A 288,358-nucleotide genomic window follows, 5' to 3' on the forward strand; every position below is an offset into this window, starting at 1 on the left:
AAGGGAAATACAAATAGCAGAACATGTTGAATCATTTTCTCTTAGTAAATTTCTTTTAATTTCTATTGCCTCCAAATGCTGTTTGATACACTATTTCTTTTTTTAAGTCATAATTATTTAATGAGCCACTAAAACATTTTCATCATTGATTTTATTTCAGAATAAAGTTAGTTTGTATTTTATTCATCAAAACTGTCTAAATAATAAACAAACTAGTGAAAATTTCCCAGATTATATTCAACTAAATTCAAATGGAAATTGCATCTAATACTTGACCTACTATGTGATTTAAAACTTAATTTTTAAAAAACTGCATAAAATATAGATATATAATTAGAGGGAAGGACTTCATTAAATTAAGCAAAATAACAAGAACAACAAAAACTTAATAAGAAGAGTGGCATCACAATTGAATCAAAATAGGAAAGAGAAATAGAAATTATAGTTGAAGAGCTTAGAGTTCACTATTAAGTTCTCTTTTACTATTGGACAGCCAATAATTTTTTATTTTCAATAGAATGGCTTTAACTCACAAAATAAGTTTTGATTTATAAATACAAGTATTTTACATAGAAAATATAGAATTTAAGTAGAGAAAACTTCATAGTAATCTCAAAGAATTATCATTTCCGAACTGTGATTTGTTTCCAAGTCAATTTCCCATCCACATCATAAGTCATTGTTTCTCCAAATGACATTCTTTCCCCTTTAACCAATAACCTTTCCAGTATTAATTTGATTGACCTTCTCACTTTATGTTTTTCTTTCTTCCCTTTTTTTCTAACTTGAATTATGTAAAATATTTATTTTTAGTCTCTGGGTCATCCTGAATATGACTGTAGACCATGTGGGAAATAGCTTTCCCCTTTGTGTAATGGGACAAGCATAACCAGTTAGCAGTTAACATATTACATATCTATTATGGTGCAGGAACATAAAAGTAGGAGGTGGTTAAGGAAATTAATTCTGAAATCAGAATTCTTTAGTCCAAATCTCATCTCTAACACTTACTGGTTTTGTAGTCTTGGGAAAGTGGAATGAAATTTTCAGCTTTTATTTTCTTATCTGGTAAAAGAGAACAATACAAATACTTGGACTAAATTAAATTTACTGGTGATAGAATTAAAGCCTTTATGGAATTAAGCATCCGAAAGTAAACCTAAGATAGAACAATACATTATTGTGGCAGAGAGCTATTAATTACATTTTAAAACAAACTAGTAGAGTTTTTCACAATTTAATATATATGTATTACAAGTCTAAGAAATAAAACCTATATTTGGTCCATTTTATACACACACACACACACACACACACACACACACATACATGTACACAAATACACATTCAGTTTCTTAATATATTGATAAGTCAGAAAAAATTATTAAAATAATATAGTGCAAATGAACAGATGGTGGAGCTACATTTTGTATTATGCTTATTAAGCATGAGCATTTGTGTTCTCTTCTTCAAGAATATATTTGTGGCAGAAATTAAGATAGAAATATTTTGCCTTAAACCTCATGGACAATGCAAATATGTAGATGCAAATTGATTTTTTATATCTTTCTTATCTCTAGCATTTCTAAAATAATTTATCTCATTTGTATACAAAAAAGTGATTATTTTCTTTGTTAACAAAAATTACACAGGTAATTTTTATCAGGATAACAAAAATAAAGATAAAAAAAACTGAGAAAAGTGTTACCAAAATTCCTAGGACCCTGAGATAATTATTTCTAACAATTTGGTGTATCTCCTATTTGTGTATGATTGTATGTTTCATAAAAATTAGATCTAAATACACATATTGAGCCAGGCGTGGAGGCTCACTCCTGTAATCCCAGCACTTTGGGAGGCCAAAGTGAGTGAATTGCTTCAGTCCGGGAGTTCAAGACCAGCCTGGGCAACACTGGTGAAACCTCATCTCTAACAAAATACAAAAAAAAAAAATTAGCTGGGCATGGTGGCACACAGTAGTCCAAGTTACTCAGGAGGCTGAGGTGGGAAGATTGTTTGAGTGAGCTAAGCTCCAGCCTGCACTCCACTGCACTCCAGCCTGAGTGACAGTGTGAGACCCCATCTCAAAAGAAAAATAATAAATAAATAAATAAACCTACACAGTATAGTCTTCACTGGTGATTCCTCTGCCTAGCACAGTGTTTGACATATAGTAGAACCTCAATATTAATGATTAAATGAATAAATAAATGATTTCTAATAACAAATAGAGGAAGGTCCATTTAGAAATATTTGATCGTGTTTATAAAAAAAAATTAGCATTTTGGCTGGGCACGGTGACTCAAACCTGTAATCCCAGCACTTTGGGAGGCTGAGGTGGGCAAATCACGAGATCAGGAGTTCGAGACCAGCCTGACTATCATGGTAAAACTGTGTTTCTACTAAAAATACAAAAATTAGTTGGGTGTCGTGGCACATGCCTGTAATCCCAGCTACTCAAGAGGTTGAGGCAGGAGAATCGCTTGAACCATGGAGGCGGAGGTTGCAGTGAGCCGAGATCATGCCATTGCACTTCAGCCTGGGTGACAGAACGAAACTCCATCTCAAAAAAAAAAAAAAAAATAGCATTTTTATTGGAATTATTTTTATATTTAGATCAATTCAGTGGTGAAATGAATATATTAATATATATTCATATGTAAATTAATGCTATATATAAATATATTAAATATATAATATATTATATATTAGTTTATATATTACTATGTTATACAAACATATTAAACTACATTAAGCTTTTCTTTCAACAGACAGAAATATTTTTTCATTTATGTATGTCTTTTATATCTCACAGAAGAGATATTCGGTTTTCCTCAAATATATTTCAGATATTTTGATTTTTTTGATTGAAGTTATGAAGGAATATAATGGTTACCATTAATAGTAATAGTGGTTATCTTGCTTTGTTTTTAATGTTGAGACATTTTAATATTTAATGTTGTGTTGTTACAGTGTTTCACTGTTACAGTGTGATGCTGGCAGTTGGTTTCAAAATGTTAGAAATGCAAAATGCTTGTTCCTCGGTGCCATAAAGAAATAGCACTCAAACATAAATTTAATTGTCTCAGCAAGGCAATTTTTACCTTTCTGCAGAAAGGCTGCCCCTCGCAGTTGAAACAATGGCAAGAGCACACCTCGACAGGGGAGGGGCAGGAGTTCTTATTCCTGATGCAGGTAGCCCCTACTGCTGTGTCATTCCCCTATTGGCTAGGGTTGGACTGCACAGTCTAAGTTAATTCTGATTGGCTATTTTAAAGAGGGCAGGGGTATGAGCCAGAGTGGCAGGGTGAGTGGTTTGGTGGGAAGGATGGTTAGGAACAGGTAACTAAAGGTAACTTAGGTCAGAGCAGGTGACCAGGGGTGACTCAGGTTTTGCAAAGCAGGTGATTGGGATGAGTCAGGAAGGAGCAGGTGACCAGGGGAACAGATGTGACTGATTAGGACTGGTGGGAAAGTTGTTGAAACTAGAAGTGAGGAGCCAAAGAGAACCAGGGAGCTAAACTTTAAAATGGAGAATCAAAGAATAAGAGAACTGAACATACTAACATACTGATTCTTTGAAGAGAAACTTGGGGTTCACGATATTTAACAAAAAGATTTAACAAAGAATATGCTGGGCTCAGTGGCTCACACCTGTAATCCCAGCACTGTAGGAGCTGGAGGCCAGCAGAGGCAGACCACTTGAGCCCAGGAGTTTGAGGTAACATAGTAAGACTACTTACAAGAATTCTTATGGGAAGGTGAAAAGTGGTATTCATTAAGCACGGAATTTATAGGCATGCAATATTCCTGAGACTATTGGAAACCTTTATTGATAATCTGCAAGTAGTTATTCTACAGAAAAAGAGAAATCCATGCTAATTGATTATGGAATGATGGAGATAAATATGACCAAAGCTATGATAAAACAAATTTCTCATCTCAACTTTGTATGATCAAAATATCAGAAATGAAAAAAGTACATAAAGAGAAAACTTGGTAACAAATTAACTATACCTCAATAATTCAAGGACGTGTAAAGAATAGAGAGACTCCCAGCCTGGGCAACATGGTGAAACCTTGTCTCTACAAAAAATAGAAAAATTAGCCAGGCATGGTGGTGCATGCCTCTGGTCTCAGCTACTTGGGAGACTGAAGTGGCAGGATCACTTAAGCCTGGGAGGTCCAGGCTGTAGTGAGCCTTGATTGTGTTACTGCACTCTAGCCAGGGCAAGTTTCAGAGAATAGAGGAGAAAAGGGAAAGCTTCCTAATTTTTTCACTAACACTGTTTTAAATTTGATATCAAAACTTGTAAAAGAGAATCCAGGAAATTAAAATTGTAGACCCACTCAGTTATGAATATAGATGTAAAATCCTAAAGAAATAATTTTTGAATTATTTCAGTTATATATTAAACAACGATAATAACAGTAATAATATTTCATGAGGAAATATGTTTTCAAAAATTATAAAAAAACTACCAATGCAATGTGTTGGAACACCGATTAAATTAAAAAAGAATATTATCCAGACAGATGTAGACACATTTAATGAAATTCAGAAATCAGTCATTAAAAAAATAAGCCAGCAACCTAAGAACATAAAGTAAAATCCTAAACCTGATTAAGGGTCTTTATCAATAATGGAACAATAAGCAGTACGTATGATATTGCAACATTTCCATTAAAGTTAGGAAGACAAATCTTGTTGACTGTTCAATATTATACTGTACTGGAGAGATACAGCAATATAATAATTATAAAAATGGGAAGAATAAAAATTAGAAAAAGAGTAAACTATTGAAATATGATAGTTTACATGAATAAACCTAAGATTTTAATCATGAAACTTTTAAAATTTAGATAAATTTCAATGCTGTGATTGGATATAATACCCATATATAAAAATCATTTGGTTTCTTATGTATTAGCAGTAGTAAATTAGAAAAAAAGAAAGTAATCTAAGATATATTTATAAATACAATGAAAGCTTTTTGAGCTTTGGAAGAATAATTTTAAAACAACTTGTAGACATAAATGAAGAGAAATGCAAAGACAGAAACAAGAATGACAAAGAACCTCCTGTGTTAAGCATGCTTCCAAATCCAAGTTGCAAGATACATGAAGACAAGTAGTACAAGAAAGAGAATTCACAAAAGTAACAAAGAAAAGTTAGATTTACCCCAGTCTAAATGCAACCTTGGAAAAAAAAAAGATTTTAGAATATTTAAGATTAATTTTTTTAACTCATTTACTCATTCAATAATAGTTACCATTATTGTGCCTATGCCTGTCAGGTGCTGTTCTGATTGCATATAGTATAGTGAGGAGAGCTGCAGGGATAGCATGACTACAAATGTGATCAGTGCTGAATTTGTGGGGATCTCAAAGGAAACAATTTTATAGTAATCCTGGTTAATATGGGAATTGGTGAGTCAGGCCTTGGGTTTAATTTCTTCTGCCAAATGAAAGGATACATATAACTCTACGGAAAAAAATCTGAGTTCCTTGTACTTGGGGATCCTTCTCCGTAGACAGCTTATTAATACTCCCATTCTGTTTGTTCCAGAAAAAAAATTAATATAAAGTAACAGATATTGAAAGTTTTCCCTTAAGAATCTCTAACATTTGGAAAAGTTAAAATAAATGTACTTGTATTAGTCCCTATACTGATATCAACCTATTTTATTAACCAGGCTCATGTCCATCCCTTTTAATATACAATTGTGGTCTAGGTCAGGATCATTCATTGGTCATATAAAGGAAAAGCAAATGTGGATATTTAGAATGCAAACCTTAGCATTTCCTCTTCTGGTAAGCTCAGTGAGTGAGACCATTAGGGCTGAGCCAAAATGCAGGAACTTGTTTCTAAACAGCTTGACCTAAAATAAAGATAATAGAGGGGCTATTTTCTTTGGTTTCCTTTCACAATTGCTTTGGGTTTTTTGTTTGTTTGGATAAAAACACCAAGGATCATTCCACCATTTGGTCAAAATGTATTTCTTGCAGAATCTCTTCCGTCCCAGATGTAGGAAACAGTCCTGTTTATGTTAATGCAATAAATCTAAGAAATAAAGGAGCTGTTGTCACCTCTTTGTCCAGTTTATAGTAAGGATCAGTGTGAAGCTTACATTCCAGAGGTGTATTCATTCAATTCTACAAGCACTAATTTCATCTGGACTTCTTGATATTTCAACTAAGTGAAGTCACTCCTGGCTCTTTGTGAGTGGTCAGAAATATGGCTTTTTTTCTATTAGCCTCAAAAGGATTTATTTATATTTCATCTTAGTTCTAAATTGCTTTCTCATCTAGTATTTTCTTCTGATTTTTATAGCAGCTTGAGAGATACACAAGTATATTAATTCTTATTTTATTCGTGAAGAAATAAAATCTCCAAGAGAAGATGTGGATTTTCAGTAGAACTGAGACTTCTGAATCTTTGCTTAGTGTGCTTTTATTAAGTTCATTTACTTGAACATTTATTCATCAACACATAATTATTGAGTGCCCAACTTAGGCCAAACTATTGCAAGAACTCTACTGCCTATCAAGTTTGATTGTCACTGTTCTTTGTAAGTGTTAGGAAGATTTCTAGTGACAAGAACTTCTGACATTAATTGTGAAGAGAACATCTCTATTTTTTCAGTCTTAAAAACTAGTCTATATTATTATTACAACTTGTTCAGACATAACTTTGATAATGCTTTCAGCCCAAGTTTATGAGAATTTAAATATCAATATTTCTGATATTGACAGCAATTAAGTCAATATTTGATAGCAAACATTTCAAACTTTTTCCTTTAATGAGGGATGAATTTGGCTAGAAAGGTTTTAAAGTCAGACCCTTGATTATAACCTATGAGCAGCTTTAAAATTTATTAAACCACCAAATATTAGAAGCCCATCATTTACACTCTGATTTGCTCTAATATGCTGTTTGTATTCTCTTTCTCCAAATACTTAATATGATCAGTCCCTTTCCTATGACACATCTAAAAATTCACTTTTTTCTACAAATATATACCACAATATTTATTATATAACATATAGCAGATATTCATTGATTTTTTTTGTTGGTGGTGGTGGTAGTTTTTAGTGTCCTGTGAATGCAAGGAAATAACACCGAAATGTGGTAGCAGGGAGGTAGTAGTGAATTCAGCAGCTCAACTTCCCTACTGCTCTTTGTAGCCAAGAACATCTCAGATCATTGTTCGTATCCCAATATGGCAGTTTCAATGTTCAGACACAAGGTGGATTTTTTTCTTCACAGATTTATCCAGTTCTACATTATTGATTGAAATGACTTTCCCTTCACTTTTGAATTACTATGGCATATTTATATCAAAGATCAATTAATCATATATGTGTGGGTCTATGTCTGGACCCTATTCTGTTCTACTGATCCATTCTTCTATCCTTATGCCAGTTCTAGATTATCTTGATTACTGTAGCTTTATAATTTGGCTTGAAGTCAGATAATGTAAATCCTTTACCTTTACTCTTCTTTTTCAATTTTTTTTGCTATTGTAGCTCTTTTGCATTTCCATATTAACTTGTCATTTTCTACAAAAAAAGGTTCATTGTGATTTTATGTAGATTGTATTCAACCCATAGATCAATTTGTGGACAATTGACATCTTAGCAATTTTGAGCCTTCTAATCCATTAACGTGGTATATCTCCATTTAGGTTCACTTAAATTTATTTCAGCGTGTATTGTATCTTTATTGTAAAATTCTTGCCTATCTTTTGTTAATTTTTTAACTTAAGGATATGTTATAAATAATTATATATATGTTTATTGCAAATAATTTTTTAATTTAATTTTTCCAATTGTTGCTAGTATATAGAAATACAATCAGCTAATTTTTATATTAATTTGTATTTTGCCACTTTGCTAAGTTAACTTATTGGTTTTGGGACTTTTATAGATTCCTTTCCATTTTGTAACTAAAAAAAAATGTCTGTAAATAAAATTTAGTTTAACTCTTTCATTCCTTTTTTTATTTCTTTTTATGCCTTTGTGTTTCCTTAGACATTGTTTGGTACCTTCAATACGACTTTTTTTGTTTTTTTAAATTATTATTATTTTACCTTTTAAGTTCCAGGGTACATGTGCAGGATGTGCAGGTTTGTTACATAGGTAAACATGTGCCATGGTGGCTTGCTGCACCTATCAACCCATCACCCAGGTATTAAGCTCAGCATGCATTAGCTTATGCTAATGTTCTCACCCCTAATGTTCTCACCCCTAATGTTCTTCCCTAATGTTCTCACCCCACTCTGCCCTCCCCCAACAGGCCCCAGTGTGTGGTGTTTCTCTCCCTGTGTCCATGTGTTCTCATTGTTCAGCTACCACTTATAAGTGTGAACCTGCAGTGTTGGTTTTCTGTTCCTGCATTAGTTTACTGAGGATAATGGCTTCCAGCTTTATCCATGTCCCTGCAAAGGACATAATCTTGTTCCTTTTTATGACTGCATAGCATTTCACGCTGTATATGTAGCACATTTTCTTTATCCAGTCTATCAATGATGGGCATTTATGCTGATTCCATGTCTTTGCTATTGTGAATAGTACTGCAATGAACATACGTGTGCATGTATCTTTATAATAGAATGATTTATTTTCCTTTAGGTATATACCCAGTAATGGGATTGCTGGGTCAAATGATATTTCTGGTTCTGAATCTTTGAGGTGTCACCACACTGTCTTCCACAATGATTGAACTAATTTACATTTTCACCAACCCTGTAAAAGCATTCCTATTTCTCCACTACCTCATCAGTATCTGTTGTTTTTTTGACTTTTTAATAATCACCATTCTGACAGGTGTGAAATGGTATCTCATTGTGGTTTTGATTTGCATTTCTCTAATAATCAGTGATGTTGAGCTTTTTTTCATATGTTTGTTGGCTGTATGTATGTTTTTTTTTTTGAGAAGTGTCTGTTCCTGTCCTTTGCCCACTTAGTAATGGGGTTGTTTTTTTCTTGTAAATTTGCTTAAGTTCCTTGTAGATTCTGGATATTAGAGCTCTGTCAAGTGGATAGACTGCAAAATTTTTCTCCTATTCTGTAGGTTGTCTGTTCACTCTGATGATAGTTTCTTTTGCTGTCAGAAGCTCTGAGGTTTAATTAGATCCCATTTGTCAATTTTTGCTTTTATTGCAATTGCTTTAGGCAAACTCATCATACAACCTTTGCCCATGTCTGTGTCCTGAATAGTATTGCCTAGTGGAGTATTAAAGTCTCCCACTATTATTGTGTGGGGGTCTGAGTCTCTTTGTAGGTCTTTAAGAACTTGTTTTATGAATTTGGGTGCTCCTGTATTGTGTGCATATATATTTAGAATAATTAGCTCTTATTGTTGAATTGAATCCTCTACCATTATGTAATGCCCTTCTTTGTCTTTTTTGATCTTTGTTGGTTTAAAGTCTATTTTGTCAGAAACTAGGATTGCAACCCTGCTTCTTTCTGTTTTCCATTTGCTTGGTAAATTTTCCTCCATCCCTTTATTTTGAGTCTATGTGTGTCTTTGCATGTGTGATGTGTGTCTTGAATACAGCACACTGATAGGTCTTGTCTTTTTATCGAGCTTGCCATTCTGTGTCTTTTAATTGGGGCATTTAGCCCATTTACATTTAAGGTTAATATTGTTATGTGTGAATTTGATCCTGTTATTATGATGCTGGCTGGTTAATTTTGCAGAATTGTTAATGTAGTTGCTTCATAGTGTTGTTGGTCTGTGTACTTCAGTGTGTTTTTGTAATGGCTGGTAATGGTTTTTCTTTTTCATGTTTAGTGCTTCCTTCAAGAGCTCTTGCAAGGCAGGCCTGATGGTGACAAAATCCCTCAGCATTTGCTTGTCTGAAAAGGATTTTATTTCTCCTTTGCTTATGAAGCTTAGTTTAGCCAGATATGAAATTCTGCATTAGAAATTCTTTTCTTTAAGAATGTTGTATATTGGCCCCCAATTTCTTCTGGCTTGTAGGGTTTCCACTGAGACGCTTGCTGTTAGTCTGATGAGCTTCCCTTTGTTTCTCTCTGGCTGCCCTTAACATTTTTTCTTTCGTTTTGACCTTGGAGAATCTGATGATTATGTGTCTTGGGGTTGATCTTCTTGTAGATTACCTTAGTGGGGTTCTCTGTATTTCTTCAATTTGAATGTTGGCCTGTCTTTCTAGGTTGGGGAAGTTCTCCTGGGTGATATCCTGAAGTGTGTTTTCCAACTTGGTTCCATTCTCCCCATCTTTTTCAGGTACTGCTATCCATTGTAGGTTTGGTCTTTTTACATAGTCCCATAGTTCTCGGAGGTTTTGTTCATTCATTTTCATTGTTTTTTCTCTAATCTTTTCTACCTGCCTTATTTCAGCAAAATAGTCTTCAAGCTCTGATATTCTCTCTTCCACTTGGTTAATTTGGCTACTGATACTTGTGCTTACATCATGAAGTTCTTGTGCTGTGTTTTTCAGCTCCATCAGATCATTTATTTTCCTCTCTAAACTGGTTATTCTAGTTAACAACTCCTGTAATTTTTTAAAAATCGTACTTCTTAGCTTCTTTGCGTTGGGTTAGAACATAATCCTTTACCTCAGTGAAGTTTATTACCCACTTTCTGAAGCCTACTTCTGTCAGTTCATCCATCTCAACTTCAGTCCCATTCTGTACCCTTGCTGGAGAAGTGTTATGATCATTTGGAGGAGAAGAGGCATTCTGGATGTCGGAATTTTCAGTGTAGTGTTTTTGCATTGATTTTTCCTCATCTTCAAGGGTTTTTCTACCTTTGATCTTTGAGGCTGTATTCCTTTGGATGGAGCTTTTGTGGGGTCTTTTTTGTTGGTGGTGTTGTTCTTGTTGCCTTCTGTTTGTCTGTTTTTCTTCTATCAGTCAGGCCCCTTTTCTGGAAGACTCCTGCAGTTTGCTGGGGGTCCACTCCACACCCTGTTTGCCTGGAAATTGCCAGTGGAGGCCACAGAACAGCAAAGATTGTTGCCTGCTCCTTCCTGTGGAAGCTTCATCTCAGAGGGGCACCAACCTGATGCCAGCTGGAACTCTCCTGTATGAGGTGTCTGGTGACCCCTCTTGGGAAGTCTCACCCAGTCCAGAGGCACAGAATCAGGGACTCTCTTAAGGAAGCAGTCTGAGTGTCCCTTAGTGGAGCTAGTGCACTGTGCTGGGGAAATCTCTCTCATCTGGACCAGCCAGACTCTTCAGAGCCAGCAGGTAGGAAAGATTAAGTCCACTGAAAATGAGACTGCGGCCGCCCCCTCTCGTGTCTTCTTTTCTACCTTCTTTTTGGTTAATCTATTATTTTTACTATTTCATTTTAATCTCTCTGTTTACTTTTTAGCTATTTCTTTCTTTTTGCATTTTAATTTAGCAGTTGGTTTAGAAATTATATGTATCTTTCACTATTATAGTCTGCTTAAAGTTCATTCTGTATGTATTCATAAATTTTGATCATTCCCCTCATCTTTTATTCTATTGTCAAACATTTAACATCAACATGGATAATACATTCTATAATACACTGTTAATATTTTTTCTTTAAACATTTAATTTTAAAAAATAAACTATAAGACAAAAAAAGATAATCATTAATAGTTACCTGAGTATTTGCCATTCCTGATGCTCTTCATTCATCCCAGTATATCCAAATATTTTTCTCCTGTTATTTGACTTCAGGTTGAAAACTTTATCCTTGTTGCCCAGGCTGGAGTGCAATGGCAAGATCTTGTCTCACTGAACCTCCGCCTCCCAGGTTCAAGCAATTCTCCTGCCTCAGCCTCCCGAGTAGCTGGGATTACAGGCATGCGCCATCATGCCCAGCTAATTTTGTAATTTCAATAGAGACAGGGTTTCTCCATGTTGGTCAGGCCAGTCTCAAACTCCTGACCTCAGGTGATCCACCTGCCTCGGCCTCCCAAAGTGCTGGGATTACAAGAGTGAGCCACTGTGCCCGGCCTTCCCCCTCATTTTTCAATGTAATTTTTGCTGGGTATAAACATGGTTGATTTCAAGTCACGTTTATTGATTTTTTTTTTTTTTTTTTTTTTACAATTCAATCATAGAATGGGATTGTAGATGGGACAAGTATCAGAATTTGATTTGGCTAGATTTAATTGTGGTTTAACAACAAACAAGACCTGGGCCCTGACGAGTTCACAGTCTATGATATTTATGGAGACAAACTAAATATATAAAAGTTTAAAAAGTAGTAATTGAAGTGTAATAAATAGATATTCCTGAGGGGAGGAAGGATACAAGAGCTAAAAAGAAATTATTTAGGCAGTTAGTGACGGTAAGAGAGTCCTTGGCAAGGTTTCCTGTCTTAACAAAAAGCAGCCCCCAAATCATTTCTAACAAAGAGCAGCCTGTAAAATCAAGCTGGAGACATAGAAAGGCAAGCTAGAAGCTTGCACAGGTGAATGCTGTCAGCTGCGCCAATAGAGAAAAGCTACCTAGGGGCCGGGTATGTTCTACATGGAAGCTCCATCTTTCTTATTATTTGTCAACCACATGTACAGTAAAGAAACAGGTGGCCGGGTGCAGTGGCTCACGCCTGTAATCACAGCACTTTGGGAGGCCAAGGCAGGCTGATCAAGAGGGCAGGAGATCGAGACCATACTTGGTAACATGGTGAAACCCTGTCTCTATTAAAAAATACAAAAAATTAGCCAGGCGTGGTGGCATGCGCCTGTAGTCCGAGCTACTTGGGAGACTGAGGCAGGAGAATCGCTTGAACCCAGGAGGCAGAGGTTGCAGTGAGTCGAGATCGTGCCACTGTACTCTAGCTTGGGCAACATAGTAAGACTGTCGCAAAAAAAAAAAGAAGCAGGCAACATGGTACCGGCTATGTAGAGGCCCCATCTGCATAATAAAACATTGGGATGGGGCCAGGCACAGTGGCTTACACCTGTAATGCCAGCACTTTGGGAGGCCGAGGCAGGCAGATCATTTGAGGTCAGGAGTTCAAGACCAGCCTGACCAACATGGCGAAACCCCGTCTCTACTAAAAATACAAAAAATTAGCCGGTTGTAGTGGTGCACGCCTGTAATCCCAGCTACTGGGGAGGCTGAGGGAGGAGAATTGCTTGAACCTGGGAGGTGGAGGTTGCAGTGAGCCGAGATCATGCCACTGTACTCCATCCTGGGTAACAGAGCTAGACTCTGTCTCAAAAAAAAAAAAAAAAAAACCGCATTAGAGTGGGGTGTCCAGTTTCTTGGACACCCCTATGTAAATGGCATGCCTGGTCAAGCCAATCCTCTGTCTGAACCCTATGTAAATCAGACACTGCTCTCTCTGCAAGAGAGCTATTCTCTTTTCCTTTTGCCTATTAAACTCCACTCTTAAACTCAAAAATAAAATAAAATCCCAGGGAACAATTTAATCTGAAAACAACACTCATTATTGAGAAATAGTGCATTTTCACCTAGTTAGTATTCTATTTAAGTGAATTTTAAGGTCTGAGGATAATCACTATTACATTTACTAATAAAGTTGCAATCTTGTGCAGTGTAATTAAGAATACAGAGTCAGGAAGTTGCGTGTTGCCACTCATCCTGGTTTTGGGATGTGTCACAGATATTTCTGGAGTTTAAGTCCAAGTTGAGTATTACTGTCAGAACCTTTGACAAAGAACAAATGTGATCTGGAATTCTCAAACATATCACTTTTTACACTCACTTTTTTTCTACTATAGTTAGCTCTGTCTAATAATTTTGTATTATTTATCTTCTAATGTCTTTACTTCTGTTTTCTTCTTTCATTACTGGGTTAGAATAAGCTTTAGAAATAAATCAGGGTACTGCCAGACATGGTGGTTCAGGCCTGTAATCCCAGCACTTTGGGAGGCTGAGGTGGGCGGATCACTTGAGGTCAGGAGTTCAAGACCAGCCCAGCCAACATGGTGAAACCCCGTCTCTACTAAAGATACAAAAATTAGATGGGTGTGTTGGTGGGTGCCTGTAATCCCAGCTACTCGGTAAGCTGCTGCAGGAAAATTGCTTGAACCCAGAAGGCAGAGGCTGCAGTGAGCCAAGATCGCGCCACTGCACTCCAGCCTGAGCAACAGAGGGATACTCTGCCTCAAAAAAAAAAAAAAAAAAAAAAAGAAAGAAAGAAAAGAAAAGAGAAGAGAAAGAAAAAGAAAGAAATCAGGGCAAAAACTTAATAATAGGATTATTATACTGGATAAAATATCAAATTGGATGACTTCTAAGATTCTTTGATGGGAGAACCACTTCAAAATCAAGAAGTTTAGAAAAATAATAAACTGATAAATATGGCAGCATATATTCATTTGGGAAAGGAACAACATATTTGATAAAATACTTTGTAGGACAGATAAAAAGATATAGAGAGATAGATATAAAATTAAAACTGTTAACAATTCCCAACAACTCTTTTCTTTTTGGCACATTTATTTACCATTCCATAGAAGAGATGATAAAGAATCCAAAAATGTTATTTCAGCTGTCACTATGGCTGTCTAAGTTACTGTTCATTATGAGACAGGTATTATGAGATAAAATCATATCATTTCTTCTGTTATAAGATAGGAAAACCATATTGCTTACCTACTCAAGCTACATTTAATTCTTAATTGATGACTAAAATGTTAGGAGGATAGCCCTAGAATAAGCTTATTAGAGGAGATAAGCTTTTATCCTGGGAAGATTACAGTTATAAAATATAGTGTCAGAAACTATAATTTAAGGAATTTTTTTTTCAAGGAGCTAAAAATAGCTATGTGGAATATACACAGGTGACTATTTTCTTCTTCACTTTGACTTTAGATCCTTTTCTAATTAGTTTTTCCTCTCTCTGTAGCCTTTCTTCTCTCTGAAGTCTTTCTTCCTCCTTTTCTCATAAAAACTGAAAGAATGTTTTAGTAAATATATATCATTTATATAAACATATATTTTATTATTGAAAAGCATGTTCCCAGTAAGCAAAAATCAAGCCTTTGTAGGTATTATAAGCAAAAGTTGACACATTGTCCACTTAATTTAATATTGACATTATGAAATGTTATCTTTATGTTGGTGTAGATTGGAAGTCCTGCCTAATATGGAATCTTGCAATGGTAATAGGCCATACAAAAAGAAGAGAGCTTAATGTGCAGGAATATATGGAAAAATTGAGGGATGTTAGCATTAGAAATACAATACCCAAAAGGATAGAGCATCATAAATTTGTAGTGTAATTATAAGCTGACAGAGAGGAATGGTTTCTCTTGATTTGTTTGAACTTTTTATGTAATATGCAATTTTTGTGTTATATTTGTGAAAGCTATTTTTTTCCAGCTTGTTAGATGATGGCAATAGTTCTTAATAAATAACACAAGCAATGAGATAAATAACTGTGTGTGTGTTTGTGTGTGTCTGTGTGTGTGTAGTTATTAAGTATCCATTTATTACACTTGAATGACTACTTTTAAAACTTTTTATATATTTATAGTTTGTCTCCATAAATATCATAGACCGTGAGCTCCTTGGTCAGGGCCTGTGTCTTATTTGTTGGTGGATAAAACACAGTTCAACCTAACCAAACCAAATTTTGATACTTGTCTCATCTACAACCCCGTTCTATGTTTGAATTGTAAAAAAATCAATAAGCATGACTTTAAGTCAACCATTTCCACTTGTTCAGTTTTCCTAGGTGGGGTTTTGAGATTGAAGGTGTGTAAATATTTCCTTATCCAGTAGAAGATAAGCAGTCTGAGGCTGAGGAAATGGAGCTTCCTCAAAGAAGCCTTCATTGGAGGAGAGGTAGCAGTGGGTATTAGAAATGAATTTTTTTTTTTTTTTTTTTTTGAGATGGAGTCTCGCTCTGTTGCCCAGGCTGGAGTGCAGTGGCGTGATCTCAGCTCACTGCAAGCTCCGCCTCCCGGGTTCACGCCATTCTCCTGACTCAGCTCCCGGGTAGCTGAGACTACAGGCACCCACCACCACGCCTGGCTAATTTTTTGTATTTTTAGTGGAGAGGGGTTTCACCGTGTTAGCCAGGACGGTCTGGATCTCCTGACCTCGTGATCCACCCGCCTCGGCCTCCCAAAGTGCTGGGATTACAGGCGTGAGCCACCGCGCCCGGCTGAAAAATGTATTTCTTATTGATTGCTGGTGAGTCATGACAGTGGGGAAGCATTAAGAATGAAGAAGCATCTATGATAACCTCAAGAATTCTGTTTTTGCACAGGGACATACTCAGGCCGAGAACAAAAACCTTTCTTCTTTCTTTCTTTCCTCCCTTCCCTTCCCTTCCCTTCCCTCCCCTTCCCTCCCCTCCCCTCCCCTCCCCTCCCCTCCCCTCCCCTCCCCTCCCCTCCCCTCCCCTCCCCTTCCCTTCCCTTCCGTTCCCTTCTTCCCTTCCCTTCCCTTCTTTCTCTTTCTTTTCTTCTTTCTTTTTAATTGAGACAGGGTCTTGCCTTGTTGCCCAGACTAGAATGCAGTGGGGCTATCATAGCTCACTGCTTCCTCCAATTCCTGGGCTCAAGGAATCCTCCTGCCTCGGCATCTAGTGTAGCTGAGACTACAGGCGTATGTTACCACACCTGGCTAATTTTTTTTTTTTTTTTTTTTTTTTTTTGAGACGGAGTCTCGCTCTGTCGCCCAGGCTGGAGTGCAGTGTGTAAAGACCATATCTCGCCAACTTACTCAGACTGGTCTTGAACTCCTGGCCTCAAGGGATTCTCTACCCTCAGCCTCCCAAACCTATATCATCCTAAGAGTAGATAAACCTAATATTCATATTTTTGAAGTTATACTATGTTCTAATTTTCTGATTAATTCCCCTAGTTTCTTCCCTTTCACTCTCAGATATATAGTTTTGGTTGATGCTATTTGAAATTTGTTTTGATAAAAAGAAAAAGTTGATTTTTATAATCATGTATCCCCTTTTGCTTATGATAAATTCTCTTTCATGTAAACACTGATGTCTTCAAAGTTGTATTTCAAACACTGAACACCACTCCTTCATCATGTATTCATATCATTTATTATTGATAGGTCTTTTTGGGAATTTTTTTTTGCCCAGGTCTCTGAAGCTGCACCAGTTTCCACTTTTTTACATGTACATTCTCTTCAACTAATAGAAAAGCCAAATCAGTTTAAGAAAAAAGTCAACATAATAGCTTCAAAGATTTAGAAATTGCTATAGCTAATTTAATCTGTTGTTTGGATGACTAACTTCTCATGACAGCCAGATCAGCCATGCATATACAAATCATAGAAATTAGAACTGGCATAGATAATGACCGCTCTCTAGTCAATACACTCATCCTGCAGATAAGAAAACTGAAGTGAAGGAGGTAAAGTAGCTCACTCAAGATCCCACTGCTAATTTGTGTCTTTTCCATGGATTGCCAATGGAAAAGTTAAACTAACATGCTTCATTTCATTTATTCTCACTGAAATTACGTCTTTTACTCTCAATAAGCTTTGAAGGAAGGGAACCAAAAATGTCCAGAGGAGAGGAATCATCACAGCACTTTTCTGTCCTGTTTATTTGTTTGAATATTGAATTATGAGATTTCCAGTGCTTCTGACCCTTTCTATTTTCCTGTAAATAGTGATGGTCCAAAATTGCCTTTAAGCACTGAGCACCACTCCCTTTTACCCATCCGCATCTAATTATTTCTTTTTTCCTTTCCTCTCTTGTCAAGTTAATAGTGTCTGTCGATGTTTTTAGAGGGCAAATCATGTGTGAAGCAAGACCATTTTTAAAGTTCCTGGCACAATAGATGATCAGTCCAAATATTTGTACAATACATGCTGTGCTTCATGGATGGCTGCTGATAATTATATTGAGGGCAAGACGCAAGGTTTCCCTCCAAGGCACAGATTCAGATTCAAAAATATTTGATAGAGACAATCAAATTGGAAAGGATGATGGAATTTGTTGCAATTAAGCTGAGAAGAGCAGTTGAAATGAGATCCAGATAACACTGTTATTGTCCTTTACTATTTGTGAGGACACTGAGATGTATTTTGCACAAATGACTCAAATGCATTTTATAGGAAAAAGACTCCTACAGACTATAGAGGTTTAAGAAATTTCATTTTTTCTTCATAGTCAAATGTTAAACACTTGTAAAGTTAAAGATTGTGCTCTATGTGATTTATGGCTAGAGATGAAGGGAAAAGAGAGAAGAACAGGCACCAGCCAGCCAACATCTGCCCTCCAAAGAGTTTGATTTTATTTTCTTAAAGCATTTGGGAAAATGTTTGGCAGTTACTTTTTCCTGAATCACTATGATGAAAGCATTGCATTGACAAGTGTGTCTTAAATGAATAACATCTCATTGTTTGTGAGAGCGTTACCTATCTGTTTTACAGTAATTCAATATTTTGCCTTCAGTAATAAATGATAGCTTATTTTTGGTGTATCTCATTCCTTCATAAGTTTTATTTAACCATGTCCCATCACCTTAATGAGATGGGCAGTGGGTGCTCAAAGGAAACAGGTATCTAAAGAGTTAAGAGTTTATCATCATCTAACTTTCACACTCTGTATGTCAGATCGATGCTATGTTTCATGAGTAGAGGCTGAAGTACTCTGTGGGTACTCTGCTTCAGTGAAAAACTTTATAAAAATAATATTTGAATAGATTTAAGAAAAAATTTCATGTACTTTATAAATCTTTACAAATAAGAAAATAAGTTTCAAAAAGGCCCCATGACCTGCTGGTTTTTTCCTAACATTTGTGTTGATCACTGGGTTTATCAAGGATACCTTCGTTTCTATTATATTCTGAATTTAAGGGTCCATGTAAGGTTAAAAACTTTTAAAACATCTTCCTACTTTACTACCTGTAACTGACATTTATTAAACACCAATTATGCACTAAACACTATGCCATGTATCATCAGTCATTATAAACCTGTAAGAGATATACTTTATTATTCTAATTTGGAAGATTACAAAATTAGGCTCAGGTCAAATAACTTGCTCAAAATCACGTAGCTAGTGAGTTGTGGACCCAGAATTTGAACCACAGCAGCTTGATTCCCGATGTTATACTACACTTAAAGAGCACATGTATGCAGGTGTTAGATACAATAAATCATAGTACAAGTGCATAATACATATATATTTTTTCTTTCATCTGGCAGAGTTTAAATTTTAGTTAGGGGTTGGATAATGCTATCAATTTATAGTCATAAAAATATAACCAGAAATATAAAAAGGTGCTCAGCATAGTGCCTGGGCCATAATAAATGCTCCAAATATTTGTTAAATGACTGAATGAAAGGCATCAGGTAATCAGCATTAAGTAGTACAGATAATAACTATCATTCAAGCTTACAGAAGGAAGAAAAAAGCATTCCTTTTTTGAAAACATAAATTGCATTTTTAAAATGTCATAATGGGAAAAACTTGACATTGACATTGCTCAGTCTAATAAAATGGACAAAAAACGAACATTTTGAGACTCTCATCTATTCAATATTTTATCTTTGACAGTGACAAAGGTGATGTTTTAACAGTAAGTGCTGCTAATAATAAGTAGTGTACTTAAACATCTATTTACCTTATAAATTTTAAGACATCTGTAAGTGAAGACCACGTACCTTGGTTTAAATGTCTCTTCCAAAACTCTTGTTGAAATGTAATTGCTATCATTACAGTGTTAAGAGATGGGACCTTTAAAAGGTGATTAGGTCACGAGGGTAAAGCCCTCATGAATGGACTAATGCCATTATCTTGGGAGTAGGCGCCTGGTAAAAAATGAATTCAGCCCAATTTTCTTTCTTGAGTGTGTGTTCTCTGTGTGAGACCTTCCACAGTGTTTTGATCTCACCAGGAGTGGCCCCTTGATCTTGGACTTCTCAGCCTCCAGAACCATGAGCCAATACATCTCATTTTTAAATAAATTACTCAATATGTGATGTTCTGTTATAGCAGCAGAAAATTGAATAAGAGATCATGTTTCATAAGCTCTGTTATCTAGCATACACCAAAATCTTTGGCACATATTAAGTATGAATTTGCAATTAAATTATAAATTTCTCATTCATGAATTCTAATCACTTTCTGAGATTAGTTTCACAAGTATCTCTAAGGGATAAAAATTCCTTATGTTGAGTACACTCCATTGAAGCAGAGCTCATTTTTATTTGTATTTCATCATTCAAATATACTCAGATGTCTCATTCTACAGCAGGCTCACTCCAGGCTTCCTAACACAATCTTATAGACTCCTCAGTCTTTAGTTTTCATGTCTGACTTCTTGTTTCTTTTACTTTTCTTTCACTATTTTAAGAAGGTTTTGAATCTAGGTAATATAGAATTATCTATGTTCTGTTCTGTATCATATCTTGAGAACAATGTTAGAAGAAAAATATAATTAGGAAAACAGCTTGATTAGCCTTTTAAGAGGTAAAATATCCAGCATCTTTATGGAAAAATAATGTAGTCAAATAATTATTTTGAAAGATGTAGAGCATATGTATTGTGTATGTATGTTTGCATGATGACACTTAAATATCAGAAACTAAAAAAATAACTTTTTATGAAGAAAGAATACATTGTTTAAATATGTAATTTTAAAACTGTTCTATATACATATTCCATATCACTTATTCTACAACACTGCTAATTTTCCTATGTTGCTATTCAAAATGCTTCATGTTCGTTTATAACATAAAGTACAAACATCTTAACCTGGCATTGAAAGTAAGATCTATTTTAAACTTATCTTCATGATCTTACCTTTGCCATTTCCATTAGAGAAACTTCACATCATACTCGTTGACTTATTATCCCTCAAATAAGTTTTTTTTTAACTCCTTCCAAGTATTTACTCTTTCTATGCTCTGCTTATTTCAGCTCATAGTGCTCTTTATTTACCTTCTTGGAACACTTGTAATTATTAATTATACCTCTTTTTTATTCATTAATCAAATATTTTCCTGCTAAAGAATGGCTTTGTAATTCAAGGATAGTTGCCTTGAAAGACAAAAGACTACAGTTGCAACGTTATTTTAGTTTGCCAATAAGGAGCTGTGTGACCCTGGTAAGTCAATTAAGCTTTTGTTCTAAGATTTATTAAGTCTAGGTAAACATTTTAGCATACCTTTTTAAAAACACTCTTAATCTAGGAGTTGGTGTTATATAAAATGAAATTTTCAAATTTGTCACTCTTCAAATAAATAGAAATCATTATATTAGTGATTATCATTCTGTACCCATTAGACTGGCAAAAACAGAAAATGTCTGTATCCTACACTGCTTGTTGAGACATGGTGAAAAATCACTTGTTCACTACTGGAAGAAATGTGAAGTGTTTATGCCTTTATGGATATATGTATGTATAGATATCATTCAACCAACAAATTTTATCACTAGAAATACCTCATAGAAATAAAAAGCATCAGTATTTAAATATATATATACGTGAGTATTAATTGCTGCATGTTTAATATAAAAATTGTTCTTCATATGAGTAAAGTAGCAAATAAAACTGGATGGAGGAAAAGAGTGTGCCTATCAACAGGTCAAACTGATTTATCATGCACATGAACCATTATGAATAAATGGATTGGAGTTATGTGAAATGACTTGTGAGAACTTCCGTGAAGTTTTAGTTGAGTGAAAAGGGAGCAGAAGAACATTGAAAATGCAGAATTTATAGGCTGCAATTATAAACAGCATTTTCTACCCACAACTGCTCCTATGGATTTAGTAGAGCTCTAGAAGTTCTCCTGCCACTGGGCAAAATCTAGGGCAAACTCACAATTTCTGCCCACTGTTAGAAAATAAAATGTCTTTCAGTCATTTGAGCTTACAAAAGATCCAGTTTAGTAACTAATGTGTCCAGTCGATGTGCTAATTAAAGACTTCATTCAAAGTTAAAGCTTTTAGTCTCCCTAGCTCTGGTCTGGTGCTGAAGAAAAGGCTATCTGCCTGGCTATGTTTCTGCCCTTTTGGCCATGACTGATTAGGTTTGGTTTCTAACTCCTTGAGCATCAAAGACTGGTAGTAGACGAAGAGAGAAGGAGAGCTTTGTAAAGGATTAGGAAAGATCTTGTGTGACTAAGTTGTCCTGACTTGGTATTTTCCAGGCTTGGCAAATGTTTAAAGCTGACTCTATTTCTGATGAATGGTTTGTGGGCTCTTTAGAGAACTTCCTATTACTGAATACGTCTCCTTGCAGTTCACTTGACTTGAGCTGATACAACTCTTTGTCTGCTATTTTCCAATTTCTTTCTAGTCCCCTGGGCATCTGGGTGTACACTTCAGCGTCCCTCTGCTGAAGCCCCTTCACCACTCCCAAAAGTCTTCTTGGCAGGATCTACAACAGCGCCATACCAACCCTCTCTTCTATAGTTCGTGTCTTGCTCATGGGAAGGATACACCCCTGGCCCTCTGTTGACAGACCACGGTATATTTCCAATCATAGCTCTCTACTCTGCTGACCCAATCTCCTTCAGCAGTTCTCTCACCTTTTGTCCCTGTCAGCACTGGGCTCACATATCAAGCTCTGCCACTGGTTTCTCTGAAATCCCACTCACTAGCCTTGAGGCAAGAGATAAGCCCTTTCATCCAGTCTCCCATGGGAGCAGCGGTTGACATTCTCAGCTAATTGGTAGCTCTCTCCAGTGAAATCTTCAGTTTTCAACTTTGGGCTCTTCAGTCTCCACCCTTTTGTACTCTGCTTGGAAGATGGTCTGAAATTTGCTTTTCAATCCTCTACTTTGTATATTCTGTCTATATGAGCAAGTCATCATGCCTCACGCAAAACTGAGGCAGAGTTACTTTTCACTGCTTTTTTTTTTTTTTTTTTTGAAATGGAGTCTTGCTCTGTCACCCAGGTTGGAGTGCAGTGGCACGATGTCGGCTCACTGCAAGCTCTGCCTCCCGGGTTCACGCCATTCTTCTGCTTCAGCCTCCTGAGTAGCTGGGACCACAGGCGCTTGCCACCACACCCAGCTAATTTTTTGTATTTTTAGTAGAGATGGGGTTTCACCATGTTAGCCAGGATGGTCTCGATCTCCTGACTTCGTGATCAACCCGCCTCGGCCTCCCAAAGTGCTGGGATTACAGGCATGAGTCACCGCGCCTGGCCACCTTTTACTGTTTTTGATATAATCTCACTTTATATGTACATTAGTTGTCTATCGCTGCATAATAACAATTTTATCACAAATTTAGCAGCTTAAAACATCATAGTTTTGTTATTTCACAGTTTCTGTGAGTCAGAAGTTAGGCCATGGCTTAACTGGAACCTCTCTTCAGGGTCTCACAAGACTGTGTAATCAGGGTGTTAGCTGTGGCTTGTCTGGGGAAGGATCCCCTTCCCAATTCACATGACTGCTGGCAGCACTCAGTTCTTGTAGATTGTTGGACTGAGAGTGTGTGTTTCTCGCAGGCTGTCAGCTGCAGACTGTCCCCCATTTCCGGGCCATGTGGGCTTTCCTAACATGACCACTGGCATCCTCAAAGCAGTAAGAGGGAGAAAGCCATTCCTCAAGACAGGCGCTATAATCTTATGTGACATAATCACATACATGTAATCATGTATACTCAATCACCTTTCCTATACTTGATTTATTAGAAATAAGTTGATCCCCTTCCCGCTCAAGGTGAGGGAATTATACAAGGGTGAGAATATCAAAAGGTGAGAATTATGGGGGCCACATTAAAGTCTGTCTGCCACAATGTGATAAACAATTTTAAAAATCAGATATATGTGTGTGTTTGTCTATGAGTGTAGGTATGTGTCTATAAAATATTCTATCGCTACAGAGAAAGACACTAGGCTTTGATACAGGTTATCATGAAGGGAGATAATGGAATGTTTTAGTATGATAAGGAAGAGGAAAATGGAACAGGGAATCCAAAAGACAAAAAAAAATTGCTCATTTAAAAATAAGGATGCGTATTATCACAGTTACTCATTTATATAAAATACATATATATGAACTATATATAGATGTACATGAATTATATGTAAAGAAATTAAATGAAAACTATGTTACAAATAAAAAATTAAAAAAGAAAGATTTATTTTATTGCTTTTCTTATAAGATGCTTTTTCCGAATTTGGTTAATAGAACTGAAGTGTTGTGTTGGTTTTTTTTTTGAAAACAATGTAAAAACAACAATAGTGCCAAAAGCAAATGCTTTAGCAAATGAACAGCATTTTTATTTTGTATTTATTTTCAACTTTTATTTTAAGTTCCAGGGTACATGTGCAGAATGTGCTAGTATGTTACATAGGTAAACGTGTGCTGTGGTGGTTTACTGCACATATGAACCCATCACCTAGGTGTTAAGCCCAGCATCCATTAGCTATTCTCCCTGATGCTCTTTCTCCTCTTGCTCCCCCGACAGGCCCTAGTGTGTGTTGTTCCCCTCAATGCGTCCATATGTTCTCATCTTTCACCTCCCACTTATAAGTGAGTTCATGTGGTCTTTGGTTTTCTGTTCCTCCGTTACTGTGCTGAGGATAACAGCTTTTAGTTCCATCTATGTCCCTGCAAAAGATATAATCTTGTTCCTTTTATGGATGCATAGTACTCCATGGTGTATATGTGCCACATTTTCTTCATCCAGTCTATCATTGATGGGCATTTGAGTTGGTACCATGTCTTATCTATTATGAATAGTGCCGCAATGAACATATGTGTACGTGTATCTTTATAATAGAATGATTTATATTCGTTTGGGTATATACCCAGTAATGGGATTACTGGGTAAAATGGCATTTCTGCTTCTAGATCTTTGAGGAATTGCCACATTGTCTTACTCAATGGTTGAACCAATTTGCATTCCTATCAACAGTGTAAAAGTGTTCCTTTTTCTCCACAACCTTGCCAACATCTGTTGTTTCTTGACTTTTTAATAATGGCCATTCTGACTGGTATGAGATGGTATCTCATTGTGGTTTTGATTTGCATTTCTCTAATGATCAGTGATGTTGAGCTTTTTTTCATATGTTTGTTGGCCGCATGTATGTCTTTTTTGAAAGTGCCTGTTCCTGTCCTTTGCCCACTTTTAGTGGGGTTGTTTTTTTCTTGTAAATTTAAGTTTCTTATAGATTCTGGATATTAGTCCTTTGTCAGATGGATAGATTGCAAAATTTTTCTCCTATTCTGTAGGTTGTCTGTTCACTCTGATGATAGTTTCTTTTGCTGTGCAGAAGCTCTTTAGTTTAGATCCCATTTGTCAATTTTTGCTTTTGTTGCAATTGCTTTTGCCATTTTCGTCATGAAATCTTTATCCATACCTATGTCCTGAATGGTATTGGCTAGATTTTCTTCTAGGGTATTTATAGTTTCAGGTTTTATGTTTAAGTCTTAAATCCATCTTGATTTAATTTTTCTATTTTTTTTGAGACAGAATCTTGCTCTGTTGCCCAGGCTGGAGTGCAGTGGTGCATCTTGGCTCACTGCAACCTCTGCCTCCTGGGTTCAAGCAGTTCTCCTGCCTCAGCCTCTCAATTGGGAGGAATTACAGGCACTCACCACCACACCTGGCTAATTTTTGTAGTTTTAATAGAGACAGGGTTTCACCATGTTGGCCAGGCTGGTCTTGAACCCCTAAGCTCAGGTGATCCGCCTGCCTTGGCCTCCCAAAATGTTGAGTTAATTTTTGTATAAGGTGTAAGGAAGGAATCTAGTTTTAATTTTCTGCATATGGCTAGCCTGTTCTCCCAGCACCATTTATTAAATAGGGAATCCTTTCCCTATCCCTTGTTTTTATCAAATTTGTCAAAGACCAGATGGTTGTAGAGGTGCAGTCTTATTTCCAAGTTCTCTGTTCTATTCCATTGGCCTATGGAACAGCATTTTTAGTTATGTAATTTACAACTTTAGAATGTTAAACTGTTTCCATGCACAGATGTAACAATCAAAGTGTCTTCAAATGTACACATATACCACACACGTCACACCATGCCCCCCAACCCCTCAACTACATATCAGAGTCCAGTTTTGCTATAAGTTTAGTTTGCAGGATAAGAGAATGGAATTTGGTGAAGTGATTGTCAAATGTTTAAAAACTGTCTAAAAGATTCTGTTTTAGAGCGTCCAAGGAGAAAACAACAAATGAAAATAGTTATCAGATTCAAAATAATTCCAATTGAATAGTAAACCTCAATATTTGGAAGCTGGTAACTACAGAAAGAAAATGATAATAGTATTATTATTTAGTTACCTAGACACAATAGTAATCTAGCTTCTTTAAGAAAATGAAATATAGATTCAGTTTTCCAAAGAACTAAGTATCATATAAATTTTGATAGGTAGAAATTGAATGAAAAAGGGAAAAAGATTTAAGCCTTTTAAGTATATTGAATTGATAGACCTAGCACAAAATTTAGTGTTTGTCACTTTCTCATGGGGGTCTACCTAGTTTATGGCCTTTCTTCCTACTTTCCTTTTCTTCTCTCTCTTGCTGTGGTATGAGTTGCTTTGATTCCTGTCTTTATTTCCTCCTCTTAATCTAGATCCCTTTTAATCTAGATTCAACATTTTTTTCTCTCTGACAGTTGATGACTTTTCAGCTCTCCTCTTCTATGAAAACATGTTTCCATTGTCACACTTAAATTGCTCTCAAAATTATTTGCTTATAAGCTATCATCTCCAGCAAAGTGGGAGCCCTCGTTTGTCTCTTTTTCACCCAATATGTGTACTGCGCTTGGCATTTTGGCAGTATGTATTGACGAATGAATGAGTCTTTCACTTATTTTTATAATGTGTTTGCCTCTGTAGCTTTACTCACCTATACTCTATCCTCCCTTTACTACTTTTCGTTCTGCAAGGCCCAAACATTTTATAGTTGGAAGGAAACTGAGAAATGAAGCAGTCAGTGTTTCTAAGGGTATAGTCTATGAAATCTAGGTTTTAGAGTACCCACTCATTAAAACTGTATATTCCAGAGTGCAAACCCACATCTACTGAAACAATCATTTGGGCAGGTTTAAAGAACTGATCTTGTTTACAAACTCCTGCATTATTATGCAAACTAATTGAGTAATTTATAAATGAAATAAAAAAGAGTCAACTTGAATCCTTAGGACTTGGGAAGCCATTTAGGGACCAATGTGATAATATCCAAAATTGTGACAAAGGTCAATGCATTCCTTAATTTCTTCCTTTCTGAATGTATGTAACTTAAAGGGCACACATGAGTACCAATACTTGGATTTTTTTTGGCATGAAATAAACTTATCCTAGAGAATGTGTTCTATTACTTAGATTAATACCATGAAATTGACTTATGTTCAAGCTCTAGTTATGAAGATCCCTGTGGATTGGCATGGGAAGGTGGCCTGTTTGCATTTGGATGTAGTCTAAATGGAAACATTTACGGCCACTCAGTAATCATTACTGAACTTGGGTAATAAGAATAAATCTGTTCTATGTGCTTAGATTGTATAGTCGGGTGTAGTTTTCATAGTCGTTTATCTCATAGGACTTTGTAATGCTTTTCATTGATTTTGTATTTGTGTGCCCATTATTGAAAGCAGTGGTAGGACTGGTGCACTATTAGATTATTTATATAGATAAGAAGTCATACGTTTCTCTTAAGGTGTTGCCTTTTTAGTTGAATTTGAAAGGACTCCAGTGATTTTTCCCTTTCTAGGAAAGAGCCTAACTGTAAACAGAAAGAGGTCCACATAAGAACTATGATATCTATGTTTAGTTGTCATATATTTTCTCTCTCCTTTCCCTGTTTTTAATTCCCCTTGCTACTTTCCTGTTTCTCTCTGTCCTTCTCTTCTTTTCTTTCTCCATCTCCCTGCCGAATTCTCTGACACATATATACACAATTAAGGAGTGAATAAAACAAATTAATATCACTCTCAAATTGTTAACAAAACTCAGATGCGTTTCCAATTTAAGACCCAATTACAGTTCCATTTTTAGTTTTTCCATACACAGCTGCATACCATGTTATTCACAATTTTCCCTTTGCCAAAGATAGTTAAACATTAATTTAAAACAATCTGACAACAATGTACATTTTCTTCAAATATTGTCTTCAAAATCACAAATAGTCTTTTATATATTCTTCATAAGAATTCTGAAGTGTTACTCTTAAAGATGTTACTACTTATGTGTATAAATAGAAGTGAAAAAACCAAAATGCATTCCTCCCCATCATTTAGAGGTGCTATGCCAACTCTTTAAACTCATGTGGACTTGTCTTCTGGGACATGTGCTTTACTTCTACACTGAAAAGATTCACCCCTGATGCTGACTGATGCCCCTCTATGCTGGCCTGGCTACTGTCGCCTTTCAATCACCTGACAAAAATTACTTAGAGAAATTGAAAAAACTTTGAGTAGCATTCTCTAGTCAATCACTTTCTCATAAAACTGAGACCCACGTAGGTTGGAGTGACTTGCCTTTGGTTACAAATGAGGCCATGATGAGGATAGGTATAGAGCCCGTTGCTCATGATGTTCATTTTTCTTCAGGCAGTAATTTCTTGCAGAATTTTGTTCTCCTTCTTGTGCTTTTGGTTGCTCCAGCACAAGCCTTTAAAATGTGGTACTTTTGCTATGAGCTGTGCAAGTTCAAACCAAAAAGAGATAGGCCGGGCGTGGTGGCTCATGCCTGTAATCCCAGCACTTTGGGAGGCCGAGGCGGGCGGATCACGAGTTCAGGAGATCGAGACCATCCTGGCTAACATGGTGAAACCCCGTCTCTACTAAAAATACAAAAAATTAGTCGGGCGTGGTGGCGGGCGTCTGTAGTCCCAGCTACTCGGGAGGCTGAGGCAGGAGAATGGCATGAACCCGGGAGGCAGAGCTTGCAGTGAGCCGAGATCGCACCACTGCACTCCCAGCCTGGGTGACAGAGTGAGACTCCTCTCAAAAAAAAAAAAAAGAGATAATATATTTTAAGTGGGACTCTGATGTACATTAAATGCTATTATAAGTTGATCTGGAAGGTGATTTTTAGGCTAATTCTTAAAGAGCAGTTTGGACCACACATCCTTTTTAAAACCCGTGGCTGAATTTGGAGGCTGACATACTGAAATAAATTTCCATAAACCCACTGGAAAAAAAAAATTTCTTCACATTTACTTCTAGTTTACTCTGTGTCAATCTTTGGATTGCTTCCTCATTGATGAGAACAAGATTTTAAGTTTTATGAGGTAAGTATTATTGTTCCCATGATGCAAGTGAGGAAACTCCCAGGAAGAGTTTATGAACTCTTTGTGAACATGATGAAGTATATGAAAATAAGTTACTGAAGCTTTCTATAAGGCTTCTAAACCCATGATATAGGGAAAATAATATCAACCTCACAGCAGTTGAGGTGATCCAGTGAAACAGTGCCTGTGAAGTTCTCAGCATGGTGCTGGACCACTCTTAGCACCCAATGTGAGGTCACTATCATAGAGTTCCTAAAGGTTTTAATTTAAAGTACAGGTAGGAAATGGTGTTCCTCAGAGAATTTTAAGCATAGCTTAACGAGAGCTATCAGGTGTCCTTTGAGTGAATTCCTAAAGGAGCTTTATAAATGAAACTGTTGGGTAGGCCTTCATTTTAGGAATGGGCCATTAGTCATCTAATGTGCTATCTGATAGACTTCAATTAGACCAGGACTGAGAATTGAGGTTCGATGTGAAACAAATTTTCACGCTGATAGAGAGTTGGGACTTTCAGGCTGCTAGCACACGGGCATCCTCCACTTCTGGTAAATGTGTTTGGGAGCACAAATCGCTTGACTCTGCTTCGATATTCACCAGGCCAGGAGTAACCTTTACATTTAAGAGCAATTAACATTTGCTGATTTCATAAGATAAAGAATCCAATAAAACAAAAACTATGAAAGTACTATTAATCCTTTGAGAAGAAATGATGTAACTTTAAAGGAGGGCTATGTTGTCTTTATGACAGATTTTGGATAGTGCCAGGTTAGCAAGTGCAAAGTTATTAAAATTGCTACAGATAGGGATACATACTTCCAACCACCAACTATTACATGATTCACTTCTTAGGATACTTTTAATAATACTATAAACAATATTATTGTGCCCATAACAATGGGGTAAGATGGGTAATAATGTTGGAAGCTTTTGAATAGTTTTTATAGAAATAGCTGTAATATTTTGAAACAAAAGCAGAACCACTTTGAATTTCCTATCCTTTTTCACTGTCTTTGCTGAAAATAGATATTAGAGACAGAAAGAAGTAAAAGGGTGAAGACAGAAAAACACTTTTACAGAGAAATAAAAAAAAAAGCACTAAAATTGCAAAATAATACCCAACTTGGCAGAGTCTAAAACAAATGTGTTTTAAATTTGGCCCTGGAAGATTTCTGTGGTATAATCCACAAAGGAAGACTGAGTAAAGGGCCATCTCCATTTAAATCCTTTCCAATGGCAACTGGAATTTGTACTATGCTGGCTTTAGTTAGATCTGAGGGAAGAATTAGGCCCATTTGTTTTTTAAAGAGATTTTAAGGCAGAAGACTAAGCAGGTGTACAAAAGATTTTGGATTGATAAAAATGTAATAATCTTTTTTGAAGCTAATAATAGTATCTATCTAGTTTGCGAGTATTTATTTTGAATTTGCAAGTTAAATGAGTTTTCTAGGGATGGAGTGAACAGGGTTAATGAGTGGCAGCTCTGCCTGGGCTGGTCTAGGATAAAGTAGGTCTTAAGGAGCATCAGAGTGATGCTCAGTGATCTTTTGGAGTAGACTCTTGACAGACTAGCCATGATATTTTTGAAAGCATATTTACTAAAGAATATGATACATGCACACAGTTAAGAATACACAAACCTGAGCCTGAGACCTCAATAATATTAATTGTTCATTTCTGGAGATGACACAGACAATCGATTACATGAAATAAACAAACTGCATTTTGCTGTGTGGATTTATATGAGGAAACTTAAATGGCAAATAATGGATGATTCTAACAACTTCAGTACCTATTGAGAGCAAGAAATTGAGGCATTCTCATCTAATTATAAATTATTCTAAAGTGCAGTGTTGCTGAATGAATAGAAAGTGACTTTGAAATCAAGATCACTTTGGTTCTGAGAACCAAGGCATGATAAAGGTAAGGCTTAACGTCTTCATACAGTTTATGTACAACTGAGCTCCTGAGACCATGTGCGTGTGTTCAAGAGACCCATTGTGCTGAGTTATTATTATTTTTTGTCTCAGTGATGTGTTCTCATTACAGAAATTGTATACAATTCTTAGAGACTATCCCCTGACATGATGTTTTCCCTATGAGCAATGAACTAAATCCCCATGTATGTGTTGACAGGAAAATTCAAAACAAATTCCTTGAAGGAAGATCATGTCTTCTTCATCTTCGTGCATCTTGGGCCCAGGGATACAAACTACAGAGTTTCTAAACAAGTGGTTTAGGTCTGAGACCTGCCTGAAAACAAACCTCTATTCAGCAATGATAGCACAGCAAAACACACTGCTTTTATACTTTGATTGTGTGTTCCTTTAATATTAATCCAGAAGGTGCTGGGAGAGATTAACCAGGAGCCAGAGCTCCACCAGGCTTCCTTCCTTTGGTGCCTCCGAAGTACACGCAACATTCAACTTAGCCACTTAATAAAAGCTTGCTAATTGGAATGGACATAAAATGCACTATATATATTATACATACATTTTATTCATACATATAATATGTATATTTTATACATACACACACACACACATATACAGGAACCTATCATTTGTAAATATTACAACCCAGCTATTAGTGCTCGCTTTAATTCCTGCATCATACACTGTTAGGAGTCAGTATCCTACCTCACTTTATATATTTCTCTCCTTATGTATATTTCTTTCTTTCTAAGCATAGTGGCTATGAAATCTTCTAGGGCATAAATGACCTCATATACAAATATAAAATTTTTGTTAATAATAGATATTTCTAGACACAAATAGACATCAGTACACTTCAGAATAGATCTACACTGTTTTTGCAATTGTGGATGATATGGCTTAATCTTTATATAGGAATATGGATGTACCATATATGTATTTCTATTATTTAAAGGGCAGCATAGAGGCTGAGCCACTGTGTATACTTACCAAGTGCTTTACTGACCCCATCAGCCTGATATGGTTTGGATTTGTGTCCCCACCCAAATTTCATGTCAAATTACAGTCCCCAATGTTGGAGAAGGGGTCTGGTGGGAGGTGATGGGATCATGGGGACAGATTTCTTCCTTGCTGTTCTCATCATGATCAGTGAGTTCTCATGAGATCTGGCTGTTTAAGTGTGTGGCACCTCCCCCTTCTCTCTCTTTCTCCTGCTCCGGCCATGTAAGACTTGCTTGCTTCCCCTTCACCTTCTGCCATGATTGAAAGTTTCCTGAGGCCTCCCCAGCCATGCTTCTTGTACAGCCAATGGAACTGTGAGCCAATTAAACCTCCTTTCTTTATAAATTACCCAGTTTTAAGTATTTCTTTATAGCAGTGTGAGAATGGACTAATACAGCCCCTAAAAGTGCTATGGCCTTAACCTTAACCAGCACTTACTCAAAGGATGGGCCACTAAGAGATTCTTACATGACAGTGGCCTGGCTTTTTATTTGAAGAAGGAATTGGTATTTACATTAAGAATTGGGAAGGAAGGAAGGAAGGGAAGAACAGGTAGAAAGACAGGGCGATACAATTTCACTTTTTTTTCAGTGAAGTAAACACCAGCTCAAAAATATTTCCACCATAAATCTGTGATTATTGAATATTAATTTCTGGTCTTGGCTTTGCAACATCCAAAGGCATTTTCAATTACTATTCAAAATTCATACAGTTTTTCAGACCAAAATAGTTTTGGTTGAATCTAAATGTCAAATTTATTATATATTTTACTATACATTTTTTCCCCCTAGGACGTGAGAAAGGAGCTGGTAGAGACAGGAAAAAACATCACATAATCAAATAACAAAAAGGTGTTGCATTGCCAAAAAATGTTTGGGAATTTCTTTTCTGGGCCATCCCACTTCCTTATTTTTGTTTCTAGACTGAAATGGTACACAGCATATTCCACTTCCTTTTTCTCTTAAAACCTGTTATAGTTTTGTTTAGTTTGAGGTCAGTGTAACCATGCCCCTCACTTAGAGGCTATGTAACCTCAGTGTAGGAGGCTGAAATATTCTCCCTTCTGGTTGGCTGAGGGACACATTAACAAAAGCAGATACTTTATTATTACTCTAGAATCAGAAGGAAAAACAATGTGAATTTTCTCGTTTCCCAAATAGCAGCTCTGTGAAAGGAACACATCTATGTAGCTTATTGGTATTAATTCCATAAAGGCAACCTAAAAATATAAACTGGGAGCAATTATTGTAAAGCATCTAGTCATGTGAGTTTTATTGAATAATTTATTACTATTAAAACACAAAAAATTTAAATTCTTTTAACGGTTAAAAAAAATGGATATATGGTTTACTGATGGTAAACCCTGAAGGACTGGTCTTTGCCTTGGGAATCTTGACAAAAGCTTCTGAAGCCATTTAAAAACCTGATGGATTAGGATGATCATTTTCCAGCCATTTGTTTTTTGGTGTTAATTGCTTTTAATCCTTAGAGACTTATCCATTAATCTGTTTCCTGGGGAAGAAGTTGAACCTTTGTGTCAAGTCTCTAAATCACCATTGAGAAATGCTAACATTAAAAATATTATCTCAGTGGCTGGCAAGATGGCCAAAAAGGAACAGCTCCGGTCTGCAGCTCCCAGCGAGATGAACATAGAAGGTGGGTGATGTCTGCATTTCCAACTGAGGTACCCGGCTCATCTCACTGGGACTGGTTAGACAGCCGGTGAAGCCTACGGAGGGCAAGCTGAAACAGACTGGGGTGTCACCTCACCCGGGAAGTGCAAGGGGTCGGGGAACTCCCTCCCCTAGCCAAGGGAACCCTGGAGGGACTGTGCCGTGAGGAATGGTGCATCCCAGCCCAGATACTACACTTTTCCCATGATCTTTGCAACTTGCAGACTAGGAGATTCCCTTTGGTGCCTATGCCACCAGGGCCCTGGGTTTCAAGCACAAAACTGGGTGGCCATTGGGGCAGACACTGAACTAGCTTCAGGAGCTTTATTTTTCATACCCCAGTGGCACCTGGAATGCCGGCAAGACAGACGGTTCACTCCTCTGGAAAGGGGGTGAAACCAGGAACCCAGCAAGTTAAGATCCACTGGCTTGAAATTCTCATTGCCAGCACAGCAGTCTGAAGTCGACGTGAGAGCTCCAGCTTGGTGGAGGGAGGGGTGTCAGACATTACCAAGGCTTGAGTAGGCGGTTTTCCCCTCACAGCCTAAACACAGCTGCTGCGAAGTTTGAACTGGGCAGGGCCCATTACAGCTCAGCAAAGCCGCTGTAGCCAGACTGCCTCTCTAGTTCCTCCTTTCTGGGAAGGGCATCCCTGAAAGAAAAGCAGCAACCCCAGTCAGGGGCTTATAGATAAAACTCCCATCCCCCCGGGACAGAGCACCTGGGGGAAGGGGCAGCTATGGACGCAGCTTCAGCAGACTTAAACATTCCTGCCTACAGGCTCTGAAGAGAGCAGCAGATCTCCCAGCACAGTGCTGGAGCTCTGTTAAGGGACAGACTGCCTCCTCAAGTGGGTCCCTGACCCCCATGCCTCCTGACTGAGAGATACTTCCCAGTAGGGGTTGACAGACACCTCATACAAAAGAGCTCCAGCTAGCATCTGGTGGGTGCCCCTCTAAGATGAAGCTTCCAGAGGAAGGAACAGTCAGCAATCTTTGCTGTTCTGCAGCGTCCACTGGTGATACCCGGGCAAACAGGGTCTGGAGTGGATCTCCAGTAAACTCTAGCAGACCTGCAACAGAGGGGCCTGACTGTTAGAAGGAAAACTAACAAACAGAAAGGAGTAGCATCAACATCAACAAAAAGGTTGTCCACACAGAAACCCCATCTGAAGGTTAACAACATCAAAGACCAAAGGTAGATAAATCCACAAAGATGAGGAAAAACCAGCACAAAAAGGCTGAAAATTTCAAAAACCAAGAAGCCTCTTCTCCTCCAAAGGATCACAACTTCTCAACAGCAAGGGAACAAAACTGGATGGAGAATGAGTTTGATGAATTGACAGAAGTAGGCTTCAGAAGGTGGGTAATAACAAACTCCGCCAAGCTAAAGGAGCATGTTCTAATCCAATGCAACGGAAGCTAAGAACCTTGGGAAAGGGTCAGAGGAATTGCTAACTAGAATAACCAGTTTAGAGAAGAACATAAATGGCCTGATGGAGCTGAAAATCACAGCACGAGAACTTCATGAAGCATACACAAGTATCAATATCTGAATTGATCAGGTGGAAGAAAGAATATCAGAGATTGAAGATCAACTTAATGAAATAAAGTGTGAAGACAAGATGAGAAAAAAAAAAAGAATGAAAAGGAATGAACAAAGCCTCCAAGAAATATGGGACTATGTGAAAAGACGAAACCTACATTTGATTGGTGTACCTCAAAGTGACAGGGAGAATGGAACCAAGTTGGAAAACACTCTTCAGGATATTATCCAGGAGAACTTCCCCAACCTAGCAAGGCAGGCCAGCATTCAAATTCAGGAAATACAGAGAACATACAAAGATACTCCTCGAGAAGAGCAATCCCAAGAGACATATCAGATTCACCAAGGTTGAAATGAAGGAAAAAATGTTAAGAGCAGCCAGAGAGAAAGGTCGAGTTACCCACAAAGGGAAGCTCATCAGACTAACAGCAGATCTCTCTGCAGAAACCCCACAAGCCAGAAGAGAGTGAAGGCCAATCTTCAACATTTTTAAGAAAAGAATTTTCAACCCAGAATTTTATATCCAGCCAAACTAAGCTTCATAAGTGAAGGAGAAATAAAAGCCTTTAAAAGACAAGCAAATGCTGAGAGATTTTCGTCACCACCAGGCCTGCCTTAAAATAGCTCCTGAAGGAAACACTAAATATGTAAAGGAAAAACCAGTACCAGCCACTGCAAAAACATACCAAATTGTAGAGACTATTGATGCTATGAAGATACTGCATCTACTAATGGGCAAAATAACCAGCTAATATCATAATGACAGGATCAAATTCACACATAACAATATTAATTAACCTTAAATCATATTAACCATTAAATCATTCTCAGCAAACTAACACAGGAACAGAAAACCAACACCAACAGAAAACCAAACACCACATGTTCTTACTCATAAGTGGGAGTTGAACAATGAGAACACATGGACACAGGAAGGGGAACATCACACACTGGGGCCTGTCAGGGGATGGGGGGCTAGGGGAGGGATAGCATTAGGAGAAATACCTAATGTAGATGACGGGTTGATGGGTGCAGCAAACCTCCACGGCATGTGTTTACCTATGTAACAAACATGCACTTTCTGCACATGTATCCCAGAACTTAAAATATAATAAAAATAATTATTTCATCTTATCTCTGCTTATAGTTGTGCTTATAGTTGAGCACTCTCAAGGGGATCCATTTAATTTTAAGGAGTTTAATTTGAACTATGGCTACTGTGAGTCTGTAATTGTGTACTCTTAAAACTGTCAGCCTTAAAGTGAGGATGAAGAGCTGGTTAATCATTTGTGCTTATCTAGTACCTTCCAGGCAATAACACCGATCTCCAACATTTGCACCTAGAGTAAGAGCCTAAGGTGCAAATCATGAAGTGGTTACTAATTATTCTCTCCTTGTTAGTAATAATGAAAAAATGACACAAAAAAAGATGTTCACTGTCTTGCCCAAGGTACAAAGTCAGGAATTGGAGGAGTAAATATTTTGAACCTAGGGAATTTTGCTCCAGAACTTGCCCCCTTGATCCTGTGATAGACAGTCCCCTAAGACTAGGTGTTAGAGTCGCCATAATCTAAACCACCATGTTGGAAGATAACCCCAAACAAATATTTCTTTAACAATACTTTTAAGTCATACATTCTAGTGCAAATATTTTAAATTTGATAATAAAAATGTAAAGAAGAAAATCATAGCACAGATATACACTGATCACTGGTATAGTTATATTATTCTGTTAGCTGCTCTGAGAGATACAACTATGCGTCAAATATGGTTCCTGCCATCTAGGAAATTATAATTTAGTAGCAGAGGAAAGTATATATACAATGTAATGTAATATGTGACAGAGTTATGTGAGTGTGTAAACATAATGCACTTCAGAAGCTCCAGAGAGATATCACTGTTGATCTACAGTAGATGACATCTAAACTAAAACTTAAAATGTTGATTGACAAGATATTATATAAGGTTTTGACTTTCATGTGAAATACTTTTAGGCTGCAAGAATGTTTTAAAGATTTTTGTGTTGGCAAGTTACCTGTTCAAGTGAATTTAAAAATGCAAGAAAAATCACTTTGAAAATTGTAAAAGTTGGTAGACATAAAGACATTTTCAGTGATGATGAGAAAGTGATAAAGTTGTTTTAAAAAGCAGTTTGTAGAGTTCTCAAAGAACCTAAAACAGAACTATAATACCACCCAGCAATCCCATTACTGGCTATATACCCAAAGGAATATAAATCATTTTATCAGAAAAACACGTGAACTTGTATGTTCATCACAGCACTATTCATAATAGCAAAGACATAAAATCAATCTAGATATCCATCAATGTTGGACTGGATAAAGAAAATGTCATACATGCACACTAGAGTACTATGCAACCATTTAAAAAAGACCAAAATCATGTCCTTTGCAGCAACATGGATAGAGACAGAGGCCAATATCTTAAGTAAATTAATACAGGAACAGAAAACCAAATACTGAATGTTCTCACTTACAAGTGGGAACTAAACATTGAGTACACATGGACAGAAAGGTGGGAACAATAGACCCCAGGGCCTACTTGAGGAGGGAGGGAGGAGGGAAGGTGAGGATTGAAAAATTACCTATTGGATACTATGCTCACAACCTGGGTGATAAAATCAATTGTACATGAAACCCCAGAAACACACAATTTACTCATGTAACAAACCTGCACATATACCCTTGAACCTAAAATAAAAAGTTGAAACAGAAAGATAAACAGTAGTAGCCAGTCTCAGCCAATTACAGGCCACCAACTCTTCAAACCAGGTTCAAATAAGGCAAACACCCAAATATGGCAAATACGGTAACAGCTGTAACAAATCTAGCTGTTTCAGTACATCACAGGTCACTTTTCTTTTTCTGTTCATAAATGTTCTACAACACGTGATAACCCTGGAGTCACCCTGAACTATTCTGGTTCTGGGGACTGCCCAATCAGAGAATCATTCACTATTCAATTAACTTCTGTTAAATTAAAAAAAATTAATGGAAGCCGGCATGCAAAATGAATTGAAGGAAGACAGAACATTAGAGACACAGGTGAGCAGAAACAAGGTAATGCCAGGCCTGAATTAGAATGCTGGAATAGAAATGAATACCATTAGGTGAACAAGCAAGACTGAGAAAGAAGAGCAATTAAAGTGAAACTGCAGCATGATTGTATATTATTCTTTAGCCGTATTCAACTGCTCTGGTAGGTGATGAATAAGATTTAGTTTGAATTGGGGTTTTGCAAAAGGGTACAATACAAAGCTAGAAGGGTAAGAGAATTAAGAGTGTATGCAAATGAGTAATCTCAGGGATGAAGTCTGAAATCCGTGTTGGGTTAGGGGAAAAGTGAGGAGGGCACAAGGGGGCAGTTGGTGGAGTCAGTAGTTTGGAATGCAAGTGGAACTAAATAACTGTTGTAACGGGAGATCTAAAATAGTTCAACTGGAATTTTAAGAAGTGGTGGCATGGTCAGAGTAAGTTGTTTGGAACCAGTGTTTTGGATATAGTATGTGCCAAAGTCTAATGTATATACCATTCACTCATCTGGGTCAGAAACAGACCTGGTATGCTCAGATGTTTGGTTTCCAAAATGATAATAGTAATGGTAGTGGGGAGGAAGAAAAGCGGCCAGGTGCTCAGGTTTTAAGGAAATAAGGGAAAATGGCCTGGATATAAATAGTGTTAAAAAGAAACCGAGACACACACACAAATATAACAGTTTATGTGAGCAAACATTGATTCATAAATTGGGCAGTTCCAAACCAGAAGTGGTTCTGGAGCTCCACTGAGGAAATGCAAGAGGGAGACTTTTATAGAACAAACACAGAAGTAAAAAAAAAAAAAAGAAAAAAACAGAACGAAGATTGATTACAGTGATTACAGTTACACAGTTGCCTTATTTGGTCTACCCTATTGGAAAGTCCCTAGTTATACACTTACAAGCTTTTTGGCTGTTTCTGATTGGTTGAGCTTAAGTTCATTTTTCCTTTAATGTAGGCATTTGTAAGAAATATTAATAGCTCAAGTTAAGTATGCCTATGCTTGCAAATCATCCAAGGTTTGAATTACCTATGAGGCCTTACTGGCTTTGTCTGTGCAGAAATTCTTCAGGCCTGATCTCCATTTTAATTTATTTTAGCAGTATGAAACAGTATCTAAGTAAGTGGATAGTGACTGGTTAGTCTTATGAGTCTTAAAAGAACAGGAACATCTTGAAGGAAGAATGGGGAGACATCATTTTCTAGAGAAACAATAAGGTATTTATTCTCAGTAAGGTAGAAATATTTTAAATGGCCAAAATGAACAAGGTATCTACTGGGGTCAGAGGGCGAATTTTTCCATTGAAGGATAAACATGCGATGTTAATGGGGAAAATTTGAATGAAAAACTTTAATAATAGAGAACATTCACTGAATACTTATGATTTCTGTGTGCTACCTTGCAACAATATTGCAATTTATGTATTTATTACCTCATTAGCAGTGGAGGAAAATACAGCTTAGAGAGGTTGAGAATACTCCCAAGGTCGTCACGAAACTTGTAGTGGGAAGGGCTAGGTTTGAACCTAGGTTTGTCTGATTACAGAGACTGTGCCTCTTTCACTTCGTTGTTATCATTTATTCATTCAACTTATTTATGTGGAATAAAAATATATTAGGAGCTTAACACTAAAAGACTGTCCCATTTTCATATGTTCTAAAAAGTCAATATATTAATTTTCATTGGACACTTAATATCTACAAGTCATTGTAGGAAATGAAAACTATAAAAGAAATCTCTCTTCTCTAGTTGTTTATTATCTATTTATGAGTATACATACAACTATACGCATAAACTGTATACATAAAGATAACGATATGAAAGTCAGCAATTCAGTACTAAATGGATGTTACAAGCAATATGCACAGCATAAAAGTGTGCAGAGGAGAAACTACCATGGGTAGTTGGGATATTGGGAAGGCTTCATGAAAACTGCAGAAGTCCAGCTGGACTATGAAGGATGGAGAGTATACAAAATGATAGGAGTGAGGAAGATATTTATTTGAGGGAGAATTGAAAATAGGTAGCAATGACGGAAATACTTAAAATCATTCTCCTTTGTGCAAATCTCCCAGCCCAAAACCCCTGAACCTCCCCCTACCCAAAATAAAACCAAATAAATGTCGTCACCTATGCCTAATTTCGATATGGCTGTGTAGGAATTTTATATGGGAGAGAAGTAGGGCATTGGACTGGAACAGTAAGTTGGAACCATATCATGAAGGGTCTGAAATGCAAGAATAAATATTCGGACTCCTAGAGAACTTTGAAGACTAAACTGAATGGAAATTTGCAGTAATATCCCCTAGGGAACTCATAATACATTTCCAATTATAGGAGTGCAGAAATTAGAAGTTTAGTATCAACTCTGGCTCTCCTTCCCTGCTAGGGCTAAATGTTAATATTATCCAAGGATGTTTCCAAGTGAATCTCTGCCAGCTCTCTCTTTCCGAGTCACATCTCAGATTCTCTTCACTTGAATCAAGCTACTCCAAGCTTCTGCACACATCTGGTCCAACACTACTTTGGGATATGTTTTGCTAAGGTTGCTGCTCTGCCTGGAAGGCCCTCATTCCTCAGCTGCATGACCCGAGGTTTCCTTCCTCTAAGATCTTGCTAGCGGCTCCTAGATGCCTTCCAAACCAACTTCTCTTCTATGAGATCAGCTCTCAGCTTTGTATTCCCTGGCACTTATGGAGTATGTTATGGAGGTATGTTATTTTGGCCTTGCTTATGCTGTCTATTTGTTGTCTGTGTGTTACTCGTCTTCCTTGGACAGTCAAAGACCTTGTCTCCAGTTTTTTTCATATTCTTCAGTGTAATTAGTGTAATGCTTTGAAGATAAGAAAAGAATATAAAGAAATGCCCTTAAACTTAGCTTTGTTTCACAGCATTAGGCTATATTATATTTGGTTGGGGATAACAGTAATAGCTAACAATACTGTATCGAATTGAACTATCATTTATAATTTTTTGGATCTGATTACAAAATAAGATTTTAAAAAATTTCTGCATCTAAAATGTCATTGTGGTTTGGCAAAAATCTTTTTGTTGTTGTTATTATGAATCTTATCTTAACAATCCTATCTTGGAAAATCTAATGGAAACTTCACTGAGTCTTATCAGGGACATTTATAACTCCTTACAATTTATTTTCTATCTTTAGTTTAAGACAAACAAAAAAGTTATGCATTTTTTTTTAATCTGTAGCCTCTTTAGAAAGAAGAAAATTGCAAAGCCTAGGTGTTTTAGTAATCAGTTTTCCTGATATCCCATTTAATTAATGTTTGCCTTCTGTAAAATTTTGAAGGCTAATATCCCTAGAAGTCCCCTTCAAAGTGCAACTTGTACCCTAATAAAACTCCAATCATCCTACAAATGAAAATTTAAAGTGGTACTAGAGTTGATCTCCATGCTCTCAGTCTCTCCTCTTTCCAGGATAGTCCTTCTTTTCCTTCCTTTTATCACATTTATTAATAAGTTCATGAAAGGGTTTCAAAAAATTTTTTTAAGTATAACGAAGGAGAGATCTCCACTTAGTGTTAGCTTGATTAGGTAAGTGGCTAGAAACATGTTAATACTTGTTTATCTGTATCTAAGGACATTTGCACTTTTAAACCTGAGAGAGTATTTTTATTATAAGTATGTTTACAATTATTTTTTATTTTACTTTTATTAAACTATAAAATTCTAGAGTCAGAAAGGGGCCTCCTACATAATCTCATCATTTTAAAGAATAAAGAGAAACTAATAGACTCATCTAGAGAGATTCAGCCAGTTAGCTTCAGAGCTAAAAGTGGCATTTTCTTTATTAAAACACACAGAGACACACAAGCACACACACATACATGCTGACTAAACTTCTACCACAACCCAGGCCAGTATGAGCCCTAGGGTTACAATATTTTTATGATATGCCTGGCTCTGCAAACTTACAAGGACTGGGGGAAGATTTTATATATATAAGATTATATATATATGTGTATATATATACACACACACACACAAACACACATATATAAACAATTATACAGTATAAATTTTTATAATAAATCCATGTGCAAAGTGGTATGGGAATTGAGAATGGATTTAAGGGAAGTCTTTAGAGAAACATTTATCTCTAAAGGCTTAGTTCAACCGAGAATCTTCTAAACTGAGAGTAAGAAGACATCAGAAATTGAGGGCATCAAAAACAGAAGAAATAACGTGAATGAGAGCTATGGAAGTAGTAAAAGCTGCATAGCTCATTCAATGAATGATCACAAGTTTCATCTACTAACAGGTTGGAGAGGGACATGAAGGAGAAGAAAGTGGCATAAAACAATGAGGAAAAGTTAAGTTAGAGCTGGCTTTTGGGTGACTTTGTCCACTATGCAGCCGCTTTCAAATTTTGTACTTTAGAGACATTGAAATTTTTTAAAAAACAATGATCATTGTATCAAAAAGGTGAATTGTGAGCATATGGAGCATGGATTAGAGGAAATATGTTATAGAAATAATTCATGTGAGAAATGAGCAGAATCTCAACTACGACAGTGTCAGAAGAACTAGAGGACAAGTGATTGGTTCAAACCTTTCAGATGCATAAGGTCAATAAGTGTCAGTGACTGAATAGATTTAGAAGGTGAGAGAAAACTTGAAATTAGCTTCACATTGGATCAACATGTACCATGAAAAAGATATGAAACATGCAGGAACTCATTTCAATATTTTGTACATTAAGCCACATTGATAATGGTTACTTCACTAATTTTTTAAAAACTTAGCTAAAGGTTGTCTTCTTTGATATAGGTTTTGTCTAATACAAGTTTTCTTAAGGATAATATTTACACTCCTTTTATATTTTAGTAGTAAAAATTAAATTGAAATTTCAATGTTTAACAATAAATACAAACAAAAAGGAATTTTCAATGTATTATGTAATTAGTTTTTGAAAGATCAAATTTCAAAAGAGACTAAGAATTATAAATCTATGGGTTTATGATTGTTTGAACTTCAGAGAGACACTTTGAGAAACTTGATGTCTTCTTTATTCATATATTTGCATACATACATAAAAATGAGTTATATATATTCATACATGTGTATATAATTTATTTATATGTATGTTATTTAGGACTTATAAGACTTGGAATGTGTCAAGAATTCTTCAAAATGGTTTCCAAATATTGGCTTATTTGTTCTGTATAATAATAATAAGATAGTATTATTATTACCCTCAGTTTATAATTATGGAAATTGAGGCGCAGTTTCAGAAGCTTAACCAAAGTGACATAGCTAGTAGGTGTCAGAGTCTGACTTTGAATCCTAATGGCCTGGCTCTAGAGTCCTTGATAAGTTTTTTTTTTTTAATGTAAGAAACTATCATTTGCCATTGCTCTTATATATGAATGTTCAGGTACAGAGCTAATCAACCTTTAATAGTTTGGTTGTTTAAAAACTCTATGTATAAAAGGAAAACTAACATAAAGGTTAGACAAAACTTTGAACAAGAATGTGTTGGATGAACACATTCAGTAAATTGGTAAGAGAAACATAGTTTGATAATTGAATTTGTAATACAGTTATGGGTCTTTGATGACTCAATACTTCATAGACTCTGACAAAAGAATATTTATCTACATGTGCAATTTTTTAATTTCATTTCTATAAAAAAGAATGAGAGCAGGCACAGAACTTATAGGTATTATTTGGCATTTGGAAATTAAAATTTGCCACATACATAAAAATACTTAGGTTTGATAAAGACAAGTTAGTAACATTTTGATATTAAAAATAATTTATTTAGAAATAAAATCTGCAATTGTTAAAGTATCTTTTTCCCCCCAGGAAATAATCCACTTAGACTTTGAGGAGTTAATGGCAGGAGGAAGGTAAAGGGAGTACATCTTTAGTGGGTTGTGTTAGGAAATAAAAAGGGCCGTAATAATCACTATACTCTTTCCTTTCAGCTATTATGGACTCTTGAAAGTAGCCATCTACACTTGGGGTTCTTACATAGTCTTATTTTATTCAGGTTGCTTTTCCTGACTGTTCTAACAGTCCTGCTGGTTGAAAGCCTCTTTCTCATTAGACTCTAATGGGAGCATCTCAGGAAATACATGAAACTTATACTAAAAGGGCATTAAACAGATGAATGAACACAGTGCTGATGTCTTTAACCTAGGTCATTTGGAATCAGATTCTGGGCTGTTCGCATTATACTATGGCTCATTCATGGATGACTCAAAGAACTGTCATGATTCTCGTTTCTGCTACCCCATACTGATTAAGTTTCAGAGGTTCATCTGAGAAAAATGACTCAGGGCATGAGAGGACAAAGGTATTCATTCCAGGCATAGATCTAGCTGGGGAAGGTATTTTAGTGAACTTGGAAAAATGCTTGAATGCATTGCAATATATTCCGTTACAGGGGGATGAAGACTGTATCTGGTCAAGTTGGTCAGGTATTTACATAAAATTTTCCCTCCTCTAAAATTTTATCCCCTCCCCTGCAAATAACACAAACACATTCACTGACTGTGTTCTATTTATTGCATTGCAAAGATCTGGGATAATACGTATACATTCTTCTCAATTTTTATGAAGAAAGAAATCTTGAGCTGCTTCTTAGTATGGGGTAAGAGTCCCGCCACCTATATTCTAACCTTCAATTCAACACTAATTAGCCCGATAATCTTTTATTTTTTTGAGACAAAGTCTTGTTCTGTCACCCAGGCTGGAGTGCAATGGCATGATCTCGGCTTACTGCAACCTGTGACTCCCAGGTTCAAGCGATTCTCCTGCCCCAGCTTCCTGAGTAGCTGAGATTACAGGTGCACGCCACCACACCTGGCTAATTTTTGTATTTTTAGTAGAGTTGGGGTTTTACCATGTTGGTCAGGTTGGTCTTGAACTCCTGACCTCGTGATCCGCCCACCTCGGCCTCCCAAAGTGCTGGAATTACAGGCGTGAGCCAACGCGCCCAGCCATTAGACAGATAATCTTGATGAAAATTCCCTACTCTCCTGGTTCTTATCTACAAAAAGATATAATACTACGTCTCCTGCTTCCCAAGGTGATTATAATCATTAAAGGATATAGTCAACACATATTCCAAGAACATCTTGGTTTTTCTGAATTGCTGTGTCCTCTTGATTCTGCTAACTGATGGAGAAAAAACTGAAAGTGAGAAATGGAAAGAAAAAATGAAATTTGTGTTTGTGGGCTATGTGGTGCCTGTTTTTTACATTTAAAAGATAATGTATTAGTGATGTATTTAGCTTTTCACACCGATTTTTTTTCTCATAATGAATTGGGCCAGCTAATTCAAATTGTGAAACTTATCCATCATAATAGATCAAGTTTGTTCCTAGAATATTGAACTGGGGTTATCTTTCATTGACTCTGCAGGAAGCATTATGACATAGTTTCTAGAGATATAAAACAAGTGAAGGATAACAATGACAACAGTAACAGATGCTAGAATAATACCATTTTTGAAAGGGCTTTCGCAACCTTTACCTTGCTGAATCCACACAACTATCCTGGGAGGTAGGGGTCATTATTATTTCCATTCCATAAACAGGGAAACGGGCCAAGACAGATAAACTTCCTCAGCATCACACAGCAAGGAAGGGACAGCTGTGACTTTGACCTAGGTCATTTGGAATCATATACTGGGCTCTTCTCACTATACTACATTTCATTCTGCCCAAAACAATTCTTTTTAGTTAAAACAAAAGAGATGTCATCAATTTTTTTTTTCCTGTTGGTTCCCAGGCCCAGAACTGAAGCTGTTAACAATGAGATAGGCATCTCAGGGAGGATAAAACTTGTAGGCAATAACAGAATGGATAACATTTCCAGAGCACTTATTTCATGCCAGATATTGGTATAAGGACTTTGCACATTTTAATTATTTTAATGCGTATACAAAACTTGAACCCCAATATATTATATTCCTCTTGCCATCCCATAGGCACGCAAATCAAATAACTCACTTATTCCTCTGCAATGAGTTAGTTGAACATCTGAATTCGAACCTAGGGAGACTGGCTTCAGAGCCCCTAGCATAATCACTTGCACTTAGCCTCTCCCACAAGCCTGCATCAGATACATTCTGGGGGCATCCTGGCCTTAACAGTACAGGGAAAAGGCCAGACCAGCAGACAGAGTAGGCACAAGGAGACTAGGGAGAAAGAAGTTGTCCATTGACCAATGTTGAAAGGTGAGAGGGGAAAAGAGAGGTTTAGCAAGGCAGAATAGGTGAATCTTTTCATGATAAACTGTTGGCATCAGGTAGGAAGCTTTGCTGCTTGGCTAGACACAGGACATGATTCTGCTTCCTAAAAACTCTGGGCAGAACCAGGTAGTACACAATCCCAGAGATACAAAGGAATCAAGTGGTGGGTCTCACTTGACTAGACCATGGTGGAGTAAGCTGGGGACCTGATTGTTGAAAGGGAAATGAAAGGTCGTATCTTACAAGCAAACAAACAAAAACAAAACAGTGCAAGAGCCTATGTACTGGCCCTAGGGCACCAGATCATAATAGGATCCTAGATCAGCATGCAGCACGGGTTTGTACCTCAGAACCCCTGAGTGAGACAGAGGCTGCCACAATCAAGGAGATTGGTCTCTAAGAATAGTGTGTGTGCTCTATCTCAATACAATAAATCCAGATAAAAAGATAAAGATAGCTACTCTTTGAACTTTTGGCTCCCAATTTGCAATAGTACCCTTCCCATTTAATTTGTAAAGAATAAAATGAGTCATCACCAGTATTATTTAAAGAAAGGGCTTCTTAAATTAGTAGGGATTAATTTACTAGGAATAAAGTTCAATTTATTCAAAGGCAAGGATCAGCAAGGACGTGGTGGGAGAAATAGCTACAGCTATTAGATTAAGTGTCTAAGACTCTTTCTGATGTTACCTCCCCTAGGACATTTTGCTGAATCCCCCATGGCAGATTTTATGAACTCTGACTGCAATAACTTTGCATTCTAGGCACACTTACTGCTTTGCGCCATAATTAGTTTTTGCTCTTCTTATCCATTTTAGGACTTTGGTTGACAATTGAGTTATTCACACTTAGTTCGTGTCACATAATCATCAGTGGTCTACAAAGACCCCACACACATTTTTATTTATTTATTTATTTATTTATCTCTCTAATTCATTTTTTCAACAGTCTGTACTCCCACGTCCCTCCACATCATAGGCTGTCATTTTAACGTGTTTCCATGTATCCTTTAATTTGTTTGCTAATTGGGCATCATTGTTTTGTGTGAATGTATTTTAATTTACATGTATGGTATTGTTATAGATTATTTTGTTTCTTCCTTTTAAGCTTGCTCAGCGCTATGTGTTTTAAAGGTATATCTGTGTTATTTTGTTACATCTAGTTCTTTGCTTCTAACTGTGGCAAAGCATCCCACAGTGTACTTCCACAGTGAGACCTATATTGCCTGCAACTTCTTGCTGACTTCAAAAGGGCTGAGCTGAAGATCTTGGTGTATGGACCCCAGAGAGCTTAGTGAGAATTCCTCTTACATAAATACCAGAAGACAGATTGCTCATTCATTGCAATTTGATTCCATATTTCCTATCTGCTCTCCAGAACGATGTGCTTTTCAATTCATGTGTTTGTCTAGACTATACATTTCTTGAAGGCGGCAAAATGGTCTTATTTCTTATAATATTATGTCCGCATTGTGAAGAAAGTGGTTACTGCATATTTATTGAATACACAAATGGGACCAGATAGTCTAGTTTTTTAAATTTCCAAAGGCAACTAGCACAGTGGTTTATAAATGAAATCCATATTGCACAGTTTGCCTACAAGGAGAGTCCTCTTTCAGTTTACCAGTGAGGGAAAAGGAAAAACACACATACACACACACACACACACACACACACAAACACACACTATTTAAAAGCTGCCAGAGCTTAGGGACTCTGTCCTGTCTTTGAACTGCTGTTTCCACACAGGAGTGGAAGTGCTTTCTATTATTCTAGTAAAAAGGACATGCTCTGTGGGGCTTCCCATAATTGTTCCAAGAGCCAACAAACTGGATTTCCAATACCACTTCTTCCAGAAATCAACAATGTTTCCTCTCTCACTCTACCTTCCGGTAAAAAAAAAAAAAAAAAAAAAAAAAAAAAAGTTCCTGTTTGTGATGAACAGAGGTCAGATTTCTCTGTGGGAATGATCGTAAAGAATTAACATCCTTCTCCAGACAATGTCACAGTGTCACGGAGCACGTTTTACCTTCCCCGTAGGGCCCCCGTGTGGAATGGGAACAGCCTGGGATATCCATCAGGGGATGACAGACTTATGGCACCATCACAGGTCAATGCCAGACCAATTAGAAGATGAACATTGGGGTCTATTTAAAATAAAATAATACAGGTTCCTTATATGAAATCAAGGCTGCAGGTGTTAGTAAGTAGCATGATTGCTTAAAACAGTACTTAAGTATTACAAAGCATCAGTCTATGATCTAAAACAATCTAGTTAATAAATATTTGTATTTTTTCAATTATCCATGCCTAGGAAAACTAGACAAGAATCAAAATAATAAAATAAATCATTCAGTGTGATGTCTATTTTTTAAATTTCCTACCATGTTTTCATCTTATATAATATTGAAAATTTAACTTTTTATTTAGTGTACAAAATATTTTACCTGAAGCAGAAAGAGAAAATGTTTAATAATAAAGTGGCACTATAAAATGTAGCATCAATAACTGACCATTTTCATTTCATACTGTGAGCTTGAGAGCACCTGGGAAATGAAAAACCTTTATTCCAGAAGTGGCCTCCATCAAAAGGCAAAGTGGTCTTAGACTTTGTGCCTCTGAACAGGCCTTCTGCATCTGTAAAGAAAGGAGGATATACTGGACAATATAAACTCCATTCTTTTGGATTTGATAAAGTCCTGGAAATTTCACTAACTCTTACTTGTTTCCTATCAGAGGGATTGGGTCAAACCAAACATCTGACCAAGAATTTTGCATTAGTTCCAAAATTACAGCGATTTCCAGGAAAGCTCAGTGAAGGATAAGGAGTTTTAGTTTTCTCAACCTCAGCAGGTTATATTTTCCAAGGGAAGTATTATAACACATAGCAAAAATAAAAATAAATGTGGAGAATCCTCTGCAATGATGGGCACAATTAAATTACAAACAAAGGACAGCTTTCCCAAAATGTATGGTCATATTCTTTACAAGTGTTCCTTAATGAGAACTGGCTGACCACCTGATCAAAATGATCTTTAACAAGAAATACCTCAAAGATGTCAACTGACACATCATTAATCTCTGAAGTTACAATTAGTCATCACATATTATTTGGTAGTGGTAATAGAGGGAAGTGCATCAATATTAATAACAATCGCTAATGCTTACTGAGTGGTTGCTGCAGTGTACGCAAAATTCTAGGTAGTTTGTATATATATTGATTCATTTAATCCTCACAAAAACTGAAATGGCTGGTAATATATTTATTTTATAGATGAAGAATATGAGGCATAGTAAAGATAAGGAATATGTTCGGAGTTTACAACTAATAGGGAATGGAGCTGGAAATCAACTCAGTCCTCTAGCTTCAGAGTCCATGCTCTTCTTCATAACGGCATAATAAATACATCTCAAAAAGGGCTTTAAATTTTGAAGAATTCCCCTTCCTTCTTTCTCCCGTATCTTCCTATCCCCCAACTCTACCCTTTCTTTCAGCAAGTGTAATTTAAACATGAGCAAGTGCCAGATAATTCTACATATTGAGAATTCTAAGGTAAATCAAATAAGATCCCTAATCATCAAAGTGTTCACTACTCAGTAGGATAAGTAGATTCAACTGCAAGTTAAGATGATACATTATAATAATAACTACAATGGAAAAGCCTAGTTGGCCCAAGAAGCCTGGGAAAGAGATTCCAGAGACAATACTTAACCCGGCTTTGAAGAATAATTACCAGGTGTAGATTGAAGGGATAAGTCATTGTCAATAGGAGAGGCAGTGTGTGTAGAGTCCTAGAAGTTCACATTTAAAGGCACTTCTCTGGAGTAGCAAATACTTTAATGTGACTTCAGTGCACAGACCTGAACACAGAATATATAAATGACAGCTATGCACTCTGTAGTGGTGTGGTTTCTCCTTGGTCACATAACAATCATCACCTTGCAATATTTTTAAATTGTGTGTTCCTTTACAATTTAGATGATAAATATGCTGTGAAGAAATCAATTCTGCTCAATATTCAAATCCATTGTTTGCCAACACTCACATTCACCTTTGTGGTTCTCATGATAACTCGTGAATATTACCATTACAGTCATTTTACAGCGCAGCACCTGGAGGCTCAAAGAGATAAGATGGCTTGGTGAAATTGACATTAACACCAAATAGTGGCATCAATGTTTTAACTCCTTATTCAGTTCTGTTGCCCAACACCAAAATCTATGGCTGGATCATTGCTTTTAACCATATGTTACCAAAACACTGAGGTAGGCAGAGCAGAAAAACAACAGGAGTGTGTCTCTAATGCATCAATAAGTCACTGTACCAGATTTATATGATTTGCAGATTTCTTGATATTTAACAAGAATAAATTTGTTTAAAAATAAATAAATAAAATACAAAGTATCCAGTCAATTAAAAGTGAGATATCACTTCATTTGATGTCTTGCTTTAATTTTCTGCAGTAATGGCACTTTTTATTCTGACAGTTCTCTGCCAAAATATTTTTATTAGCTAGCTATATATTTTTAAACATCTTTCTTTATTTTTATTTTTATTTTTGAGACAGGGTCTCACTTTGTTGTCCAGGCTGGAGTGCGGTGGTAGAATCATTGCTCACTGCAGTCTTGACCTCCTGGGCTCCAGTTATCTTTCCAGCTCAGCATCCAAGTAGCTGAGACCACAGGAGCATGTCAACATGCTTGGCTAAGTTTTCTTTTTTTTTTTTGGTAGGGACAAGACAGGGTCTCACTATGTTGGACAGACTGGTCTCAAACTCTTGGGCTCAAGTGATTCTCCTGCCTCGGCTTCCTAAAATTCTGGGATTACAGGTGTGAGCTGCTGCACCTGGCCAAACAATCTTTCTTTAGAAAAAATAAAAGACAATGCAAGGGAAATGTCAGTTGGGAGATGTTTTAGTCAGCTTGGGCTGCCATAACAAAATACCGCAGACTGAGTAGTTTAAACAATAGAGATTTATTTCCCAGTTCTGGGGTCTGGAAAGTCCAAGGTTCATACAGTAGGGTAGGTTTCATTCTGAGGCTTTTTCTCTTAGCTTTTAGGCAACTGCCATCTTGTAGGGTGCTCACATAACCTCTTCTTTGTACATAGATGGGAAGAGAGTGAGAGAGGTTCACTCTCTCTTTATAAGGGCACTAATCCCATTATGAGGGGCCCATCCTTATAACCCCATTAAAATCTAATTACCTCCCAAGAGCTGCAGTCTTCAAATACCTCCACATCAGGGGTTAAGGCTTCAACAAGAATTTTGAGAGAACATTTTTCAGTCCATAATAAGAGACAATTTTTCTTGAGTCTTTTGCATTTTTGCATGTTTTTATAAGCAGTGGCACTGACAGCTTATTTTCTAGACTATCCTTTCAAAGGTGTTGCTAAAGCAAACAGCTTTAGAAGACAGATAATGTCTGCCTTTGGAGAAAAGGGCAGTTTTGTTTTTTGTGCAGTTTAATAAAGATAATGTCTCTCTTTGAGACAAGATTAAGCAGATTTGCTTGCAGTCCATTATAAAGGACTGAGGTTTCCTAAACTTGAGATTTCTCTTCTGTAATACAATCCACTACATGTGCATGTGTTACAGCCTTTGCTTTGTCACTCTCTGGGAATTAGGAGTAAAGAAATTAGTGAAATAAAATGCTGATATCTTGACTACAGCTACTGCTGTGAGCAATAAACTGTCTTTTCTCTCACTCAGGTCTCATTTCTTTTGCCAGCACATCTACATCTATGGCAACCTAATTTGTAGCTTGCAAGTAGGGTAAAATCTCAGACTTTCACAGTTCTTGACAATATCTAAACCACAAAACAAACAAAAAATACAAAATAAACCAGAAAACTATGTGTGATCAGGCAATAAAACTTTACATATGAATTTATAAATAACCCCTAGGCTAAAATGAAGTATGGTATTGGTACTGCATTACATATTTTAATGTTCCTATTGTTATTATATCCAAGGCTTTCATGTAACATTACAGTCATAATATCTCAAAATAGTCCAGAGTCATATCAATTTATTCAAGCAGGCCTCATTGTAAGGAGGACAACTTCTCATCCATGGAAATAGCTTGAGTATCAAGAAAATGCTTCACAGATTTTTAACCCAAACTAATTCAATGAAGCAGTAGGTATTAATTGATTGAACAATTCCTTTATTGAATAAAGTCCATTTATCAGATACATCTAGACTGCTGACAGCTGTGGTGCGCTCCTCTGGCAACTGTGGACTACTGAAACATAAAGGACAGGGAAAGTCCCTGTGGGGAGGAACCTAACATCTCATCTGGAAGAGAGTAAGCAGTAAGCAAATAAATATGATTTCAGATACTATAAAGTGCTTTAAGGATAAAAAATATCACAAGGGGCTAGAGAGTAATAGGGGCTGATGGAGAACTTAACATGTAGAGGAAGGCCTCTTTGAGAAAGTGATGTGTGAGCAGAGACCTGAGTGTCCCAGTTGAGTAATATTTGAGAGAAAGAGTCTTCCAGACAGACAAAACCCAGCCAGTCAGGGACAGGAATGAGCAAAATCTGCTCTTGAAAATGCAAAAACCTGATGTGAGAGAATCAAGTGAGCAAGTGGTAGGAGATAAAATTGGAGGAGAAGGCAAAGGCCCGTTCATCTGGGACTTCGTCAGCCACAGTAAGGCCTGTACATTACCCTAAGTGTCGTGGAAGCCATTCACATGTGCACGGGGGATGCTTGACCAGTGAATAGACTGTAGCACGGTGAACGTGGTAAGTATTTTAGAAGGCTATCGTACCAGTTCAGACATTACAAGAGATGATGGTGATGATGATTACAAGAGGTGATGGGGAGGTACTTAGAAATAGCCATCTTAGGGGTATATTTTGATGGTAGTTACTGCAATATTTGCTGATAGATTGGATGTGTAGTGTGAGGAAAAGGCTTTATTCAGGGATGATTTTCCAAGTTTTTGCCTGAGCACTGAAGTGGTGTCTTGGACTAAGCTAGGGAAGACGGGGAGGAGTTAGTTTTGTGGGGGAAATTATGAGTTCTTTTTTTGCCATATAAAGTTGGATTTCCTATAATAGATTGAAATGGGGATGTGAGTGAGCAGGTTCTGGAGTACAGAGGAAGTTTCCAGATAGTGCTCTGGTTACCTACTGCCACATAACACTCCCCGCTCCAATAAAGCTTAGTGGCTTAAAATGACAGCAACATTTATTTTTCTTGCAAACCTGTAATTTGAGTAGGGCTTAATGGGGACGTGTTTCTGCTTCATTTGGCATCAGCTGGGGCAACTTGAAGGCTGGAAGCTGGAATGATCTGCAACCTGTCTTACTCACTTGTCTGGTGGTTGGGGATGGCCATCAGCCATCTGCTGGGGCTGGGCCAGCACTCCCACACATGGCCTGTCCATGTGGCTGCCTGGTTTCCTCATACATGGTTGTGTTCCAAGGGTGCACATCCCAAGAGAGACAGAACCAGGATGAAGCTGTATTACCTTTCCCAATCTAGCCTCAGGAGTCCCACAACGTCACTTTTGCTTCTTTCTACTTATTAGAAGTAAGTCAATTACTAAGGCTGGCCCCTATTCAAAGGGAGGGGAATCAGACTCCACCTTTGGTAAGAGGTGTGTCAAAACATTTATGGACTTGTTTTAAAACTATTACAGCTTAAAAAAATAGATTTGGAAATCACTGGCATATTGCTGACATTTATACCCATTAGAAGAGATGAAATTTCTTAGGGAGAGAGTAAAGCCAGAAGAGACAGAAGGCCAAGGACTATACCCTGGAAGATCACTGACATGTAGTTTCTCAGAGTTAGAGGAACCAGAAAAGAAGGCTCAGAAGGGGAAGCTATTGAAAAAGGGAGAAAACCAGAACAATGTGGTGTCCTGAAAGCCAAGAGATGAAAGGTGCTTCACAAAGGAGAGACAGCGGTGTCTGATACTGTGGATGACTCAGACAGATTAAGCAAGGTGCAGACAATGAACTGGTGACTGGGTGTTGTGAGGTGGAGGTTGCTGGGACTTTGACAAGACAAGAGCAGTTTGGTTGTGTAATGACAACACAAACCTGGTTGGGGGATTTCAAGATATAACTGGGAGGTGAGAAAGCAAAGACCACTTTTCAATCTTCTTCCATATGTTCTGTGATGCGCAAGGCCCCATGGAGTCATAATATAGAAGGGAAAGGGAGAGAACTTAGGAACTGTGTAAGTGTATGGTAAGTCATTTAGACAGAGTGATTATTTATGACTGTAGTTGAAAATAATCCCTAAGGACATATTAGCTGCACTTTTTCCCTTACTAAGTTTTAAATGGCTGAACGATCTCATTTGAACACATAGATATGACTGTTCATTGATTCTTAAGACTTTTAAGGTAGTTCTTATGTCCTGAATCTAACAGCAGGAACCTTTCAGCAAATGATTGAAAACAAAGTGAGATATTAACGACACAGCAAATTCCCCAAGAAGAGCAGAGACAAGAACCATTTGCATACAAGCACATTTTCAGTTATTAAATTGTGTTAAATCTCTTTGTCATTTTAATCAGAGAAAAAACAAAGAGTTCAAAATGGGTCTTATGGACATATTTAAGTGTGATTTTTAAACCTATTCTTTAAAACCACATTTTTATGTCAATCACATTTTCTAGGTAAGAATATTAATAATAGCTAGTGCTTAGATAGTGATTACTTTCTACTGATCCCTTACCTAACTTTACTATTTCCAATTACTCCTTAAAATACTTAATATTTAATCCCACCATAATGCTATGAGATAGGTTTTTCTTATAAACTAGGAAACTGAGGCTCAGAGGGATCAAATGTCTTGCTTAGCATTAGCAATGGGAAGCTGGTGGAGCCAGACTTCCTACTGAACAAGTTGGCTCAGTGTCTGGGCTCCTAATCACAGGGCATACTGCTCCTCAAAAACGTGCTCTCTTACCAGAAGTGGAAACCAACCTGCAGCTGCTTTACAGCAAGTGTTTCTTTCTGTTTTTTCATTTTTTTATTTTAGTGGACAAATAAAATTTTATTGATGTATTTAAAAGGTGTTTTTAAACTCTCAGCCTTGTGGGTGATTTTTTTTTTTTTTTTTTTTAGTGTAGAAAAAAATGTACTGCAGTGCTGTAATTAAAAGAGGGCAATGCCAATTGCCCCTGAACTTTCAGAGCAGAGAGTTCTGTCTTGAAAGAAGCTTTGTTTAATAGACAAAGACTATGAAGAAAAAGTAGTGGCAAAGTTTCATCAGGTGTTAAGTTCTGAGCCAATAGCCATCTGCTAGTTCTCAGAAATGTTTAGGATGCCACCTTTCTTCAAGTTAAAATGAGAGGAAAGCCATTAATATGCGATATTAATCATTGCAACCCAGGCCAAAATTCTGTGGGATTAGGATGAGAATCCTGAGTCCACAGTGTAGCCAGTATCATTGCCCACCAATCCAGTGACAGCCAGCTGGAAATAATATTGAATTCAATTCAATAAAAATATATTGCCAGGAGCAGTAGCTCATGCCTGTAATCCCAGCACTTTGGGAGGCCGAGGCGGGTGGATCACCTGAGGTCAGGAGTTTGAGACCAGCCTGGCCAACATGGTGAAATCCCATTTCTACTAAAAATATAAAAATTAGCCAGGTGTGGTGGTGTGCGCCTGTAATCCCAGCTACTCAGGAGGCTGAGGTAGGAGAATCACTTGAACCCAGGAGGTGGAGGTTGCAGTGAGCTGAGATCGCACCACTGCATTCCAGCCTGGGCAACAGAGCAAGACTCCATGTCGAATATATATATATATATACACACACACACACACACACACACACACACACACACACATATTTATATATATATTTAGCAGCTACTATGTACTGGCATTATTTGTGGTCTTAGGGAACCCAGGAAGCTGACAGTCTCTTTTATATATATATATACACACGCACACATACACACACACACACATATATATATATATTTAGCAGCTACTATGTACTGGCATTATTTGTGGTCTTAGGGAACCCAGGAAGCTGACATTTTCTTTTAGGTGGAAGAGAAATAAGAAAACGGGTAATTAAAGTATATGGTCAGTACAGTAATTATTGTTCAGGAGAGAGATGGGGATAATTTTAAGAGTAGCCAATAGTTCAATTAGGCTTTGAATGATAAATATTCGTGTTTTATAGCAACTAGGTGTGATAGAGGCATAACAGACATTCTAAGCAAAAGGAATACGTGAAAAAGTTTTAAAAGACAAGATACAAGAGACACATGCACATTACCATTTTTGTAAAAGTACATGTTTATCATAATACAGTCAAATAATATACAATTAAGGAACTAAAGAAATCCAAAATCTCTATGTGTAGAGACAATCACTTCCATGTTTCCATTAGGAGATGGCCATGAGAATGACACTTGTAGCCTCCCTTCTCACTTGCTCACTCTTTCCTATGAAATGGGAATCATGAGCAGACAGAGCCTTAGATAGAGTTTATTTTATTAGGCAAGATGCATTCTGCTCTCTTCCTGCTTCCATGCTGTCATATGGAAGTTTATGTATGCTTATTAGCATGCATTCTAGAGGCAAATCAGGAGACCTATTACATGCTGTCCCCACTCCTGGAGCCCAGTAAGCACAAAGAGTAAAATTTCCCCTTGGAGATGTGTGGGTAGCAGTCAGATGGCCAAATTAGACTATCTCTTGGATAGGTTGTCTTGAAGTGGGATTTTGCGGGAAGTATTGTGAACTACCTTTGGCTCTAGGACCAATTCAGTATCTGCTTCAGAGCTAATGGCATAAAAGCTTATGGACACTTTGATTTCTACCTGCTTTCTTTATATACATTCTTTTGTTTATTTGGTTTTGTTTGTTTGAGGCAGGGTTTTGCCCTGTTGCCCAGGCTGGAGCGCAGTGATGTGATCACAGCACACTGTAGCCTCGACCTCCTAGGCTGAAGCAGTCCTCCTACTTCAGCCTCTCAAGTACTGGGGACTATAGGTGCATACCACCATGCCCAGCTAATTTTTTTATTTTTATTTTTTGCAGAGAAAAGGTCCTCCCTGTGTTGCCCAGGCTGGTGTCAAACCCCTGGCCACAAGTGATCCTCCTGCCTTAGCCTCCCAGTGCACTGGGATTACAAGCATGAGCCATGGCATCCGGCCTGAAGAACCATTTTTGAATCCTGTGTTTTATATTCAATCCTCAATTCAAAAACAACTGTTGGCCTAGCGCAGTGGCTCACACCTGTAATTGCAACACTTTGGGAGGCCTAGGCAAGTGGATCACTCGAGGTCAGGAGTTCGAAACCAGCCTGGCCAATATGGCAAAACCCTGTCTCTACTAAAAATACAAAAATTACCTGGGCATGGTGGCACGCACCTGTAATCCCAGCACTGGGTGGCTGAGGCAGGAAACCCGGGAGGCAGAGGCTGTGGTGAGTTGAGATCGTGCCACTGCACTCCAGCCTGGGTGACAGAGTGAGACAGACCTTGTCTAAAAAAAAAAAAAAAAAAAAAAGCAACTCTTCTTAGTTATACTTCTAAAATATCTCTCATCTATCCACTTATCTCTGCCCATCTTCATCACCTGCACCATGGTTCCAGACATCTTCCTATCTGCCTGTGCACCGTGGTTCCAGACATCTTCCTATCTGCCTGGACACTTATAAAGTCCTTCTCATTGGTTTCCTGATTCTACTTGTATCACTCTTTAATGCTACTATCACATAGCAGATGGATTAATAATTTAAAAACAAAAAACACGCCAAGAACAGAGGCTCATGCCTGTAATTCCAACACTTTGGGAGGCTTGCTTGAGCCCAAGGAATTTTGTACAAACTCCATTTGTACAAAAAATACAAAAATATTAGCCAGGCATGGTGGCACATGCCTGTAGTCCCAGCTACTTGGGCAGCTGAGGTGGAAAAATTGCTTGAGCCTGGGAGGTCCAGGCTGCACTGAGCTGTGATGGCACTACTGCACTCTGGCCTGGGTGACAGAGTGAGACTCTGTCTCAAAAATAAATAAATAAATAAACAGATTATGTTGTTCTCCTGTTTAACATCTTACAAAACCTTTTCATTGTATTTACAATAAAATCCAAGAAACAAAAGCCATACCTTACAAGGCTCTTCTTGGTTCTGTATCCTCACTTTGTACAATTGCCTTATATTCTTTCTCTACTTCTCTACTTTACACTAGTCTTTTTCCATTTTTGTTCTGGAAACAAGTCAAGATTCTTCTAATTCAAGGCCTCTGCACATGTTGTCCACTCTGCCTAGATAGCCTTCCTCTTCTGTTTGTATGGTTCTCCTTATATCTTAATATGATATAAGGATATCTTAATAATAATATGAACTCTCAGAGAGGCTTTGCTCAAACCAACCTAGGTAAAGTAGCCTTCTTTCCCAAATACAATTATTACCTGTCACATCACCTTTCTACATTTCTCTTCTAGAACTTATTACCAGGAATTATTTTGTAAGTTTATTTGTTCATTGTCTTTTCCATTATAGCATATTTATTGTTCATCACTTTATTCCTGATATCTATAACACTGCTTGGCATATAGTGTATGTAAAATAAGTATTTGTTGAAAGATTGAATAATTGAAGTTGTGTTTAGAGTCATGGATGTTTGAAATATGGATCTCAGAAATGGAAAACAAGTAGGTGATGAGAAGGCCCAAAATGTGGTCATAAATGTGAAGAACTGAAGGTTAAGTTACCGTGGTATAAAAAGGCTGGATGTTTATCCATAAGGACCATCGCCCCAACTGATGATGGGCCCTGGGTTGGGGAAAGTGTCCAATCTGCATGCTTCTGCTTTTGCTTTCCTTTCTTCAAGTTTCTGGAAAAGCCTTCCCTGGAATGAGATTCCTATTGGTACAACAGACTCGAGGTACAGTTTGACTTCCCTAAATTCTGTCATAATTTCCACTTAATAACTTCATGGATTTTGAGTTCTCATAAACCCAGTGGTGTACTGACATAGCATTTGCCAACTTTCACTTTGTAAATATTCTTATCATGGCAGATTTCAAGCTACCCACATGACATCAGCAGAGACACAAAATTCCTCAAAATTTAACTGGCTCTTGTGAATTTGTATGAGCTTATTCCCACATACCACTGTGAAGAAGTCCCATAAAAACTTCCTTCTGACTCCCATCAGATACTCCCTTTTTCCCCCAGCTTCCTTTTAAAAATGTTGCTATATTTCCTGGAAGCCATTCATCCTGTTGAATAAACCAAATAGAATAATAGGATTTAGGATTTCCTCAAGCATATTCATACTCCTTTGATAGCAGAAGTAAATTTTCCATGAAGCTACTGAAACTTGAGTATCAGGACCCCTTACTTGCATGAGTTCTTTCTAACACTCAGGAAGAACCCTAGAAATTTCATATTAGTAATTTTTAAAAAAAATGTTTTCCTTAAATAATATGTGGGTTTCACAAATATTCGAAACTTTAAGGCTCTACAAAGTCTGAGTCTGCCCCATAGAGAACATGTAATTGGTTACCACATCATAGAGAAAGATGAACATAGCATATATTCTGCAAGTGACTACCACAGTTACCCTGATTTTTACTTCCTAAGTCTCTGAATGAATTGAACCTGACTGCTGTCCCCTCCCGTACCACTGCCAGTGCTTCTATAGACATTGCTGCTCTGTGATATTTTTTCTGTCTCCCTATAACCTTGGCTAATCAGGTGGCATATGAACAACCTACAGTACTTAGCATCAGCCAATTTCAAGCCCAGCCTCTTTCAGCAAACCTAGATCACCCATGGACATCAGATTATCTCTATAGTTTTCCTTTGTGGATGGTCCCAGCCCTATCCACAGGCAATTTAGAGTGATGCAGACTCAAAGTTGGTTGGTATTTTCTAGATAGTGAGGACTATACTCTCCTGACACTAATCTTCAGGACCAGAGTCACCTTTCACCTTTGAAACTGATGCAAAAGGCAAATACAAGGTTTTACAAAGTAAAATAATACCTGTGAAGATATGATGTCAATAATATTTCTTAAAGTATGAGAATTTAAAGATGGAAAACTGGTAGGCATTTTTAGCCAGATAATTCTTCTTCCTGTAATACTTTCAGGCAATACTGCATAAGTACATGGAAATATGAACAGTACGAATGTAGACCCAGAAAGCACTGGGTGGGCCAGTCTGGAAAGAGAGGGCGTATTCACCTATGGAAGCATGCAGTTGCATTTCTGACATAATCAGCTGCCTGAATTCCATGCCCAAACTTAGCTAATACATTTTTGTCTGTTAGTAATTAAGAGTTCATTAAAAGTGTTTCCTGGTTCTTTCTTTGGCATTACCTATAAATCAAATTACAGAAAAGTACATTTGATCTTGAAATCATTTTGGGATTATTTCCTTTTTTGTATATTTTGTTGTTACACAGTATTTACAGACTTAGAAAAGGAAACATGAGAAATACAACCAACTGTGACAAACAAACAAGAAAAGCAAAACAAAAAGTAGAAGCAGAACCATGAATTCCAAAGAATACTACATATAAAGCATGAAAAGACAGGTTGCATTGGTTTAAAATTCCAACATAAGGAAAGATAGAATTACTAAGTAGATTTAAAAAACGTGAAGGTGTGATTTTATACTATACAAAGGAATTCTTAGCTTTGTTTAAGGTTAAATGATTTCATTTAGTTAGTATCCCAGTACTTTAAGTGTGACTTAGTTTATCAAATTCAAATTTCATGCAGCTATTCAGGAACAATTGAGTTCAATAAAGTAAAGCAAATCTATAGTATGTTAATAGGTTTCTCCATCATCCATTCTTGAAAGCTCATTTTCTCTCCCAACAGTTCCGCAGGTTTCATCCCCCTCTATGAAATTCTATTTTTTTTTTTTTCTTTTTGCTCAAACTGCAGTTTGTTCTATGCCCCTGATAGCACTCATTTTACTCTCATATATTCAGGTCAGTTGTCCTCATCTTTCTTGCCCATTAGGTTACTTTTAAGACAGATGCTGTGTCTTATGCCTCTCTGGAACCCATGGTGCCCCCAAACAGAGTTTTAGATATGACAGATAACGTAAGAGTAAAGATGCTTATGAGGTCCTAGATTTTAGAAGATCCCCACTGAGAATGTTAAATATTAGATGTTTTAAGAAATAAAAAGACAGTGGTTTTTAGGCTTAAGATGAGCTTTAAGCCACATGTCTGGGTTTGAATCCCAGCTTTGCCACTCGCATACTGTGTGACTGTGGGCAAATTGCTTAAGTTTTCAGGACATCATTTTGCTCATCTCTAAAATGGGGTAATAATAGTTATTATCTCATAAGCTGATTACGTATACAAAATGGAACAGACACAAAAAGAACTTAAGGCCAGGCACAATGGCTCACACCTATAATCTTAGCACTTTGGAAGGCTGAAATGGGAGGATTGCTTGAACTTAAGAGTTTGAGACCAGCCTGGCAACAGTGCGAGACCCCATCTCAAAAAATTTAAAAAAAAAAATAGTGTTAAAAAAAAGTGCTTAGAATAGTACCTGGCACATAAACACTTGGTATATGTTTGCAATTATTAATCATAAATACATATCGATAAATTATTTTACATGAATGCATACCACAGGACTGTGTTCCCATTATGTAAAATGAGAATAATGACTTATAAATAAGACCTATAGGTTGATTCTGATGTTGTGATGATGATATTGGTTATTTTAATTTTTTTCTGTACTCTTAAAAAAATTTCCAAGTTATTTACCTACATATATTAGTTTATAAATGGGAAATCTGATATTGTTTCTTAAATAACTGAAGATTCATATAAGCAAAAGTTTGAAATAGAAGATAATATAATAAACTTAGACTAAAAATATTAATTTGACTTAAAATTATATTGGGGGATTATAAAAATCAAACTCTCACTTCAAGCATGGACTGCATCAATGAAGAATATAAAGGGAAACGTCTATAGGAAACCTCTGGGAACTTTCTGATGAGCGGATGTTACACACTGTTATTCTATGGGAATGTTTGATATCTTCAGATGCTGAGATGGTATTTGGGTTTCAAATTTTTTGTTAAGGATCAACACTTGAAAAAGGAAGGAGGAAGAAGCAGAACTGGGCAAGGAAGATGAACAGTGTTGCAGGCCCACCAAGGTTTTAGTAACCTGGTGAGGATCTCTGGGGTAGGAATTTTCTGTCTGAATGTCTCAGGCCAGGTGCTGCCTTGCTTAATCACCAAATGTGGGCTACTTTGAATGTTTTACATATATTATTACATTTAATTCTATGACATTTCAAGGTAATAATGTTATTAGTTTTATATTTATTTTATCCTTAAATTTTCCAGAGAGGACACTGAGGCATAAAGAAGTTAAATGTCTCAAGATCACATAGCTAGCAATGTAATCCCAGGCAGGCTGACTCTAGATCCTAATGAAAGAAGCTCTACATTACTGTGCTTTAGAGAAAGGAAAGTAGTGACTGCCTTATATGACTTAGGTCACCAGACCTAGCTGAATTTCACTTCAAGATAATAAAATAAATCATAGATTAAATTTTATCAACATTCTTGGTAACGATTCAGTTTGTGAAAATTTATGATGAAATAGGTATGATAAATGAACAGATACTGTAAAACAAAGTTCCCAAAAGAAAAGGAGGGAGAGTTGTATGCAAAAAACCATAAATTAGAAACATTAAAAATGAAAAGAATGCTCATGAATTCAAAATGAGTTCACATGAATAAATCTCAACAAAAAATAATCTTTTACCAATATGTTTATGCATTTACGGATAATTACAGTAGAATTTTGTTGTAAATGGCATTGCTTTCTGTTGTTAAAGAGATTAAAAACAGAGTTAAGATCTGACTCTAGAATTAGGCCGAATACATATTTGCTTCCATGACATAGTTTGAAGAGGACATTTAAGAAAGTTACATTTATCAAAGTCTTGTCACAGAGACAAGTATTACCATTCTTACTGATATTATTATTTTGGGATATTTTCAGTGGGACAGTCAATCAGTAACTATCTTGGGAGTATCTGTGATGTGTGGGATGCCAAGAAGGCCAAAAGTCTTACCTGAGTATAAAATTCTGTGTTCTTAATTCAAGTTTGCATCCTCTACACTGAGGAGAAGCTAAATATAAGTGAAAGATTATAGGACTGTGTTACTTGGGATTGCTAACGTATCTAGTGGACATTGTTTTTGTGATTATCAAGTTACTCTCCACCATCAATCAGTAGATATAGGGATACAACTCAGGGTCATTGGTGGTTGAACAGGGCTAAACTCACTCAGGGATATGGGTACTTATGTCTTCTTAGGAATACTACTGGAGGAATATGAAGAAGAAAAGAGTAGCTGTGAAGAATCTATAATCTTCAAAAAGCTCCAGCAGTATCTTCTATTTTTGCACTGATTTTCTTTCACAGTGTGCAAAGTGAAAACAAACAAATGATACCTAGGTGATGAGATGAGGTATTGAAAGACTTGAAGCCTAAAGAAAATACCCAAAGATATCTCTACAAGTGTGGTAAAATTTTAAATATTTGAAAAGGTGGGAAGAACAAATCCCTCACTGTCATTCAGAGTATGCTGAGACTAATGCAGCAACCTTAAAGCTCAAGCCACTGCTGATGCATTGACTTTGCATGAATCAAGACCCTAGAGAAAATGGAATAAGCTGGATGTTGACATGAACTCCACTATAGGTAACATTTTCTCTGAAAACAGAAAGGTAGTCTATATTCTATTTTCCCCATGATTACAAAACACAATAATGAAGAAAAATAAGAAAAACCAGCAGAATACAATTTAGCACACCAATATTTAAGATTGCTTACAGTTTATTCATTTCAAAAGTATAACATTTAACTTCAATAATTGATATCTCCAGGATACAGTAATCTGGAGTTGAGGGGAAAAATAGCAACTAGTTGATAAAGTCCATGAAACAATTAACACTTGATTTATCTGTGTTCTATTAAAAAAATACTGAAGTTATTAATAGTAGTGATAATGGTAAAAATGAAACCCTGAATTGCAGAACATTTTTTAAATAGAGTTTTCTTTTAGTTAGTTGTTTTGTTTATTCTCAATATAGCTGCTATAATTGTGTGAATAATAGATTGTTTGTTTTACAAGTGAAGAAATTAGGGAAACCTAACAAAAGTAACAAAGGTCAAGTTACCCTTAGCCAACGTTCCTTCACCAAGAACATCAAATAGAAGCAGGACATGCTACTTTATAGAATGTCTTCTAGTAAAGAGTAACAGTAGCAACACGTCCTAGTTCTCTTCTATAGTCTTTGCATATTTTTCTTCTTTTGTTCTCCCTCTGTGTATGCCAATTTTTTCTCTTTTCCCACTGGTAATTTTCACATAAAGAAAATAATTATTGCTTCATGGAATCCCATGACACTGCAAAATGAGGAGAGCAGTGGCCCAGAAGGAATGGCAGTAGTTGCATATATACCACAGTGTTGACATCTAAGTATTTAATTAAATCAGACTTTTCCACAGGGATCAGAGAATATTTAAGACTGAATCCCGGTTGAAGGACTCTTGGGCAATCACCACAGCAAGGAAACCAAGAGTTAGATTTTTTTTTTTTTAAACAAAGATATTGGGCAAGTAATGTTAAAAAAAAAAAAGATAGTATTAAATAGCAATTAGTTTTAGATATTTTAATTCTGATGATAATAAAAAAGAAATAATTTTAGCATCTGAAATAGCAAAAGCTGGAGCTTCCTTCCACAGGAATGCAAAACTATTCTTGGGGATACAAATCTTGTGGCCGAGACGGTGACAGTTAACATCTGTATGAGGATGCTGGCCACCTAGAGGCAAAGCCTGGGAGAGTGATGGGTCGGAGGAACAGAGGAAGGGGCCTTCTTTATCCTCTACTTTTAGTCTTCCTTCTTCTCTATGCTTTAAAAATATTCTTAGCAGTCAAGTTGGGATGCCTATCATTAACCAAATGAAAACGACAGATTCATTTGACTATCACTTTTCCTATTGATACATCTCCTCCCCTGAGGCATTTGTCTAAACAATTTTGCCCAGAAGAATAAACCTTGAAGAGTTAGATTTCCGTTATCATGAATAAAATGGTAGTAACCCACCTTTGGGTTTTTAATTCAAATCCCTTCACATCTTATAGGCATGATTATATGCATATATATGAATACATTATACGTGTATGCGTATATCTACATTTTATAGATATAAGCCTCACTTGAATTAGCACATTTGTGCAGTAACTTAAGTCAATGGTTAAGCCAATTAAATTCTTTTTTATTTGACAATTTAAATGTTAGAGTTTTTCTGAGTTTTCTTTATTTCTTATTTCTTTTTTTTTCTTTCTGTGAGATGAGTAAGTTTGATGGATTTAAATACTCTTTTTATGCTCTGAATAAGTTTGATGGATTTAAATACTCTTTTTATGCTCCTTGTATCCTAGGAGTAGAAAAAAGTTCCTTAAGTCTCTAGTAGCTAACATCCAAAAGTGAAAAACTGACAGACTTGCTATACTAAAATTAAGGCTATCTATCCAAAAACAACAAAAATATCAATAGACAAACAAGATAATTGGAATTATTAAATAGCAATAAGGGATCATTATCTATTCTACAAAACATGAATGGAAGAGAAGAAAGCCAATAGGAAAAATACATGCAAGGCAGTGGTCTCCAACCTTTTTAGCACCAGGAACTGGTTTTGTGGAAGACAATATTTTTCCATGGATGAGGATGAGGGGATGGTTTTGATATGAAACTATTCCACCTCAGATCATCAGGCATTAGTTAGATTTTCATAAGGAGCACACAACCTAGATCCTCACATATGCAGGTTCACCTCCTGTTGTGCAACCTGGTTCCTAACAGGCCATGGACCACTACTGGTTTATGGCTCCGGGTTTGGGAATGACTGGTGCAAGGGAAAAGCCTAAATGACCTACAAATATATGGAGAAACTCAAACTCACTGGTAATGAGAAAACAAAATTAAAGTATCAGATACCACCGTTTAGACATGAAAATACCAAAATTATAAAGGTTCATAAAACAAAATATTGGTGCAGATATAGGGAGATGAATACTTTTTTGAGTTTTGTTGATGAGAGTGTAAATTAATAGAACCAATCTAAAAGGCAACATAGGTAAGTTAAGCAGATAGATAAGTATCTATATGTTTTAAGATTCAGCAATGCAACCCCTGAATAGACTTTTTAAATAATTTCTCACTCAGGTCCATAAGTAGATGTGCAGGAGGGAGTTCATCATGGTATTTTTTTGTATTAGGAAACGGAGGTCCTCCTTGGAGTCCTTCACTAGCTAAGGGTGTTGATACATGAAATGGATGCATTTTATGGATTTACATACAGAATTAGAGGCACTGAACCGGGTGTATAAATGACCACATGGGTAGGCTGAATGCACAGTGTTGAGTGAAAAGATAAAATAAGATTTTAGTACAATTTGTGCAAAACCACATGAGCATAAAAAGCAATGCTACATACTCACGTGTTTAAATCAAGTACATGAGACAAGATGACTGACAGGTTAAGAATGAGTGGTAAGTGGAAGTAAGGGTTGAGAAGAAAAGGAATAAATTAAATGGAGAGGGGCCTTGCCTAGACTGATTTGCCATGAAATGAGAATGACAACTGAAGGCCTTCAAAAAAAGAAATAAAAATGTTAGTAAATGAGAAATTGTATTGTCAACATTTATGAAAACATCTTACTGCATTTAAAATGAAATTCCAGTAACTTCCCTAGGCCTACAGGGCCCCAGCATGACCAAGGGACTATCTATCTGTCATTATACTTTGGCCCTATTGGCCCTACCTCAGTGCCTGGGACACATCATAATTTTTTATACTTCGGAAACTTTGTTCATTCAGTTTCCTCTTGATGGGAGGCCACTTTCTCCTTCTTTGGGCTTGCTGAATTGTCACTTCTTAGGGGAACAATCCCTGTTCATCCATTCAAAGAGATCCCGTTCCTTTATTTTATTTTTTTTTGAGACAGAATATCACTCTGTTGCCCAGGCTGGAGTGGAGTGGCGCAACTTCGGCTCACTGCAACCTCTGCCTCCTGGGTTCAAGTAATTATCATGCCTCAGCCTCCCAAGTAGCTGGGATTACAGGGGTACGCCATGACACCTGGCTAACTTTTGTATTTTCAGTATTGATGGGGTTTCACCATGTCGCCTAGACTGATCTCGAACCCCTGACCTCAGGTGACCCACCTGCCTTAGCCTCCTAAAGTGCTGGGATTACAGGCGTGATGTAATCCGGGCCCTTTTCCCTTCGTCTTTATCATAGCTCCCTCTTTGAATCTTTGTTCACACAACAAACTGTAGTTCTTTTATTTGCCTCTTCACATACCATTTGTCCTCTACCAGCTGGTAAACTCCAGTAGGGAAGAAAATATAAATTAATACAAATATGACATGACAATTATTCATTTGTGAATAAAGAGAAATGAAAATTTAAAAACAAATTATGACTTTCCTTCTAAGGTTTTAAAATCCCTATTCCCATCAGCTGATGCTCATAATACTAACCCCCTCCATTATGTGAGAGCTATTTTCCTTGGAGAAACTGAGTCACAAGAGGATTGGTTAAGGTCACTCCATGAGTCAATAACTTTGCTCGGAATGAAAACCCAGAAGGCTGACTCACTGCATTCTAGGTGGTGACCGCTTAGCCACAGTCCTCAGCTGCTGTGCCCAGTCAGTCTGAGGTCAGCAACTGATTTAAAGAAATCATAACTGTCTTTAATCAAAACAGATGCAATTCTATAGATATTGACATGTGTTCTGTGGTATTTCTATTTTTCTTAGAAGGAGACTATAAATAAAACAATCAAAGTATACTAAAACAGTAGGCAAGAGAAAGGATTTTTAAAAATTTTATTTACATTGCATACATTGTATAAAAATCCAAAAACCCTTGAAATAACCATTCATACACCACATTTTACCAAAAACAAAATTCTGTGTTCCTCATTACTAACAACTCAAGGGGCAACAATACTTTCCAACTGTGTTATAAATGTTGTTTGTTATAAATGAAATGAGATTTTTACTTGCTGAAATGAATGGTACTTTCGTATACCAAGGCCAATTGTATTGATTCAGCCAGTCAGTTATTCATTCAACATACATTTATATAGTGTGTGTTATGCACTTTGCAGGGTGACAGACAGAATCCTTACTCTCATGGAGCTTACATTTATTATTCTATGTGACCATGAATAGATTAAACTCTGCTTGTCCAAGAGATGAGCAAAAAAGAGTACACCTATTTTTTTCTTATACTTTTTGCTGAAAAATGATACTATTGTTAAAGCTTTTTCTTATATTATATATGTTTTTCTAAAATTATTGTAGTTTAAAAGCATACTTTACCTGTAGATATTCATTAGTGCTAAATTTTTTTTTTTAAAGTGAAAGTTATTTGAAAGCATGTGAATTGCTTGCTATACACACTGAAAATAAGCTGCAGTGGTGTGTTATGAAATATGTGGTTTATTGTTCATCAGAAAGAAAAAGTCATGATCCATTCTTTCATAACAATGTGAATATTACAGACTTTTGAAAATCAGACTATGTGTATGGCTATGACAAAGCTAAACAGGGCTGAAATATTCAAGTATATGCACTGTGGCCATAGTATACTGTTAAACCTCATAGTAGATATTCAGAATCCAATGTAGTCAAGATCAAGTACAAGTGACTGAGAGTATAATTAAAACGTACACATAGCATCCAAGTAGAAACCTGATAATTAGAGAATTGTAGTCTTTCTAAGGGCAGGAATATATGTATCTTTTTTTTTATGATAAATTACAATTCAGGATTTGAAACTCATTTATAAAAGGCATGATACTTTTCTGAAAAATAGGTTTGTAAGATTAGAAAAAGATAAACATCTAAAAATAGAAGACTTTATACTGAAAAGGAGAATGCCTCCACTTAGTTTTTCATGCAAATAAAATTGCTGTGACTAACGGATACTGGATAACAATATGCTATGTGAAAACCCATATACGTGGACAGAACTGAGGCCACAAGTCCTGATTCACAATTATCAGCTTTTAACCACCACTTTATTTTGCATTCCCCTTATTCTCGTTTTTGAGGAATGAATAATGAATAAAAACTTACAAATGAAGTCGTCAAATTGCAGAAACAATTCTGTAAGAGGCAACACTCTATGGTGAAAAGAGATTGGTAGTTATAAAAACTGTCGAAATCCCAAGGACATATATTTTTCCTCTTCGGATTTCAGTTATCCTAGAATAAGGTGGAAATAATGTTTATCCTTTAGAGGAGCTCAATTATGACAATGATGATTGAGGAAGGTGATGATAGTGATGACAGTGATAGTAATGATTTATGATGATGGTTGTGGTTGTGATGATTAATTTTATGTGTCAACTGAGCTGGGCTAAGGGATGCCCAGATAGTTGGTAAATGTTATTTCTGGGTGTGTCTGTGAGGGTGTTTCCAGAAGAGATTATCATTGGAATCAGTAGACTGAGTAAAGAAGATCACCTTCACCAATGTGCATGGGTGTTAGTTAATCCTTTGAGGGCCTGAATAGAACAAAAAGACAGAAGAATGGTGAATTTGTTCTCTGCTTGAGCTGGGACATCCATTATTTCCTGTCTTGGACATCAGCATTCTTGGTTCTTGGTGCTTCAGGAGTGGGACTTAACATCACTGGCTCACCTCACCAGTTCTCAGGCCTTCAGACATGGTCTGAAATCTACACCATTAGCTCCCCTGGCACGCAGGTGCTCAAATTTGAACTGGAACTACCGCAAGTGCTCAAATTTGGACTGGAACTACACCACTGGCTTCCCTGGGTCTCTAGAATGCAGAGGACAGATAATGGTACTTCTCAACCCTCATAATTACATGAACCAAAACCTCATAAGTCTCTTTCTAGATATCTTTATGTGTCCTACTGCTTTTATTTCTGTAGAGAACCCTAACTAGGACAGTGGTGATGTCTAATGTTTAATTGTGCTTGTCATGTAGCACACTCAGTGTTAGGTGCTGTCCATGCCCTGTGCAATCTAGTGTAGTGATAATGAAACCACCTTTGCAAAGATTATGACAGTGAGAGAAATCTAACATGGATGATTGTTGCGGGAAGTCAGGGACCCTGAATGGAGGGACCGGCTGAAGCCACAGCAGAAGAACATAAATTGCGAAGATTTCATGGACATTTATCACTTCCCCAATCAATACTCTTATAATTTCCTATGCTTGTCTTTCCTTTAATCTCTTAATCCTGTCATCCTCATAAACTGAAGATGTATGTCGCCTCAGGATCCTGTGATGATTGCGTTATCTGCACAAATTGTTTGTAGAACGTGTGTATTTGAACGATATGAAATCTGGGCACCTAGAAAAGGAATAGGATAACAGCGATTTTCAGGGAACAAGGGAGATAACCATAAAGTCTGACTGCCTGCAGGGGTGGGTGGAACGGAGTCATATTTCTCTTCTTGCAAAAGCAAATAAGAGAAATATCTCTGAATTCTTTTTCTCAGCAAGGAAAAGCCCTGGGAAAAGAATGCACTCCCAGGTGGAAGCCTCTAAAATGGCTTCTCTGGGAGTGTCTGTCTTATGCAGTTCTAGATAAGGGATGAAATATGCCATGGTCTCCTGCAGTGCCCCCCGGCTTGTTAGGATTGGGAAATTCCAGCCTGGTGAAATTCTAGTCAGACCGGTTCTCTGCTCTTGAACCTGTTTCCTGTTAAGATGTTTATCAGTGACAATACGTGCACAGTGGGACAGGGAACCTCATCAGTAATTCTAATTTTGCCCTGGCCTTGTGACGTTTCCCTGTCCATTTGCCTTGTGATATTTTATTGCCCTTGAAGCATGTGATCTCTGTGACCCACACCCTATTCATACACCCCTTCCCTTTTGAAATCTGTAATAAAAACTTGCTGGTTTTGCAGGTCAGGGGGCATCACAGAACCTGCCAACATGTGATGTCTACCCCAGACACCCAGCTTTAAAATTTCTCTCTTTTGTACTCTTTCCCTTTATTTCTCAGACCAGCTGACACTTAGGGAAAATAGAAAAGAACCTACATTGAAATATTGGGGGCTAGTACACCCAGTAGGTGATTTTATCTTGTTTCCATGGATAGCCTCACAGCCTGGCTGTCTTTGCTCATTCCTGGGCATAGGCCAAGCTAACCATGAGAGGAATTTAGTTTATAGTTTAACTTGGAAGCAAGGATGATAATATTCTCTCCCTAAAATGAATTCCCTCCTTTTTCCTTAGCTGAAACCACCTTTGTAAGACTAATAAAAGACCACAAGATTAGGAATAAGGTGGGTGGGGGGCACCAAATGCTGCTAACATATAGGTGTAGTTTCTATAATCCCTTAGTGCTCAGGAGTCATGTGGCCAGAAGTCACAAAATTTGTGAATTCCCCATTGCTCCTGTAGATAACATCACAATTGCAGAACTTAGAATTGTGTTTTTGAGATGTTTTTCAGATTTTTGTGTTCTGACAACTGACTCATCCCATCCAGACTCATGACTTACTACTCAACCCATCTGGTCCTGTGGCCCCCATCCTCCAACACAGCAGTGGACTCAGCCCACAAGGACCATTTGCCACACTGCTATGATTGCATCCCCAACCAATCAGCAGCACCCATTTTCTAGACCCCTGCCCATCAAACTATACTTGAAAAACCCCAACCTCTGAGTCTTTGGGGAGGTTGATTTGAGTAATAATTCATCTATTAGCATGGGTAGCCTAGCATTAATTAAACTCTTTCTTTACTGTAGTACTAAGGTCTCAGTAAATTGGTTTTGTCTGTGCAGCAGGCAGAATGAACCCATCAGGCAATTACACTAAGAACAGGAGCTTTGATGGAAGTCAGAGAGCAGGGTTTCAGTAGCGGCCCACCTCTAAACCTCAGTTTCTTTATCTATACAATGAATATGGGCCTGCCCCTAAATGTCAGTTTCTTTATAAAGTGGGTGTGGTGGCTCACACCTGTAATCCCAGCAGTTTTAGAGGTTAAGGCAGGAGGATTGCTTGAGTCCGGAAATTTGAGATGAGCCTGGGCAACATGGCAAAATCCTGTCTCTACAAAAAAACTAAAAAATAAACATTAACCTGGGCATGGTGGTGTGTGCCTGTGGTCCAAGCTACTCTAAGCTACTGAGTACCCAAGGTAGGAGGATCCCTTGAGCCCAGAAGGTTGAGGCTACAGTGAGCTGTGTTCATGCCATGCATTCCAGCCTGAGTGACAGTGAGATCCTGTCTAAAAAAAAAAAAAAAAAAAAAAGAGTTTAATCAGTATATCATATTCTTAAATTTTTTGGTAAAGATCAAGTTAAAAAAAAATGTATGTAACCTGCACACCAAAAAGCCTGGTATACGCGTTGGGTCCCTTTCTTCCTTCTTGATATAACACTTGAATACATGCAGCCACTTCTGATTTGATGAAGAAATCAATCTTGGATTTCATTATGTGTGGTGAGAATCACTCACCCCTCTAAAAAAAAAAAAAAAAAAAGATAAAACAAACAAACAAAACCCAGAGATGTTATGGGCTTAATTGCATTCCTTCCAAATTCATATGTTGAAGCACTGATCAACAATGCTTGAAAATGTTAAAATGTGACTATACTTGTAAATAGGACCTTTCAAGAGGCAATTATATTCAAATGAGGCACTTAGGATGGGCCATAATTCAATACTGATATCCTTATCAGTAAATTGAATTAAATCAGAGGAAATTGACAGCCTGGGCAAGACAATGAGATGCTGTTTTTACAAAATTTTTTTAAAAAATTAGCCAGGCATGGTGGCACTTGCCTACAGTCCCAGCTACTTGGGAGGCTGAGGTGGGAGGATCTCTTGAGCCCAGGAACTCAAGGCAGCAGTGAACTATGATCATGCCAACGCATTCCAGTCTGGGAGATAAAGTGAGACTTTGTCTCAAATTAAATAAATAAATATAAAAATAAAAGGAAACTGAGACACACATTGAGAGGCACCAGGGGCATGCACAACCACAGAGCAAAGACCATATGAAGCCATCTGCAAGCCAAAAAGAAAGGCCTCAGAAGAAACCAACTCTGCCAATATCTTAGTCTTGGACATCAGGCCTCCAGGACTGTGAGAAATACATTTTCCTTCTTTAAGTCATCCAGTCTGTGGTATTTTTTTTTATGGCAGCACTAACAAACTAATACAAGGAGTTTCCCTAACTTCAAGGGGCCAGATTGTCCAAGCACAGCCTGTGATTGACTAATCTGTTTCACCAATGCTGTGTTGGGGGCACAGGGTTCTAGAAGTTTACCATATAAATTTCACATACAATCTCAGAGGCCTGCTTTTCTTTTGCCCAGAAGACTGTATTTTTGTGAAGTGAATATCTGAATATCTGTGTGATCCATTTTTTGCATATGCCAGTGGTTTAGAAATGTACAATGAGTGAAGCCAAGCATAGAATGTGTTACCAAGGAAAAGTGGATACATGTTATTGATGAACAAATGGATGGAAATGGAAGGAAGTACCCATACTTTCATTCAGCACAAGGTGTCTCCTATCTATGATTCTTTATAAGGTCTTGATATGGTTTGGTTGTGTCCCCACCCCAATCTTGAATTGTAGTTCCCATAATCCCCACGTATCATGGGAGGGACCTGGTGGGAGGTAATTTAGTCATGGAGTGGTTTCCCCCATGCTATTCTCATGATGGTAAGTTCTCACAAGATCTAATGGTTTTATAAGTGGCTTCTCCCTTTGCTTGGCTCTCATTCTTCTCTCTTCTGCTGTCTTGTGAAGAAAAACATGTTTGCTTCCCCTTCTGCCGTGATTGTAAGTTTCCTGAGGCTTCCCAAGTCCTGCAGAAATGTGAGTCAAATAAACCTCTTTCCTTTATAAATTACCAAGTCTCAGTTATGTCCTTATAGCAGCGTGAGAATGGACTAATACAGTAAATTGGTACTGAGAGTGGGGTGCTGCTATAAAGCTTCTACCCAAAAATGTAGAAGTGACTTTGGAACTGGGTAACAAGCAGAGGTTGGAAAAGTTCGGAGGGCTCAGAAGAAGACAGGAAAATGTTGCCAAGCTTGGAACTTCCTAGAGACTTGTAGGGCTCAGAAGACAGGAAGATATGGGAAATTTTGGAACTTCCTAGACACTTGTTGAATGGCTTGGGCCAAAATGCTGATAGTGATATGGACAAAGGTGGTATTATATGGAGATGAGGAACTTGTTGGAAACTGAAGTAAAAGTCACTCTTGCTATGCAAAGAGACTGGTAGCATTTTGCCCCTGCCCAAGAGATCTATGGAACTTTGAACTTGAGAGAGATGACTTGGGCTATCTGGTAGAGGAAATTTCTAAGTGGCAAAGCATTCAAGAGGAAGCAGAACATAAAAGTTTGGAAAATTTGTAGCCTGATGATGTGATAGAGAAGAAAAACCCATTTTCTGGGGAGAAACTCAAGCCTACTGCAGAAATTTGCCTAAGTAACGAGAAGTCAATTGTTAATTACCGAAACAATGGAGAAAATGTCTTCAGGACGTGTCAGAGACTTGCACGGCAGACCCTCCCATCACAGGCCTGAAGGCCTAGGAGGGAAAAATGGTTCATTGGCTGGGCCCAGAGCTCCCCTGCTCTTGGCAGCCTCAGTATGTGGTGCCCTGTATCTCAGCTGCTTCAGCTCCAGCCATGGCTAAAATGGGCCAAATGTACAGCTCAGGCCATTGCTTCATAGGGTGCAAGCCCCAAGCCTCTGTGGCTTACATGTGGTGTTGGGCCTGTGGGTACACAGAAGTCAAGAATGGAAGTTTGGGAATCTCTGCCTAGATTTCAGAGAATATATGAAAACATCTGATATTCAGGCAGAAGATTGATGCAGGGATGGAACCCTCATGGAGGACCTCTGCTAGGGCAGTGCTGAAGGAAAATTTGGGGTGCTAGCCCCCACATAGAGTCCCCACTGGGGTACTGCCTGGTGGAGCTGTGAGAAGAGGGCCACCATTCTCCAGACTACAGAATGGTAGATCCACTGACAGCTTGTGCCATACACCTGGAAAAGCCACAGAAACTCAATGCTAGCCCATGAAAGCAGCTGGGAGTGGGGCTGTATCCTGCAAATTTGTAGGTGTGGAGCTGCCCAAGGCTGTGGGAGCCCACCTCTTGCATCAGTATGACCTGGGTGTGGGAAATGAAGTCAAAGGAGATCATTTTGGAACTTTAAGGTTTAATGCCTGCCCTGTCGGACTTTGGACTTGCACAGTCCTATAACCCCTTTGTTTTGGACAATTTATTCCATTTGGAATGGGTGTATTTACTCAATGCTTGTACCCCCATTGTATCTAGGAAGTAACTAGCTTTTGATTTTACAGGCTCATAGTTGGAAGGGATTTGCCTTGTCTCACATGAGACTTTGGATTTGGACTTTTTAGTTAATGCTAGAATGAGTTAAGATTTTGGGGGACTGTTGGAAGGGCTTGTGTTTTGAAATGTGAGGACATGAGATTTGGGAGAGGCTAGGGTGGAAGGATATGATTTGGCTGTGTCTCCAACCAAATCTCATCTGAAATTGTAGTTCCCATGATCTCCACATGTCATGGGAGGGACTCAATGGGAGGTAATTGAATCATGAGGGTGGTTTTTCCAATGCTATTCTTATGATAGTAAGTTTTCATGAGATCTGATGGTTTTATAAGGTGGTTCCCCCTTAGCTTGGCTCTCATTCTTCTCTCTCCTGCCACCTTGTGAAGAAGGACATGTTTGTTTCCCCTTCCACCATGATTGCAAATTTCCTGAGGCCTCCCCAGCCCTGCAGAACTGTGAGTGAATTAAACCTCTTTCTTTTATAAATTACCCAGTCTTTAGTATGTCCTTGTAGCAGCATGAGAATGAACTAATACAGGTCTTATATTAATGCTTTATTTGTTGAAAACGTTCATACTTTATTACCTTCCAAGAAGAAATGTATTTTGACTTCTACATTTGTATGAAAGCCCCTAGGCATCTAGGCTTTCACAAGATGCAATACAAAAAACCAAGCAAGCTACTTTAAAACAATGGCTAGTGACAAAACACATAGGGAGAACAGAACAACTTAGTCTGTGAAATTAGGATTGTTTAGAATGTATAAAGGTCACCAGTGGAACAAGTCTCCAGAGTAGTAGCAGGAAAGAAAAACACACATACACAAAGTAAGTTATCAAAGAAGACACCAAAGATATTATACAAATTCTCAATTGTTATTGTTTTTGCCTAATATTGAGCAGATCTATTAATAGGCACCCAAGCTATAACCATAATTTAGTTATATTTCTAACACTTCATCTTCTTGATGTCTCTTTGCACATGCCATTTCCTCTGCCAGGAATGCCCTCCTTGTCATTGCTCCCTAGGCAACCTCTCATTTCTTCGAGATCCAGATCTCTGTCACGTTCTCTGTGGCACATTTCCTGACTCTTTCAGACAGCTCTGTCATTCCCTGAGCCACACCTTCTATCCCTCTTGTTAGCAAATCACTGTGTACACCTTTACCATGATCCTTAGCACACACTGTGCCATGACTCCATGTGTTAATATGACCATTTTCCCCAGCAGATCAGGAAACACTTGAGAGTGCGGACTCTATTTTTATTTCCTCGCTGCCTCACTCTGCACCTGTAGAATGAATACAGACATTCAATGTAAGTTTGAAAACAGTCATTTTCAAATATATATGGAAGTATATATTTCAAATATAACATATATGTATATAAATCTGTATATATAATATATAATATAATATATAATAATATATACACACATATAGCCTTAGTATATTCTGAGAGTTGAAAAAATTCAAATTTTGAAGAATGATAGCAAGCAAAATGGGAGCTATCATGGAGGCCTCCTTTCCCCCAGAAGTAGCATTGCCAACTGACCATCTTTCTCATGGTCTTTCTAATTATTTACCTGCAAATAGATGTGCATACATCTTTCTTCTTTCTTAGGTAACTGGTATTTTACTAAACCTACTGAAGCTACAACATTCTTTTTTCACTTAACAATATTCATGTAGCTATTTTCACTTCAGTAGCTCACTTTTATCAGTAACAGGCGTGTTTAAATAACCACTTACCCATTAATGGCCATTTAAGTTCTTAGCTCTTTTTATTTGTTTGCATGCTTGGTTTTGCTAGCACAGCTAATGAAACAGTAATCATCTTTGTACCTATAGCTTTGAGCACATGTGCTGGCATCCATTAAAAGTAGATCACCAGAAATGAAATTTTTCCAACAAAGGAGATGTACATTTAAAATACAAGTAGATACTTACAATTTTTTTTCCAAAGAGGTTTCATTAATTTAGACTGTACTTGAGGGTATGAGAATGCTCTTTTCAATGAATTCTAAGCATTACTTAACATCAGCAATCTTTGAATTTGGGCAAAACAGCCCAAAATAGGAAATATTATGTCATTAAGCCTTTTATTTTCCTAATAATTAGTGAGAGTGAATCTAATTTCTAATGTCTATTTAGCATTTATATTTCTTTTGGAATTGTATTTTTAATATTTTTGTCCTTTTTTTTTTCTTTTTTTTTAGACAGAGTTTTGCTCTTGTTGCCCAGGCTGGAGTGCAATGGCATGATCTCAGCTCACTGCAACCTCCGATCCCAGGTTCAAGCGATTCTCCTGCCTCAGCCTCCCTAGTAGCTGGGATTACAGGCATGCGCCACCATGCCTGGCTAATTTTGTATTTTTAGTAGAGATTGGGTTACTCCATGTTGGTCAGGCTGGTCTTGAACTCCCCACCTCAGGTGATCTGCCTGCCTCGGCCTCCCAAAGTGCTGGTATTACAGGCATGAGCCACTGCGCCAGGCCATTTTTGTCCATTAAAAATCTGATCACTTAACAATTTTTAGTATATTTTTAGGGGCTCCTTACATAGTTTGATATTAACGTTTTTTGTTAGATGAGTTATAGATGTTTTCTCCCAAGCATCACTTGAGTTTTTACATTTGAATAATGTCTTATAAAAGTTTTAAAAAATGTATTTTTTAACATAAGATCAGATGTATTAGTTCATTTCTTCTACTTTCTGGAATTTTAAAATATAGCTTAGAAAGTCTTACAATATCTCAAGTTATAAAAATATTATCCTATATTTTATTTATGTTTCATAGCTTAACTTTTTTACATTTAACTTTTTTTGTTTTTTGTTTTTCAGTGTTTATTTCTATATTATTTGATATGGAGGGGGTCTAATTTAACAGTTCTCTAAATGAATAAACCATTGTCACAAACCATCAATTACATTGCCCTTATCTTTCCCTTACTGATTTGAGATACACCAGTTTTCATACATTAAGAACATACATATATAGGTGAATTTCCATACCCTATTCTATTACATTCATCTATTTCTTTATGTCTGCCCCAAATCAACAATGTTTTAATTACTTTAACTTTATAGAATCTTGAAGTCTTCTTCTGTTCTTTTTAAAAATGCTTTTAGTATTAAAGATTTATCTTTCCATGTGAACTTTAGAATTAGTTTGTCAAGTTTTATTTTAAAAAATCAAAGTAAGATTTTATTTAAAATTCCATGAATTATGGAGTGAGTTGAGGAGTATCAATTTATTTATGAAACTGAAATTTCCCATTTAGAAACATGGCATAATGTCTCTATTTGATTTGGGGTAAATCATTTAATTTATCTGCACATTAGTTTCCTCATCTATGAAATGGGAATAGTAACAGTATTGACTCAAAGGATTGCTATAGAATGAGGATGAAATTAGATAATATAAGGAAAGGCTGAGGTACATTACCTGATATTTAGTAAGTGCTAGTAAATAATAATTTTTATTATTACTGTAATTATTAATCAATTAGACTACTCTGTTTTCTATTACTATTTTATAATTTTCTTAATATATATGGATAGGTCTTATATATTATCTATTAGATTTAAATTCAGGTATTTTATATTTTCTAATTGATATTGTGACTGTATGCATTCATTTTAAAAGGTGATATCATAACTGGGAGTGTTTACTAACTCTTACTACTTTTACTGGTTTTCCAGTGAATTTCTTAGATTTTAAAATGAAAAATCATTGTATCTACAAATGCTTTCCAAAACGTATGCTTCAGATTTTACTTGTCTCATTGAATTAGCAATGGTCATGGACTCAAATCTCTCTCAAGGCCAATTAACATCAATGAGCGAATTAGGAGCTGAGCCAAAAGGAAGAAAGTGGTGAGAACTTGTTGTAAACTGGGGAATGCATTCCCTGTCTAAAGATATAACAATATGTTGAAGAGGCCAAGCAGAACAGATCCACAGGCTATGTTTGGTCCAAGGAATGCCATTTTTTTGTCTCCTGATTTACAAAGTCATCACACTAGAGTAGTTATTCTCAAAGTGTAAACTGGATAATTCCTGGGAGTTCTCAACAGACTTTTAAGGTCAAAACTATTCTCCTAATAATATTAAAACATTATTTGCTTTTTTACTTGGTCAATATTTACACCAAAAAACAATTGGTTTTTTAGTATAAATCAAGGCAATGGCTCTAAACTCCTAGCACCCATTGCATTTTTTATTGCCACACGCACACAGAGTGAAGAAAATGGCCAGTTTCATTTAAATATATTCTTGATGAAGCAATAAAAATTACAGATTTTATTAAATCTCAACCCTTGAGTACACCCCTTTTAATATCCTATGTGAAGAATTAGGAGTATGCATAAAGCACCTCTGCTGCTTAACTGAGAATAATGATTGTCTTGAGGAAAAGCACTTATGCAGTTGTTTGATTTACAAGCTGAACTAGCTCCTTTTTTTTTTAAATGAAACACCATTTTTCCTTGAAAAGGGGCAGCAGAGAAACTATGGTGATTGGGACTTGTGTGTTTGCAGAAACTTTTTCAAAAGTGAACAAATTGAGCCTTTACATTAAGGAAAACATCTGATAGCACTTGCTACCAATGATAAAATTCAAGCTTTTAAACAAAAATTAGAATTTTGGAAACCTTCTAACCAACACAAGGAGCTTCCTGATACTAAAAGATTTTTTCTATGTGATCAGTGGTGATATTAATGAATTTTTTTGACATTGTATCATGAAATAAGTCAGCGTTTAGATCTGCGTTACTCAGTGACTCAATATTTTCCATAAGACTAGTGAACAATGTTACAAAACCATGCATAGGCAAAGGATTCATTCAAAGTGAAATATAGACCAATAGATTATAACAGAATGTCAAAAGTTCACTGACAAGGTTTCAGATCCCACATTGCAACTAATCTTTAAGAACCTATAGGTTGTTGAATTTTAGTGTAGTATCAAAGAATATTTACAATCATCCAAAAAGACTTCCCCATTCCAACTACATATCTGTGTGAAGCTAGATTTTCTTCATTTACTTCATCTAAAACATTGCAATGCAATAGATAACAATGCAGAAACCAATATGAGGGTCCATTATCGTACTTGAAGCCAGACTTCACAAAATGTTTCACAATAAAAAATGTAAATGAAACTTTTTTCACTATTTTTTGAAAAACACAGTTATTTGTGATAAAATTGCTGTTTATATTAACTGAAAATCATGTCTGTAAAATCACCCATGTGATTTTATTGTTTTTAATGTATTAATGAATATTTTAAAAATCTGTTTTAATTTCTAATATAGTAAATAACAGTAAAAATAAACCATATAAACAAAAGCTCTTGGGCATTCTCAATAATTTTGAATGTAAAGAGTTCTGAAACCAAAACATTTGATAACTGTTACACTAGACTTAGTTTACAGAGGTATTTATATTTTTAAAAGATAATTGCTTTTAAAATCTTTTTTGTTGCTATTCTAGGGATGCATTGTATTTGACTGAAAAACTGTTATGAAAATTCATGTCCCATTTATATTAAAGGAAAATTAAAACAAAAGATCAGCCAGACATGACGGCAGGAACCTATAGTCAGAGCTACTTGGAAGTCTGAGGTGGGAGGATCACTTGAGACACGGAGGTAGAGGCTGCAGTGAACCACGATCATACCACTGCACTCCAGCCTGGGCAACAGAGTGGACAAAGTGAGACCTTGTTTAAAAAAAAACAACAACAAAAAATCATATTTTTGTTACTTTCTAGCTTTCAAAATATGTTAATACAAAAATAAGAAACTCTAGGCTGACCTTTATTTTTAAAAACATAAAACATATTTATAATGTAAAATCTGTGAAAACTTTAACATCAAGAAAATGATTTTGTATTACTACATGAACACACAACTTTTACTATTATTTCATTAAAGAGAAGGAAAGAACCAGATGAATCAGGCATGGGTTGTATGGCAATAGATAGGAAAGTCTTCCTATGTAGGCCACACACCAAGAACAAATGTCACTCCTTATATAGTGTAATTTGTAGAGCAGAGAGCAGTCTTCCAATCCTAAATACTCTCCTTTTTACTTGGGTATGTGTGTGCGTGCATGTATGTTTGATGGAGGGAATCCAGAAAGTGATATGTAAGTGAATTTTGCATCACAGAATAGATAACATGAGATATTAATTGAACACTACACATTGATATCAATGAATACCTTAATTAGTTACCTGCTAAGAAAGGAAGATAATAATGTTGTACTTTTCCTTAGTTCAGCTAAAGACAGGGTTCTTTGTCCCATGGCCATGAAAATTCAGGCTCACAGACATTTGAATGGTGAGTAAGACTGGGTTTTATTGGGTGAAAAGGAAAAAAAGGGGGAAACAGGACTCTGGCAAGGCCAGAGTTCCCTGCTAGAGCACTTCCCACTCACAGCTTGAATCCCAGGTTCCACACAGGAAGAGGAGGGGCCAGGCTCCTCCCTGCTCCACAGTGGTGCGCAGGCCCACCGACGCTGGGAGTTTTTCTGGGGACCCCGTCTGACCTGGTTGTCTCAATAAGAGAGTTACTGCAAAGAGAAAGTTGTAGAGGAGAAAAGTAAATACATGGGAGCTGACTGCAACACTAAAAGAGTGCAATTGTTACTCTTTGGCCATTTGTCTAGGGCCTCTCCTTTTTCCTTTGCTTATGTTGGTCTTTTAAACTGCATCCACTGACTCAGGATATCAGGAGGTGCCTACTAAGGCTGGGAGTCAAGTGTGTTTTCTGGCCCCATTAGCCCCTGCCCTACTACTGGACACAGCCGCTTTCAAGATATGGGCTTTCATAGGTGCCCTGGCCAAGAAACTGCCACTCGTAGTACCGCAACTTACTAAGGAAAAATATGCTCTTCCCTTTTGCTTGAATCTGTAAATCCTGTCACCAGCACAATGCATTTTTAATAGTAATAAGAGTCAAAGCAAAGGGAAAGTTCAGTGGGTAAAAGGTCTCTGACAAGTCTCCTGCTTCTGATGTAACCCTAGCTTCCTGTGAAGAAATATTATTCTCTCAAATAAAAAACATCAAAAGCACAGATTTTCAGAAACAGGTATTTTTCTACACTTTGGCAATTTAACGTGGTCTAAAGACTATTAAGAAGAATTTTACTAACTATATCCTGGATTACAGAGAACTCAGACCTGAGAAGAAAAATACCATTACTGAATATTTTAAAAGTCATAGTACTTCAGCTTATTCACCCTGAAATAATTTTGACTGGTTTATTTAATATAACCAAATAACTCATTGTAAATTGGGCTATAAATGTATTGATACAAAATTAAATTTTCACCAAAGTTTTCCTTCAGTGAAATGTAATAGAATGTAATATTGATAAAACTTTATAAATATATGTTGGTAATAATACTTTTGGAATTATATGCCACCGTTTTGTTAATGAATTGAAATAATTTTATCTTTTGGGTGGCAGTTATAATATGCTCAAGAGACATTTAAATTCATTCAAGTGTTTAAAATTATTTGATATCTTCCCTTAGGTATCACCAAGCTTAATATTAAGAACTAAAGTGAAATGAAATTGTATTACATCTAAATTTATAGACAATTTCTTTTCTCAGCATAATTGAGCAGAAAAAGTAAAATTTGAGATTAGGAACTTTCCTGCATACTTTACAAAATTTAGAAAAATGACTGACATTTTGCAAATTTCAAGGTTTACTAAATTGACCAGAATTTTTACTGGAATGTTAAGCTAGCCTATCATTAGAAAGTATACCTATTATGTGCTTTTTTAAAAAGTAGTCAGAAAGAAAACATTTAGAATAAATATTTTAGGCACTGTCATAATATGTAAAAATGTAATCTGGAAGATGCTCTACAAAGTAAAATTTTATAGTGACTCATTATTACTGTTCTACAGTAACATTTTCTAAATAAAGGACTATTTTGAAGTGAGAATCTACTTCACAAGAGAGAAAATCAAAAGCTTCTGGACTTAGGAAAGCACATTTAGTCAATATGATAATCTTCTGTTGTGCAGCTCTTGGAGGTCACTCAGCAGATCTGTCATGACAACCCAAGGAGCATTCCAGAATTTGGCTGTCAACCAGCCATCAGCAGTTTAGAATATTCCTGACAGGGAGCACTGACTGTAAAATCATCTCCACATTTTCATCAATGATATCCCTAACTGTTAAAGTTTGAGGTGCATTATAAAAAGCACTGGGAAGTCCCAGACAGACTAAGATGCATCATTCACTCTACCTAGAGGATGCAAGTTGTCGTGAAAAAGTTCACCATGTGTCCAAGGATTTCAGTTCAAGTCTCGGCGTGGCTGTCAACTAACTACATGGCTCTGGAAGAGTCTTACCTCTCTGGTTTCTTCACATGCCTCATCCAGGAGTAAGAGATTGGGCCAATGGACCCAGGACATTTCTTCTGGTGACCTTACTACATTCCAGCTGTAGTTACTTTGAGAATTTTTTTTTTTTTTTAACTAGCATGAATATATATCACTGTTTTTAAAAGAAAAAAAATTAACCTTTAATAATGGCTAGAAAGGCAGAAATTCTGAAAAAAAATTGTGATATTTGAGAGACAAAATATATACCTCACATAGAAACATAGAATTAAAAACAAAATTGCTAATTCATTTTCTTTTTCATCGTCCCTCTCCAGTAATCCTTCTTTAGTTTTTACCAGGAATGTACGGTATGACCAAAATTAACAAAAGCAACTCTCTGCGCGTGGTTAATTCCTAGCCAGTGATCAAGGGTGAAATGCAATGACCGTGTATTAAAGGGTCAGAGCAGTGTGTCAGGGGATGGTCCACAAAGCCCTGGGACCCTGTGACCTGAAGTTTGTTCCTTTGTAAAGTTCAAAAAGGGACTCAGTGAAGTGCTAAATAACAAACTTATCCACAGGTGTCTGAGAATGGATTTACTCCACAGGAAATTAAATCAGAGCTGTTGAAGGCTTGAGTTCAGCTTTTTTTTTGTTTGTTTTTTTAATCCAGTTTCTTATAACATAACCTAAGGCCTATTTTCATCACATCACTCACGTCTTTATTTGTGCTTATGGAATGCTGATAATCTTAAGCATTTTTTTAAAGGTTAAAAAAGGTTTAAGAGCATTTTTAAAAGGTTAAGAAAAGATACGTATCATAAAGAAAGTTTTGTATTTGTTTTTTAAATAAAACCTTAGCGTGAAAAACAAAACAAAAAAGCAACACAAAAACAACAGCAGGAGCAAACTGAAGATTCCCTACCTGAGACAGAGAAGAACTAAAATATATAGCAGCACATTTCAAGATACTATATGGTAGAAGATCTCCCTTAGATTAATGTGGCGTTTAGTTCTTTGTTGTATGGACAGGAATGCAGCACATTTTTATTACAAAAATAAGGAGCTGTTCGGGTTGTACTTTTTAGTCTCAAAATTGGAAAGGTAAAACCAATAAAGATGATAGAGCATAAAATAAAACTCTATGCTAAATAGAGTTTACATTCTAATTTACAAGTTTACTTGGAAACATTTATTCTTGATAAAGGAGACACCTGGCTCTAATTTTCCAACGCATTGGGCAAGAACTACCAAAAGAAAAGAGAAAAGAAAGGAGAAAAGATTGTGAAAGAATATTCCAGTATCAATAAATTCAAGCAGAATTTAAAGTTTTGTTATAGAGGTGAAAAGCAAAAAAATAACATATAGTTCTAGGTTCAATTATGCCCTATCAAAAAAATTCATTCGTTTTCTCTTGATTTTGAGTGAGAAATGCTCTCTCTGAAAGTATTTGTCACTGTTGAAGACCTTTTCCTTGCTTTCCATTTTGTTACCTGGTCTTATTTTTTTTTTTTTCCAATTGCCCAACCTTTCCTTCCACAATTTCTTTTCCTGGCTTTCCTCCCGCTTCTACCTCAATTTTTTTCTGTGGGCATTTAAAGTCAGGGCCAGTCTCCAAAGTCCACACAGGCACTTTAAATACGAGTCTCTGCAGGGGCAAGTATGGGTGGGCAGTGAGCAAGGAGAAGCTGAAAAAGCAGCCAGGCTGCAGACCAAGGAGAAGATGAGCTAGACTCACATAGTCAAACACAAATGGAAACCCCCAGAGAGAGTGGTAGAATGACATGTCACCCTGGTTCTAGACAGCTCCCCTATTTCTTCTATTCCAGTCCCTCTCGAAGCAGCCTCTACTTCCTTTCAGTCCAAAAGATTCCTGAAGTCTCTCCAATACCCTTTTTTTTCTTTCTGCAGTTCTCTCTTTGCTATCTTTGTGTACATTTTTGAAGCATAGTTTTTCCCAGGTGCACTCCTGACTCATGGTGCTAGAAAAGTAGTTTACTTATCCTAGAGGAAACTGACATTTAAAGGAATCCTCTGTTAATGATGTGTGGCCACACATTATTGCCACTATAGGCAAGTCCCTTAACCTTCCTAAACATTAATGTCCTCAGTTGCAAAATGGGGATAATAATACTCACATGCCTCGTTGGGTTGTTGTGAGATTTAGAAACAAACCCTATTAACAATTGCATGGATGTTAGCTATTATTACTAGTAGTAGATTAAAAAATTCTCAGTTTTTTAAAAATTGAGATTTTTCTACTTGAACTCTGCTTTTATTGGAAAGCATCCCTGTATTTTTGAAAAGGCAGAAGCCCCACAACTTAGTTTATTTTAACCAATCATTCTCTATCACCTGGCAGTGTTCAGTGATCACTGAAAAATGCCATCCAAGAAGATCTATGAAACTAATATCTTGAATCTAAAATTTAAAAACAACAACTATTTTTACCAAAAGATATTGACACAGCTCAATGATTATAACATTTCAGTCAGACTAAAGCAAGGTCAGAAAGAAACCTACAAGGTAAACAAAGCAAAAAAACTAAAACAGTTGACTCTTTAGGCCTATCGCCTATTGTAGCAAATTTTAAAAGCAAGCCAATTATTAGACAAGAATATAATCAAAAGTAAAAAATAGAAGATGAATGATATGTCTTCTATTGACAGTATCATTAACAAAACATACATAGCCATTAAGGTAACCTATTAGTAAGAAAGATTCCCTTTACTGATGGTGTTGAGCTTACGTTATTCATCTTTGCTACTGGCTGCCAGTAAAGATTTACATTAACTTCCAGATGCAAAATGTGCCAGGCTATGGCATGCATGCTCGTGCGTGAGCACACACACACACACACTCTTGGGCTCCAAGGTTTACAAATCCAGTGGTGTGGGCCTTTAGATTCACTCACATAGCCATTTCCCCCCAAGGCCATCCATGATTCCAAGATGGCTAAGTTGGGTTGGGAATACATACACCTAAATTGGCCAGAACCGACATTATCCTTTACTTATATCTCTCCTTGGTTGGAGCTTCCCTAGTATCACTATAAATATGTATAGAATGCAAATGTTTCTGCATTTAAGGCACTGCCTGATCAATGGTAGATAAAGCAGAAATAGTATACATTTGTTTTAGTCATTTTGAACCTCAAAGAGAAGGCATGATGCCTTCTAAATTCTTTTATCCTAGAAGGCTCTTCTACTACTATTTATAGTTATATATTCAAATAGTTATGTAGGAACAGTCAGGTAGAATCTAAGGCCCAATCAATATGTTGTATGAGGGGTTGTACAACTCCAAATATTTAGAGAGTCTGAGCCCTAGGTTTCTACTGTCAAAATATTATTACACCCCATTGACATGCCAAGGACAGGGAAGTGGGAACAGTTTACCCTAGGTACAGGCAATAAGTGTGCATATTATCTATGGTCGTGTTCTTTATTATTCCCCAACACCAGCAATTCTGTACAATATCAGTGTTAAAATACCCTCCCCTGGAAAAATCTTTTGTTAATTTAAGTTAAAAGTCAGCAAGTTTTTCTGTAAAGGGATAGATAGTAGCCATGGGCAGCAGGCTGGATTAGCTTGTGGGCTGTAGTTGGTGGAACTCTGGCTTAAATTCTAAGTTGTTGTGGTTAGTGATGAGTTTTAATAATGTATATAAACTTACAATTAGCATATTTTACTTATCTTTTAATAAATACTATATTCTACATGCACATTAATTCAGAGAACTCTCAACTGTTCAGTGGCCCTGAAACATGCAGACTTTGCTACATGGTTTAATTTCTAGAGTAAATTCTTAACAGTAAGAAATGGTTTGAGCTTGCTTCTGCCTAGTTCCTGTCTCAAACCCCTGTGGTACTATGTATTTTTAGATTTAGGCAGTAGCCTACACCTGTAATCCCAGTACTTTGGGAGGCTGAGGCAGGAGGATCGCTTGAGACCAGCCTGGGCAACATAGGGAGAACACCATCTCTCCAAAAAATAGAAAAATTAGCAGGGCGTGGTGGGCATGCCTGTGGTCCCAGCTACTCAGGAGGCTGAGGTGGGAGGATTGCCTGAGCCCTGGAGGTTGAGCCTGCAATAAGCTGTGATTATGCCACTGCACTCCAGCCTGGGCAACAGAAAAAACCCTGTCTCAAAAAAATTAAAAAATAAACAAATATAAACATTAATAACTATGATGTAACAAGGAAGAAACAGAAAGTGGATTGTTTCATTTTATTATACTATTCTGGGTTAGCAAACTATGGTCCATGGGCTATAACTGGCATGCTAAGAGTGATGTTTACATTTTTTGATATTTGAAAAAAATTCAAAAAATATTTTATAACATGTGAAATTATATGAAATTCAAATGTTAGCATCTAAAATAAAGTTTTATTAGAACATAGTCATACTCATTTGTTCATGCATTACTGCAACAGCAAAATCTAGTATTTACAAGAGATCATATGGCCTATAAAGCCAAAATATTTATTACAGGTTGAGTATCCCTAATTTGAAAATTCAAAATCTGAAGTACTCCAAAATTCAAAACTTTTTAAGTGCTGACATGATGCTCAAAGGAAATGCTCATTGGATCATTTTGAATTTCAGATTTTTAGATTAGGAATGCTGAACCAGTATAGATTGCAAATATTCCAAAAATCCAAAAAAATTCAAAATCCAAAACACTTCTGGTTCAAAACATTTAAGATAACGGATACACTTGTCTGGTCCTTTATGAAAAACATTTACCAACCCTAGTTGTATGTGACATCCTGGAGTTTTCATATTTGTTTAAAGGTTAAAACAGCAGAACAGGATGTGAATAGTGAGGTATAATATTTTTGTTTCATAAGTATAAATTTTAGCTCATACATGAACATTTTTTCTAATTTTGAATTGTATATCTACACTTGAAAGTTAGCCTTCTCTTTTGTTTGAAAACAACAAAAGGAAACTAATGATTAATACTGCTGCACATCATATTATTGTACTAAGGCTGCCGTAACAAGACTGAGTGGCCTAAACAGCAGAAACTTATTTTCTCACCATTCTGGAGGCTAGAATCTGCTAGGAACTGAATGTGTTTCCCCAAAATTCATATGTTGAAATGTAACCCCTAATGTATTTGGAGGTGCCCCTTTGGGAGGTGTTTAGGGTTATCTTAGGTCAGGAGAGTAGGGCCCTCATGATGGGATTAGTGCATTTATAAGATGAGGAGGAGACACGTGATGTCTCCCCCTGTGCAAACACCAAGGATGGTCATATGAGGGCATAACTGGGAAGAGGGAGCCCTCACCAAGAAACTGACTGTGCTAATCCCAGCACTTTGGGAGGCTGAGGCAGATGGATCATGAGGTCAAGAGATCGAGATCATCGTGGCCAACATGGTGAAACCCTGTCTGTACTAAAAATACAAAAATTAGCCGGGCATGGTGCCGCGTGCTTGTAGTCCTAGCTACTCCGAATGTTGAGGCAGGAGAATTGCTGGAACCCAGGAGGCGGAGGTTGCAGTGAGCTGAGATCACGCCATTGCACTCCAGCCTGGCGACAGAGTGAGAAAAAAAAAAAAAAAGAAAGAAATGTTTGTTGTTTAAGCCACCCAGTCTTTGGTATTCTGTTATAGCACCCAAACTAAGATGAAGTCCAAGATCAAGATGTCAGCAGCCTTGGCATCTTCGGAGGCCTCTCTTTGCTTGCAGATGCCCTCTTGCTGTGTCTTCACATGTTTTTTTCTCTGTGTTCACATCCCTGACGTCTCTTTGTTTGTCCAAGGACACCAGTCAGATTGGATTGGAGCCCACACTAATGGCCTCATTTTACTTAGTCACATCTTAAAGGCCCTGTGTCCAAATACAGTCACATTCTGGGGTGCTGGGGGTTAGAGCTTCAACATATAAATTTTGGGGGGCACATAGTTCTGTTCATAACATACATGATGAAAAAACATATATTCCTAGTTTTTTAAGCCTGAAGGGAAATTAGATTCTAATTGTTCATTTTAGAGCCGAGGGAACAAAAGATCCAGAATTTTTCATGCAAGTTAGTGTGAAAACCTGGGACCCCAAACCTGAGCTTGATGCTTTTTCTTCTACGGTATATTTGTTTTCTGGAGGATTTTTTCCAGGTTTTTTCCTTCAAGGAAAAATCAAGCATCATATGTTTTCCATGAAACACAGCAATTTAAGCACTATTTCAAGAGGATAAAACTATTTGTGAAAGGAAAATAATTTTAATTACTAAAAATCAAAGGAATTACACAAACAATTATTTTTCCTAAACGAGGTATATTTTAAAACTGAGGAAAATTTTTTTCTGCACATTTCCCAATTTTCAAAAGTCACTTAGTGATTGTTCACACATGAAAAACACACATTGTTATCTGGGGTCTGAGGCCAGCAAGTTTGTTTATAAAGACCTCAGATGATTTCAGAATGCTTGCTGTTTATCACATACATAGGCTCATGAAATAGGCAGGGGAGGGTGAGAGGAGGTATTATCTTATAAAATCTACCAGAAAACCATCTTGAAAGCATAACTAAGATTTTTCAGATAAGAAAGAAGCACATAGCGACTTTTTAAAGGATTAAGGTGACCCAGACTTTGCAGGAGCCTTTTAGTCTGTGCAGATGTCCAGAAGCTACCCTAGAGTTTTGAATCCATTAGCAGAGATGGGCAAGGTGTACTTTAAAAACTAAAGATAACTGGCTCATTTCCCTGTAGTGTGTCTGGACAATCTGGCAACATTTTAGACTGTTGGCCTACATTTTAGCTACTGGGATTCCGGCCTCAATTTAATTCTGTTCTTTTCTGTAATCTCTGTATGGATGGCATAAAATTAGGAGGCTTGAGAATAATTATGGAATGCTTTAATGCATACTAATTAAATTTGCAATAATAGCTAAAATTTTTATTTTTTTCTCATGGAAATAATATCTTATTGCTGTGTTTTGTCTTCCTTTGTTTTTACTGGACTAATTTAACACTATCTTATTTTCTTGAAGAATTTGGTTAGTCATCTGAAGAAACATCAAGGAGTTTCTTGGCGAAAGAAATTTTAGAGATAATCTAACCAAAGCACCAGTTCTTAAAGTAGAAGAATATGAGATGTAAAAAATTGGGGCAATATTCTAATGCCACATAAATAGTCTCAGAGCAAGAACCTGAATCCATGTGTCATAATTCTTCATCTTATTCTTCCTGATATGCCATGCAAAATATAAAAATTTAGGTAAAACTTCATTGATCCTTAAAGAAAATATAATATCAAGTTTTTTCAGTGGAAGAGGAAAGGTTTTCTTATCTTACCTCTCTAATAGAAGTTTTTGTTTTCTTCCTTCTGCCAACTTTGATCCTTACTAGATATAGTATTCATTTTAGTCAAAGTATAAAGAGAAAATAATTAGGACTTGTTACCATTAGGTCTTGCGAGGTCAATGGTCACTCAGATGGAATTTTGGCAAAGGAGGAAGCTTTAAAGTGGTCATTATATTCTAGAAATTGGTCCTCCAGTTTTCGAGATCATTACACTTTTTTTGTCATTATACTTTAAGATAATGAATCAATTCTTATGAAATGACATACAATAAACTTACTAGAAGTGGGTTTATAAAGAATGTCCAGTGACTAACTTATAATGAAAAAATAAAACTATCAACAGGACAGAATATTTATGTTTACTGAACAGCAAATAGAGTGCCAAATTATAATTGTGGGGTTGCTCAGCATGATTTAATCAGCATCAGGCAAGTTCGACAATTTAAATTGTTTGTGTTGGCAGTCTGTTAGTAATCTGATTTTTAACTCAATAAGCTGATTCACAGATTTTTAGTTAATTTGACATGTTGAAAAGCTAAGGTACAGAGAAACTTTTAAAGAATATATTTTGTGTCTTTATATGAGCTTATGATATTAACAAATATCTTTATATCTGTAAAAAACTATGCATTTAACTAAGTACACTTTATTACATTTATGTTAGTTATCACAGTTGCTTATGATTATTTACATATGTAAGAAAGCACCTGACATTGTTTGGCTGTGTGTCCCCACCCAAATCTCATCTTGAATTGTATTCCTATAATTTCCATGTGTTGTGGGAGGGACCTGGTAGGAGATAATTTGAATCATGGGGGCAGTTTCCCCCATACTGTTCTCATGGTAGTGAATAAGCCTCACGGGATCTGATGATTTTATCAGGGGTTTCCACTTTTGCATCTTCCTCATTTTCTCTGGCCCTGCCTTTCACCTCCCATCATCATTCTGAGGCCTCCCCAGCCATGTGGAACTGTAAGTCCAATTAAACCTCTTTTTCTTCCGAGTCTCAGGTATATCTTCAGCAGCATGAAAACAGACTAATACAGCACCTATTCTAAAAAACATTTGGATATTTTTCAATTTTTCATGGTAATGTTTCAGATCCCTACCTTTATAGTAAAAGGGTCCTTTGGATATGTTTTACTCACTGTTATAATGTTGCTTTAAAATCACCTACAAATAAAAGTCTGTAACTCTGATTTAAATGCTAAGTGATCAGATGCCCTCAGACATAATCCTTACCCTTCAGTAGACTACGAAGATAGACACATATATTTACCTGAAATGTCCGCTCCTCTTAATTATTCTCTATCAAAATTTCCGTCTCTCATTTTTTTCTAAACTCAACTGAAAACTTCTCACCTCCTTAAAAAAAAAAAACCCATGATAAATTCTATCTTATTCTGATTATGCTGTTTATTATTTCAAAATTGACATACTCACTTTGAGCTCTATTAATATGCATTTGTTGATTTTTAATGTGCTTTTTGTCCATCTTATTTAATGATTGTGGTAGCCGGCCTCTGAAATAGATCACAAGCATGCTTCCCTTCTGATATTCATGGCCTTAGTATTATCCTTCCATAGTAGATAGGGCTAAATTGGATAATGAATTAGACACTGTGAAAATGACAGAGACTTCTGAGGCTAGATCATAAAAGACATTGGAACTTCTTCCTTGCCTCTTGAATCACATGTTCAGGAGGAGACCACTTCCCATGTTAGGAGGACATTGGAGAAGCTGTAGGGAGAGGTTCATGTAATGAGGAACTAAGGCTTCTTGTCAACATTTACGTGAGAAAGCCATCTTGGAAGAGGATCTTCCAGCCCCAGTCAAGCTTTCAGATAACTGTAGCCCCGGAGGACACCTTGACTGCAACTCATGCAAGGAAGGTCTTGAACTAGAAATGCCTAATTCAGCTGCTCTCATTTTCCTGAAAAACTGTAAGATAATAATGTATAGTTTTAAAGTTATGTTGGATACAGTGAGTTCTAGATTTCTCTTCAAATAATCAGTGTGTCAGTATGTTCAGTTCTTTGTCCTCCATTTTAAAGTTTAACTTCCTCATAGTTTCAGTAAACAACCTTTTCCACCAATTTTAATCAGTAGTTCACATCATTCCTCTGGTCACCTGCTCCATTCTGACTCATCCTTGTCACCTGCTTTGACCTGAGTCATCCCTGGTCACCTGCTCCGACCTAAGACACCTTTAGTCACCTGTTCGGTAACCATTTTTCCCATCAAACTGCTCACCCTGCCATTCTGGCTCATACCATTGCTCTCTTTAAAACAGCCAGTGAAAATTAGCTTAGACTGTGTGGTCCAACCCTAGCCAATAGGGGAATGACACAGCAGTAGGGGCTACCTGTATCAGGAATAAGAACCCCTTCCCCTCCCTTGTTCAGTTGTGCTCTCACTATTGCTCCATCTGTGAATCACACCCTTCTATAGAAGTAAAATTGCCTTGCTGAAAAAATTCTTTGCCTGAGGACTAGTTCTTCTTTTTGGCACTGAGGAACAAGCATTTGTTTCTAACAGTTATTAAGTTTTGCAATATTGTGTTATGCACAGTAAGTAAGAATCAAATGTTATTCTAATATTTAAGCTATTTGCTGTCATAAAATTTGTCATTTATTTCCTTGTTTGCATAATCCTTCAGGCATAGAAGTAGCAGAAGAGATGTATGAAGTTAAAGACAAATGTACATAAATAGTAATCTTGCTACTGTGATTTGGTGTCATAGTGTTTCTCTCTGTGAACTCACTGAGGTGCAGGGGCCACAGTTTTTATATTTAGCAATCCAAACTAGATGAGCATGTGCCACGATTAACCTTTTTTCCTAGGTCAGATTCTCAATGACGAAATAACTCCAATAGCTGGTAAAATGTCCACATTTTTTCCCCAAGTCCCCATATTAGATAGTATTCTGATGCTGTTTTAGGAAACTATTTATAGTTATTTTCACACATACACATACTCTGAATCTGTCTCTCCATCTCTCTATCTCTCTGGTTTTCTCCCTCTCTCTACATATATTTCCCTCTTCCCTTTCTTCATTTTTTAAATGGCTAGCTGAGGATTAGGTGATGGAAAATTCTTTGACTATTTTTATTATTGATTAGTAATAGTTTTAAGAGCTTAATACATGCTTGCCTTTTCCCCTCTACTAAGTAGGAATAGTCCCCAAGTAGGAATAAGCTCTTCTTTGGAAAGCAAATATAAAAGGATTGCTTCAGTTTTTTATCTTTGACTTCTTAGTATAACTAATCATTTAAAAATATATCTGAATATGAGGTAATCAATGAGAAGTTGAATAGAAATAAAAAATATGCTGATGGGACAAGCAACTAAGAGGGTTTTAATTTACACCAATTGATGATTTATGATGAAAGTTGATAACCATTTCACAAACATTTTGAAATTATTCATAGAAAAAATTTTTATTATTTAGAAGATATATGAGTCAGAATTCTCCAAAGAAACTGAATGAGTAAAAAACACAGATAGATGATAGATAGATAGATTTATTTAAGGAAATTGGCTCATGGTTTTTGGGAGGATAGCATGTTTGAAATCTATAGGGCAGGCCTGCAGGCTGGAAACTGTTGGTAAGAAGTTGATGTTGCATGCTTTAGGTAGAATTTCTTCTTTTTCAGGGAAACCTTAGTGTTTATTTTTCAGACTTTTCAACAGATGGGACAGGCCCACCTACTTTATAGAGAATAGTCTTCTTTACTTAGCTTGTAACTGCCCAGTGCGTTCACCTTGCCCGCTGCCTAGACAGAGCCAAATTTATCAAGACAGGGAAATTGCAATAGAGAAAGAGTAATTCATGCAGAGCAGGCTGTGCAGGAGACTGGAGTTTTATTATTACTCAAATCAGTCTCCCCAAGCATTCCATGAATTTGTAAAGATAATTTGGTGGATGGGAGTGAGTCTGGGATATTTTGGTGGATGGGAGTGAGTCTGGGATGGGAAAATTTGGTGGATGGGAGTTTGTCTGGGAGTGCTGATTGGTCAGGTCAGAGGTGAAATCATAGGGAGTCAAAGCTGTTGTCTTGTGCTGAGTGAGTTTCTGGGTGGGAGCCACAAGATCAGATGAGCCAATGTATTGATTTGGGTGGTGTCAGCTGATCCATCAAGTGCAGGGTCTGCATCGTACCTCAAGCACTGATCTTAGGGGCAGTTTAGAGAGGGTCAGAATCTTGTAGCTTCAAGCTGCATGACTCCTAAACCATAATTTCTAATCTTGTGGCTAATTTATTAGTCCTACAAAAGCAGTCTAGTCCCCAGGCAAGAAGGAAATTTGTTTTGGGAAGAGGCTGTTACTGTTTTTGTTTTAAACTATAAACTAAGTTCCTAACAAAGTTAGTTCATCCTATACCCAGGAATGAACGAGGACAGTTTGGAGGTTAGAAGCAAGATGCAGTGGGTTAGTTCAGATCTTTTTTCACTGTCTCAGTTACAATTTTGCAATCATGGTTTCAAGCTGACTGCAGATGCTAACCATATCAAGAAAATACCTTCACAGCAACACCTATAGTAGTGTTTGAATAACTGGCTACTCTAGCCTAGCCAAGATGACACATAAAACCAGCCATCAAACAAAATATAAATTTAAAATTAGCCATATAGATTTCTTCCTATTAATCGTAGGAATTATAAATTCCCAAAATGAGATTAGCATAATAAATGCTTCTATAAGTTCCCCAAATGCAATTAACATAATAAATGCTTCTTCAAAGAAGTCAACCACACATTAATATTTTTGTTGTTCAATAACTGAAAAAATTTTTTTTTAATTAGTGAACTGGTTTAAGTCTTAGCACCATATCTGAAAAGACTTCTTGTGTCTCAGAAAATTTCCAACTTTTGACACTAAACTCCTTCCCTTTCTGGAAATAAAATGAGCAAGTGTCTCTTGCACATAATCTGAATGAGAAGAAAGTTAAAAGTTGCATAGTCCCTAAAGCACCCATGATTTTTTTCTTTTTATCTGCTGTGAATTATTCACTGGTAGAAAGCTTTGGTTTAATTTTAATCACAAACAGCTGTTTCAGGCAGATGCTCAGGGTTCAAAGACATTATGTACACAATTATAAAAATGTTCATTTTTAGAAAAGAGTGAAATAATATAGGTATAAGATACCTAGGGTTTCATATTACATCCTTTTGTTTTATTTAAGAATCTATCTACCTAAAATAATTCTTCCCAGCAGCTAAGAAAACAACTCTGTTATTTCTGAAGGCCTGGAAAAGCCAGTGTCAGGTACCCCGGAGAGGCTGACTTTGTCTTCTCTCCAGATATGCAAATTGTTTATCTCAGAGCAGGGATATTTACACAACCTCCAAACAAATGCTGCTTATCTTTACCATTAGCTCTCTTAACAAGAATCACCCATAGGGGCTGACGCAATTACATCTTTCAAAGTAAATTCTTGGCTACTCGCCCTTCCAATAGGCTGCCAAAAGATACTAGAAGGAATTTCTACCTTCTGCTAACATTTCTGAATGACTTAAATCCAGTTGAGAATTCCAAGCACTTGCCCTCCTGGGATGTGAATGTTTGTCCTCGTGAGATGTGAATGTTTGTCCTGCCTAGCGGATGTGTTGTCACTTAGCTTCTATCATTTATTATGGCCTGATGGATTTGGTTATTTCTGAAAAGGTGACTCAACACTTAAGTAACACAAGTAGAAAAGCAATATTTTTGCAATAGAGTCTGTGCTTAAATTTAAATAAGTTCAGATATGCATTATACAGTTTTGGTAAGCCAATAAACATTGGAACTTCTTTAATAACCTATTTTAGAAAAAAATTAGTTCAACATTCTGGATGGGAAATAAAGCTACTTATATTCTTCCAAAATGTTATATTAATGACCATTGATAAATGACCCATGGCAAGGTCCTAGGCTGGGTGCTGCCACTGATGAGGTCTTAAAGAAGATATTTACTTCTCTGGGCCTCAATTTCTTCCTCTGCAAAATGGAGGTGAGGCTAAATCAGCAGCTTCCAGACTTGTGATATTAATGGATTAGTAAAACTAAAAGCAATTGACATAGAAGGGATAACCTTTGTAAATTGTGCCAAATAAGAGCATTTAAAAATGCAAACTTCTACCACTATTATCCTCATCATTTTATTAAGGAAAGATTTTGAATACTCAAAAGTAAAACAGTGTAATCTCAGAATAATACCAGTCTTTTAAATGAAATAAATTTAGATTTAAAAAACAACTACGTTGTCCTCATTTATCTTATTTATCTACAGGCTTGTAAAAAATTAATAAAAACTGAGTACTTATCCTCCAGCAGTGTTTCGAAATCACAGGTTAAAATGATCTCCACGATTTACTTTCTTTCTCACTCATAGCCCAAAATGCTAAATTGGATATTATAATCTTAGAATCTCACTGGTTACTTCTTTGTTTATTTTTTGTTTTCATTTATTTTCAATCCATTTTCCACCACAGACACTCTTACTTACCTAAATTTCTATGTTAAGGGCATATTTATATTTCTACAGGTAAATCTACAGGTTTATAATAAGTCACTTATTTTCTTTATGTAATTGTATAAGTGCTAGATGATAATAGTTATCTACTGTATGAGACCTTTATCATGTCATTATTGAGTGTGTAAAATTTAAGAAACATACTTCAAGAAGGACAGATGAGATTCTCTTCTGTAAATGTTGTGTCAGACATTGGAGAATTCCATAATTTGTTTTTCCATATAGAGCTTTATTTTAAAAATCTATCTGATTTCTGGAGAAATTATGTGCTCTTTCTAAAACCATGTTACAGGCAAATAAAATCTAGTTTTAACGCTTTTTTGAAATTAAGTTTCAGAGAAAAAATTTTTCACACTTCTTTGCCATCTTAAAAGAACAATGTGCAAACTTTAACTTTTTTTTTTTTTTTTTTGATAACTAAGATCATGGCTATAAATGCCAAATACTGTGACTCTGGGCTTCACTGAGGTGAGCAGTGCGGTTTGTTCCTCTATTGAATGCCCTTACACGACTATACTATGCTACTATAATGAACATTCTATGTACTAGAAACTGTATTATTTTGCAAGCATTATCTAATGAGATCTTTCCAATAAACATATTAGGACATGGACATCTTTGAGGTTCATGATTCTGCCTATCACAGTTACTCAGTTTTTTTTAATAAGGAGACTAGGTGAAATAATTTGCATAAACAAGAAGGTAGAAGAGTCAGACCTGAACACAGACTTTCCATTCTTAGAGCCCATCTTACTGACTACTAATTTTTCCCACAATTTTTATGGCTCTGTCTCTTCCCTCAATATTTCTGTCTCATTCATTTCCTATTATTTTAACAATACCATGTCTACGTACATACAAGTAATTTATAGCTTATGATGCATAGCTAGCCCCACACCAGAAAATCAAGACTATTAGAATTAATGTTCAAATAAGGAAAAGGCTTTGAATCCTGGTAGGTTTCTCTGCATATGTAGTTTATGATTTGAATACTGATTTCATGTCATTGTATGTGTCTTCTTACAGACCTTCTTGCTTATTTTCAGATTCTCTTTCATTTGAGAACACCACACCCTTGATATGAAGCACTAAGTGATGTGGTACTGCATATGATATAAATTTAGTGCCTATGTTATCTGTTTTATTGTCTTATGTATCTTCTGTTTATCTACCCATAGTCTATAGCTATATTGCACTATATTATTTCTCCCATAAAGTGAAAGAGGATCAACTCCTTGTAAGGTCCTTCCATTTCTTTCCTTATTCCTGCATGACATCAACGTTTAACTTGTGGTATTCCCATACAAAAAGCAATGATAATCATGATAACTCAAAGCCATACTATATTTTAAAATTCAACCTTAGTTAATAATGACAGACATCATGTTTTTTTGAAAAGAGATTCTGAGATGAAAATTTACCTGCAGATGGTTTACTGGTGAGTGCTCTTTGTAACAGCACTTTGAAGAGTGAGAGAAGCAGTTTAAGCACAGAGAGTAGTTAAATTGAATGCAGTTGTCATGAGGCTTCAGCCAATCCCACAGAAAGCTCTCAAAGTGAGATTGCATTTCAGAGATGCTCCAAATTGAGGCAGGAGGACCGAGTCTTTGCACTCCTGCCTTAGGTAGTTATTGGAGGCACGTGTCTTGAGTAGGACTCAGCTGAGAGCCATCAGCAGGCTACACTACCAACAGATGTGGGAACGACTGCCTTGACCCTTAAGCAGTTTAAGCAGTTTAAGCACAGAGAGTAGTTAAATTGAATGCAGTTGTCATGAGGCTTCAGCCAATCCCACAGAAAACTCTCAAAGTGAGATTGCATTTCAGAGATGCTCCAAATTGAGGCAGGAGGATTGAGTCTTTGCACTCCTGCCTTAGGTAGTTATAAGGCACGTGTCTTGAGTAGGAATCAGCTGAGAGCCATCAGCAGGCTACACTACCAACAGATGTGGGAACGACTGCCTTGACCCTTAAAGGGGACATGGCTCCCAGGGCATAGGTTTTGATAGACAAGAGCAATACTTTTAAAGGAAAGAGGGAAGCAAGACGGATACCCAATATATGATGCAGTTTCTACAGAAGTTCCCAGACAATTCGAATTGAGGTAAGGGAATTTGTGCCTTTATTGTTCAGTCAGTATCTAACAATCACTGGAAGTGAGTAACATCACTTTGGGTGAGTCAGCTCCCTTGGGTAGTTCACAATGCCTAGAAAAAGACTCAGTTGTGAGTCATCAGTAGGCAATGATCTTACTAGCTAAGGTAAGATCATTTTTGTCTGGAATAAGAACTCATGCTTACTGACCCAATGATACCTTTCAAGGTAAATTCTTGGCTATCTGCCCTTTCAGTAGACTACCCAAAAATATTAGAAAGAGCTTCTAACTTCTGTAACCACATTATCCATTATAAATAAATATTGATTTATAGTCTAGAAATACTTAAACCTATTATCTTCTTCAGACTCAGTCATTTATTTATCTTGCAGTCAGCAAATATTCTTAAAATAACTAATGAGTACTCATTAAGCATTGGGCTGGGTGATGGGGAAATAGCAGTATATGTTACACCAAGACACAAAGACAAGATGAGGTCCTTCCTTCATGGAAATTACATTTTATAAGGAAAGCAGGCAATGAACTGCTATTAATTCACTTAGCTAATATTTTTATTAAGCCTCTATTATTTTAAAGATGCTTCTCTAAATTCTAGATACATCACAATGAATAAGACAGTGTGTCTGTACTCTCAGAGATGCAGTGTATTAGTGGGAGAGATGGAAATTATAAGTGACCAGGTAAAAGAATATAACACTTCCAAATAGTGATAAGTGCTATGGAGAAAACAACAGTCAGTTGTAATGTAAAAATGCTATATAATGCTAATGTAATGTAAAAATGCAATGGAGTAAATAACAAACAGTAATGTGATGGGAAATCAAAGGGATAGAGGATAGTTCAAGAAAGGAATGGCTAAGCAGGTGACATTTGAGATGAGACTTGAATGATGAGACCAAGCCTGCCATGTAAAGGCCAGAGGGAAATGTGCTCAAGCATAGGTGACAAGTGAATGTCCTGAGGGAAACAGGAAAACAGCTGACAGATGTACGGTTGGGCAGAGTGAGGAGAGGGGGTAGATGGTGAGGTTAGTAGGCAGCCCTTGTAGGCCATGGGAAAAGTTTGACTCTTTTTCTAAGCATTGGGAAACTACTGGAGGATTTTAAGTAGGTACATACTAAACCTGACAAGTTTTGGGAAAAGGTTATTATGGATACAGTGAAAAAATCAGATATGCGAGGATGCATGTGAATGCAGGTGCTCCTGTCAGAGGGATACTGCAGTAGCCTAGTTAGCAATGTTGGTGATGGGATGGCATAATAACATTAGAGATGGAAATCAATGAACATTTATGGAATAATTTTGGAGACAGAGGTGACTGGCTGATAGGCTGAGCACAGGGGGGAAGAGAGGAATCAAGGATGATTTTATTCACTTGAGCCTACAACAGACAAATAAAAAAATGAGATAATAATAGAAGTGGTAAGTACTCTGAGGATGATGTGGTAGGGGGTGATGGGAGAGATATTACTCCACCTGGAGATAGTGTGGTCACAGAAGGATTTTTGTGAAGGTTGCATTTGAGCAGAGATCTGCAGCATGAGAAAGAGCTGGTCATTGAAAAATCTGAGGCTGGAGTGAACAGTTGAAAGGGAAAAGTCCTGACACCAGGACAAGGAATTGGAATCAACAGTAGCCCATTATGACTGCAGCACAGTGAGAGAGGGGAAATATGATGGGATACGGTTGCAAAGAAAGCAAGAACCATAAAATAACTACTTAGGACTTTGTTCCTAAAACTGTATTTAAATCAGTAAATTCATTGATTAGATAAAAACCTCTGAGTGGAAACTGGAAGACGACCAGCATGGCTGGGGACACAGTGAAGTTCTCAGAACTCCCAGTATTTGGCAGAGCTGATTTGTTTTAACACTTCTTATTTCCTAGGGCCACTTGTGCTTAAAGATTCCATATGACCGAGTAAATAAAAAATTCATTTGTGGCTTTTAGTTGTAAACTTAGAATTAATTTTTGACAGGTTTACTAACAATAAAAATATAGAACACATGTAATGTTCAAAATGCTTTCTATTTTCAACATTTTTTGTAAGACAATGCAAAAGTTATTATCCTCATTTTATCAATGAGCTAAGATGAGTCATGATGTAGTTTAGTGGACTTGGCCAAAATGAATTCCTAATTAATGGAGGAGTTAGGATTAGAATCCAGGTCCTTTGTTTCTTAGTCCAGATTCCCTGCTGACACACCCTTTTTTCTCTGTAAATGATGAATCATCACAAAGAATAATGTTTAGCAGAACACAATTTTGGACTCTTACTTGGTGTGAGCAAGACTACAGAGAGAAGTTGCCGAAAACAGCTTTCTGCACAGCAGGGAATGCTTGAAGACAAAATGGGGAGGAAGAAGCAAACAGGAAAACTCACCAGAAAGTTAAAGGAGAATATTGTTTAAGCCTTTTTTTTCTACTTTTATTTCTAGTTTCCCTTTCCTGGAAAATGCCCATTTTTCTAAGATTGAGAAAAAAAATTAAAATACTGGTCTCTCACATACCTACTTTACAACTAGGAAGTTGGTTCTTATACTATTTCTTTCTTTTTATAGTACTTCTTTCCATTTTAACCATACAGGGTGACTATAGATGTGTGTGTGTGTGTGTGTGTGTGTGTGTGTGTGTGTGTGTACCACTTAGATTTTAAGCATCTGGAGGGCAGAAACGTATCATTTAGGCATTTGGTTCATGTTACAGTACATTGTGTGAATACTTGACAAGAGTTTTACCTGGCTAGGTGATTGAGCTTTTTTCTTTTAAGTAAGCAATTATAAAAGGACAGTTATTACTTATCATTGTTTCATTACCTAATAAGTGCCTGTCCAAAGAATACAGGCATCCTATCTGAAGGTGGGTCTCAATGTGTTCAAGTGGGTGCATGTTTAAGTGGGCTGGAGAACTTACATTGATCATAGGCTATGGCTGACTTGACAAAAAGGAGTATAGACCAAAGGCATGTGCCCAAAATAAAACTTCTTGTGAAAATATTCTTTAAAAAAGCATTAGCTGGAAATTTGGTTGAATAATTCTGCAATAAGGGCATTAGATCTTTTTGTATTAACTGGCCCTTCAGTAGTAAAGGTGTAAGACCCTTACTTTAGATTAATCCAGTGTCTTGAAAATGCATTATTGGGTTCATATAGAAAAACAACTTGACTTTTCTCAATAGTCTGTTTAAGTATATATAGATTCTTCTGTAGTATGAACTTTTGGGGCATGTGTGGATAATTGTGAGATTCTCTTATGTTTTTAGTTTTTCCATCTGAAACAGAAAACCACAATCCTTCTTCACCTTGTCAGTCAGTTAACTGCTACAATTAGATGAGCGAACCTAAAATCAATAATGGAAAAAAAGAGATTACTCAGAAGATTTATTATCATAGGTAGAAAAGTTAGATGTGACTTTACATTAATATTTTTACTTTAACAGTTTAAAATATTAATGATAACAGCATTATTAAGTAGTATAGGGCTATTTATTTTAACTATAGTTTAAAATATTAATGATAATAATATTATTAAGTAGTATGGGGCTACTTATTTTTAACTATCTCTTTGATGTGGTTGAAACAAACTCTAAGATGAAAGCTAATTTCTTTGTTCTCCTCCCAAAAGTTTCCCATTTGATCACAGCTACTTACCTGACACTCACTTATGGTTCCTATTGAGAGTCCTGAAAAGATATGTTTGAAAATGTCTTCTTTGAGCAGTCCAAAGTTTCACATGCTGTATACCTCTGTGCTCTCTCTCTCTCTCTCTTTCTCTCTGTTTAATGAGTGTTAAAAATTACAATTAATGTTTTGGTTGTTTCAAGACCATGAAAAATATTCATCTATTAAGCTGAACATTTTTCAGATACAGGTTCTTATCAAAGAGAAATAACATTTTTTTTAAAGCTGAAAAATTGAATATAGATATGTTGAGTAACAAGAAAGAAGCAAACACTTCTTTGCTTACATCTCTCTGTTACATCATGTGAGCATTATACATGCACTTGTACTACTTTACCCTTCCCTTCTTTGAAGATTAAAATAGTTTGCATAAATCATTTTTGGCAAATAACTATCTTAAAATATACTTTATATAAAGTATGAGCTTCAACACACTGTGGTGACACTCCAGGAAACACTTTGGAACCTCTCTAAGAAGATTTTCAGAAGTTGAGAGGGATTTGTTTCAGGCATGACATAAAATATAAAAATTGAATTTCTTGCACAAACTTAAAACCAAAACATCATATAACCTCTCTGTGTTTTGGACCCATCAGGTCTGTCTATTTGGATAAAAACTATTGGATGCACATTTTTTGGTGAGCTGTCAACAGTGAAGCATGAAAACAGATGTGTTTCTGCTATTTTAATTATTAGGGAAATAAAAGCAGCTGTGCTGGGCTGGTGTGCGAAGGAAGCTCTCAGTGAGGCCTTCACACTCAAGAAGCTGGAAAACCTGGCAGTGTGGACCACTGGGGACAAATTCTGGGCATTGTTGAGGATTTCATTCCTTTCTGGAGTTGTTGGTTGTTTTTCTGATATCAAAGCTCTATGTGAGAATATATGCTAAAGCTAGATAAAGTCATTATGGCCTTAATTTGCATATGGCAATACGAAAGACGATTTCAGAACTGCACTTTTTCAGAATCTGAGACTCTGTCACTTTAACAAGTGAATGTTGCTTATTATATTTGTGTTGGGGGATGGTCAGTGAGAGGTACAAACTGATGAAAGTGCTTTGATATAGTTCTGCTAAGACTATCTAGACAAAGAGGACCAAATATGTGTTTTCTAGACACAATACACACAATGGGAAAAAAATCCAGCGTATTTGGTGAAAGAAAAATAAATCAAAGTATAAAAACAGTCTTCTTTTATGCAATTGCAGACCTGACAATAACCAGATACTAAGTTTTTTTTTGCATCAAATAGGTCTTTTTTTGTGCAGAGGGGCTATTTTGGGTCCAGTTTGGAAAATCTGTCACAGAAGTTTACTTGTCTCAAGCTTTTGCTTCCTTCTGTAGGTGTCTGGTGTTTGTGTTTGTGTGTGGAAAGAGGATTGGGGAGGAGGATTTTGTGTGCACATCTGCACGTGTGTGCGTAATGCTACTTATATATGTGTGTATTAGTCCATTTTCATGCTGCTAATAACAACATACCTGACACTGGGTAATTTATAAAAGAAAGAGGTTTAATTGACTCACACTTCTGCATGGCTGGGGAGATCTCAGGAAACTTACAATCACGGTGGAAGGGGAAGCAAACACATCCTTCTTCACATGGCCGCAGCAAGAAGTGCCAAGCAAAAGGGGAAAAGCCCCTTATAAAACCATCAGATCTCATGAGAACTCACTCACTATCATGAGAACAGCATGAGGGTAACTGCCCCCATGATTCAATTACCTCCCATCACGTCCCTCCCAAGACACTTGGTGATTATGGAAACTACAATTCAAGATGAGAGTTGGGTGGGGACACAGCCAAACCATATCATTGTGGCTATGTGCTTTTCCTGCCTTTACATAGAACAGAAGTTGTCTCTTGGCAAAGAGAACAGAGACAAAATGAGAGAACAATGAAACTAGATTTCTCCATATTGATCTGAAGTTTGAACTGATGTTATACTAATGATCAGGATAAAAGATTAAAGCAAAGAGACTGATAAAAGGGAACAGTGACATATTTCACTCTATGCAAAATTATGTAAGTACTGCATTTATTTATAGTATCTTGAGAAATTTTCCCAAGGGGAGAAATGTAAATGGACTACAGATAATCAGAAAAAGTACTAAATTTGAGAGTGTAGGTTTTGCTTTAAAATATAGATACTATGGTTTCTTTAGGTAACTATGATAATAGCTCACCCCTGTAGCCTTAATTAGTCAGAATCTGCAAGTGAGATATAGCTACAGGTGTTTCTAATGAGAAATGAAATTCTGTGGTCTCTTCGTATTCGTTCTTACAAACTGCTTGTGTGCAATAATCTACTAAATACTTTTGATTTGCTCTTCCTCTCCTCATAGTTTTTTTTTTTTTTTTTGAGACAGGGTCTCACACTTTTGTCCAGGCTGGAGTGCAGTGGTGTGAACTTGGTTCACTGCAGTCTCTAACTCCTGGGCGCAAGGGATCCTCCTGCCTCAGTCTCTTGAGTAGCTACAGTAGTTCACCGCTGCACCTAGATAATTATAATTTTTTTTTTTTTTTTTTTTTTTTTGTAAAGACAGGGTCTCCATATGTTTCCCAGGCTGGTCTCAAACTTGTGGCCTCAAGCAATCGATTCTCCCACCTCAACCTCCCAAAGTGCTGGGATTATATGTGTGAGCCCCCGCACTGGGCCATAAACTTTAAAAGGCTGTTTATGAAGCAATTTTAAGAGGAGAGTAAGGAAGAAGACCAAATTTAGGTATGGATTTCAAAAAGCCTTGGCATGATCTCTAAAACTTTTGCCCACACAAGCAATTGTAGAGAGCTACTCAGAGTCTTTCTTTCCCAGGTGAATATTTCTGATGCTACAAATTTACCTCAAATATTAATTTTTATTTTCATAACATTCCCATTCTCTCCTCTTTCAATCTCTCCCTCTCTCTTTTCCCTATTATATCTGTCTTTAAATTTATGTTACTACTAGCTTATACTCGACCAAGCTTAGAACAACCCAGTGTGAGAAAATGGTTTAAACATCACAGTTATGGAATGGTTATTAGGAATGCTGGTTCAAACATGCTGCTTATCTGATCAACTCTCAATGAAGGGCTTTTTAAAATTTTAACACAAATTTTGTAGCATTCTATTGATTCATATTTTGATTCTCAAAAATAACTATTTCCAGGTTGTCCCTACTGAGTATTTTGGACTCGTATATTGAATGGAAACTCAGGGAACACCACTCTGTAAGAGCAGGAGGTAAAGGCAGATGCGAGGGAGGGAGGGAAAGTAGCAGCCTCAGGTTCTCCATTCTCCAGGGAGAACCTCCAGAGATACAAATGCCCACCAAACCCACAGCAAGCCCTTCTGGGAGTAACTTCTAAGATTTTGTCTCTCTTACTCTCTCATATTCCTACCTTCTTGTAGGACATTCACTCCGCTTTTCTTTGAAACCTATAATACTGGGATCAACCTAAACTTTGTATAGGTGTTCAAACCTATTGTAAAATTCACTGTTTAACCTATTGCAATCTGGGCTCTTTCCCTTCCCCTCAGAGTAATCCTCTTACACCACCACTCCATTCTCCTCCTGCTTCTCTGACTTCCCTTAGTTTCATGAGGGGCTTCTTTTTTTAATGTCTTCTAAACTTTTGATGATCTTGTTTTTTTGTTTGTTTGTTTGTTTGTTTTTTGTTTGTTTGTTTTCTTTCACATACTTTATCTGAAAGATGTCATTTTATTTCAGGGTATTATCTATGGCCTATTAAAGACTTCTACAATGGATTTCTCCCGTATAGACTTCTCCTGGGAAAAAAACATATTTATCTCCTTTGAATATCTATGCCTGAAATTCAGTCTTTCATCTCAACCTCCTCAATCAGTCTCCCTTCCCTGCTCCTTCTCCTCTGACCTTCTCTACAACCCTTTCTCTTACATCATTCACTGCTGAACTACTACCAAATCATGCAGATGTTATTTTAAAAATGTTTCTTGATCCTGATATCACCTGAAGAAAATCAAAAGTTCTCCTCCTAGAATATGGCTTCCTGAGGGTAATGAGTGTTTTAAATTAAAAGACCTTAGAGATCAACAGGCGTTGGAAGAGACTTTTCCCCCATCTGCATAAAGATAGGATCCATCAAGGAGAACATTTCTTCTTGTTCCCCTCCCCACATTATCTTATTATCCATTATAGGAAAGAAGACCAAAAAAATATAACTACATCTGAACAGACCCTTTTTCAAGATAATGACTGTCTTCAAGGAACATTTAAATTCCAAAGAGAACTATTTTCACAAGTTAATTTCTGATCTCCCTCCAATCTTTTTCCCTAGTAATTATTTATTGTTCCTTAATAGAATTTCTCTTCTTCCCCCCTTCCATAACCTGTTTTACCAGGCAGGGTCCAAGCTCCATTCTTTCTATAACCTCAAGATGGTATATATGCTCATGTACCATATTTGGAAAGTTGGGTCTTCATTCTAAAGGCTCCCCTGTGTATGTGTTAAATAAATTGTATCCCTTTTCTCCTACTAATCTGCCTTTTGCAAGCTGAATTTTTTCCAGAGAACCTTCTGAAGGCCAGTGGGAAAGCTGGACCCAACATACTTTTCTCATGGCTTCTTGCTTGAATTACTATAGTAACCTTGTAGCTCGTCTCCCTGTCTCAAAATGTTTGTTCCTGAAGCCCATGCCTCACACCACTATCAAAGGGGACCATCAAAAATCCATTTTGCTACCATCCGATTCAAACCATAAAATTGCCCTACTTGACCAAGTATATACATTTCCTACTAACTAGACACCTCTACATTTCAGTCTTCCTCCCCATCCGAGTTTGTTGCCAATGCTTCTTTTCACACTTTGTTTCTCTTACTTTCATGACCTTGTTCCTGCTGTTTTCTCTGACCGAGTCATCCTTCCCTCATATCTTCATCTAACTTTTGCTCACTCATTAATATATCAACTCCTTCACAATGCCTTCCTGACTACTCTTCAGGACTGTCACCCTCCTGAAGGGGTAAGATTTCCTCCCATGGTTTGGGGCCTCGTGATGGAAACACCTGCTTCTGCACCTTAAACTGAAGCGATGATACAGAGTAGCACTGAATCGGTGTTAATAAGCAGGCAATAAGGCTATAGCCCCCAAGCCTCTATCTTTTTCTGAAAAATTGGAAAACAGCCAAGTGGCAAAGGTTAAATTAAGGGAAGTGCATCTTCATTCAAGGCAAGTATTTTAAACAGCCTGTAGGTAGCATCCATTATGTGATGAAAGTTGAGGGTGGTGAGTGGGAGGGTGGGGACTGGGGTGGGCAGTGAGGTGTGCAGAAGAGAGAAAATAGTAAATAAAAAGAAGGCGTGATTTCATGTTTTAAAATTATGTCCAAAACTTTGGCTATGGTTATTCCCAAATAGAACTGAGTAAGAACAAAAATATGGAAACCTATTAAGCTTTTGAAGACTTTATATTGTCAAAGAATCCACATGTTATGCTTACAAAGACTTCTAATTATTCAAATCCTAAATCAGATAATTCTGTAAGCCAGATTGCAAAGCTGGGCAGCCATCAAACATACATACTACTTTCAACATGTCCAGAGAGAATGAAAGATAGACTTGAAAGGTACCCAGAGGCCAAAGCCATGAGGTCATGGAAAACAGGGTATTGGAGAGCTCCTCACAGAGAACAGGGTGCTGGAGAGCTTCTCACCGAGGTAAGAATCAGTGACAGTCAGACAGGCTCTATAAGAAACTTACTTTAAGGGAAGGAATCTTTGCAGTTCATATCCAACAGCCCTTGATAATCCCTGTGGACAGATGACTGACATTTCTCATTTTTTCCTATTTAAAACAGATATTATTACAGTTCTCCTAGTCTTAATCCACCATTGTAAACTTAGTGTGTGTGTATTGGTAGAGGGGCAGGGTGGTGAGGAACATATTTGTCTTTCATTTCATAGGTTGCCAGGTGCTGAATGGGACTTAGAGAGGCTTTAATATATTCCTTATATGACACTTAGGTAAGCAAAAAATGGATTGTGGGAAAGATGATTTTCTTCTTATCCATGGTAATGAAATCTTACCTTTTACAAGGCCATCCAAAATAAAGAGTACATTTGTAGCTTTTTTTCAGCTGGTTGGTTGTGTTGATATGACTTGGTTCTGGCTTCTAGAACAAAAATAGTATGTGCTTCTAGGTTTTTCTCTTAAAAGGATATCATTCCCTTGCTCCCTTTTCCTTTCCCAGTTGTGGGAAGGTAAGGGCTGGGCATCAATTGCAAGATGGAAGCCACATATTGTGAAGGTTGGAGCACTGATGTAGATGGAGGATTTATTCTTGAGGCTTGTGGAACTACGATGCAAGCCAAATGACTTGTTTGGGGATTTGGGGACCTTCTCTATCCCATCATCAAACCAGTATCATAATTAATGTAAATTAAATAAAGATAAAAAGTATCCAAATAGGCCAACATAATTAATTCAACTTTATTATTAAACCATGTGTTCATTTGAAGAGTTTTGTGATTTTTACTTTTTCAAAAGCAATTCCAAACTTTCTCCAAAATCTGCAATAGCAAAGTCACACATGTATACACAGTTATTTTTCCTTTCACCCATCATCAATTTACTTGAGGGGTATAGTGAGATATAGACTGGAAGTAGGACACCATTGGTGGACAGATGAAAATGAGATAATCAGATTCCACCCTCTTTGGATATGTATTTTTGGCTCCTTTGAATTCAAATGGCAAATACTTATATTGTTGCATGTTTTTGTTAAATATTAACTTATAGTGGCCCAAATCACCAAGAATTCAATTGCAAATGAACACAAAAATGATGAAAAGTGAACTTAATTCGAGAAATTTAGGGAAGGGATAGGAGTAAAGCACATTTATGAGAGAGCTGAAACATTGAAGGCCAGGGATTTCCTTGACTCTGGAAATAGAGAAAATTCTAAAGGCCAGTCCATTTGAGCCTGGTCAATATATTGCGAGGGAACTAGATATTTCTCTTCTCTCTATCTGTGTCCTCTCCTTCCTTGGCTGGAGAGATTATCCTGGATTATCTGTGTGAGCTGTAAATGCCATCAAATTTTCCTTGTAAGACAGAGGCATGGCCGGGCATGTTGGCTCATGCCTGTAATCCTAGCACTTTGGGAGGCTGAGGCAGGTAGATCACTTGAGGTTAGGAGTTCAAGGCCAGCCTGACCAACATGGTGAAACCTTATCTTTGCTAAAAATACAAAAATTAGCTGGGCATGGTGGTGCTTCACTGTAATCCCAGCTACTCTGGAGGCTGAGGCAAGAGAATCTTTTGAACCCAGGAGGCAGAGGTTGTGGTGAGCCGAGATCATGCCACTGCACTCTAGCCTGGGCAAGAGTGAGATTCTATCTAAAAAAAAAAAAGAGAGAGAGAGAGAGAGAAAGAGAGGCAGAGGGAGATTTGACACATGGGGAAGAGTATGTAAAGACAGCAGCAGAGATTGCAGGGATGCAGGCACAAGCCATGGAATGCCAATGAATACTAGCAGCCACCAGAAGCTAGAAGATGCAAGGAACAGAAGGTCGCCTTGCCAACATCTGATTTTGGTCGTCTGGCTTCCAGGGTTTTGACAGAATACTTTTCTGTTGTTTTTAGACACCAAGGCTGCAGTGAATTTTTTTTTTTTCACAGCAGCTTAAGGATATTAATACAGTGGGCAAGTTATAACTAGATAGCATACTTTGAATTGTCTTCTTTTAAATAATTGTACACCTCAAGGTTACTCACTAATTCATTCCATTTTCTCTGTAAGTAGAGTACTTTTCTGTAATTGACTGTGGGTGCACATGTGTGTATGTGTAGTCATGCTGACTTTGCCCTTTCAGTATTTAAGTACAGAGAGTGATTCTATGGCAATCTTTTCTGCATGCCTCATTCTTTCTTGCTCTTTATGACTTCAGGTTTTCGAGCCTGTTTTTGTCAAAAAAAAAAAAAAGTTATAAGTAAGTTCATTACTTCAGGTAGTTTCATCTGTTACCCCTGCTCTTTGCTGATACATGCAAATACAATTACTGCTTTGCCTGGCCTGGCAGTAGGATAGACATCTGATGGATGAAATGCTTTATAAGGTATTTTACTTTTCTAAGCATTGCATAGGCTTTTCTTAGGGTCGTATCCATGATGGATAGACTATATGTTTTCAAAGAGTAAACAGCTAAGATTTAGAAGTCAGCAAATTGGTCAATAGACAAGGTCAGTCAAAGTCTTTGCTGTATTAAGCCTATGCTCTACTGGGGAAGACGTACAAGAGAGGTATGGATAATATTTGACAAATGTTAAATTACTGTGTTTGTATCCCTCTCCCCCATAAACCATGTTTCATCACAGTGATTTTATTGGGGTTGCGCATGGAAAGGAGGTGTTGACAAATGCTTCTTCAGGAAGAAGGAGGACATAGACATAGTGAAAGTCTATGTCACAAAGCAGGCAGACAGAACACTCCCTTCTTTCACTGGCTTATGGGCAGAAAAAGAGAAAGAAAACATAAGATATCACAAGAAGGAAAACAGTCAGACATGGGGTTTTGATGAAGGATGTACACTTTAAGGAAAATCAAGGCAACAAGGGTTTTGGCCCAGCCGCCCATTAGGTCTCTGGGAGGAGCCCATGAACAGAGTGGCCACACAAAATGAAATGGCCCACATCAGGTAAGTAGGTGGATTGGCATACACACACTGAGTCAGAGTTCTGTTTTTCCTCCTGAAACTCCCTTAGGTACTGTGTAATGTGAATGCTGAGTTGACAGCCCAGTGCCTGGCCAAGCCAAGCACACTCAACCACAAGCTCATCAGATATAGATGTCAGCAGCAGACACTAACAGAAAGCCCAAGGGTGAGACTGAGCCAACCACAGCTCACTGGATCCCAGCCAAGTACACAAACAAGGCAGCACAGGATGGTGGTTAAAGACATGGGTTATGGAGCAGTCTGCCTGAATACAATTCTTGTCTCTGTAGTAACTTTGCATAAATCATATTGCCGCTCTCTGCCTCAGTTTCTCCACCTGTAAATCTTAATAAAGGTACAAATGCTCTTAGACTTATAATGGGATTATGGCCCAATAAACCCATTGTAAGTTGAAAATATTATAAGCTAAAAGTGCATTTAATAGGCTGCACATGGTGGCTCACACCTGTAATCCCAGCACTTTGGGAGGCCGAGGTTCGTGATCACCTGAGGTCAGGAGTTCGAGACTAGCTTGGCCAGCATAGTGAAACCCCATCTCTACTGAAAATACAAAAATTAGCTGGGCATGGTGGTGCATGCCTGTAATCCCAGCTACTCAGGAGGCTGAGGCGGGAGAATCACTTGAACCCTGAAGGCAGAGGTTGCAGTGAGCCAAGATGGCACCACTGTACTCCAGCCTGGGCAACAGAGAGACTCCGTCTCAAAAAAAAAAAAAAGTGCATTTAATATATCTAACCCACTGAACATTATAGCTTAGCCCAGGCTACCTTAATTAAATGTGCTCAGAACACTGACATTAGCCTATGGTTGGGCAAACTCATCTTACACAAAGCCTATTTTATAATGTGTTGAATATCCCATGTAATTTATTGAATACTATAGTGAAAGTGAAGAACAGAATGGTTTTATGGGTACTCAAAGTAGGATTTCTACTGAATGTGTATTGCATTCACACCATCATAAAGTCAAGAAGCTTTAAGATAAATTATTGTAGGATAGGAACTGTCTGTGTTTACCTGACAGAGTTGTTGTGATGATTAAATTAAGCAATGCATGTAATCAACTTAGAACAATTCTGGGATTATAATAATCATTCATTAAACATGCTTGAGTTACCCAAGAACCAGCATGAGGCCAGGAAATTCCCTTTCCATATTGCTATGATGACACATAAATACTTCCCCCTTTTCCAACTTGAGGAAAGCAAGGAGTTCAGAAGATACATGTAAAAGATGAAATAATTATTTCAAACAAATCTAGAAACGATTTAAACCCTTGGATTGAATTAAGTTTTAAAGTGAAATATACTACATAGAATTTCTTTTTCACTTTTCCTTTCTACTAGCTGGTGTGGTTGGGGACAGGCTCATGAGTAAGACCACGTTAGTTAATAGACTAAGAAAAAAATACTTCATTTTCTTTGCCTTTAATAAATTGTAGTGTAGGTTGAAGCCTGGTTCTGGGCCCAAGTAAATGAATGACCATTTTCTGATAGTAATGATTTGTGACAAAACTTCAAGTGAATAAAATCATGTATAATAACGGGTCGAAGCAGGAACTTTAGAGCCAGGGAAGAACTCCCTGAGAAGGTAACATTGGAGCTTAGACTTGAATTTGAGAAGGAGCCACACTGACTTATATTTGGAGGAAGAGCTTTTCAGATAGATGGAGTAGCAATGCAAAGGTCTGTTGGCCACAGTGAATTGCTGTGTTTTCGGAACAGAGGGAGAGCCGATGTGCCCAGAATGGTGGAGATGGAGACCTAGGCCATGGCAGTATTTCCAGGCTGTGGTAGGGAGTCTAGGTTTTATTCTAAAAGTAATGAGAAACCATAGAATATTTTTAATCAAAGAGTAAGATGACAGATGTACATTTTTACAAGTCACTTATATGCATGGAATATGGATTCTAAAGGGAAATTAGTGGAAGAGATGTAGACTGTCCACTGTAGGTAATCCAGACAAGTGAACATGATTTGAACTAGGGTGATGACAGTGCATATGGGAGAAAGTGGATGGATACAGGATATATTTGAGTAGTAGAGACAACAGTTTGTGCTGATGCATTAGTTGTGAAGTTGAGGAATTAACAACTTCTTGAATTCTGGCCTTGGCATTGGTGGACAAAAATAAATACCCCTTACTGAGGTGAGAAAGAACGGTTTTTGGGGTTTGTGGCCACAAGACAGAACAGGCATCAAATATTCTGTTTTGAATGTATTTAATTTAAGGTGCTTAGTACATAGCCAAGTATAAACACCAAATAAGTAAAAAGTATGAATAAATCTAGAGCTCTCAGTAAAATTCATGGCTTTAACATCTAAATTTAGGTGTCACCATCCGTATAGAGAGATTTGGCATCATGGGACCATAAGCAATCATCTATTTGGAGAATGTAGATAAAGAAGAGGAGAGTGCTCAGATCTATTTAGGATAAAGCAAAACCAAACACAACACATAAAGAACAAAAATGTTTCTTTATCTGTCTTTTGTGTATCTGCCAATACAGTGGAAAAGTGCACGGAGGATACAAGCTAAACTTGGAACATTGATTCTGACATGGTTGTGGGATTGGAGGAAGTTGAAGGAAAATGTTACCTTTCTGCTGTATGCATTCTGTATTGTTTGAAGACACATGGCTTCAAACATGGAAAGTATCATAACTAATACATGTGCCTTATAGATAATTTAGAAGATAATACCAAGCCAAAAAATAAAAGAAACTTTTTTCATAACCCCACCCTCAGAAGCCACTACTGCTAACATTTTAACATATAGCCCTCTGGACTTTGTCTTGTACAAATGTATTTAGATACAGAACCTTAAGTATTTTATTTTTAGTATTTCACAAAAAAAAGTTCTCCAGAGTTTGTGTTGTCAGTTTTCATTCTATCCCAAGTTGATTTTTCTGAACTCCTAAGTTTTGATACCATTTATACCTCTGATCCAGAGTTTCATTCTGCTTATCCTACTTTTATATCCTTTGACTACCTGTGTGCCCTCTCAGAAGCCCAGATTTAGTGTATCACACTTGAAATGTATGTTTCCCCAATCTGCACATTCTGAATTTTCCAAACCAGAATTTTCAGGCAGGTTCTTATCCTTGACCCATTCCATTCTCTTACTTTCCATATCTAAAGAGTTAACATGTTCTATATCTTTTATATGCTGTACATCCTTTAAATCCAAATTTAGATATCCTTATTACCACTGCTTACATTCAAGCTTTTAATTTTTTTATTGTTGTGACAGCTATTTAATTCTTTTGTTGCTGTGTTATAATCTGATTTTTCTGAGAAAGTAAACCTGAGTATGTCACTGTCTCATCTAAAGCTTCTCAATGACAACCTGCTGCCTTCAGGATAAAAGCTGAACTCCATAGTTTCACACAAGCCATTTCCTGATGGGGTTCCTCTGCCTTGGCTACATTGTATCTTATCACCTTCCTTCTTCCATCTTTATCTCTAGTCACAGGGAGGCACCTGCAGTTTCCAGAATATACTCCAGCCTCCAGTTTACCTACAGTTTCTGACAGACTCCCTGGAACCAAATAGTCATTCAATACATGCTTATTGAATACAAAAATATAAGTTAAGAAGGCCTCTAAAGCTTACAATGTGGACATGAGAAGTAGTCGACTGTGTGGAGACGAAAAGTCCAAGTGAAAACATGAGCTGCAAATATTAAAAGGATTCAGAATCAGGAAGGATTATTTGAAACTGTAGGGATGTAGTATCCAGGGATTCATATTCGAATCCAGTGCTGTCCAATAGAAATATGATGTGAGTCACATAGCTAATTTTAAACTTCCTAGTAGCCACATTTTAAAAAATGAAAATAAACAGGTAAAAATAGCTTTATTAATATAATTAATATAGCCAATATATTGAAAATATTTTCATTTCAACATGTAATTATTATTTAAAAATTAATATTAAAATCATTGAGATATGTTACTTTTTGAATACTAATCAAAATCTAGTACAGGTGTATATACATCATGTCATAACTTTTCTTTTTGAAGTTTTATTTATTTATTTATTTATTTTGAGACAGAGTCTCGTTCTGTTGCCCAGGCTGGAGTGCAGTGGTGTGATCTCGGTTCACTGCAACCTCCGTCTCCTGGATTTAAGCAATTCTCCTGCCTCAGCCTCTTGAGTAGCTGGGATTACAAGCACACGCCACCACGCCTGGCTAATTTTTGTATTTTTAGTAGAGATGGGGTTTTACCATGTTGGTCAGGCTGGTCTCAAACTCCTGACCTTGTGATCCGCCTGCCTCAGCCTCTCAAAGTGCTGAGATTACAGGTGTAAGCCACCATGCCCGGCCTAAAGTTTTGTTTTTTTAATCAACTTGATTAATAAAATAATTTTTCATTAAGTTGAAACAGCAACATTTTTTGTTGTTGTTCTTTTTATTTTTTCTTTTTGTTTTTTTGAGACAAGGTCTCACTGTGTCACCCAGGCTGGAGTGCAGTGGAGTGATCAAGGCTCACTGAAGCCTTGACCTCCCTAGGCTCAGTAATCCTCCCACCTCAGCCTCACAAGTGGCTGGTACTACAGGCGTGTGCCACTACACCTAGCTAATTTTTATATTTTTTGTAGAGATAGGGTTTCACCATGTTGCTGAGGCTGGCCTTGATCTGAGCTCAAACAATCCTCCCACCTCAGCCTCCCAAAGTGCTGAGATTACAGGCATGAGTCAGCATGCCCATCCTGGTATATAGTTCTATAAATTTAACATATGTATAGAATCATGTAATCATCCATAAAAGAAGGATACAGAACAGCTGTATCACTCCAAAAAATTCTTTTTTAAAAATTGACATGTAATAATTGTACATATTTCTGGGATACATAGTGATGTTTTAATACATGCACTATATAGTAATCAGGTCAGGATAATTTGTATATCCATCTAAAACTTTCCTCATTTCTTTGTGTTGGGAGCATTCAATATCCTCCTTCTAGCGATTTGAAATTACATAATATATTATTGTTAACTATAGTCATCCTACAACTTACAGCATATAGTAATATACTCAACATATACAATATAATTAAGCCACATTCTCAATATAGATCAGTCACATATATTGCTCATATGTACAATAGATAGTATACACATCATAATGCAGATTAGAGCTCCATAATCGCATGTGGCTAGTGACTACTGTATTCCTATAAAATCTTCTGATCTTCTACAGAGAAGAAGTTGGGGTGGGTGCAGGGGGATCTGTTGAATACCGTGTTGCTGTCATTGCGGTAAGAGCAAGCATCCAGAAGTTCAAGTTTGAGGGCTTTAGGAACATTAGTTCACTGTCTGTGGATGGAATTTGAGATGAGTCAGAAAAGTTGAAAGCAGTGACAAGAGTAAAAGAGTTAGGAAGAAATTTCATGAGGAAGAGTGACAATAATAACCATGATGCAGAAACAGGAAGTCCCAAACTAAAAGTTCTATGAGTGTGGTACAAGAAAATAGACCTACCTCAGGTAGGTTATCAAAAAGTTTATGTGGCTGGTCATGGTGGTTCATGCCTGTAATCCAAGCACGTTGAGAGGATGAAGCAGGAGTATTGCTTGAAGCCAGCAGTTCAAGACCAGCCTGGGCAGCATAGCGAGATCCTTGTCTCTGCAATAAATTTTTTAAAAGACTTTCCAGGCATATGGTGCATGCCTGTAGCCTCAGCTACTTGGGAGGCTGATGTGGGAGTATTACTTGACCCTGGAGGTTCAAAGCTGTGGTGAGCCATAATTGTGCCACTGCAGTCCGACCTGGGTGACAGGGCAAGACCCTGTCTCAAAAGAAAAGAAAATATTTTTTAAAAGTTTATGTATTTAGATTTCGCAAAAACTGAGTATATTTGCTATTTTTTTTTCTGGTTTACTTTTCATAGCCCCATAAAAACAATTGACCATTTCAGAGGTTCTTATAGTTTATTACGTACTTAACAGCACTTTTCATGTGTTGTTACTAAAAATCCAAACCAATGGTTTTCATTTTTGTCACCTTGAATATCAGTGAATTGAAATCTCTAAAATAGTACAGGGTGGCCGTGATCTGTAAACCAACTTGATGACAGTACCTCACCCTTTCCTTCAATAAATATGCTGTGAGGCCAGATAGAGAAACCTAGTACCTTTATTAGATAAGGACACTAATTATAGTGAGGTAGGGCGCATTCATTCACATCCTCTGGTACTTCTGAAGAAGCAAGAGTAATGATGTGTCAGAACCGATAAAAGGTGCTCAGAAACATGTTGCCTGCTTTTTGTCCACAGGGAATACACATCTGTGACTAAAGACATATTAGACTTTCTATGAAAAACTCAACACGCAATCTTTATAAGGAAAATTTTCACTATTAGGCTATCTATTTGTTAATAAGTAATACACCAGAGTTTATGTATTTTTTCTGATGTAATGTTCCAACTCTTGGAAAGGTAGTTTATGAAATTTTTAAAAAAGAAGAAGTGTAAAATATTACACTAAAAGCAGAAAATCCTTTTACATATTAAATTAATTGGCTATTTGAACAATGTCCTAGTTTTCACCATATCTGCAAGCATCTCGTGATATAATATACAACAAATATCAGCAAATGTTATTCTTCTATAGAGTCTTTTCTTATGTTATTACTCCTGATTATATTACCCAAAAGGAGAAAACATTTATGGTATTATTTAGCTTTTTCGTTTTTTAACATTCAATAAGCATTTAATTAGTTTCTCCTATGTCCATTTCAATAAAGAAGCTAGATTTTCTTTACTGATTTTGATTTGATTTTTTTCTACCAAACTTAGACATCTTTTAAAATTTGGCACTAAAATAAGAAGAATAAGAACAATACTTAATTTGTATTACAAATAGCAAAGATGGATGCATGTAGACCAAAGAAACTTGGCTACAAAGCTAGGCCTTTGGAGCTAGTAATATGAAGTCTCTCTAATGACGTATAGGTCTTCGTGACCCGTATTTGGATCAAACTTAGCCCTTTACAGGTGGGGGAAGGTGGGGCAAAAAGTGGGTAACAAATCGGGTTCTATTAGCAGATTGGGGAGTGAAGGGGCTTCTAAGTGAAGTAAGTCTACCAGCTATTGCACAAATAATGAGTTTTGAATATTGCAGGGAAAACTGTGGTTATTTGTTGCAGGAAAATAAAGTACCTGCCATTTCTGCATTTGTTTCAGGTTAAATAAATGTTTAAATATATTTTTAAGAAAGGCATGTGTTCATGGAAACCAGTAATTTTAATTCTACTTGAAAAATCATGACATAATTTTCACTTTTTTCTTCTCAAACCCATGCTTCCCAGTTGATCTTAAATTGGGACCCCTTCCTCACGAGTTTTAAACAGGTCTAATTCATGACAGTTCATATCCATATCTGAAATTTATGGCAGTGAATCTCTATGCCAGTGGTCACTATCACATGGCTCCATTCAGTTCCCAGAAGGACAATAGTGAGTCAAACTTCTCTAACCCCCATCAGGCTTCAGGGAGAGAGAATTTTCTCATCAAAGAGATCCTTGAGAACCCTGTTTTAAAGTCAGCTCCTGTCACTTTGAACCTACAATTTTACTACAATGCATCTGCTAATTATCTTATACAATCATACACATTTATTTTATTTAGAGAACTGTTTCCTCTGCTTCTTCTAAGTTAATTTTCTAAAACTATTTTCTATAGAACCAGAAATAATTTGGCCAGAGGGAATTGTCAAAGCCAGTCTGTAACAATAGAGGAATGAGGTTTAGATAATTTATATTGGCCCAGGATTTACTTTTACTTATAGAAAACTTTTTAAAATTGCTTTTAAAGGCTTCTGTATTGGGCCTTTTTGTTTGTTTCTCTGTTTTGCTTTTACTTTTTAATTTTTTATTTATGTATGTATTTTTTGAGATGGAGTCTCCCTCTGTCACCCAAGCTAGAGTGCAGTGGCATGATCTCAGCTCACTGCAACCTCCAGGGTTCAAGTGATGCCTCAGTCTCCCTTGTAGCTGGGATTACAGATGTGTGTCACCATGCTCAGCTAATGTATGTATTTTTAGTAGAGATGGAATTTTGTCATGTTCCCCAGGCGGGTCTCAGACTCCTGAGGCTCAAGCAATCCACCCACCTTGGACTCCAAAAGTGCTGGGATTACACATGTGAGCCACTGTGCCCAGCCTGCTTTTGCTTTATTAAAGACAAAAATATAAAGTTACTTTCTGAGTCTAGGTGTATTTAAGACAATTAGTTACTTCACTTGGTTAGTCACTCTGTAGCCACTAAAAGTACAAATCCAATATGTAATAAGACTTTAATGAGAGGAAATAATTAATGAAAAATTAAAATTAATTTATAACATTTAGACCAACTATAGTTGAGGCATGTCTTAATAAAGCTTCTTTTAAAAAGGGAGGGAGACTGGTCATAATGGCTCATGCCTGTAATCCCAACACTATGATAATCCCAGCACTGTCGGAGGCCAAGGCAGGAGGATCACTTAGCCCAAGAGTCTGAGACTAGCCTGGGCAACAGAGTGAGACTCTGTCTCTACAAAACAATAAAAAGATTAGCTGTGCATGGTGGCATGCACCTGCAGTTCCAGCTACATGGGAGGCTGAGGCACGAGGATCAGTTGAGCCTGGGAGGTCAAGGCTGCAGTGAGCTGTGTTTGAGCTACTGAAGTCCAGCCTGGGCAATATAATGAGATCCTGCCTCAAAAAATTAAAATAAAATAAAAAGTAAATAAAAAGGGAGAAGGAGTTATTATCAAGGCCAAAAGTAAAAATTATAGTGAGATTGATGTTCAAAGTTAATAACACCTGTAATTTTAACATGTTCTCATGTAGGCTTTACCGTCAAGTAGTTAAAAAAAAAAAAAAAAAGACTTAATCTCCGTTTATAGGATAGTCAGTGGCCTGTGGCAATCTGTAAGGTTGAGAGAGAGAAAAAAGCAGGATTAACATCTCACTCTCCCATGGGACTGAACCATGGGACCTTCAAATCCCAAGACAGAGGGAGACTCATACAAGGTCACTTGGGATTAGGCATGCAAACTAATGGCCTTACTAATTGTTCCAAGGGGTCCTGTGATTCGGCGTGAAGCCAGCACACTTCAGCCAACAAAGCCTTTCAATTAGGTACAGTCGCAATGCCAAGTTCCTCAGCAAAAGCATGTGAAAAGGCTCCTTTTGACTTTTGATCAAATCCATTTAAAATCTTTGCCATGGGACCCTGAAAATCACCCTTATAAAATATGCCTGGAATGTCTCATACCTGGGAACTAATATTATATGTTATTCTTACTGTAGTGCTTACGACCAATGAATTGGTTCATAATGCTCTCAAGTAAATGGATTTCAAAACAAAACACTGCTGTAGATCAGGCTGGAGACAGGAAATCCACCCACATTTGCCAGCAGTGTTAGACTATCTGCTTTTGAAGGCAGGGTCCTTGTCTTATACCTCTGTGCAGGTGCAGAGCCCAACATATGGTAGACATTTCATGAATTGTTTTTCTGATTGTATTGATTAAACAGTGGATTCCTTGAGCTTGTAAAATATGCCTCAAACAAATAGGTGGTTTACGGTTTGGAAGACTCTTTTCTACTCTATTTTCTTGGCTACCCATGGTGAGACTTGAAATATTTGTGCTTTTAGGATAGCAGAAGAGCTTTTTTTCCTACCCTGGGAAATCCAGCCCAGTGGCAGTGTGCCGGCTTCGTGGTGGTTGTCTAATCCCTCCTGCTTTGGAACGCTCATTTGTGCGAGATGTGAAGTCTCCTGCCTTGGATCTGATCATAGAACTGTGGAGAAGGGCTTTCACTTCAGTACACTTTATTTTCTTTTCAAGTGTAAGAAAAACAAGGTTGGACCTACACGTAGTCCTGGATACTTTGTTTTCAGCTCTTATTTGTCTTTTCTATTGAATTTTTGGTGACAATAGTGATTCACAACCAAAAGAAGGATTCAGATTTATTCTCTTCAAAAGGGATCCTCCCATAATTTCAACTCTGCTGAGGTAGGTACAATAAGGGAAGTTAAAGAACCCCAAAGCAAAAGAGTTAGGACAGACTGCAGCAATTTCTGTGGCCTGTGCACACAATCATCTGCCTGTTCTGCCAAGCTCCCCTATGTGGAATCAAACAAGTCTTCAGAGAAAGGAATTCAATTTGTTGTTTTTCTGGTGAGGAATGTAGGAATTTAGGAGACATTGAACACTTACATCTTAACCATGAAAGTTCGGAGAATGTAACCTGGAAAAATATACTTTTATAAATTTAAACAATATTTGCAAATTCAAATGCCTATAAAGACCAACAAAGTAAGAAATAAATTTGTGAAGTGGGGCAGGTATTAGATGAAAGACGTGTTAGGGCTGTGGCAGAGTGGTACATTTATGCCTGCTCCAAAGTTATTCAAATTATTGAACATACACACACACCTTGGGCCAAACATTTCAGTGGCTATATATAGTTTTATGGCCATTACTTTAACCCATACATCCTATCTGGCATTTTGTTTAGGTTGTCCATGTTAGGAAAGTTTTTCCACGTGGGACGTAAGCCTAGATCCGCTTACTGTCATGTGACATTTAAAGAGAGGTATGATTTCAAAAGAACTAAAGATTGAGCTATGTGGAAGCAGGACCTTCTTAGCCCTTCCTAATTCACCAAAAGCTCAATCTGCTGCTACAATGACCCAGAGAGGAATGTGTCTGGACCCTCATCAGTACTACTCTCCTTGAGCTCCCCCTGGAGGTCAGAGTCCTCCATTAACAGGCCCCCTGCTGTTACCCATTATCTTCTGAAAGGTGAGATAAATACGCTGGAATAGGAGTGGTACTGGTGGTGTTGATGCTAAGAAAAGAACAATCAAAAGAGAACTAAGAACAATATTTATATATATTTATTCCTCACGTCTTGTTCAATAAATATTGAGGGCACATTACATGCATAAAATTATGATAGGTGTTCTGGAAAATACAGAAATCACCAATACAATACCTCGCTCTTCGGGGAAACTAAAAGCCCGCATAAAGCAACCATTCTTTCTTCCTTCTTAACCATTCTTTCTGACCTCTTACAATTATCTTTCACTAATTTTTCTACTATGTACTTCTTAAGTAATGATGTTCTTAAGAATTCTTTTAGAACTTTCTTTCCTCATTTTACAGACCTTTATTTAGGTACGCCTGTTCTTTCTTGTGGTTTCAGTTACCACCTATTTTCTGAAGATTTTCACCTTTATATCTCTATATCTCTAGACTGCACCCTTCCTGAGTGACAGACTTAAGCTCACAATTTTCTGCCGGAATTCTCCCTTAGAATATTTCAAAGTCAATTTGAATCCAACATATCCCAATGAAAATTCAAGGCCATAAGTATTTGGTGCCATATGTGTAATACTAGCAATAAGTGCTATGAATCTAGATCACTTTGAGCTGAGATGCCTGGGAAAGTCTTATGTAAGAGGTAGACATGGGCAAGACTTCAACAAGGGATTGTTATTGGGCAACACTGAACAAAATCAGGAGCACACCTACCATTGTTTCTTTTCTTTGTTTCTTTCTTTTTCTTTCTTTCTTTTTTTTTTTTTTGGAGACAAAATCTCACTCTGTCACCCAGGCTGGAGTGTAGTGGTGTAGTCATAGCTCACTGTAGCCTTAACTTGCTGGGCTCAAAAGGTTATCCTGCCTTAGCCTCCTCAGTATCTGGGACTACAGGCCAGTGCAGCCACACCTCGATAATTTTTAAATTTTCTGTAGAGATGAGGTCTCACTTATTGCCTAGGCTGGTCTCGATCTCCTGGTCTCAAGAAATCCTCCTGCCTTGGCCTCCCTAAGTGCTGGGATTACAGGCATGAGCCGCAGTGCACAGCCTTACCCCAGTACTTTGGAGGTTCAAGCTCAGTTTTGACCTCTATTACAATCCACATATATATATATATTTTTAAGTGGAAACTTCCCTCTTGGCAATCTTTTTCATTCTGTCTGTTTTATTTTTCCTCTTCTAATTGAGGAGATCAGAGATTGAAGACCAGATAAGCAGAAGTCCCAGCCATATTCAGCTCACCTCAAAAGTATACATATTTTCCAAACATTTGTAGATTTCTTGATGCCTAGAAACCAAAAAGGACAATCCTGAATTCCAGTTGAGAGGCAGCTTTTGAATGCCAGGCATTTTCTTTATTCACTCTCCCTCCACTTAAGAGTGTGGCTCTGGCTCTGCCTTTGTTTCAGCCAGTAGCTGAATGCAGCCTCTCAGGCTCACAGCACTGCCCTGTAATCCTCTGAAAGGACTGCTGTTCTTTCTGTTCCCTCCCTAGCAGTGTGGCACTTCCAGCTTAAGCAACTCTCAGCCCAACTGAACTCTTTTATAAACCCACCAGGCAAGCTCTTTTGATACTTATTTGAAAATAAAATAGATGTTTTCTTCTTTATATCTTATGCAATGTTGTTTAGAAGGAACACGGAGAGGATTTTCTGTTCCCTCAGTAATCACAGTAGTTGCTTTTCTTTCTAGAATTGTAGATAATTAAGAACATGATTTTTTTTTTTTTTTTTTTTAGTGTACAACTAGGTACACCATGAAAATCTTAGCTGTGTTGTACTTTTTCATGAGAAAAAAAGTATCCTTTTTAGTGTGATAGCCTCAGGGGTGAAATAAGTTATACTATGACAGCTTACAAAAAAGGCAATATAGTTGTGAAAATTCACTAGAAAACAAGAGGCTCTATTGAAGAGTTCTAATGTCTTGTGGTTTTTCCTTCCACGATGACAGTTATTAAAATTTTTTAGCTTTATTTATTTTTTTGTAGCCTCTTTATAGAAAACCGTCCATTTCATTTATCAACCAGAGTCATGAAAGAGATCTTTTATAATTGCATCTACTGAAGTTAATTAGGCATATTATATATCATGGCTTGTTTACCATAATACTGGCTTTGTTCTTAATTGAAGTGTTATTTGGTGAGTCTGTTTAATGAAGGGTTATGTGTTTTCTTTTGTAATTCTAAAAATCACAGAAAATTTAGCCCAGATGAATAAATGAAGTTAAGAAGCATTTGAAGAAAGAAAGGAAGTCTCCCAATTTTTGCTAGTTTATTAAGCTAGTGCTTGCATTAGAAAGTAGTGAAAAATCTGTTTTGTTTTTAAAGACAAAACTAGGCAACGTCGCACTTGGCTTAGGTTTTGATGGGATAGTCATTTGGCTTTTAAAAATGCATCCTACAGATACAAGAGCATGCACAGACTAGGAACCGGCATGACTTGTTTCAAAGTTAAGGACACAAATATGGTTATAATATAGTCATCTCCACTCTACCTCCACCAATCAAGCATTTACTCCCCTGTACCTCTTTTTAGAAAACAAAACAAAACAAAATAAAATGATATCTTTCTTTAAGACCCAACTTCTCTTTCCCTGCTAGGCAAAAAAAAAAGAAGAAAAACAAACAAACAAAAAAAAAAAAAGAAGAAGAAGAAGAAGAAAAATCCAAGAACCCTAAGAAGGGTGACACTTGTCCTGATTCCAACACTAAACAGAAAGGAAACTATCTGCCCAATTAGACTCCTTCTGCCATTGCTGTTCCCTGGCACACAGTGTTGATGTTAAGGCCTGAGCCTGCAGATTGATGAACAGTGGGTGTGTACCATCACTGAGGTATTCTTGCTGTTATATATACATGCCAGGCCATAGGGGTGTCCTGTATTATGTGCCAAGGTGATAGCTCTTTTTAGTTCATACCACCATGTTCAGGTACTGTTGCTGAAAGCACATAAAATGGGAAGAAAGAGTATTTCAGAGGTGTAAAATGGCATGTGTTACACTTTGAGACAGAAGAGGTATGGTCATGTCTAGATAGAGAAATACACTGGAAAACATCACTTTCTAACAGCGGATAACTTTGGACTATAGGATCATAGATGACTTTGTTTCAACTTTCTTACTCTTCTGCAAGAAAACCACATTACCTTATTACTTAAAAATGTTTTAGTACCCAAAGGAGTAAAAAATCAGTGACAGAGGAAAAAACAAAACCTAGAAGTGATATTATTTTTATTTTTATTCTTCTTCTTCTTATTATTTTTGAGATAGGTTCTCACTGTCACCCAGGCTGGAGTGCAGTGGCCCAATCATAGCACTGCAGCCTTGAACTCCTGTCTTCAAACGATCCTCCCACCTCAGCCTCCTGAGTAGCTGGGACTACAGGAACACACCACCATCAATAGCTAATTTTTAATTTTAATTTTTTTTTGGAGAGATGGAGTCTCCCTTTGTTGTCCAAGCTGGTCTTGAACTCCTGAGCTCAAGTGGTCCTCCCACCTCAGCTTTCCAAAGTTTTGGGATTATAGGCGTGAACCACTGTGTCCAGCTAGTAATATTTTAAAAAGTGTTATGGAGCAGTACTGAAGCTGTATAAGAAGAAGAAAATGAAAAAAATGAATTCATCAGATTTAAGGAAAACATTGATGTAGGAATCCAGGTCTCAAATAAAGCCTGGATCTGGGTACTGGCAGATTCTGTGGAGAAGGTTATAGAGAAATAAGAAAGAATGTAGGGCTGAATTCAGCATGGAAGGTTTTCTCACCTGTTTTTTCTATCTCAAAGGTGCCACCCACAGAGATGCCTGAGAATTTTCCTTAGTCCTTCACTCCCTTCTATTTCAGGATTTTGCTTTATGTCTTTGTTTTCCTGCATCTTTAATGTGATATATCAAAGTATAAATAGTTTTATGCTCATCCTGGTTGGTGTCCTCTGAACTTCTTGGATCTGTTGTTTTGTGACTTTGATGGGAGACAACTGTCTTGCCCTGCTCAGGTGCAACAGCAGATAAAAACATGCAGATTATCAACTAAAGTAACTAGAATGAGTCATTAACCATGCCCCTTGTCCCTCTTCCTATCTCCTTTTGGCTTTATTACTATTAAGGCATAGTAAAACCAACAGACCAGGAGATAACTGCCATTGAAAAGGTAGTTTATTATACTGTCAGATCCCAAGAGAAGGAGTACAGGTCATGCCACAGAGGCCGCATAGGGAAGCGCCAGGGTTGGTCCCAAAGCAGAGGAAGAAGGGAAAACTGGTGCCCATGAGCCTTCACCATAGTTTCTGTGGGGAAAATGGGCAAGGCAAGGCAATCACGCTTAGAATGGAAGAGCTTGAAAATTCTAGCAAGTTCTGGGGTATGGGGGTTGTCCCTAGTTGTCTGGCATCTAGCCCTGGGGTGAATTTCAGCAGTTGTATAGTGGCTTGGAGTGTGAGATAAGGGAGGTGGTTGAGAGTATAGACTGAATTGGTTCATTTGTATTTGAATAGTGTGCCACTGTGGAGGAGAAACCCCTTTGACAAGAGGGGGGACAAAGGAGGCAGGAGGCTAAGGCAAGATGACTCAGGCATATTATCAGGTTGTCCAGAATTTGATGTATCTGGCATATGCATGTAGGATAGATAAAGCATCAAGCTTACAGAAGCAGGCGACATGGTTAATATATCCTTCTCCCTCTCATCCTTTCTCTCTCCCTCTGGCTTTCATACCCCTGTGAAGAGGCTTATGACAAAGGTCCAGTGTACTTTGCTAATGCATGGTGGGTGGAGAGCGGTGGGAGAGTCGAAAATGGGATGGGGCAACAGGATGAATCTCCACTCTTGGGTGCCTCACAGCATCCCCAGTTACCTAAAGAACTTCACGTTACTGAAGAAGTCTTTTGTGTGTAAAATCATAGCTAAGAAAGGAGTATCATTAAACTAGTGATAGCTGTGTTATCAAAAATTACCCTAATAATGATGAATAATTTTAAAATTATTAAAATGCCTTTATGCGTAATTTTTACCTCAAATTTGAATACTTATTAAGCTATGTAGGTGTATATATATATATGTGTGTATATATATGGTTTAGAAAATACATATTTAGAAAATATAAAGTATATATTTTACAATCTTGATTTGTATATTAAAAATATAAACCCTATATTGTATGTTTTATATTACAAATATATTTATATATGAGATATTACAAATGTTATAAGAATTTAAGTGACAATGCATTTATTACACATGGCATTGACCATTCTTACCAACCTCAAAATTTCTAAATCACGAGTCTCCTTCAAAACCTATTTAAAGTTCCACATCCTTGGGGAACTTGGGAGTAAGCCTTGCTCCCTAACAGGCTAATCCTGCTCATGGTATTGCAGTACTGATTACACTTGCTAATCTACCCCAGGTTATGGCCAGTCCTGGCCACTGGACTGCCACAGTGTTCTCCAAATAAAGGTTTTTTTCTGAATATTTCTGATAAGAATACTCCTAAACCTGAGTTTTTATCTTGAGTGTCATTATCTCTCTCCTCTCCAACTCCCCATGTCCTCACATTCTGTATGCTCAATTACTAGAATTCTATCTTGACCCATGTTTTGAGTTTTTGCAATGTTATCCTGCCTTGCTGCTTAGACCTGCTGAAGGGTTTCTGCCAGTACAGAAGCCCAGTCTTTGTACATTATAGATTTCCTAGATGGTGATGACAAGCCTGTCTCTACTGCCAAGTATCTTCTTCTACTGTTATTGATGTGTCCTGCCACCCCAAACCTGCAATTTACTAACAGATGAGTCTATTTCTAAATCCTGGACATTATATTAAATTAAACCTTACCTTGAGTAACTAGCCATGCCTAGATGATGAGTTATAAAATAATATACTAAGCATTCCAGCTAGTTTTGCTCTCTTCTCACACACTTCATATCAAACACATTGACTTGTTTTGCAGCCAACTGGATTCGGGGAATCACTTCTCCTGTTACACTTGGAGGAGCCGTACTTCCTCTTGTCTACAATTCATCCTTCCACTTGAGCTTTGAATTATCCCTGCCCCCTGCTTCTGAGACCTCTCACATGTGATTATTTGATAAATGTCTACCTCCCACAGTAGGCTGTAATTTGTAGGAGATCAGTGATCTTATTCTATTTTTGATTCCTATTGCACCCCTAATGCCTGGCAGACTGCCTGGCACATAGTAAGTGCTCAATAAATATCTGTTGAATAAACAAATGAAAATGCTAAGGCCCTTAAAGTATGGGACTGTATAATGTAAACTCCATCTTAAAATCTACTGTTATGTTACTCAGACTCTCAAAATATATGTAAATGATGAATGAAGACACTCTTGAAGAAATATATAATTTAATGCTATGTTAGAATTCATAGGCTTCAGAAAATTAATCTTCAATTTCAGAGAAAAGTATTCTGCATAGAAGTTTAGACCTAAATAAAAGAGGACATATCCCTAGATAAAAGTTCAGACTAGCTCTCAATGATATGGTGCATTCCTAGGCTCATTTTGATGGTCAATATCCACATTCCTTTTTTGAAATCTGTTTAAATGATTTTCTCCTTTTCATATTGGCAAGAAAACAGAGTTGGTTTGATCAAAAGACTCAATGCAGTTTCTAACCATTGCACAAGCCAACAAAAGGCTCACTCTGTGTTCATTTTTGGGTTAGTCCACGTCTCCATCATTTATTATGGAATGTAACTGGTATTTCCTGCTTTCACAAAGAAACTCAAACCCTAGTTGAAATGTCAAGAACTCAAAAGGATGGGGCTGTGTTCTCTCCATTCGTAAAACAAGGAATCCTCCCTCCACAAAAATCCCAAATAAGACCTGAGGGCCTAACAACAGCAGTCCCAATTCTGTTTGCTCTGTAGCAGTGCTGTCCAGTAGAAACTTAATCCCAGTTTCTTAAATATAAGCCACATGTGTAATTTAAAATTTTCTAGTATCCACATTTAAAAAAAGGTAAGAGAAATGTTGCAAATAATTTTAGTAATGTATTATTAAAATGTAATGCTGTTTATTTAAGTTCAAAAATATTTCAGCATTCTAAACATACAAAAAAAAAAAAAAAACCAGAATGTTGGAGATCATGTTTAAGTACAGAAGTTTCTTGAACTTTCATTGATGCAGTGGCTCTTCGCTTTGTTGACAATGAAAAGTTCTGTAGTTTGTTTAAAAACAAATGGTTTAAAAACTACCACACTTAACTGAAAAAAAAGCAAAAACAAAAAGTAAATACTTCTCAAGCCAGCTGACCACCTTTTGTTCACAGCTAGGAATGGTAGCAGAATGCTATGTCATTAGATACAGAAACAAGACAACCTGAAGCTAAGTGGATGCCCAGTGCATAGTCAACAGGCCCAGCCTCATAGTGCACAGCCTGAGCTACGGCCACTCCCAGAGGCGTCTTCTACCACAGCCTCAACATCAAGCAAAGAGCATCAAGAGTTTGTCTTGGTTGTTTTGTTCGTTTTAAAAACTATGGATATATGCAATTGATAACTCAGGATTTCTAGCCAATAACCATGTAGTTAACACTACCTTACAAATTAAAAAAAAAAATGCCAGAAGCACCTTTAAATGCCTTATCACACTAACAGCAAAGCACACAGAGTGAGAAGAGCATGAAGTTGCCTTTTCATTTTAAAAATATTTGGAAATATGTACAACTTTAATATAGTTTCAGGGTGCTCTAGACCCACTTGGCCACTTCATGTAAAGAGTTTCTAGTTTGAGAAACAACAATATGATTGTAATCAAACTTTGTAATTAAAACTAATGAGGGCAACAGACACTTCTCAAATAAGAGATGTGTCAATTACAGCTCTCCCCTACTTTAAGGCAGGGGTCCCCAACCCCTGGGCCATAGATAGATACCAGTCAGTGGCCAGTTAGGAACCAGGCCACACAGCAGGAAGTGAGTGGCAAGTGAGCAAAGCTTCACCTGTATTTACAACCACTCCCCATGGCTCACATTACCATCTGAGCTCCGCCTCCTGTCGATCAGCAGCAGCTCTCATAGGAGAGCAAACCCTGTTGTGAACTGTGCATACCAGGGATCTAGTTTACCTGCTTCTTATGAGAATCTTTCTAATGCCTGATGATCTGTCACTGCCTGCCATCACCCCCAGAAAGACTGTCTAGTTGAAGGAAAACAAGCTCTGGGCTCCCACTGATCTACATTATGGTGAGTCATATAATTATTTCATTATATATTACAATGTAATAATAATAGAAATAAAGTGCACAATAAATGTAATATGCGTGAATCATCCCAAAGACCATCCCCCGACCCATCCATGGAAAAACTGTCCCACAAAACTGGTCCCTGGTTCCAAAAAGATTGGGGACTGCTGCTCTAAGGTATTCACAAGGAGACAGTTTTTAAAATTTTTTACTCCTCTTCCTCCTCCTTATTTTCCTTCCTCCTCATTTTCTTTGTTGTCCTCTTCCACCTTTTTCCAGGCAACTTTAGTGGAACCCTTTGGGCCATCAAACTTTCCTTTAGACTTACAGTCAGCAACATCCTTCTCATACTTCTTCAGCTGTGCCACCTTAGTGATGTAATGCTGCTTTTCACTGTCATTTAAGTTATTCCACATCTCACCCAGCTTTTTGACACGTCTCCAATAGCGATGTCAGGGTTTATGGATTTGATCTTGTGGCAGAATTCTGAATAGAACAGGAAGAATCCAGATGGTGGCCTTTTGGGGGCATTAGGGTTCTTCTTCTTGCCTCCCTTAGCTGGTTCTTAATTCTTCATCTCCCAATCATAGTGTACTTTATCTGCCTTCGCCATTTCGTCAAATTTAGATTTCTCTTTCCCAGACATCGTCTTCCACCTCTCAGAGCAATTCTTGGAAAATTCTGTAAAATTAATAGGGAACTCTAGATTTTTCTTTTTATGTTCTTCTCTGCCCATCTGCACAAAGAAGGCATAGGCAGACATCTTGCCTTTTGGTTTCTTCGGGTCAACTTTATCCATCCTGACTGTATTGTTCCAGTATATTTTATTTAGCTTAAAATATCAAAAAAGTCATTTCAACATGTAATTAATATGAAAATTATTGAGATATTTTACATTTTTTTCCTATACTAAGACTTTGCAATCTGATGTGTACTTTACACTTCAATTCAAACTAGCCAAAATTTGAGAGCTTCATCGCAAGGTGTGGCTAATTGTTACACATTGGGCAGCACAGTTCTAGAATATGCTTCTGCGCTATTGTTTCCCATACAATTTAAAGAGATGTCCACATTTATTTCTACTGCAACCATTGGTACCATAATGAGGAAAGGCCAGCTGTTGAAATCTCCGTAAAGTTTTAATAGATTCAGTAAGTAAGATCTAACCAAGTGCTTCAGTTCTCTCCAAGCCTCTGCTCACTGCAGCTGCAGTTGCTAGATTAAGCTCAGCTTTGATACAGTGTGACTGGGTTCATGCTGCTGCTCTTATTGCTGCCATCATTATACAACCTTGTCCAGGCTCACTGTGGCCAGACACAGGAAGAACTCTTTTTCCTTTCATGTCAAGTACAGCCAAGTGTGCTCAAGCCAAAACTGACTTGACATCTCAGTCCCACAGCTTTTGTCAGATTCACTCACATGTATTCTTTCTGTTTTTCTTACTCTGGGTAACTCTAACGATCAGGAAGCATCCTTCTAGGCCAAGTACCTATAAACGCTAATAATAAGTAACAAGTAGCTATAAATGCTAGAATAATATATATATGAATTTTTAAATTTATTTTTTTAAGACAGGGTCTCACTGTTGCCCAGGCTAGAATGCAGTGGTGTAGTTATAGCCCACTGCAGCCTCAAATTCCTGTACTCCAACAATCCTCCCTCCCACCTCAGTCTCCTGAGTAGCAGGGACCACAGGTGCACAGCACCATGTCTGGCTAATTTTTTAATTTTTTGTAGAGATGGGGTCTCTCTATGTTGCCCAGGCTGTTTTTGAACTCCTGGACTCAAGCAATCCTTCTGCCTTGGCCTCTCAAAGTGTTGGGAATACAGGTGTGAGCCACTCCACCACAGCCACCTGAATACTTTTTTTTTTTTTTTTTTGAGATGAAGTCTTGCTCCTGTCACCCAGGCTGGAGTGCAATGGCACAATCTTGGCTCACTGCAACCTCCGTCTCCCAGGTTTAAGTGATTCTCCTGCCTCAGCCTCCCTAGTAGTTGGAATTACAAGCACATGACACCACCCCTGGCTAATTTTTGTGTTTTTAGTAGAGACAGGGTTTTACCATGTTGGCCAGGCTGGTCTCGAACTCCTGACCTCAGGCGATCCGCCCGCCTTGGCCTCCCAAAGTGCTGGGATTACAGGCATGCACCACCGCACCCGGCCCCGAATAATATTTTTTAAATAAGGTTTTAACAGACAGGACAAATAAATTTGTGGAGAATTAATAAACCAAGCTTTAGTGTCATGAGAATAACATAAGTTTTCTTAAATTTTCATATGTAGTAAACCACAAAGATTATACTGTGGATTCTGATAATTTCCAGCTCATCTTTACTAGAGAGTGATTGATAGTAGATCTAACCTAAGATGATTTTGTTGATTTTTCAAATTGTGTTGCTTGGACCTAATGCATCTGGAGAGCCTGCTGCTGGGGGCACTGGGGAAGAGGAGAGAGGCAGGTGTAGATAAAGGGTAGCAGGCAGCAGGGCATCGGCTTCTCATTCTCCTCTTCCCAAACCTCCATCATTGTCTTCCATTGTTTTTCTTTCAATGCTTCTGGGCAAGATCCAGTATGGATAAATGGTTTCTGTGCCCAATTTTTAAAAGCCCACCTACCTAAGGGAATTGTCTGTTTTGATTCAGTCTGCATATTTTTTTTGTGCTCCCCATATTACATTTTTATCCTGCCATCTGTGCTGAGATGTCCACTTTTTCCTTAGAGGCTTTACTACTAAGTATTGTCTTTGCTTGTGCGACTGTTCAAAGAAAAATCTTTCAGTACCACATCTTTTAAGCTCATTTTTATTGTTTTTTTTTTTTTTTTTTTGCTTTCTGTTTATTTAAGTAATACTCTTACTGTGGGGGAAGAAACTAAATAGAAAAAAGGACATAAAAGTCATCCATAATCACATCACACAGAGATAAAAATGTTAACATTTTGATAATTTCCTCCTGAATTTTAGTTCATGTATATTTTAAAGTAAATTTGAATAATCTTTTATGTGGTTTTCATTATTGTGATTTCATGTCTATTTCATTAAAGCATAATCATTATTAACTTTAAAATTCTTTTTTTTTAATTTTTTAAATTATACTTTAAGTTCTGGGGTACATGTGCAGAACATGAAGGTTTGTTACATAGGTATACATGTGCCATAGTGGTTTGCTGCACCCATCAACCTGTCATCTACATAGGTATTTCTCCTAATGGTATCCCTCCCCTACACCCCTGCCTCCCGCCAACCCCTGACAGGCCCCACTGTGTGATGTTCTCCTCCTTGTGTCTATGTGTTCTCATTGTTCTACTCCCACTTATGAATGAGAACCTGTGGTGTTTGGTTTTCTGTTCTTGTGTTAGTTTGCTGATAATGATGGTTTCCAGCTTCATCCATGCCCCTGCAAAGGGCATGAACTCATCCTTTTTTATGGCTGCATAGTATTCCATGGTGTATATGTGCCACTTTTTGTTTATCCAGTCTATCATTGATTGGCATTTGGGTTGGTTCCAAGTCTTTGCTATTGTGAACAGTGCCACAATAAGCATATGTGTGCATGTGTCTTTATAGTAGAATGATTTATCACCATTTGGGTATATACCCAGTAATGGGAGTGCTGGGTCAAGTGGTATTTCTTGTTCTAGATCCTTGAGGAATTGCCACACTGTCTTCCACAATGGTTGAACTAATTTACACTCCCACCAACAGTGTAAAAGCATTCCTATTTCTCCACATCCTTGCCAGCATCTGTTGTTTCCTGACTTTTTAATGTTCACCATTCTAACTGGTGTGAGATGGTATCTCACTGTAGTTTTGATTTGCATTTCTCTAATGACCAGCGATGATGAGCCTTTTTTCATATGTTTGTTGCCTGCATAAATGTCTTCTTTTGAGAAGTGTCTGTTCACATTCTTTGCCCACTTTTTGATGGGGTCGTTTTTTTCTTGTAAATTTGTTTAAATTCTTTGTAGATTCTGGATATTAGCCCTTTGTCAGATGGAAAGATTGCAAAAATTTTCTCCCATTCTGTAGGTTGCCTGTTCACTCTGATGATAGTTTCTTTTGCTGTGCGGAAGGTCTTTAGTTTAATTAGATCCCATTTGTCAATTTTGGCTTCTGTTGCCATTGCTTTTGATGTTTTAGTAATGAAGTCTTTGCCCGTGCCTATGTCCTGAATGGTATTGCCTAATTTTTCTTCTAGGGTTTTTATGGGTTTTGGTCTACATTTAAGTCTTTAATCCATCTTGAGTTAATTTTTTGTATAAGATGTAAGGAAAGGATCCAGTTTCAGCTTTCTGCATATGGCTAGCCAGTTTTCCCAATACCATTTATTAAGTACAGAATCCTTTCCCTATTGCTTGTTTTGGTCAGGTTTGTCAAAAATCAGATGGTGGTAGATGTGTGACATTGTTTCTGAGGCCTCTATTCTGTTCCATTGATCTATATATCGCTGTTTGGTACCAATACCATGCTGCTTTGGTTACTGTAGCATTGTAGTATAGTTTGAAGTCAAGTAGTGTGATGCCTGTAGCTTTGTTTTTTGCTTAGGATTGTCTTGACTATGCAGGCTCTTTTTTGGTTCCATATAAAATGTAAAGTAGTTTTTTCCAATTCTGTGAAGAATGTCAGTGGTAGCTTGATGCGGATAGCATTGAATCTATAAATTACTTTGGGCAGTATGTCCATTTCCATGATACCGATTCTTCCTATCCATCAACATGGAATGTTTTCCCATTTGTTTTTGTCCTCTCTTCTTTCTGTGAGCAGTGGTTTGTAGTTCTCCTTGGATAGGTCCTTCATATCCCTTGTAAGTTGTATTCCTAGGTATTTTATTTTCTTTGTACCAATTGCAAATGGGAGTTCACTCGTGATTTGGCTCTCTGTTTGTCTGTTTTTGGTGTATAGGAATGCTTGTGATTGTTTGCACATTGATTTTGTATCCTGAGACTTTGCTGCAAGTTGCTTATCTGCTTGAGAAGATTATGGGCTGAGACCCTGGGGTTTTCTAAATATACAATCATGTCATCTGCAAACAGAGACAATTTGACTTCCTCTTTTCCTAATTGAATACTCTTTATTTCTTTCTCTTGCCTGATTGCCCTGGCCAGAACTTCCAACACTATGTTGAATAGGAGTGGCGAGAGAGGGCATCCTTGTGCCGGTTTTCAAAGGGAATCCAGTTTTTGCCCATTCAGTATGATATTGGCTGTGGGTTTGTCATAAATAGCTCTTATTATTTTGAGATACATTCCATCACTGCCTAGTTTGTTGAGAGTTTTTAGCATGAAGGGCTGTTGAATTTTGTCAAAGGCCTTTTCTGCATCTGTTGAGATAACCATGTGGTTTTTGTCATTGGTTCTGCTTATCTGATGGATTACATTTATTGATTTGCATATGTTGAACCAGCCTTGCATCCCAGAGATGAAGCTGACTTGATTGTGGTGGATAAGCTTTTTGCTGTGTTGCTGGATTATCTTTGCCAGTATTTTATTGAGGATTTTCACATCGATTTCATCAGGGATATTGGCCTGAAATTTTCCTTTTTTGTTGTGTCTTTGCCAGGTTTTGGTATCAGGATGATGCTGGCCTCATAAAATGAGTTAGGGAGGAGTCCTTCTTTTTCTGTGGTTTGGAATAGTTTTAGAAAGAATGGTACCAGCTCCTCTTTGTATCTCCAGTAGAATTCGGCTGTGACTCTCTCTGGTCCTGGACTATTTTTGGTTGGTAGCTATTAATTGCTGCCTCTATTTCAGAACTTGTTTTTGGCCTTCTCAGGGATTCTTCTTCTTCCTGGTTTAGTTTTGGGAGGGTGTATGTGTCCAGTAATTTATCCATTTTTTTCTAGATTTTCTAGCTTGTTTGCATAGAGGTGTTTATAGTATTCTCTGATGATAGTTTGTATTTCTGTGGGATTGGTGGTGATATCCCCTTTATCATTTTTTATTGCATCTATTTGATTATTCTCTCTTGTTTTCTTTATTGGTCTGGCTAGTGGTCTATCTATTTTGTTCATCTTTTCAAAAAACTAGCTCCTGGATTCATTGATTTTTTGAAGGGTCTTTCATGTCTCTATCTCCTTCAGTTCTGTTCTGATCTTACTTATTTCTTGTCTTCTGCCAGCTTTTGATTTTGTTTGCACTTTCTTCTCTAGTTCTTTTTATTGTGATGTTAGGGTGTCAATTTTAGATCTTTCCTGCCTTCTCTTGTGGGCATTTAGTGCTATAAATTTCCCTCTATACACTGCTTTAAATGTGTCCCAGAGATTCTGGCACATTGTGTCTTTATTCTCATTGGTTTCAAAGAACATCTTTATTTCTGCCTTCATTTCATTATTTATCCAGTAGTGATTCAGGAGCAGGTTGTTTACTTTCCATGTAGTTGTGCAGTTTTGAGTGAGTTTTTTAATCCTGAGATCTAATTTGATTGCACTGTGGTCTGAAAGACTGTTTGTTATGATTTCCGTTCTTTTGCATTTTCTGAGGAGTGTTTTATTTTCAATCATGTTGTCAATTTTAGAATAAATATTATGTGGTGCTGAGAGGAATGTATATTCTGTTGATTTGGAGTGGAGAATTCTGTAGATTTCTATTAGGTCAGCTTGGTCCAGAGCTGAGTTCAAGTCCTGGATATCCTTATTAATTTTCTGTCTCATTGATCTGTCTAATACTGATAGTAGGGTGCTAAAGTCTCCTATTATTATTATGTGGGAGTCTAAGTCTCTTTGTAGGTCTCTAAGAACTTGCTTTAGAAATCTGGGTGCTCCTGTATTGGCTGCATATATACTTAGGATAGCTCTTCTTGTTGCATTGATCCCTTTACCATTATGTAATGACCTTCTTTGTCTCTTTTTAGCTTTGTTGGTTTAAAGTCTGTTTTATCAGAGACTAGGATTGCAATCCCTCCTTTTTTTGCTTTCCATTTGCATGGTAAATATTTCTCCATCCCTTTATTTTGAGCCTATGTGTGTCTTTCCATGTCAGATGGGTCTCCTGAATACAGCACACCAATGGGTCTTGACTCTTTGTCCAATTTGCCAGTCTGTGTCTTTTAATTGGGGCATTTAGCCCATTTACATTTAAGGTTCATATTGTTGTATGTGAATTTGATTCTGCCATTAAGATGCTAGCTGGTTATTTTGCCCATTAGTTGTTGCAGTTTCTTCACAGTGTTGATGGTCTTTACAAGTTGGTATGTTTTTGCAGTGGCTGGTACCGGTTGTTCCTTTCCATGTTTAGTGCTTCCTTCAGGAGCTCATGTAGAGCAGGCCTGGTGGTGACAAAATCTCTTAGCATTTCCTTTACTCTAAAGGATTTTATTTCTCCTTCACTTTTGAAGCTTAGTTTGGCTGAATATAAAATTCTGGTTTGAAAATTCTTTTTTTTTTTTTTTTTTCTTGAGATGGAGTCTCACTCTGTGGCCCAGGCTGGAGTACAGTGGCATGATCTCAGCTAACTGCAACCTCCGCCTCCTGGGTTCAAGCGATTCTTCTGCCTCAGCCTCCTGAGTAGCTGGGATTACAGGTGTGCGCCACCATGCCCGGCTAATTTTTGTATTTTTAGTAGAGACAGGGTTTCACCATGTTGGTTAGGCTGGTCTCGAACTCTTGACCTCATGATCTGCCCACCTCAGCCTCCCAAAGTGCTGGGATTACAGGCATGAGCTTCCGTGACTGGTCCAAAAATTTTTTTCTTTAAGAATGTTGAATATTGGCCCCCTCTCTCTTCTGGCTTGTAGGGTTTCTGCTGAGAGATCTGCTATTAGTCTGATGGGCTTCCCTTTGTGGGTAACTCGACCTTTCTCTCTGGCTGCCCTTAAAGTTTTTTTCTTCATTTCAACCTTGGTAAATCTGATGATTATGTGTCTTGGGGTTGCTCTTCTCGAGGAGTATCTTTGTGGTGGTCTCTGTATTTTCTGAATTTGAATGTTGGCTTGCCTTGCTAGGTTGGGGAAGTTCTCCTGGATATTATCCTGAAGAGTATTTTCCAACTTGGCTCCATTCTCTCCATCACTTTCAGGTACACTAATCAAACGTAGATTTTGTCTTTTCACATAGTCTCATATTTCTCAGAGTCATTGTTTCTTTTCACTCTTTTTTCTATAACCTTGTCTTCTCACTGTATTTCTTTGAGTTGATCTTCAGTCTCTGATATCCTTTCTTCTGCTTAATCAATTCAGCTGTTGATACTTGTGTATGCTTCACGAAGTTCTCATGCTGTGTTTTTCAGCTCCATCAGGTCATTTATGTTCTTCTCTAAACTGGTTACTCTAGTGAGCAATTCGTCTAACCTTTTTTCAAGGTTCTTTTTATTTCATTTTCTGGGATCTCTCTCTCTCTCTCTACATATATGTGTGTGTGTGTGTGTGTGTGTGTGTGTGTGTGTGTGATCTTGAAAGTTTTAAGGAACAGTGATCAGTGATTTAGTAGAGAGGAAGGTTTGTCTGACGTTATTCTCATGGTTAGACTGGAGACATGACTTATTACTGGTGATGTTATCCTTCATACCTGGGCAAGATAGTGTTGGATAGTTTTCTTCACTATAAAATTTCTTCCCCTTCCTCTCCCCCCTTTTTTTAATCTTTCTTCATATTCGATTCTTTGGAAGCAAATCATTAAGAACAGTCCATATTTAAAGATTTAGGGTAGGAATCATTAAGTTTCACCTCCTGGAAGGGTGATGTCTTTCACATTTAATTGTATTTTGAGATTTCCTTCATTTGCACTTGACGTGTGAATTTTTATCTGCCTTTTAAAAATTTTGTTAATCTGTATCTTTTTTTGTATGCTACTTTTACAGTTGAATTCTATTTTACAAGCCAATGTATACCTCTTTGTCGTTTATCAGAGGAATTTCTCGAGATTTTATCTTTACTGATTGATTTCTAAGGGATGCTACAGGCTCTGGCATAGCTTACCAACCCTAACAGTGTCAGGGAGTTGCTCTGTGTAATGGTGGAGTACTCAGCTGTCTTCTCCATGGTGGTTGAGTTCTCTGGATGGGATCAGCTTTCTTCACATGTCACTGAAGTGAAAGGGGACAATTGAAACCTATTTTGACAGGGTGAGTCATTTCTAAGCAAGCAATGTGACCTAAAAAGAAATCTCTTATTTTGTAATACCATAATCTTTCTGGTTCAAATTTTAATAGCTACCATTTGTGCGTTTGGCATTATCCTGGATGCTTTATGTGTAACATTTTATTTCATCTTCCCAACATTCCTAAGGGTAAGCCTTGTTAAGATGACAAACTCCTCCTAGGAAATGGCAGAAGTTTGAAAACAAGCCCATCTTACTTCTATACCTGTGCTCTTTTCTACTGCACCAATCCCCTAGTAGACAGAAAAATCCCTGACAGCACATTTCTTCTGCTTCCTACCCTTTCCTGGAACTTTCCAAAATGTTACTATTTATCTGATTCAGGCTCAGAGTCAAATAGGCAATTTTACTGTCCTGCTTGCATTAAATAGTGCAAAAATCAGTAAGTGGTGGTCTAATGCAGACACACAACAAAGAAAACAGTAAAAGTCATGATGTGAAATTGTAAGGAGAGAAGAAAGCCTACCTTAAATAAATTCAATTCAACAAACACTAAATTAGCACCCTGCTATATGGAGATCCTTGGGAAGATAAAAGAGTGAATTAGACACAGTATTTGTACATTAGGAACTCTCAGATTTTGATTGAAGGAAACCAAAATAGTTCTCTCCAAAATAGTGAGGACTGTTGAATTACAAACACTGAAAACACAGGGGAACACTCTGTCTCAGGCTCTGCTTGCCTGATAGCAGGCCATCAATCCTTCCTTGAGACAGAACTTGCTTATCAGCCCAGAGGAGTCACCAGAGAAGTTTTCAGGAGGCACCAGAAAAAATTGCAGACACATTTTACTATCTTCCTACATTTTCCTACCTTTTGGAAGACTGAAACTGCTCTCTCCTTTGTCTTTCTACTATATTGGATTGATGGTTCTTTGTTGAAATACTATTTAAGCAAGTCCCCTAAGTCACTGCCTTGAGAGAGAAATACTTTTGAACTGAGGCCTCTCCTGCATGATGGGTACAGCATGCATTAATAAACTTCCGTTTGTCTCTTTTGTTAATTCAGTGTTTGTTTTCAGGAAACTCTCTCAACGAAGAACCTAAAAAAGAAAGAAAAGAAATTATGTTTTCTCCCCTACATAATAAATAAGCATGAGTTGCTTTTTATGAGAATGGGAGTATCCAGAACATGAGACTGTATCACAATAAGGATCACAGTCAGAGGGCTTGTCTCCATTGACATTTAAGCACCATGCTCTGAGCCCTGAGTCAGTGACTCAGTAGGAAAGAATGACCTCAAGTGGCATGTTGTGTTGTGTTTTAGCCAAGAAATTGCAAATTTTACAGGACTTAACAAGTTTAATAGACCATTCAACTTCTCCCTAGTATACAAGGGAGAGAGTATAAAAAGTATACAAGACTTTATTTCAAAATTTTTATATTTACTTAGATTTGTATAAAGTAGACACTTCCCAGACTTTTCAGAGTTACTAAACATTAGCTCAGCATGGCAAAATATTTCTAATATTATTGTCTTAATATTACCCACATAAATTGATTATAAATTTTTTTCTCCCACTGTGAGTAGTATCATTTTTTAAAAACCTAATGCATTTCAAGGAAACAGAACATATTTATGATAGATAGTTCAGTTGGTATTTGCAATGCCCAAGTTGACTTGGAAAAATTGAAACTTACCATACTATTATTCCAAAATTTGATCTTAAGTGCCCAAAGTATGTTTAAATCTTAGCTTATAAAGTGCATTTTAAACTAAAATGTTACAGATTTTTTAAGCTGAAGACTATATGTACAATCTTCTATCTGATTTGAAAGATTTTATTTCAGATTTCATTGGGGTTATCTTCAAATCCGGTATTTGTTGAAATGGTGTTTGTTCAAAAGTTGGACATTCTGTTACACATTACCTAATTTGGTGGCATTAGTAAGTGGTACCAAGTTTCCTGTGTGCAGTCTGTGTCCCTCCGCAAAACTTGTAAAGGGAATCCTAAGCAGACATTGGCAGTTTAAGATTTTTAAAATCTTAGTGTACTAAAGTTTAAAAATACATAAGTTCTATTAAAGAAGGTAAGTAGAAAAGTACTTTATTTGCTTCAGGGACATGATATGAAGCCTTGCCTTATGTTTTAACTACATTTCAAATTGCAAGAAGTCAAAAAATATAAAACTTTATGAGACTATAGTTATTTCTTGTGCAACACTTGCTAGTAAAAATTCTTCTCTGCCTTCATTTATCTTTATTTTTAGTTTAAAAGCTAAAGCCAAGCCAGGAAGAGGAAGACAAGATGAGAAACCCCAAATCAAGGTAAACATTGCTTTAGCAAAGGATAGAATTGTGAAATAAACCGGAAGGAACATTATCATGGCTGTCATCTAGGTATCTCCCCGCATCTCCCCCATCACAAAAAAAAACTTGCTTTCTCTTGATATTCTTTCTGTAAAATAGATACTGTTAGAGAAAATATTTCTGCATTCTTGTCTTGTAGAAAAATGTGTCATATGAAATATATTTCTTTTTCTTATTTCCAGCTGATAGAAATATGAAAGATATTTAAGCCTTGCCCAGACGTTGAACAGATTTCTTAATACTATAAAGGCTAAAACAAGAACACTTTAAAAAGGGCTTAAATTTTATAATCACCTGCACATTTTGGGCTACATCTGAGTTTCAAACTCGTATGAAGGTTTCAGAAGATTCTCTATTTCTTCTTATTTTCAGGTATATATACCTAAGTAGAAGGTATTTCAAGAGCTTTTTAAAAAAGATGGGCAGGGCGCGGTGGCTCATGCCTGTAATCCTAACACTTTGGGAGGCGGAGGTGGGTGGATCACGAGGTCAGGAGATTGAGACCATCCTGGCTAACATGGTGAAACCCTGTCTCTACTAAAAAAAATACAAAAAATTAGCTGGGTGTGGTGGTGGGTGCCTGTAGTCCCAGCTATGTGGGAGGCTGAGGCAGGAGAATGGTGTGAACCCGGGAGGCAGAGCTTGCAGTGAGTAGAGATGCGCCACTGCACTCCAGCCTGGGCGAAAGAGTGAGACTCCACCTCAAAAAAAAAAAAAAAAAAAAAAAAAAGATGGCATTTTGGCATCTTTGCTTCCAGCAGTAGTTGGTCAAAGAGCTTCTTTAAAAATTCTATTAACTTTGCATTTCATGAAAGTGGCTAAAAAGAAGAGTCAAAAGGACAGCATTTAAAATATTTTTATTCTAGTCAATTCTGGAAAAAAAATGTTGATGGCCTGAAAGGCAAAGATAATTACCACATGATACTAAATATAAAGCACTAAATTTCTTCAATTAAACTGAAATATTTGATTATTTTAATGAGGGAATCAAGTCAATGCATTAGTTAACAAAAATAATTGATCTATTATAGGGACAAAAAAGCAGGAATTGAATAAACAATAGTTGTCATTGGAATACTTATAGTAGTAATAAACAAAGTTTTAATGTGCAAATTATTAGGATTATAAAATATTCCACTATTTTGTATTAACTGAAGATGATAAAATATGGGAAAATCACTTTTAATTTAGTAAAACTGCTACTCAAAGTTAATTTTTTTTTAAAAGGGTGCTTGCTAAGATAGTTTTCTTTTCTCTTCAAGTTAACAGTATATAATAGACACAGTTTTGAAGTAACTCACACTAAATACTTACTTTACTACTGCCTCCTTCATTGCCTCTCAAGTAAACCTGGTCTAGCCCATTCATGGAAAAAAATAATAAATCAACATATCATAACTTGGTAAATATATGAAGCTGAATTCAAATCACCCATCTAATGAACCTGACAGTTAAATTCTAGGAAAATGTCTATCATGTTCCTATGAATTTACAATGAATGACACTGCCCAATTGTTGTTTATAACCTAACTCATCACACGTCTCCACATGCAGACACTTGGCAGTTTTGGTGTGATCAAATAAGCAACAAATTAGGCGTGTGTCAAAAAAGAAAGGAAAAGAAGAAGAAAAAAGAATTTTCTATATCAACATAAGTCCCATAGCAGCTTAACAAATTATAAAATACAAGAATTACAAAAGGCATAGTGGTGAACATAAACCAAAATACTGTAAAAGTTTGAAGAGTGGCTGAAATTAGATTACTTTGGTTGGTTTCTGCCTTGTGTTCCCTGCCTTTTTTCTTCTCCATCTTCCTGCCTGCCACTCTGTTCCCTAGTGGCCACATACAGGCTGACCCAGAAGATCACGGTAGGCTAGGAAGTAGACCAGGAAGCTCAGCCCACCACGGAGTGGCACTTAAAATGAAGTCATGTTATGAAGAAGACATGATGTTTTGTATGCCTGAATTAAGCCCTATTAACTAGTGTGGGATTTTTAACATTCCCTTTTGTTCTAATTTTCCTGGATACCTGACTTATTTAAAATACCAAGTCTGACTCAAACCATCTTTCTTTCCCTAGCACTGCATCTCAATTGCTGTGCCCTATCCACTGCCTGGTGCTCTGTTGTGATTGGACAGATTGCCCAGAAATCAGGATGAAGCATCTCACTATCACCCGAGAAATAATAAGTCAAAGGACCTTTCACTGTTTTCCCTTATTTATTCATTCACCCATTTGTTCATTCATTCATCCATGTATTAATACATTTATATATTTATTCAGTATCTCCAATCGAAATTTTTAAAGTAGAATCACCAATAATTAGTAACTGATTGGACATAGGTGGAAATAAATGGAGAAGCCTTTACCAATTCTAGTTTTGATAAAATCCAGACTTTACCAAACAGGGAGTCAGATTACATCCCTCAATTTTGCACCCCTCTCCTTCCTGACTCCATGATACACCCTAGTAAAGGAATCTCTCTGTCTATAGCCTGTTATTTTCTCTCCTCTCCATGCACTTCTTTTACAGCCTGTCTTTTATGCTGCTTAGGGAGGCTGCTTCCATTCTCAATTTGACTTAACACTTCAGAGTGATAATTTCATGTTAGAAGTTAAACCTATGTAAATTGCACAACCTTCTTTTTACTATTTAGTATAAATGGCAATTAAATTCCAAATTCCAAAAGCTTTCCTTAAAAAGAATAGTAACTGGATAAGCTAAATATCTTTAGGTATTTATAAAGCATAGTAAAATATTTAATCAGCAAATGGGATTTGATGTATATTTCTTATTTTCAGAAAATCTTTCTTTCTGTGGCTATTCTGTGATTTTATCATGTTACCCTTAAAACAGAAAGGAAAAGCTTAATTTGGAGAATAACTGTATTAGTCCGTTCTCATGCTGCAAATAAAGACATACCCAAGACTGGGTAATATATAAAGGAAAGAGGTTTAATGGACTCACAGTCCAGCATGGCTGGGGAAGCCTCACAATCATGGCGGAAGACAAAGGAACAACAAAGGGATGTCTTACATGGCAGCAGGCAAAAAGGTATGTGCAGGGGATTTCTCCATTATGAAACCATCAGATCTCATAAGACTTATTTGCTATCATGAGAACAGCATGGGAAAAACCCACCCCCATGATTCAACTACCTCACACTGGGTCCCTCCCACGACATGTGGGGATTATGACAATTCAAGGTGAGATTTGGGTGAGGACACAGCCAAACCATATATTTCTGCCCCTGGCCCCTCCCAAATCTCATATCCTCATATTTCAAAACCAATTATTCCTTCCAACAGGCCATAAAGCTTTAACTCCTTGCAACATTAACCCAAAAGTCCAAGACCAAAGTCTCATCTGAGACAAGGCAAGTCCCTTCTGCCTATGAACCTGTAAAATCAAAAGCAAGTTAGTTACTTTCTAGATACAATGGGGGTATAAACATTGGGTAAATACACCCATTCCAAGTAGGAAAAATTGGCCAAAACAGAGGGGCTACAGGCCCTATGCAAGTCCGAAATCCAGCAGGACAGTCAAATCTTAAAGCTCCAAAATGATCTCCTTTGACTCCATGTCTCACATCCAGGTCACACTGATGCAAGAGGTGGGTTTCCATGGTCTTGAGCAGCTCCAGACCTGTGGCTTTGCAGGGTACAGCCCTCCTCCTGACTGCTTTCATGGGCTGGTATTTAGTGTCTGAGGCTTTTCCAGGTGCACAATGCAAGCTGTCAGTAGATCTACCATTCTGGGGTCTAGAGAATGGTGGCCCTTTTCTCACAGCTCCACTAGGCAGTGCTCCAGTGGGGACTCTGTGTAGGGGATAGCACCCCACATTTCCCTTCCACACTGCCCTAGTAGAGGTTCTCCATGAGGGCTCTGCCCCTGCAGCACACCTCTGCCTGGACATCAAGGCGTTTCTATACATCCTCTGAAATCTAAGTGGAGGTTCCCAAACTTCAATTCTTGACTTCTGTGCACCCGCAGCCTCAACACCACATGGAAGCTGCCAAGGCTTGGGACTTACACCCTCTGAAGCCACAGCCTGAGCTGTATCTTGGCCCCTTTTATCAATGGCTGAGGCAGCCAGGACACAGGGCACCACATTCCTAGGCTGCACACAGCAGGGGCCACTGGGCCTGGCCCATGAAACCATTTTTTCCTCCTAGGTCTCTGGGCCTGAGATAGGAGGGGCTTCCTTGAAGGTCTGTGACATGCCCTGGAGACATTTTCCCCATTGTCTTGGATTAACATTGGGCTTCTCGTTACTTATGTAAATTTCTGCAGCGGGCTTGAATTTCTCCCCAGAAAATGGGTTTTTCTTTTCTATTGCATCATCAGGCTGCAAATTTTTCAGATTTTTATGCTGTGCTACCTCTTGAACACTGCCACTTAGACACTTCTTCCATCAGATACTCTAAACCATCTTTCTCAAGCTCAAATTTCCACAAATCTCTAGGGCAGGGGCAAAATGCCACCAGTCTCTTTGCTAAAGCATAACAAGAGTAACCTTTGCTGCAGTTATCAACAAGTTCCTCATCTCCACCTCAAACCACGTCAACCTAGACTTCATTGTCCATATCCCAAATAACATTTTGGTTAAAACCATTCAACCAGTCTCTAGGATGTCCCAAAGTTTCCCGCATTCTCCTGTCTTCTTCTGAGCCCTCCAAACTGTTCCATCCTCTGCCTGTTACCCAGTTCCAAAGTCGCTTCCACATTTTCAGGTATTTTTACAGCAGCACCCTACTCTACTGGTACCAATTTACTGTATTAGTCTGTTCTCATGCTGCTAATAAAGACATACCTAGGCTGAGTAATTTATAAAGGAAAGAGGTTTAGTGGACTCACATTTCCACATGGCTGGGGAGGCCTCACAATCATGGCAGAAGATAAGGAGGAGCAAAGTGACATCTTACATGGCAGCAGGCGAGAGGACATGTGCAGGAGAACTACCCTTTATAAAACCATCAGATCTCATGAGACTTATTCACTATCATGAGAACAGCATGGGAAAAACTCACCCCCATGACTCAATTTCCTCCCACTGGGTCCCTCCCATGACACGTGTGGATGATTACAATTCAAAGTGATATTTGGCTGGGGACACAGAGCCAAACCATATCAATAATGAAAAAAATGTAATGAAGCAATTATGCTTTTCAAAAATGTGAGCTACTTTTTAAAAGTTATCCTCAGTACACATTTTTTACTTCTATGAAGTATTTAAAGCAAATACTTTGTATGTAAAACAGCTTTCCATGGAAGGTATGTGATTGATTGCCAGATAAGTGATAAAGACTAGCTTTGACATGGTCTTTTTCTTTTTTCAAACACGAGAGAACCCCATGTTTGAACACACTAGTTCAAAGTCCACCTTGTCAGCTAACAATTGGTGGTTAGAGGAGACTTAATCCCAATGTAACTCCCAGAGGTAGGCTGACAAAAAAACACTGGTGATTCTGCACTTCCTTCACATAAAAATCTATTCTAAAGAGGTTATTATAAAAGTATTTTTTCATCCCCTGTATCTTTGAAGAAGTTAGGAATGATAACTATTACCTTTTTTATTATGAATTTACAAATAAATACTAAGTGGAAAGTGTTCATTTTCCTGGCTTAATTATGTCCAGACAAGGCATAATGTTTTTACACTGGTCTGCATGAAGCCTAGGTCTTTTTTCTAAGATGTTGGAAAATCAAGTGAAAAACCACTTTAATAGTCCCTGTTCTAATTTTCTCGTAATCTTCTTTCTTTCTGAAAACATTGAAAGCTAATAAGACATAAAGAGTTGACCTTAGTTTCAGAAAAAGTAAATTCGCATGCAATTTATTAGGCATCTACAATCCGTTTTAATGATACCAACATTGGCCAATGCCACCTCTTAACAATAAAATTATCCAAAATTTTTGTGTTCTCTATGTCAAAAAGATAAACACCTGTTTAGGGCAAACATACAGTTTCCCTACAAACATATAACTATGGAAACAAACAAAGTCATTGGAAGGAAAAATGATAGTGCTCAGTATACTGGAGCATGACAGACTGGTTATCTTGGCTCCACTGTTGGATGTCTAGGATGGCTAATTTTATTCAGAACCTGATGCCCTCTTTTGAGAAAAGAACATCTCAGATAGACCCTTGCAGCCAGTGTCTTTCACTGTAAGTCTCAGGATAATCATCACCTCAATTTCAATTTCATTGATCTCTGGCCTCCAGCACTTTCTTTCTGCTGTCAGTTTCCTCGGCATTCCACCAGTGGAACCAGAATTCAGATTTGTTTTATTTAGATCAAAGATCAGCAAACTTTTTTTGTGAGAGTCCAGATAATAGAGCCAGGAGCAGTGGCTCACGCCTGTAATCCCAGCAATTTGGGAGGCCAAAGTGGGCACAGTAGGTAAGGAGATTGAGACCATCCTGGCTAAAATGGTGAAACTCCGTCTCTACTAAAAATACAAAAAATTAGCCGGGCGTGGTGGCAGGTGCCTGTAGTCCCAGCTACTCGGAGGCTGAGGCAGGAGAATGGTGTGAACCCAGGAGTCAGAGCTTGCAGTGAGCAGAGATCATGCCACTGCACTCCAGCCTGGGCAACAAAGCAAGACCCTGTCTCAAAAAAAAAAAAAAAAAAAAAAAAGTCCAGATAATGAATTTTTTAAGCTTTGCGGGCAAAGAGGCAAAATCATGGAAATTACATAGATGTTACATAATCAGAGAGAAAACACATTTCCACGTATTTTTAATTGATGAAATTTAAATATAATAACAATTATAATTGAGTACTACAGCATTCAAGTTATTTTGAGTACTACAAAATAATATGTATTTTTTTTTTACTTTTTTACTTTGTACCCAAATGAGTTTAAATAATTTTAATACACGTCTAATAATGAGAAGAATGGAGTTCTCCCTTTTGGGGGTTGCAGGTAACATTTGCTTAACTGAAATTCCTAGTATTTTCTCTTATCAAAATCAGTTACAAATATCATCTGTTAATGCTATCCATAATGAAATTTTATGTATTTCATCTTCCAAAACATCTTTTAGCACAGATGGCACTGCCAAATACTGTTATCAATCCACCAGCATATGATTTTAATCATAATTAAAACTTGAAATACATTAACACACTTCTATTAGAGTCTTTTGATATTTGGCTTTTAGCTTGTCACTACATTTTGGATGAATAAGTTGTAATTGAAGGTTAGGTGAAAGCTTCTCAATGTCTTAGTGAAATATATTTTGAAATACGAAATTTCCTTTTCATTTGCATCAAGGTCTAAAGAGTTCTGCTGAAACTGCAGTTTGAGTTCAAAGAACATACTCACTAAATATTCGTATGAGGATGAAAATCTTGACTGTTGCTTTAACTTTTGCCAACATGTGGTTCAAAATTGTCATTTGAGAAAATATTACTTGCCAAAATGACTTTATTGCAGTATCGTTCACATATAAACTCTAAATTCCCTTGTAATTTTAGATTGAATTAAGTAATCAAGTCTGCAGTAACAGCAAATTTCCAAAGCTGTTTAGTATTGAATAATACTGATTCAGGGCAATTATTCTTGTTCAAGACAATGTCAAAAGCTTAGTAAATTTGTCCAAATAAGCCATTTTCTGCTCTACACGTTTTTTTCCATCATTAGTTATAACACATCTTAGCAGATACCACTTCAGATTTTACTGAATTGTTGCTTTCTCAATTTTTTTGGAAAATATTCTCTCCTGTAATTATCCCACATGAACAGTTCATACATACTAATTCTTCAGTCATCGCAAACTTGGCATTAATTCCTCAAGTGAAAAACAACTCAGCAGTATTGTTAACCCCTGTTAACTTACCAAGAGCCAAAACTAACCACTAAACACAATTTCCTTTGTTTTTTAATTGAGTATTGACATTGCTTCCAATGTCCTCAACTCTTTGAACTGTTATTCTCATTAAAAGGCTAATAATCTTCAGTAGAATTTTCTCTAGGCAGATATTAACTATAGCTGCAATCAAATGTGATTTAATTAATTCACAATTTGTAAATGAATTTCCTTGACTAACAAATGAGCAATGTGGACATAAACTTTGGTCACAGTCTGATTTTCATTTTTTATTTTTGTGAAGAAATTCTGCTGTGACAAAATAGTCCATGTTAAATTTTTTTTATTATTGTCTTTTTTGTGAGTTGGAAGAATACTGTAGTGCATGCATGGTTTTTGGTGACGCTGATGTATATTGCATTTTAGCACAGCTGTAGTGTCATTGCATAATAAATACAACCCTTCACAATTGAATTCAATAATAAAATAACCTACATTCCCTTGTGCCTCAAAGGTACAATTTTCAAACCTCCATTTTCTCTTCTTTTCTTCTTTTGACATAATAAATACCCATTGATAATTTATAAAAATTATGTTGTGGTGGAGCAATATGCATGACATATTGAAATACTGTTGAGTTACATTTGAAATACTGTTGAGTTACAATTGCATCACTGTGATCTGTAGTACATATGATTTCAGTTGCCATTACTTAACTTTGCCAGTACAGCACAAAAGCAATGGTATCTAGTACATGAACAAATAAGTGTGGCTGTGTTCCAATATTATTTTATCTGTAGATAATGAAATTTGAATTTCATATCATTTTCAAGTGTCACCAGATATTATCTTTTTGAGTTACTTTCAACCACTTAAAAGTGTTAAAAAACTGGCCAGGCGCGTTGGCTCATGTCTGTAATCCCAGCACTTTGGGAGGCTGAGGCAGGTGGATCACAAGATCAAGAGTTCAAGACTGGCCTGGCCAATATGGTGAAACCCTGTCTCTACTAAAAATACAAAAAATAGCTGGGCATGGTGGCGGGTGCCTGTAGTTCCAGCTGCTTGGGAGGCTAAGGCAGGAGAATCACTTGAACCCAGGAGGTGGAGGTTGCAGTGAACTGAGATTGTGCCACTGCACTCCAGCCTGGGTAACAGAGAAGACTGTCTCAAAAAAAAAAAAAAAAAAAAAAAAGTTAAAAACCATTCTTAGCTCATGGATGTACAGAAAGAGGCAAAGGGCCAGGTTTAATCCATGTTTCAGAGTTTGCAATCCTATTTAGACCAAAAATTTCACATGGCTGCCATTTCTATTTTCATTCATTAGAAGAAGGAGGAGGAGAAAGAAGAGGAGAAGGGAAAAGAGGAGGAGGAAAAGGAGGATAGTTTTTAAATGTCTGAGCTACTTAATCTTCCTCCTGTCCATGTTGTGGAGAGAAGGAGAGATAGAGGAGGAGAGGAAGGAGTAGGGGGAAGATTAGATATTTATGTACATCTCAGTAAATCCTGCTCTTTGTGGTCATAGTTCACTTTCTATCTCTAGAATCACACTTGAGCCCCTTGTGACTCTAATTTTATACTGAAAATATGAAATAACTCACTTCTATAGTCCCAAAGTCAGATTTAGAATAAGTAATGTTTTAGGATTATTAGTCATACAAATACTTACTGATTTGTTCTGCACACCTCAATTTAAACCATAAAATGAAGCAGCGAAATGTTTGTAAATTTTCAAATGTCTGGCCTACTCATTCTTATCCATGTTCACATTGTGGGTATACATTTTTGTGCATGTGTTATATATAAACTGGAGCTCTCTCCATCTCTACCTCTGCTCTCAAACATATACCTTAGGAAGGAGAAATTGTAAGGAATTTGATTGGAAATACTACTTTGCAGGAAGGGAAACTAAGGCTAAGCAATTTATACTTACTATGATGTCTTTTATAATGACACCACACTCAGTGGGGCATAAGAAAGATTAAAAAAAAAAAAGCCTCTTAGAAGAATAATGGTGGAGTCTATTGTCCTAAAAAGGACAGGACAAAATAAAGCTAAATAACCATAGACTTTCATTTCACATGTGCATATATATATATCTGTCGTGAGACATATATATATGCATTTGCTTTGAATATGAGATTTCGTTTTATAATCTTAGTGACCACTTTGATGAAGATTAACTACCAGATGATCTAGTGTGAAAAAAAGCAAATTTTCCTTTGGAGTATGTACTGAACCTGAACTGAAACTCATATTTACTTATAATCATGTAATTAGAATGCATCCCATCTTCCTGAACAAATGAGATCCTTATAAACATTTGAACTAAGTCAGAAGTGCCATTTGAGTTGGTAGGCATGGAACAGACCAAAAAGGGAAACGTCTACCTGCTGAGGAAAGTAATAAGATTTCCTGAAAAGGAGATAAAGGACTGAAATAAGAAACATGAAGAACGACTTCTTTAGGAAAATGTGATTTTTCAAATGAAAGAGGGAAGTTGTGAAGGAGGAAATTTTGCAAGGACTTAAGTGTGGAAATATAAAGAAGTAACTACATTAACTACACTGCAAACAGTTCCAATCTCCTTCTTTCTTGCTGTATTACCACCTAGAAATTTGCCCATCTCCTTATGACCTTTTCATATCAAAACATTTAATATGGAGGCTGATAATTGAAGGTGGTGTAGGTTAGGAGGATAGACTGAGAAATGGACAGAAGAGATGATAGGGTATCCTTTCAGTGGACTATGGGGTGATTTTAGACCTTTTGGGGGATAATCCAATTTAAGAGTATACTAAGCTATTTTGCTACTCAATAGGGCTAGGAAACTGATCACTTATAGGAAACTACAGGTAATTCAGATGAATCTTTTCCATAACTATGCAAATAAAATCGATACTTTAGAAATACAATCAATTTAAAGGTTTATATTATATTTCATAGTCTCAAAAGTGTGATTCACAGTCCACATGTGACCCAGAGATCCATTCCAGAGGCCTAAAAGGTCAGAACTATTTACATAATGATACTATGATATATCTGCCTTTTTCACTTCTACTCTTTTACAAGTTTACAGTGGAGTTGTCCAGCTACAGACATATGATATCACCACAGATAATTGCCAAGGCAAATATGAGATTCCAGATGTTTTCTATTAAGCCAGACATTAAGGAGACTTGCAAAAATGTAAAACAATGCCACCCTTCTCACTACATTTGTGTCAGTTTTAGAAAATATGGCCAATTTTCATAAATATATTACTTAAATTATAATATAAAGTACTATCTGCCACCTCAAGATTATATTGTCATTATATTTCTTCTAGTAGTTCAGTGTTTCAATTTTCTATTATTAATTTTCAGTACATTTGGAACTTACTCTGCCATGTGGCATGAGGTAGGGATCTAACTTTTTTTTCCAAGCCGTCAGCCAGCTCATTTACTAAATAATCTTTTCTTTCTCAGTCATTTAAAATGGCACCTCTATCATATATTAGAGTCCTTTGTATACTTATATGTTTCTGGATCTTCTAGTGTATTACACATTAATTTGCCTCTATCCTTATACCAGTAATAAACTTTAAAAATTATTAAGATTGTATAATCTATTTTAATGGATAGTACGGCAAGGAAACCCTCACTATTCTTTCTCCCATTTCTTTCCCAAAAAACATTCCTCTTAAAGAAAGCAAATATGTTCAAAAATTGCAAGTAAATATATGAATTATGTGTAAGCTGTTAGCAAAGCATTGAATAGTCTTTAGATGGAGTTGAAACTCAGTCTACTAAAACCCCAAAACCCATAATGAGCAACTACTATGTGCCATATAGGTGCTTTTTCAAGCTATAAAAAGTACTTTTTATTAACATATATGTTGGTTTTGGTATAAGTAATTTTTCTTAGCATCTCATATTTTAGTCTTGCATGGAATATAAGATATCCAAAAAGTATTAATGCATCATTTCAAGATTTATCTATATTTAGTTTTTCCCAAATCACAAGCCACTATTTTTATAATTATTATTAGTTTGAAAAGAACAAGAGTTCTAATGTATTTTTCATTTTCAGCAAGATTGCTACCTGGTGTGCTAATTATAACAACTATTGTTGTTCAAAAACAAAGCACCACAATTTTCTCTGTTCCATTTTGGGCGATTAGGTTGTCAGGAATATGTAGAAACTTGTCTTGGAAGTTTCCTCACCTATTCCTTTGTAACAGCAGTGAAGAATGGCTTGATAAGAGACAACACAAATTGGCAATGTCATAAAAGATTTCATTCTCTAAAATCATATGTTAATTTTTTGCATAAAAGATGATACATATTAACAAATAACAATTAACTACCTTAAGTGTAAACAAATGCAGAAAAGCAGCAACAGTAATAGCTGTACCATTTTAGGAACATTTGAGTGGCTACTCTATAGTTCCCTGTCATTCAAATTATTCATCCATTTATTTGTACTAAATATTTTCTTAATGTCTCTTTTAAAAGATTTTAATGGTTTTTTTAGTTTAATTTATGTAATATGAAGCTACATATATAATATCTATATGTTTATTTATACAAATGTTTCTTTACTCAGTTCTTCAGGCTTTCTATATAAAATGTCTTAGCATAGCTAAGTTATTCCACATTTTACTGCCTTTGAAATTCCAAGAAGGGTTTCCTGTACTCTGTTGGCCCTTTTTCACTTTCTTTCTGTTCTTTTTCCCCTCAGATTCTCCTGGGCAGTAATATCAAATAACCATGAGGACATCTGATATTTCCAGAGACAGGATTTTCTTGTTGGGAGGGAGAAAAACAACAAAAGACCTTTTTGGAAACAGGAAATCATTTTAAATTGACCACATTTAGCATTCCAAAGCTAGAAGCTTTGGAAAGTTTTATTTTATTGCTTTTTGATGTCAGCCTAATGCAGGGTTCCATACGTAGTCTGGATGTCTTAGAATTATTACTTTAGAAAGTGATGCATAAAAACGTTCTGCAGAATTGCAGCCTTATGTATGTGCCAATAGTTCTATCCACCTATCTATCTAGTTCCTCCTAAATAAGCTTTGTATATAAAACAAGACTTATATATTGCAAATAAATTCAACGAGTGATAATAAGCAGTGATTTATAGTATAAGATGAAGGAGACTATACTGGTACTGTGTGGATAATTATTTTAATACATGATATATTTGGATTTATGGGCTTGCTTCTAGATATGCAAATTACTTCTATGAATTATAAAATGTTTAGAAGACAATAAACATGACAACACAATTATAATGTGTTAATTTAGTTTATATGGAGACAATTGACAATAACATTACTTTGACCCAAGTAATCCATGTTTAAATCATAGAATCTATAGAAAACTGATTGAAATATAATTAAAGAGAGATAGATAACATACCCTCTATAATTTGTTTGCTTCTCTCTACTCAAAATGTGAAATCTCAGACAACAGAGAAGAAAATTAGTAAACTACCCTTTTCCCAGTTTTTAAATTTTTGGTTGCAATGAGCAGAACTTGTGGAGAAAGTTGAAACACAGGCTAAGTGCTCATCATTTTTGGAAGATCTTTTTAAATGCGTTCTAGGATCACTTAAGTTCCTTTTACATGACCATATTGGGAAACTAAAGGAAAACCAAAGATACATCAGCATTTATTTCCTATATGTATCATGTATACATGAGGTAGATAAAGAATTACCATCTCCTTTGGTGAACTGAATTTGTACCTGCCTAAGAGAGAATGAATGACTCTACAATCAAATACTCCAAGGCTTGAGCATCCTGGAATCAATAACAGTCAAGAGAGCTCACCCAAAGGGAAAGTGGAGTCCAGCACACTGTAATCTGCTTCCACCCATGAAAGGCACTGAAGAGAACATCAGGCCCTGTGTTATTACATAGGTCAAATTCCCAATGCTACTATGGGGAGCTCTGAACACAGTGATTGTTTGGAGGAGCTCCAGGGGAAGTGCCTCTCCTTACCCCATTGTATGTTCTTGTCACAGAAATCCCATCTGTAGTATTCACTACTGTATCCAGTGTGTACAACTTTGTGATGTCCAACGAATTGAGAATATAATAAATGTTATAAACTGACCCATAGTGATAATCACACTGAGCATTCCGGTCTCAAAGGGACCCAGGGTCAAGCTGAAGATTTTATAGGGCTCTACTGGGAGACGACCATCACAGGAGCTATGCCTGGCAAGAATCCACTAGTAACCACAAGTCACTGAGTACAGAGGGAAGTATGAGAGACAGCAGAAGGAGACCTTCCTTGAGTTGCATCTTTTGCTAACCGGAATTGCCTTTGAAAGCATAAACCCCAAAGCATAGTTCCCTGCTCTCTGCTGTGTTGCAAAGTTTTTAAGTGGCAGATTTGGAATTGAAGGGACAAAGGGAAAAGTGTAGAAAAAGCAGGTGACTCATAGTGTGCCACTCAATTTAGAGCAATGTAGCATGCACTTTTTGTGGATTCACTATGAGTTTGGCAAAGTTGTTAATCCACATCTTTTTGTGTCTCAGTTTTACACATCTATAACTTTAATTGTCAGCTCTCTGAGGTTTGGGGGAAGGACTGACTTAACCCACATAAACCTGGATTATACCAGAATCAATGATTCCATCACTGATGAGTTTTTAAGATCAATAAATTGCTCAGGGTTAATTACACAAGGACATGCATAAACATGGTTCAGAGTATCCATTTCATATTTTTTTTTCCTGAAGCATTCCCTGGCTGGAAACTATACTCATGTTCATTTTTTCCAGCTCATTCCCTCACACTAGGTACCTCTATTCAAAAAGATCCATCTAGTGAAAGGTCATTTTCATTATATTACAATGAAATTCATTCCAGGAATAGCGGTATTCACAGGCTGCTATAATAGGTGTTACAGGTGGATTTCCTGCTGAAGAGTCATATTCTCCTAAAAGGAGGTTACCAGTTTCAAGGAAAGCAAGCTCTGCTAGCTAGATTGACAAGTCCTGAAATGGGTTTTGCCGGGTGAAATTGTCTTCTTCATCCTAAACCACTGTTTACCAAAGGATGTGGACTGCCTGTTGAAAATTACAGCCTCAGAGTTTCCTTGGACTATGCTAGAGGCAGCTTTTCCAAGTTCACTGTTCTCAGTGTGCCAGCTTAACCTCTTAAGTTCATACTGTGTGATAAGTGAGAGCCCTGTGTAAATCCTCTTGGCTACTCTTTTTTTTTTTTTCTCCCTGAAGAATCCACATCTTTACACTTAAAAATGAGTTTTCTGGGATTGTGAACTGCTCGATCATTGGAAAAGTGTTCACAGAACTAATCAAATGAAAAAAAGTGGTTGCTGTAATGAATTCAATATAAAACCTCAAGAGACTATGTCTGATTTCTTGCAAATGAACTGAAGTGGATAACAATGTCAACCTCTGTATGCTGAGATTTCTTGCTACTGCCAGTAAGATGGTGTCATTCCTTAGCCAAATTCTATTTTACTTATTAAAGAAAATTCTAGAAGATATAGAAAATTAGAATGAAAAAGGAAACATCCATAATCTTATATTCTCAGTCAACTATACTGATATATTTATATTTGTCTGTCTAGCAAAATCCATTTTCTATGTATGTGTTCTGTGTTCTCTGCAGTTATATTGTCAAGCTAATACTTATGGAGCATTTGTTAGCCATATTCCCTAGATTTTCCACTTATTACTTTATCTTCACCCAAATCCTATTAATTAGTTTTATGTTTTATAGATAAGGAAACCGAAGTTCAGATAAGTCCAGTGAAAGCCCCTAAACACAAAGTTAGTAAAGATTGAGATTCACATCCATGTCTGTCTGGGTTCAATAACCATCTGTTAGCTGTTACTTTGTATTGCCAATAGTGTAAGGAATGTGTCAAACACAAAGATGTTTGAGAATGGATCATCCCCAACAATAACAACCACTTTAAGAGCAAAAATACTGAGTTGCATTCCTTGAAAAATGTTAACATGTGCATTTAGCGTTACATTCAACAAGGCTAGAGACCACTGAGAACTAAGTATCTTCCTAAAGCAAATGTCACCTTTCATAGTCAGAGATATTTGGCAACCCTAACAGAGTCACATGTGTTCATTTCTTCCATGTGCAGGAGCGAACAGATGTGCATATACTGCAAAGCACAAAGGAGCTTGTCCTGGAGAATATTTTGTCCCAAACGTGACATTCAAGTCCTCTGGGGAAATATTAAGTCATTGGCGTTGTATGCAGTTATAGCAAGACCTCAAGGGGTTTTAGTAGTTTTGGTAAAAAACATATGGATAATTATTAAGAAATAGTATAAAGCCCAAATATACTTACTTTGACTTAAAATGAACTGGAATAATTGGATTCAGATTTTCCCAATGACAAGGGTGATTATACAGAGTTTAGCTTGAGCTCAGGAGTTAGGTGGCACATGTTGAAAATCACACCTGTATCAACACCTGTTCTTTGCCTTTCTTCCTCTGAAAAGTTGGGATAATAACACTTTTGAGCACCATTGTGAGAGAGAGTGCATAATCCATGTAAAGTACTCAGGACTGTGCCTGACTCAGAGTTTGCATTTAAGAAATGCTAGCAATTCAACACTAGAACAGATTAGTTAATGGAATCGTTACCTTGAGAACATATTTTTTTCTTTCTTTGTAATGGATTTGGTATAGTATAGTACTTCTTTTCATCTTTCAGTGTATGACTTAAAATTCTAGAAAAAAGCTCTAGACATACGTAATTTAAAAACATTGTTTGTAGACTTTCATCTCATTTTTCTTTATAAAAGACTTAAGTCTTCATGATTTGATTCAACATTAAGAGCTCTCACGCTCTTTTCTCTTTTGCCTCAGTTGCCCAAGTCATTTAAAATACTGATCATACACCTTTATTCTGTTTATTAGCTTTGTGTATCTCTGATCTTATAGTATCAAGTCATTTTTTTCTCTTTTTAGTACTTTATCGAGAAAACTCCAAATCACAGTATTTAAAACTTCAAAATTAAAGTGATTAGGCACAGAAAAAATGATTAAGCCAAATGAACATTAAAGAATCAGAAAAGAAGCCTGTACACCTTCATACTGCCCCTTAGTTGGTATGTGACTTGGGCAAATCACTCATGATTCCCTGGTTCAGCTTTCTTATCTGTAAAATGGAGATTATAATATCTATCAGGCCTTTCTCCAAGGATATTGCGAAACAAGATAGCAAATGTCAAAACTCTCTGTGTACTCTATGGATTGAGGGCATGAAAGCTTGTTTATTTAAGCTGTGGGATATGCGAAAGCTCTGTGTAAACTATAGAGTGCAAAAGTGCACATGACATTGTATGGGAGTTTATATATTTAATCCCTCCTGATGGAGGCACTGTGCTATGATCTGCTTTTGCAACATGGTAGCAGCTTTCCAGGAAAGGGAGTTTGCAGCTCTAAGTAGAATCTGATAAGAGCCCAATAAGTGATCTTGAGAGTGTGTACTCTAGGTGTCCAGGGAAGGAAAGGAGAACCAGGGACTGACTGAGCTCTTATGAAACACCTACAAAAGAGGTGGATTTCTGACCCTTGCATTAAATATTGGGTAGGATGGAAATAAACGGAGGACAGAAGGGGGTGTTCCAGATGGGAGGAACAGCCAGATCAAATATGTACAGTGGTGGAAGAGCACCAAGGCTGAGCAATGGACTGATTTGAATGAGGCAGAACCTTCCTGTAGGGAAGCAATGAGAGATGAAACTGGCAAGACTGAGAGAGGCTCAATAGGAGGCCAAGATAATGATGCACTTTGTTAACACATCACATTTGAAAGGAAGGCCACTGAAGGATTTTTTGAACAGGAGAGTGACATGGTAAAAACTGTGAACTGTAGCTTCAGACAAACCCATTTTTAATCCAAACTGGCCTTTTAGCCAATATTTTCTTAGGCAACACATACTGGACACACATGGTACAGTGGAAAAAGTGTATGACTCAGTCACGGGAGGATCTTTGGAATGTAAGGACTCTTTTCTGGACCTACCTTTGGGCCAGCGTGGCAGGCAAAGCCATTGCCTCATATCCTGCTCTTTCCCAACTTTTCTGGAACCATTTCTGCCACATTCTTGCTTCATTGAATTTCTACCAGTGTCCTCCAGGTTAAGAGTACAAAAAAAAAGGTTAAAAGATGTTTTCACTGAGAAGTCTTCAAAGAGATTTGAAACTGTCCTGTCTGGTATTAATTCTTTTTCTATTCCTTTATTGCTTAATCTTGTTTCGTTGGTCATGTTGTGTTTCAGCATTGAGTGTGCTATTACATCACAATTAGAAGCATATGATTACATTTTAAATGACCATTTCCTGTCCAGATTCATCATTAGAATGGCCTTTATAGTTAGCAAATTCCAACCCACATCTAATGCTATTGTAACATCAGATATGTTCTTACTATTTAGAATTATCTTAAGCCACGCTTTTACATGGAGAGTTTGCAAATCATTTTTTTATGTGCGGAAGCTTATGTTAATGATGTATTTGGCCCTTTCTGGGCCAGAAATATTTGGTTCTTAAGGTATTAGTGGATTTCACATAGATTATTTAGGTTACGACATGCAAGCGATAAGATTTTTCTTCACCTTTAACTGGGGAAAATAAACTCATTCTGCCCATCTGCTCTCTGTTTCTCAAAACTGGAAAGAGGAATAAACTTGTTTTTACATATTCCTTGATTTTTATCTTGGCCTCTAGAGAGTGGCAGAAACTTGTCACTCCATATACACGTGTAGACTTGGAACCAGAATTTTTAAAATCATTCTCCACATAACCTAATTAGTACACAAAGGGCAAGTCTGCTATAACTGCCAAGCCAATAAAGAGGACTGAGTATAGTCTCCTAGCAAAATAATCAATACGGTATCCCCTTAAAGTGTAAAATAGAATTGTGGGGAGCCTAGATCGCTACAGTAGAGAATCAACCATCTCAGTTTCTATTTCTTTCTCATAGACATTAAAGATAACTTTAGTCGAATTGTCTCAATTTCAAGAATGTATTTTATTTTTCACATTGTGAAATGATATAGATATTTTATGTCCCAAACAATCATGGTCTGTCTATGGAGCAATGTGAGATCCTTGAAAAACAAGTAAACAATGGTGGAAATGCCTATGGTAATTTGAATCTGGAAACTATGATAATATCATTGCCATCTGAGTTTTAAGTTGTTATAAATGAGAATGGATTTAGAACAGTGTTACTATGAATTTATTCCCCATGCTATAATCAGTAACATTTAATAGATAAAAAAGGATGTTTCAAAATGGTCTTTTAGGGTAATTACTTGTAGTTTATTGTTCTTACACGAAAAATGCTCAGGGCTTAAATTTTCTGAAACTGGACATGGTGGTCAACATGTATTCCTCAATTTTCAACTAAATTGGTTATGCTCTGTTATGATATCTCTTTGGAGAATCATTCAGATAAACCCACTCTCTGTTTCAAATAAGAGTTTGAGGTAATTAAGAGATTTTTATAAAAACAACTCTAATCCCTGTTAAGAAAATCAGAAATCATTACTGACATGAGATATTAAAAAAACCTCATGGACTCCTTACAAGACTAAAGATATCTCTTGCCACTTTTTGAAAGCCATACTTTAAATTGCATTTTTAAAGCCAGCACTTGCCCCGGATGATGAAATGAATTGAAAATGAATGTTTTCAATCAAAGAAAGAATTCTCATGCTGGAAGGGAGAGGAAATAGAAAGATACCATTCTTAGGATTGTACTTAATTCCAAGTACAGTTATCAATTCTCACCTTTTAAACTCAAGAAGTCATTAATATTTGTACACACCTATGGCATGGTCTAATGACACAGAAGACATGGTCACTGGTTACATTCATATTTGGGGGGAAAAGTGAATATATATTTGTGCATATATAAAAGTATGAGAATGGATATGTAATAGCAGAGTGCATGTTAAGAACATAAAAATAAGGGTACATTTTACTACTGTCACAGCAGTGTACACATAAATTAAAAACTAGAGTCTATGGATTAATTAAACCAGATAGTTCAAGAAAAGATAATATTGCATCATTTGGAAGAAGGATAGGGCTGGGTGTGGTGGTTTACACCTGTAATCCCAGCACTTTGGTAGGCTGAGGCTGTCCAATCTCTTGAGGTCAGGAGTTCGAGACCAGCCTGGCCAGCAAAACCCTACCTCTACTAAAAATACAAAAATTAGCCAGGCATGGTGGTGAACGCCTGTAGTCCCAGCTATTTGGGAGGGAGGCTAAGGCATGAGAATTTCTTGAACCTGGGAGGTGAAGGTTGCAGTGGGCCAAGATGGCACCACTGCACTCCAGCCTGGGCGATAGGAAAGTGGTTTTGTAGAGAGGAAGCAAAAAAATACCATTGTGTCATTTACGTCTGTGTGACCCCTTGAGCCACCCTCCTTCCTTCTCATCTGTCCTTGGCCTCAAAAATGGACCTGCATTGGTCACATCCACAGACCACCCTCCTCCCATGCCCTGTGGCTTTGTACTGTTTCATTTGAGGTTCTGTTCACTTCTCCATTTCCTCAACACTTTTGGATTAAGAGTGGTAACAGTTCACTGCTGCTGGCCGCCACTCCTGACCTATCTGTGGTGATTTACTTCCTTTCCACTCAAACATTCACAATCTGTTACTTTTTAAATACTCATCTAATTATTTCTATTCTGCTGGGACTTTGGCTGATACATTAGTTGGTACTAGAAGTGGCCCCAGGAAACAGATCTCTTGAAAGGAGAGCCTAGGATTGGTACATCATATCTTTGAGGAGTACAGAGATAATTTTTTTTGCTGGGGGTGGGAGGAATCAGATAGGGTATATGGCATATGAGAGCATCATAAACACTCAAGTTATCTCTGGTGGTTGCACATGGGATAATGTCCTAGCAGAGATCAAGTGGTTGTGGCACTTAGCTATTCTAACAATTAAGATTAGTCACTTAATTTCTTCTTACAGTTCTATAAAATATACATAGGGAAAAAGAGTTAAAACTATAAACATGTAATTAAGTATATATAGAGCCAGAAGGTTTTCTGAATAACTTGGGGTAGGCACTTCTGTCCTATAGTCACAGGACAGACGCAGCTGACAACCAAGCTCAGGGTATGATTGTAAAGGTTACAAAGTTTTAGCACTAATTATAAACTTGACCTGCCAGGTCTCTTATGCTAAGTAAAAGGTAATTGTCAAGAAGCAATGAAACTGTGCCTCATATGGCTGAGCACATTTTGGTAGATACAGATGAAGCTAAGAACTATGACTCTCGGATTCCCATAAACTTTCCTTGTCTCACAAGCAAATATTGACTCTTGTTTCAGACCCACTTCACCAGTAGGCCTATAATAAAAGTTGGAGCCCAGTACAGACTGGACTGAGAGTATAAAGACTATTCACAAGAGGAGGAATGAATATTCAAGTCATCCCACTAGGTAAAAACCTCTCATCCAGCAGAAGTACTTCCAGATGCTAAGAGAGCTTGGAATTGGATGGTGGAAGCAGGCAATTATGATCATCAATTTATGCTACTGGCCAGCTACAGAGGGAGAATTTAGAAGTTATACTTTATGATACTCCATTATTTTTTTCTTCCCTTTCCCTTGTATAGTAGGCAAGGCCTGCTGGTTCACGCCTGTAATCTCAGAACTTTGGGAGGCCAAGGTGGGAGGATAGCTTAAGGCCAAGTGTCCAAGATCAATCTGTGCAACATAGCAAGATCACATATCTACAGAAAATAATAAAAACTTAGCTGGACATAGTGGCATGCATCTGTAGTCCTAGCTTCTCAGGAGACTGAGGCAGTGGGATCTTTTGAGCCCTGGGGATCAGGATCAGGGTTGCAGTAAGCCATGATCATACCACTGCACTCCTGACAGGGTGATAAGCAGGAATTGAGCAAGACCTTGACTCAAAAAAAAAAAAAAAAAGAAGAAGAAGAAGAAGAAGAAGAAGAATTAGAAGAGTTAACTTTTTAGGCTTCAGGAGGTAATATGATTGAATGGATATTGTCCCATAGTGATATGATAGTTGATGAGACTTTGTTTCTTCTCTAGTTGCAGGCACAGGCTTTCCATCCAGGCAGAAACATTGAGCAGAAAGGGCTGACTGTCTTGTAGTACAACAAAAAGCCTCCTGTTCTTTCTGACTTCAGTCAAGGAGGAGCCTAGCAGGAGGCAGGAAGTAGGGAAGAGAGTGACATCAGGGACTTATTCCTAGGGCTGGCTGTGCCCTTAATGGGAAATTCCTGCTCCTCTCCAGGTGGCCTTCTGTTCTCACCTTTTTCCTACCGAGTTCCTCTTCTCACCCCTCTGGACATGGGATGGGAGAAGAGAGTGAGAGCTCTATTGATACTAGCGCTGAGTCTCTGCATGATCTGAGCTGTTTCTTAAACTGCATTCACATCTCAGTCATTAGTCACTTTGTAAACAAATCCTTCTTAAGTTATTCTGATGTGAATGGGCCATCTGTTTCCTGTGAGGAAGGTTTCTGAATGACACTTAGATGTCTGATAACAAATATGCCAAAACCAACTTTAGAATAAGGAGAAGCAAACCTGGCAAGCTTCACTGTTAAAAAAGAGGTCACTAAGAATTTTCCTCCATTGTGTATCTTTTATGAAAAAGATATCACTGGGTCATCTAAGAGAACACATCCAACTATTTCTGAAATGATGCTGAACTATGGCTGACATTATCCATGAAGCATGCTAAATGTCCCAGTCATGAAAAAACTGGGATCTAGGGCAACACTCTGGAGAAAGACACGATGTCTTAAACTGCTTTGCTTCCCATATATCTAATAATGCACCCCCATTTAGCAAAGGCAATCTCTTTTTGAAAAAGGTTTAAGTAAAATTTTTCTCAAGTAATATAAAATTTCCACAATAATCCTTTAAATGCCCCCTCTTTTCATTTATATCCTCAGTCAAAATAAGCATGACTTTATTGTGTAAATCATGTGCTTTGAGAATTTTCAAGTTGCGATGGTGGATTTTCACTTTCTTGCTTATTTCTGGTGGCTAATGACAGGTTATCAGAGAAAGCAACTCATCAGTAATTACATTTTCTATCGGATTACCAATCTACTAATGGGTTAAGTTAATAAACTCTACCAAACTGTGGAAACACATTCCTAGTAATTAAAATCCATTAGGTTTGTTGGCTCCTACATAAAAACCTAAAACAAACAAAATGAAACCAAACAAAAATAAGAATAACATTGTCTTATGCCAGAATTAGTTGTTATTATTCTTTTTTTTGTAGGTGGTGATTCTACCTGACACATTTATTAATTCTGTCGATATTTGAATACCAACTGTTATTTTAGGTACTGGTGATTTAAAAAAAGGCAAAGACAAATAATACATGAATTCTCCTTTTGAAGAGTTTCTAGTCTGGTTGAGAAGAAATTGTGAAACAACGGGATAAATACTATGGGAAAGATAAGCCATGGACATACATAGGAGGGACAGTTATGTCAGGTGGGAGATATTGCAGAAAATATTTTTTGGGGCATCACATAGAAGAAAGGTTTTGAAGGATAAATAGAATTAGACCAAGAAAGGGAACAAAGACATTCCTAGAGAGGGACATACACATACAAAGGTCTATATGTGAAGATCTGAAACAGCACAATGTGTTCACATCATCGCGGTACCTCACATCTGGAGAAAAAGGTGAGTATGGGAAGATGACAAGTCACAAAGCAAGAGAAGCAGGAAGGAATCAGATTATAAAGCTTGGATCAGGCTAAGAACTTTACAGAAGGTTATAAGGATAATGTGATTTGGAATACTGTTCATTGTAAGGGTCAGATTATCGTATGGTAAATGGCTTAAAAAAAAGGAAACATACTGGTTGTATAACTAAATCAAGGAACTCACTGTGACTTCCTGAGGATGGTTTTTCCCTGTCTCCCAGGTCCAATGTCAGGCTTTGAAAATGAGTATTCTAGTTCTTGGACTCCCACGTGCACACCACAAGGTCTGGAGGAGGAGAGGGAAGCTTCTATCCCGGCATTTGAAACGAGAGTTCTGAGATTCACCCTAATTGAAACTTTTTAGGTCACATGCCCACTCATAAACCAACCAGGGCCTTCCCCTGGGAGTGGAAAAATTTTTCATGAGGCACATATGTCAAATTCTCAAAACTTAAGCATTTCACAAGTAATGGAAATACTCCCATTCCCACTTTTTAAACACTTTGCATTTTATTAAAAAGCTCAACTAATGCTCTCTTAAAGAGATGCTTTATTTCTTTCTACCATAAGCAGTTGGGAAAAGGACTTATCATTTGACCATGGACACATTATAAACCAAATGAAAAAGGACACATCATAAACCAAATGGAATTTCATTATGTCAGTTTTTTTTAGTGATCCAAATTTTAACAGCAGGCTTTCCGTGTGTTAAAAACCTTTGTACATACCATACATAGGTAGAAAGTGTACTTTCGGAAGATCTGAATTCTAATTCCTACCTCACTACTTACTTCCTTTGGGCCTGTGAGCAAAAGACTCAAACTTTCCAAAGGCTTAGGTTTTCTCACTTGTAAAATACAGATAATTATCTGTGACCTGAACACATTACAAGATTATTAGAATCAAATAACTTCATTAGAAAGTATTATGTAATGGTAAAAAGAAAATAAACCTAAATAGTATTATATTTTCAAATTATTATTCTGTGTAGCTAACAACAGGTAAAAATAATTCATTTTCCACTATCTTGCTTTTAAATGAAGGTTCTAGGAATATGATTCAACAAAATAAATCTCTGACTTTATGTTTTAGAGCCAACTCAGGTAAGAGTAAGCCTTAAAGGCCTCTATAAAGGATGGCTTCTTGTCTTACCAGAAAATACAATTTATTTTTTAAATACGTATTTATTGCAGAAAATTAGGTAATACTAAAAAACATAAAGAAAAACTAATTCAAATGCCCTTAGTTTCACTAGATATACATTATCAACGTTAAATCCTAAACATATTTTTTCAGACTGTTTTTTACTCATATACATAAACATGCTATATATATATATACATATATATATATATAAGTTCACACTGTAAGGTTTATAATATGCTCTTATAGCTTCATATATCAAAACATCTTTCAATATTCATCAGATTTAGTTTCAAATATAAACTGCATGAGGACATATTTCGTTCACTGCACATCTAGCATGAAGTCTGTAATAGGGGCTTAGTAAATATTTGTTGAAAGGAGAAATGAGTGAATATACAATCATTTAAATATTTCTCCCAACATAAATCAGGCTACATAATATATTACAATGAGAAATAATAATAAAATACTTTATATTCCTTAAATATATTATTTTGATTTAAAATATCCAGAATGGTTGTGCACATTTACATATTCATCTGTTCATATAATCTTGACAAATTTGCTATTTTAAAACATATTTGCCATTTTGTAAGGTGAAAATCGACATCTCATGTTAATTACATTATTTGAATCTGACGAGAATTGTACATTTTTATGGTACTATCCATATTTAGTTATTTTGTAAATCGCTTTTTCAAATAATTTTGGATGTGACCCTGAATCTCTAGAACACATTATCATCTACCAGTTCAGGTATTCATATTATAACAATAACAATAAAATGATTAAAGAGATGTGCTGAGAAATATTCAACCGAATTCTATAATGAGAAACATAAACAGGATTTTATAACATTATGTACAACAAACTTAATTATGCATTGAAGGCATCAGAATTTCAATGCCTGTTCCTTTTCTAAAGAATAGGTGAGAATTTTTATCCAGTATCAGAACAGCAAAAACAGTATCAGTCTCATATGCATCCTCTCAATATGGGTGGTACATTATTCTGTATTGATTAGTCCATGCAGAGATGTTCACATTTTATTTCAGGCATTTCTTATGAGATTCTTAGTTCTTGCCTAGGTATTTCTTCCACATGCAGTCTTTGAGGATGTCATCTTTGATATTTCTTTTCTTAGAAGTTTTTGTAGTACTTATGCATTCCTCTAGTGTGTTTTGCACAATGTTGCCTCTGCCTATTCCACACTTTGTCTTTGACTGCTGCATTTTCTCTGGGGTAATCTGCTTGTTCTCATCTCAATGTTCTCATTGTCTCTGGGGTAATCTGCTTGTTCTCATCTTAAATGTGATAGATGTATTTAAGTCCCCTTCATGAGAAGTTGTTTATTCTTAGGTGTTTGAGTTCATCACAGTGCCTTGACAATTTATGAAAATGAATATTAAACTCAAAAAGATAATCCCCATTGAGTATTATTTAATGTACAATATTGTCTAGACTGTATCTCTAGCAACCAATTAATAAACATGAAGATTCACAAAATTGAAGTTCATTTTTCATTTGCATTAATATAGACTTTCCCTTCCCTTTCAAGCTGGCTTCTTTTTGCTTTGATTGTTCCTTAATGTTGCTCTGCATCTGGACAGGACTGATTAGTCTCCTCTCAGGTACGATCTCATTTCTAACAGTGTTTGGGTCAACTTTCGCATATGACTCACAGTGATATTACATTAATTATATCTCTTCATTAGATGACTCACATTGATATTACATTAATTGTATCTCTTCATTAGATGAAAAATTTATTAATGGTAGCATTAATGTTTCTCAATCATTATGTATACTTTCTAGTGCTTGGAGGGCTACACTTCCAAGAATATTCAATATATAGTGATAAGACATGCTCTTAAAGTCAGTTAGAAAAAGTGCTCTTAATCATAGTCCTTTTGCCTTGATAAATGATTAAATCAGATGTCCTTCTAAAGATGAACTATCAATATGAAATAATGTGGGATTCACTAATGATATTCGTGATTTTCATTCACCATCTCTGTTGATTACTTGAATTACAGAGTTAAGAATTTGCTTATAAAATTTGTTCATAATTCTAAATTTACAGGGGTAAGAAAAACTTGATTAAATGCGAACTTAATTTTTTAATTATTAATTTAAATATGCTGTGACAACTTGGAAACATTAATCTACAAAAATCTAATGGAGTTTATATTTTCAAGTATGTAAAACATTTTTAAGGGCACAAGTCATAAGATTTTATCCAAAAGCGACCAGTATAATAATAGAGTACAGAATCAACAAAGGGCTACATTATACAATGTGTTTTCCTATTATTTTGGTGGTTTGAAAGTAAAGATATTGCTTTACATTGTTATCATTTAAAGTTTTTAACAAAATAGGCATTTCGTTAAAATAGAGTACTGTTTCATAGTAACATCAGTTTTACCTTTCTTTCTTCAATGAGTAAACCTTATGCTCTGAAGAGTCCTACATCCTAAGGCATGAGTTTGTCACCCTTAATTTGGATAGCTACCTGATGATGTTGGGGAGATCAGACTCAACACCAGGTCGTGGGGATGACGAAGTCTGGCAGAGTCAAAGGAATGAGAAGACAGTTTGAGAGAGAAAGCGGGTCCAGGAGACCGTCGCTAAGTATGGAGGCTGCAAAGGCCCCAAGCTCTGGAAGCCTAGACTATTTATTGGTGATCAAACAAAGAAATAGGTGGTGAGAATGTGGGGGTGAAAGGGAGGGTTGCATTAAGCACATGATTTACAGCTGTGATGGTTTAGCATATGCTCGCTCCTTGAGATAATGGAGAGCAGGTTCTTTTAACTCAAGATACAATCGATCCTGGGAGAGCAAGGAGCAAGGAGCCAGCAAGTCTAGACACATTCCAGAGGCCACGAGCCCTGGATTCAATCCAAGCCATGAGGGGTTTTATGCCCTGGGCTTAGATTATGGTGCATCAGGGTAGCATTCCACCCTTTAGCACAGAGCTTGGTGTTCCAAAGGCCACAAGGGGTTTTAGACCCTGGACCCCGGACATGTTCCAAGACTCTTTCATATTATGTCAGACATGCAAGCCCTGCTTCAGCTTTTCCCAACACTCAGCTTTTCTCCCAACACCTGATGAAGTTGATGGATTTTTTTTTCTGAGGTCCTTTTCAGGTGTCTCTTCTATCATAGTTGTGAAAAAGAAATCATTACGATTTAGAGTAGTGAGAAAATGTGGAAAATTTCTCCTCGCCATCCTTTGAACCCCATGGAAATTCATATCTTCATTTGCTTTCATAAAATTTGTCTTATTTCTTTATTATTCTTTCTTTAAAGGTAGGGACTGTGGTATATCATTACACCTCTTGCATCAGTAGGAAACATTTCTTCCATATGAAAAGTAGAACCAGAAGTTTGGTGAGTTGAATTGGCTGTTAGGAAAACCACATTAAAATCCCCCTCTTGCTGTTAACTGTCCAAGTGATATTTGATGAATCACTTACTGGCCTCAGATTTTTTCATCTGTAAAATGAAAGGATTGAACTAGCTGATCTTGAAGCTGATCTCTACTCCTAAAATGTTACCAAGTATATAATAGTAATAACCAATCCTTAGTCATCCCCATTAACATAACACACAAGGAAAGTGTGGAACATGTTTATATCCCAAAATATTTGGATTTCCTTTGCTGCGAATCACCCATAATCTACAAGAAAGTTTGCATTCCACAGTTTTCTTTAGGCTCTTTTTATTAGCAAACATGCTAAGCTGTATTTATGTAATGTATACTGATAACTGCTCCTAATTGGTGCCAACTCTGAGCAAGGAATCCTCTGCTGTATAAGTGACTCTGGAGAGGCACCTTATGGAAGAATTGTTTAGATTCTGCTATTTGCATGACTTTGCCATGTTCCTCCAGAGGCCGAGAGACTTGTTTGTTGATACAGGTAAAATAATTCAAGCTGAAAGTTTTATTTTATACTCTTGTTTTCTATCCGACTTTCAAACCTGTCCTAGAGCAAGTGAACCAGCACTTTTTTTTTAGCTTACTTAATTAGGGAAAAATAATAAGGATATATATAAGCTGCTGTGTGTATATACTATATATAGTAAAGATCAAATTAGTTCATTGTAGATAAAATTTTTACTGAAATGTTTCCTCAATTTCTAAAATGATATATGTATGTGTATATATAAAATACATATATATATATATATATATACTTTGCTGAGCTCCACTTTGACACAGAGGGTGTGACTGCAGTCGTAATAAGCAGAATAGCCAACAAAAACCACTTAACTAGGCCCACCTATACAGTATGACCAAGTTGAGCATAAACCTCACTAAAATATTTCACCTGGCACATGTTCAAGTTTTGAGGTTGAATGAGTCTGCTTTTGTTTCTCACTAAGCCTGGAAGAAAGGGAACTTGTTAGGGAGGAGGAGAGGAGAGAAGGGAGGAATGAGTTAAGTCCTTAGCATCTTTAGTGCTTTTTCTTTGCTTCTTTTCAAACAAGCACACCACATTGAATAGCATGTGGAAAATTGGCATTTCCAGTGAATAGAAATTAACTGGCAAACAACAAAAGGGAAAACAGAGGAATGCTGCTGGATGCTGTTTGGCTTGTCTCATCTTATCAGAGAAGGAACACCTGTGAATCAAATGATTTAAGATGAATTTACCTACAGGTTTGGCTCCTGTTCAGATGTTTTAGATTTCGTAGTAATTTTGTTTACTTGGGAGGGTTTTTAAAAGTATGATTCTTCTGTAAGTTAGGAATAAAAAACAGCAGACTTAAAAGTAGTATGGGTGAACAACCATTCAAATATGCCACTTCAGAAAATTTGCTCACTTTGTTTACTTTTGGAGAAACAAGCGTGCACACACACACACACTTATTTAAATAGCCAACAAACCAACACAAGTATCTGCAGTGTTCTGACTTTTAGAAAAGATTGCTAATCTGGTATTTTGATAAGAAATTTGTCCTTTTAAGAATAGAACATCTTCAATATCAAAATCCTTTCATATTCATATACAGTAATTTTGCCCCCCCATAATATGCTGTATGCACTTCAAAGTTGGAAACTAAAACCTCATTTTATTCTAGTGTATTGTAAAAATTTACTGTGAACAAGCTGTGCTGTGACATCATCTACTGAGTGAATGTGTATGGGTTTAGTAAAAAGCCAGAAGCCAATCTCATGTCTCACTTGTTCTTTGCTCTTTCTTTGGAGAAGAAAACCATCTGATACAAATACAAATCATATTTTTTATTCAAATCAATGTTTTCCTGAATGTGGAACAGATACTCTGTGTCATGACAACTCAATCATGACTTGTGATTGAAGCAATTAATCAAAGGAGGGTATTTGGTAAAAGAGCATACGTCCAGTGACAGAAATCACCTTTCATGAAGATTACCTCTATAAAAAGTTATATAAGCTTATATTTTAGTGACAAAGTTGTTAAATAATTCATCACATATGTAAAGTAACATAACCATAACCAACAATAGCAAGGTCTTAGAGTTTTCACAGGTCTCAGACATTGTCATTAAATTATGGTGACTGATTTGCAAAGGGGTTTAGCTTTCATGATAGTTGAGCATTAACCTCAGGGAAAAATATATCATGAGGAAAAAAAATGCCTACAGATGATGCTGCTGAGTAAAGCTGGACTTCATTATTTTATATCAGGTTATAGTCATCTGAAAAGTAGGGACTTTCAGAATCACAGACTAGTTGAGTTGGAAGGAAACTTACTTCATAATACAACCATAGGCATACCTTGTTTTATTGCATTTCACAGATAATTGCAATTTTTTTTAACAAATTAATATTGTGACAACCCTTTGCGAAGCAAGTTTATCAGCACCATTTTTCCAACAGCATGTGCTCACTTCATGTCTCTGTTATATTTTGGTAATTTTCACAATATTTCCAACTTTTTCATTACCCTTATATCTGTGATGTATCTTTGATTACTATTGGAATTGTTTTGGGGCATCAGGAAGTGTGTCCATAGAAGATAACAAGCATAATCGATAAATGGTATATGTGTTCTGACCGCTCTCCACCAGCCAGCTGTTCCCCATCTCTCTCTCTCTCTCTCTTCAGGCCTCCCTATTCCTTGAGACACAAAAATATTGAAATTAGTCTAATTAATAAGCCTAGAATGGCCTCTAAGTATTCAAGAGAAAGGAAGAGTTGCACATATCCTGCTTTAAATCAAAACCTATAAATGATTAAGCTTAGCAAGGAGGATATGTTTGAAAGTTGAGATAGGCTAAAAGCTAGGCCTCTTGTACCAGTTAATCGAGTTGTCAATGCAAGGAAAAATTTATTGGAAGGAAATTTAAAGTGCTACTTCAGTGAATACATCAATGTTAAAGTGAAACAGCCTTACTGCTGATATGGAGAAAATTTGAGTGGTCAGGATAGAAGACCAAAGCAGCCACAACATTCTCCTAAGCCAAAGCCTAATTCAGACCAAGGTCCTAACTCTTTTCAATTCTATAAAGGCTGATGTAGGTGAGAAAGGAAAATCTCTTAAGCTAGGAGAGGTTGATTCATGAGCTTTAAGGAAAGAACTCTCAGAAAAAAAGATTTCTTTAAAAATACTACTGCTCATTGACAGTGTACCTGGTCACACAATAGCTCTGATGCAGATGTACATGATTAATGTTACTTTCAAGACTGCTAACACACATTAATTCTGCAACCCATGGAATAAGGAGTAATTTTGACTTTCAAGTCTTATTATTTAAGAAGTGCATTTTTAAAGGCCATAGCTGCCATAGATAGTAATTCTTCTGATGGATCTGGGCAAAGTAAATTTAAAACCTTCTGGAAAGAATTCACCATTCTAGATGCCATTAAGAAAATTCATGATTCATTGGAGGAGGTTATAATATCAACATTAACAAGTTTGGAAGAATTTGATTCCAACCTTCATGGATGACTTTGAAGAGCTCCAGACTTCAGTGGAGGAAGTAACTGCAAATGTAGTGGAAATAGCAAGAGAAGTAGAATTAGAAGTGAAGCCCGAATATGTAACTAAATTGCTGCAATCTCATAAAAACATTTTAATCAATGACGAGTTGTTTCTTATGGATAAAGAAAATTGTTTCCTGAGATGGAAACTACCCCTGATAAATATGCTGTGAACATTGTTGAAATGACAACCAACCAAGGATTTCGAATACTGTTTAAAATTAGTTGATGAAGCAATGATGGGGTTTGAAAGGATTGACTCCAATTTTGAAAGAAGTTCTGCTGTTGGTAAAATTCTGTCAAACAGCATCCTACAGAAAAACCTTTCATGAAAGGAAGAGTCAATCAAGGCCGCAAATTCATTGTGTCTTGTTTTAAGAAATTGCCACTGCTACACCAGCCTTCCATAACCACTACTCTGATCAATCAGCAGTCATCAACATCAAGGCAAGATCCTCCACCAGCAAAAATCTTACAATTCGCTGAAGGCTCAGATGATTGTTAGGAATTTTTAGCAATAAAGTATTTTTTAATTAAGGTAAGTATATTACTTTTAGACATAATGTTATTGCATACTTAATAGACAACAGTATAGTATAAACACAAGTTTTATGTGCACTGGGAAAACAAAACATTTGTGTAACTTGACTTATTGCTGTATTTGCTCTTATGCAGTGTTCTGGAATGAACCTACAATATCTCCAAGGTATGCCTGGATATTATTTCATTGATGAGGAAGCTTAGGCTTAAAGGTTTCAAGTGACTGCACAAGAAGTTGTGGGCAAAACTTGATCAAGACTCAGTTTTCTTAGCCCCCCAAACCCTGTGCACATTCTATTATAGCACATTTCAGGCAGATTCTGGGGATATGCTTGTCTTCATTCCATATTAGTGCCTCTGGCATCTAGAATTCAAAGAGGGAGGTACCTGTATTTGGGTTGAGAATACCAGACTGAATTTCAAACCACATTTTCTTAGGAAATAGAGGCAGTGCTTCTGATGTGTCCAGGAACACCTGACTACTCACTTTCAATAAATGTACAGTGAAAAGAATATTCTGCTCTCTTTTGAGTAGAGTGAGAAACTCAGTTTCTAAGAAAGAAATAAAACCTTTCCCCCAGTGTTTTATCATTTTGATGAGTTTCTTCTAGAAGTTGACATTATCTTTCCAAAGACAAATATTCTTACAAAATCAAAAGAAAGAAGAGAACTGCTATTGTAGTTTTTTTGGGGGGGGGTATTTTTAGAAGTGTTCATTAAGTAAAATATTCCAAATATGATTTTTATGTCCTGAACTGGAGTCACTCTATAACTGTTTTGATTTTATTTGTTAGAAATGAAATTACAAAATTTAAAGGAAAGCATGTTTAACAGATTTTGAAAGGTTAATAATTGTTGACTATAGCAGGAGGTGATTAAGAAAGGGTTCAGAAACTGTTTTGCATGGACCTCTAAATAATTCATCATTTGAATCTGTCCAATGTGTTCAGCTTTCACAGACCAGCTTAGTATCCCTGCCAAATTAAAGTTGGCAACTTATTGAATCTTTGGACCAAGTGTTTTCTTGTTGTTTAGAATTTTTCAAAGACAGAATAATTATTTAAGGTAGGAAAGTACTTGCCCATGAAAAGATGTTTTAACACTGTTTCTCTAAGAATAGGGTTCTATTTTAATACCTCATATTTCTCTTGTATCCTCAACACCCATTTTCCTGGTAACTTCCCCATTTTACTTTGGCTCATAGTAGATGACCTTTAGCTCTATGGGACAGGGTAATTTGACCCTCCAGGAAGCTAATACTGAAAATATTATTCCCAATCATATTATTCTTTGACATTTACCTTCAAAGCCACTTAATAAAAGCCAGCTGAAAGAAAGGTTCTTACTTTCCCTTTCTCTATTACTAGCCTATTTTTTCTTAAAAGATGGCATTTGATCATAATGTTTAAATAGGTAACTCAGTTTTATATTAAAAAATGTGATTTACCTTCCGAAAATGCAATAGGCATGAATTGCAAACTATGTACTGGAGGTATGTTGCCTATAAAACATTGTATTCAAGAATTCTCAAGAGGGCTGTCTATCTCATTTTACTGCAAGTAACACAAAGAAGCCAGATGGGATATTCAACACTGGACTTGAAAAACTCTAGCTAGATCATCGGATTCATTAGGTACATTTTCCACTTTCCATGTTAGTGCAGGCAACAGTGTTGCTAAGTTTCTGCCACTATGTAACAAAGATGCCTTGTTTCCAGGATCCAATAACATTCCTTCACTGCTTTTAAAGACCTCCCAGCAGCCTCCTCAAAGATCTTGATGAGGCTTTGAGAGTTTTCCTAAAAATCTCTTCAAGGCTTCCAGTGCTTTAGATAACACTCTCCATAGGCCTCCCAAGCTTCTTTCTACTACATCATCCCCAAAGCCACTAATATATTTTGAAACTTTGGCTGTAATAGCACCCCACTTCCAAGTACAAAAATTTGTATGGGTTGTCCATTATGGTGTAACAAATCACCTCATAACTTAGTGGTAGAAAACAACAGTATTATTATCCCTCATACTCTTTGTGGATTAGCAGTTTGAGAATAGCTTCTTGGCTGTCTCCAGCTAGAGGTCCTTCATAAGATTGCAGTTAGATTTCAGCTAAGAAAGCAACCATCTGAAGGTTACTGGGGCTGGAGGATTCACTTTCAAAGTGATGTGGTCACCTGGCAGGTGGCTGATGCTGGTGGCTGGTGCTGGCTGCTGGAAGCAGGCCTCAGTTCATTACCACATAGATCCTTCTCCAGGGATGCTTTAGCATCTCATGGCTTTATAGTGTTAGGAGATGACTCTCCATATATCTCTCACATCTTGTGAGAAGGCGAACTTAAAATTTCCCTTGTTCTGAATTCTCTTTTCAAAGATGTTTGCATAGCAAACTGCCTTGATTAATGAAATAGTCCCCCTCTAGAGCAAAGGGCAAGGATTTTTCATTTTTATCCTATTTAATAGAGATACTATCTCCTTAAGCTAAAGGTCAGACAAGTTTACAGCCCATTATAAAAAATTGAGTTCCCTAAATTTGGGTGTGTATCTTCTTTAACACAACCCAGTACATGTATAAGCATCCCTTGTTCCACTTTGCATTGGTCTGTGGAAATTGGGGCTGAAGTAACTGAACATGCTTAAACTTTGGTTACTTTCATTGTTTTGAGTAATCAGCTGTCCTTTGACTTTGACTCAGGGGTCTTGTTTCTTCCGTTACCATCCACAAAACTGTGGCAAGGTAACTTGTATGTTTGCAAGTAAGATAAAATCTCAGATATTTCATGGTTCTTGATAGGCAGCTGGCTTCCCCTAGAGTGAGTGATCTAACAGACCAATGCAGAAGCTGAGATGGCTTTTTGAATTAGCCTAGAATGTCACATATCATAATTTCTACAATGTTCTATTGGCCAGCCCTGATTCAGTATAGAAAGGGACTATACACAGTTGGGAATACCAGCAGGTAAGACTCATTGAGGACTACCTTGAAACAAAGCTACCACAGCTCTCCTAAAAGTTGTAAAAACCTTAGCTCAGGGATAATACACTGATTATCTTTATGTTCCCTGTAGAGTTCAAACTAGTGTTTTCATACAATATCCACTCAAACAATATTTGTTGAGTATCATTATGAGGAAGAGTACTGAAATTACGAACAGCATGTGAATTGGGATCAAGTGAATTAAATATAGCATAGTCATATTTCCTTTAATGTAATATATTCAACTTTATGAATTAAGAGAAAAAAAGAAAATGGTTTTCACAAAGCAAAGCCCTTTAGCCATAAGGAAATTTCTTCCTCTGATGCTCAACCAATAAAAACCAATAATCTATCCCTACTCCAGGGAAAAATAATTTGCTGAACTTCTCAGGAAATAGAATTATATTCAAACCATGTTTATTCTAATTCATAAAAGCTTAATGAACTTTCATAGTTAACTTTGACTTAAGCAATCTGTCCCCTATAAATGTATTTAGAACCTAATCACTGAAAATATCCCTACTGCACTGTGCAACATTTTTATGAAATATTAAGACAGGGAAAAGAAGAGATTTTAGTGTGGTGCTATAGTTCATCTAACTATGTCTAAATCAAACCGCCATCTTCAACTCCTGCCCATTTGGTTTATGGTATCAGCTCAGCTAATGGCACAGATTTATTTGAAGCTCAGTGATTGAGATTTATCAAAAACAAACCAAAACCCAAAAAACCTGCCATGATCTTGGTGGAAATAATTTTCAAATTGTTATGTAGTTATTATATTTTCTGGCTTGGAATCATAATGAGTTTAAAGCATTAATTAGGAATACATTCCATCCTTTGCCTCCCATGGTTAAACTGTTTAATTAAAGACCTTGAAGCCTTCTGGGCAAAACAATCAGGCCATGATGTGATCATCTCCCTCTTGTTTTCTTTGCTTTGTGCTTCTTCATCTTTAAAAACGTAATTCGTTTATTCTAGGACTGTTTGGCACTTTCCACTTAGCCAACAGTAGACAAAAGAAGTCAGTAGTAGTTTGGTTTTGTAGATTCTTGAAGTGATTTATTTCTGATGGTTGTAGACAGTAATTTATTGCATAAATATTTGTTGAGCAAGTGCCAGCTAAGAATCCTGGTACTGTGCTAGGTGCTTTGAAACAAGTGATAAACCAGATGCAGCTCCTTGTTTGCATCTAAAGGAGTGCTCAGGAAAGAAGGTGAAATGAGACAGGGACATTCCTATTTACAACCCGAAGAAGCAAGTGGTAACGTGCCATGGTAAAATATTATAATAATGCAGTTGGTGAAGAGATTATTTCTTGATAAGAGGAATTAAGAGAGAAAAGAGACGTGGAGGAGATGGGATTTAAGTTCTACTGGAAAGGAATTAGACATGCAGAGGCTGGGATGAGTGAGACTATTAAAAAAAAGGAACAAGGAAGCAGAAGAATGTGAGTCGTCAAAATAAAGAATATAAAAGGAAATAACAGGGAATAAATTTGAGCTGAGGTAAAGCATGGAAGTTGAAATTCAAATTCTACAAGTGATAGGAATCCACTGAAGATATTTTAGCAGGGTTGTGATATCATCTGAAGTTTTCCTTAGGAATTGAACACAAGAGAATGAAGGTAGTAAGACCAATTAATGGGTCAAATCATCTAATGATTTTGGACTTTATTCTAGGACCAAGAATAAGGCATTTTTAAAGAGTTTTAAAGGTAAGAACTAGTTATTTAGATTTGTATTTTTTTATTTTTATTTTTTATTTTTTATTTTTTATTTTTTTTATTATTATACTTTAAGTTTTAGGGTACATGTGCACAATGTGCAGGTTAGTTACATATGTATACATGTGCCATGCTGGTGTGCTGCACCCATTAACTCACCATTTAGCATTAGGTATATCTCCTAATGCTATCCCTCCCCCCTCCCCCCTCCCCCCACTCCACAACAGTCCCCAGAGTGTGATGTTCCCCTTCCTGTGTCCATGTGTTCTCATTGTTCAATTCCCATCTATGAGTGAGAACATGCGGTGTTTGGTTTTTTGTCCTTGAGATAGTTTACTGAGAATGATGATTTCCAATTTCATCCATGTCCCTACAAAGGACATGAACTCATCATTTTTGATGGCTGCATAGTATTCCATGGTGTATATGTGCCACATTTTCTTAATCCAGTCTATCATTGTTGGACATTTGGGTTGGTTCCAAGTCTTTGCTATTGTGAATAATGCCGCAATAAACATACGTGTGCATGTGTCTTTATAGCAGCATGATTTATAGTCCTTTGGGTATATACCCAGTAATGGGATGGCTGGGTCAAATAGAATTTCTAGTTCTAGATCCCTGAAGAATCACCACACTGACTTCCACAATGGTTGAACTAGTTTACAGTCTCACCAACAGTGTAAAAGTGTTCCTATTTCTCCACATCCTCTCCAGCACCTGTTCTATCCTGACTTTTTAATGATTGCCATTCTAACTGGTATGAGATGGTATCTCATTGTGGTTTTGATTTGCATTTCTCTGATGGCCAGTGATGGTGAGCATTTTTTCATGTGTTTTTTGGCTGCATAAATGTCTTCTTTTGCGAAGTGTCTCTTCATGTCCTTTGCCCACTTTTTGATGGGGTTGTTTGTTTTTTTCTTGTAAATTTGAGTTCATTGTAGATTCTGGATATTAGCCCTTTGTCAGATGAGTAGGTTGCGAAAATTTTCTCCCATTTTGTAGGTTGCCTGTTCACTCTGATGGTAGTTTCTTTTGCTGTGCAGAAGCTCTTTAGTTTAATTAGATCCCATTTGTCAATTTTGGCTTTTGTTGCCATTGCTTTTGGTGTTTTAGACATGAAGTCCTTGCCCATGCCTATGTCCTGAATGGTAATGCCTAGGTTTTCTTCTAGGGTTTTTATGGTTTTAGGTCTAACGTTTAAGTCTTTAATCCATCTTGAATTAATTTTTGTATAAGGTGTAAGAAAGGGATCCAGTTTCAGCTTTCTGCATATGGCTAGCCAGTTTTCCCAGCACCATTTATTAAATAGGGAATCCTTTCCCCATTTCTTGTTTTTGTCAGGTTTGTCAAAGATCAGATACTTGTAGATATGCGGCGTTATTTCTGAGGGCTCTGTTCTGTTCCATTGATCTATATCTCTGTTTTGGTACCAGTACCATGCTGTTTTGGTTACTGCAGCCTTGTAGTATAGTTTGAAGTCAGTTAGCGTGATGCCTCCAGCTTTGTTCTTTTGGCTTAGGATTGACTTGGCGATGCGGGCTCTTTTTTGGTTCCATATGAACTTTAAAGTAGTTTTTTCCAATTCTGTGAAGAAAGTCATTGGTAGCTTGATGGGGATGGCATTGAATCTATAAATTACCTTGGGCAGTATGGTCATTTTCATGATATTGATTCTTCCTACCCATGAGCATGGAAAGTTCTTCCATTTGTTTGTATCCTCTTTTATTTCATTGAGCAGTGGTTTATAGTTCTCCTTGAAGAGGTCCTTCACATCCCTTGTAAGTTGGATTCCTAGGTATTTTATTCTCTTTGAAGCAATTGTGAATGGGAGTTCACTCATGATTTGGCTCTCTGTCTGTCTGTTATTGGTGTATAAGAATGCTTGTGATTTTTGTACATTGATTTTGTATCCTGAGATTTTGCTGAAGTTGCTTATCAGCTTAAGGAGATTTTGGGCTGAGACGATGGGGTTTTCTAGATATACAATCATGTCATCTGCAAACAGGGACAATTTGATTTCCTCTTTTCCTAATTGAATACCCTTTATTTCCTTCTCCTGCCTCATTGCCCTGTCCAGAACTTCCAACACTATGTTGAACAGGAGTGGTGAGAGAGGCCATCCCTGTCTTGTGCCAGTTTTCAAAGGGAATGCTAGATTTGTATTTTAAATAGCTCACTCAGGCTGAGGTGCAGAGTTTGGATAGGAAGGGATAAGAACAGAAAGAGAGAAAGGTAAGATGGCTGCTTAACTAGTCTGCCTTTATAGCTGTTAGTATTTGCAGTCTGCCCTTTTGCTTGACGATCCATTTTAGACAATGACAACTTATTCTGGCTTGACTCAGTATCCTCTTTCAAGTATCTTTTTGATTTTCACCTTCTGGTCTCTCACCTTGTGATCATAGAAGGAAATGTACTTGGTTTAAATAGAATCAACACTTTGGATCCACTTACTGCGTGGTTTCCCCAGTAGTGAAATAGGGGATGGTGAGGTGAGAGGAAATTAGAGAACATTACTGCCATTTGTCATTGTTATCATAGATTTTTCTGAGTTTAAATTAGAAGTGTGTGTGTTTGTGTCTGTGTGTGTGTGTGTGTGTGTGTGCGCGCGCATGCATGTGTGGGTGCCCATCTCAGTATCGTTGAAGCCACATACCAAAGACTGTAAGGTTGGCCCTTAACTGCAGGCATGGGACAAAGGAAATCAAAATTCATGTCCTAGACTCAGTCATCTTAGGAAGGATAAACTCTGAAACTTTTAAGTCTATGAATATAAAGGAGAGCAGGCATTGTGTCCAAAATGAAAAGTCTAATTTTGGTTCTGCCGAATGGGATGGATGTTAGAGAAATCCTCTGGAGCAATTGAAGATAGAAGAAGTGAACATTTTTTGAAGAACCTCTAACAAAGCCTCTGGGCACAAAAGGAATTGAACATATATTTCTATTTCCTCATTTGCTTTATATTTTTTTAACTTCTAAATTGACACATTGTAATTGTACATATTTATGGGGTACAATCTGAAACTTTGATACATGTATATGTTATCTAATAATCAAATCAGGGTAGTTAGCACATTTATCCATTACCTTACACACTTTTTATTTATTTGTGGTGAGAACATTCAAAAGCCTCTATTCTAGCTATTTTGTAACATACAATACCTTATTGTTGACCATAGTTACCCTACTGTGCAATAGAATACCAGAACCTATTCTTCCTAATTGTAACCTTGTACCCATTGACCAACCTTTCTCCATTTTCTCCTTTCCTATCTCCTTCTCAGTCTCTGATAACTACTCTTTAGAGATAAAGTTTTTCTATATTCCACGAGTGAGATCATGCGGCATTTTCCTGTAAGTATCTGCCTTATTTCACTCAACATGGATGTCCTCCAGTTTCATCTATGTTGTTGCAAATGACAGAATTTATTCTTTTTATGGCTGAATAGTATTCCTCTGTGTGTGCGTGTGTGTGTGTGTACAATATTTTCTTTATGTATTCATCCACTAATGACCACTTAGGTTGATTCTGTGTCTTGGCTATTGTGAATAGTGCTACAATAAACATGGGAGTACAGATATCTGTTTGACATACTGATTTTACTTTTTTGGACATATACCCAGTATTGGGATTACTAGATCATATGATAGTTCTATTGTTAATTTTTGAAGAACCTCCATAGAGTTTTCCATATGGATGTACTAATATACCTTACCACCAACAGTATCTAAGTCTTCCCTCTTTTCTACAATCCCACCAATACTTATTTTCTTTTGCCTTTTTCATAATAGCCATTCTAACTGGAATAAGGTGGTATATCATTGTGGTATTGGTTTGCATTTCCTTGATGATTAGTGATGTTGAGCATTTTTTCATATACCTCTAAGCCATTTATATATCATATTTTGAGAAATGTCTATTTGGGTCTTTTGCCCATTTTCAATCTAATTGTTTTCTTGATGTTGAGATGTTTGAGTTCCTTACATATTCTGTATATTAATTCTTTGTCAGGTGCATAGCTTGTAAATATTTTCTCCCACACTGTAGGTTGTCTCCTCACCCTGCTGATTGTTTCTGTTGCTGTGCAAACTCTTTTTAGCTTGATGTAGTCCCACTTGTCTAATTTGCTTTTGTTGCCTGTCGCTTTCAGGCCTTATTTTAAAAATTCTTCCTCAGCTCAATGTTGTGAAGTGTTTCCCCTTTGTTATCATGTAATAGTTTAATAGTTTTGGGTTTTACATTTAAGTCTTTAATCCATTTCGAGTTAATTTTTGTATATGGTGAGAGGTAGAGGTCTAGTCTTCTTTTTCTGCAAGTTATATCCAATTTTCCTAGCACTGTTTATTGAAACAACTGTCTTTTCTCCAATTTGTGTTTGTGTACCTTTGTAAAAAATCAGTTGGCTGTAGGTGCATAAATTTATGGTTTTCTATTCTGTTCCTTTGGCCTATGCATCTATTTTTATGCCACTACCATGCTGTTTTGGTTACTATAGCTTTGTAAAATATTTTGAAATAAGATAGTGAGATGCCTCCAGATTTGTTCCTTTTGCTCAAGATTGCTTTGGCTATTGGGGGCCTTTTGAATTTCCATATGGATTTTAGAAGATTTTCTATTTCTGTGAAGAATGTTATAGGTATTTTGACAGGGATACATTCAATCTATAGATCACTTTGGGTAGCATAGACATTTTAACAATATTATTTTTTTTCAATTCATAAACAGTGTATCTTTCCATTTCTGTGTATGTCCTCTTCAATTTCTTTCATCAGTGTTTTGTAGTTTTCGGGGGACAGATTTTTATGTCCTGGTTAAGTTTATTCCTAGGTGTCTTTTTTTGTAGCTATTATAGATTTTTAATTTCTTTTTCAGATAGTTTACTATTAACATACAGAAATATTTGTAATTTTGTATGTTGATTATATATCCTGGAACTTTATTGAATCTGTTTATTAGTTTTAATAGTTATTTGGTATAGTCTTTAAGGTTTTCTGTATATAGTATCATGTCATCTGCAGACAAAAACACCTTGACTTTCTCCTTTTCTATTTGGAAGCCTTTTATTTTTTCCTCTTGCTTAATTGCTCTGGCTAGGACTTCTAGTACTATGTTGAACAGAAGTGGTACAAGGGAGCACCCTTGTTTTCTTTCTGATTTCAGAGGAAGAACTTTTTAGCCTTTGCCTACTCATATGTTACCTGTGGATTTGTTATTTGTAGCCTTTACAGTGTTGAAGTACATACCTTCTATATTTAATTTGTTGAGAGTTTTTATCATGAAGGATTTTTGAATTTTAATAAATGCTTTTTATGCATCTATTGAAATAAAAATATGGTTTTAAGCTTTCTTTCTGTTAATGAGTTATATCACATTTATTGATTTGCATTATGTTGAACCATCTTTGCATGCCTTGGATTAATCACACTTAATCATAGTGAATAGACTTTTTTTGTATTATACTTTAAGTTCTAGGGTACACGTGCACAATGTGCAGGTTTGTTACATAAGTATACATGTGCCATGTTGGTGTGCTGCACCCATTAATTCATCATTTACATTAGGTGTATCTCCTAATGCTTTCCTTCCCCCCTCCCCCCACCCCATGACAGGCCCCGGTGTGTGATGTTCTCCTTCCTGTGTCCAGGTGTTCTCATTGTTCAATTCCCACCTATGAGTGAGAACATACGGTGTTTGGTTTTCTGTCCTTGTGATAGTTTGCTCAGAATGATAGTTTCCAGCTTCATCTATGTCCTTACAAAGGACATGAACTCATCCTTTATTATGGCTGCATAATATTCCATGGTGTATATGTGCCACAGTTTCTTAATCCAGTCTATCATGGGTGGACATTTGGGTTGGTTCCAAGTCTTTGCTATTGTGAATAGTGCCACAATAAACATATGTGTGCATGTGTCTTTATAGCAGCATGATTTATAATCCTTTGGATATATACCCAGTAATGGGATGGCTGGGTCAAATGGTATTTCTAGTTCTAGATCCTTGAGGAATCACCACACTGTCTACAATGGTTGAACTAGTTTACAGTCCCACCAACAGTGTAAAAGTGTTCCTATTTCTCCACATCCTCTCCAGCACCTGTTGTTTCCTGACTTTTTAATGATCACCATTCTAACTGGTGTGAGATGGTATCTCATTGTGGTTTTGATTTGCATTTCTCTGATGGCCAGTGATGAGCATTTTTTCATGTGTCTTTTGGCTGCATAAATGTCTTCTTTTGAGAAGGGTGAATAATCTTATTAACGTGCTGTTGAATTTGGTTTGCTAGTATTTCATTGTGAATTTTTGCATCTGTGTTCATCAGGGGTATTGGTATGCAATTTTATTATTTGTGTGTATCCTGATCTGGTTTTTGTATTAGAGTAATGCTGTCTTTATAAAGTGAATTTGGAAGTGTTCCTGCCTCTTTAATTTTCTGGAACAGATTGAGAAAAATTGGCAATAGTTCTTCTTCAAATTCATCTGTAAAGCCATCAGGTCCTAGGCTTTTCTCCAATGGAAGATTATTATTACTGATTCAGCTTCCTCACTCATAATTTGTTCAGATTTTCTATTTCCTTATAATTTAATTTTTTCTAGGTTATCAAATCTGTTGCTATATAGTTGTCTATAATAGTCCTATTTTTTGTATTTCTGTTGTGTCAGTGGTATGTCTCCTTTTTCATTTCTGATTTTGAGTCTTTTTTCATTTTTAAAAATTTTTATAGATAATGGTTTGTTAGATTTATTTTTCTTTCCAAGAAAGCAGCTTTTCACTCATTGATCTTTTGAATTGATTTTGCAATCTCTATTTTATTTATTTTTTCTCTGGGCCTTATTATTTTATTTTCTCCTTAGATCAATCTTGGATTTAGTTTCTTCTTGTTTTCCACTTTCCTTGTCAGATTGTTTATTAGAAATCTTTCTTCTTTTGTGATGTAGGAGGATATTGCTATTCACTTCCCTCTCACAACTGTTTTTTGTTGTGTCCCTTAGGTTTTGGTATGATGTTTCTATTCTCATTTGACTCAAGAAATTTACCTTTTAATTTCTTCATTGACCCAATGGTTATTTAATTTCCATGTATTTGTAAATTTTTGATTTGTTTTTTATTTCTAATTTTATACCATTATGGTTAGAATATATACTTTATATGCTCTCTCTCTTAGATTTGTTAAGACTTGTTTTGTATCCTAATATGATCTGTTCTGGAAAATGTCCCAAGTGCAGTTGAGAAGAATGTGATTCTGTAGCTGTAAAATAGAGTGTTCTGTAAATGACTGCTAGGTCTATTTGGTCTATTGGAATTTCTTTATATGTAAATTGAAATTTTTCTCTTGATCATTTAAAAATTCTGTTTTGACAGTTTGGGTGTAATGTGCCACACACACAAAAAGACATTTTGGGGTTGAATGGGGAAGCTTTGAGCTTCCTGAATCTGGATGTGTATATTTCTTCCAAGACTTGGAAAGTTTTCAGCTATTATTTTATTAAATAGGTTTTCTGTGACTTTCTCCATCTCTTCTCTCTCTAACATTTCAATAATGTGAATATTTGCTTGCTTAACGATATCCCATATTTTCTTTTTTATTCTTTTTATTATTTTTACTTCTTATTTATTTTTTCGCTTTTTTATTCTTATTTCTTTTTACCCCTTCTGACTGGATTATTTCAAAAGATCTGTCTTCAAGTTCAGGAACTCTTTCTTTTGCTTGATATAGGTTGTTGTTGAAGTTCTCAATTGTATTTTTAAATTTATCCATTGAATTGCTTAGCTCCAAGATTTCAGTTTGGCTCTCTTTTATGATATCTATTTCTTTGTTAAATTTCTAATCTAGATCATCAATTGTTTTCCTGATTACATTAGATTATTTGTCTGTGTTTTCTTATAGCTCACTGAATTTCCTTAAGATCATCATTTTTAATTTCTTTTCTGGCATTTCATACATTTCTTTCCTTTTGGGTCTATTACTGGAGAATTACTGTGCCTCTTTAGGGGTGTCATATTTCTTCTTGCTTTTTCATGTTTCCTGTGTCCTTACATTGGTATCTGCACATGTAATGAAACAGTCACCTTTTTCAATTTTATAAAGCAGCATTTCATAGGGAGAGACATTTTTCTGTAGATGGATCCTAGGGTGTCAGCTAGGTATAGTATATTGGCTTTGGTTCTCAGTGGACTCAGAAGCACGGTGTTTGTGCAGTTTCTTCAGTTATAATTTTCGTCATTGATGTTTGCCATTGCTTCGGTGGCCTAGGCTGTGAAGTTTGTGACAGCAGTGGTGCAGTTTTTCTGGGGATGGTGTCACTGGGCTGGCTATCAGACTAGGTGCATGTGGGAGTAGCAAGCTGGCCAGCTGTGCTACATGCTGTCCAGGAAGCAAGGCTACCACTATCCTGTCTGTAAGGCCGTGTGCACCTGGGCATAGCAGACCAGCAGGATGTGCAGTGGCTCTATAGGGGGCAGGGCCACCTCCATACTGGCTATTGGGTTAAGCATGTGCTGGTACAGGTACAGTGGTCTGGCTGGCTGTGTGGCAGGCTCTCCAGGTGATAGGACCACTGCTGTACTGGCTATAGAGCCAGATGCAGGCATGCACAAGTGCAGCAGGCCGGCTGGCTCTGTGTTAGCTTCCTCTCTGTGAAGTTTGGCTTATTCTCAGGGTAATTGAATACTGCATGATTTCAAACACTGGGGTCTCAGCTGCTTTGCTGGGCCTACAGTTTAGGGAGCCAGGGTCATGGTAATGTAGCCACTCATGTGAATATGGTAGAATAATGGCAGGGCCTAAAGGATGGAGACAGGCAGTGGCTACTGACCCCCAGGGCAGGAAGCACTCTAGTAGTGGGTCTGGAGTCAAGGTGGTGCTGTGCTGTAGCAGCCTAGGACACAGGGGAGTAGTAAACAATGTAGGCTCCTACTTTGCAATGTAGTTGTGTGTTCTCCAGGCGACTCTCAAAACTGGATGTGGGGCTTGTAGGAGTATTCTGCAGCAAGGACTGCAGGTGTTTGTGGTGGTAATGGGGACTGCTACAGGTCTCCAGCTATCTTTTTCCTCATAAGAAGTTTCTCCTGGGTCTGAGCCAATTCTGGTGGGGAAGACAATGTGGCAGAGGTAGGTGATTTGCTCACCTCTCTATGACGCTGTGCTGAGTTTCTGTGCTCCAGAAGAATTTCACCACTACCTGGGTGCTCTCCAGCTTACTTCTTCAGTCAATCCTCTTGGAATATAGTCATTTATTTATTGTTTTGGTGCCTTTTTTTTTGGAGGGACAAGCACCAAGTAATTCCAGTTGGCCATCTTGCTGATGTCACTCCTTCCTAATTACTTTCTTAACACCAGAGAGCAGGGTTTGTGATCAAATTTTAGTACTTTAAATTCCCTATGGGTAAGTACTTTTTATACCTTTGGGTTGATAATGAAAATAGTTGAGTCAGTTGTAAATATTTCCTTTTGGTGAGTGAAAATACATTTTTTGCAAGATAAATGACTCTAATTTAAAGAAAATTATCTGCTGGCTTCTTTCTATGTTGTTTCATTGACTAAAACCCTGTGACTATATCAACACTTTCAGATTTAATTAAAATATTAAAATTGCACTCGTATGGGTGGCAAACAATGACATGGAAAGAGATTGAGTCTTTTGCCCAAAGTTACATGGCAGAGGTGGTATCATCATTAATACAATTTATTATCAGGGCAATAAGTGGATTTGAATTTGCAAGGATAAGAAGCTAACCTCAAAACACAACAAAGAAGAATGATTGATGAAATAGAAGAGAAGATGACTCACCACCAAAGAATTATGATTGGCACGACTTTTATAACTTGCTTCTTATACTTGATCTCAAAGCACTAAATAATGAAATTAAGAAAACATTTAAAATGTTCAGCTTATGAAATTTGTTTGCTTTCCTAAGATGGCATGCCCATTCACGACACTTGGGTTCAATGCACATATTTAATGGTAAGAAATCTAGCCTAGAAAAATAATAAAACAAAGAGCCATCAAAGCCCAAATCCACAGTCATTTTTAAGACACTGTTAAATGTTGCTTGCATCATTAAAAAAATTTTCATGTGCCTATCACTGAATAATCACATACCCATCTTAGGTAAAAATAACTGCATTTGCCAATAGCTTGCAGTTGAAATAAAAACAAAACTCTTCAGCCAGAGAAACCATTTAAAATATTTCAATATTTGCCTTTATCAATTTCCTGACATATATTAACTAATTTATGCCCTCAAGAGGTATTTTTTCAAAGACAGATTGTGCAGGTCCTTTTTCTCAAGCAATTTATAGTTTAGAAAGGCAAATCAGCAATACTTATATATCAAGAAATTTTATTAGGTATTTCTGTTAAAAATATTGCCCCACTTTGTAAATACGTGAGAAAATTATATATGGTGGGTTTGTTTCAAGAAGTATTTTTAAAATTTTTTTATTGAAGTAAAATATACATATAAACTTTGCCATCCTTACTATTTTTAAGTGTATAGTTCAGTGGAAATAAATACATTTATATTCTTTTTCCCCCCTACATCCCTCCACCCACCAATCTTAATGAGATCCATTTTTTTTTTAGCTCCCATATGTGAGTGAGAACATGCATGTTTGTCTGTCTGTCCTTGGATTATTCACATAAGAAAATGGCCTCCTGTTTCATCCTTTTTGCTGCAAATGATAGGATTTCATTCTTTTTTATGGCTAAATAATATTCCATTGTATATATATGCCACACTTTCTTTATCCATCTATTCATTGATAGATACTTAGGTTGATTTCACATTTTGGCTGTTGTGAATAGTGCTACAACAGACATGAGAGTGCAGATATTTTTTGACATACTGACTTCCTTTCTTTTGGATATACATCCAGTAGTGAAATTGCTGGATCAAATGCAAGTTCTCTTTTTAGCTTTTTGAGGAACCTCCATACTGTTCTTCCTAGTGGCTGTACTAACTTACATTCCCACCGACAGTGTATGGAGGTCCACCTTTCTCTGCATCTTCACTAGCAGCAGTTATTGTTTGTTGTTTTGATACAAGCCATTTTAACTGGGGTGAGATTATACCACATTGTGATTTTGGTTTGCATTTCTCTGATTATTAGTGATGTTGAACTTTTTTATATATATTTGTTAACCATTTGTATGTCTTCCTTTGAGAAACGTCCGTTCAGATCTTTTGCCCATTTGTAAATTGTATTATTTATTTATTTTACTATTGAGTTGTTTGAGCTCTTCATATATTCTAATTACTAATCCCTTGTCAGATGGATAGTTTGCAAATATTTTCTCCCATTCTGTGGGTTATCTATTCACTTTGTTGTTTCCTTTGCTATGAAGGAGGTTTTTATTTGGACATAATCCTATTTTTCTATTTTTGCTTTAGTTGCCTATGATTGTGAAATGTTACACAAGAAATCTTTGCCCAGATCAATGTACTGGAGTGTTTCCCAATGTTTTCTTCTTGTAATTTTATAGTTTCAGGTCTTAGATTCAAATCTTTAATACATTTTGATTTGATGTTTGTGTATGGGGAAAGGTAGGAGTCTAGTTGTATGCTTCTGCATATAGTTACCCAGTTTTCCTAGCATCCTTTATTAAAAAAACTGTCCTTTTCCTATTGGAAGTTTTCGGAGTCTTTATCAACAATGAGTTGGTTGTATATGCATGAGTCTGCTTTCTGTATTTCATTCCACTGGTCCATGTGTCTGTTTCTATGCCAGTACCATAATGTTTTGGTGACTATAGCTTTGTAATAAATTTTGAAGTAAGGTGGTGTGATGCCTCCAGCTTTGTTCTTTTTTGCTGAAGATTGCTTTAGCTATTCAGGGTCTTTTGTGGCTCTATAGAAATTTTAGGATTATTTTCTGTTTCTGTGAAGAATATCATTGGTATTTTGATAAGGATTGTATTGAATCTGTAAATTGCTTTGGAAAGTATTGCCATTTTAACAATATTAACTCTTCCAATCCATGAGCATGGAATATCTTTCCATTTTTCGTGTGTTTCATCTTCTATTTCTTTCATCAGAGTTTTGTAGTTTTCCTTTATAGATGTTTTACTTCTTTTGTTAGATTGATTCCTAGGTATTTTAATTTTTTGTAGTTATTATAAATGGAATTGCTTTCTTGATTTCTTTTTCAGATTGTTCACTGTTGATGCATATAAATTTACTATTTTTTGTATGTTGATTTTGGGTCCTGCAACTTTACTGAATTTATTTATCAGTTTTAACAATTTTTTTGGTGGAGTATTTAGGTTTTCTAAATATAAGATCATGTCATCTGTGAATACAGCTAATTTGCTTCTTCCTTTCCAATTTGGCTTCCCTGTCTTTCTTTCCTTTTTTTTTTTTTTTTTTTTTTTTGAGGCAGGGTCTTGCTCTGTCATCCAGGCTGGACTGCAGTGGTGGGATCTCAGTGCAACCTCCGCCTCCTGGGTTCAAGTGATTCTCCCACCTCTGCCTCCCTACCTGCTGAGACTACAGGCACCCGCCACCACACCTGGCTAATTTTTGTATTTTTTTGTTAGAGACAGGGTTTCACCATGTTGGCCAGGATGGTCCTGACCTCAAGTGTTTCGGCCTCCCAAAGTGCTGGGATTAAAAGTGTGAGCCACTGCACCCAGCCTGTATGCCTTTTATTTCTTTCTCTTGCTTAATTGCTCTGGCCTTTCCAGATTTTTAAGTGTATATGTAGGCACATCTATTTTTTAAATTATTTTATTATTTCATTCTTTTTAAATAATTTATTTTTTTAGAGATGGCATCTCACTCTGTTTCCCAGGCTGGAGTGCACTGGTGTGATCATAGTTCACTGCTGCCTCAAACCCCTGGGCTTAAAGAATTCTCCTGCCTTGGCCTCCTGAGTAAATAGGAAAACTGCTTGAACCCGGGGTGGGGAGGTTGCAGTGAGCCGAGATTGTGCCACTTCACTCTAGCCTGGGTGACAGAGCAAGACTCCGTCTCAAAAAAAGAAAAAAAAATAGCTGAGAGGGTTACGTCAAAGGATTATATTCTGGATTTAATCCCTCTCTGTTACCAAATGCCTGAAAATTTCCTGATAGTTTTTAGGGCCCTATCCTGCCCCCCTCATATCTGCCTATCTACCTACTCTAACAATAATATCTGCCTCATAGGGCTGATAAGAGGATTAAATTAGTTAATATACCTAAAGGACCATCAATTGTGGCTGTCACATAGTAGTAAATTAATAAATATCATAATTGTTAATAGTAGTAGTATTTCACCAAAGCAGCAAAGTTACTTTATTGAAGAAAATAAGTTTTAAAGTTAGTTATATAAAAATATTTTAATATTCCACAAGTGAAACCGTGAACTCATTGATTCTTTTTATTTCACATTCAACCAGTTATGATAATGGGAAAACATAATCTGAATGTAACATTTTCTTTTTATTTATTACATGACACACTAGCGTTTAGCTCATAATTTTTTTTGACATTTTTTACCCATGAGAGTTAGTTTCAGCTCTTCATTCTTGCTTATAGTTTCTTGAATCCAAGTTTGGTATTCCTCACTTTTCTTATGAACAGGGAGATTTTTCTGAACAGGGAGATAGCACAATTTCATAGAAAATACATGCATGTTTGAATTGAACTTGATTTTTAATTTTTGCATAAAATTTTAATTTATGTGTAACGTATGTGTATCTTAGTGGACCAATGATTTAATTGCTCTGAGCCTGAATATCCTTAGGTCTAAATTGTAAACTATAAAGCATACCTTGCAGGATTATTGTGTCACCTATTATGTATTTAAAATAATTTGCAAGTTGATGGCACATAATAGATAATCAATGATGGCATAAAATTAAACAGAAACAGCAGAAAAGAAGCAACATTTCCAACATATAATAAAAATTAGAACAAAAATAAGACTCTTCACCTTTAGTTTTGGAAAAAATTAAATGTTTTAAAATTATGCAGTATGGCAGAAGGTTGGAAAAAACTGGAACCCTTACAAATTGTTGATGAAAAGATAAAGGGGTCCATTCTATAGAGAACAATTATGTAGTGTCTATCAATGTTTAAAAGACACATAGTCTTTGACCCAACAATTCCACATTTATTTAACTTAGGTAAGAGAAGAAAATAAGTGCAACATGCCAGAAATCCAGTAAAGCAGTTCAAGTATCAGAAGAGCATGAATCAAAACCAAGTGCAAGAAGAGGCACCTTGATATTGAACTGAAGGCCACCAGGTACTCACTGGGTCAATGACTCTTCTCATTTTTATGTAAGTATGAATCATCAGGTGAACTACTTAAAATGCACATTCTTGGACGAATTTCTGAAAAGCTGATGATTCTGGTCCTCAGAACATACTCGAAGTACCAAGGTTCAGGTACTTCCTGCTAAAGGAGTACTTAAACAAAAGAATAAAGAAATGGACACTTCAGTCCCCATGTCTACCCCTCCATGCCAGTGGCCAATAGCACTCAAATTCAGAACACCTTTTCTGTTGACCCCATACTGTGTCCAGAATCCAGCCCAACATAATGTCCCATTTTCCAAGTGTAAATTGCTTGGGTATACTTGCAATATGTTAAAATGCTAAGCCCCTTTCATATTATTTCATGTGGTGGTAGGGGGGGTGGTGGTGGGGTTTCAAACTTAGGCATGCACCAGAATCAGCTGGAAAGCTTGTTTAAATGAAGATTGCTGAGTCCAGTCTGGATGCTGGGTGGAGTTTTAGATTCAGTAAATCTGAGATAAAGCTGAGAATCTGTGCTTTCATAAGTTCCCAAGTTATACAGATGCTGCTGGTCAGGGACCACAATTTGAAAACCACTATCTTAATACAATTGCTTCTGTGCAAGAAAATCAAAACGAAAACCCAAACAAAAAAGTTCATGCCAATACTAAGTGACAAAAACCAAAAAGCTCTAATAAATTCAAAGGAAATATTTTTCTTCTTTGAATAAATCAAACTGGAAAAGCAGGACTTCTCAATCCTCCCAGAAGAAAAAGGAAACAGGATTGGAAAGGCAACTTCAAAGCAAAGGGCACTCCCTGGAAAATGCCCCACATCCAAGCTGAGAACAGTAGAAGTGTGCAAAAAGAAGTCTTAATCACCCTCTGAAACAAGAGCAACATTGACTCATAATATGTGTAAGCATTGTTCTTAAATGTAACACTAGATAAGGATTCATCTTGTGAACTGTAGGAGGAGGGAAAATATCTGACAGGTACCCACTTAAAAACATTTCATAACCATTCTCTTGATGAGTCTGTTGAGATGAAGTACTCCAGGTTGAGTTGTAATCTTTTACGTAAAACAGGAAGAAGAGAAGTATTCTGTAACAGTCTTACTTTCCTCAAGCATTAAGACTAAAGAAATAATCAAAAAGAAGCAAATGTAGAAATGTAATGTAATTCTTTGGATGGAAATAGTGCCTTTAGGAATAAAATTAGGTTTACTTGACAAAGTTTATCCAGGGAATAGTTTGGGGTTGTTAGTGAGCTTGTAAATTGCCACTGTTACTAAGTGACTTTTAGGATACTTATTGTGAACATCAGTAAGCTTGTGGATGGTTTTACTTTCTATCCGTGATGTTAATTGAACTAAAAATAAACCAGACGTTTATGCAGAATGATTTACCACATCAATTATAAATTATGTATTTACAAGATTTCCTCTCAGATTTTTAAATCTTGGATTTTTTAAAGATGAATGAACACCTTACTTTCAGAAAAAAGAAATTATTTACCTCTGGAAATTCATGGGCAAGTTAGCCAACAATGATAACACCTGTTATCCTAACAGGTGTAAAAGATTTCTGGGGGCATAAGTTTGCTCTTTAAAAAGGGAAAGGAATTACTAGATTTAGAATAACTTTTGCCAAAGCAGAACCTGGAATTCCTCCAACCCCTGTAAGTTCTTTAAGCCTAATAGTTTCTTTTTGTTGTTTTTAATTATTAAGTTATTATATAAAATTCAAGACAGTTTTACACATAAACAGCTAAAAATGAAATTTCCCCAAAGTCCATTAAGGGGGTTGATGTTCCTTCTAGAATTTGTATGTTGTCTATCATTTAATCTCTCTATATCTGTGTGTGTGTGGGTGTGTGTGTGTGTATGCTTATCTGTGTAGTATATACCTTGCTTTTTTCATGCAGCACTGTGGAGATTTTTCTATGTTTATTCTATATCAAGATGTGTAGACCTATATCATTCACTTGATAGTGGTATGGGATTTCAGAATAGGGACACTAGTTCAGTTTAATATTTGTCCCATTGATAACTTTAAGTTGTTACCAGCATTTTTGCTCCTTCAATCAATGCTGTAATCAATGTTCTTATAAACACAACTTGGTGTACATATACAACAGCTTCTTAGATGGCATTGCTGAATCAAAGACTACATACTTTCAAAATTTTGATTGATTATGCCAAATTATCCTCCAAAGAGTTTGTATCAATTTATCATTCTACCAACTGTGAGAATTCTATTTTATGCATCATCTCTCATAGTGAATGTTATTAAATATTATTTCCCAAATTAATAGGTAAAAAATGACATCTGGTATTCTTTAAGTTTATGATTGTTTATTAGTCAAGTTGAAAGGTCAGTGAAGAATTCATTCTAGTAATAGCAGGAGGAAGAAGGGAATGAGGGCAAAAGCAACATTCAAAGAATATTAGATAAGGCAAAAGCTTAGCTGGTGAAATAGAAAGACCTCAAATACAGTGGCCTAAATAATATGTAAGTTTCTCTGTCTCTCTCTCTTATGAAATGTCTGGCCAGTGTGGGCTGATGGGGCAGCTCTGCTGCAGGTGATTATTCAGAAACTCAGGTTTATAGCATTTGCTACCCCTAGGATGTGATCCTCTTCTGTATGGTAGAAGCTGGGTTGCTGCATATCTATGCAACCTGTGGGAAGGGGATACCTAGCTACAAGGGAGGTTGAGATGTGGTTTCTAGCTAGACATTTATGCATTCAAAACCCCAAACACTAGATTTTAGCAACTTTTTACAGTGGAAGTGATGCTCCTGACAGCTGCTTCTCAAATGGACGAATTGTTGCTTTGCTCCAAAATTCTATGTATATGCCCTGTATGTCCCGGAGGCTTCATATAGTATCCCCAGGGATGAGAAAAAAAATGTTTGCCAGGTGAATAATTGCTATCCTATTAAGCAGGAGCTATGTTAATTTTCACCAGTCTAGATATCACTTTTAGCAAAACAGCTAAAATCAGATAAAGTTGTTGATAATTCAGTCATTCTCCAAGGACCATCTAACCATCTTCCCTGGGGCTGATTTGCAGTGTCCTCAAAAACTTCCCAGGTCTAGAAACTGAATGAGAGGCTATAAGAGGTCGTGAATACCCCCGTCCTTTGGCAACTCAAGTCAGATTTCGGTTTAAAAGACATACACTTTTTCCAATTATATAGATCAAGTAATACCTCATCAACTGCCCATCCACTTTATTACAGGGAACATTGTCATTAGCCACCGCCACAGATTCCTGCAGGTCAAAACACTGATTGCCACCCCATCTCTGTGGCTGATTATGGTAATTGCAACCACATTTTCTCTGAAGGTTAAGCACTACCACATGGCCTTTCCTACCCCAGGATTCCATTATTCTCATTGAAATGAGAGATTCCAAGAAATGAGAGATCCTAATACAATGGCAACATCCCCCACCTTTATTTTCAGTTTGCCAAGGAGCCACTTCAAAACTTTCTGAAGATGCTATTCTCTTCTTGGTGAATTTTCTTACTTGCCTTGATGGAAAGAGTATTAATTTTTTAATGCCTTCACAGAAAAAGGTACAGTGTTCTCTGGCATCTCTTGATGGACAGAGAAGGAAGGTGTGTACATTGCATATAATAAATCTGCCTCAAGACCTTAATTCTCTAAAGTCTTTTTTTTTTTTTCTTCAAATTAGAGCAAGAAAGTTCTGGCAGATTAATATCATGAAATGTTGTTTTTCATTGAATCTAGGCTTCAGTAGCCAACAAAGGAAACTACTAGAGGTGCTTAAAGTTGCCTTGGATGGCACGCTAATTCAAAATACTGGGAAGTGCATCTATTATCTATTGATGAATTGTCTCAATTCACCCTTATATTTTGTCTTCCTCAATATAACACCCTTAGAAACCATCCCTACACAGGTTATAAGGTTCCTGATGATCCAGTTTTAAAAGATCTTTTAAGTCTTATGATATATACTGTCTCTTTTTGAAATAGGGTTATCAATTATATACCTGAGGGCTGCTGAGATATAGCTCTAGTTACATGTACAGAGGCAATGAGAGATAGTGGGGGGTGGCCTTTCAGAAGAACTGGCATCGCTTTGTAAGTCAAAAGTGCAGATTAGGTCATTGAAAGGTCTTTCTGCACAGAAAGTTTATTTTCCTAACACCGGGAAAGAAAGGCTCCTTCTTTTTGCAAAATAATCTTCAAGTGATTTGGAAAATCAAAGTTTACACGTTCAAATGGGTCTATCCTATCCAAATATCCTCATCCCCAGTCTCACAGTGTAACTTGTCAACCAATGCCCTAACCTTATCATAAGTGCTTTGGTAATGATGTGCATTTATAAAATGCAGCAATTCTGCTACCTACACAATTATACATTGGGGCCCAGTCTTCAGGCATGTCTGCCCTGTAGTTACTAGATATAAAGGATTCTTTTGAGGTTCATTATAGGAGCTGTCTAGTTTTCCACTAGTGCTTTGTGTTTGAAATTTAAGTTGCTGTGCATTTTTCTTGTTTTTTTTTTTTTTTTTGGTTAGCTCCCTGCATAGTCATAAGTAGCTAGCCAGCTCATACTTTTTATAATTACCATTATTGCCATAGAAATGAAATGCAACAGGAATTGGATACCTGATCCTCCATCCTATGCCAACACTGGCAATAATCCGAGCAATTATGATACCACAGCAAGCTATTACCTATCTCCTATCTTCCTTCAGGAAGATAATGCCTTCATCCAACACTTAACAAACCAGCTTCTGAATACCCTATTGAGGAGCTACTTTATGTGGCTATTCCTGGTAGTAAATACTGTATTATTCAGAATCCCTACAGGAAACGATTCTCCCCAGTTGGTTCAAATGCAGAGACTTTAATGAAGGACTACTTGTGGATGTGTGTGGGGGGGTGAAGGGATAGTGAGGCATCCATGGACTAACATCAGTAAGAAAACATATTACTCCCAGGACAAAAAGGTCAGGGAGGAAATGAAGTTACTCAAGCACAGATGGAGCTAGGATTATTAAAAATATGGGCCACTTGGTTGAAGCACGGGTCTTGGAGGGATGCAGCTAGTGCTAAATATACCTGCCAACACATGGAAACATCAGGGAAGAAATACTCTTACCTCTCTTTTTTGTATTCTCCAGTCTCCTGCCAGTGCTTCCAATCACTGAACTGAACTGGGAACCAATCAACAAGGGAAACCAGGAGATGCAGCCCTTGAAGTTCAGCCTCCTGGCCTCAAGTAAGGCAGGGGAAGAGAATACATGGATCTGTGGAGACGAGTGGTGGTGGTGGGAGCTGCCAATAAAGAACTATCAAAAAAGGTAACTATCTCACATGTCATCTCATTTTATCATTGTACAAATGCTATCACAATTTCCCTGCATTTTATAAATAAGGAAAGTGAGGGTCAAAGTGGCCAAGTAAGTAGCTCATATAGCTAGTAAATAGCCATGCCAAGGATGAAACCAGATCTGTCTAGTGCATATTACAGTCCTTCCTCTGCCACGCCATATCATGACTTAAACATTTAGATCTGAGCATGAAAATGAAAAGAGATTGAAAGTGATAGAGTTGGGAAGGGGAGTGGGCACACACAAAACATGCGTTTTTGACATTCTTGAAACAATTTTAAATACATGTTCTTAATAGAATTTATAATAATATGAGAAGATTTATTTACAAGTTTTTTACTTACTTGAATGTAGGGCTCATGAGGACAATTATTTTGTTTTTCTTCTTTATTTCTATATTCCTGGTGACAAGATCATTGCACAAAATTTAGTAAATTTTCAAAGAATATTTGTTGAATTAAAAACTAAACAAATGAATAAATTAGTGGGTCAGGATATATGCATGTTCCTTTGGAAAACTAGTAGCATAGAATGGTAGCCTGAAATAATAAATTGTTAAATAATTATTCATACCATCAAGCATTCCCTGAATATTTCCGGGAAAAAAAATCAAGTTATATAGGTATCTATTTTCTTGTTTAAATACAACAATTGTAGTTACATCTATGCTAAGGCAATCAGTTCTGTCTTTACTCCAAGTTTTGACCTCTATAATAACAAAATAATATATTGACCACAGTAACATTTTAAACACTTATTAAGAAACAGTTATATAAAAATTATTTCTCTTATTTAAGATAAAAGTCACTTATCCCTTCATCTTTTCCTTACACAAGCATTTCCAGATAAATTACCCTTTAGGGTACCCTCTTCTGTGCATAGTTCAATTTTTCATTAATTTTCTGAAAATGTTAATACTTGGTAACATAAACTTAATATAGTTCTTCATATGTTTACTGACTTGTCAAGAGCAAAGTGGAGTGATTGCCTTCCTTTTTTTGGGAAATATGTCTCTATTAATTAACCTGTTTGGGAACTACATCTCTGCTAATTAATCTATCAGTAAAAACAATTTTCCATTGTAGCCATATTCTGTTGTTAATTCAAATTGAGTATGCAGTGAACTAAAAGCATTAAGTGATTTTCACAAAAACTACTCTTAAACAAAATTCATTGTGTATAGGTCCACCTGATAGTCTTAAGACCAAATTTTGAGTTTAGCCACTGGACAATTTGCAGAAGTGCACCCATATGTGTTTTGCCCACCACTTTATCTGTAACATGTAGCACAGTAACTCATATACAATAATAAAAGGAATAATAATGGTAAACATTTGTGAGTGTTTACTTATTTTCCAGGCACATAATACATATCAGATTACTGTTTCAGTCACTAGAGTTGGCTCCTGACAAGTTAGTGAGACTATCATTACCAGTTTTGGCGACATATCTTAAATTCCAGGTTTAAGATGATAGTAGGAATTCATTGTGATTAATTCATTCATTTCCTTGTAATGTTTTTTAAGGCTCACTTGGCACTGAGTAGAGACCTCAGATTCTAGTCTATTTGATCTGCATAGACTCACAATGAGTATTGCCAGAGCTGTTTCATCCCATTTACCTAGCACTCACATTTTGTTACATTTTCCTTTTCTAATTTCTTATTTTTTTAGTTAACTTTTTGTATAACTTTCCTTATTCTGTGCTTTAACCTAAACCATGGAATAAGAGGTAGAGAGAATAAAGGAAAATCACTGCAATATCCAAGGATGTACTGGGGTTTGGGAAGTATAATTATGTTTGATAAATACAAGAGACAGACAAATGTTTCTGAGAATGCTTGCCTATCTGTATAAATGGCTATGAAATCCTGTGTGTTCATTTGTAATTGGCATTATTACATGAGGTTGATAAAATGTGTACAAATCATTTCCTAAAATACAACATCGTCTGAAATGCAACATTTATTTTTAATGGAACCTATTGTATAATATAACACCAGTGGCAAGTCACATCACATTTAATGTGCAGCCTGAGGTGGAGTCCAGAAACAATGGAATATTTTACCTCCCATTGGTCACTATAGATTCAGTAATTTTTCTCAATTCTCCTTCCTGCATGCGTCTGGCAGTGCATGACCATGAGTGGAGATTTCTCTATTCCATTGATGTTGGGTTTGGCCACATGAAGTTTTTGGCCAATGAATATGGAATTCTGAGCCAAGATCTTAACATCCTAGGTGTTTGCTTGCCTCCTTGGCCTTCTGTGAGCCACTGTGAAGAGAACATGACTTGGATAGCTCCTGGTTCTAGGGGTATGTGGAGACATACAAAGCCCACTCCTAGTTAACCTGAAGCCTGGGATGAAGCACAGTCAACTCATAGCCTACAGCAGAACCATCCCAAACAAACCACAGACCTGTAGGAGAGGAAATAAACACTTGTGGTTCCAGTGCACTGAACTTTTGAGTAGTTTGTTATGTAGTATCATAGTAGCTATAGCTGATTAATACAGTTACATAGAATTGGGGGAAATTTTCAAAAGAAAGGATAAGAGCAAACAAAGTTAAAGATGATGTCAGGAAAGGAGCACAAGAGAGAATTCTTTTTAAAAGCTAAGAGAGGAATGAAAGTTATTAAAAAGAAACAAAGTTCCATGTGCCTTCAATTCCTGGCCTGCTCTCAAGCACTGGATTAAATTAATTGTTATCCCCATATTAAAATTTCAGTTTTTAGGGTGCCCACTAATGTGAGTAGTGAATAAAAATATCTAGTAGCAAAGGAATAGTCTAATTTTCTTAAATAAGAATACACTGGGAGATGAAGTGTAGGCACAGACGGGCTGTGTATTTCAGCCTGCCTGAGTCACAATTTCCAGTGAAATTCTGTGTGCCTCTCAAATAGGTTTAAATGTTAGAGGTCCATTTATAGAGTACAGTATATCTGCTTTTGATATCCCAATCATATGTCATGGAAAAAATAATAGGGACTTGGGGACGAAAAGAAAAGAAAAGAAAAAGACAACATTCTTAAGAAAAAAAAGTTCTGAAACGTGATGTGAGTTGAAGCTTCCTTTGAGTATCTCTTTGCTCCCATCATATTAGGAGAAGCTGAATGGAAAAACTGATCCATTATTTTTAAAACTGGGAAATTAGAAAATTACTCTTCCATGCTTTTATGAATATATAACTAATGAGAAATAAATTCAGTTACATTCTTTAACTGCTACCCCCTCCCCCAACATGAGTGATGTCTCTAATTCAGCATGACCTACTGTCAGCTCAGGAAATTTCCATCCTGAGATTTTCCTAGCAGAGTCAAAATCAGTCACCATCAGAAACAGATAAAAAATGTTCTAAATGAGAGTGCTTGAAACTGCATTTAAATTCTATCTTGAAATTTTCAAAGTGCTTGGTTAATAATTTTCCATAGTATCATTTTTAAACTATTTTGGCATGCTCCATAAACAATACATACATTTACTGTTCACACAGTTAAGAAAAAGGCCTTATATTTCTTGGAACAGAGTATCTTTGAGAAAACAGAAATTCATCCCAGTCCACTGACATTATCCAGCTCATTATGGGTGACAGACAGGTTTGGGTAGACCTTGGCCTGGCAGTAGATTGGAATGAAAGAGGAATTTGGAACAGGTTGGTCTCTCAGGCAAAATAATGGTATGGGTTCCAGGTGGAAGAAACATTGTTTGGGTTTTGGGAAAGCCTCCATCCCTTTTTCCCAGCTGTTTAACAACACATTCTGCAAAGATGTTATTTCTGTACTATTCTAGGCCTCCTGTTAAGAGAGTCCCAAGATCCATCCATTTTCCCTTTATTTTTTTCCCCTAAATTTTGTAAGGCTGTTTAGGAAAGCCCAGTGAAGAGGCAGAAGCAACACATTTAGGAGACAGGGTCATAAAGGAGATATGGATTCATAATCTAGTCAGTTATTAATTACATAGTGAGTAGACTAAGAAACAAGTAGAAAACTTGTTTCTACTTGTTAAACAAAGTTGAAAACTTGTTTCAGCTTTCTATCACTGGGATAAAGGAAACAAGATGGAAGAAGAAGGAGTTCGTAGACAGCCCAAATCACAATTAAAGCAAAAATAGTCAAATGGATTTGATCAAAACATTTATTTAGGCAATATTCAACATTTGGCATCATTCAAAAGTGTAAAAATAATATAATTTTAGTTCACAAAGACCTTAAATTTTAAATAAACTTTCATAAATCATGAACAAAAAATTTCTGTTAGTCTGACCTGTTTACATTTAATAAATTTATCTTTTGTCAGTTATTGGAGTAGGAGCTGTGCAAGGCAAAATTAAAGCCCATGCTCCCTTCCTTTCCTCACTTAATTCCTCCAGTTTCACAGCCAACATAGTGGCTTTGTCTGGGTTTAGGGCTGACCCTATAATTCACTCTCGGAAGATAGACCTAAGCCAGGGTTAAGTTAGAGGTGGGACTGAATTCACCTTCTCACCACCTACAGCACCGAGTGCAAGATCCAATATGTAGCAAAGGCTTCATCAATATTTGTTGTATGAAAACATGAATAAGAGACTGTTATCCAGGACAGGAGTGTTGATGTTTAAGGGGCTCAGTTCTCAACACCTCTCTATTCTGTTTGGCTTATGAACTAACTGAGAAGTAGAACAAAAGAGTAAGTCAGATGGAAAACAAAATAATTCCCAATGAAGCTAATAAAATAGAATATGTTTTAAATGTGTGGGCAAGTGAACTTCCAAATACTGATCCTCACAACTAGATAAACTTACCTACCCAGGTACAAAATGTACTGGACTACCAGATGCCTTCTCCCAAAAAGAAATGGGGATAGAAAGAAACTAGTTTACATGTATCTAGTTTTTTTCAGATTTACCCATCAGATTGAATGTTGTGTCTTTTTGAAGAGAAGCAAGTGAAGGAGTAGAGAGAGGCTAAGAGCATCACACTGGTGGGATTCCTCCACATAGAAAGCAACATTAAGAATGCTGAAGAGCTGGCTGGGCGCAGTGGCTCACGCTTGTAATCCCAGCACTTTGGGAGGCCAAGGCTGGGCGGATCACCAGGTCAGGAGATCGAGACCATCCTGGCTAACACGGTGAAACCCCATCTCTACTAAAAATACAAAAAGAAATTAGCCTGGCTTGGTGGTGGGCACCTGTAGTCCCAGCTACTCAGGAGGCTGAGGCAGGAGAATGGCGTGAACCCGGGAGGCAGGGCTTGCAGTGAGCCGAGATCGCACCACTGCACCCCAGCCTGGGCGACAGAGCGAGACTCCGTCTCAAAAAAAAAAAAAAAAGAATGCTGAAGAGCCATACCCTCACCTCCCAATAGGCAGGACTGTTACAGAGTCAATAGGTGAGAGCAGGGGCACTTTGTTATACAAAGTAGTGTCCTCTGGTTACTTTTAGTTTCAGGCATTAAATCTCTATATCTTTTTTTGGTCGACTTTTGGGTAATTAGGAAAAATCTTGAAAGTTCCCAAATGTGTTGTCTCACTGTTTGTCTCCACAATTAGCATTAATCAGCCCTCAGATAATGAAATTGACTCCAACTTCCAAAATTGTCCCTTAAACATGGAGACAAATTCTGTGCCCACCATTATGGAGGTGTTACCAAATGAGGCCACTAATAGAATTACACATGAATCATGTGAAAAATTCAACGCTAACTTTAAATATTTTAAAACTGTTTGGGGATTTCTGAAACATGATAGACTATAGGAAGTTTTTTGTTAATTCTGTACATAATAGTATTTTAATACCACAAAACACGCCCAGGAAAATCTTCAAAACAGTCAAATAGGGCCAAGTGCAATAGTTCACGCCTGTAATCCCAGCACCTTGGGAGTCCAAAACAGGAGGATTGTTTGAGCCCAGGAGTTCAAGACCAAGACTGGGTGACCTAGTGAGACCTTCTCTGTCCAAAAAGTAGTAATAATAATAAATTAGCTGGGTTTGGTAGTGTATGCCTGTAGTCCCAGCTACTCATGAGTCGAGGTGAAAGGATCCTTGAGCCCAGAAATTCAAGGCTACAGTGAGAGGAGATAGCACCACTGCACTCTAACCTGGATGACAGAGTGAGCGTCTGTCTCAAAAACAAAAACAAAAATGTAAATATGAATTTGTATTTTAGTCCCAAGAAAAACAGAACCCCACAAAGATCCGACTTTAACTGATTTTAGGGTAAACAGTCTTAGAAACTACCAAGCAGCACATGGTTCCCATCAGAATATAACTGAGTCTGTTCAGCCAAAAATTCACCTTTGAACTGTCAGATGGTTTAAAAGCCACTGAGAATAAGGTCAATATTATTAAATTATACTCAAGAAAAGTTTTATCCTATTTAATTTTTTATAAACAAATTTTTTCTGTTTCCATTTATTTTAAAGAAGCTAAAGCATATTTCAAATACTGACAAACGATTGAAAGTTGTCAAACAAATGAAATTATGTAAATATATTGAAAGGATTACAGAGTGGTACCTGTCTGGGAAACTTAGAAACTGAATAGGAAAGGTTTAAAAGAGGAAAACAAAACAAAACAAAAAAGCAAATAACCCAGGCCTAAATATTATATTTAGAGAATTAAGTTTGCCATGGAATTGTTTTCTTCTTGAATTAAAGCCAAGTCAGTGGAAACTTTTAATAAAAATCACATATTTGATACAAATTTATGAGTAATTCTGTCTCTATTTTTAGCTATATTTCTTATGGAAAAAATATAAAAAATCATGTAGCTACTTTTTGAGTTCATCTACTATGAAATAGTTCTGATTTCATTTGGGTTAATTACAAACAGATATTTCTTAATAGTTTAGACCACCTCTTCCTTGAACTCTTTTTCTGTGATATTTTCATAAAGAGGGCATAATAACCTCTGAAGATTTTATATGTCCTTATAAACTTGTAGTATTATATTATCAAACAGCATATAATTTTGTGCAATGTTCCTTTACAAAATATTTTTAAAGAAAGGTTTTATGGAGAATCACATAAATATAAAAATACAGAGAATGTTATAGAAATAAAGCTTCTACATTGTTATGCTTCCTTATCTTTTCGATTTCTTTCACCTCTTGTTTTTCCAACAATCTGCTTATGACTGTTTGTCCAGCCTCCCAGTGTGCATTGCCTCAGAAAGCTTCTACTCCAATCCAATGCTTTCCACACACTACGTTTTGGACCTAGATGTTCTCCTCTCGCTTGTGGTTCAATCCTAATTTTGTACTTCCTAGGAGAACTTTTTTTTTGAAGAAGCCATGTAAATAACTAAAATACAACAGTTTTAAACAAAACTCATTTCTTCTCTCTCAGACTGCCTTTCCATTCTAATGTTGAGCAGCACCTGGGGCACTGTGTCTATCTGCCTCTCAAGCCAGGAACTTTGCAGTTATACTTTTTCCTCCATCTTTCCTCCCTTACATCCGTTCTTCTCACTACACCTAATTTGTCATCAAACTACCAAGGTTTTTTTAGTAAAGTTTTTTCCCCTATGACATAGTACTCTGTTACACCATATCTTCTACAGTGGGATGCACAGAAAGACAGTTTATAGTAAAAATATTAATTCCAATAGAATAGAGATAATTCTGGGTTACTGTAGTAATTGAGTTACAGAAAGTTTGGTCTCATTACTCTTTAGGTTGATAAAGTTTGAAGGTAGACATAACTACCTGATGCCAAAATAACAATCCCAAGTATGGATTATTAGCAGCCTAATAAAAATAGGACACTATATATTTCTTTTAGATTTAGGGGTATAAAATTATCAATTGATATACATAAAATATTTGAACCCCTTCTACAGCAAACACTTATTTTTGTATTCCTTAAAAGAACTCTCAAGGTGCTGTCACTGGTTCTGGCTTCTGGGACTGCTTATGTACTTTGGGGGCAGTACAGCTTCTGATACTCTGAGTAACAAGTTATTGGCACCTAAGATTCTTTAACCCTGGAGGTACTGTGACACAAATATGGTGATATTGGCTGTTCACACTCCTTCCTATAACTTCTCATTCCTTTTCCTGCTCGCTAGTTGATTTAAGAGCCAGCCATCTTATGAGACAGCTTTAAATTCAACCTTGACTAGAAGCAGAGGGATGGATAAAATATAGATTTCAAGACCCTTTCATTCCTAGAAATTTTGCTTATTTATTTCTTAAAAAATTATTTGGTAAGTGCAGTGATTCTGTGTTGATGAGTGCAAGAAAAATGTCATCGTATTAACTTTAGTCATTATGCAAAGAGAAGATAGCTCTATATTATTTATATATATATCAATTTAGTTTATATATTTGTAGTTTTTCCTTTGGATACCATTTCCTTGTTAAATAATATAAAAACTTCACAAAAATTACAGCAGGTTAATAAACAGAATTGTAATTTAGTTCATTGAAAGATACACAGATGAGTTTAACTAATCAAAATTTATAGCTATCTTACTAACTGAACTCATTAATCAGCTAACAGTGTAGTAATCAGTAGTAATTAGCCATCAGCCACTTTTTTATGGTCATTTTACTAATTAAAATGTTAGCTTTGATTTGAAGCATAGGAAATATAAGTTGAAAACTACTTATTCTAACTACAGATTACAGTGAATTACAGTCACCAATATGTTACTGGTTTGTTAAAATTTCTGTGAGATGACATATCCAAGTCTTGTGGGTTATGTGGATAGTTCCACCTTAAAGGTGAATGGATATTTTGCAAGACTTAAAGTAAACTTACATATCAAGTAAGTGTTAGATCAAATGGAAGAATTAACCATACATTTATATGTTACTGTCACACCATTTAAGAAAAATAAAAGGAACGTTTTTATTCGAACCTGTAAATTACTCCTGTCATCTCATTGAGCACTTAAAAGTGTTGAAACAAAACTTCATTTCATTGCAAAGAAGGACTAAGACATTAAGATATATTTGTCTTAAGTAATAAACTTTTCTATCTCCAACACAATAATGAACAAAGCCATTGGTGAAAGGGTGCAATTGAGGGATTGTTGTCCCTCTGTTACTCTGATCAGTGTAATCAATATGTTTATAAACATGTACAGGAAACTGGAAAGAGAATAGAAGGAAAAAACAAGAAAATTTGTTTGTACTGTTCATTCAGGCCCCTATAGCTGTGGGATCCAGGGATTACTATCAGTAGAACTTCTAAAGGCCCTTTTTTCTTATTTATCTGAAAGACTGTTGTGATACAAATAACACTCACGAAGGGACCCCCTAGAGATTGTTTCATTAATCTTTAATGCTTAAGGCAAACCTACACACAAATGCTCATATGAGACAAAGGAATTTTTTTTATGGAGAATTCCACAGTCTCCATGAACACCCCATTCCAGTGTTTAACAAAGGTCATGAAGTTCTGCTTTATTCTATAAAGTCATTCTTTGTCTGGACTTTGTGCTCTGACAAGATTGAGAACATCTGGTCCTCGTTCCTAATATAATGACATTTCCTGCTCCAGAGTTCCTCTTTAAATCACCCTCAACCTTCTCTTCTTTAGGCTAAATTCCAGGTCTGCTCACTCTTCTCCAGAGTCATATATGCCAAGCTTTTCAGTATGATTGCCATCCTAATTCGTAAACAGCCACTCTCCTTTAGCCCAGAACCAGTCCCTTAGCGAGAAGACCAGAACTTCCCACCTGATTCCTGCTGAGCATTATTACATGACCAACCTTCCACATCTCTGTATGCTCGTTACCTTCATTTAAGTTCTCAAATATGCTCAAGGAAAAGAAACTATTTTATTTCAGAAAGAGACATTTCTTTCCATCAACTTGCTTTCCTTCTCTGTCCCAAGGGAAGATTGCAGATCACGCTGAGCTTTGGGAGTCAAGTGACAGACAACTCCAGAGGGACTGGAAGGTCAAGGGAAGCATGTAGAACCGCAGGCTGTTCACGTGGCTTGGAGGAGGAGATGACCCACCCTTAATAAAACACCGTCTGCCGGACATGCCATTGGGACTGGCATGCTAATTGAAAACAGCAGGCATGGCTCTGCAGCTCTTTGACTTTAGCACTCAGCTTAGCATAACTTTTCCTTCCACAGGAAAGGCAGTCCTCAGCCAGTAAAGCTGTGTTTCTTAAAAAAAGAAAAAAATCCAAACAAACCACTGCTCTAGTAGAAGATAAAGAAACACTTATCTTTATTTTCTTTTTTAGGAAGTTCCATCTTATTTAATTAATTAATTTATTTTATTTTATTTTTTCAACTGGACCAAAGCTTGACACTGCTGTCCACAAATATTTTATCAAATTAGGATGGAAAATACCTATTAATCAAATTCATTTTTTTCAATATTATGAGTGCCCTGTTATTTTTATTACAATTTATTTTTCTTTTTTCTACATCAAAGTAACATGGGCAAATAGTTCAACAGGTTTGTATTATTTTTATGGAATAGCAATAAAGTGCCTACCTCTCCCAACCCCAGTTTTCTTTCCTGGAAGCAACTACTTTATTCTCTTCTAGCTATTTCCTTTATTACTTACCTCTGTTCCTTTAAATAATATGCTTAGTGTTAGTTTTGGTTTTTTAATTTTAAGCAATATATATTGACTTTCTACTATGAAAAATTAACATTTAACTTTTGTCACTCCACTTCTTTCTCATTCATTTTTTGTTTCCCTAGCCTCTCAATATAATTATATCATAATTTTGGTTAAATAGGTGATAAGTATTCACATTATTAAAAATAGCATATATATGTATAATGCTATTTACCGATGAGCTATATAGGATAAAATGATTATTCTTCACCATTTATATAGCATTTTATTTTCCCTAGAATTATAAATTTTTCTCATTTTTTTCTATTCATTTAGTTTTCTATTTATTTATCATGAATTCATTTTTAAACTCTCACAAGTTATCTGTATCTCCTTTTTAAATGTTTAAACATCAAGTGTTTTATCAGTTCTTTCTTGTGGCTATATTTCTTCTGAAGCCTTTCTTGCACGCTAACTTCTTTGTCTTTAAATTGATATATCATACATGTACATAGTCCTCTAGAGTGTTTTTGATCTGCTGTAATCTGGACTAGTTTCTCTCAAAGCTGTCATCATGGTCTTTCCCTTGGCCATTATACTGAGAATTCCATTTGCTTCCCTCTTCAGTGGATCTACTGTTTTCTAGATTCTCTCTCCTTTATATGGATTTATTCTCTTACTTTGCAGTATTTGAACAACACTGTAAAGATTTCTCCTTGCTCATTTATTAAGCAAGGAGTTCCCTCACTTTCTTCTGTAGTTCTCTGAACCCTTTAATATTGGGGAAAGATGATGTTGTTTAAATACTATACAGTATTATTATTCACATTGTACTATGGTCTATTGAAGAAATTAAATATCACATAATTCCATTTTTAATTTTTTAGAATAAGACAACAGATGTCGGAGTAATATCTGTATTTTATTGAACTTTATGATAATATGGCAATTAAGCTATTTTTAAAAAGGCTCTGCTCTGCCACTACAGACAGCTAAAAGTTCAGGATAATATATAATAAAATTTAAAAAATATATAAACTGGTTTCAAGTGAAAGGAAAATTCTAAGTTGGCAAATACAAAAAAAGAGAACTCAAACCAGATCAGGCTGTGGGGGCAGCTGAGACCATGTAAACCACAGGAGCTATGGATACAGATATCGAATTTAAGGGCTGGGAGATAGGCTATTAATGCCCAGTTGGGAGGAGGAAAAAGTCTTAAAACTGCAAGCTTTGAAGTCTGAGTGGAAAGAAGTCTTCACATTCTTGCTTAAAATTCTACAGTCCCTTACCAGAACAATCAGAATTAAGTCCACATTAGCATGGCTTACAAAGCCCTTAATCTGAGAATTTCCTGTGAAATTTCCAGCCTCAGCTATTTCCATGTGGTGCCTGAAACATATATACAGTCTTAATCAACTATACACATGGTCACAAATAGGCTATACACATGGTCACAAATAGGCTATACACATGGTCACAAATAGGCTATACACTCTTTCTTTTCCATTTGAAAGCTTATTATTATCGTTATTATTATTATTATTATTATACTTTAAGTTCTGGGATACATGTGCAGAACGTGCAGGTTTGTTACATAGGTATACACGTGCCTTCATGGTTTGCTGCACCCATCAACCCATCATCTACATTAGGCATTTCTCCCTAATGCTATCCCTCCCCTAGCCCCCCACCCCCCGACAGGCCCTGGTGTGTTGTGTGATGTTCCCCTCCCTGTGTCCATTTGTTCTCATTGTTCAACTCCCACTTATGAGGGAGAGCATGCGGTGTTAGGTTTTCCATTCCTGCGTTAGTTTGCTGAGAATGATGGTTTCCAGCTTCATCCATGTCCCTGCAAAGGACATGAACTCACCCTTTTTTGTGGCTGCATAGTATTCCATGGTGTATATGTGCCATGTTTTCTTTATCTAATTTATCATTGATGGGCATTTGGTTGGTTCCAAGTCTTTGCTATAGTGAACAGTGCCACAATAAACTTACGTGTGCATGAGTCTTTATAGTAGAATGATTTATAATCTTTTGGGTATATACCCGGTAATGGGATTGCTGGGTCAAATGGTATTTCTAGTTCAAGATCCTTGAGGAATTGCCACACTGTCTTCCACAATGGTTGAACTAATTTACACTCCCACCAACAGTGTAAAAGCATTCCTATTTCTCCATATCCTCTCCAGCATCTGTTGTTTCCTGACTTTTGAATGATCACCATTCTAACTGGCATGAGATGGTATCTCATTGTGGTTTTGATTTGCATTTCTCTAATAACCAGTGATGATGAGCTTTTTTTCATGTTTGTTGGCCACATAAATGTCTTCTTTTGAGAAGTGTCTGTTCATATCCTTTGCCCACTTTTTGATGGAGTGGTTTATTTTTTTCTTGTAAATTTGTTTAAGTTCCTTGTAGATTCTGGATATTACACCTTTGTCAGATGCATAGATTGCAAAAATTTTCTCTCATTCTGTAGGTTGCCTGTTCACTCTAATGATAGTTTCTTTTGCTGTGCAGAAGCTCTTTAGTTTAATTAGATCCCATTTGTCAACTTTGGCCTTTACTGCCATTGCGTTTTGTGTTTTAGTCATGAAGTCTTTGCCCGTGCCCATGTCCTGAATGGTATTACCTAGGTCTTCTTCTAGGGTTTTTGTGGTTTTAGGTCTTATGTTTAAGTCTTTAATCCATCTTGAGTTATTTTTTCTATAAGGTGTAAAGACAGGGTCCATTTTTGGTTTTCTGCATATCGCTAGCCAGTTTTCCTACCACCATTTATGAAATAGGGAATCGTTTCCCCATTGCTTGTTTTTGTCAGGTTTGTCAAAGATCAGATGGTTGTAGATGTGTGGCATTATTTCTGAGGCCTCTATTCTGTTCCACTGGTCTATATATCTGTTTTGGTACCAGTACCATGCTGTTTTGGTTACTGTCACCTTGTAGTATACATACCACAGTATATATACTATATCAGTAGTGATATACTATATACGGTAGTGATGTCTCTAGCTTTGTTCTTTTTGCTTCAGATTGTCTTGGCTATACAGGCTCTTTTTTGGTTCCATATGAAATTTAAAGTAGTTTTTCCTAATTCTGTGAAGAAAGTCAATGGTAGCTTGATGGGGATAGCATTGAATCTATAAATTACTTTGGGCAGTATGGCCATTTTCATGATATTGATTCTGCCCATCCATGAGCATGGAATGTTTTTCTATTTGTGCCCTCTCTTATTTCCTTGAGAAGTGGTTTGTAGTTCTCCTTGAAGAGGTCCTTCACATCTCTTGTAAGTTGTATTTCTCGGTATTTTATTCTCTTTGTAGCAATTGTGAATGGGAGTTCACTCGTAATTTGGTGCTCTGTTTGTCTATTATTGGTGTGTAGAAATGCTTGTGATTTTTTTTTTTTTTTTTTTTTTGAGACGGAGTCTCGCTCTGTAGCCCAGGCTGGAGTGCAGTGGCGCGATCTCAGCTCACTGCAAGCTCTGCCTCCCGGGTTCAGGCCATTCTCCTGCCTCAGCCTTCCTAGTAGCTGGGACTACAGGTGCCCGCCACCACACCCAGCTAATTTTTTTTTGTACTTTTAGTAGAGATGGAGTTTCACCGTGTTAGCCAGGATGGTCTCTATCTCCTGACCTCGTGATCTGCCCGCCTTGGCCTCCCAAAGTGCTGGGATTACAGACGTGAGCCACCGCGCTCGGCCAGAATGCTTGTGATTTTTGCACTTTGATTTTGTATGCTGAGACTGTGCTGAAGTTGCTTATCAGCTTAAGGAGATTTTGGGCTGAGACGATGGGGGTTTCTAAATATACAATTATGTCATCTGCAAACAGACAACTTGACTTCCTCTCTTCCTATTTGAATACTCTTTATTTCTTTCTCTTGCCTGATTGCCCTGGCCAGAACTTCCAATACTATGTTGAATAGGAGTGGAGAGAGAGGGCATCCTTGTCTTGTGCCAGTTTTCAAAGGGAATGCTTCCAGCTTTTGCCCATTCAGTATGATATTGGCTGTGGGTTTGTCATAAATAGCTCTTATTATTTTGAGATATGTTCCATCAATACCTAGTTTATTGAGAGTTTTTAGCATGAAGGGCTGTTGAATTTTGTTGAAGGCCTTTTCTGCATATATTGATATAATCATGTGGTGTTTGTCATTGGTTCTGTTTATGTGATGGGTTATGTTAATTGATTTGCCTATGTTGAACCAGCCTTGCGTCCCAGAGATGGAGCCAACTTGATTGTGGTGGACAAGCTTTTTGATGTGCTGCTGGATTCAGTTTGCCAGTATTTTATTGAGGATTTTTGCATCAATGTTCATCAGGCATATTGGCCTGAAATTTTCTTTTTTGTGTGTGTCTCTGCCAGGTTTTCGTATCAGGATGATGCTGGCCCCATAAAATGAGTTAGGTGGTGTTCCTCTTTTTCTATTGATTGGAATAGTTTCAGAAGGAATGGTACTAGCTCCTCTTTGTACCTTTGATATAATTCAGCTGTGAATCTGTCTGGTCCTGAGCTTTTTTTGGTTGAATACCACATTTTCTTAATTCATCCATTGCTGGACACTTATGTTGCTTTTACCTCTTAGCTATAATAATAATGCTGCAATGAACATGGCAGTGCAAATATCTTTTTGAGACCTTGTTTTCAATTCTTTCAGATAAATACCAAGAAGCTGGATTGCTAGATCCCATAGTAATTCTGTTTTTTAATTTTTTGAGGAAACTTCAGACTGTTTCCCACAGAAACTGCACCATTTTACATTCCCACTGTCGATGACAAGGGTTCCAATTTTCTCACCAATACTTGTTACTTGTTATTTTTCAGGTTTGGGTTTTTGGTGTTTTTTTATTATTATTATTTATTTGTTTGTTTTTTCTAACATAATTGCTGTCTTAACAAATGTGAGGTGATGTCTCATTGTTATTTTGATTTGTACTTCCCTGATGATTAAGAGAATATCTTTTGTTCAGCATCTTTACATATACTTGTTGGCCATTTGTATGTCTTCCTTGGAAAAATGTCTATTCAAGTCTTTTGCTCATTAAAAAAAAAATAGTTTATTTGTTGTTGTTGATATTATTGACTCGTAGGAGTTCTTAATAGTTTTAGATATTAACCCCTTTACAGATATCTGGTTATTCCAAGATTTTCTCCCATTTCATTAGTTGCCATTCCAATCTATTGATTGTTTCCTTTGCTGTGCAGAAACTTTTTACTTTGATGTTGTCTCATTTGTCTATTTTTGCTTCCGTTGTTTGTGCTTTTGGTGTCATATACAGGAAATCATTGCCAAGACCAATATTATAAAGCTTTTCTCTTATGTTCTTTTCTAGGAAATTTTATAGTTTTCAGGTATTATGTCTAAGTCTTTCATCCATTTTAAGTTGATTTTTGTGTATGGTGTAAAACAAGGGTCCAATTTCATTCTTTTGAATGTGGCCATCTACCTTTTTTTTTTTTTTGCACCATTTTTTGCACCTTTTTTTTTTTTTTTTTGCACCTTTCCCTGTTTCGTGATCTTGGCATGCTTGTCAAAGATCATTTGTGTATGTTTGGGTTAATTTCTAAGCTCCCTATTCAATTATATTGGTTTATATGTTTGTCTTTATGTCAATACCATATTATTTTAATTACTATAGCTTTGTAGTGTGTTTTGAAGAAAGGAAATATGAGGCCTCCAGCTTCGATATTCCTTCTTAAAATTATTTTGGCTATTCTGCATCCTAAGTGGTTCCATACGAATTTTAGGATTTTTTTTTTAATTTCTGCAAGAAGTACTTTTAGGATTTTGATAGGGATTACATTAAATCTGTATCTTGCTTTGGGTAGTATGAGAATTTTAACAATATGAAGTCTTCCAATCCATGAACACAGATGTCTTTCCACTTATTTGTGTCTTCTTTGATTTCTTTATTCAATGTTTTGTAGTTTTCAACATACAAGGCTTTCACTTTCTTGGTTAAATTTATTCCTAAGAATTTTATTTTTGGGATTATTGAAAGTGGTATTCTTTTGTTAATTTCCTTTTCAGATTGTTTTTTGTTATTGCACAGAAGTGGTGAGAGTGGGCATCCTTGCCTTGTTTCTGATCTTAGAAAAGATGGTAGTTTTTCACTACTGAGTATAATGTTAGCTGTGGATTTTTCACATATGGCCTTTATATGTTGAGGTAAAATCCTTCTAGCCTTAGTTTGTTGAGTGATTTTATCATGAAAAAGTGTTGAGTTTTGTCAAATGCTTTTTCTGCATTGATTGAGATGACTGTGTAATTTTTATCCTTGTTCTGTTACTGTGGTATATCATATTGATTAATTTTCATATTCTGAGCCATCCTAGTGTTTTAGGGATAATAGCCACTTGGTCATGGTGTATGATCTTTTTAATGTGCTGTTGAGTTTGGTCTACAAGACTTTTGTTGAAGATTTTTGCATCTATATTCATCGGGAATATTGGCCTACAATTCAATTTCTTGTAGTGTTTGGCTTTGTTATTAGGGTAATGCTGGTTTCATAAATGAATTTGGAAGTGTTCCACCTCTTTAAATTTCTGGAAGAGATTGAGAATAATTGGCATTAATTTTTCTTTAAATGTTTGGTAGAATTCTTCAATGAATCCATCTAGTCCTGGGTTTTTCTTTGTCAAGAGGTTTTTGATTATGGTGTTAGTCCCCTTACTAGTTATAGATTTGTTTAGATTTTCTGTTTCTTCAGGACTCAGTCTTCATAGGTTGTATATTTTTGAGAGTTTATCCATTTCTTCTAGTTTATCCAAATTGTTGGCATATAATGGTTATAGTAGTCTCTTATAATAATTTTTATTTCTGTGGCATCAGTTATAATGTCTCCTCTTTCAGTTTTTCATTTTATTTATTTGAGTCTTCTCCCTTTTATTCTTAGTCCAGCTAAGGGTTTGTCAATTTTGTTGATCTTTTTTATTTTTTTATTCCTATTCTTTATTTCATTTATCTCTGCTCCAATCTTTATCATTTGTTTCCTTCTGCTAACTTTTGGCTTAGTTTTATTTTTTCTATCTTCTTGAGGTGTAAAATTAGGTTGTTTACTTAAGATCAATCTTCTTATTAAATCTAGACATTTAGCACTACAAATTTCTCTCTTAATACTACTTTTGCTGCTACCCTTAAGTTGTAGTGTTTTGTATTTTCATTTTTCTTTGTCTCAAGATGTTTTTGAATTTCCCTTTTAATTTCTTCTTTGACCTATTTGTTTTTGTAAGTACGTTTTTTATTTTTATTTTCCATATATTTCTGAATTTTCCAAAATTTCTCCTGTTATTTATTTCAGTTTGATTCCATTGTGGTTGGAAAAGTCTTCTTACATCCATTAGGAACTTATGTGTTACTTAACATGTGTTCTGTCCCAGAGAAAATCATCTGTGTGGTTGAGCAGAATGTGTATTCTGCTCTTGTTGAGAGTATGTTCTGTTTATGTTTTTCAGATCTATTTGGTATATAGTGTTGGTCAAGTCCTCTGTTTCCTTGTTGATTTTTTGTCTAATTGTTCTATTTATTATTGAAAGTGAGTGTTGAAATCTTCTGATATTATTGCGTCACTGTCTGTTCCTTCATTCTGTTCTGTCAATAGTTTATGTATTAGATGCCTTATGTACTTAGATGTTCTGATATTGGGTGCATATATTTATAGTTGTTTTATTTTCCTGATTAGTTGACCTTTTTAATTATTTTATAATGTTCTTCTTTGGTTCTTGTGATAGTTTTTGACTTAAAGTCTACTTTGGCTGATATAAGTGTAAATATCCCTGGCTTTCTTTTATTATTATTTGCCTGGACTATGTTTCTCCATCCTTTCACTTTCAGCCTATAAGCTTTAGGTCTAAAGTGTGTCCCTTGAAGATAACATATAGTTGGATTCTGTTTTGTATCCATTTAGATACTCTTTCTAGTTTTTGTTTAACTTTTATTGTAGGTTCAGGGGTACATGTGCAGGTTCATTACATAGGTAAATTGCATGTCATGGGAGTTTGGTGTACAGATTATTTCAACACCCCAGATAATAGGCATTGTATCTGATACATAGTTTTTAAATCCTCAGTCACCTGCCCTCCTCCACCTTCAGGTAGATTCTGGTGTCTATTGTTTCCTTCTTTGTATGCATATGTACTCAATGTTTAGTTCTCAGTTATATCTGAATACCTGCATATTTGGTTTTCTGTTCTTGTGTTAGTTTGCTTAGGATAGTGGTCTCCAGCTTTATCTATGTTGCCACAAAGGACTTGCTCTTGTCCTTTTTTATGGCTGTGTAGTATTCCATGGTATATATGTACCACATTCTTTATCCAGTCTACCATTGATGGGCATTTAGGTTGATTCTGTGTCTTTTCTATTACGAATAGGGCTGCAATAAATATACACATGCATATGTCTTTATGGTAGAATAATTTATATTCCTTTGTGTATATACCCAATCATGGCATTGCTGGGTTGAATGGTAATTTTGCTTTGAGTTCTTTGAGAAATTGTGAAACTGCTTTCCACAATGACTGAATTAATTTACATTTCTACCAGCAGTTTATGAGTGTTCCATTTTCTCTGCAAACTTCTCAGCATGTATTATTTTGGACTTCTTGATAATAGTCATTCTAACTGGTATGAAATGGTATCTCATTATAGACACTCTGTTTCTCTTGATTTGAGAGTTCAATCTCTTTACATTTAAAGTAACTAATGAGAGGGGAAGTATTACCATTATTATCTTGCAAATTGTCTTCTCTCATAATTTTTTGCACATCTTTTCCTCTCTGTCTTCTTTTGTGTTTCATTGATTTTTTTTTTTTTTTGGTAATGACATGCTTTGATTTCTTTCTCATTTTTTTTTTTGTATATCTTCTATAGGTGTTTTCTTTGTGTTTACCATAGGGCTTACATAAAACATCTAATATATATAACAGTATATTTTGAACTAATGATGACTTAACTTCAACTGTGTAGAAAAAACTCTACTCTTTTGTTGTCCCACACAGAATTTATGTTGATGCCACAAATTACATCTTTTTATTTTGTGTATTCATTAACACATTTTGTAGTTATTTTGATAGTTTCATCTTTTAACATCCATCCCAGAATTGGCATTGATTTATGTACTGCCATTATAGTATTACAATATTCTGTACTTATCTATATGGTTACCTTTACCAGCAAGTCTTCTACTTTTATATGCTTTCATGTTGCTGTTCAGTGTCCTTTCACTTTAACTTGAAAGATTCCCTTCAGCATTTCTTATAAGTCAAATCTAGTGGTGATAAAAACTCTTTAGCTTTCCTTTGTCTGGAAAAGTCTTTATTTCACCTTCATTTTTGAAGGATGGTTTTGCTAGATATTGTGTTTTTGGCTGGCAAGTTTTTTTTTTCTTTTAGATTTTTCAATATATTAACCTGCTTCCTTCTGCAAATTTTCTGCTAAGACATCAACTGATAGTCTTCTCTCTCTGTGTAGGCTCTCTTGTATGTGACAATTCACTTTTCTCTTGATGCCTTCAAAATTCTTTTTTGGATTTTGACAATTTGATTATAATGTGTCTCAGTGTTTTCTTCCTTGGGTTTATCTTATCTGGAATTCATTTGGCTTCTTGTCCTTCACCATAATGGAAAGATTTCCTTCCTTCACAATAATGGAAATATTCCTTCCTTCACAATATGAAGGAAATATTCCTTCCTTCACAATAATGGAAATATTCCTTCACAATAATGGAATTATCACAAAAATATTCCTTCACAATAATTCCTTCACAATAATGGAAATATTTTGGTCATTAGTTCTTTAAATAAGCTTTTTTCCCCTTTCTTTTTCTTCCTCTTCTATTTCTGGGACTGTCATAATGTGTATTTTGGTCCACTTGGTGGACCAAATAAACTCATTAGGCTTCTTCTTTCTAATGAATTCATTAGGCTTCTTCTCTCTTCATCCTTTTTTTTTTAATTTCTCTCTAACTGAATACTGTCAAATGACCTGTATTTGAGTTCACTGATTCTTTCTTCTGTTTGATCATAGATGATATTGAACCCATTTAGTGAATTATAAAATTCAATTATATTCTTCAGCTACAAAATTTCTATTTGGTTCTTTTGCATATTGTCTATCTCTTTATTAATATTTGCATTTTATTCTTACGTTTTCCTTAATTTCAATGAGCAGTTTTATGATGCTTATTTTAAATTCCTTGTCAGATAATTCACATACCTCTGTTTCTTTAGTGTTGGTTTCTGGAGATTTATTTTGTTCGTTTGGTTTGACCAACTTTAACTATTTCTTTCTGTGCCTTGTTACTTTGTGTTGGGATCCATGAATTTGAAAAAACAGTTACCTCTCCCAGTCTTTAAAAACTAGCTTTATACTGAGAAAGACATTCACTAATTAGCCCAATTGGAGATTCTGTGGGCTTCTCAAACCTTTTCTGTGAATATATCTTCTCTAAACTTGTGCATATACATTTCCCATTAGAGAGGTTTTGTCAGGTTCTCTTGCTCTGACAAGTGAGTGTCACAAATTTCCCTACTGGTTTCAATGCAGTTGATTTCACACTCACTTGGGATGCATGAACCTCTTAACTGCTCTCTGGATTTCTAACAGAGATAATTTGTCTGTGTATTGTTATTGATTCATTGTCTCCACTGGAGAAGGAGGTAGTGGAGCTTTCTATTTTCGCATCTTGCTGATGTCCCCCCTCAAAGCATAATTAATTGTATAAATAAAAACAAATTTCTCTAAAGTATCAAATAGTTATTAGAACACACAGGTTACAAAAGGGTATTTTTGATAGAGCAAAGTTCCATCCTTCCTTTTCTACCTCTCTTTTCCAACTTATACTGTAGTTGAACTTGGGGTTTGGATTGCAAAGCAAATTTCTAAAGAAAGGGGACCTTACAAGGAAATTTTAAAATAAGTCTTACTGATATTTTTAGATCATCCAAAATAACTCTCTTGGGAAGTAAGTTTCTAAAATTTCGTCACTCAGTCTTTTCTTCATCACTCAGTCTTGAAGTTGGAAAATCATATTTTTTTAGTAGCCTTATAAAAAAAGTGTCAGAACTTTATGTAATAAGTAGTTCAAATCACCTCAATTTTCCTACTTTTCTCAAATATCTTTGAGATATTTGAGATATGAAGTGATGAGTCCCAACTGCAAAATTTTTATTAGCTGTCAACTTTCCATTGACCAATGATTCATTTTCTCATGTGATAAATCACTTCCACTCCACTACACAGTAGGAAACTTCGTAGTGTGTTTCCAGCATAATTAAAAATAGTTTGTTATTCTCAGCTTCTCCTTGACTATTTGAATGAAGATATTAGAGAACCGTCAAAGTCTGTGTACTCAACACAGGATTGTCACACAGTTGGTCAGAGTGCCAAAAAGCCAAAGAGAAGGAAACCACAGTTGAAGAAAAAGCATTCTTGTGGCCAAAAGGAAAGATGAGTACAACTGCCTCATACATTCTAGTTCTCAAAAACTGGGTTCATATATGTAAAAGTTCATACACACATCTGTATACAGAAATATACCTACACACACATAGGTATCTATGGACAGCTGATACATATATATGTATACATGTATATATGTATAGGCATATGAATATATATGAATAGCTTAATATTTATATTCTATACTGTTTGTACATATGCATATATACCAATATTAAGCTATTCATAAATATTCTGCAAGCTTCTTTTTTTATTATTTTTCCTCTAGAATAGAATACATTACTATATTAGATTTTCATTGTTTTGGAGCTCTCGTTTGCCACTTACATTTACTAAAATAAGTTATTTTATTTTATTTACCAGGTACAGTGAAAGGGGCAGATAAAACAGAGTATAAATAAAATCTTAAGTCAAGAAAAGGTTGACAATAATTAATTTGAAAATATTATTTCCCAAATAGCTTTCTTTAGATTAAAAAAAAAATCTAGTCTAGCGAGCCACATGTTATTGGTAGGTATTTTGGTCTCTAGCTATAATGCTACTGATGAATTTTATCCCAATATTAATTTTAGAAACAATATAAGCAAATAAATTATTTTCTTTTTCTTCAAATTTTCATTTCTTCAATATGTTTTTGGGGAACACGTGGTAATTGGTTATATGAATAAGTTCTTTAGTGGTGATTTCTGAGATTTTGGTGAACCCATCACCTGAGCAGTGTACATTGTACTTAATGTGTAGTCTTTTATCCATTGCCACCCCTCACTTTTTTTCCTGAGTCCCCACAGTCCAATGTATCATTCTTATGCCTTTATAGTTTATGCCTCCTCATAGTTTAGCTCCCATATCTGAGTGAGAACATACAATGTTCTCCATTCACGTTCTTCATAAGATGTTGGTTTTCTATTCCTGAGTTACTTCACTTAGAATAATAGTCTCCAATTCCATCCAGTTTTCTGTGAATGCCATTATTTCATTCCTTTTTATGAATGAGTAGTATTTCACAGTGTATATATCACATTTCCTTTATCCACTGGTCGATTTGATGGGCATTTGGGCTGGTTACATATTTTTGCAATTGCAAACTGTGCTGCTATAAATACGCATGTGCAAGTATCTTTTACGTATAGTGACTTATTTTCCTCTGGGTAGATAGCTAGTAGTGGGAATGCTGGATCAAATGGTACATCTACTTTTAGTTCTTTGAGGATCCTCCACACTGTTTTCCATAGTGGTTGTACTAGTTGACATTCCCACCAACAGTGTAAAAGTGTTACCTTTTCATCATGTCCACACCAACATCTATTACTTCTTGATTATGGCCATTCTTGCAGGAGTGAGGTGGTTCCACATTGTGGTTTTGATTTGCATTTCCCTTTTAGTTAGTGATGTTGAGCATTTTTCCCCATGCTTGTTGGCCATTTGTATATCTTCTTTTGAGAATTGTCTATTCATGTCCTTAGCCCACTTTTTGATAGGACTGTTTGTTTTTTCTCTTCCTGATTTGAGTTCTTTGTAGATTCTGGATATTAGTCCTTTGTTAAATGTATACATTGAGAAGATTTTCTCCCACTCTGTGGGTAGTCTGTTAACTCTGCTGATTATTTCTCTTGTTGTGCAGAAGCTTTTTAATTTAATTAAGTCCCATTTATTTATCTTTATTTTTGTTGTGTTTGCTTTTGTGTTCTTGGTCATGAAGTCTTGGTCATGAAGTCTCTGCCAAAGCCAATATCTAGAATAGTTTTTCTGACATTGTCTTCTACAATCTTTAGGTTTCAGATCTTAGATTTAAGCCTTTGATTCATCTTGAGTTGATTTTTGTGTAAGGTGAGAGATGAGGAACCAGTTTCATTCTTCTACATGTAGCTCCCTAATTATCCCAGCACCATTTGTTGAATAGATTGTCCTTTTTCCACTTTATGGTTTGTTTGTTTTGTCAAAGACAAGTTGGCTGTAAGTGTTTGGCTTTATTTCTGGGTTCTTTATTCTGTTTCATTGCTCTATGTGCTTATTTTTATACCTTTAGCATGCTGTTTTGGTGACTATGGCCTTATAATATTGTTTGAAGTCAGGTAATATGATGCCTCCAGACTTGTTCTTTTTGCTTAGTCTTGCTTTGGTTATGTGGGCTCTTTTTGGTTCCATATGAATTTTAAGATTTTTTTTCTAGTTCTGTGAAGAATGTTGGTGGTATTTTGATGGGAATTACATTGAATTTGTAGATTACTTTTGGCAGTATGGTCATTTTCACAATATTGATTCTACCCATCCATGAGCTTGAGATGTGTTTCTATTTGTTTGTGTCTTCTATGATTTCTTTCAGCAGTGTTTTGTAGTTTTCCTTGTAGAAGTCTTTCACCTCCTTGGTTAGGTATATTCCTAAGTTTTTTGTTTTTGTTTTTTTTTTTTTTTTAATTCAGTTGTTGTGAAAGGGATTGAGTTCTTGATTTAATCCTCAACTTGTTTGCTGTTGGTGTAGAACAGAGCGACTAATTTGTGTACATTAATTTTGTATCCTGAAACTTTTTCATTTACCAGTTCTAGGAGCTTTTGGATGAGTCTTTAGGGTTTTCTAGGTATACAATCCTACAATCAACAAACAATGACAGTTTGACTTCCTCTGTGCTGATTTGGATGCCATTTATTTCTTTCTCTCGTCTGATTGCTCTGGCTAGGACTTCCCATACTATGTTGAATAGAAGTGGTAAAAGTGGGCATCCTTGTCTTGTTCTACTTCTCAGGGGGAATGCTTTCAACTTTTCCCCATTCAGTATAATGTTGGCTGTGGATTTGTTGTAGACAGCTTTTATTACCTGAAGGTGTGTCTCTTCTGTGCTGATTTTGCTGAGGGTTTTAATCATAAAGGGATGCTGAATTTTTTCTGTGTCTATTGAGATGATCATGTGATTTTTGTTTTTAATTCTGTTTAAGTGGTGTATCACATTTATTGACTTACATATGTTAAACCATCCCTGCATCCCTAGTATGAAACCCACTTGATCATGGTGGATTATGTTTTTGATATGCTGTTGAATTCGGTTCTCTAGGATTTTGCTGAGGACTTTTGCATCTATGTTCATCTGGAATACTGGTCTGTGATTTTATTTTTGTTATATCCTTCCCTAGGTTTGCTATTAGGGTGATACTGGCTTCGTAGAATGATTTAGGGAGATTCCCTTTTCCTCTGTCTTTTGTAATAGTGTCAATAAGATTGGTATCAATTCTTCTTTGAATGTGTGATAGAATTCAGCTGTGAATCCATCTGGTACTGGACTTTTTTTGTTGGCAATTTTTAAAAATTTTATTTCAATCTTGCTGCTTGTTATTGGTCTGTTCAGAGATTCTATATCTTCCTGGTTTAATCTAGAAAGGTTGTATATTTCCAAGAATGTATCCATCTCTCTAGGTTTTCTAGTTTATGTGGATAAAGGTGTTCATAGCAGCCTTGAATAATCTTTTGTATTTCTGTGGTATCAGTTGTAATGTCTCCCATTTCATTTTTAATTGGGCTTACTTGGATCTTCTTCCTTCTTTACTTGATTAATCTTGCAAATGATCTATTTTATTTACCTTTTCAAGAAACCAGCTTTTTGTTTCATTTTTCTTTTGTACTTTTTTGTTTGAATATCATTTAGTTCTGCTCTGATTTTGGTTATTTCTTTTGTTCTGCTGGGTTTGGGTTTGGGTTTGGATTGTTCTTTTTTCTCCAGTTCCATGAGATGTGACCTTAGATTGTCTATTTGTGCTGTTTCAGGCTTTTTGATATGGGCATTTAATGCTATGGACTTTCCTCTTATCACTGCTATTGCTGTATCCCGGACATTTTGATAGGTTGTATCACAATTATCATTCAGTTCAAAGAATTTTTTAATTTCCATCTTGATTTCACTGTTTGCCCAATGAGCATTCAGGGGCAGGTTATTTAATTTCCATATATTTGCATGGTTTTGAGGGTTCCCTTTGGAGGTGATTTCCAATTTTATTCCTTTGTGTTCTGAGAGAGTACTTGATATAATTTTGATTTTCTTAAATTTACTGAGACTTGTTTTGTGGCCTATCATATGGTCTATCTTGGAGAATGTTCCATGTGCTGATGAATAGAATGTATATTCTGCAGTTATTGGGTAGAATGTTCTATAAATATCTGTTAAGTTCATTTGTTCTAGGGTATAGCTTAAGTCCATTGTTTCTTTCTTGACTTTCTGTCTTGATGACCTGTCTAGTGCTGTCAGTGGAGTATTAAAATTCCCCACTATTATTGTGTTGCTGTCTGTCTCATTTCTTAGGTCTAGAAGTAATTGTTTTATAAATTTGGGAGCTCCAGTGTTAGGTGCATGTATATTTAGAATTGTGATATTTTCCTGTTGGACTAGTTCTTTTATCATTATATATTGCCCGTTTTTGTCTTTTTAAACTGCTGTTGCTTTAAAGTTTGTTTTGTCTGATATAAGAATAGCTACTTCTGCTCACTTTTGGTGTCCATTTGCATGAAATATCTTTTTCTACCCCTTTACCTTAACTTTATGTGAGTCCTTATGTGTTAGGTGAGTCTCCTGAAGACAGCAGAAACTTGGTTGGTGAATGTGTATCCATTCTGCCATTCTATATCTTTTAAGTGGAGCATTTAGGCCATTTACATTCAATGTTAGTATTGAGATATGAGGTATTATTTCATTCATTTTGCTATTTGTTGTCTGAATACCTTGTTGTTGGTTTTTCTTTGTGTTATTGTTTTATAGATCCTGTAAGATTTACGCTTTAAGGAGGTTCTATTTTGGTGTATTTTGAGGATTTGTTTCAAGATTTAGAGCTCCTTTTAGCAGTTCTTATAGTGCTGGCTTAGTAGTGGCGAATTCTCACACCATTTGTTTGTCTGGAAAAGACTGTATCTTTCCTTCATTTATGAAGCTTAGTTTTGCTGGATACAAAATTCATGACTAATAATTGTTTTGTTTAAGGAGGCTAAAAAATAGGACCCCAATCCCTCCTAGCTTGTAGGGTTTCTGCTGAGAAATCTGTTGTTAATCTGATAGGTTTTTCTTTATAGGTCACCTGATGCTTTTGCCTCACAGCTCTAAAGATTCTTTCTTTCATCTAGACTTCAGATAACCTGATGACTATTTGCCTAGGCAATGATCTTTTTGCAATGAATTTTCCAGGTGTTCTTTGAGCTTCTTGCATTTCAATGTCTAGAATATTCTCTCAAATATGTTTTCCAAACTTCTAGATTTCTCTTCTTCCTTGGGAATACCAATTATTCTTAGATTTGGATGTTTAAGATGGTGCCAAACTTCTTGGAGGCTTTGTTCATTTTTAAAAATTATTTTTTCTTTTTTTCTTTTTTAATAAATTGGGTTGATTTGAAAGCCTTGTCTTGATGCTCTGAACTTCTTTCTTCTGCTTGTTTGATTCTTTTGCTGAGACTTTCTAGTGCATTTTGAATTTCTCTAAGTGTGTCCTTGATTTCCAGAAGCTGTGATTGTTCTTTATCTATTCTTTCTATTTCACTGAAGAGTTTTCCTTTCATATCCTGTATCATGTTTTTGATTTATCTAAGTTGGACTTCACCTTTCTCTGGTAACTCCTTGATTAGCTTAATAATCAACCTTCTGAATTCTTTTTCTGGCAATTCAGAGATTTTGCTTGGGTTTGGATCCATTGCTGGTAGCTGGTATGATCTTTTGGGAGTCCTAAAGAAGTTTGTTTTATCATATTATCAGAATTGTTTTTCTGGTTCCCCCTCATTTGGGTAGACTAAGTCAGAAGGAAAATCTGAGACTCGGGGGCAGCTTTTCAGATTCTTTCGTCTCAAGGGTGTTCCCTTGATGTGGTGTTCTCCCCCTTCCTCTAAAAATGAAGCTCCCTGAGACCAAACTGTAGTGATTGTTTTTGCTCCTCTGGGTCTATCCACCCAGCAGAGCTACTGGCCTCCAGGCTGGTACTAAGGAGTGTCTGCAAAGAGTACTGTGATATGGTCCGTCCTTAGGTCTTGCAGCTGTGGATACCAGCACCTGCCCTGGTGGAGGTAGCAGGGGAGTGAAATGGACTCTATGAGGGTTTTTGGTTGTGCTTTTGTTTAGTGCACTGATTTTGTGTTGGTTGGCCTCCAGCCAGGAGGTGATGCTTTCAAGAGCGCATCAGTTGTGGTCCTATAGGGAATATGCAAACTTGCCCTAGGGATACCTGGTTAAGTATTTGGGTTTCTCAGAAGGTGGGCAGGGCCATAGAGCCCCCAAAAGATTATGACTATTGTCTTCAGCTACCATGGTGAATACAGAAAGATTACCAGGTGGGGGCAGGGATAGGTGTGTCTGAGCCCAGCCTCTCCTTGTATGGGGCTTGTTGTGGCTACTGTATGGGATGGGGGTGTGGTTCTCAGTCTAATGAAATTATATTCCCAGGGGGATTATAGCTGCCTCTGCTGCATCATACAGGTCACCAGGGAAAGAGGGGAAAGCTGGCAGTCACAGGCCTCACCCTGCTCCCACACAGCCTGCAGTCCTAAAAGCTGGTCTCACTCCCACCATATCCCCTCAGCAGCACTGAGTCTATTTCCAGGCAGCTGGTGACAGGCAGAGAACATGTCCCAGACCACCAGCCTCCCTCCTGAGAAAGTAACTCAACTCACAGTTTTTTTGGCATCTTGGAGAGCCTGCAGCAGTGATCCCGTTCCTTCAAAGGGTCTGTGGATTCGCTCGGCTTTCCTGCTATGTTCCTGTGATAGTTCTTGGAGCAAAAGTTCACTATGTGAGTCTCCACACGCTGCTCCGTCCATCTGGGCAGGAACTGCAAGCTAGTCCTGCCTCCTATCCACCATCATCCTCCGCAAATAAATAATTTTCAACTGGCATTTATTATTAATCTGTTCCAGGCACTTAATACATATACACATATTATCTAGTCTCAATGACCACATTATAGAGGAAGATGTTAAGTAACTTGCCTAACATCCCACAGCCAGATAGTGGCAGAGCTAGAATTGATACTGAGCAGAGAAAAGAACCATGCTCAAAAATCTTATATTATTCTTTCTTTATTCTTGGTGTTCAATGTTCAATGAGTAATAACACAGTCTATTTGCTCTATAATCTTAAACTAAAACATGATGTGATAGGAAAGGATAAATTATAATGGTATCATCCTACTTCGTTTTATGGTAAAGCAAATCAGTCACCACAAGAGAGAAAATCACCACACACACACACATAAAATTGTGAAACTATACAAAGTATCATTTGGTTGTCAATATGCCCCTCCAAAGACTGAGTTGATTGTACTACACCTTCTCAGAGCTCTATCTGGGAAAGGATAAGAAGGTTCACATACTTCTTTTTTTTTTTTTTCCTAAATGGCAAAAAGCCCAGACTTTTTTGTTACCATTCCATGGTAAACATTTGTCTCTCCAGTCACCCAGATTCATGATTCATTTGTTAGGGGCTTAGTGGGCACATTTTGGCTGTCAGCCTGCCATGTGCCCATGCCGGGCATTGAGTGAGTTCTGTATAGAAGAAGTCTCTCCTTTTTGACCATACAAGAGCATGTGGATGGGCTTTCTAACCAGATGCAGTTTAGCAATGAGATAGGTATGCAACACAGGAAAGGCCTAAGGAGGCACCTCGCTCACGAATTACCACGGGTGCCACACTCAGCACTGAGCAGTGTTGGCCGTGAACTACATTACAGCACGGTAGCTGTACTGTTTTATTGTGCCTCTTTATGTGTTAGATAGCACAGAGATGTGACTTCTTAAGGAACCATCACTGTTTGAAACACGTGAAGCAAGCCTAGAACTGCTATATTATATGACAACTATGTGTTTGCTTTGTTTCATAATGATTCATAATGGTCTTTTGAGCATTATGAATCAGGCTATACAGCCTCAGTTTTTACCTCATTTAAAAATGAGACTTCTATCAACACCAATTCTAAAAATGTCCGTAAAACATCTGCACTGATGCCCCCCTAACCTTGTTGGAGCTCAAGCTTTTGCCTTCAAGAAATCATTGTACAGAACAACAACCGTATAAAACTTGAATAGCTGAGAATGTAAATGTAGGGGAAGTAAAGAGGCAAAGGATAGTTAAAGCCACATCTTTTCTTTCTGTTAGGTTGGTGCTTTCTCTAACACTTTCTATGTTTCTTATTTCATTCATTCTTTTAATGAGTAATTATTGTGTGCCTTGTATGTGCAAGGCACTGTAGTAGGAACAAGAATGGAGGAGATAATTTTGAGGCACAGAGTAGTTTGAGGGGTAGGCTGGTGCTGGGAAGTATGCTAATAAGCATAGTTTAAATTAGGAAATGAGCATAGTATACCCAAATAACAGCAATATTCAAGTGAGAGAGGAATAAATATAAAGAAGTAAAAAAATTCCCATGTATATTGCCTATGCCAAATTTTATTCATAGCCAGCACTGTAGCCAGAAAGAAGTAAATATTTGTTCTCTGCCTCCTTCCTTCCTGAATTCAGAGTTCTGTCTCAAGCATAATAAGCACAATTCAACTTAATTACACATTCAATAAGTTTCAGGTGGGGAGAGGCTATAATTTAAAATATTTTCTATCAGAAAATATGTTTTAAAAGCCAAACCATTTACAAGCAAATTTTGAGAACTGTGTGCACCTACATGGAATCATGTTCTTTCCTTTTCGTAGGACTTAACTCGTCATATAACTATATTCGTAATTATGTAATGATATAGAGCTTAGCTAACTACGTAAAGTTAGGCTAAATATGTAGCAAAATTTCGTTCTTCACAGTTAAAAGTTCAAGATCTATTTATGGTCACTGTATTAGTCCATTTTCATGCTGCTGAGAAAGACATACCCAACTTTGGGAAGAAAGAGGTTAAGTTGGACTTGTAGTTTCATATGGCTGATGAGGCCTCAGAATCATGGAGGGAGGTAGTAAAAGGCATTTCTTTTTTTTTTTTTTTTTACAGAGTCTTGCTCTGTTGCCTAGGCTGGAGTGCAGTGGTGCGATCTTGGCTCACTGCAAGCTCCACCTCCCAGGTTCACACCATTCTCCTGCCTCAGCCTCCTGAGTAGCTGAGACTACAGGCGCCCGCCACCATGCCCATCTAATTTTTTTGTATTTTTAGTAGAGACGGGGTTTCACCATGTTAGCCAGGATGGTCTCAATCTCCTGACCTCGTGATCCGCCTGCCTCAGCCTCCCAAAGTGCTGGGATTACAGGCGTGAGCCACCGCACCCGGCCAAAAGGCACTTCTTACATGGTGGTGGCAAGAGAAAATGAGGAAGATGCAAAAGCAGAAACCCTTGATAAAACCATCAGATCTTGTGAGACTTATTCAGTACCATGAGAACAGTATGGGGGAACTACCCCCATAATTCAAATTATCTCCCATTGAGTCTCTCCCACAATGCATGGGAATTATGGGAGTACAATTCAAGATGAGATTTGGGTGAGTACACAGAGCAAAACCATATTATTCCACCCATGACCCCTCCAAATCTCATGTCCTCACATTTCAAAACCAATTATGCATTCGCAACAGCCTCCCAAAGTCTTAACTCATTTCAGCATTAGCCCAAAACTCCACAGTCCAAAGTCTCATCTGAGACAAGTCAAGTCCCTTCTGCCTATAAGCCTGTAAAATCAAAAGCAAGCTAGTTACTTCCTAGACACAATGAGAATACAGGTATTGGGTAAATACAGCCATTCCAAATGGGAAAAATTGGACAAAACAAAGTGGTTACAGGGCATATGCAAGTCTGAAATCCAGTGGGGCAGTCAAAATTTAAAGCTCCAAAATGATCTCCTTTGACTCCATGTCTCACATCCAGGTCACACTGATGCAAGAGGTAGGTTCCCAAAGTCTTGGGTAACTCCACCCCTGTGTCTTTGCAGGGTATACCTACCTCCTGGCTGGTTTCACAGGCTGGTGTTGAGTGTCTGTGGCTTTCCCAGGTGCATGGTGCAAGCTGTCAGTAAATCTACCATTCTGGGGTCTGGAGGACAATGGCTGTCTTCTCACAGCTCCACTAGGCAGTGCCTTAGTAGGAGCTCTGTGTGGGGGCTCCAATCCCACATTTCCCTACCGTACTGCCCTAGCAGAGGTTCTCCATGAGGGCCCCGCCCTGCAGCAAACTTTTGCCTGGGCATCCAGGCATTTCCATACATCTTCTGAAATCTAGGTGGAGGTTCCCAAACCTCAATTCTTGACTTCTGTGCACCTGCCAGCTTAACGCCACGTGGAAGCTGCCAAGGTTTGGGGCTTGCACCCTCTGAAGCCATAAGCCAAGCTATACCTTGGCCCCTTTTAGCAGTGGCTGGAGCAGCTGGGATGCAGGGCACCAAGTCCCTAGGCTGCACACACAGCATGGGGACCCTAGGACTGGCCCAGAAAACCATTTTTTCCTCCTAGGCTTCTGGGTCTGTGAAGAGAGGGGCTGCTATGAAGTCCTATGACCTGCCCTAGAGACATTTTCCCCATTGTCTTGGGGATTAACATTGGGCTCCTTGTTACTTATGCAAATTTCTGCAGCCAGCTTGAATTTCTCCTCAAAAAATGGGTTTTTCTTTTCTACTTCATCATCAGGCTGCAAATTTTCTGAACTTTTCTGCTTTGTTTCCCTTTTAAAATGGAATGCTTTTAACAGCACCCAAGTCAATTTTTTTTTTTTTTTTTTGAGACAAAGTCTTACTCTGTCGTCCAGGCTAGAGTGCAGTTGTGTGATCTCAGCTCATTGTAAACTCTGCCTCCTGGTACAAGTGATTCTCTGTCATCCAGGCTGGAGTGCAGTGGTGTGATCTCAGCTCATTGTAACCTCCACCTCCTGGTACAAGCAATTCTCCTGCCTCAGCCTCCTGAATAGGTGGGACTACAGGCATATACCACCACACCCAGCTAATTTTTGTATTTTTAGTAGAGATGGGTTTCACCATGTTGGCCAGGCTGGTCCCGAACTCCCGACTCAAGTGATCTGCCCACCTCAGCCTCCCAAACTGCTGGGATTACAGGCATGAGTCACCATGCCTGGCCCCGAGTCACATCTTTAATGGTTTGCTGCTTAGAAATTTCTTCTGCCAGATACCCTAAATTGTCTCTCTCAAGTTCAAAGTTCCACAAATCTCTAGGACTGGGGCAAAATGCTGCCCATCTCTTGGCTAAAACATAGTAAGAGTCACCTTTGCTCCAGTTCCTAATAAATTCCTCATCTTCAACTGAGACCACCTCAGCCTGGACCTTATTATACAGATCACTATCAGGCTTTAGGTCAAAGCCATTCAACAAGTCACAGGGAAGTTCCAAACTTTCCCACATTTTCCTGTCTTCTTCTGAGCCCTCCAAACTGTTGCAGCCTCTGCCTGTTACCCAGTTCCAAAGTAACTTCCACATGTTTGGGTATCTTTTCAGCAATACCCAATGCTACTGGTACCAATTTACTGTATTAGTCCATTTTCATGCTGCTGATAAAGACATACCCAAGATTGGGAAGAAAAAGAGGTTTAATTGGACTTACAGTTTGACGTGGCTGGGAATAACTCGGAATCATGGCAGCAGGTGAAAGACACTTCTTATATGGCAGTAGAAAGAGAAAATGAGGAATATGCAAAAGCAGAAACCCCTGACAAAACCATCAGGTCTCATGAGACTTATTCACTACCATGGGAACAGTATGAGAGAAACCGCCCCATGATTCAAATTATCTTCCACTGACTCCCTCCTACAACACTTGGGAATTATGGGAGTACAATTCAAAATGAGATTTGGGTGGGGACACAGAGCCAAACCATATCACACACTATCTTTCTACCTATTAGGGATTCAAAACTGTTAATTTTTTTTTGTGGATTTCTAGTATGAGACTTTTTATCCTAAACATTTACCAATAATACATTAATTATAACTTAAAGTATTTTCTCCTTGAAGTTAAATTTGTGGTAGAATTCTTAAACTTTAAAAACTTAGAATTCATTCAATCCTTTTTTTGGGTGAAGTTTTTGAAGCAGTGAAAGAGAGTATTTTTTTTCATTTCTGTACCAAGATCATTCCAACACTACATAATTACAGTCTTGTGAGTAATTTTAAATGATTTTCTGAGAGATCAGCTTAGTTACTGAACAAAATTTAACAAAAAAATTCATTAAATCTGAAGTTGCTATGCTTATGGTGCAGGTACGTTCTTACATTCTTTTTCTTCTCCAAAATTTTTCAGATCTAAACACCATATCAGAGTTAATTGCTTTTAGGGCTTATATTTAGAGACATTTTAATAAAAGTCATGAGACTTCATCCTGTGTTTTTATGGGACTTGAGTCTAAAGAGATGAATCCGAGTGGTTGTTAAATCTGAATTAATATTTTTGACATTCCATTGGCAACACAACTGCTGATTTGGAATATCTGTTGTGACTTTAGTACACTTTGGTCATGAAGATTGTGTGCAAAATATTATAAGACTTCAAAAAAATTTTGAAAAGTTCATTTTGGGTCACAAATGTGGTTCCCACTTGTATTTCTCTAGTTACATGTTTAACAGCAGAGTAAATGTCCAGCACGACTGACATTCTGGGAAAAAGAATTAACTAAGAGCTTTTTCAAGTTTTATGAACAGAAAAATCACAAGAGAATTCAGATAGCCCCAAAAAGCTGTTGACATATTATGGTAGAAATCCCTGCTCACTAAGGAGTACTTACAGAATAATCGTTCAGAGAAAGGTCAATTTTGGCTATGCCACTTCATAGCTCAGAACTTGTGATTTTATGCAAAATACTTCAACATTCTCAGCCTTGATGTCCACATATGTAAAATGAGAGAAATAATGGATATTATATAGAGTTATTATAAGGACGAAATGAGATCATGTAAAAAAGTGGCTGAGACATTGTAGCTTTGCAATACATGGTAGCTGTATAGCTGTATATGCCAGGAAAATAAATGCTAAACAATAATGAGTGACTAAATCACAACAATCTTGCGAATTCTGGGCCCGAGTCCTAAAGAACTTGTGAAAAACCATGACCTTTTCATTGACTGGTATGTGTTTTGTGTAGGAAACATGTTTATAATGTATGAGAGATTGAAGTTCAATTCTCTTATTTTCTTTCACTGAAGAGGCATCATAGTGTCATGCTCTCAATATTGTTCTTTTTAATACTTATTTGAAGAATTGAGTCTGTGCTGCCTAAGAATTTATGATTGGTAATGGGAATTAATCATATAAACTAGACCCTGCATATGTGTTAGCTAATGCTTTACCTTTGTTTAGTCTAGAAATGCCTTAACTTTATTAAATAACTACCTCTTAAAAAAGTACTGAGAAATTGCATTGTTGGAAATTTTAGGAAAGACTACTGGGGGTGATTTGGGGAGTTGTCCTATAAATTATCTTTGCAGACTTCTGGGTACCCTTCTGCACATAAGGCCAGTCCTGCCTGTAGCTTCTCTGCTGTTTTCACATTCCACTTCAGGTAAAAGAGGGACAGTGCTGTTTAATCACACGAGCCTATGTGACATAATTTATGCACATAAGCATAATATGATTTATCTGCACAAAAAAAATCAAAAGACAAACAATATAGAAAAGCAATGTACACAAAGAAATTCACAACAGTATTTTTTATAGTAATATTAGAAATGACCTAATCACTCTCAGGAGGGAAATGACTGGATAATTATCAAATTAAGTCAATGAAGTATTAGTTGCTAAAGTAGTAATTATGAACATGACAATGTCATAATATAATGTTACTTAAATAAAACAGAACAAAGATTGTATTTCCTCATCATTACAACTTCAGAAACTATGTAAGCATGGATAAATTCTAGAAGTAAAAACTAAAAATCATACATGATAGTGAAAATTGTGTATATTTGCCCTTTCTTTTTACCTTTCCTCTACTGCCATAATTATGCTGGTACAAAAGATATAAATATAGAGTAAGCAATAAAAAATTCAATGTGATCTACAAAATGTATAGCACTGTATAAAATATGTTCAAGTATTATTCTGTATGTAAAAGTTTAACTTGAGACTATTTAAATTAATAATTATAGGAATAGTTGAATACATATAGTAATGTTTATTTGTCAGTTAGTATATCTAAAAAAAAAAAAACAGAGTAAATGAATTAGAAGTAGAAGACACAAATTATTGCCTCAACTAAGCCAGTAAGTGACAATTTAACTTGAGACAGTTTATTTTTCTGAAACTGAATTTTAACTGTAAAACTCAGGAATTGACTAAGATTCTTTCAGGTATGTTTCTAGTCTGAAGTTTTTTTATTCTGAGCCTACAGCTCTCTATCCAAGCTTTATGTGATGTTTACACCCTTTATTTCAGGCACTATCCTAATAATAATACTAATTACTACTATTGCATTTATTAGAACATCTACTGAAAATGTGACTTAATTAAATCTTAAATGATTACAAGTTTTATCCACTATTTAAAATTTCTTCTCAGCTCCCTATCAATCTTAAGAATTTTATCTTTGGAGATATCTAAGATAAAAATTATATATATATAGATTTCTTTTATATGTAAATATATGAAAATATATATTCTTTCATATATATAAATTTTATATATGAATTTTATATATGATATATAATTACTCTATCTGAAAATGAAAACTAGAGTGTATTTTTATACCTGCTTTTTGTTCTTTTTAAACTTTTCAACCTAAAAAGTGTTTGTGCACAATTTTAATTTTGCAATTTCATTAGATCATAGAATTATAAGATGCAATTTTTTGTAAAAATATAATTGGATAAGGTTTTTTTATTAACAGACTAAAAATTGGTAAGAATTTGAAATGATCAAATTAGTTTATGAATATAAAACAAACTACCAAGGGTATTTAGAAATAAGCTCCAGCAAGGAACTTCAGACTGTCTTAAACAAAACATATTCTCATTCTTACCTGCTCCTTACAACTGATTAGAATAATTACAAATGAGCTATAAAGTTAGGGCCATCAAGAGGCAGCTTGCTTTTTGATATTTTCAGTGTCAGGAAGGAAATGAATTGCCTTCAATCAAGGACTGGTAATTACCACAATTCAGGAGCTCACCACCTACAGGAAATGAAAAGACAGAACATAAAGTCTGTTATAGCAGCTTACGTTGCTTTGATCTTCAGCAAAACTCCATTTGCTGCAGTATCCTGGCATTCTCCACTTTATTGAATGTGAGGGTTCGTAATGGACACGGCGTGTTACTGACTAATTTCAGTGAGGAAACTCCACCTCTTTCTCTCTTATTTTCGTGTTTGACAAGAAGCTCTTTCTCCTACAGATAAACACATTAAACTTTATCTGATATGGCATGAAGTAAAACAGTGTCAATTTGAGGACACAGACAAGTTTGAATGAGCTACATAAACATTTAGGCTTTGTTGGACCAACTAAATTTTATTATAAATCTCTCCTCAAACACGTTATAGTCTGCACTCAAAGTCGCTTGTCCAATAAAAGCCTATTTATTTTTTACCTCTATATTTACTTGTACCAGCACATAGAAATTTTTAAGCCTCAAGAGAAGACAAATCACAAAATATTCAGCACCAGAAACCCCAAATTTTAAAATTCCATTGGGTTTGGGGTTTGATTATTTAGCACAAGTTGTGGGTCAGATGAAAGACATTCTGGTCAGAGGGTTTATAATTTTAGATGCTTTATTTCCTGTGTAATATTTATGATGTGACATTTCTGGAAATATATGGTCAGGGAAGGTATAGAGAGCAACATTTTCATGAGAGCTGGTAGAAAGTTTGGCGAGAGGGATACAATAACAGGTAAAATAAACTCTTCCCATAACCCCTTTTTGTCTTACACACAAGTGACCCCTCTCTTGAGATAGGCTAACCCAATAAAGCCTGGTTGAGGTATGTCTGTTCATTAATCCAACATTTAATAATTCTCTCCCATGTACCAGGCACTGTACAAGGCACCAGATCTGGCAATGACTACCAAGGCAACCTCTAATAGGAGCAAATACTCATTTAAAACCCTCCAGCCAACATGGCAAAACTCCATCTCTACTAAAATTACAAAAGTTAGCTGGGCGTGGTGGTGCGTGCCTGTAATCCCAGGTATTCGGGAGGCTGAGACAAGAGAATCGCTTGAATCCGGGAGGTGGAGGTTGCAGTGAGCCGAGATCTTGCCACTGCACTCCAGCCTGGGCGACAGAGCAAGACTGTTTCAAAAAAAAAAAAAAAAAGCCTCCAGCCTAAAATGACTCCTTTAGTTTTTGTCCCCTGGTAATTCTATGTAACCCATTTAGAATCTGGCTTTTAAACTAAGATAATTAAAGTGAGATTAAGAAACTATTAAGACTGACATGAGAAAAATGTCAGCAAGGACCTTTAGGTTTATCTACTGAATTTGTCTCATGAAATGCTATTCAGTGACATTTACTAAACTGAAGTACCTACAACTATTTACTTCTAATTGGAAAAAAAATTCATGTAGCTTGAATATGGGTATGGGAATAAGGGGAAATTGAGTTACTTAACTGCTGTGGTTTGAATGTGTTCCCCAAAGTTCACGTATTGGAAATTTAATTCTCCATGCAACAGTACTGAGAGTTGAGATCTCTAGGAGGTAATTAGATCATGAGGGCTCTGCCCTGGATTAATGCTGTTATCACAGGAATGGATTAATTATCACGGGAACAGTTTCCTGATAAAGGTGATTTCAACTCTGTCTTGCCTTCTCATGCTTTCTTACCCTTCCACCTTCTGCCATAGGATGATGCAACAGAAAAGCCATCACCAGATACCAGCACCTTAATGTTGGACTTCTCAGCCTCCAGAACTGTAAGAAATAAATCCCTGTTCTTTATAAATTACCCAGTCTGAGGTATCCTGTTTTAGCAGCACAAAATGGACTATGATAGAAAATTGGTACGAAGGAGTAGTACCATTGTTATAACAAATACCTAAAAATGGAAGCCACTCTGGAACTGGGTAAGGGGTAGAGTATGGAAGAATTTAGAGGAGCAGGCTAGAAAAAGCCTAAATTGCTGTGTATTACTCCAAGATGGTAAGAAATAAATCTCTGTTTTTTATAAATTGCCCAGACTCACAGCACAAAACAAATTAAGACATTAAGATTTGCCCCATTCTTAGAATTCATTTCTTCCATTTTCCTTTGAATTAAATCAATGCCAGCATCTAAGCAGTGTGCACCTTTTGACCATAGTCTTTCTAATTGACCGGAAGCTTAGATGTGGAAAATGCAAAAATTATGCACATTTCTGGTGGGTTTAACTTCTGAGAAATTTTTACAAGATTTTCCTTATTTTATCTGCTCCAGTAAACCTGTGGTTTCATGAACAGGCCTAGAATTTGAGATCCAGCTTCTAAACTTCAAAGGTGACTTTTCAACCCATTTGTTTATAGACCTGGTATTAACCTTTTGAGTTCTAGAATAGGGTTTTAGAACTTACTTTCATAAAAATTTATATAGTCAATTCCATTCATTTATGCTAAGGACATAGAATATTTCTAGATTGCACAATATGTTTCTGTGGGAATTGAATGGAAATCCAGGTTTCCTGACAAGAAACAAAGGATCTTTTAATCTCTCTTGATCCCAGTCACTTCTCAAGAAAAAAATTATTTACCTGAATTCCATTGCTTCCTTGTGGGATTTTTTTAAAATGCTGGATTGTGGATTAAATAAAAAGATCTGAGAAATAGGTCAGAAATTAAATCCTGGTGTTGTCATGGTTTTTTTTAAATAGCACCCTTGAAATTGGTTGCAGAACATACATTTTATCTGATTCTAATTATGTGGAATTTCGAAGTCATTTTGGTAACAGAAACTACTCTAACCTGTTATTAAACTCAGGATTTTTTTAAGAAATAAAAATTGCCTGGTAAGAATGTTAACGTTTAAAAAACTATTAGTGAATCAGACCAACAAAGCCTACTCAAATGAATCTGTATCTTTATTCATGGTTCAAGCATTACTTCCACTTAACTAAAAATGAATATATCCCCTGGAACTTAAAATAAAGGTTGAAGAAAAAAATGAATGCATCTTTAATCTTTTATGGTTACAGATATAATAGAAAAATTGTTTCTGCCTCAAAACCCTACTTTTAAATAATTAATGAAATATAGACATTAATAAATGTCTCTAAAATTGCATTTCCCAGGGATATATCTATTTAACTCCTGATTCTTTTGTTAACATCACCAATACATGGGAAAAGAAACTGAAGCTTTTTAAATTACATGCTAATATATGGCCATCAATTTTAAGGGATTTTGAAAAGTCCACAATAGTAAAAATAGAGTAGGAAAAGTTGTAGTGAAGAAATAAAATAAAATAAATTAGCTAAACAATTAGGCTCTCTTTATTTATTTGAAGGAAGTATTTAGAAGTATGTGCTGATTCTTATGTTCTCATACTTCAAGATGAGATCATGCTGACATGCACTATTAGGGCCCTCACTCTTGTCCATATTGTTTTGGCAAGCTTTAAGCAGATGGCTCTGTAATATGGTAATACCTTCTCTTTGGATAACTCTTCATTTCAAAGCAATCCGTAGACATTACACCTTTAATTACAGGAGACCTCGAGGCACAAAGCAAAAGCAGAATGAATTTCATCATGGGAATATACACAGCAAGGCATTAACATCTATAGTTAAATATGTCAACATCAAACTTCTTGCTGTACCACCCACCATTTCACACAGTTCAGCTAGCTGACTCGTTCATAACTTTAAGGCTCATCAGAATAAATTAATGATTCATCACTAATAAAGATGCAGTGTGTGTACCTTTATTCTTCACTAGGGTAACATGACCCTTCTGAATACTTCTGGAGCAAATGTGTATGAAGTGCTTGGTTTTTTGTCACTAAGTCTATGTACTCAGAAAAGACACAAATTTTCAGTATTCTGGTTTACCACTAGCCAGGCAAAGGAAACTGTAAATAAATGTTTCACCACATATTTATGTGAAAAAAATTAATTGGTGAATGGGCTTTGTTGTGATCCTTAATAATAATGAATCATAATTTTACACGTATAGTAGGATGAAGCATTTGAGATTTGATTCTAGCATTTCTGTCTATGTGTTCATAATTTATCCAATGGAAGTATTAAAAGAAAAGCTTTTTGGGAGGCCTTATTTGAGTTCAGAAGTCTCACACTTATGCACTTCTATCAAGTGATGTAATAGGAATGTGTTTAAGATCAGCAGATGATATATTGAATGTAAACATAAGGTGCTCATGATGAAAGCAGAAACACTAATTTAATTGATTGGAAGAAAACAGAAATTCACCAGGAGTCAAAATCCCAAATAAGAGGTCCATGTTTTCAAGGCTTATTTTAATAGTATTAACTACTTCAACAAATTATTTTTCTTTGCTATTTTCTATTCACTTAAAAATATTTAATGGTTTTATTGAACTATATTTTACATATAAAATTCGCCCATTGATAATATGCAACTTGATGATTTTTAGTAAAATTTAGAATTGTGCAAATATGATAGATTCCATTTTAGATAACTTCTGTCATTCTAAAAAGATCTTTAATGTCCATTTTTAGTGAAATCTGCTCCCACCCCCAGTCCCAGCAAACACTGATATAATTTTCATCTACTTATTTTTGCTTTTTCTAGAAATTTCATATAAAAAGTGTGGTTTGCAAAATAAAATCCCCTGCACTTGTGAATGTTATATCACATTGGAAAGGGGACTTTGCCAATGTAAATAAGACTTACAAATGCGGAGATTATCCAGGACTATCTGGATGGGCCCAGTGTAATCACTTCAGCCCTTAAAAGCACAGAACCTTTCTCAGCTGGGTCAGAGAGATACAATAATGGAAGAAGAGTCAGAGAGATGCAATGCAAGAAAGACTCAGTCTGCCATTGGTGGCTTTGAAATTGGAGGAAGGGAGCCGTGAGTCAAGAAATGGAGGGGACCTCTAGAAGGGAACAGTCAGAGAAATAGATTACCCTCTAGAGCCTCCAGAAAGAAACACAGCCCTGTCAATTTAGCTTAGGGAGACCCATGTCAGGCTTATGGCCTCCAAAATGATAAGATAATACATTTGTATTGTTTTATGTCATTAAGTTTGTAGGAATTATTATGGTAGCAATATAAAACTCATAGAAATTACTTCTTTCATTTTGTATGATTTTGAGATGCGTTCATTTCGTTGCATGGATCATTCTATTTTATTGCTGAGTATCATTCTATTGTATTGACATCAAATTTTGTTTTTCCAATCACCTATTGGTGGGCATTTGGGTCGTTTCCAGTTTTTGGCTATTGTAAGTGATGATTTTATAGACATTTATGTACAAATCTTTTTGTGGATATCTAAATATATGATTTTGTTTCTCTTGGATAAATACCTAAGATTAGAATTGCTGAGTCATATGGTAAATGGATACTTAACTTTTAAAACCTCCCAAACTGTTCTTCAAAATGGTTGTACCATTTTACATCCCCACCAATAATGTATAAAGGTTCCAGTTTCTCGAAATGTTTGCCAACACTTGGTATGGTCAGTCTTTTTGATTCTAGTCATTCTAGTGGGTATATAATGATATTTCATTGTAATTTTAATTTGCATTATCCTAATGACAGATGATGTTGAGCATGTCTTCATTTGGTGTATTTATTATCATTTTTAGCCATACATATATCTTTTTTAGTGAAATGCCTATTGAAATATTTTTCCCATTTTCTTGTTGAGTTATTTGTCACCTTATTACTGAGCTTGAAAAGTTCTTTATGTATTCTGTTCAATAACCAGAAGGCCTCACCTTCTAGCATTCACACCCTTGAGTAGTACCTTCCTCATTGCTCCAGGATTGGTCTGACCAACAGAACCAAACAACATATGGCAGAAATGGTGGTATATCACTTCCAAGGTTAGGTTATAAGAGACTGTGTTTTCCATCTCAGCTTCTTTCTCTCCCCTGCCAAACCCCTTTGCATCATTCATTCCGGAGAATCCAGCTGCCGTGTCTTGAGGACAATCAGATGGCCTATAAAGGGCCCCTGGGACAAGGAACTGAGGTATTTTTCCAACAGCCAACAAGGAACCGAGGCCTGCCAACAACCGTATGAGTGAGCACGGAATTGTCTAGCTCCAGATGACTGTGGCTTTGGCCAACAGCTTGTCTTGAGACACCCTGAGCCAGCACCACTCAGCTAAGCCACTTCCAGATTCCTGCCCCTCAAAACTGTATGGCTTGTTGTTTTGAGATGCTAAGTATTAGAGTAATTCAGCAATAGATAACAACTATATTCTGGATACAAGTGTTTATTATATGTATGATTTGCAAGTATATTTCTCACTTTGTGGTTTGTCTTTCCATTTTTGAAATGGTATCTTTCCAATACCATCAGTTTTCAATTTCGATGAAGTCAAATTCGCCAATTTTTATTTTGTGAATCAGGCTTTCAGAATCATGTCTAAGAAATTCTTGCCTAAGGACACACATTGTTTATCGGATGTCTTCTTCTAAAATGTGGATAGTTTTAATTTTTCTACTTATGTCTCAGATCCATGTTTATTTAAATTTGTATATGATGTAAAATAAACATCTGAGCTTTTTTGTTTTGGTTTGGTTTGGTTTTTGTTTTGCATATAGCAATCCATTTGTTCTAACACCACTTGTGGTAAAGATTATTGTTTTCCTCTTGAATTGCCTAGGCATCTTTGTTAAAAATCAATTTACTGTAAATGTGTGGGTTTTTTACTGGGTTCTTCATCCAGTTTTATTGATCTACATATCTATTATTATACTGATGTCATACTGCATTGATTACTGTAACTTTGTATTAAAATTTGAAATTACACAAGTCCTCCAACTTCATGCTTCTTTTTCAAAACGTAAATTGGAATCATGACTATTTGTCATTAACAAACTCTTCTTTCAACAGCATAATAATATTTTTGAAATGAATAAAACAGATGAATCGGTTTTGATAAAAATTAAGATATCCAAAATGTTTTCAGAGGTTTTCACCATAGTAAAATAAAAATACAAACTTGATTTAAATAACTATTATTCACGTATTATTTTCTCAGTGGCTACGTTTCATAATGTTAGGACTGATTAACACCAAAAGCAATATCCAATATAAAAAAATCAGTGATGTCTATTGAAAGGATTTTAACTATTTATTGATAGCATATAACTTTATTAAGAAAACAGGTAACATGAACAAAAATTTAAACTATTTTTCAGCACTCATCTATTGGTCATGAGAATTTAGAAGCTAAATCCTCATATTGCTCTTAGTGGCATAAATTGTTCCAAAAAATGTTTGGAGAATAATTCATAGATTTCAAGGAATATTTTAAGATTACTTTTGTACTATTTATCAAAAACTGCTTATTATTTTCTGGTTTTTTGTTTTTTTATTGTTTTTGCTTTTCCTGAAAGAGTACAAATATCAGTTGAATTAAACTTTTCTGTATATTATTTCAAAGTATTTAAAATGGTACCCAGTGGCAATTTTTTGTTCATCAAGACACTGAAAAATTGCCAATATTATGCAAAAATAAGGTTGTTTTTATTAGGACTATTCCTATTTACTACTTAAATTGGATAAGCTTTAAAGCATCACGTACAGACTTAAAAAGCTTTGTCCTTATTGACACTCAAAGAACCCGGGATATCTGGACATTTAATTTTCTACCACCTCTTTCATGAAAAAGCATAATAAAGATTTTCTTGTTTTACTCTCTATGTTCCTGTTGTATCAATGCTATCAGTCTAAGAAGAATCATTTAAAAGTTTGATTAAGTGAAATATCTGAGAGTTATTAGCTGGTACACTCATTTTGCACAGTCTGTGTAAACAGGATGATTACCTCCAGTGTTGAATCTCTGTCACTATCAGACAATTCCAAAATGAATGAAAATGTCAAAATCTGAAATTTCCTGTTTACTTCTGACTCTGAAAAGAGTCAACAAGGCATATTTGACATTTAGCCTAATTACCATGGTTGCATCATTTAGAAAAGTGTCAGTGAACATAAACTAATATCCTTCGTCTCATATTAACCGGTTTAATAGTTTTCTCTAAATCTTTATGGAAGATAGTTTGGAAAGGTCTTTCATTGTCAGTTTACATTTGAGTTGGGTTGTGTAAATATGTGGAAGTATATCTGGACATCTTTCAAGATCAGTTAATTTGTGGTTAGGGTTAATCCAAAATTCTTCTATTTGGCATATACTAGCATATCTTACTAAAATTCAATAAAATATGTAGCCTATATAGAGGTATTACTTATATAAATTATAAGAAGACTCCAAAAATGATTAGAATATGTTAAACGACACATATAACAGGGTAATAGGCAAATTACTGAAAATTACTTTTCCTATGAGACCTAATGCTAAACTTTAGTTTTTGCTGAACTTTAGTTTTTGCTGTTATGTCTGCCACTAGATGAGGTATGTCTGAATATACCACCCAGAGTGCAGGCAGAAATTTCTATGTTTGAAAATTTTAAAAATAAATAAAGCTAGGTTTATTTCATGAACTAAAAGTGTTTTGAATCTCACTTAATTAAATAAAAATGGTAAAGAACAAAGCACAGTGATTTCAATGCTGAGATCTGTGCTCCACAGACAAAGATTCCATTTCTGACTGAGACATCGGTATGCTTTCAGGAAGCAGTAATGCCATCAAAACATTAAGTTCAGATACCCTGAACTCTTTACTGACTGATTTGCCAATCAGTCCTCTGCATTTTTTTCTGATCCAAACTTTTATTACATATGCATTTGTAAAAATTGAAGTCCTGCCATTTGTTACTTTATTTTTCTGTATTTATATATTTTAAATTTTATTAAGAAAACAGGTAACGTGAACAAACATTTAAACTATTTTTCAGCACTTACCTGTTGGCCATGAGAATTTAGAAACTTAATTTTCATAATGCTGTTAGTGGCATAGGAAATTGTTCCAAAAAAATGTTTGGAGAATAATTCATACATTTCAAAGAATATTTTAAGATTACTTTTGTACTATTTATCAAAAACTACTTGTTGTTTCCTGGGTTTTGGTTTTGGTTTTGGTTTGCTTTTCCTGAAAGAGTACAAATGTCAATTGAATTAAACTTTTCTGTATATTATTTCAAAGTATTAAAAATAGTACCCAGTGGCAATTTTTTTCTCATCGAGACACTATGAAAAATTGTCAATATTATGCAAAAATAAGGTTGTTTTTCTTATTACTATTCCTATTTACTACTTAAACTGGATTAACTTTAAATGGTCCTACTTAAACTGATTCCTCAGTTGGTCATTTATTCTATGTTATACTAATCTTTTTTCTTTTTAAAATGTTATACTTTAAGTTTATAAATTTGTGTACCACTCAGCAGGTGGGAGAGTAATACAGGAAGGACATTATTTTCCACCAAGTAAAATATAGCACACAAAATGTTAGAAGAGGAGAGCTTGGGTGGTTAGGCGAATTATGACAAGCCTTCCATACCTCTCTATGTCCAAGGAAATGCAGAATTTTTTAAAGGACTCTACTATATGCACCATATTTTAACTTCCGTTTACATAGGATGGGGGATTTTTTTACTTTTAAAAAGGAAAGCAAGGAGAGAGCTAGTATCTAGCTTTGTTATACTACATTCCGATTTTGCATTGTTACACTATTTTCCAATATTTTATAAAGTATATTGTAACAAACATTTGATGGTGGGAGTCACAAGAGGCTATGTCTAGCCATAATGAAGTGCTAGACTATCTAAACAGACTTGGTTTCTACTTTACCAAATCAGTAACTTTTCTGGTAAGTGGTAAATTTCTTCATACATTTGATCTTATTTTGAGTTAAGGTTTGCAGATTATGTTATAGTTCATTGAAGTCCACAGTAGTTTCCAGTCTTTTCTTTCTAAGTCACATTAAACATGTATCATTAGGGGCAGAATGGAAATATGCACACCTATTTTAATAAAAGCTAGGAGGCCGGGTGCAGTGGCTCACATCTGTAATGCCAGCACTTTGGGAGGCTGAGGTGGGTAGATCACCTGAGATCAGGAGTTCAAGACCAGCCTGACCAACATGGTGAAGCCCCGTCTCTACTAAAATACAAAAAGTTAGCCGGACGTGGTGGTACATGCCTGTAGTCACAGCTACTTGGGAGACTGAGGCAGGAGAATCACGTGAACCCGGAAGGTGGAGGTTGCAGTGAGCCGAGATTGTGCCATTGCACTCTAGCCTGGGCAACAAGAGCGAAACTCTATCTCAAAAAAAAAGCTAGGACGTTCTCTTGGCAAAACCAATATTATTAATAAACATAACCCTTTTTTTTGTTTGTTGTCTATGATGACATTCTTAGATTTCAATAGAAATGAAAATGTAAATAAGTAGTCATTTCACAATTTAATTGTTCAGACTATGACAAGTTCTAGAAATGAAATTTCCTACTGTCAATGATCTCTGCCTTCCTAGCCTAGCTAACATAGTAAGGAACATCACTTCTGGTAATCCAGTTAGATGCTGTATTCAGTATGAGTGGCTGAGTGTAAGCAGACATTTTTTCTTGTGTCTCACATGACACTGGCTTGATCTAAGTCTTGCCTGGCATCCTGTTAATTCTATATGACACAACTTTTACTATGCTTTTCCAGCTCATTCTTTTCTCGAGTTATGGACTAAGAATGCAGCACTAATATTCCCAAATGTTTTTACTAGACTTCTTGGGAACATTAGGAGTACTATAGATAACACCAGTATTATTGTATTGGTTTCTTTAAATAGTTTTTGAGTTTCTGTTTTTTTTTTTTAACTGTCACAAGCAATGTATTGAATATATAGGGAGTTATATTTTAACAGAATTTCAAAATAGAAAAAGAGCATTTTACTTTTTTGGGTTCATGAGAATTTTCAAAATCATTATTCAAAAAGAATGCTTCTCAAATTTATTGAATTATTGTATATGCTCTTTGCTGGCACACTCAAATCTGACTTTGAATGTCAAAACTAATTTTTTATTGTTTCTCTATAATTTTCAGCAAGATTACAGACCAATAATCAAAGGAAATAAGGAGATTATGTGACAGAGTATCCTTTATTCTTTTAGAGCAAATTTGGTATTGTTAAATCTACCTATAACCATTTGGCTTTTCTTTTTAATGACTCAATGGCCTTGTAATAATTTTAATTCTAGTAGAGATTTTATGTATCAGTGATAAATTAGTGCTACTAAGATTTGATTTATAATTTTAAATATATGTAGACAGTAAAGAAAATCTGCACATAGGAATTGTTTCAGAAAGAATGGGTTCACTTTCTTTTATAATTATTTGTGATTCTATGTGTGATGGTATGTGCATTTAAGCCTACCTATATACAATCATATAAGTTTTAAAATATAAGATTATCATCAATTTTTTCAACTAAGATAAATTATGTTTAATTTGGGGCTTAAAAACTCAGGCAATAATAGAAAATAAGGGTTCCCTTCTAAATTGATTGGTGTCAAGATGAAATACCAAATATCATAAGCATTTTCCTTTATAATTCCAAGTATGTTTTACTTTTGAGAGTTTCGTGATGTGCCATTTGGCCTACTTGTTTTACCTCCTTGTTTGCCAAGACAAGTCTCAAAGGGGTGTATGAAAGATATTTGGGGCCAAATAATAAAGTGTGGTTGAAAAACACTTACCTCCTGTAAATACAGTTTTACTGAGAGAATATCAAGATTTGCATCTCCAGCAATAATACCAGGTAGTCTTGTAAAATTCCTGATGTCTTTGCTTTACTTTGTTTATATGTAGAATTTTAGAGGATCAATGGTGTTACATGTAAGATGGTACATAATTTAAGTTTCTAAGTGCAAATTCTCTGTAAATTAAAAATCAGCAAAGTAGTGTTTGATTTAAATGAGACATTTTCTTTGAAAGGGTTGTGTCAGAGATTGTTGTCTAGAAGAAAAAAAAGACTTCCTTAACATACACAGTACCTTAAAGAGATTGTGGTTTGTAACTCATTTGACAACTGTCTATAAAAGTGGTTTCCAATATATATATGATAATAAATCTTTGCTTAGATCTTATGTCTGCTTATTTATGTTTAATTACAAAGTAGCCTTTGCAGTGGCCCTGCTTCTTCTGGTATTTTATCTCATCATGGAAGCTTACATGTGCAGGTGTTCCTCACTGCTTTGTTTTGCAATGCCATTGGAGATATGTCATGTAAGGTGAGCTGCTGAAATCAGCTACTCAAGGGCTATTGCATGACTCCCGAGAGTTCTGTGCTTCCTCCCACAGCTTGTACCTACTAAACTTTTGTTGTCAAGGTTCATATAAGACCTACATTTGGAATTCCTGGAAAATTATTCACATTAATTCTTTGAATGTTTCTTTCTCCCTGGAATTATATTTTTTGACCATCAACTTTATGCAGTACTCTAGAAAGATGGTAATAGCGTTCTCACATTCTCAGCACTACATTTTCTTCTCTATTATTTGTCAAGTATTAAAGGCCCCAGAGGGGTCAGCAGGATGAAAACTGAGGATTTGTCATCATACTATTCTTGGTTAAAATTCTAGTTCTGAAATATTTTGCCGTGAGGACAGATTTCTTAAGCTGTCATAGTCACACTTTCCTCATGTATAAAATACAGCTGAGAACAGAGGCTAAATGAGTATTAACTATCTTTACCTCAGACCATTTAAAATGAAGCTAACTTGTAAAAATCTGAGCAACAAGGATTAGAGGAAGTACAATGAAATGCATAACAATGAAGCAACATAACTTGTGTCATGAGAGATCCTGTGAAAATGTCCTTTAGAAACAGTGACCAATGTATACAGGTTAACTTGTAATGTCTTTAATGTAGAAAAAAAAAAAACAAACAAATGCCATTTCTTTTACTATCAATACAACCTCTGGGGTGATTGGTGGAGTGGGTATGCAGGCTGAATCTTCTCTCTGCCAATAAATATTAATACCACTTGTATGTGTGAACGTTTATGTGTGTGATGTGGTCGTATGTAGATGCAGGTGTGGAGGTGAATTGCTTCTAGGCTTGGGTTTAAACCTCAGGCCCACACAGTGGTCTAGACCCTTAATTTTTGTTTCCTCATATTTGAAAGAGGACAATAACAATTTATCTCTAAATGTCACTGGATTAGTATGAAAATCTTGAGATAATTAAAGTGATAATTAAACTGCAAAGTATCATAAAACATAAAGCACTGTTATACAAGCTTTGTATATCTGCACTCAGATAGAAAGCAAATGCCTTCAATGCTCTACCATTTGCTTTCTTTTTGAAATTATAAAATAAAGCACAAAGAAAACCTCATGAAATAAATGTATAATTTAATGCATTGTTATAAAATCAGCATCCTTGTGAACACCATCCAGATCAATAAATAGAACTTTGCCAGCCACCCAGAAGCTTCTGTATGTGCACCATTCAATCATAAGCCCCTTTTGGTCTCTCCAAAGTAGCCACTACTCTAATTTTTATAGCAATTATTTCCTTGCATTTCTTTATAGTTTTATCACCCAAGTAGGCATCCCTAGGAACAATAGTTGGGTCTTACCCTTTTTTTTAGGCAATGTCTTCTAAGCTGCTATTAATCTACCAGTTCCCTTCTCTATTCCTTTTTGTCTTCCAGTTCTCTTAAAAAATAACAATAATTCACATTGGAAATCTTCCACAATCTGAATTTTATTGATTGATGTTTCATAGTGAAGTCAGCATAGTTCCTCTGTCGTCTGTGTTCCTTGCAAATTGTTGGCTGAATCCAGATGCTTGATCAGAATGTTTATCATTTTGGCAAGACTATGGTTAGTTTGGGGTTTATTCATCAGTGTCTGGTGGTCTCTCTTTCTGGGTGTTATTGGCCATTGATGCTCAATGCCTAGATCTATTAATTTATAAGAGACTGCAAAACAGTACTTTTAAAATTCTGTTGTTTCTTTTTCACATATTAGTGATATAGTTTATATAGGTAAGTCAAGATAATTAATTGATTGTTTTCCTTTTATTTCCCCCAGTTTTAAAATAATGAATTATTATTATATCCTTTTGAAACTCAAATTATTCCATGGAAATTTCTAAATCTTTTTCACATGACCTTAGTGTTCTTTGATAATTCTAGATTCATCCTCTTCATGCTAAGAACTTGCAATTTTCTTTCTAGGCCTTTTCAGTGTACAGGGCTGGTATTTTTAAACATAAGTATATAAAAATGTCTCATTACTTTATTCTGATACAAGTCAACTTCAGGACAGAATTTTTATTTAACTTCATCTGAAGTGTACCTATTTCTTCATTCTTTCACAAGTGTCCTTGTTTCTCAAAGACACAGAGGATGGTACAATTAAAATATTTTACAAAACCAGATAGTTTTATTTCACATTATACACACAACATTCTCAGAATAACAATTCTCCTTATGATTACTGGAATAGGTCACAGTTTTCCATATTGTTTCTCCAGTCATCTTCTATGTTATTTAGAATAGTTGTACTATATTTACATTGGCAGAACATGTAGCTATTAAAATACTCTCTCCCTTTTAAATTAAACTCTCATTTAATTTTAGTTCTCCAAGTAAATATTTATTCAAAGGTACATTTTCTTTCTTTCATTGTCATTAAATATATTATTCTATTTCCTTAGTGCATAAAGTATTGCTGTCAAAAGTCTGATGAAAATCTATTTTTTCTTTATAAACCATCAGCTATTTTTTTCTTTCCTTTAAAGTCCAGTACTTTACTAGAATATGCATTGATATTGATTATTCTGGGTCAATATTCTCAGATAATCTCAGATGTATGAAACAATGTGCATCTTTCAATTTGTAGTCACATTTTTTTCAGGGATTACATTTTGTTGTGTATTCGTTCTGTTCCCTTGTTTCTCCTTCCCCAACTCCCCTTTTATCCTTTTGTTGGATCTTTTTTATCAATCTCCATAATTTGTCATTGTCTCAAATACCTTTTTATCTCTTCATTTATTTCCAATTTTTAAAAAAGTATTTGCTTTCACTTCCTATTTCTTTTAAAACATTATCTGTTATGGTTTTCTTTTGCATTTTCTCTTTTTATTCATTTCTAATTTTTTTATTTCTAATTCATTTCTAAACTCTTTTACCTCATTTCTAGTTATTCTAATTTATGTTTTTTTATGTCTTATAACCATTCCTTATGTGTATAGTTAAATTTACGTACAGGTTGTTTTGTGGCCATATCTTTCTGCCATAATTCCTTTGCCAGTAGGGATATTATTTTACTTCTTATCATCTTTTTTCTTTTAACAATCGGTGTGCTATTTAATCTCAACACCTTTCTGTTGATGATTATTTTGCTAGGAGATACATATTTAACATAACTCTTCTATTTTTTTTGAGATGGAGTCTTGCCATGTCGCCCAGGCTGGAGTGCAGTAGTGTGATATCGGCTCACTGTAACCTCTGCCTTCTGGGTTCAAGCAATTCTGCTGCCTCAGCCTCCCGAGTAGCTGGGACTACAGGCGCATGCCACCATACCAGGCTAATTTTTTGTATTGTTAGTAGAGACAGGGTGTCACCATGGTAGCCAGGATGGTCTCCATCTCCTGACCTCATGATCCACCCGCCTCGGCCTCCCAAAGTGCTGAGATTACAGGCATGAGCCACCGCACCCAGCCCCTCTTCTATTGTTTTTGTGAAATGCACAGATATATGGTGACTTGCTTTCTAATATTTACTGTCTCTTTATCCTTCCTTTATCTATAATTTATCTTTTATTCATCTATTTTGCTTATATTCTACTCAACTTTGCTTCCATCCCAGCAGTTTCTTCTCAGTGTGGGGCTTTCCTGGAAAAGAAATTTAGCCGGTTGGTTTTCAAAGTTTATGTGGTCCCCACTGGTCCAACCCTTTAAGAAATTACTGACTATTCTGTGGTAGGCAGAATTCTAAAGATTACTCACAAGATTTCTGTTGCCTGGTTATTCAATCAGACACTAATCTAAGTACTCTCATGAAGGAACTTTACAGGTGTCATTAAGGTTACTAATCAGCTGACCTTAAAATCAGGAGATGGTCCTGGATTATCAAAGTAAGCCAAAATCTAAACACATAAGCCCTGAAAAAAAAAAAAAAAAAAAAAAAAGAAAAGAAAATGTCTCAAAGTTGAGCCAAAAGATTCCACAGAAAGAAATTCAGATATATTTGAATTATAAGAGGGACTTGACCTAACACTGCTGTCTTTGAAGATGGAGGAAGAGAGACACAAGTCAAGGATGTCAGCAGCTTCTAGAAGCTGAGAATGATTATGGGCCAATAGTCAATGAGGAAATGGGGACCTCATTTTAATAACCACATGAAATTCTGTTGACAAACTGAATGAGATTATAAATAAATCCATCCTCAGAGCCTCTAGAAAGGAATTCAGCCCAGCTGACACCTTGATTTCAGCCTTGTGGGCCCTGGAGCAGAGAAACCTTCCAAACTTATAGGACTTCTTGCCTACAGGACTGTGAAATAATAAATTTGTGTTTTTTTAAGCCACTAAGTTTGTGATAAATTATAGCAGCAATAGAAAACTCTGTAGAGCTCTTGTATTCAGATACTTATTTAAGCTGCTGTTCTCAAGTTGGTTCATTTTCCTCTAAAATGAATACTATTGGCTCTTTGGAGTTTCTTAAATTCATGTTCATTGAATGTTCTATTACCTCTTTATGTTTCTTTTTATATAGATGCTGATAAAATCCTGGTCTTTTAGCTGAGGAATTTATCCTCTGCAGTTTGCATTTTGTGGTCTGTAGGGCTGTCATGTAAATTAATGTTGCTGTTCATGTTATCCATAGGTTTTCAATTGGTATTCAGATGTTCTATTTTTATATAAGGATTCAGAAGGATTAAAAATTTGCTGCTGCCATCTTGCCAGTGTCTCTCTCTGGCCTTAATGTTCTTGTTAGTCTATGACTCTTACCCAAACTTGATCTTCTTTTATAAACATACTGTAATTACTCTCATCTGACCTGTGCCTGCCAGTGATAGCTTACCTCATTTCTCTCAGTACTTTTGAACTCCATTGCCTCATATACTATGTGGGTGTATGTCTATTAATTTGCTACTTTGAAAATGGGATTTGATTGTTTCCTGCTGAGTAATACTTAGTGTTCTTATGCTGTGGACAATGACTGCATTTACTGTATTTTGGTCACTTAGAATGGTGCACAACATCTAGCAGGCATTTTATACATCAAGTTAGACCTATGTGTCTAATGCAATCATGATTCTTCAATGAGGAAATCCAAGAGAATCCCAAGAAAATCAACTAAGAACTGTTAAAACCATGAAAACATTTTGTAATAGTCAATGGAGAAAAAGAAAAATATACAAAAAGATCTATGGATTTCTTAAATGCCAGAAATAGTTAAGAAACTATAATAAAAATAATCTATTAGTAATAGCAATAAAAACATAGACAACAATATAATATACTCACCAAGAAAGTGTTACCTATATACAAATCCTCACTGAGAGCCAAAATTTTAGCATATGAAGATATATATACACACAATGTTCTTAAATGTGATTTTTCAGAAATAATACCATATAAATATCAGAGTAAAATTTAAGTGACTGTGTTAGTTAGGATTCTCCAGAGTTACAGAATGAATAAGGTAAATAGATAATGATACATGAGAGATTTTTTATTAGAAGAACTGGTTCATGTGATTATGAAGGTTGAGAAGCCCCATGATAGATCAGATGCAAGTTGAAGAACCGGGGAAATCAGTAGCATGGCTGTCCAAATTTGAAAGCCTCAGAACCAGGGAAACTGATGTTGTAACTCCCAGCCCCAGGGCCTGAGAGTCAGGAGAAGGGAGTGGGTGGTGGTGGACTGGTGTCACTCGTGCAAGTTCCAGAGTCCAAAGGATGGAAAACCTGGATTTTTAATGTCTGAGGGCAGGAGAAAAAATGTGTCCCAGCTCCAGGAGAGAGAGAACAAATTCGTCTTTCCTCTGCTTTTTGTTCTAGCCTTCCCAATCCTCCAGCCAATTGGATGGTGCCCAACCACACTGAGGGAAGATCTTCCTCACTCAGCTCACTGTCTCACATATCAAGCTCCTTACAGTCACACCCAAAAATAATGCTTTATTAGCTATCAAGATATCCGGTAATCCAGTCAAGTTGACACCTAAAATTAACTAGCATAGTGAATATGCATATTGTAGTAAGAAAAACCTCTTTAAGCATACTATTAAAAACAGAAATTATGGCCAGGTGCAGTGACTTATGCCTGTAATCTCAGTGCTTTAAGAGAATAGGGAGGGAGGATCCCTTGAAGCCAAGAGTTTGAGACCAGCCTGGACAACATAAAAAGACTCTATCTCTACAAAAAAAAATTAACAAAAATGAGCCAGGCACTTGGCACACACCTGTAGTTCCAACTAGTTGGGAGACTGAGGCCAGAGGCTATCTGGGAAGCTTGAGCCCAGGAGCTTAAGGTTGCAATGAATGAGACCCTGTTTCAAAAAAAAAAAAAAAAAAGGGAACAGAAATTAAAAGAAAAGATACAAAGATTTGATTCTCTGTCCTCTCTCACTGAAGTTTAATGTACTTTGTTAGTTACAGTATAAGATAATTATCTTGTTTAGCAAAAATATGTTTAAATGGCTTGTTAATTAAAGTGTACATATCCCAAACTCCAGTAATTTGCCCTAAAATCATCATGAATTGGAGAAAATATTTCATTCTAAACTTATTAATTACAGTATAATTCATAATTTAACAAATTGGAAATATAAAAATTTGAAAAACATAAATTTTCTAAAATTTATTAAACTAAATTAATTATGCTTCACCCAACCTAGGGCACATAAGTACCAATTTAAAATACTTTTAGTTTTGTGTGTCAGGGGTGTGTGTGCATTGACTAGAAAGATGTTTATAGTAATATAGCAAAACAGCTTACAGAAAGTATATAAATTTATTTGTGGTTTTTTAAGAAAAAAAAAATAATCCTGAGTACTTTTCTGAAAACAAGGCTCTCAGACTTTACCACCATTTAATTACATTTAACCATCTTAGCAATATATTCATGACACAAGGACGTCCTCTTTAGTATTCTTTTTTTTTTTTAATTTTACTTTAAGTTCCAGGATACAAGTGCAGAACATACAGGTTTGTTACATAGGTATACGTGTGTCGTGGTTTGCTGCACCTATCAACCGGTCATCTAGGTTTTAAGTCCTACATGCATTAGCTATTTGTCCTAAGGCTCTCCTTTCCCTCGCCCTCCACCCACTGACTGGCCCCAGTATGTGTCGTTCCCCTCCCTGTGTCCATGTGTTCTCATTGTTCAACTCTCACTTGAGTGAGAACATACGGTGTTTGGTTTTCTGTTACTGTGTTAGTTTGCTGAGGATGATGGCTTCCAGCTTCATCCATGTCCCTGCAAAGGACATGATCTCATTCATTTTTATGATTGCATAGTATTCCACGGTGTATATGTACCATATTTTCTTTATCCAATCTATCATTGATAGGCATTTGGGTTGGTTCCATGCCTTTGCTATTATAAATAGTGTTGCAATAAACATATGTGTGCATGTGTCTTTATAGTAGTATGATTTATATTCCTTTGGGTATTCACCCAGTAATGGGATTGCTGGATCAAATGGTATTTCTGGTTCTAGATGCTTGAGGAATAACCACACTGTCTTCCATGATAGTTGAATTAATTTACATTCCCACCAACAGTGTAAAAGTGTTTCTATTTCTCCACAGCCTTACCAGCATCTATTGTTTCTTGACTCTTTAATAATCACCATTCTGACTGGTGTGAGATGGTATATCATTGTGGTTTTGATTTTCACTTCGCTAGTGATCAGTGATGTTGAGCTTTTTTCATGTTTGTTGGTCACATCAATGTCTTCTTTTGAGAAGTGTCTGTTCATATACTTTGCCTACTTTTTGATGGTTTTTTTCTTGTAAATTTGTTTAAGTTTCTTGTAGATTATGGATATTAGACCCTTGTCAGAAAGGTAGATTGCAAAATTTTTTTCCCATTTCTGTAGGCTGCCTGTTCACTCTGATGATAGTTTCTTTTGCTGTGCAGAAGCTGTTTAGTTTAATCAGATGCCATTTGTCAATTTTAGCTTTTGTTGCTTTTGGCGTTTTCATCATGAAGTATTTGCCCATGCCTATGTCCTGAATGGTATTGCCTAGTTTTTCTTCTAGGGTTTTTATGGTTTTGGGTTTTGCATTTAAGTCTTTAATCCAACTTGAGTTAATTTTGTATAAGCTGTAAGGAAGGAATCCAGATTCAGTTTTCTGCATATGGCTAGCCAGTTTTCCCAGCACCATTTATCAAATAAGGAATACTTTCCCCATTGCTTGTTTTTGTCAGGTTTGTCAAAGATCAGATGGTTGTAGATGTGTGGTGTTATTTCTGAGGTCTCTGTTCAGTTCCATTGGTCTGTGTGTCAGTTTTGGTACCAGTACCATGCTGTTTTGGTTACTGTATCCTTGTAGTATAGTTTGAAGTCAGGTAGCATGATGCCTCCAGCTTTGTTCTTTTTGCTTAGGATTGTCTTGGCTATACGGGATCTTTTTTGGTGCCATATGAAATTTAAAGTAGTTTTTTTCTAATTCTGTAAAGAATGTCAATGGTGGTTTGAGGGGAATAACATTGAATCTATTAATTACTTTGGGCAGTATGTCCATTTTCATGATATTGATTCTTCCAATCCATGAGGTTGGAATGTTTTTTCATTTGTTTGTGTCCTCTCTTATTTTCTCGAGCAGTGGTTTGTAGTTCTCCTTGAAGCGGTCCTTCACGTCCCTTGTAAGTTGTATTCCTAGGTATTTCATTCTCTTTGCAGCAATTGTGGATGGGAGTTCATTCATGATTTGGTTCTCTGTTTGTCTATTATTGGTGTATAAGAATGCTTGTTATTTTTGCACATGGATTTTGTATCCTGAGATTTTGCTAAATTTGCTTATCAGTTTAAGGAGTTTGGGTGCTGAGACAATGGGGTTTTCTAAATATAGAATCATGTCGTCTGCAAACAGAAACAATTTTATTTCTTCTCTTCCTATATGAATACCTTTTATTTCTTTCTTTTGCCTGATTGCCCTGGCCAGAACTTCCAATAATATGTTGAACATGAGTTGTGAGAGAGGGCACCCTTGTCTTGTGCCGATTTTCAAAGGAAATGCTTCCAGCTTTTGCCCATTTAGTATGATATTAGCTGTGAGTTTTTCATAAATAGCTCTTATTATTTTGAGATATGTTCCATCAGTATGTAGTTTATTGAGAGTTTTTAACATGAAGAGATATTGAATTTTATCAAAGGTCTTTTCTGCATCTATAGAGATAATTTTTTTTTTGTCATTGATTCTGCTTATGTGATGGATTACATTTATTGATTGTGTATGTTGAACCAGCCTTGCATCCCAGGGATGAAACTGACTTGATTGTGGTGAATAAGTTTTTGAATGTGCTGCTGAATTAGGTTTGCCAGTATTTTATTGAGGATTTTCACATGGAGGTTCATCAGAGATATTGGCCTGAAGTTTCTTTTATTCTTGTGTCTCTGCCAGGATTTGGTAACAGGATGATGCCGGCCTTATAAAATGAGAGGGAGAAGTCCCTCCTTTTCAATTGTTTGGAGTAGTTTCAGAAGGAATGGTACCAGCTCCTCTTTGTACCTTTGGGTACCTGTGGTAGAATTCGGCTGTTAATCCATCTGGTCCTGGGCTTTTTATAGTTGGTAGGCTATCAATTACTACCTCAATATGAGAACTTGTTATTGATCTATTCAGGGATTCAACTTCTTTCTGATTAAGTCTTGGGAGGGTGTATGTGTCCAGAAATTTATCCATTTTTTTCCAGGTTTTCTAGTTTATTTGCCTAGAGGTGTTTATAGTATTCCTTGATGGTAGTTTGTAATTTTGTGGGGTCAGTGGTGATATCCCTTTCATCATTTTTTATTTTGTCTATTTAATTCTTCTCTCTTTTCTTTTTTATTAGTCTAGCTAGTGGTCTATGTATTTTGGTAATTTTTCTGAAGAAAACAGCTCCTGAATTCATTAATTTTTTGAAGGGTTTTTTGTGTCTCTCTCTTTCAGTTCTGCTTGGATCTTGGTTATTTCTTGTCTTCTGTGAGCTTTTGAATTTGTTTGCTCTTGCTTCTCTAGCTCCTTTAATTGAGATGTTAAGGTGTCGATTTTAGAACTTTCTAGCTTTCTGATGTGGCCATTTAGTGCCATAAATTTCCCTCTTAACACTGCTTTAGCTGCATCCCAGAGATTCTGGTATGTTGTCTCTTTGCTCTCATTGGTTTCAAAGAACTTCCTGATTTCTTCTTAATTTCATTATTTACTCAGGAGTCATTCAGAAGCAGGTTGTTCAGTTTCCATGTAGTTGTGTGGGTTTGAGTTAGTTTCTTAATCCTGAGTTCCAATTTGATTGCACTGTGTTCTGAGAGAATGTTTGTTATGATTTCAGCTCTTTCACATTTGCTAAGGAGTGTTTTACTTCCAATTATGTGGTCAATTTTAGAATAAATGCCATGCGGCACTGAGGAAAATGTATATTCTGTTGATTTGGGGTGAAGAGTTCTGTAGATGTCTATTAAGACCATTTGATCCAGGGCTGAATTCAAGTCCTGAATATCCTTGTTAATTTTCTGTCTCAATGATCTGTCTAATACTGACAATGGGGTGTTAAAGTCTCCCACTATTATTGTGTGGGAGTCTAAGTTTCTTTGTAGGTCTCTAAGAACTTGTTTTTTGAATCTGGGCCCTCCTGTTTTGGGTGCATATATATTTAGGATAGTTAGCTCTTCTTTACCATTATGTAATGCCTTTCTTTGTCTTGTTTGATCTTTGTTGGTTTAAAGACTCTTTTGTCAGAGACCAGGATTGCAAACCCTGCTTTTTTTTTTCTTTCCATTTTCTTGGTAAATTTTCCTCTATCCCTATATTTTGAGCTTATGTGCGTCTTTGCATGTGAGATGGGTCTGCTGAATATAGCACAACAATGGGTCTTGACTCTTTATGCAGTTTGCCAGTTTGTGTCTTTTAATTGGGGGCATTTAGCCCATTTACATTGAAGGTTAATATAGTTATGTTTGAATTTCATACTGTCATCATGATGCTATCTGGTTATTTTGCATACTAGTTGATTGAAGTTCTTCATAGTGTCACTGGTCTTTATATTTTGGTATGTTTTTGCAGTGGCTGGTACTGGTTTTTCCTTTCCGTATTTAGTGCTTCCTTCAGGAGCTCTTGCAAGGCAGGCCTCGTGGTGACAAAATCCCTCAGCATTTGCTTGTCTGGAAAGGATTTTATTTCTCCTTTGCTTACAAAGCTTAGTTGGCTGGATATGAAATTCTGGGTTGAAAATCCTTTTTCTTTAAGAATGTCGAATATTGCCCCCCTGCTTCTGGCTTCTAGGGTTTCTGCTGAGAGGTCTGCTGTTAGTCCAATGGGCTTCCCTTTGTAGGTGACTTGGCCTTTCTCTTTGGCTACTCTTAACATTTTTTCCTTTATTTTGACCTTGGAGAATCTGATGATTATGTGTCTTGGGGTTGATCTTCTCTTGGAGTATCTTAGCAGTGTTCTTTGTATTTCCTAAATTTGAATGTTGGCCTGTGTTGCTAGGTTGGGGAAGTTCTCCTGAATAATATCCTGAAGTGTGTTTTCCAACTTAGTTTCATTCTCCTGTCTCTTTCCGGTACTCCAATTAATCATAGGTTCAGTCTTTTTACATAGCCCCATATTTCTTGGAGGTTTTTTCATTCCTTTTTGTTCTTTTTTTCTCTAATTTTGTCTGTATGCTTTATTTCATCAGGATGCTCTTCAAACTCTGATACCCTTTCTTCCCCTTGGTCAATTCGGCTATCGATACTTGTGTATGCTTCATGATGTTCTTGTGTTCCTCTTTAAAATGGCTATTCTAGTTAGCAGCTCCTGTAACCTTTTATCAAGGTTCTTCGCTTCTTCTCATTGGGATAGAATATGCTCCTTCAGCTCAGCGGAGTTTGTTATTATCCACCTTCTGAAGCCTACTTCTGTCAATTCGCCCATCTCATCCTCTATCCAGTTCTGTACCCTTGCAGGAAAGGCGTTGCAGACATTTGGAGGAAAAGAGGTACTCTGGCCTTTTGGGTTTTCAACACTTTTTTCATTGATTCTTTCTCTTCTTCATGAGTTTGTCTAGTTTTGATCTTTGAGGCTGCTGAGCCTTGGATGGGGTTTTTATTGGAGGCTTTTTGTTGTTGTTGTTGTTGATGATGCTATTTTTGTTGCTTTCTGTTTGTTTTTCTTTCAGTTATCAGGTCCCTCTTCTATACGGCTGCAGCGGATTGCTGTGGGTTCACTTCAGGCCTTATTCATCTGGTTCACTCCAGCATCTGGAGATGTCACTCAAAGAGGCTGGAGAACAGCAAAGATTGGTGCCTACTCCTTCCTCTGGGATCTCTGACCCTGAGGAGTACTGACCTGGTGCCAGTAGGTATGCTCCTGAATAGGGTGTCTGACAACCCCTTTCGGAGGGTCTCACCCAGTTAGGTGGCACAGGCAGCAGGAACCATTTAACAAAGCACTGTCCCTTGGTGGAGGAGGTGTGCTTCGCTGGGGGAAAACCCAGTTGCCTGAGCTGCCCAGATTCCTCAGAACTAGCAAGAGGACAGACTAAGTTTGCTGGTCCGTGGAGACTATGGCTACCCCTCCTGCTAGAGGCTCAGGCTCAGGGAGATCAGAGTTCTGTCTCTGAGCTCCTGGCAGGAGTTGTTGGTGCTACTGCAGGGAGGCCTTGCCCAGTGAGGAGTGATGGGTCAGGGTCAGGCCTGAAGAGGGGCTCTGGCCACAGTCTGCCACAACTAGTGTGTTGGACTGTGGGGGATACCTCTTGGAACTTCTTGGCTTCAGCAGGGGAAAAGCATGGCCTGGAACTATAGGGATGGCAGCTGTCCCTCCCCCTCCCTAGGAGCTTAGTGTTAGGCAGCTATCAGTCCCAGTGCTGGCTGCTGCCCCTCCCACAAGGAGCTCAAATGACTTAGATGGCAGGAGGCAGCAGTAGCTATGGTGCTGGCCACCCCTGCCTAACGGGAGCTTAGCAGACTCTAGCTGATTCTAGATTCTAGCTGAGTGGCTTTTGAGAATCTGCACCACTCCATGGTTGGGGCCCTAGGCCCCGGTGGCATGGGCTTACAAGTGGGATCTTCTGATTCATGGATTGCACACTTTCGAGAAAAAAGCACAGTTTCCCAGTCTGGGTAGCATCCTCATTCACTGCCTCCTTTGACTGGGGGTTGGGGTCTCCCCTGCCCTGTGTGGCTGTCAGGTGGGCCGCCACACCACACTGTTCTTCCTTCCTCTCCGTGGGCCATGCCAGCCGTGTAGTCACTTCTGATGACAGAACCTGAATATGTTGGTTGCTGGTGCTGGATTCGGGCTGTTACAGTTCTTTTTGTGGGAGCCTCCGATTGCTGCTGCTTTTAGTCAGCCATTTTGGCCCCGCCCCCTTTGGAATTCTTGGTATTTGTTTACATCATCTACTGGAAAAGCTGTTATTTGTATTTCTACTTCTCTTCCTATAGAAGGAGGTTGCTGTTTATACCTTTCTGTTAAAAGGAACTTTTCTAATTCGAAGTAATTGTTTAGTTACAATGATAATATACTTAAAATGGCCAATAGACTTATGAATATCCAGTCATAAGTTACAAAGTAGAACAAAATTTTGGATCAAATAATTTAAAAAATACTTCAAAAGAAAAATAGTGAATTACTCAATTGTTGAGGTTAATATCTGGCTACATTATTTGCATCAGGTAGTTTGAAATTTATATATAATAAATATATAAAATTAATTACATAAATGTATAGATAAAAAAATTAACAAACTTATTACCGCAATTCACGTGAATATAAAAGCTTGCCCTTAGATGACTAGCACATGGAATAGATACTACAACCCGTGTTCTCAAATTCAGTCTCAAATTTTACTCTATCCAACTGATAATATTAAAGAAGAATTTGACTTATGCATAAATATTCATTTCATGTCAACAAACATTGAGGTAAAGAAAGAAAAAAAATTAAGTCACTCCTCAATAATAAATAGAAATATATTTTAATAGTCGGGGTTAAATTTTGTCATTGTGTTGATGTTTTTATCTGATATTTAGACAACGGTTACAACTTTCTATTTGCATAGATGTGTCAACAGGTACTTGAACAACTTTTGAAAGGAGTTATACATATTATTTTTAGTCAGCAGAATTTTCAAAACAATATAGCTATTTAAACACATTCAAATAAATTATTTTGCAATAAATAGGAAAATTTTCTGTCTTTTCTTAGCGTTTATTTAAAGTTCAATTTAGACTACATTTAGAAAATTAAAAGTCAACATATAAATTAATCTTTATACTTCAAGATATGAGTTGTGACCACTTAGTGGACTAAAAACAGGGTATTTGCAGAAAAGAGAAAAACACATGGATATTAAATGTACAGGTGGGTACATTTTTCCATATGTATCCTCTTCCATGATACCATCACTAAGGCCAAAATATAGAATATTTCCAGCACCTCAGAAAGCTTTCTTATGTCCGTTACAGTCCACAATATACTAGCCATAAACCAATATTCTGATTTCTACTGCCATATATAAGATCTGGCTGATCTTGAACTTCAGACAAATGTAATCATTCAGTGTGTATTCTTCTATGTCTAACTTCTTTTATTCAATATTATCTCTGTGATATTTATACACACTGCTACATTGTAGCAACAACATACTCTAATTACTGTATGGGATTCCAGTGTATCTCACACAGTAATTAGGGTATGACAAATCAATGGTTTATCACCATTCATTTCCTCATTCTACTCTTGATGAACATTTGGATTATTTCCAATGGAGGCTTTTATGAACAAAGTGCCCATGAACATTCTTAAATAGGTCTCTTAAATGGACACATGCAGCGGGGCGCAGTGGCTCACGCCTGAAATCCCAGGACTTTGGAAGGCCGAGGCAGGCAGATCATGAGGTCAGGAGATCGAGACCACCCTGGCTAACACGGTGAAACCCTGTCTCTACTAAAAATACAAAAAATTAGCCAGGCATGGTGGTGGACACCTGTAGTCCCAGCTACTTGGGAGGCTGAGGCAGGAGAATGGCATGAACCCGGGAGGCGGAGCTTGCAGTGAGCCGAGATCACACCACTGCACTCCAGCCTGAGTGACAGAGCGAGACTCTGTCTCAAATAAATAAATAAATAAATAAATAAATGGACACATGCACTTATTTTTTTAGTTACATATGTAAGAGTGGGATTGTCATTTCATAGGGTATAAGTATGCTTAGTTTTAGTAGATACTACTATAAATAATTACCCAACATGCTTTTACCAACTTACACTGCCACAAGCAGTAGCGTTAGAGTTCTGGTTGCTTCACTTTGTCACTAACACTTGGTATTGTCAGTCCTTTTAATTTTAGTAATTCTGATGGATATATGAAAGTGCCTCATTGTGGTTTAAATTGCATTTCCATGATGAGTCACGATGGGTAGCACTTTTATATTTTTGGGCATTTAGATATCCTTTTTTGTGAAGTACCTGTTCAAATCTTATGTCTATTTGTTATTGTGTTTTTTGTAACTCTAAAACTTGATTTATAGGAGTTTTTTGAAATTCTGGGTATAGATGATTGGCCAGATAAATATATTGCAAGCATTCTTTCCCATCATTTTGTATTTTTACCCTCCTAATGGTGACTTGATAAACAATAATTCACAATTTTAATGAAGTCTAAATTAATAATATTTTATCTTTTTGGTTTTATTTAAAACATCTTTCCCTATATTAAAATATTTTTCTATTTTTGTGTAGTTTTAATATTTTATCTTTACCACTTAGATTCATGATCTATCTCGAAATAATTTTTGTATACAATGGAAGGTAGGTGTTTTGTTCCCCCTCCCTGCCATGGAAAAGACTATCTTTCTTCACTAAATTGCACTGATACCTTTGTTGTAAATCAGGTGACCATATAGGCATGATCTGTTTCTGGAATCTCTACTATCTTTTATTGGTTCAGTTTCAGTCCTTGTGCCAATATTACGCTGTGATAGTTACTGTAAATTTGTAAAATCCACTAGTTCGTTCTTTTTCAAGATTTTTCATGCCTTACCTAGGTCCTTTGCATTTCTATGTACATTTCAGCATCAGCTTTTTAGTTTCCAAACACACACACACACACACACACACACACACAAATGCTTGCTGGTAATTTTGATTGTAATTTTGTTGATTATGTTGATCAATTTTGAGAGGATTAGTTTTTTTCCTCTCAGCAATTTAGTTTTAAGCATAGAAATTTTTAATGTCTTATTAGATCTATTCCATGAGTTAAATATTTTATTGCTGTTACCATGTATTATAAATGGTAATTTTTGTACATTTCATTTCTAACTATTTAATACTTTTGTATAAAACATATATGTAAATTTTATATTGAGTTTGTATCCAGTGACTGTGCTAAATTCACTACAATTTTATAGATTTATTTTGATTTTTCACATAAAATTCTGTCATCTGTAAATCATGAAAGTTTTATTTTTCCTTTTTAGTCTTTATAACTTGATTTCTTTGTGTTGCCTTTGTGCATTGGCTGTAAGTATGGTGGTTAGTAGAAGAGATGGTAGTCAACATTCTTGTCTTGATCTTGCATTCAGAAGAAAAGTTTTCAATACATCGTCATTATGTTAAGTGTAAGCCTTTTCATAAGTATATTTTAACACATGAAGGGCATTCCTACTGGCTGACAATTGATTTTATCATGAGTGAGGGCTGTTTTATCAAATGCTTTTCAGCATTTATATAAATTGTCATATGGATTTTTGGGGAGGATTCTGTTAATGTGGTAAATTGCATCAGTTGATTTTGAAAGCTAAACCAACCTTGATTCCTAGAAAACAGTCCATTTGGTCAACATATGTTATCCTTTTAATAAATTACTGAATTAATGTATTATTTTATTTAGTATTTTTGCATTTGTGTTCATGAGGATTATTACCCAGTGATTTTCCTTTTCTTATGATGTTTTACTAGGCTTTAGTTTTAAGGTCATGCTGGTCTTATGAGGTAAAAAACATTTCTCCTTTTTTGATTCTCTGAAAAAACACTGTTTAAGACTGATGTTTTTTTATTTTTAATTTTTTGAGATACATAATAGGTGTGTGTATTTATGGTGTATATATATATGTTTATGGTATAAATACAGTAGGTATACATACATATTTATGGGGTACATAATGTATTTTGACACAGGCATGGAATGTGCATTAATCATACCAGAATAAATGATCCCATCACCACAAGCATTTATCCTTTCTTTGTGTTACAGACAATCCAATTATACTCTTATAGTTATTTTTAAATGTACAATACATTATTGTTGACTGTAGTCACACTGTTGTGCTATCAAATCTAGATTTTATTCATCTTATCTAACCATATTTTTGTGCCCATTAACCATCTCCACTTCCTCTTCTCCACTCCACTACCCTTCCCAGCCTCTGATATAACCATCACGAAATTCTTGTTTTGTTCTTGTTCCCAACGGGAATACTTCCAGGTTTTGCCCATTCAGTATGATGTTGGCTGTGAGTTTGTCATAGATGGCTCTTATTATTTTAAAGTATTTTCCTTCAGTGCCTAGTTTTTTCAAGGTTTTTAACATGAAGCAATGTTAGATTTTATTGAAAGCCTTTTCTGCATCTATTGAGGTAATCATCTGGTTTTTAATTTTAGTTCTGTTTATATGGTGAATCACATTTACAGATTTGTATATGTTGATCCAGCCTTGCATCCCAAGGATAAAGCCTACTTGATCATGGTAGATTAGCTTTTTAATTATTTGCTAGTATTTTGATTATTTGCTAGTATTTTGTTGAGGATTTTTGCATCTATGTTTCCCCTGCCCTGCTGTCCGAGTGATCTTTTTAACATCTCTAAAGTCTTTACTAGTGTCCTAAAGTTTATTCCTCGTATTGATAATTTGTCTTTTTCTCTTTTATATTCTAGATCATTTTTATTGAGTTTATTTATTAATCTTTTCAAAAACCCACCTTTGGTTTTGGAGATTATCTCTATTACCTATTAGTTTTCTATTTCATTGACCTTTATTCTTTTACTTATTATTTTCTCTCTTCTGTGTTCTTTTATTTACTTTGAAATTCTCTCTCTAGCTTTTTAAGATGTAAGCTTATATCACTAACCTGAAACCATTCTTATTTTTATGTAAATTTAGATCTGTAAACTTCATAGTGAGCATTGCTTTATCTGCATATCATGTGTCCACATGTCCTGTTTTTATTGGTTTTCAGTTCAAAATATTTTTTATTTCCATTGTGATTTCTTGTTTGACCCATGTTTATTTAAAAGTGTGTCACTTGTTTTCCATACATTTGCAGAATTTCTAGTTATATTTTTATTATTGATTTTTTTTAGTTTAATTCCACTGTGAATCAATAATATATTGTTTTATTCAAATCCTCTGAAATTGTTGAGATCTGCTTTCTGGGCCTATATTTTGGCAAATATCCCATGCCCACTTTAAAAACAATGTAAAAAATGCAATTGTTTAGTGCAGTGTTCTGAAATATAAATGAAATAAATCAAATCTTAAATATTCTTGCTATATTTTATCTGTTTGTTCCATCAGTCATGAGACACGTTAAAATCTCCAATTGTGATTGCTCCATTTTTCTTTATAGTTCTCTCAATTTTTCTTCTTTTTTAAAAAAGCTGTGCTATCTGGTGCACTCACATTTTGGATTGCTGTATTTCTCTACTGAATTATTTTAGGATGTGATGAACATCCTAATATATTGCAATTATTTTGAATATTAATTAAAATATATTTACACACACTTTCAAAGGCTCTACACTCATTGCTGTATTTTCCCACTTCCTTTGAGTTGAGTAATTTCTTTTTAATATGTTTTGTATCGCCATTTTGCTAACAAAGTCTTTCAGTCTTTATTCGACTACACACATCTTATTTTGTTTTTATTTTTGAGTACTTTCAATGTGCTTACAATTTTAGTTGGCATTTTGTTTTTCTTTCAGTACTTTAAAGATATCATTCCACTGTCTTCTAATTTTCGGTTTTGGCTGAAAAGCCAACTATTCGTTTCAGTTTTTCTTCTTTGAAAGTAACATTTCTTCTTTGACCTCCGAGCTTATTTTAAAATTTTCTCTTTACTTTTGGTTTCCATAAGTTTGCCTAAAATAGGCATAATGGAGTTATCTTTGTGTTTATCTGGGTTGGGATTTGCTGACCTTCATAAACCTAGTGGTTCGTGTCTTTCTTTCTTTCTTTTTATTTTTTGAGATGGGGTTTTGCTTTTGTTGACCTGGCTGGAGTGCAATGGCGCGATCTCCACTAACTGTAACCTCCGCCTCCCGGGTTCAAGTGATTCTCCTGCCTCAGCCTCCTGAGTAGTTGGGATTGTAGGCGCCCACCACCACGGCTGGCTAATTTTTGTATTTTTAGTAAAGACGGGGTTTCACCGTGTTGGCCAGGCTGGTCTCAAACTCCTGGCCTCAGATGATCCACCTGCCTCGGCCTCCCAAAGTGCTGGGATTACAAGCATGAGCCACCACGCCCAACCTATTTTAAAATAATACTTGGTCATCATCTCTTCAAAAACTGCTTTGATCCTATTCTCTTTTCCTTTGGAGACAGCAATAACATGTTTATTAGACTATTTTACTATGCTCCTAAATTCTCTTACACATATCCCACACCTACAATGATTGGATTAGAAACTGTTGCTCACCTCTCTAGTTGAAACAGAAACTAGGAAGCTATAGTTCTCATACAGTATCATGGAAAAAATTGTGACTTTATAGACTAATTCCTTTTAAAACAGGATGTTTTTTTTTTGTTTTGTTTTTTGTTTTTTGATTTTTTTTGCAATTTATGTGTAGTTTTCCAACTAATTAAGCCAAGATCATTTTAATGAGAAATCAGAGCTAAAATTGATGGATTATGTTTGTGAGCTAAAATTGATGGATTATGTTTGTGATGACACAAACTAGCAAACATGTAAGAAGCCACACTGGCTTATTCCTGCCTGCTTGAACCCCTGGCTCTGTAATGAATTGCAGCTCTCCAGAAGAATGCCTTGAAGATAAAACAGAATATAGTACATCGTCCCCCATGTTTCTTGCCTGAGTCACTCTATTCCCTAAAACATAGTGACCATAGTCCTTGCCTTTTTCTACACATAAAACAATGTCTGACAGGATTAGTGATTATGCCTCTGTAAGATGTGTGCTTATATCCCGATCTTTTTTAGTAATATTTTTTCAAATAGCTTTTGGGGTACAAGAGGTTTTGGGTTACATAGATGAATTGTATACTGGTTACACCCCAGTCTTGATGTGGTTCTGCTTTATTGTAACTTCTGAGAAAGCTCAATGTGATTTTGCATGTACTGAACCCCCACCACCTGTATGTAGCAGTGGGCTGAACTACCATGCCAGAGCAGTCTGATGGAACTGCTCCCAGGTCATAGGTTTAATCGATAGTCCTGAGGAAGTCTTCTGAATAATACTAATTAATTCTTTAAATACAAATTAATGACTTTCTTTTCTTTACATGTTCCAAATAAATGACACTCAAATATGAGAAACAATTAACAAGATATAGAGCAATATTTTTCAAAAAGCAAGTGATCACCCCAGCATGGTGGCTCACACTTGTAATCCCAGCACTTTGGGAGGCCAATGCAGGCAGATCACCTGAGGTTAGGAGTTCAAGACCAGCCTAGCCAACATGGTGAAACCCTGTCTGTACAAAAATACAAAAATTAGCTGGGCATGATAGTGGGCACCTGTAATCCCAGCTACTTGGGAGGCTGAGGCAGGAGAATTGCTTGAACTCAGGAGGCAGAGGTTGCAGTGAGCCGAGATTGTGCCACTGCACCCCAGCCTGGGCGACAGAGTGAGACTGTGTCTCAAAAAAAAAAAAAAAAAAGCAAGTGATTGTCTCTGAATTGCAATGTTGTACATCAGAGCAACCAATCTACTGAAAGTTCTTCAAAACTGCAGGTACTCTAGAAAAAAAATCAATCCATCTAAGAAAAATATCAAGTTCTTTGTATGTTCTTAATACAATGCTAAAGTTCATTCTGAGTCTCTAAATTTTATTACAAATTAATTCTATTACAGAATTAAAGTCACCAAATACAAGCTCTCTTACTTAGTTGTTGTAGAAGTTAATGACGCAGGATTTTTCTCAGCCAGTTTCAGGATTTTCTCAGCCAGTTTGACAACCAGGGACCTCCACAGCCAGTGACATCCCCTCAGCCCTGGGGCCTGGCATCAGAGGTGCCCTGCCCGCTTTGCCTGCTGGGCTGAGACTGGCTTGTGCACTGGCTCAGCCCATGGCTGGGCCAGACGTGCCCTAGCTCGCCTGTGTTACAGCTTGTACCCACATTCGGCAGTTTCCGAGCTCGTGACCCATGTCCAAGAAGTATGAGATTACAGTAACATTTTGAAGGGTGAGGCAGGTGGAGAATAGTTTTACTGAGTGACAGAACAGCTCTTAGCAGAGAGAGGATGCGGGGGCTAGTCCTCCACCCCCGCAATCAGGTGGTTTCTCTCCCTGTGTGGCTGAGTCTGGTGCTTTTATGGGCTCAGGATAGGGGAGTGGGTGCTGATTGGTTTGTGAGTATGCGAAGAAAGGCTAAAGCAAAGGCATTGCTCAAAAGTGAGCATGGCAGTGTATAAAACCAATTAGGAAAGGGTAGGTATATGTATTATAAAATAAGTGAAGTATAGAGATCACTCAGAGGAAAGCACACCAAACAGGAAGACAGGTTCTCAATCTGGTTTACCCAGGACTATCTTTGGCTTGAAGGTCAGGTTTCACCAGAGTCCTGCCCCTATGTTCCTAGGCATTTGACTGCCTCTTGTCACTATCATTAATTCATAGAAGTAACTGTACTAAGTAAAAATATATGCATGAATAGCACCCAGAAAAAGTCTGAAAGGGTGTACCAGGACTATTTTTGTTTCAAATTTGGAGAAAACCAACTAAAGTCAACTTAAGCAAAAAAAGAGAATGTATTTGTTTGCATAACTGAAAACCCAGTTTCGACAGGATGTGGTCATAGGCCAATCCCCATCTTAACCACCATGGATAGGAGAATGGAGGGGTGGAGGGAGATAAAGTATTTGGCCAAACCTAGATGAGTGCTCTAACCTTGGAACCCCAGGCCAAAATGGGGGAAATGTGGATATCTGGGCAAAAATTACAGGTTGAAGACTGCATCAAGGATAAGGAAAAATGAAATTGGGAAGGTAACAACTGAAAGAGAGAAGTAGAGACAAAAAATAAGAAAACAAAAAGGGAATATCCATTGGGTAGTTGAGGATTAAAGTTGAATTTCCCTTTGTTCTGTTTGTAAAAAAATTACATCTTTCAATTTGAAAAATACACTAAAATATTTGCAGTTATTCTTACTGGGAAGCAAAAGAATAATAGAGTCTTAACTTAGTAATAAAACCCAGAGAACTATCATGTAAAGAAATCTTAAAGTCCAGATAAAACAATCTGTAAGAGTGAATTTCTAGCTTAATCAGTTTATTAAAAATCCTGCACATCCAGGGTTTCTGGGCATTGCTGAGCAAAAAGTGATTCTTTGGGTTGCCAAAGGCATGCTTCAGTCATCCTCTTCAGGAATATATCTGAGGAGAGTTAATGCCAGAAATGTGTGGAACAGGCCTTAGGCAGAACATTCACAGACTCTAAATTGATTGTGGAGTTTCTAATCTCTTTCTCAGGAATTTTAATGTCAGGGAATAGATTAAGAGGTCCAGCTTAGTTCAGAAAACCAATGTTCAACCTTTAGAGTCAGAATCAGCATCAAAATTCATCCCATTAATATATCTCAGTGTCCCTGTAAAAGAGGAGATACATAATTGATGCACTGAAGATTTCAACATGATATTGAAATGGAAGCATTTGAAAAATAGGTTTATGAGAAATGAATATGGGCTTTGTTTTGTTCTTATGATAATCTATGTAAAGCATTGCTATAAAGCTAATTTTCTAATATGTGCTAATATGTGCCTTTCCAAAGATAGCTATCCAAAGAAAGAATGGGTCACATCAGGGAAATAATATTTCTACATTTGCAGAAATTGTAAATCTACAATTGTAAATTAGAAAAATTAGCAAAGGTATTTCATAATTTATTAGGCTTATCTGCTTCCTGTGATGAACATCAAAGTTACGTGTGTAAAACTTACATTTTCCTGTAATTTATTTCCTTTTGAAATCAAATAAACCAATGTGTAATTATAAATTATTTCTTTTACAAGGCAAAGCATTAATTCCAGTCTTCTTTATCCTCAAATATCCACTAATAATATGCTTTACATAGCATTGTCAATTATTTGACAAGATAAATAATCCATAATACCAAGTTACTGCCTTGTCAAAAACACACGTAGAGTGAATCCTAATGTAAAGTATGGACTTTAGGTGATAGTTATGTGTCAATGTAGGTTCATCGATTGGAAGAAATGCACAACTCTGGTGAGGGATGTTGATAATGGGACAGGTTGTACCAGTGTGGGGGTGGGGGTTTCTGTGTAGGACCTCTCTGTATTTTCCACTCAGTTTTGCTGTGAACCTAAAACTGTTCTTAAAAATAAAGTTTATTAATTTTTATTAAAGCACACACAAAATCTTATTTTTATCTATAAATGTTATTCTAAGAAGTATTTCAATAATTGTGTTCATAGTTGCAGAAATTCAAGCTATTCACAAAATTTATGCTACCAATTTTTTTTTTATTATTTAAGTTCTAGGGTACATGTGCACAACATGCAAGTTTGTTACATATGTATACATGTGCCATGTTGGTGTGCTGCACTCATTAACTTGTCATTTACATTAGGTATGTCTCCTAATGCTATCCCTCCCTCCTCCCCCAACCCCACGACAGGCCCCGGTGTGTGCTGTTCCCCACCCTGTGTCCAAGTGTTCTCATTGTTCAATTCCCACTTATGAGTGAGAACATGCAGTGTTTGGTTTTCTGTCCTTGTGTTAGTTTGCTCAGAATGATGATTTCCAGCTTCATCCATGTCCCTACAAAGGTCATGAACTCATACTTTTTTATGGCTGCATAGTATTCCATGATGTATATGTGCTACATTTTCTTAATCCAGTCTATTATTGATGGACATTTGAGTTGGTTCCAAGTCTTTGCTATTGTGAATAGAGCCGCAATAAACATACATGTGCATGTGTCTTTATAGCAGCATGATTTATAATCCTTTGGGTATATACCCAGTAATGGGATGGCTGGGTCAAATGGAATTTCTAGTTCTAGATCCTTGAGGAATTGCCACACTGTCTTCCACAATGGTTGAACTAGTTTACCAACAGTGTAAAAGTGTTCCTATTTCTCCATATCCTCTCCAGCACTTGTTGTTTCCTGACTTTTTAATGATCGCCATTCTAACTGCTGTGAGATGGTATCTAATTATGGTTTTGATTTGCATTTCTCTGATGGCCAGTGATGATGAGCATTCTTTCATGTGTCTATTGGCTGCATAAATGTCTTCTTTTGAGAAGTGTCTGTTCATATCCTTTGTCCACTTTTTGATGGGGTTGTTTGATTTTTTCTTGTAAAGTTGTTTAAGATCTTTGTAGATTCTGGATATTAGCCCTTTGTCAGATGGGTAGATTGCAAAACTTTTCTCCCATTCTGTAGGTTGCCTGTTCACTCTGATGGTAGTTTCTTTTGCTGTGCAGAAGCTCTTTAGTTTAATTAGATCCCATTTGTCAATTTTGGCTTTTGTTGCCATTGCTTTTGGTGTTTCAGTCAAGAAGTATTTGCCAATGCCTATGTCCTGAATGGTATTGCCTAAGTTTTCTTCTAGGGTTTTTATGGTTTTAGGTCTAACATTTAAGTCTTTAATCCATCTTGAATTAATTTTTTTATAAGGTGTAAGGAAGGGGTCAAGTTTCAGCTTTCTACATATGACTAGCCAGTTTTCCCAGCACCATTTATTAAGTAGGGAATCCTTTCCCCATTTCTTGTTTTTGTCAGGTTTGTCAAAGATCAGATGGTTGTAGATGTGTGGTATTACTTCTGAGAGCTCTGTTCTGTTCCATTGGTCTATAGCTCTGTTTTGGTACCAGTACCATGCTGTTTTGGTTACTGTGACCTTGTAGTATAGTTTGAAATTAGGTAGCATGATGCCTCCAGCTTTGTTCTTTTGGCTTAGGATTGTTTTGGCAATGTGGGCTCTTTTTTGTTTCCATATGAACTTTAAAGTAGTTTTTTCCAATTCTGTGAAGAAAGTCATTGGTAACTTGATGGGGATGGCATTGAATCTATAAATTATCTTGGGCAGTATGGCCATTTTCATGACATTGATTCTTCCTAACCATAAGCATGGAATGTTCTTCCATTTGTTTGTATCCTCTTTTATTTCGTTGAGCAGTGGTTTATAGTTCTCCTTGAAGAGTCCTTCACATCTCTTGTAAATTGGATTCCTAGGTATTTTATTCTCTTTGAAGCAATTGTGAATGGGAGTTCACTTATGATTTGGCTCTCTGTTTGTCTGTTATTGGTGTAGAGGAATGCTTGTGATTTTTGCACATTGATTTTGTATCCTGAGACTTTGCTGAAGTTGCTTATCAGCTTAAGGAGATTTTGGGCTGAGACGATGGGGATTTCTAAATATACAATCATGTCATCTGCAAACAGGGACAATTTGACTTCCTCTTTTCCTAATTGGATACCCTTTATTTCCTTCTCCTGCCTGATTGCCCTGGCCAGAACTTCCAACACTATGTTGAATAGGAGTGGTGAGAGAGGGCATCCCTGTCTTGTGCCAGTTTTCAAAGGGAATGCTTCCAGTTTTTGCCCATTCAGTATGATATTGGCTGTGGGTTTTCATAAATAGCTCTTATTATTTTGAGATATGTCCCATCAATACCTAGTTTATTGAGAGTTTTTAGCATGAAGGGCTGTTGAATTTTGTCAAAGGCCTTTTCTGCATCTATTGAGATAATCATGTGGTTTTTGTCTTTGGTTCTGTTTATATGCTGGATTATGTTTATTGATTTGCGTATGTTGAACCAGCCTTGCATCCCAGGGATGAAGCCAACTTGATCATGGTGGATAAGCTTTTTGATGTGCTGCTGGATTCGGTTTGCCAGTATTTTATTGAGGACTTTTCATAGATGTTCATCAGGGATATTGCTCTAAAATTCTCTTTTTTTGTTGTGTCTCTGCCAGACTTTTGTATCAGGATGATTTTGGCCTCATAAAATGAGTTAGGGAGGATTTCCTCTTTTTCTACTGATTGGAATAGTTTCAGAAGGAATGGTACCAGCTCCTCTGTATACCTCTATGCTACCACATTTTTTTACTTTGTTTTCTTTTGGTACTTATTTCTCCTTTTCTCAATTATCTCATACTGATACAATTAATCTCTGTAAAAAATAAATTCCCTGAGCTTCTATTTTTCCGAAGTGTCCTAGAGATGAATCTCAATGAAGCTTTTTAAATTATGAAGCACAAGGCTTTTATTCTTCCGGGAATATTACATTTCATGTTTCACTTTTATGGAGAAATCAGTAACAAACCACTCCCCCATCTGTTTGCTTAATAGAATATTTCAGTCAATGAGGCTGGTGTCTTGGAGCCAGACAGGCCTGGTGGCATCTCAAACCATTTTCCTAACTGTTTCAGAACCAGCAAAACACAAAGCTGGTTTTACCAAGTGCTTTTTCGGTTTAATTTTTAAATTTGTGCACATTGTGAGGGAAATGTAATCCATCTGTTTCATTAGCACTTAATTCAACAAATTATTGTTTTGTAAGAGGAATTTGATGTCCAAGATGCCTTGTAAGTCTTTTTATTCTCCCCATTGGAACCCCTGGGAAGTGGGGTTTTCCAAAGACAAATGTATCTCAGAGTTTAGAAGGCACTGATGTAGTGAACAATATCATAATATTAATATCCTTTATCCTAGAAAAGTTGTGTTCAGTACCACCAGAAAGATTAATTTAAAATACAGTCTAGTGGATTTAATTATTAAGCTTTCGTTTCCAGTTTCTTGGCTTCTTTCAAATTTTTTCTAATTCCAACTATCCCTAAGTGGTATAGTACATTGTTCCCAACCTGAATAATTTTTTTTCCATGCTCTGACCATCAAGAGGTTATGTTTTTCTACCCAAGGCTTTGATTACCACTAAGTGATTCCATTTCCCTAGGGCCTGGCTCTGTGTACACTTGGATGTGTTTGCATTGTCTGTATAGGAACACCCCAGGCATATTCCATATCACTAAATCTGCAGGATCTTGATGTGTGTTATATTTTAAAAGGCTCTGTGGACTCATAAATTTTGGAGACACCAGGTTAAAGGAGACTCAATGGGTTTTTTAGTTCAGGATTTTGGGGCCTTTACTATTTTAATGAGCACTATGCTTCCCCTAGAGAGGACAGCATATGGAGCGCTGCAGAACTCTTTCAGCATGAAGCACGCTTTTCTTGGAGCATCTGGACTATAATTCCGTGGGAAAAACTTTGGAAATTCTGACCTACATCTTTTCTCTTTGCATTTATTTCATTACCTCCTGGTGTCTAAAGACAAACAACAAACTGCCTTCTTTTAACATTTAATTTAATTTTCTTTTCATTACAGAGGGCAGGATTGTTCTGTTTCACTGAAGAAACAATCCTACCATTAATAGAGCCTGAAGTATCAAAGAATATTTTGCAACTATTTGAATGGAAATCCCCATTTGTGGTTTTAGTGGGCAGTGTGGCAGCTTGGCATTAGAAGAGCTGCATTGCATTTCTTTGATTAATTTCTATCAAATTGTGCTACTATAGGTAACTTATCTGTTTTTTTAATCCTGTGAGAATTGGCCCTTCTTTACTAAATTGCAAAAAGAGGAAGCAGAAAGACATTTTAAAACTAGCTTAAACGTAAGAAAGAGATAATGTCGGGAGCATTTTCTATGAAGGTGAGTTCTACCTGTCTGTCTGTCTATCTAGAAGTACATGCATGTAAGGATATAGAAATTTAGAATTACTTTTTCTCTTTCATCCTAAGGCTCATCTCCCTAAAATGTCTTTTCAGTATTTGTCTCAATTCCATGCCTCAATTTTCTACCTGGTTTAGGAATCACTTTGAGAGATGGATGGGTAGAGAATCTCACGAGAACAGTCACATCCTTTAGGAGAGCCTATATAAATCTTTCACTTCACCAATGCCTTAGGGACGTGTGTGTGTTTATAGAAAGCAGAGGGAGGTCCCAAATTCCTAACTCAGAGGAGGAAAGAAATAAACTTTACTCTTTTCTCAGGTGAGTCAGTTCTACACCAAGAGTGTTGGGAAGCTTCTTTTGGCTGTAACTCTAACTTCAATCTCCATTTTAAGGGCCAAGGATGCCACCTAAACACACAGTAATTGTTTAGTGAAATCACCTGCATTAGACTTGCGCTTTCCCCTCATTCTGCCCGTATTCCATCCACCTGGTTTATTCTAAGATGATAAATGATAATGCTCTTTTTTGCTGCCTGAATTCTGCTAGTATCTCTCAATATTGTTCCTATTCATGCATAAAGGGATTCATAAAGGATTCATGACTTCCTCTCTGTTTATGTGCAGTGTCTTTGGCATTATATATGCCACAGCAAATTCATATATTCATTTGTCAACCAATTCATGCAACTCTCTGCTTTTTCATATATTCATTAATATATGCATTCATCCATTTAGCAAACATTTATTCTGCATGCACAATACAGCAGTTAAGGGTGTTTTCAAAGTTTTTACCTTCAAACTATGTAAAAATCATCCCAGATTTCCTACAAAAAGACTTCCAGATTAAATGTAAATAGAGAATAAAATAAATATTAAAGGCCAATAGCAACATTAATGGCAGGTTTAATTCATTTTAGCTTAGAAATGGGATTCTTTTCTTGGGCTCATATAATGTCCACATAATTCTAGGATTAATACTGGGTCCAGAATCACAAGGAATAATATTTTGCTTAAATATAATATTCCACATAGGAAACTGAGTCAATATTTTACATTTTCCCTAGGCTCCAGCTTCTGATTTTATTGTGCTATAGTATTGCAATCACCTTTTATTTTAGTTGTTAAATGGAATATCACTTTGGAATGAAAATATCTGAGAGACAGAATGATATAGTATATAGGACAAGTCCCATAATATAATTAAATATGGCACTGATGTTTACTGCATTCTATTTGCTTGAGTTAGCTAAAATTTAAATAGCCAGCGTGGAAAAAGGAAATAATTTATTCAAATGAGTTTTCAAAACATTAAAATAATTCCTTTATACCTAGACTACCAGCTCTCTTAAATCTTCATAGTTCTGTGATTCTCCAACAAATTTTCCTTTCTCTGCTTCTGTTTAAATCAGATCTCCCCAAGAGAGTTGTCTAAACTCAATGTCTTCAATTTCTTTCTTTTCTTTTGTTAACTAAGTGAATGCTAATTAGGCTTCATCTCAGTCATTATTCCTAACTGTATCATGCCAATTGCCCAGGATGAAGAAATTGGGAGTCATTCTAGACCCTGTTGTGTCTTGCATACCCCACATCCAGTCCATCAGCAAATCACATCAGTTCTTCCTGTAAATGTTATCCAGGATACAACAGACTGACTCACCACTTCTACAGCTACCACCTTGGTCTAACTTCTGGCACTAATGTTGCCAGAGTCATAGGATCCAAAATAAAATGAATGCAAATATAATGTTTACTGCTGGAAAAGCACAAGATTAAAGTAAGAATGCATTCTGGCCAAAGGCTGCCTCTCAGCAAGGGGTCTAGAAAGTCTGCATATAGGCGCCAATCATCTCCTATTTGTAGGACTCTATTGTTTTCTCTCAAAGATCAGGGACCTCCAATGTGTCCAAGAAACACCCAGGTGGATTTCTGACTGGGTTTTTTAATTCCTTGCTGGACATGTGGGCATGTTCTCTGCGATGTAACATGCTTTTCCTTTATACAGCTGCTTGGCCTCCTCCCTCGTCTCCTTTAAGTCAATTATTTAGCCTCAGCATCAGAGCCCTGTGGAAGTTTCACTGAAACCAGGTACAAATCATCAATCTCACTGTTACCAGTAAACAAAATAATGCTGAAAACCTGGTAATAACCACCCTGAAACTTGCCTTGGACTCATGGTTACAAAGTAACACTATTATCCTGTATATTTTATGCCTTGACTAAGGGATCAGTGTCATCCAGATACATCTCCTATGTTTAGCAGAACAGCTCAGGCCAATTCCAGGCCTGCTGGAATTAACTGACACAGCACAACCCTGTCAGTTCACTCCTGAATTGTTGCGCTTTTCCCTGCTTCCATTTTGAGGCTTGACAGCCTATTCTTAACATAACCAGAGCGATCCTTTGAGAAAACAAGTGAGAACATGACACTCCTCTACATAAAACCCTCCATGAGTTCCTTCCTTTTGTGGCCTAGAAGGCCCACATCACCTAGACCTCTACCTCTTTCCCTTTCCAGCTTGGTCTTCTCCAACTTTCTCCCTTACTTCCTCCACTCTCGTCACACTGGCCTCCTCACTGTGGAGGTCATGGCTGGAAACGGGCCTGTGTGCCACTGCCCTTCTGCTTGACACACTCTTCCTTTAGATAGTGCTTGGCCTCCTCCCTCATCTCTGCTAGGTAAATTTTCAAATCTCATCTTCATAGTGAAGCTTTCCACAATGAAAATTGAAAAGATCCCTCTCCAAATGTTTCTTTTTTAATCTTCTGTGCTTTCAGTTTTCTTCAGATAATTCATAACCATCTGATATGCTATATGTTTTACCATCTTTTCTTTACTATCTGTCTTCATCACAGATTGTAATCTTTCTGAGGAAAGAGGCATCTATTTGAGATTCATTGCCAAATCTCCAACTGCTAGAACAATGCCTGCTAAACAAGTGAATGAACGACAGGTTGTAAATTCGTATCTGAAAATTTAGCGTATTCATTAGAGGTCTGGGCTTAAAAGCATAGGAATCATCTCTTAAATCAAACACCTGACAGATTTAAAAACAAAAGTCTTATTTCATAATACCCAGGAAATGCTGAACTCCAGGAAGTGTGTAGGGTCTCAGCAAATGAATATACTATCTGGCTGAAGTGGAATTAAGGAAAATACCTCACATGTTCAGGGAAGATCATTGCTTATAAATTTACTTTATACATTTGAGCTTTTAGAATGTAAGCAACTTAAAAATTAGATAGGTTTTTGTTTTGGTTTTTTAACTATAAATCAAGATACCGTGAGATAAGTTCTTCAAATTCCTGGAAATGAGGGAGCATCCAGAGTTTAGACTTGGTTTCATTTGGGTGATCATGGAAGGTTTCATGGAGGATAAACATTGAAGCTGGATGATGTAACCACACATCCAGGTGCCCCTGCTTCTACCTGGATTTCTCCTAGGCCTCTTAAACTCTCAAGTCAATGGCTGGGACTTCATCTTTGCTAGACCAAATCTGTGATCCTGTGCTAATCCTAATCTCACTGAATGGAACTAGCATCCACTTAATTGAAAAAAAACCAACCAAACAAACAAAAAATAGGCCAGGCGCGGTGGCTCATACCTATAATCCCAGCACTTTGGGAGGCCTAGGTGGGCAGATCACCTGAGGTTGGGAGTTCGAGACAAGCCTGACCAACATGGGGAAACCCCATCACTACTGAAAATACAAAATTAGCCGGGCATGGTGGCACATGCCTGTAATCCCAGCTACTCAGGAGGCTGAGGCAGGAGAATCACTTGAACCTGGGAGGTGGAGGTTGCAGTGAGCCGAGATCACGCCATTGCATTCCAGCCTGGGCAATCAGAGCAAAACTCTGTCTCAAAAAAAAAAAAAAAAAAAAATAGAAAACTTGGAAAAACATCTTTATGTCTTTTTTTCCCCCTCAACCCCGAAAACTAACCAAACATCAATTTTAGCAAGTAAATATTGGTATATCTTCCCACTCCTTTCCATGACCCCTAACACTGCTCCAATAATGCCATCATTATTTTTTACCTGGATACTCACCAAAACCTCTTAACTGATCATATTGTCTTCCATCTCATTGACCTCTATGTTCTCCAAACAACCAAAATACAACTTTCAAAAATGCAAATTGTGTTGCACCTCTACTTCAATGATTTTCTATTGTTCTTAAACAAAATTAAACCTCTTAACATAACTGTCTTGGAAGGCCATTTGTGCCTCTGCTTTTTTCTCCAGCCTCAACTCTTACTACCCTTTCCCTTACCTGTTGTGAGTGCACCCAATTGAGCTACTTTTAGAATCTACAATATACTAGGCTGAAATCTACTATTCCTTCCTGTATAATTTCCTCAGGGAAGTTACCTTGACCTCCATGTTACAACCTTCTACCATATATATACTCCACAGACTGAAGTCAAATGTTCTTGTATTGCATTTCCACCACATTCCGAAATTCCCCTGACAGAGTACTTAACAACACATTACGGTAGTTGCTTCCTTAATCACATCTTTCCCACAAGACTATAGTAATAGTAAAGACTAATTGAGTGATTACTGCGTGCCAGATTCTAAGTGTGATACATAAATTCATTCATTACACACAACACCTGATGAGGAATGTCTTTTTTTACAGTTAAGGAAACTAAAGCACAGAGAAGTACAATAATGTATCCAGGGTCATACATCCTGGAAGTAGCAAAATCAGTATTTGAGGCCAGAAAATCTGCTCTTAAGCCCAACGATATTTATGAGAGAACACAACACTATATACACACTTTAAAAACATTTTTTGCTTTAATTATAAATAATTTCACAACTAATAAAACAAACAACAACCACCAAAAAAATAAAGCCTTGAGCTCCTCTTGAAAAATCCATATGTGTGCACTATGGCCTGTGCCCCGTCATGGCACAATACTCTTTACAAGGGGCATGGAATTTCCAGCTTTGCATGATCTCCACTTTCTGTTGTCACCCTGATAGAATGTGTTTCCTGCTTTATCATATTTGTTTACCATTATAAATTTCTTGGGAATAAGGACCTTGCCTATCTTACTGCCCCAATATTAGGATCCCCAATATTAAGCGAAATTTCCAGGCAAAATATAGGTACTGGATAAATATTTATCAGTTACATGAAGTAATGAATGCATGAATTGCAGAGATATTAGAGAAAGTAGAGGTGATACACTCAAACAGGGAAAACTGCATAAGTAAAGCAATCTCCTAAAGATATTTTTATAAGGATGTTATAATTATGTTATCCATTTTTCATGAAATCATAGACTTCTGAAGTTTCTCTAATTGTGTAATTTTCTAATTTTTGTATCTGTGCTGCCAAAGCAAGCACAATTATGTAATTTTCTGTCCTTAAATAGTACTTTCTGGGAGTAAGTAATGACAATTCTTAACTGTACCTCTCGTGCACTCTTGAATTAAGATTTAAGCATCATTTACTGATTTTCATCTTTTATTTGTTACTGTACATGCAACATGCTGTTCAACCAATCAGTAACTATATTCTGTGTGAGTGTAGTGTGTTACTATAAAACAATAAACGAACAAAACCCCCAAACCTTCTTAAGTCAATATTATGAAGATGATTAATATCAGTGTTGTGTCAAAGACTTTAAGAACATGTTACCAAGTTTGCTGATGATGTAGTTTCTATATCCTAGAGAAACAGCAGGCTCTGGAGTCCCTGGAGAAAGCTGGTCTCTCCCTCCTTTCAGTATAGATTTTCTCTACCCAACAGAAATCAATTAATCTTTTTATGCCCAAGTTTATGCTTCTATAAACTGGAGAAAACCGTTGCTACCTACACTAAGAAGAATGTTCTGATAAATAATAAAGTCATGTCTGAAATGCAGTATATAACAACAAAGTATCATGATTTTGAGGGGGTTGGAATTAGCTTGTTTTCCATTTTCTAATTAGTCTGTAATAACTGAAGGACAGTCTAATAATTTTTGACCCCTTTTTCTGGGTTACTCAAGCAGCTCCTAGGAATTCTAAAGTGCACATGTAACTATCTATTGCAAGCTGCTTCATGTATAAACCAATGATATACAAGTAGGGTGCAAGATATTCAGTTAAAAAGAAAATAAGAGGAATTTGCCTCATTTTCAGTATTTTCCAAGATAAGCAATGTGACTTTCCCCTTGATTTTGTTATATTCACTTTCTGCAGTAAATGTTCAAAAGTCATTTATTAGGACAGAGGGAAAATGTGCTGTCACTTTCTCTGAACCAATAAAGAAAACTTTGAAGTTTCCAGCAAAAGAAATTTCATTACAGAGCATTGGTGTTTTGGGAAGCATTATGGTGTTGATATAGCAAATGTTAATTAAATGACCAGTAACTTAAACAGGATCAATCTAACCTCTTCTTTTCACTGATATTTGTGAGGTATGGTTGTTTATAAAGTACTTTTGGGCTTGGAGTAAAGTACATTTTCCCATATTATTCAGTGATTCACTGCCTCTGTGCAATCTTCAATTATTTTTAGAGTTTGCGATTTGGAGGAAATGCCTTTACAGTTTCAGTTACTTTGCAAATTAAATTCTAATTTATACGAAGCTGACTCAGTCTTTCTTCTTTCCAGGAAATGTAACAGAAAGCTATAAGGGCATTAGCCAACCTGAGCCTTTTTATCAAGATGTGTTCAGATGGGGAAAGGCACCTAATAGAGGTCTGAAGTTTAGTAAAAACTTTATTATTAAAATCTATTTCATTATGATTATTTTCTTGCACTTTTCTAATTGACTTCTTTTCAAATGGTTATTTATGTACTGCTCTTTCTGCATCATATTTCTCATTTTAAAAAGCTTTTTGCCAAAAGCCTTTTCCCCGTTCTTTGAATAGGAAAAAGATTTTTTGGTTCTTAACTGAAAAGACATTTACTTTGGCAACTCTCTTTTCTCTTCGATTAGCTGTGAAGCATTCTGAGGTCTGAGAAAGAGGTTTTATCCCTAAGAAGATCAATCCCCAGTTGTTGGTAGTTTAACCTATCTTGGTGGAAAAGACCAGGAGAAGGGAGGAGAAACAAGGGGGTCTTAGGTTTACACTGATAAGAAAAGACTGTAAATATTGAATTATGTTGTATGACAGTTAAGGCTGACTTCCGACTTGAAGGTGAGGGTGGGTAGAATGGAGAACTTCTACATGAAATGAAAGCCTCTGCCTTCATTTTGAAAGAAAGGGAAGGCTATGCATGTTTACCCTGCATTTGCCTGTAGAATTCAATCATTCCCTGGCATAAGCTCCCCACTAACTTACCAGAAGCCTCCTCACACCCAGACACATATGTTTTCAATTGAAAAGTGCTTACAAAAAGACCACCTGCCAGCAAAGGGAATGTTTTTTCTCTCCCAGTGGGGTTCTTACAGACAGGACTGAATGTAGTTAAGCAGGAACAGAGCTAGAAGCCTAAAACAATGATGTTACAGGCTAGCATGCTTATTGAGATTTTCTTTGAAATAGAAAAGGAAAATGTGTAAGATACTAAAATGATCATTGTTATTTTGTTTTGTTGGGACTCTATCAGAACATTGAATCCTTTCTTCCCCCACACTTCCTTTTTCATATTTCTTTGTTCAGTCATGTTTTGTGATATGCTTGAATAGTTTTAACTAAATAATAAAGTATTTAAAAATAGTTTTAGTTTTTGAGAGGTACTACTTCAAAGCAAATGAAAGGATTTTTCATTGTGAGTGTAGATGAAAACGAATCCTGTTGTTTACCCTATACCTATTTTACAGTCACCAAAAGCAGAGGGAATCACACAGGTTGCTGAAGAACTAACAGCTGAATCATTTAAGTATTAAAATTAACCTTGAGCATCAAATAGCAAACTTCCACACACACAGAGTGAGGTTGTTTGGGTGGAAATTGAGGAAGGGGAAAATGAAAGAGGGGAGAAACTGAATATCCTCGAGTTTAGGAATGGGGTCATTCCTTATTTCTTGTTTCTGCCATTTTCTTTTCACACATACTCAGTCACTCTGTGAAGTGTAAACAGATGCTGGGGGACTGAGTTCTGGGATTTGATAACACTTTTTTTTTCTTTTTTAAATGAAAGAAAAGCCGGATGAGGGAAGCCCAGCCACAGTATTGGGTGAGATAAAAAAGCTGTAAGTAAAAGGTTCACACCTATTTTGTTTCATAAAATTAACGTCACAATCAAATAGCTAGAGGAAATGCTTCCTCCTTTGACATTCTTAGAATCCTCCTCCTCCTCCTCCTCCTCCCCATTGGAGGGCTTTATATTAATCTCACAAGTACAGAGATTGCAAGTAAAACAATTCCATCAGCAGCGATAGCCTTGTGTGGGAAGTCTGAGTGGACCGGCCCTCATGCAAACACTGCAGGCACATTCCACAGGGATGAAAGTGATCTCAGACGCCCAGCTCCAGTTGACAAAATCTGGGAGTCAGGTGACAAAGTGGTGACATGGTCAATGATGACAGCCAAGAAGCAATTCCAAGTTAATATCACATACAGAGACTTGAGCCAGCTTCATTCTGTATCACATTGTTATGTAGCAGAGACAAACTGCAGTGAGGAAAAAAAAATTAAAAAAATTCATTCCACTAGCCTTCATTGTTGTGTAATGAGATAACAATACAAAGGTTTGCTACCTATGGGAGGTCTTTGAGCAATTTACCACCCAGGAACCAAAGTGAACTAGATGAACTCTTCTTAAAACAATAAGCTGAAGGTTCTAACTTGCATGACCTCACCAGGCAAAAGCGAAGTGAAGGAATAGGAATATAATAAGGAAATAGATACATTTCCTATGGTATCTTTCTCATGACATTTTTCTCTTGAGAATTCATGGGCTAGCACTGTTTTACAATAACCTGCTTTAGAAACAGCATGAGAGAAGCATATGCAATTCATGTTTAATGAACTGAGAGCAGTCATTTGGTTAAATGATGTAGTTAAATCCCTGCCAAGGCAACCCCTGGTCTATGATCCCCTAGGAAACAAGGATTGAGAGTTTTCCAGAAGTATCCATTGCTTTCTTGTTTCTTATGGAAAAATCTATTTTTTAATGTTTTTTTGTTGTTGTTGTTCTTTTTCCCAGAAGAACATGTGTAAATCATGAGGTTCATTTTTTCTTGCTCTGCAAAACAAAATCTTTAACTTCTGCCAAAGTTAGCATTTATGGTACAGTAGTCCCCCCTTATCCACAATTTTGCTTTTCACAGTTTCATTTACCGGTGGTGAACCACACTCTGAAAATATATATATACGTATATATATATGTACAAATTATATATATCCAGAAAAAATATATATGGATGTATCTATATATAGAGAGAGAGATTTTTTTTTTCTTTTTGAGACAGGGTCTGGCTCTGTCACCCAGGCGGGAGTGCAGTGGTGCTATTTCTACTCACTGCAACCTCCGCCTCCCAGGTTCAAGCCAGCCTCCTACCTTAGCCTCCCGAATAGCTGGCACTACAGGTGTGCACCACCATGCTAGCTAATTTTTGTATTTTTGTAGAGACAGGGTTTCGCCATATTGCCCAGGCTGGTCTCAAACTCCTGAACTCAAGCATTCTGCCCTCTGTGGCCTCCCAAGTGCTAGAATTACAGGGGTGAACCACCATGCCAGGCCCTGAAAATATTAAATGGGGAAGTCCAGAAATGAACAATTCCTAAATTTTAAAGTGTGCACTATTCTGAGTAGTGTGATGAAACATTGCACCTTCCCAACTGTGACTTGAATTATCCCTTTGTCCAGTATATCCACGCTGGAGACACTACCTGCCCAGTCACTTAATAGCCGTCTGGGTTATCAGATTGACTGTTGTGGTACATGCTTATGTTCAAGTGACCCTTTTTTTTTTTTAATAATGGCCTCAAAGTGCAAGAGTAGTGATGCTGACATATCGTTATAACTATTCTATTATTATTGTTGTTAAGCTTTTACTGTGCCTAATTTATAACTTAAACTTTATTATAGGTATGTATGTATGTATAAGAAAAATCATAGCAGATATTGGGTTCAGTACTATCCTCAGTTTTGGATGTCAACTGGGGTGCTTGAAATATATGCCCCATGGATAAGAGGGCTCACTGTATGTATTTTACGTATAGGCAGTAGCTCAGAACTACACATCTCAGCCAAATTTTCTTCTTATGTTACATGTTTCCAATTGTAGAACGAAAGCAAAATGTCCCAATGGGAGAAAAAATCTATTACCTTGTTCAGAATACTCATAGAGCATGGCAGAAACAAAAATCACTTTTTTTCTCATTTTCATGACGTTAAGACCTTGAATTTGACTTTTCTACCTGTCACCTAGTCTTTTTGTTCCTGCCTTTCCCGCCCAACATCTCTCTCTTGCTCCCTCCTTCTTTCTTTCCTTCCCTTGACAAAAATTCACAGACAACCATTTACTCTGTGCCAGGTAGTTCTGCTAGGTTCCACCATGATGGAAATGTCACCTAAGAAGAATAAAAGTTTTCTCTTTTACATTTTACTTCTGAAAATTTGAATTTTATCCTAAAAAGTATAAATCACTTTTCAAAGATATTCCAAATAATTTTATAAAAAATAATTATTTTAAAACAGAGGTCAGCAAACTTTTTTTTGTAAAGAGCCAGACAGTAAATATTTTAGGCTTTGTGGGTCGTATGGTCTCTGTTGCAACTGCTCAACTTTGCCACTGTAGAACTAAAGCAGCCACGGATGATACCTAAACAAATGGGTGTGACTGTGTTCCAAAAATTTTATTTACAGAAACAGGTAGTAGGCTAGATTTGGCCCATGAACTGTAGTTTACTTACCCTGATCTAAAATATTAAAACAAAGCCCACTAGTCCAGACAAGTGCAGTCCAGCTATTAGTGCCAATAGCATCATGCATGAGCCATAGTAAGCATTAAATTACATATCAGAGTACACTGATCTTAAGCAGATTATTAACTATCTCAGGGCTTCAGTCTCTTTGTTTACAAATTCATAAAGAAGCCTAATTAGATATTTTGAGTGTTTTTCTAACTATAAATTTTGGCTATGTCTTATATATAGAACCAAACTTCACAAGAATAGAAGCTGCTTGCTACAATTTGCTGAGCCATGTATGTAGAGAGCAGGTATCTCTTGTCACTGATAAGACATAAAGGGTGGAAACTGGTCACTTGAGTAAAAATTATAAATTATGTTAAACAAATAATAAAAGGTAAATCACACTTCATTTAATAAAAATTTTATGTACATTTTCTCCTGATTCTCATTACCACTATGGTCCTCATTACAACCGCATTAGATAGCAAGAATAGTTACTATTTCCCTTGTCTTTCAGATAAGAAAGTAAGAGATTAGAGAAATTACATGAGTTACCTATTTTTCAACATTTAATGCGTAGCTGGGCAGAATGTGAATGCCAGCCGAGTCTTAATTTAGAGCTCTTCAAACCATGACAGCCTCCTTCCAAATTACATGCTTTTGAATTACTTTAAAAATTGCAATATGGTCCAGGTGTAGTGGCTCATGCCTGTAATCTCAGCACTTTGGGAGGCCCAGGTGGGTGGATTACTTGAGGTTAGGAGTTCAAGACCATCCTGGCCAACATGGTGAAACCCTGTCTCTACTAAAAATACAAAAATTAGCTGGGCGTGGTGGTGAGGGCCTGTAATCCCAGCTACTTGGGAGGCTGAGGCAGGAGAATTGCTTGAACCCATGGGGTGGAGGTTGCAGTGAGCCGAGATCACACTCCAGCCTGGGGAATAGAGCAAGACTCCGTCTCAAAAAAAAAAAAAAAAAAAAGCAATATTAGTATAAAGTGATAGAACAGCAGTAC

At 36.5% G+C, this 288,358-nt stretch overlaps 2 long non-coding RNA genes and 1 pseudogene across 4 annotated transcripts; 1 reads left to right on the forward strand and 2 right to left on the reverse strand.

Moving 5' to 3' along the window:
• The first annotated feature begins 40,688 nt into the window (after positions 1 to 40,688).
• Positions 40,689 to 239,166, forward strand: LOC103890979 (uncharacterized). 3 transcript variants are annotated; one of them, XR_008526400.2, is made up of 5 exons: positions 40,689 to 41,031; positions 142,926 to 142,983; positions 194,027 to 194,183; positions 199,303 to 199,482; positions 238,200 to 239,166. It is a non-coding gene; the product is annotated as an uncharacterized LOC103890979 (long non-coding RNA). The 3 variants fall into 3 exon arrangements; XR_655261.4 differs by lacking the exon at positions 142,926 to 142,983 and having other exon boundaries at positions 40,692 to 41,031; XR_008526401.2 differs by lacking the exons at positions 40,689 to 41,031; positions 142,926 to 142,983; positions 194,027 to 194,183 and adding an exon at positions 194,897 to 195,058.
• Positions 131,833 to 132,423, reverse strand: LOC112133844 (high mobility group protein B3-like; annotated as a pseudogene).
• On the reverse strand, positions 134,471 to 148,013 carry LOC129060057 (uncharacterized). Its single transcript, XR_008526402.2, has 3 exons — positions 147,886 to 148,013; positions 141,529 to 141,757; positions 134,471 to 140,641 (listed from the first exon to the last, which is right to left on the reverse strand). It is a non-coding gene; the product is annotated as an uncharacterized LOC129060057 (long non-coding RNA).
• Positions 239,167 to 288,358: the final 49,192 nt, after the last annotated feature.

Source organism: Pongo abelii, chromosome 5 (assembly GCF_028885655.2).
Source record: "Pongo abelii isolate AG06213 chromosome 5, NHGRI_mPonAbe1-v2.0_pri, whole genome shotgun sequence".
NCBI lineage: Eukaryota > Metazoa > Chordata > Mammalia > Primates > Hominidae > Pongo > Pongo abelii.